The sequence below is a fragment of the Hyperolius riggenbachi genome, chromosome 3 (assembly GCF_040937935.1).
Source record: "Hyperolius riggenbachi isolate aHypRig1 chromosome 3, aHypRig1.pri, whole genome shotgun sequence".
Classification (NCBI taxonomy): Eukaryota; Metazoa; Chordata; class Amphibia; order Anura; family Hyperoliidae; genus Hyperolius; species Hyperolius riggenbachi.
In genome coordinates, this window is record NC_090648.1 from 501,180,528 (window position 1) to 501,436,115 (window position 255,588).

Consider the following 255,588-nt stretch of genomic DNA (forward strand, 5'->3'; position numbering starts at 1 on the left):
CTAGTCAGGGATCTGAGTACAGCATCAGCTCCTGAGATTCATTCAGTCCCTCTCTCTGCTACTGGTAACTGCATGGAAGTAGAGACTGTAGCAGTCAGGCATTGACTGCCCCCCAGGCCGCCTTTCATTCAGTGATTTAGGGTTGGTCCTGTGTCTGCTGTATTCAGGTTTGTTGTTGTAAGGCATTGTAAAACACTAGGCTAGCTGATAAAAGTGCAATTAGAGGGCAGGCAAGCTGGTAAATATACACAGCATGATGCAGAGGAGGGTCCGTGGGAAAAAATCTGTCTGGTCTCTCCCCATTGTTAAAATGACTGCATGTGCAGATAAGGTGTTAAACAGGTTGAAAAGTTTTGACAGTCCCTAGACTCCAGGAGGGCTGCTTTCTGACTTGTGTGGGAGACTGGCAGGGACAGCAGTCCTATTACCAGCAACTAGCCTCTGTGTAATGTGGGACTGCAATACAGATAAGCTCTCTGCTCCATCTCAGGCTATTCTCAGTCTCACAACACTCCTCCTATCTCTGGGCTAGTGCACGACAAAATCGCAATCGCTAGCAATTCGCGAATGCGACTTTGTGAAGCGATTTTTGAAAGAATCGCTCCAATAAATGCTACCTGCAGCATGTTTGCGATCACAACACTGCTGTGGGAACACCCTCATAGAGTAACATTAGCCCAGCGCTTTTCAAATTGCTGTAAATTTGAAAAGCGCTCTGAAGCACTCTTGGTGTGCACCAGCCTCCTTCATTCACCTTTGTTTCCCTCTTCCCCTAGTGCTGGGTTTCTGTGTCTTCTTGTTATACAGGAAAGCTAAATAAAAGTGCAATCCTGGTGAAGCAAATATCTTCTTCCCTCTCTTTCAGCTTTTCTCTCCTCATTATTTCTCTGCATAAGGGATCAGACACACTATAAGGTAGTGAAAACCGGGATTAGTATAATAGTATAGTGTATGTCTGCTGTGTATAGTGTGCTCTGTGTGTTCATGTGTATAGTGTGTGTGTGTATAGTGTAGTGTGTGTGTACTGTGTATAGTGTGTATGTTGTGTGCGGTCTATGTGTGTGTACTGTGTGCGTGTGTGTATTGTGTGTATGTGTATACTGTGTGTTGTGTGTGAGTGCATGCCGCAATAAGTATACTTTATGGTGAAACACTCTGCTGCGTTACAACTATTTTCTGGTGAACCCATGCCGCAATAAGTGTATTTTCTGGTGAAACACTGCTGCATTATGATTTTCGGGGGTGGGGTTCACCACAGGAGTGGGGGGGTATGGGGCTTAGGGCAATAACGGGGGGGAGGGGGGTGATGGGGCGCCACAGGATTTCTCTCCTGGAGTGACAAAATGGCTAGAGACGCCCCTGTGAGGCACCTCTGTCAGAGGTAAGTCCACCACTACCTCCTCTATTTACCAAGAATTTGGTTTTTAAGCTCATTTAGCTTCCTTTTATCCTTTTGGCGCCTCTGTTCTCCTGCATAATACTGAGTCCACCCTAGGTGGAGAGTTGAACCCTTTTTTCTCATCTACAGAGAGCGACTTCTTATTCCTGAGTGGGGTCAGGAATATCTCCCCACCTGCCTTTACAGTGGTTGCCTAATGGTAACCCTGGTTTGTGAGTATTAATATTTACTGTATCTAGTAACCATTTACCAGTACATATTACACTATTGGGGCTCTTGGTGTTCCCTGTTTTTATCTCGTTGCAATCTCTCAAGACAGAGGTTTACTTTAAAGCGGTCCTCAACTCAGAACTTCCTGTCTGCTCTAAAAGATAAGCAACATTCTAATAACCTTTAAACAAAAACATTTAGTTACAGCTACAAATTCTGCAATAAATCTGCAGTGTGTCTATTTCCTGCTTTCACAGAAGCAGACATAGGGTTAACATCCTGTGTTTACAAACTAGCTGCTCTGCCGAGGCAGCCAGCTGATTCAACTCAGAGATCAAATTACAGTTGTGATTAGTCACAGATGAGGGGGATTAGATAGGCTAAACTTTCTAACTAGATACAGGGTGCATCCTATATAATAATCGACAAGTGTCCCTGCGTACAACTGTCCGTGTACATGCTGAACTGCTCTACGCATGTTCACACAGTTCAGCCGGATTTAACAGCTCTGCGCTGTCCCTGTGGTTGCTAGGGCAACAGGGACGCACAGCGCAGAGCTGGGAGTATGACGTGGCGGAAGGAGGAGGACGGGGCCAGGGTTGCGGGTGTTTGTGCGCGGCATGCGCGGGCCACGTGCGCACGTCCGAGCACCGCGCGCAGCTTTTGAGGGCCCGTTTCCACTATCGCGAATCTGCATGCGTTTCCTGCATGCAGATTCACACAGCCAATACAAGTGGATGGGCCTGTTTCCACTTGTCAGTTTTGCTGTGCGTTTTTCTGTGCAGGATTTTTCTGCACGGCAGAGCCCTCAGAATTCGCCTGCGTGTGGAATGCAGGCGAATCGCACACAATGTATTTAATAGGGAAATCGCATGCGTGTTCCCCATGCGGTTTTTGCCGCGATTTCGCATGCGATTTCGCATAGGTATCAATGTTAATTCACACAGGCAGTGACATGGTTAAAATCGCATATACCCTCAACTATGCGAATTTGCATGCGAATTTGCGGCAAAAAACGCATGTGGAATCACATCCGCATGCGATTTCATCAGCGGTGGAATCCAGGCGATTCCGCACCGCAATAGTGGAAACGAGCCCTCAGAGGACAGCCAGTGCGGGGGTCGCGGCCAGAGCCTGGCACCCGTTTTTAAACGAGCCTTAGGCCTAGTTTCTCTGTTTAGACCTACTTTAAACCACATTGCAGTTTTAGGCATAGGCCTCGATTCATCAAGACTTATCGAATTGGTTGACGACAGTTTGGTAAAATACCGAATTCGTTGAGTTGATTTCAGGATTCATCAAATTTATCTACAGCTGTTAGCGAGCATTCGGTAATCATTCGGGAATGATGCGTTAAAACTAAAGAAAGTGCAATTCATGAAAATGAAAGTGGGCGTGGTTTAGCGTTACATTTAGGATTAGTGATCTCCTTCACTGCTCTGTCGTTATTCCTGTCACATCATTGCTGACAGAGAAGATGGAGCCATTGGAAGTGGTTATGTATCAGCTGAGAGTGATTCAAAGGCGCAGAAGGGCAAGAATAAGGTCTAGAACTACATCAATTTGCAAGAGAATGGATTTATTTGCTATAACAGAACATCTGCATTTCTCTTGAATCATCTTGTAAGAGAACACAGGCAGTGCCAGGGTTAACTAATTTGCTAGCTGCACTATATTTTTTCAGAAAAGGCTCCTATCAAGCTGCAGCTGGTGAAATTGTGGGATTGTCCCAGCCACTCCCAGAATCCTGGTCCAAGTGTTAAGCCCTATTCAGAATGTTGCTACATAGTGTTCAAAGGACTGCCTTTTACCCACAATTCCACGGGAATCTTATGGCCTTGTGTTAAATTACCGCTGTAAAATGGAAATATCGACAGGTTACCGATATTTTATCGAATTCACACCGAATGCAGAAAAACCTTGATGAATGCAACTAGAAATCGATAAACTTCGAATTCGGTAACTTAACAAACTGGAAAGAGTTATCTCAAAGACAATGATGAATCGAGGCCTAGTGTCTGTGTTAAAGAGGAACTGTAACGGCAAAACGTCCCCTGGGGGGTACTCAACTCGGGTGGGGGAAGCCTCAGGATCCTGATGAGGCTTCCCACGCCGTCCTCTGTCCCACGGGGGTCTCGCGGCAGCCCTCCGTACAGCCGTGACGTAATATTTACCTTCCTGGCTCCTGCGCAGGCGCTCTGACGGCTGTCGGCTCCGAAGTAGGCGGAAATACCCGATCGCCGTCGGGTTCGCTCTACTGCGCAGGCGCAAGTCTCCGGCGCCTGCGCAGTAGAGCGGACCCGACGGAGATCGTGTATTTCCGTCTATTTCCGAGCCAAATGCAGCCACAGCGCCCCCGCTGGAGCCAGCAAAGGTAAATATTGAAATTACAGTCGGGCCTGTCGCCGGCTGTTCAGAGGGCTGCAGCGAGACTCCCGTGGGACGCAGGACGGCGTGGGAAGCCTCATTAGGATCAGGAGGCTTCCCCCACCCGAGGTGAGTACCCCCAGGGGATCTTTTCGAAGTTACAGAGTCTCTTTAAGGAATGCAGGTCATAGACCTTGTAAAATGACAAGGAACTGAGGAAAGAATTAACAAATATATATATATATATATATATATATATATATATATATATATATATATATATATTATATAAGGCGGAGGTTTTCCAGCAGAGAGGAGTTCATTCACTCTCCTGTCGCAATCCCAGCTTCAGCAGATAGACAGGGGATTAATGCCAGCCCTGCCCATTGCCTTATCTGATCATCAACCACTGAACTCTCAGTCAGGAAATGTGCTTACACAGCTTTTATTGTGCTAGACACATCTTTAGCCTGTTTTATTTTCTGTTTGAGTGTTCTGGTCATTGCACTTTCCTCTAGATCTGCAGTAAAGCAAACCTGAACGTTATGGCAAATCTGGACAAGATACTAAAGAGAAAGAGATTTTTTTGTAAAGCAGTAACACAGAGGAGCCAAGTAGAGTAAAATCGATTAAAAACTGTTTAAAAGGGGGAAGTTGGTGGACTCACCTCCCCCGTAGAAAGAAAGACCGGACAATGGGACGTTACTCACAGTATAAAGTAACTTTATATTAAAAGCTACACAGTTGCAACGCGTTTCACGGGTCACATTCCCGCTTCATCAGGCAAAAATTTTGGGAGGGTACAAAATCGGGTCAACGGCCTGGCTGAGGTTATAATTCTCCCCGCCCGCTTATCCAGTGGTTGCCTTTGTGGCGACCCACGTTTGTAAGTATAACCATTACTTTGTTGTGCACCTGACTAATTGTCACTGAGATACTACACTATATTGGGCTCTCGGTTTCCTTTTGTCTCCTTCAAGCTAAAGGAAAGAGATATACATTATTACCTGCTTGCTCCCGGCGCTGGGGTCTCCTCCACTTCCTGGTTAGTTTTTAAGTGCCGTGCACTGTATGCAGCCAGCCAATCACCAAGCGGTGTCAGTCCCCGCATGGTGATTGGCTGGCTGCATACAGTGCAAGGCACTTGAAAACTACAGTTGCCAAGAGTTGCGAGCAAGCAGGTAATGTATATAACGCGAATCCAATGCATTGGCCGTATGTGCAAATCTTGATACAGTCAGGACCAGCCTTGGATGAAGCCTGCAAAACGGTCGTCAGGCCATGCACCTCCTGGTGCCCCCACTGCCGTGTCACATCTGATAAATATGCTTATATGCACTGACTGTATCAAGATTTGCACATACGGCCAATGCATTGGATTTTTATGCACAGCTGCACTTTGTTTGTATCAGTTAGGTCGCTAATAAAGCTATAGTGCCAAACGTCTTTCTATCTTTGGATTGTCATTCCTGGTACTTGCTCTTTGGTCTAGAGCACATAGCTTTTGCTGGGTGTTTGTACTCCTGCAGATACTGTTGGAACTATCCTAAAGGAATACAGCAGGGTCTGAGTACCTACCACCTCTCTTCTTGAAGGTATATAACGCGCTGCCTGCCCTGCATATTGATGAACAGGAGCGGGTGCACCCCTAACCCCGGCCTGCCCCCTCCGTGATCAAGGTGGGGGAGGGTGCTGAAAGATCTCTACAGGGGTGAGCCTGGTTCAGGAGAGTTCCCTGGACTGCCAGAAGATCTAACCAGTCAATGCTTACAGAAATAAGGCCATGAGTGTTCACTTTGTTCATTTGTACCTGGAGCTTTATAGAGGAACTTTACCGAAAGATAGTAGTGGGGGTAAACATTAAATCAACACATTGCAAAGTTAGTTAAAAAACTAAGATCAATAAATGATTGCTATTCGCCGTGTAATTCATGTTGTTTGATTCACCGTGAGACTACAGGTCATCATCTTTCCTTCTGGCAGGAATAAAAAAACAAACAGCTAAAAGGCTGTTTTTATAAAAAATATATATATATATATATACAGTATATACGTAATATATATATATATATATATATATATATATATATATATATATACAGTATATATGCACAGAGGGAGAAATTGCTTGCTTAGCAGTTGGAAACAGCTGTTATTTCCCACAATGCACATAGATTCATGGACAGGAAAATGTCAGGACCATGGCCCTGACATCACACTGTGGGAGGGATTTCACCACAATATCAGCCGTACAGACCCCCTGATGATCAGTTGGAGAAAAGGTGAAGACTTCTCGTGGGAAAGAGGGTATCAGCTACTGCCTGGAATGAAACTCAATTCTGGGTTAAAGTAGCTCTTTAAGACATAAACCCATTTGGTTTAGTAAGCTGAGCTTAGCCACATACAGTACCTTTAAAGATCAGTAGACCACAAATAAAATGCCAGCAATTACAAATCAACCAGTGGCATCATTTTTTATGATGTTCTTTTTTCATTGTAACTAACACCTTTAGGATTCTTCCCCACTAAGACGTTGCAATTAGATGCCATGTTAAGGTCGCATAACGTGCACCTAACGCAACGTATAGTGGGGTTGAAGCTGGACGTTACATTGAGCCATGTTAAGCGGCTCTTCATGCGTCCTGTGACGTATTCTTGGACGCATGCGGCATCATGTGTTCCTGCCAGCCAATCGCCGCACAGAGCGGCCGCTCCAGGAAGTAAACACTGCACGTCACACAGTGCAGTGAATATTAATTAGCCATGTGGCTGGCCACAGGGGAGGAGGGGAGACCTCCTCCTCCAACATTACTGAGCATGTGCAAGCAGTCTAACGTGGCTTAGCCGCTTAAAACGTACAACATGCAGCACTTTAACTTGACGTACTGCATTACTATGTAACGCAACATGGGCACTGTGAACAGCCCATTGATTTTTTTTCATTGATTTTTTTCATTACTGTGCGGTGGGGTGCGTTACAGGTTACTCTAACGTGCGCCTGTAACGTCTCACTGTGAAAGCAGCCTTACGGTAGAGAACCTATAACTAAGACTACCATAAACCAGATCAATAATCTTGACCATTAGCGTGTATGTAAAAGGATATGAAAACCAAAGGAAAAGTATGGATCCTTGATAGTTGCATGTAACCTCCAAGTCTCTGTCAATGAGAGAAGACCTGGAGCCCAATGGTGCAGTATCGTTAGTGATGTAAGCACGTGTGTATTATACTCACAAGGGTGGGCCGCAAAACGTGCAACCACCGTTTGCGTCTGCGGGAATATAACCATCCCCCACTCGCTGTCCCAAGTCTGTTGGTGCAGATGCTGGCCGGTCGGTCTCCTGGATAAGTTGTGAGGATTAAAAGTCCTCATGACTAAAAAAAACCCTATGGGGTATGGATTATACTAAAAAAATCTTTTTAAGGTGCTCACGTTTGTGACCAAAAGTTCTACAGGCACTTGTATTGACCTGTGGAAGCGGGTCAAGACCTGTGAAACGCGTTGTCTACCGTGCATGTATAAACATAACTTTTTCCATTAAATAATGGTTTGTCCTTCTGAGAAGGTAAGAAATGACGTTTCTAATTTATACCACATCTAGTAGTATCATATCATCAAGGGCAACTCCACCAGTGCTTTTAGTACAAAAACCAAAGGGACTGTCACCTAATTAGGGATGGTTTACAGCCATTTGAACCGTGAGCTTCCCCAAGGTCAGTAACACCAATTTTATCATTTAATTATGATGAGATATAAATTACACAATCGGGAGATTTTCATGGATGGGAGGTGTGGACCTCACCTCAGGACTTATAAAAGGACCCACCAGGGTTGCTGCACTCACCAGTTTTCTGAGACAACTCTCTGCGGCGTCAACATCATCATCATCATGGCCTTCACCGGGAAATACGAGATGGAATCTCAGGAGAACTATGATGCCTTCATGAAGCATATCGGTGAGTATAAATGAGAACTCTACCTATGAAGTGACGTGGGGTTTGGGCACCGAATAATAATGTTGTAATGTATAGATATTTAGAATGTTTTGTCCTTCAGAAATGTCCTATTCCTGCAACGTCACTCTGGTCCGTGGCCACCAGACTACCCTCTGAGGAGAAATCAGACCTTCTGACACGTTTCATTGTCACTTAGCTTCAGACTAGTTCCATCAGTCAATAGAATGAGTAGGTAGGTTCTGCTTGGAGGAATTTGCTTATCATTGATGACACAGTTGTGAAGAGTAGATAAGACCAACCTGAACCTGACCCCCCAGCATTAGGGCCCATTTCTACTAACCTGCGGTCACCCCCACCTGTGTCACCTGGTCCACCCCCAGCTTGGCAGTGGCAGCCCCGAGCTACACCAATATTATCCCCTAACAAATATCGTACACGCTCACTGAGATTAGTATAACCGCCCTGGTTCACCTTACCTTTTGGGTAAGACCTTCACAGAATCTTATATAAATATGAGGTAGAAGTGCTGCACATAAACACAACCTATGAGTCAGGGGTGTAACTAGAAATCACTGGGCCCACCTGCGAAAATTTGGATGCCTCCCCCCCTCCCCACCAGGTATAGGTGCCAAAGCAGGTGGTTTTGGTGCATGGAGCTCACCGCCAGATGCCCCTAGTACAGATAGCCAGGTATAGGTACCCCCAGTATAACCAGGTATAGGTGTCCATCCTCAGTATAGCTAGGTATAGGTGCCCCAAGTATAGCCAGGTATAGGTGCCCTCAGTATAACCAGGTATAGGTGCCCATCCTCAGTATAACTAGGAATAGGTGCCCGTCCCCAGTATAGCCAGGTATAGGTGCCCCAAGTATAGCCAGGTTTAGGTACCCTCAGTATAGCTAGGTATAGGTGCCCCCAGCAGATGCCCTCAATATAGCCGCCCACAGTATAGCCAGGTATAGGTGCGCCAAGTATAGCCAGGTATAGGTGCCCTCAGTATAGCTAGGCATAGGTGCCCCCAGTATAGCCAGGTATAGGTACCCTCAGTATAGCTAGGTATAGGTGCCCCCAGCAGATGCCCTCAATATAGCCGCCCACAGTATAGCCAGGTATAGGTGCGCCAAGTATAGCCAGGTATAGGTGCCCTCAGTATAGCTAGGCATAGGTGCCCCCAGTATAGCCAGGTATAGGTACCCTCAGTATAGCTAGGTATAGTTGCCCCCAGTAGATGCCCTCAATATAGCCGCCCACAGTATAGCCAGGTATAGGTGCCCCCAGTATAGCCAGGTATAGGTGCCCTCAGTATAGCTAGGCATAGGTGCCCTCAGTATAGCTAGGCATAGGTGCCCTCAGTATAACTAGGCATAGGTGCCCTCAGTATAGCCAGGTATAGGTGTCCCCAGTATAACTAGGTATAGGTGCCCTCAGTATAGCCAGGTATAGGTGCCCCCAGTATAACTAGGTATAGGTGCCCTCAGTATAGCCAGGTATAGGTGCCACCAGTATAACTAGGTAAAGGTGCCCTCAGTATAGCTAGGAATGGGTGCCCAAAGTATAACCAGATACAGGTTCCCGCAGTATAGCCAGGCAAGGGTGCCCCTAGCAATGGCCACGCAGAGCGACGGAGGTCCAGTCTCTATAAGCGCCTCACGCTACTTCCTGATAAATAGGAAGTAGTGTCAGACACTTTCAGAGATGAACATCTGTCACGTGGAACGCATGGAAGAGGTATGTTGGCGTTCTGTGTTCTCTGCCTGCTTGTGCTGCTGAATAATGCTGGAGGGGGGAGCGCTAAAGGGAGAGCCCGAAGTGAGGGAGGGGGGGAGTGGGCCCCCCACCTGCCGCTCTGTGTGGCCAATGCACCCCCTCATGTGCTGCGACTCCTCCTGCCCCTAAAAACAGCCCTGGGTGGGCCCCAAGGAGGCCCCTCCCCCTTCCCGTGGCTGCATCCATTGCAGCCCCTATTGTTACACCCCTGCTATGAGTCCATACACTCAGCGTTAGATCCTGACAACCTGTCAGTCCTCAGTTAAAGGGAACCTGAACCAAGAAAAATTATTTAAAATAAACACATGATTTACCAGAAAATGAATATTACATATTTACCTCACCATCAGTTACTCTCAGAAGCTCAGTCATTTCTTCTAACAACGATTCCTTCCAGTTGTGACAAGATTTTGTCAGAACTGAAATATAGCGGTGGCTGTCAGTTATAGATCAGTTGTGGTCAGTTATAACTGAAAGGACAACTGATGTGCAAGGTAATGTCCATGTTTCCCTCTGTCTCAAGTGGGCGATATTACAGTTTAATAGTGTGCTAACCCGGAAGCTGTTAGGGGGTCATCACCATTTTTAAAATGGAGGACTGAGAATTCCATTGATCACAGCGGACAAACAGGATGCGGGAGTAGAGAAAGAGATTGATGTGTAGATTACACGGGAGGTAAGTATGACGTTATAATTTCCAGATCAGGTTTGATTTAAGCTCTTACTGCTGAATTATCCTGGGCTGTTGTTCTGTTACATAAATACCTAAAGGAAACGGGAAAAAACAACGGCATATGGCGTAGTATCGTTATGGTCAACAGGTATATCTTTAATACAGTGTTCCGTGCTCCACTGTACAGCAATCACCCCCCCCCCCCCTGCTGAAAAACACTGCCCCCTCCACTTAATTACAGACCAGCTTTATGCGCTCAATCAATCCTCAGGACTTGTGTATTTTCCCTCAAGTGGAAGATTTATGTCTTTTATGAGAGAGGCCAATCTTCCACTTGAGGGGAGACGCAAGTCCTGAGGATTCATTGATTGAGCACATACAGGGCTGCTTCTAGATACAATCGGGCAAAAGTAACTTCCGCCCTGCCCTCCCCCCCCCCCTCCCCCGCGACAAACAAGCGCTGTAATTACAGCGCAGGAGATTTGGGCGCAGCCGACGCCATCATAGACCGTAATAGGATTTTCGGCTATGGCGGCGCACAGGAAGTAACTTCGGCGCCGTCAGAAGACAGAGCTGAAGTTACTTTTAAAACATTGTAATTCAGCTGCCAGCAATATCTGGAAGCCGAATGACATCATCTCCCCCCCTCCACATGGACCTGGAGGGGGAATTGTAATTGACACGGCCGGGAACTTGTGCAGCAGCAGGATCAGTCATATACCGGCTGTATCCTGCGCCCAAGTCTCCCGGTGGTGATTTCTCTCGTACGCCCCAAGAAATGCCCCTAGCCCCACACCCCCCAGGACCGGCGCAGCTCCTTTCCCTTACAAATTCAGAATGGACATATATTATACTTATTATATCCAGGCAGGACAAAGGAGGCAGTCAGACAGTGGTCTGTCATACGGTCCGCCAATTTGTCCGGTGGGGGCATTGCATGCATGTGGGTTGAGGTGGCCGTTTCTCAGCAGGGGGTGCAACTGCTGTGCACTGGAGCCAGGGGCGTAGCAATAGGGGTTGCAGAGGTTGCGACCGCATCAGGGCCCTTGGGCCAGAGGGGCCCCGAAGGGCCCTCCCTCAACTACAGTATTAGCTCTCTATTGGTCCTGTGCCCATAATAATCCTTTCTATAGATACTGTGAATAGTGGTAATCACTAACAAGCTGTTCCCCATCCCCTTCTTGCACCTCTGACACTGTAGTTGCCATTGGCAGGTTTTGGTGCGCCGTATGAATTACTATGTATAGAGTGCTTGGGGGGCCCCGTTGTAAAACTTGCATCAGGGCCCACAGCTCCTTAGCTATGCCACTGACTGGAGCACTGAACTCTGTATTGAAGATATACCTGTGGACCATAATATTATTCCATGAACTGTCTCTCCATGGCCCTGATGCAGTACATTCTAATGATAAGCACAAATTTCACATAATCATCATTTTGCATGATCGTAATTCTCATTTACGATGCAAAAAAAAAAAAAAAAACATGAGAAATTTCAGGAAAAATTTTTACTTCATATGTAAACGTAATCAGCAACCATAATTTCGCATTTTCACGTAATTTTCTGCAGATTTTAGCAGTTAAAGAGTAACTGTCGGGCATAAAATCAAAAATCAATTCTTTATTTTTATCTGGTATACAAGTAATAAGGAAGCTAACCAGGCAATCCAAAAGTTAAAATCACTATTACTTTTCTTGTTTATAAATGATCATTCCCCAGTTTTCCTGGCTCTTATTTGGTACGTTGCCACAAAAAGGAAGTTGCAGGGCATGCTGGGTTGTCTTTTTTTGCTTCTGTACATTAGTTAAGTCTCAGGGGAAATGAAGAAGCAAAAAAAGACAACCCAGCATGCCCTGCAACTTCCTTTGTGCGGCAACGTACCAATTAAGAGTCAGGTAAACCGAGGAATGATCATTTATCAGCAAGAAAAGTAATTGTGATTTTAACTTTTGGATTGCCTGGTTAGCATCCTTATTACTTGTTTACCAGATAAAAATAAAGAATTGATTTTTGATTTTATGCCCGACAGGTACACTTTAATATCAAATCAAATATCAAAATTGCTACGTATGTTAAGGAGAATAGTGGGAACAAGTCAGACATTTTTCAAAAAGACCTTGTAGTTTTTGAGAACATTGATTTTAAAAGTAGAAAAGAAAAATGTTTTTTCCTGAGTTGAAAAACCATTTTTTCTTGCATTTTTAAAATTGATTTTCTCAAAAACTACAAGGTCTTTTTGAAAAAAAAAATGTTTTTTGTACTTGTTGCCACTATTCCCTTTAACATTTGTAACATTGTTGAATTTCCAAATCATATTTATGGAAAATTATGTTAAATTTAGGGTAATCCTAATTACCAAAATACCAGATTACGACTATCACTAGTACATTCTACTTATTAGTTATGTCACCTTTTATCGTTGTCAACATTTATCTGCAGTATAGTACATTCAATGCCTGGTTAGTAAAAAGTACTAAAAATAAGGATGAAAAAAAATGTCAGGTGCTTTCCACCACCATGTACCATGGCCAATATCTACTTATCTTATGTATGCAACTTTGCACCATACACAACGAGAACAAGTCACTTAAAATATGTTATACTTGATTTACTAATTTGCTGATAAGAATGGTCCTGACCATTCTTATATGGTACATGGTGGTGGAAAGGAGCTAGGGTAGGCAATTGTTTTCTTGTGCAGGTAAGGACAGTTAAAGGACTATCACCCAAAAAAAATTTAAAAAAAAAAAATACATATAATAGGTATATTTGTCCCAGAGTAAGATTCACTATAATGCACTGTTCTCCTGCGTTGTTGTCACTTACAGTAGATATAAAAAAATCTGGCAGATCTGACATTGCGCTTATCCATCAAATGTGTCGGTTTTATCTACAGTAGCACTTTTATTTTTAACCAGCTTAGCGGTATGGACGAGCTCAGCTCGTCCAGTACCGCCAGGCTGGATATCTCAGCCCCTGGTGCGTCACAATTTTTTTTTTAACATGCAGCTAGCACTTTGCTAGCTGCGTGCTTTACTCGATCGCCGCCGCTCGACGCCGATCCGCCGCTACGTGCCGTGAAAGAGGGCCCCCCCCCCAGGCCCATTGCGCAGCCTGGCCAATCACCGCCAGGCTGCGCTAAGGGGTGGATCGGGACGACGCCGATGATGTCATTCCGATTGTCGCCATGGTAACGAGGGAAGCCCTAACAGGAAATCCCATTCAGAGCGGGATTTCCTGTTGGGTAGGATCGCTGGCGGCGATCAGAGGGGTGGGAGAGATAGTTCAGGGAGGGGGGAATCATGTAGCTAGCGCTAGGCTAGCTACATGATAAAAAAAAAGTGAAAAAAACCCACCCGCGGCCGAGCGCCGCAAAACAATTAAACGCCAGGGTTGTTAAATCATAAACCATAATGGCTGAAAACTGAGTAATAATTTAAAAAAACAAAAAAAAAAAAAAAAACACAACATAGGAAATAAAGTAATTCTTGGGAAAAAATACTACCCAAGGAAAGCCTGGTTTGTCCCACAAAAAAAGCAATATATAGGGTAGATCATTTCTGTGTGATAAGTAGAGATACATTTATTGGCAAATGAGTGGGAGGAGCATGATGTGAAAATTGCTGAGGTTTTTAAGGAGAAATGATCAGTGGTAGGGAAGTGGTTAAAGTCATGTACATTCATTTCCTGCTTTCAAATTCTATTTCATATTATATTTTGTCCTCTCGCAGGCATCCCTGAGGATAAGATCGCCAAGGGGAGAGACTTCAAGTACACCACTGAAGTAGTCCAAAATGGCAATGAGTTCACCTGGTCTCAGATTTACCCCGGCCACACCACCACCAATAGATATGTCGCTGGCAAAGAGTCCGAGATGGAGACCATGGGAGGAAAGAAGTTCAAGGTATTGACCATCGGCTAAGCAGCTATGTCATAGCTCTCAACTGGTCTTTTTTTCGGGGGGACAGTCCCTCTTTGGGGATCAAATCCCTCTGTCTGTCTCTCTTTCTTCCTTATTTGTTCCTCTTTCAGGACTGATGTACAGATGTGTATTATTAATATATGAATTACGACTGAAAAATGTGTTTGACGTTAAACTTTATTCCCATCCTTTAAACTGATGTTTCTTAATTTTAAATGTTAATATGAAGATAAACTAGTGATGATAGAAAGGGCCAGTGTGGTTTGAATTCTAAAATGACATCTTTTGCTTATGAATTTTTAGCGGTAGGTATGGCTAGGGGTGTGCCAGGGGTGTGTCTTGAAGTGTTCCTCTTTTTCTTCTCAAAAAGTTAGGCGGTATTGTTATGTTTACACTCAAAACTACACCAACGCGGACCCCATTTCAGGAACAGACCTAATTTAATGTGAAACACTGATGTGTAGCACCTATGGACCCTGACTAACTAAACTGCAGTAAAATTGCCCATGGCAGGCAGCACACAGCAATTTTACCAGCACTAACACTAGGGGGAGAATTGCCTGTTAATCTATCAGCGCCACGTACATTGCTGGGATAACATGTGCTGCTTTGCACGTGGCTTTAACAGGTTAGTGGGTGGAGCTCCCTGGCTGCTAGTACTGGTGAAATCGCCATGCGCTTCCAGCCATAGAACCCGATTCATCAAACTGTGGTAAATTTGTTGTGTGCAGCTCCAAACCCCTGGGGAGCACCGCCCATTACTCTATTAACCATTTCAGCCGCCCGGACGTGATGCTCACGTCCAGGCGGCTACTTTGCTGAGGTGCCGTGCTTCGGGCGCTCCCACGCGCGATCGCGGGCGAGCCCCCGTGCTGTCCCCGGTAGCCCTGGGATCAGTGAACGGGAACATGGTTCCCGATCACCGATCCGTGTCCCCAGCAGAAAAACCGAAGCGCTCTTAATAGAGGCTTCAGTATTTCTGCAAATAAAATTTTCCACGTCCGCCTTGTGATTCCGGTTAGCGAGAAGCACAAGGAGGAAAAAAAAAACTGAAGGTGGCCATCTTGTGGCCAAATAGTAAAACTACATCTACATATTTTTGACATTACAATTTACACATATAATAACATTAAAAATTAACTGTTTATTTCCCACACCAAAATATTACCCAAATAAAATTTTTTATGGAAAAAAAAAATTACAATTAAAAAACAAAAACAAAACATAAATAGTTACCTAAAGTTTTGAACTTTTTAAATATGCATTTGAAGGGGGTATACTACGAACAATTTTTAAATTATAAGCTTGTAAATAGTGATGGACGCAAAACGGAAAAAATGCACCTTTATTTCCAAATGAAATATTGGCGCCATACATTGTGATAGGGACAAAATGTAAATGGTGTCATAACCGAGACAAACAAGCAAATAAAATACATAGGTTTTAATTATGGTAGCGTGGATTATTTTAAAGCTATAATGGACGAAAACTGAGAAATAATGAATTTTTCCATTTTTTTCTTATTAATAATGTGAAAATGCATTTATAAAAGAATAATACTTAGCAAAATGTACCACCCAAAGAAAGCCTAATTAGTGGCGGAAAAAACAAGATATAGATCAATAAATTGTGATAATTAGTGATAAAGTTATTAGCGAATGAATAGGAGGTGAAAATTGCTCTGATGCATAAGGTGAAAAATCCTCGCGGGCTGAAATGGTTACTTACCATAGCAATACGCACATTATACCGGTCTTAACACTACGGGGGCACCACCCGTTATCATAGGAACGTGAGTGATGCTAGTAAAATAAAGGGTGGTGCTCCCCTTCAATAAGAACACTTTAAAAAGGTTCCCTATTGCAGTGTTTCTCAACATTTTATAAGTGTGTACCCCTTTTAAAACCCTGTACTCATCAAGTACCCCCTAGCATAGCAAACATGATCACAAGTACCCCTTGACAAATATATATTTAATCGTAGTACATGATAATTGGTTCTAAACAATGTGCAAGTATTTATTATTGCATTTAATTAGCTAAAATACTAATTTGATGTTGTTTAAATAAGAATTATGATTTTCTAAATCTCTAAATTTGTTATTCTTGGTTAAGTATATCAAGCCTGAGTACCCCCTGGACCCATCAGAAGTACCCCCAGGGGTACGCGTACCGCATGTTGAGAACCTAGGCCCTATTGGATAGAGTACTGGTTAAGGCTGTTGCCTTTGATCTAGGATTGCAGCCTTTAACCAGAGTTTGAATCCCGGCTCAAGCCAGCCTAATGGTTGCCTGTGGAGCGGGTCCTTAGTACTTTGAGACTGCCAGAAAGGTGCAATATAAATGGTCTTGTCTTGGGTACAGTTAGCGTGTGTATGTGGACAGAGGTTTTATGTCACCTACAAACAATTCACTTACCCACTGCTAATACTGAAATTTGTGCTTGCAGGCCACTGTTAACCTGGAAAGTGGAAAGCTAGTAGTGGATTTCCCTAATTACCATCATACTGCAGAGATCGTTGGTGGAAAACTGGTGGAGGTGAGAAGGGACTGAATGTTTAACTTTTTAAAACAGTACTCAGCAAAGTTTTTATAGATTTTATATAGCGGTACTGTGCACGATAGGTTAACATAACTTTACACTATGACTATGGTAGAGATTAGATTGTAAGCTCCCCTGAGGACAGTCAGTGACATGACTATGTACTCTGCAATGTGCTGCAGAAGTTGTCAGTGTTATACAAATAGGGTTGCCAGGTCGGCTGATGGAGAAAACCGGACAGGGGGTGGAGTTGGGGGTGGAGTTAGGGGCGGAGTCAGAAGCGCACTTTTATGTAGAGTGGGGCTAAGCAATGGGCTTTTTTTAAAAAATTTTTTTATAGTATTCATATCGCACTGACATCTTCTGCAGCACATTACAGAGTACATAGCCATGTCACTAACTGTCCTCACCAGTAGTACTGGTCCAGTGCACATAAGAGACAGTTTTTCACCAGTAACTGCACATAAGAGACAGCTTTTCACCAGTAAATGCACATTATAAGAGACACCTTTTCGCCAGTAAATGCACATAATAAGAGACAGCTTTTCCCCAGTAAATGCACAAGAGACAGCTTTTCACCAGTAAATGCACATAATAAGACACAGCTTTTCACCAGTAAATGCACAAAAGAGACAGCTTTTCACCACTAAATGCACATAATGACAAACAGCCAGTGTTCCCAGTATATGTAGCCAGGGATATATGTGCCCAGTATATGTAGCCAAGGGGTATATATGTCCCAGTATACGTAGGCAGGGGTGTAAATGTCCCAGTATACGTAGGCAGGGGTGTAAATGTCCCAGTATATGTAGCCAGGGGGTATATGTGCCCAGAATAGGTAGCCAGGGGGTATATGTGCCCAGAATAGGTAGCCAGGGGGTATATGTGCCCAGAATAGGTAGCCAGGAGCTATATGTGCCCAGAATAGGTAGCCAGGGGCTATATGTGCCCGGAATAGGTAGCCAGGGGCTATATGTGCCCGGAATAGGTAGCCAGGGGCTATATGTGCCCGGAATAGGTAGCCAGGGGCTATATGTGCCCGGAATAGGTAGCCAGGGGCTATATGTGCCCGGAATAGGTAGCCAGGGGCTATATGTGCCCAGAATAGGTAGCCAGGGGCTATATGTGCCCAGAATAGGTAGCCAGGGGCTATATGTGCCCAGAATAGGTAGCCAGGGGCTATATGTGCCCAGAATAGGTAGCCAGGGGCTATATGTGCCCAGAATAGGTAGCCAGGGGCTATATGTGCCCAGAATAGGTAGCCAGGGGCTATATGTGCCCAGAATAGGTAGCCAGGGGCTATATGTGCCCAGAATAGGTAGCCAGGGGCTATATGTGCCCAGAATAGGTAGCCAGGGGCTATATGTGCCCACAATAGGTAGCCAGGAGCTATATGTGCCCACAATAGGTAGCCAGGGGCTATATGTGCCCAGAATAGGTAGCCAGGGGGTATATGTGCCCGGAATAGGTAGCCAGGGGGTATATGTGCCCGGAATAGGTAGCCAGGGGCTATATGTGCCCGGAATAGGTAGCCAGGGGGTATATGTGCCCGGAATAGGTAGCCAGGGGCTATATGTGCCCACAATAGGTAGCCAGGAGCTATATGTGCCCACAATAGGTAGCCAGGGGCTATATGTGCCCAGAATAGGTAGCCAGGGGCTATATGTGCCCAGAATAGGTAGCCAGGGGGTATATGTGCCCAGAATAGGTAGCCAGGGGGTATATGTGCCCGGAATAGGTAGCCAGGGGGTATATGTGCCCGGAATAGGTAGCCAGGGGCTATATGTGCCCGGAATAAGTAGCCAGGGGCTATATGTGCCCAGAATAGGTAGCCAGGGGCTATATGTGCCCAGAATAGGTAGCCAGGGGGTATATGTGCCCAGAATGGGTAGCCAGGGGCTATATGTGCCCAGAATAGGTAGCCAGGTGCCCCCCGCAGGAGGAGAACAGTGCAGACTGCAGAGAGAGAGCTGGGAGCAGCGGTGGAGAAGGGGGGCAATCTCCCCCGCCCCCCCTTGCCTTCCCTCACCTTAGGGTGCTGTCTCTCTCCCCTGCTGTCTCCTCCATCATGTGCAGCAGGCTGGCGGGTGGCGGGGAGAACTTACCTCTGTCGCAGGCGCCGGAAGTTCGGGTCCCGCAGCCGCTGAGAGAGATTTGACTCAAAAAAGATCCGGATCAAAGATCCGAATCATTCATGAGCCGGACAACACTATTCAGACTGATAGTGTTGTCCGGCTCATGAATGATTCGGATCTTTGATCCGGATCTTTTTTGAGTCAAATCTCTCTCAGCGGCTGCGGGACCCGAACTTCCGGCGCTGGAGCGACACAGGGCTCTATTCATAAAAAAGTTGTTGCGAGAAAACTCCTGGAGGGAAAATACCGCAGCGGTATTTTACACTTCTGGGGGCTCTATTCATAAAAAAGTTGTTGCGAAAAAACTCCTGGAGGGAAAATACCGCAGCGGTATTTCACACTTTTGGGTGGTCATTCAAAGAAATCTTGAAAGCTGCGATGCAAGAGCGGAGATCTCCCGCTGAAAGCTGGCGGTAAGCTGTCGGAAGGCATGCGGAAACACTTCAGCCGGCAGAGTCCCTCCGTGCACTGCTCTCTCTGGGAGGTCTGTCCCATTCACTTGTATGTAATCCGCAAAATCAGAGGAAGCGGTATTTCCCGTCCACATACCGCTTCCTCTAAACTTTATGAATGGCCATTTTGTTACTTTTTTCTAGATAAATCTAGAAAAACACTGGAGAAGGCGGAAATTTCTCGCTCTGCTGGGGGATTGTAGATTTTCATGCGGGAACAGCTTTTTTGAATGCCCACTTTGCTAAATGGTCGGGAAAGTCCGCTGTTTTGAGCGGAAAACTTGCGGGAAGGTTTTATGAATAGAGCCCTGGGTGGTCATTCAAAGAAATCTTGAAAGCTGCGATGCAAGAGCGGAGATCTCCCGCTGAAAGCTGGCGGTAAGCTGTCGGAAGGCATGCGGAAACACTTCAGCCGGCAGAGTCCCTCCGTGCACTGCTCTCTCTGGGAGGTCTGTCCCATTCACTTGTATGTAATCCGCAAAATCAGAGGAAGCGGTATTTCCCGTCCACATACCGCTTCCTCTAATCTTTATGAATGGCCATTTTGTTACTTTTTTCTAGATAAATCTAGAAAAACACTGGAGAAGGCGGAAATTTCTCGCTCTGCTGGGGGATTGTAGATTTTCATGCGGGAACAGCTTTTTTGAATGCCCACTTTGCTAAATGGACGGGAAAATCCGCTGTTTTGAGCGGAAAACTTGCGGGAAGGTTTTATGAATAGAGCCCACAGAGGTAAGTTCCGCCCGCAGCCACCCGCCAGCTTGCACTTCATATTGGAGGAGACAGCGGGGGAGAGAGAGCACCCTAAGGTGAGGGAAGGGGGGGGAGATTGCCCCCCTTCTCCACCGCTGCTCCCAGCTCTCTCTCTGCTGCGCTGTTCTCCTCCTGCGCTGCGAGGGGCGCTAAAACCGGACAACTTAATTGTCCGGTTTAGCATGTTTTTTTACACCGGACACAGGGGCCAAAAAACGGACTGTCCGGTGTAAAACCGGACACCTGGCAACCCTATATACAAATACATAATAATAATATGGTAGGACATTAGACTATGACTATGGTAGGATTAGAGTGTGAGCTCCTCTGAGGACAGTCAGTGACATGACTATGTACTCTGTAATGTGCTGCAGAAGATGTCAGTGCTATATAAATACATAATAATAATATGGGAGGACATTAGACTATGGCTATGGTTGGGATTAGAATGTGAGCTCCTCTGAAGACAGTCAGTGACATGACTATGTACTCTGTACAGTGCTGCAGAAGTTGTCAGCCTAATAGAAGGTTAGCGTAAGATGTAGATAAAGAGAAAGGTTGTTAGGCTTAATGTAAAGATTAGTGTTAGATTGGGGGTAATGATAGAAATAGGGGTATATGAGGGAGTACGGTTAGTGTCAGGCAAAGGTTGAGGTAAGGTTAGCCATATACAATAGAAGGTGTACGGCTACAGATAGGCATAGCTTAGGGAGTAAAGTTAAGGTTAGGAATTATTTGAAGGTTATTGGTACCGGAGAGATGTGTCAGAAAACATGCCGTTACCATGGATTCAGCTGATGTATTAATCTGCAGTGTATTCTCATCAGGCCACGCCTAATGTCACTTTATTGGCTGTTTTTTTCAGACCTCAGTGAGTGGCGGCATCACCTTCAAAAGGATCAGTAAGAAAGTGGCATAAGCTGACTCTGCTACAGCAGCCTTCTGACTCAATAAACAACATCATTTGCTTTATACATCTTTGTCTGGTCTGTTTCTTTTCTTGTCCTGATATCATACAAGGCATGGTAATAAGGTTTAAAGTGGACCTGAACTCATAACTTCCTCTCTGCTCTAAAAGATAAGCAACAGCATAATAACCTTTAAAAAAAACATTTCCTTGTTACATCTTAACTTTTACTTTTAGAACTCCTACTCCCTGGTATCCTGGGAGCACAGAACGGGATAACTTCCTGTGTTTACATATTAGCTCAGAATTCGGCTCATTACTTTCTGAGAAGGGAGAATTGGACAGGCTGTTCTCTATAAACACACACAGGATGGATTTCTCTGTTTCCTTGTCTCCTGTGCAAGAGTTCAGGTCCACTTTAAGCACTAGAACATAAGGCAAAAGGCCCATGAAGACAAGCGCTACCATATGGGCAACCTGGGCAATTGCCCCAGGGCTCAGAGCCGGCTGCCACCCTCTCCTTATCCCCCAACTTAATGTTTCTGGGGCCCTTGTTTTAAGAAAGCAAACTTTTGTTTTTCTTAACATCTTAGTAAAGGGGCTTTTAGGACCATTGTAGTCCCTTACACACCCCAATGAGTTCTGGGTCACCATGAGCTTGCTGGTTAGTCTGTACCTCTGGGGCCCTTGCAGAGCGTTTCACCTGTCCCGGTGGGCGTGCTCCTGCCATGTTCGTGGCTCCGCGCTTCCTGTCTCTATCCATTGCTGACTGCATCTTGTCTGTGACAATTCTGCAATGAACAAGACCGGAGCGCAAGGACCCACAGAAGAGCGCCCCCACCAGGACAGGTAAGTCGTTACTCTGCCAAACACTCTGCAGGGGCCCCAGGGAGCACAAGATGGAGGGGGGACCTGCGAGAGTCAGCAGCCTGCTTGGGGCCCTGGAAGGGGAATTACACAGCAACAAGGGGCCCCTAATGCCGCGCCAGGTAAGGGAGGGTCTGTCACGGGGGCCCCGGGGTTAATTTTGTCTGGGGGTCCCACTGTTACTAGAACCAGCCCTGCTTGAAGGGGTTTTCTTAAAAATGTAGATAGGCCTTGGGGTAGTGGCAGAAGGTCCCTGGAGCAGGGGCATAACAATAGACCTTGCAGGGGGACCCAGAAGCCACAGGGGGCCCCTCCTGAGAGACTGACAACTAAGGGCAAGGAGAGAAAAAAACTTTCTATTCTCTGCAGAAATTGTTCTAATGGCTGCATCTGCTCAGCCACTGATAAGGAATCATACAAAGTTTTGTAGACAAAGATTTGTACACAGTCCCTATTCAGTGTGCAGCAGACTGTTGTGTACAACACCCTTTCCCCAGCCTCTCGACCCCTCCCCAAGTGCTGTGTACTGTAGTGATGCTGGAAGAGTCTGCAGAGCCAGTTATGCTCCATCAGAGATGGACAGAGTAATGTAATAAGCTGATCTGTCGTTTTTCTGTATGTGTGAAAACATGCACATTTTATTACAGAAGCTGATGTGATTGATAGAGAAAATACACACATTGCTTCTTTGCTGTCTGTTTTTATCTGCATGGGGAAAACACATTTCAGTGTGCACTAGCCAATTGAATTAGTTCTCAGTTCACTTGTGCAGAAAACGGGGAGGGGGGGGGGAGTATTTGGCGGTAGGGGGCCCCAATCCAAAGTTTGGCAGGGGGCCCAATGATTTCTAGTTACGCCCCTGCCCTGGAGGGATCATTTAGGAAAATGTGCTAAGCATGAGACCAGGGGCAGGAGGTCCTTGGACCTTACAGAGTCTTTCAAGTGGGTTGGTTCCTTATGACTGGCGTACAGCTGATGTTTTACCCTTATTATTATTATTATTATTAAGAAAGGGAAAAAGTCAGAACTAGGAAACTATAGACCAGCGGTGTAACCAAGGAGCTTGGGGTTCCAGTGTGAATTTTACATGAGGCCCTAAGCACTCTATTGATATGAAGCCCTAAAACTTTCCAAAGACAGTTTCAGTGTCAAAAAGGTATAATGATTCCAATATTTGTATAACACTTTTCTCCTGTCGGACTCAAAGCGCTTGCGAGGCAACCACTAGAGCGCACTCAGTAGGCAGTAGCAGTGTTAGGGAGTCTTGCCCAAGAACTCCTACTGAATAGGTGCAGCTTACTGAAACAGGAAGAGCCAAGATTTGAACCCAGGTCTCCTGTGTTAGAGGCAGAGCCCTTAACCATCACACTATCCAGCCACTGAGAGTAAGGTAACAGTTAGTTAAAGAGAAACCGTGACCAAGAATGTAACTTCCTCCCAATCAGTAGCTGATACCCACTTTCCCATGAATCATTTCATTTTCACAAATGGATCATCAGGGGGCTCTGTATGGCTGATATTGTGGTGAAACCCCTCCCACAGTGTGATGTCAGGACCATGGTCCTGACAGTTTCCTGTCTGTGAACCTCAGCTGTTTTACTGTTTACAGAAACGGCCAGAAACGCAATCACCTGCCAGGAGTAAAAATGTCACCATGTGATAAATGTCAGAATGTAAATCAGGGAGAGGAAAGATTTTACGATGGGCAAACACTGACTAAATCATTTATACATAATTACTGTAAAAATGAAGCACTTTTTTATTACATTATTTTCAATAGAGTTCCTCTTTAATCAAACTTACTACAGTCAATCAATGGGTGACTGGGGTCCAAATTCACTAAAGGGGCGGGGCCACAAACAGCCAATCAGATTTCCTTGCTGGATAGACTGTTTGCATTTACACAATTTTGATGCCAGGAACCCAAAGGCTCACAAACTTGGTCGTTGAGTGACTGTGTGTCAATGTTACAAAAAGTGGTCGGAGCCAAAACAAATTTAACTGGTCAAATATAAACTGCAGCCATTCTTACACTGTTAATGGCAGGGTTATCAAACTTTGCACAGTTGGTCACTGGGTAACTGGGATTCATATTCAGGAAAATGGGTGGAGCCTACAACAGCCAATCAAAATTCACCTGATGATTTTCAAGGGGAATATCTACATTGCTACCATTCTTACACTGTTAATGGCAGAGGCCTCAAACCTAATACAGTCAGTCATTGACTGGGGTCCAAATTCACTAAAGGGGTGGAGACACAAACAGCCAATCAGATTTGTTTAATTTCAATGGAAATATACAAATTATTGATACCAGGCACCCCGAAGCTCATAAAATTGGTAATTGAGTGACTGTATGTTTAGGTTAGAAAAAGTGGGCGGTGCCAACAACTAAATTTTTTTAATGGGAAAATATAAACTGCAACCATTCTTACACTGTTAATGGCATAGTTTCTAAACTTGACACAGTGGGCCACTGGGTGACTGGGATTAATATTTAGAAAATGTGTGGAGCCTACAACAGCCAATCAAAATTCCCCAGATTTGTTGGATTGATTTCAGCCATTCTGTTATTGGCAGGGTTCTCAAACTTGACACACTTGGTCACTGGATGATTGGGGTTAATATTCAGGAAAGTGGGGGGAGCGGGAGCCTACAACAGGCAATCAAAATGCACCTATAGATTTTCAAGGGGAATATTTACATTGCTGCCATTCTTACACTCTTAATGGCAGAGGCCTCAAATCTGGTACAGTCAGTCACTGGGAGACTGGGGTTTAAATTCTGAAAAGGGGGCGGGATACAAACAGTCAATCAGATTTGTTTAATTTCAGTGGAAAAATGCAACTTATTGATGCCAAGGACCCCAGAGCTCATAAACTTGGTCATTGAGTGACTGTATGTCAAGGTTAGAGACAGTGGGCAGAGCCAAAAAACAATTAACTTTTGACATGAGAAAATATAAACTGCAGCCATTCTTACACTGTTAATGGCAGGGTTCTCAAACTTTGCAGTTGGTCACTGGGTGACTGGGATTAATATTCAGAAAAGTGGGTGGAGCCTACAACAGCCAATCAAAATTCACCTATTGATTTTCAAGGAGAATATTGAAACTGCTGCTATTTTTACACTGGTAATGGCAGAGGCCTCAAACCTGCTACAGTCGGTCATTAAGTGACTGGGTTTCAAAATCACCACAAAAAAACAATCAGATTTCTTTGCTGGATAAACTGCTTTCATTCACACAATTTTGATGCCAGGAGCCTGAAAGCTCACAAACTTGGTCATTGAGTGACTGTGTGTCAAGAATACAAAAACTGCAGCTCTTCTTCACTGTTAATGGCAGGGTTCTCAAACTTTGCACAGTTGGTCACTGGGTGACTCAGAAAAGTGGGTGGAGCCTAAAAAAGCTAATCAATATTCACCTGTTGATTTTTACCAGGTTTGAGGCACAAGCCTCAAACCTGGTACAGTTGGTCATTGGGTCACTGGGGTTCAAATTTAGAAAAGAGGGCAGAGCTACAAACAGCTAAATTTCACTGGGAAAATATAAACTGTAGCCCTTTTACACTGTTAATGGCAGGGTTCTTAAACTTTGCCCAGATGGTCACTGGGTGACTGAGAATAATATTCAGGGAAGTGGGTGGAACCTATAATAGCCAATCAAAATTCACCTGTTGATTTTAAAGGAGAAAATTTAAATTGCTGCCATTTTTACACTGATAATAGCAGATGCCACAAACCTGCTACAGTTGGTCATTGGGTGACAGGGTTCAAATGCTGGAGAGGGGCGGAGTCACAAACCGCCAATCTGATTTGTTAAATTTCTATGGGAATATACAAATTATTGATGCTTAAGCGCACAAACTTGGTCATTGAGTGTTTGTGTGTTAGGGTTAGAAAAAGTGGGCGGAGCCGACACAGCCAAATACATACCCAAGCAACGCCAGGCCATCAGCTAGTAATGACATAACAGTAACAGGACCTTGACAACATGGCCATATGGGCAGGCACATGGCAGATTCAATTAAGGCCTGAAACACACCAGAGGAGTTTTTCTGAGCGTTTTGAGTTTTTAAATCTGCTGCTAATGTTATCCTATGTGTCTGTGCACACTGGAGCAATTATTATTATTATTATTTAGTATTTATATAGCGCCGACATATTACGCAGCGCTCTACAGTGTATATATATATATCTTGTCACTAACTGTCCCTCAAAGGAGCTCACATTCTAATCCCTACCATTGCCATATGTCTATATTATGTAGTGTAAGTACCGTAGTCTAGGGCCAATTTTTAGAGGGAGCCAATTAACTTATCTGTATGTTTTTGGAATGTGGGAGGAAACCGGAGTGCCCGGAGGAAACCCACGCAGACACGGAGAGAACATACAAACTCTTTGCAGATAGTGCCCTGGCTGGGATTCGAACCGGGGACCCAGTGCTGCAAGGCGAGAGAGCTAACCACTACGCCACCGCAATGAGGAGCAATGAGGTTTTGTAAAAAAAAACCATAGCATTACATTAGGAAGAGCTTTTAAAGGTTTCAAAACCTCTTCCCAATGTAATGCTATGGGGTTTTTTACAAAACCTCATCGCTCCAGTGTGTACAGACACATAGGATAACATTAGCAGCAGATTTAAAAACTCAAAACGCTCAGAAAAACTCCTCTGGTGTGTTTCAGGCCTTAATGTTGATGAATGGAAAGTCATGCTCCTTGGACAGAAGTGGTAGAGCACCATCCTACTAATATAATAAATGGGAAAGTTCGGATGTTTGGATGTTTGTTACTCGATCACGCAAAAATGGCTGAACGGATTTGAATGAAATTTGGCACACACATAGTACATTACCTGGAATAAAGTATAGGATACTTTTTATTCCCATAACCAGAAAGGGGGCGGAGACAAATACAAATTTCACTGGAAAATGTAAACTGCAGCCATTCTTACACTGTTAATGGCAGGGTTCTCAAACTTTGCACAGTTGGTCGCTGGGTGACTGGGATTAATATTCAAAAAGGTGGGTGGAGTCTATAAGCCAATCAAAATTAACCTATTCATTTTCTAGGGGAATATTTACATTGCTGCCATTCTTGCACTGTTAGTGGCACAAGCCTCAAACCTGGTACAGTTGATCATTGGGTGACTAGGGTTCAATTTCAGAAAGGGGGTGGAGCCACAAACAGCCAATTATTTTTTTTTTCATTTCAATGCACATTATTGATGCCAAACAGTGCAAAGATCACAAACTTGGTAATTGATTAATTGTGTGTTAGGGTTAGAAAAGTAGGCACAGCCAACACCAGCCAAATATATAAAAGGGCAATGCTGGGTCATAAGTGGGCGGAGACAAATAAAAATTTTACTGGGAACATGTAAACAGCAGCCATTCTTACACTGTTAATGGTAGGGTTCTCAAACTTTGCACAGTTGGTTACTGGATGACTTGGATTAATATTCAGAAAAGTGGGTGGAGTCTATAAAAGCCACTCAAAATTAACCTATTGATTTTCAAGGGGAATATTTACATTGCTGCCATTCTTGCACTGTTAATGGCACAAGCCTCAAACCTGGTACAGTTGATCATTGGGTGACTAGGGTTCAATTTCAGAAAGGGGGTAGAGCCACAAACAGCCAATTAGATTTGTTTCATTCCATTGCAAATTATTGATGCGAAACACTGCAAAGCTCACAAACTTGGTAATTGAGTAATTGATTCATTGTGTGTGAGGGTTAGAAAAGTGGGCACAGCCAACACCAGCCAAATACATAAGCGTGCAACGCCGGGTCATAAGTGGGCGAAGACAAATACAAATTTTACTGGGAAAATGTAAACAGACGCCATTCTTACACTGGTAATGGTAGGGTTCTCAAACTTTGCACAGTTGGTTACTGGGTGACTGGGGTTAATATTCAGAAAAGTGGGTGGAGCCTACAAAAGGCAATAAAAAATTACCTATTGATTTTTCAGGGGAATATTTCATTGCTGCCATTCTTGCACTGTTAATGGCACAAGCCTCAACCTGGTACAGTTGATAATTGGGTGTCTGGGGTTTAAATTTATCAAAGGGGGTGGAGTCACAAACAGCCAATATGATTTGTTTCATTTTAATGCAGGTTATTGATGCCAAAGACCGCAAAGCTCACAAACTTGGTCATTGAGTAATTGATTAATTGTGTGTTAGGGTTAGGAAAAGTGGGCGCAGCCAGCACCTGCAAAATACATAATCCGGCAATGCCGGGTCATCAGTAGGCGGAGACAAATGCAAATTTCACTGAGAAAATGTAAACTGCAGCAATTCTTACACTTTTAATGGTAGGGTTCTCAAACTTTGCACAATTGGTCACTGGGTGACTGGGATTAATATTCAGAGAAGTGGGTGGAGCCTACAAAAGCCAATCAAAATTCACGTATTGATTTTCAAGGGGAATATGTAATTGCTACCATTCTTGCACTGTTAATGGCACAAGCCTCAAACCTGGTACAGTTAGCTATTGGGTGACTGGGGTTAAATTCAGACAAAGGGGTGGAGCCACAAACAGCCAATCAGATTTGTTTAATCTCAATGCAAATTATTGATGCCAAAGACCGCAAAGCTCACAAACTTGGTTATTGAGTAATTGTGTGTTAGGGTTAGAAATAGTAGGTGGAGCCAACACCAGCCAAATACATACCTGAACAATGTTAGGAAATAAGTGGGTGGAGAAAAATACAAATTTCATTGCGCAAATGTAAACTGCAGCCATTCTTGCACTGTTAATGGTAGGGTTCTCTAACTTTGCACAGTTGGTCACTGGGTGACTGGGATTATTATTCAGAAAAGTGAGTGGAGCCTATAAAAGCCAATCAAAATCCACCTATTGATTTGTAAGGGGAATATTTAATTGCTGCCATTCTTGCACTGTTAATCACCTGTACCTGGTACAGTTGGCCATTGGGTGATTGGGGTTCAAATTGAGAAAAGGGGTGGAGCCACATCCAATCAGATTAATTTTATTTCATTGCAAATTATTGATGCCAAAGACCGCAAAGCTCACATACTTGGTCATTAAGTAATTGTGTGTTAGGGTTAGGAAAAGTGGGCAGAGCCAACACTAGCCAAATACATACCCGGGCAACACCGGGCGCCCAGCTAGTATGGAATAGATGGATAGATAGATAGATAGATAGATAGATAGATAGATAGATAGATAGATAGAATAGATATATTAGATAGATAGAATAGATAGATAGATAGATAGATAGATAGATAGATAGATAGAATAGATTGGATGGATGGATGGATGGATGGATAATAGAATATAATAGATAGATAGATAGATAGATAGATAGACACGTGAGCCTGCTTTGTCTCTTATCTGTATTCATGATTCAGCATCTCTCGGCCTTGTGTCTCAGATTTATACAGGTAATAAAAGATCAGCAGTCCATGTACTATTAGCCAAGTCCACCCTCCTCCCCAGCTCCCTCCTCTCTATGGTACGTAATGGGATTACTGATTGAAGCGTCAGATAAGAGGTTTGAACTCTCACCTGCAGTGGCGTAGCTAAGGAGCTGGGGGCCCCGATGCAAGTTTTACAATGGGGCCCCCCCAAGCACTCTATAAATAACAATTGATACGGCGCACCAAAACCTGCCAACGGCAACTACAGGGTCAGAGGTGCAAGAAGGGGATGGGGAACAGCTTGTTAAGGATTACCACTATTCAAAGTATCTATAGAAGTGATTATTATGAGCACAGGACCAATAGAGAGCTAAAACTGTAGTTGTGGGAGGGCCCTTCGGGGCCCCTCTGGCCCAAGGGCCCCGATGCGGTCGCTACCTCTGCAACCCCTATTGCTACGCCCCTGCTCACCTGGATGAAGGTTCATTTGCCACAGTTATCCTTTCTGCTATACTCAGGGCTGGATTTACTTGTAGGGATCCTATAGGCACAGAAGATCTGGCACTCTAAGCTCTGCCCTCCCCCAAACCTACAAATCTGACGCCAAGGTGGCTTCACCCGCTAATTCACTCCATGTGCTGACTGCCTCTGCTCCCTGGTCAGTCCGACCATCACCTCTCCACGTGCCCATCAGGGCCGGTTCTAGACTTTCTGTTGCCTGAAGCAAACTTTGGAGGATGGGGGGCCCCGCCCCAAGAAATGCTGATATACCCCCATCATATATACCTCATATCATATATACCCCCGCATATAAACCATCACCTGCGAGAGATCACCATGAGCAGTCAGAGGGTAAGCTTTGGTACAAGACAAATCAGGAGGAGGTACTGGCACCAGTCCGGCCAATCACAGCAGTCCGCTGCTCCTTTTGCTAACTAGTGCCGATGCTCTCGCGGGCGGGACCACGGCACCGTCATTGGGCCAATCACTGCACTTGATCAGTAGCAGTGACCTATGAGATGATTGGTCGCATGCCAAAGCTTCCCCTCTGACTGCCCATTGTGATCTCTCACCAGTAATGGGGTTGTACCGTAGCATGCCTCGATAAGAGGTATATACCGACGGCTGCTTATGATGTCATAGGGAGGGGCTGAAGGTGCCACCGGTCGAATGAGGACAGGGATTCGAGGATGTGTGTGGATGAGGAGGGCACTGTGTAGGCCAGGATGGGGGGCGGGAGAGTGGAGAGGAGGCCGGCGCCAGGTGGCCCAAACTGTTTGTCAAAACCCCGCCCTCTAGATTTTGCTGCCTGAATGAAATGATTCAAGTGGTTTCATGGTAGGTCGGCCCCTGGTGCCCACGCTCACCATTCTAGAGCTTCACTGTTCTCACCACCCCAGGGGCAAAGACAGCTGGAGGGGCACGCTGGATACGACTGCTCACCCAGCCTGCCCATCCAGCTCTCTATCCTCCAGGGATGTCAGTGCGGCTTTAGAAAGGTGAGCAGGGTTTGTGAACTGATGACAGCCAACTCTCAGCACACTGGTGCCTCCAGGCTCATGCCTGGTGTGCCTAGTGCTAAATCTAGCCCTGCTAGTACTTCTTTATTATCATACACTGAAAGAGGCACTGTAGTGACATATAGTAGAATGCAGTAAAAGATTCAGGATACCCATTTTTATGGTAATTAATGGCTTCAGCATCAGATGTTCCCCCAGTTTTAGGTAGGTCCCCCTCCCACAATATAGATAGCCAGATGTGTCCCCAGTATATGGAAGCCGCCCCCAGTACAGGTAGCCAGATATGTCCTCAGTATAAGGCAGCCCCCCTCTCCCAGTACAGATAGCCAGATATCCCCCCAGTATTAGGCAGGCAGCCCTCTCCCCAGTAGAGATAGCCAGATATGTCCCCAGTATAAGGCAGCCCCCTCTTCCAGCATAGAAAGCCAGATATATAGCCAGACAGCATTAGGCAGTTTCCTTCCCCAGTACAGGTAGTGGGATATGTCCCCAGTATAAGGCAGCCCCCCTCTCCTAGTACAGATAGCCAGATATCCACCCAGGATTAGGCAGCCCTCCCCCCAGTAGAGACAGCCAGATATGTCCCCAGTATTAGGCACCCCCCTCCTTAGTATAGATAGCCAGTTGTGCCCCCAGTATTAGGTAGCCTCCCTCCCCAGTATAGATAGCCTCATATGTCCTCAGTAGTAGGTAGCCCCCAAACCCAGCATAAATATCCATATATGTCACCAGAAATCCTTACTGTAAGGATTCACTCATTCATTTAAGGAATGCATCCTTAACTTTAACTTTAGGATAGAATCCTAAACTTTAGGACTGCATGATGTAAACTGCTTGGTGAATACTAAATGATTTATCACCGTGATGATAAAAGGACAAATGGCTCAGAATAGTTATTAAAGACAAGCTTGGTGAATTGTGGCCAATGTGGCCACATTTATTTGTCACTAACTGATGACCCAGCGTTGCCCGGGTATGTGTTTGGCTGGTGTCGGCTCCGCCCACTTTTTCTAACCCTAACACACAAACACTCAGAGACCAAGTTTGTGAGCTTTGGCACCAATAATTTGTATATTACCATAGAAATTAAACAAATCAGATTGGCGGTTTGTGACTCCGCCCCTCTCCAGCATTTTAATCCCAGTCACCCAATGACCAACTGTAGCAGGTTTGAGGCATCTGCTATTAACAGTGTAAAAATGGCAGCAATTTAAATATTCCCCTTGAAAATCAGCAAGTGAACTTTGATTGGCTATTATAGGCTCCACCCACTTCTCTGAAAATTAATCTCAGTCACCCAGTGACCATCTGGGCAAACTTTGACAACCCTGCCATTAACAGTGTAAAAAGGGGCTGCAGTTTATATTTTCTCAGTGAAAATTGGTTTTAGCTCTGCCCACTTTTTGTAACCTGGACACACAGTCACTCAATGACCAAGTATGTGAGCTTTCGGGTCCTCATCATCATTAAAAAACAAATCTGATTAGCTGTTTGTGGCTCCACCCCCTTTTCTGAATTTGAATTTGAAGCCCAGTGACCCAATGACCAACTGCACCAGGTTTGAGGCTTGTGCCATTAACAGTGCAAGAATGGCAGCAATTTTAATATTCCCCTTGAAACAGGTGAATACTGATTGGCTTTCTTAGGCTCCACCCACTTTTCTGAATATTAATCCCAGTCACCCAGTAACCAACTGTGCAAAGTTTGAGAACCCTGCCATTAACAGTGGAGAAGGGCTGCAGTTTATATTTTCCCAGGGAAATCTGTTTTTGACTCCACTCAGTCTTTGTAAACTTGACACACAGTTACTCAATGACCAAGTTTGTGAACTTTCGGGTACCTGGCATCAAAATTGTGTGAATGGAAGCAGTTTATCCAGCAAAAAAAATCTAATTGGCTGTTTATGGCTCCGCCCCTTCAGTGAATTTGAAGCAGAGGCCTCAAACCTGCTACAGTCGGTCATTAACAGTGTAAGAATGGCAGAAATATCAATATTGCCCTTGAAAATCAAAAGGTGAATTTTGACTGTTGTAGGCTCCACCCACTTTCTAACTATTAATCCCAGTCACCCAGTGGCCAACTGTGCCAAGTTTGAGAACACTTCCATTAACAGTGTAAGAATGGTTGCAGTTTATATTTTCCCATGTAAAAAAATGTTGTTGGCGCTGCCCACTTTTTCTGAACTTGACCTATAGTCACTCAATTACCAAGTTTATGAGCTTTGGGGTCCTTGGTATCAATAATTTGTATATTATCATTAACATTAATCAAATCTGATTGGCTGTTTTTGGCAGCAATTTAAATATTCCCCTTGAAAATCAATAGGTGAATTTTGATTGGCTGTTGTAGGCTCCACCAGCTTTCCTGAATCTTAATTTCAGTCACCCAGTGACCAACTGTGGTAAGTTTGAAAACCCTGCCAATAACAGTGTAAGAATGGCTGCAGTTTACATTTTCCCGTTCAAAATGAATGGCTGAAATTTGATTGGCTTTTTTAACACCCACACTAGGTTATTTTCACTGGAGTTCCTCTTTAACCCCTTCAGGACCCTAGGCTTACACTCCCCTAGTGACCAGGCTATTTTTTACAATTTAGGCCACTGCAGCTTTAAGGGCTCGCAGGGCCGCACAACTCACAACAGCACACAAGTGATCCCTCCCCCTTTTCTGCCCACCAGGTTTCTGTTGGTGGGCTCTGATCTCTGCTGGGATGTTTGTTTATTTTTTTAATATTTATTATATAATACATTTTACTATCTTTTTATAATTTTTTTTATCCCCTCCCTCCCTCCTCCCACCAGCCAATCCCAGCGATCGGCTCTCATAGACATCAGCCTATGAGAGCCAATCCCCCAAAGGGACAGCCATGTCACACGGCTGTCCCCAGTACAGCGCTGCCTTAGATAGCAGCACTGTAAAATGTAAATAGACGGCAGTTTCGCCACCTAACAGTCTCCTAGCAGACGGCTACAGGTTAAGCACTCTTGGGCAATGCCACTTGTCCCTACCTGATAGGATATGAATTGACTGGGCAATATGCAAGTTACAATGCAAATAGTCTATGGGCACCAAGGTAAAGTCAAAGGGTGGAGAAACACAGGAAAATGAATGGGCAGCACGGTGGCCTAGTGGTTAGCTCTCTCGCCTTGCAGCGCTGGGTCCCTGGTTCGAATCCCAGCCAGGGCACTATCTGCAAAGAGTTTGTATGTTCTCTCCGTGTCTACGTGGGTTTCCTCCGGGCACTCCGGTTTCCTCCCACATTCCAAAAACATACGGATAAGTTAATTGGCTCCCTCTAAAAATTGGCCCTAGACTACACTACATAATATAGACATATGGCAATGGTAGGGATTAGATTGTGAGCTCCTTTGAGGGACAGTTAGTGACAAGACAATATATATATATATATATATATATATATATATATATACACTGTACAGCGCTGCGTAATATGTCGGCACTATATAAATACTAAATAATAATAATAATAGTTAACACATCAATGACCACCTTGCTATTGCCACGCCCCTGCCTCATGGTCAATCTGATGGCACTTAGAGTGATGTAGGGCTATCTTTATTAATCCACCTAGAATCCATCACTGCCTGGGAGGCTGACATGGGGCCTGGTACTGTATGCTAAATCTGCCGACCCTCCTGCTAATCCACAGGTTAAAGAGACTCTGTAATTAAAAAAAGTTCCCCTGGGGGGCACTCACCTCGGGAGGGGGAAGCCTCTGGATCCTATCGAGGCTTCCCCCGCCCTCCTCCGTCCCACGGTGGTCTCGCTGCAGCCCCCGGAACACACAGCCTACAATTTGTCAGGCTGTGCAAAATTTACCTTTCCCAGTTCCAGCGGGGGCGCTGTTGCAGCTATCCGCTCAGAAATAGGCGGAAATGGCCAATCTCAGTCGGGTCCGCTATAGTACGCAGGCACAGGAGACTTGCGCATGCGCAGTAGAGCGGCCCGACGGAGACCGGCTATTTCTGCCTATCTCCGAGCGGAGAGCCGATACTGCGCCTGCGCTGGAGGCGGGAAGGTAAATATTTACATGCCCACTGTTGAGTGGGCTACTACAGCAAGACCACCGTGGGACACAGGAGGACGGGGGAAACCTCAATAGGATCCAGAGGTGAGTACCGCGCAGGGGAATTTTTTGTTACAGATCCTCTTTAAGATATGGGATATTACAAGGAGCGGAAAAAAAAATCCACTTTTATTGTTTTATGGTCGGCTGAACTTGGTCTCACCTGCAGGTCACACACACCGTCTTATCAGATGGCACCTGAGATGATGGTGAGATAAGTTAGAGGGCGGTGTCCCTGGTGCAAGGAATATAAGCCGGGGCCGCTGGTTCTTCTGCACCTCTCGCCAAAGCCTCACCTCACCCTCTCCACACCAGACACCTCACCATGGCTTTCAGCGGCAAATGGGAGATGGAATCTCAGGAGAACTACGACAGCTTCATGAAGCTGGTCGGTGAGTATTAAACTGATCTGGCATTACGATAAACTCGATCCTGTACCGATACTTTACCCACCTCCTATGTGTATATTATCTGATGGAAATGTAAAGGTAAGCAGAGGCGCCACTAGGACAAAAAAAAAAGGTAAAATGTTTACAAAATAGTGGAGGCGGAGGTGGACTTACCTCCTCCAAGTAGACACAAATTAGTAATGATGATGTATCAGATTTGTTACAGAATCTGATACAACATCATTACTGATTTGTTACAACGCGTTTCGCAGGAATGACTCTGCTTCATCAGGCAATAGGGATGAAGTATACGGCAATGCAGGTCTAGGACTAAGCCAAGCACCTTTCATTACCTGGTGGAAGAACAGCAAGATAGAGTTTTTTGGGATCCGCACCCTCGGGAGTACTTGTGTTGGTTTTAGGGGGTACTCCAACCTGTCATACTTTATTTCAGTGGTTTTTGCAGTTAAAGTGATAAATCATGTATTTAAAGTGGATCCGAGATGAAAAACTAACTATAACAAGTAACGTGTCTATATATCTTATCTATCTTTAGGTAGTTTACACAGCAAATCTAGCTGCAAACAGCTTTAATAGAAAATTATTATCTCTTCCTGTGATACAATGACAGCAGCCATGTTGTTTGTAAACATTACACAGAGGCAGCCTTATCTGTATCTTGAGCACTCAGCCTGTGAAAAAAAACCAAATCCCCCCTCCTCCTCCCTCCTCCCCTCTGCCTCTGAAATCAATGGCTAGTAACACCTCCTCCTCCTCCTGCCCAGACTGAGCTCCCATGAGCCCTTGCTACTGCCAAGGCTCTCTGAAAACCTGTGGGCGTGGTTTATTTAGTTTTTAGGGAATTAGAGTATTAAAAAAACAAAAACAAAAAAGCATTTGGTTTGAGGAATGCCCTATAAACAATAGGAAAGGAACACAATTATGCAATGAGTAAAAGTTTACCTCGGATCCACTTTAAGGGAACCTAAGATAGGTCCCTAGAGAGGGATATAGAGGAAGAAATGGTTTAAATGGCATGGGGCCCTAGGCAAGATAGCAGTTTTTGCCCATGGTTGATGGTCACCTGACTTTTTGGTGGGGTAGCATCCACCCCTAGACTCTCTCCAGGTCCTAGGCAACTGCCTAGGTTTGCCTTGTGGATGATATATAGAGGCTCCTATATGTATTTCCTTTTAAACAATGCATATTGCCTGGCTGTCTTGCTGATCCTCTGGCAACAAGCATTCAGCAGATCAGGTGCTCTGACTGAAGTCAGACTGGATTAGCTGCATGCTTGTTTCAGGTGTGTGATTCAGCCACTACTGCAGCCAAAGATATCAGCAGGACTGCCAGGCAAATGAATTGAAAAACAATTAATTTGCCAAACAAATATGTAGGACTCCCAGCAAATATAGATGAGGCAAGGAGTAGTTGAGGTAAGGCATTCATGATAATATTCAGCAGATGCCACGTTTGATAAAGTGGTACAAGCTGTAATAATGCTAAGAAACACCTGGATAGAAAATAATAACATGTGTTTAAAGGACACCTGAAATCAGTGGCGTAGCTAAGGAGCTGTGGGCCCCGATGCAAGTTTTACAATGGGGCCCCCCAAGCACTCTATACATGACGATTGATACGGTGCACCAAAACCTGCCAATGGCAACTACAGTGTCAGAGGAGCAAGAAGGGGATGGGAAGCAGTTTGTTAATGATTACCACTATTCACAGTATCTATAGATGTGATTATTATGCGCACAGGACCAATAGAGAGCTAACACTGTAGTTGAGGGAGGACCCTTCAGGGGCCCCCTCTGGCCCAAGGGCCCCGATGCGGTTGCAACCTCTATTGCTACGCCCCTGCCTGAAGTGAGAGGGATATGCCTATTGGAGGCTGCCATATTTATTTATTTCTAAGTAATTCCAGTTGCCTGGCTGTCCTGCTGATCCTCTGCCTCTAAAGGCACATACACACATCAGACCATAGTCTTTTGAAAATGAAAGATCACAGACCAATTTTACCCCCTTCCATGTAGTATGAGAGCCATACCTTCACAGTCTTTTCTATGGAGCTGAACTCCCCATCAGACAGAAAGCTTTGCAAGATGACGCACACACAGATGCTGTACAGACACAAAAGATCAGTATCTGCAAAAGATCTGTTCCTGCCAAAGATCCATTCCTGCAAATTGCATTTATAGTCTATGATACCTGCAGATCATCATACACACCTTGTTTAACAGGCAATCATCTGCAGATCAGATCCACCAGGATGGATTTTCAGATCTGCAGATGATTGTCTGATCTGCAGATGAATGTCAGGTAAACAAGGTGTGTATGATGATCTGCAGATCTCATAGACTATGAATGCAATTTGCAGGAACGGATCTTTGGCAGGAACAGATCTTTTGCAGATACTGATCTTTTGTGTCTGTACAGCATCTGTGTGTGCAGCATTTTGCAAAGATTTTTTTCTGATGGGGAGTTCAGCTCCATAGAAAAGACTGTGAAGGTATGGCTCTCATACTACATGAAAGGGGGTAAAATTGGTCTGTGATCTTTCATTTTCAAAAGACTATGGTCTGATGTGTGTATGTGGCCTAATACTTTTAGCCATAGACCCTGAACAAGCATGCAGCAGATCAGGCGTTTCTGACATTATTGTCAGATCTGACAAGATTAGCTGCATGCTTGTTTCTGGTGAAATTCAGTCACTACTGCAGCCAAATAGATCAGCGGGGCTGCCAGGCAACTGGTATTGTTTAAAAGGAAATAAATATGGCAGCCTTCATATACCTCTCACTACAGTTGTCCTTTACCACCATATACTAAAATAAAGCTATTAGCAAAACAAGCGTTGCATTTAAAAGTCACATGCAGCAGTTGCCTTCATGCAGACACTAATTCTCGGAACTCTCAGCAATCCTCACTATGATCTACTATGACCCAGGTGGGGGGTGTTACCTATCCCAATCTCTTAACATCAGACAATTTTTTAATTAACCCACTCCTGAATAACTTGCTGTATCCCCTGGAGATGCATTTAGATCTCTAGGGATGTCTGAGTACACCAGCAAAGGGAGAATTAACCCCTGTCCAACAATTGCATCTGTATTAAAGAGGCCCTGTAGTGACATATAGTAAATGTAGTAAATTATTCAGGATACCCACTTTTAAGTAATGGTTTCTTGTTTCAGCATTCAGAAACGCTTCCTACATCTATATATTTCTGTATATTGGACTGTACCTACACCCTTCCAGTGATGTTTAGCCTAGGCTTATTAGCTATGTGGATTTCCTTCCTCTAAGCATTCTGGCAAACCAGTTATATTTTTAACTGGCTTCAGAACTCTCAGTAAGGCCCCATTCACACTTCAAAGCGCAAAACTTTGCTTTGCTTTAAAAAGTGCTAGCGCTTGAGCGTTTTGCCGAAGTTGCCGGCAAAACGCTCTAGTGTGAATGGGCCCTTAATGAACATTCCATAGCGATCACCTGACAGGTGTAAAGATGTCGCTGCCTATGATAAGTTTCAGAATGTAAATCAGGGTGACAGTTTTTTGTTGGTGTTAAAAATATAATCAGATCTTATTTTTATAGACCTTTTTTTAGGCCTCTTTATTATTAGACCGCTTTGTGAGGGTTCTGGCTCTCTATGGTCAATGAGATGCTAAGGACTCCAGCTTGCATGCAAATTTAATGAAAATTGTATGCAGTTTGACATTGGGCCAATCAGCAGAAAGTGCAGAGATTGGACCAATTCCAAGCTGCAGACTGATTGTTGATTGGAATTATTAGGCCACATAGACACATCAGACCGTAGTCTTTGGAAAAGGCAAGATCACAGACCAAATGTTACCCCCTTCCATGTAGTATGAGAGCCATACTCTACACAGTCTATTCTATGGAGCTGAACTCCCCATCAGATAGAAATCTTTGCAAGATGCTGCACACAAAGATGCTGCACACATGCAACAGATCAGTATCTGCAAAAGATCTGTTCCTGCAAAAGAGCCATTCCTGCAAAATTCATTCATAGTCTATGACAGGGGTGCCCACACTTTTTCAGCTCGCGAGCTACTTTAAAATTTGCCAAGTCCAGGAGATCTACCAACATTTAAAGTGTTGCAGACCCCCCCCCCCCCCCCCCCCAGTCATGAACTGCCCCCAGGTACAAGTGCCTCCAGTATAGGTAGCTAAGTATAGGTCCCGTCAGCAAAGGTAGCTGGGTACAGGTCCCTTCAGCAGAGGTAGGTAAGGATAGGTGCCTTTAGCATAGGTAAGTAAGGATAGGTGCCTTTAGCATAGGTAGGTAAGGATAGGTGCCTTTAGCATAGGTAGGTAAGAATAGGTGCCTTTAGCATAGGTACAGTAGGTAGGGATAGGTGCCTTTAGCATAGGTAAGTAAGGATAGGTGCCTTTAGCATAGGTAGGTAAGGATAGGTGCCTTTAGCATAGGTACAGTAGGTAGGAATAGGTGCCTTTAGCATAGGTAGGTAAGGATAGGTGCCTTTAGCATAGGTACAGTAGGTAGGGATAGGTGCCTTTAGCATAGGTAAGTAAGGATAGGTGCCTTTAGCATAGGTAGGTAGTGATGGGTGCCTTTAGCATAGGTAGTAGGTAGTGATGGCTGGGTGCTTTTAGCATAGGTAGGTAGGATAGGGAGAGAAGGGCAGAGAGTGGGGGAGAAAGAGAGGCAGGGGGCAGAGAGAGAGGGAAAGAAAGATAGGGAGAGGGGGCAGAGAGAGCAAGAGAGTGAGGAAAAAGAGAGGAAGGGGGCAGAAAGAGTGAGAGAGTGGGGAGAAAGAGGGAGGGGGCAGAAAGACAGTGGGAAAGAAAGTTGTCTCCTATCTCCACACGCTGCCTGGACCACGAGTGTCAGCCCCAGCAGCACGGCAGCTCCAAGACCTTTGACCTCCTTCTGACCTGGCAGGACCCTAAGAAACTTTACCTGCCAGGGTCATGGAGGCTGCCGAGTGCTGAACTGCAGCAAAGGGATATCCAGAGCAAGCTGAAACCACAGGGGACCAGAGGCAAAAACCAGTGGCGTAGCTAAGGAGCTGTGGGCCCCGATGCAAGTTTTACAATGGGGCCCCCCAGGCATTCTATACATAACAATTGATACAGCGCACCAAAACCTGCCAATGGCAACTACAGTGTCAAAGGTGCTAGAAGGGGATGGGGAAGAGCTTGTTAATGTTTACCACTACTCAATGTATATATAGAAGTGATTATTATGAGCACAGGACCAAAAGAGAGCAAATACTGCAGTTGAGGGAGGGCCCAAGGGCCTTGATGCGGTCGCTACCGCTGCACCCCCTATTGCTACGCCCCTGGCAAAAACCTGTCTTGCTACTTGAATAGGAGGGGAAGCTGGGCAGCTCACAGACTGTGATGGATGGCAGTCAGTCTCTCCGTGGTTGGAAGCAGAATCAGCGAGTGGCACATATCTGGGTGCTGATCTGCACCGAGGCAACATGTGAAAGTTGCCTGTTGTGTGTTCCGCTTCCTGCCTCCAGTGCCCCTCCGAGATTTTTCACCCTCTGCCAGCCGCTGCCATGTGTGAGGAGTTGCTGCATGCTAGACCTGGCCATCCAGCTGCCGCTGCGATCTATCAACTGTTGATGCAGGGCGGCCAATGAGAAAGACCAGGTCTGGCTTCCTGCACCTACTGTATGGAAGAGGAGTGTGCAAGCTGCGGCTTCAGCTGGGCTGCATAGTTGATAGCGCCGTCTGGCATTTTTCCTCTGCCCGTCATCCGGCATGGCAGAACCGGGGCGGTTCTTGCCTCTTCGGCCGCACCTCCTCTCTCCTCCCCGCTTTGTATTGGCCAGCGGCCGGCAGCAAAATTTGATGCCGGCCGCAAAATGTGATGTGATGCGGCCAAGAGGCCGCGATCTACTAAATAGGCGGTCGCGATCTACCGGTAGATCGCGATCGACCTATTGGGCACCCCTGGTCTATGATATCTGCAGATCCTCATACACACCTTGTTTAGCAGACATTCATCTGCAGATCAGATCCACCAGGATGGATTTTTAGATCTGCAGATGATTGTCTGATCTGCAGATGAATGTCTGTTAAACAAGGTGTGTATGAGGATCTGCAGATCTCATAGACTATGAATGCAATTTGCAGGAGCGGATCTTTTGCAGGAACAGATCTTTTGCAGATACTGATCTTTTGAATGTGTACAGCATCTTTGTGTGCAGCATCTTGCAAAGATTTCTGTCTGATGGGGAGTTCAGCTCCATAGAATAGACTGTGTAGGTATGGCTCTCATACTACATGAAGGGTGGTAAGATTGGTCTGTGATCTTTCATTTTCCAAAGACTATGGTCTGATGTGTGTATGAGCCTTTTGTCTCTCACCCACCATCTCTGTTTTCCAGTAACTATGCTGGCACTGTGTAGCTATAATGTTTTGTTCACATCATAAATCACCAGCGCTATCAAAAGCGCCGAGCGACTTATTGAGAGTTTTTTCTGCGCTTTTCACTGCGCTTTGCGCTTAGAAAACCACTTTTCTAAACGCATTTGCAGAGCAATTCATGTTTTGAGTTCCAGTCAGGAAGTGAACTCTTTCACCCGGAAATGCATAAATACAATGTATTTATTCATGAAAGCGCTGGGGAAATCGCTATACAAAGCAATTTTTCAATCGCTTTGCAATTTTCCTATTCCTTCCATTAAGCAAAAATGCTCAGAAAAATGGTACAGGCAGCGCTTTGTTGAGCGGATCGGAAACGAACCTCTCAGATGTGAACTCTCTTATAGGGAATCATTGCACAAGCACTTTCAGGGCAATTTCTGAAATCGCCAGCGCATAAAAATCCCCAAAACGCCCTAGGGGCTTGATTCACTAAACCGTGATAACTCAAATATGGTACTATTCCGTTAGCCGGGCGCATCCGGCAGGTGGCGCTAATTACTATTCCCCCTCCAGGCCGCCATGGATGGTAGGGAAAGATGTAACTCTGCTGGAGTTTTGTCGCCACCTAGTGGATGCGCCCGGCTAACGGAAAAGAACCTCAAATATCACACCTTATCAAAGATATCACACGTTATCAATGTCATCACACGTTATCAAAGTTATCACACCTTATCAAAGTTGACACGCCTTATCAGAGTAGCATAGTTTCATAGAACTTAACGGAAATAGATTAAAAAAAGATTGAAAAAATTATTTTAAAAAGATCAGAAAATTGAAAAATCGATCGAAATTCAGATCGGACATGTTGGAAATAATCGATCTGGTAGGTAAATCTGCCAGAAAATTGTATAGTGTGTACCTAGCATAAGTCTTCTGCTAGGTGAAATTTTCATATCTTATCAATAAAATGCCTTCCCAAAGGCTCATACACACGCTCAACACAAGTCTTTTAAATGCACAGTTATCAAACAACTTTTGTTGTTGAAACAAATCAAAAAAGTAGTTTGCTATTGTTCAAACAACAGATAAGATGCAGCTCAAGTCAATCCAACAGCTGAACCTGTACTGAAAAAAAACGCCCCTTTGGGGTACTTACCTCGTCGGGAGAAGGAAGCTTCTGGATCCGATGGAGGCTTCCTCTGTCCTCCTCACTCCTCCTTTTTAAAATAAGAAAGAAATAAAAAATACTAAATCAGTAAACATTAGGTACCTTTCTCTCCTGCACATTCACATTTCCTAGTTGATCCAGGGGAAGGAAAAAAACCCTACAAGGCCTGGGCCAAGTAACCTTTAAGAGGTAAAACTTCCTTGCTGATTCCAGGTGGCAGTCAGGTAAAATCCCTGGATCAACTCTGCTGGGAATTAACTTGTAATTATAGCCATGGATGTCCTTCAATGCAAGGAAAGCATCCACATTTTTTTTTTAAATGCAGATATAGAGTTTGCCATAACTACTTCCTGTGGTACAATATTCCACATTTTAACAACTTTTACTGTAAAGAACCCCTTCCTAAATAGATGGCAAAACCTTTTTTCCTCCGTAAGCATATTATGTCCACTTGTCCCTTGTACAAGCCTAGAGACAAAAAGTTGATGTGCCAAGCTTTTGTATTGCCTGAGCCTCTGATGTATTTATACATGTTAATCAGGTCACCTCTCAGTCGCCTATTTTCCACGCTAAATAAGCTCAGTTTGTCCAACCCTTCTTGGCAAGTGAAATCTTCCATCCCTCTGCTTTAATTAGTTGTCTGTCTTTGTACCTGTTCTAGTATGCTAATGTCCTTCCTACAGTGTGGTTCTCAAAACTGTGTTGCATACTCCAGATGAGGCCTCACAAGTGATTTATACAGAGGGAGTAGTATACTAGCATCTATTGATTTGTTTCCCATTATATGGATCCCAGAATTTTATTTGCTTTAGCTGCTGCTGCTTGGCATTGAATACAGGTGTTCAGCTTGTTATCAACCAGTATTCCCAAGTCCTTCTAAAAGTATGTTGTTCCAAGTTGTAAGCTATTTATCTTATATCGTGCTCTACCTGTGGCAGGTCCAAGGTGCGTGACCTTACATTTATCAACATTGACTTTCATCTGTCTGCCCATATAGCCATGCTGAAGAAATCCTGTTTAAAGAAAACATGTAACTAAAAAAAGTTCCCTTGGGGGGTACTCACCTCGAGTAAGGAAGCCTCTGGATCCTATCGAGGCTTCCCCCGTCCTCCTCGGTCCCACGGTGGTCTCGCTGTGCCCCTTCGAACAGCGGGGATGTAAATATTTACCTTCCCGGCTCCAGCACAGGCGCAGTATCGGCTCTCCGCTCGGAGATAGGCGGAAATAGCCGATCGCTGTCGGGCCGCTCTACTGCGCAGGCGCAAGTCTCCTGTACCTGCGCAGTAGAGCGGACCAGACAGAGATCGTCTATTTCCGCCTATCTCCGTGCTGAGAGCCGCAACAGCGCCCCCGCTGGAGCCAGGGAAGGTAAATATATCAAGGCTTGTCAGGCTTGTTGAGCCAGGATTGCGGGACGCTTCGAGGGAGCCAGCGCTGGACTGCCTGCAGCTACAGGGATGGGGGAAGCCTCATTGGGACCCTGAGGCTTCTCCCTCCCGAGGTAAGTACCCCCCCAGGGGAACTTTTTTTTGTTACAAAGTCTCTTTAAGAGGTTGTGAGAAATGGTATTCTGGCTACAATAACACATATAACTCAGGAAGGAAGTCCTTATTTAATTGATGAACATTTTTCTTCTAGGCATTCCCGATGAGAAGATTGAGAAGGGAAGAGACTACAAGTACACCTGTGAGGTGGTGCAGAATGGGAACGACTTCACCTGGTCCAACATCTACCCAGGATACACCCTGACCAACAAGTTCACCGTAAACCAGGAGAGTGACATGGAGACCATGGGTGGGAAGAAGTTTAAGGTGAGTCCTCCTTCTCACAGAACGTTTAGGTGCAGAGCCTGGGGCTGTCTGGCCGGTGCACTTCTAATGTCGATGTTCCATTGCAGGCAACTGTGAAACTGGAAGATGGAAAGCTGGTGACCAACTTCCCCAATTACGTCCACACCACGGAGATTGCAGGCGGCAAGTTGGTGGAGGTGAGTTTAGTTTAGTTATTACATTATAGGAGAACTCCAGAATGTTCTATAGAAATGTAGCCTCCGCTATAAGTTTGCCATGGATACCTAGCGTATAAAACAAATTAACTTTCCATTCAATTTGCAACCAGCTAGGGAATTTAAAAAAAAAAGACAGGAAGCTAAAATTGCATTTCTTTCGTTCATGGTAACAGTATATTCTTTAGAGCACAGATTCCCTCAAAATTGCTGCTTTGCTACCGAAATAATAATCTTCGCATCGCAGAAAAGGTGGAATGGTTACTTTATTTTCAACATCCGCTCTAATCCATGACAGACACTCTTTCCTCCAGTCTGCAAGTTTCTGTTGGTAGCGGTGTGGCTAGGGTCTTGGGTTTGACCCAAGAGTGTGGACACGCCACTACCCCCACAGAAGTTGTACTGTTTGGCCCTTATTCCGTTCACTTTTTTCTCCAATGTTTTCTCCTAGTCAATATTTTCACAACTTATGAATAAAATGCCCTTTAAGCCACCAGCAAGTAAGAGAATACTTCATTTTGACAGTATTTTTTTCACCCACTTTTTGGTGCTTTTTCTATGAGAAAACTTAGAGTTGGTATGATATCAAGATTGTATCATTAGTGCCCACCTTAAAGCGGAACTGAGGATCTTAAAAAAAAACCAAAGCGTTTCACTTACCTGGGGCTTCCCCAAGCCCCCAGCAGCCGTCCTGTCCCGTGCCAGTCCTCCACGATCCTCCGTTCTCCTGCCGCCAGCTAGGTTTGTACCGTCGACTTGTAAGTCGACGGCAACTGCACCTGCGCGCCCTGGGCTACGCGTAGCTTTCTTCGCATTCCAGCCTGCAATAGCGTCCTGCGCTAATAGCAGGGTGCTATAGCAGGCGGGAACGCAAAGAAAGCTATGCGTAGCCTGGGGCACGCAGGCGCAGCTGCCATGGACTTAAAAGTCGACAGTAATGAAACTAGCTGGCGGCGGGAGAATGGTGGATCGTGGAGGACCGGCACGGGACAGGAAGGCTGCTGGGGGCTTGGGGACGCCCCAGGTAAGTGAAACGCTTTGGTTTTTTTAAGATCTTCAGTTCCGCTTTAACTGTCCCTAGATTACAGTAAGGAAGGACATAACATAGAGAGCCCCTCGGAAGGACAGTAAAGGTGTCCATACACACATCGATTTTCTCATTTGATCCCATGAAAGGACAAATTGATTCCTTTAAAGGACACATGAGGCTAATTAAAACCCTACCGTAGTCATAGCCTAATGTCCTACCATATTATTATTATTATGTATTTACTACTGTATATAGCACTGACATCTTCTGCAGCACTTTACAGAGTACATAGTCATGTCACTGACTGTCCTCAGAGGAGCTCACAATCTAATCCTACCATAGTCATAGTCTAATGTCCTACCATATTATTATTATTACTAGCTGATTGCCCGGCGTTGCCCGGGAATATATTTGGCTGGTGTCGGCTCCACCCACTTTTTCTAACCCTAACAATTAATCAATGATCAAGTTTGTGAGCTTTGTGGTCTTTGGCATCAATAATTTGTATTGAAATGAAAAAATCTGATGGGTTGTTTGTGGCTCCACCCCCTTTTCTGAATTTGAACCCCAGTCACCCAATAACCAACTGCACCAGGTTTGAGGCCTGTGCCATTAACAGTGCAAGAATGGTAGCAATTAAATATTCCACTTGAAAAGCAATAGGTGAAGCTTTATACACAATTGTAGGCTCCACCCACTTTTCTGAATATTAATTCCATTCACTGAGTGACCAACTGTGCGAAGTTTAAGAACCTTCCCATTAACAGTGTAAGAATGGCTGCAGTTTACATTTTCCCAGTGAAATTTGTATTTGTCTCCACCCACTGATTGCCCGGCGTTGCCCGGGTATGTATTTGACTGGTGTGGGCTCCGCCCACTTTCTGACCCTAACGCACAAACACTCAATGACCAAGTTTGTGAGCTTTGGGGTCTTTAGCATCAATCATTTGTATATTCCCATAGAAATTAAACAAATCAGATTGGCGTCTTGTGGCTCTGCCCCTCTCCAGCATTTGAACCCCAGTCACCCAATGACCAACTGTAGCAGGTTTGAGGCATCTGCTATTACCAGTGTAAAAATGGCAGCAATTTAAATATTCCCCTTGAAAATCGACAGGTGAATTTTGATTGGCTATTATATGCTCCACCCACTTCCCTGAATATTAATCTCAGTCACCCAGTGACCATCTGGGCAAAGTTTGGGAACCCTGCCATTAACAGTGTAAGAAGGCCCGCAGTCTACATTTTCCCAGTGAAATTTGGTTTTGGCTCTGCCTTCTTTTTGTCACCTGGACATATAGTCACTCAATGACCAAGTTTGTGAGCTTTGGGGTCCTTGGCATCAATAATTTGTATTATCCAAGAAACTGTGGCTCTGTCCCCTTTTCTGAATTTGAACTCCAATGACTAACTGTACCAGGTTTGAGGCTTGTACCATTAACAGTGCAAGAATGGCAGAAATTTTAATATTCCCCTTGAAAATCAACAGGTGATTTTGATTGGCTTTTTTAGGCTCCACCCACTTTTATGAATCTTAATCCCAGTCACCAATTGTGCAAAGTTTGAGAACCCTGCCATTAACAGTGAAGAAGGGCTGCAGTTTACAATTTCCCAGAAAATCTGTTTTTGACTCCACCTACTTTTTATAACCTTGACACACAGTCGACCAAGTTTGTGAGCTTTGGGGTTCCAGGCATCAAAATTGTGTGAATGGAAGCAGTTTATCCAAAAAAAGCAAATCTGATTGGATTTTTGTGGCTCCACCTCTTTAGTGAATTTGAACCACAGTCACCTGATGATCGACTGTAGCAGGTTTGAGGCCTCTGCCATTAACAGTGTAAGAATGACAGCAGTTTCAATATTCCTCTTGAAAATCAATAGGTGAATTTTGATTGGCTCTTGTAGGCTCCACCTACTTTTCCGTGTATTAATCCTAGTCCCCCAGTGACCAACTGTGTCAAGTTTGAGATCCCTGCCATTAACAGTGTAAGAATGGCTGCAATTTATATTTTCCCATGTAAAAAGTTGTTTTTGGCTCTGCCCACTAACCTTGACATACAGTCACTCACTGACCAAGTTTATGAGCTTTGTGGTCTTTGGCATCAATAAGTTGCATGTTACCAGTGGTGCTCAGCAGAGCTCGAATATTCGAGTAGCTCGAATATTCGAGCTCTTTCTCAGCTATTTGAGCTCGGTATTCGAGCTCCGAATAGCTAGAGCTATTCGAATGGGGTATTCGAGTACACTCGAATAGCCCATTCACTATTCAAGCTATTCGAGCAAACGGCACTATTCGAGCTCGGTACCGAGCTCGAATAGCGTCATAGCCCAGATTGATGTCCTTAGAGCCAATCAGAGGGCTCCCAGGCCCTCTGACGGCAGCCAATCACAGAGGGGGACCCTGGCCAGCCCCTACCCTATAAATAGCGGCCGCCATGTTAGGTTTCTCCGTGCTTGCCTGAGACTTGTACAGAGAGAGAGTTGCTCCTTTGTGCTTTGGCTTAGCAAGAGCTCTATTGTGTTCATTTACCTAGCGTTTTTTGCTCACATACACCTCCTATATACACCTATATTGTTGTTAGTTAGATAGACATTGTATTTTAGTTAGTAGCTTTTGTGTTACATAGACAGAGACACAGCTGCTGCAGGCTTACACAGCTTTAGGCCTCAGGGCCTGCCTGTGTGGGCAGCTGTTCTCTCCTGTCCTCTGTTAGTATATTTCTCTCATCTATACCAGTATTTCTGCTGCTGTCCTTTACTACTGATTGATTCTGTATTTAGTATTGTAGTTAGGCTAGGACACTCACTGTCACTGTTCATAGGCTAAGGCTAAGGCTACTAGCTCCTGCGTGTGTGTACTCACTGTCTTGTACACACACACTCTATTTCCTTCTGATTAGTGATTGATTATTGTAATTAGTTAGTTACTTACTGTTACTACTTGTTACTCTTACTGTACTAGGAGTCTAGGACACTCAGTCACTGTTCATAGGCTACTAGCTCCTGCGTGTGTGCACTCACTGTCTGTGTACACACTACACACACTCTATTTCCTTCTGATTACTGATTGATTATTGTAATTAGTTAGTTACTTACTGTTACTACTTGTTACTCTTACTGTACTAGGAGTCTAGGACACTCAGTCACTGTTCATAGGCTACTAGCTCCTGCGTGTGTGCACTCACTGTCTGTGTACACACTACACACACTCTATTTCCTTCTGATTACTGATTGATTATTGTAATTAGTTAGTTACTTACTGTTACTACTTGTTACTCTTACTGTACTAGGAGTCTAGGACACTCAGTCACTGTTCATAGGCTACTAGCTCCTGCGTGTGTGCACTCACTGTCTGTGTACACACTACACACACTCTATTTCCTTCTGATTACTGATTGATTATTGTAATTAGTTAGTTACTTACTGTTACTACTTGTTACTCTTACTGTACTAGGAGTCTAGGACACTCAGTCACTGTTCATAGGCTACTAGCTCCTGCGTGTGTGCACTCACTGTCTGTGTACACACTACACACACTCTATTTCCTTCTGATTACTGATTGATTATTGTAATTAGTTAGTTACTTACTGTTACTACTTGTTACTCTTACTGTACTAGGAGTCTAGGACACTCAGTCACTGTTCATAGGCTACTAGCTCCTGCGTGTGTGCACTCACTGTCTGTGTACACACTACACACACTCTATTTCCTTCTGATTAGTGATTGATTATTGTAATTAGTTAGTTACTTACTGTTACTACTTGTTACTCTTACTGTACTAGGAGTCTAGGACACTCAGTCACTGTTCATAGGCTACTAGCTCCTGCGTGTGTGCACTCACTGTCTGTGTACACACTACACACACTCTATTTCCTTCTGATTACTGATTGATTATTGTAATTAGTTAGTTACTTACTGTTACTACTTGTTACTCTTACTGTACTAGGAGTCTAGGACACTCAGTCACTGTTCATAGGCTACTAGCTCCTGCGTGTGTGCACTCACTGTCTGTGTACACACTACACACACTCTATTTCCTTCTGATTACTGATTGATTATTGTAATTAGTTAGTTACTTACTGTTACTACTTGTTACTCTTACTGTACTAGGAGTCTAGGACACTCAGTCACTGTTCATAGGCTACTAGCTCCTGCGTGTGTGCACTCACTGTCTGTGTACACACTACACACACTCTATTTCCTTCTGATTACTGATTGATTATTGTAATTAGTTAGTTACTTACTGTTACTACTTGTTACTTTTACTGTACTAGGAGTCTAGGACACTCAGTCACTGTTCATAGGCTACTAGCTCCTGCGTGTGTGCACTCACTGTCTGTGTACACACTACACACACTCTATTTCCTTCTGATTACTGATTGATTATTGTAATTAGTTAGTTACTTACTGTTACTACTTGTTACTCTTTCTGTACTAGGAGTCTAGGACACTCAGTCACTGTTCATAGGCTACTAGCTCCTGCGTGTGTGCACTCACTGTCTGTGTACACACAACACACACTCTATTTCCTTCTGATTACTGATTGATTATTGTAACTGCTAGTTGTACTTCCTGACTGTTACTACTTACTTACTGTACTAGGGACACTCACTCAGTCACCTCACCCACCAACCCACTCCATTAAAGTACCCCACTTTTCACCCGCCCTTTTAAAAAACTTTTGTCTATACGCCCAAAACATCGAAGATGTCTGGAAGTGGCAGCCAGCGCGGTTTGGGCAAGGGGAAGGGCAGCAAGGGAATCAGGAGGAGAGGGAGCAGCATTGTGGCAGGCCGCGGCCGCGCCACCATGCACAGTTCCGCAGCAGCAGCAGCAGCGTCAGTGGCTAACATTCCTCCCATAGCCACTGGCCGTGGACGCCTTGGGCGCCGCCCAGCAGGAGCATCTGCAACTCACGCTGCAGAGACGCAGCAGCAGCGTGTAGCGCCTGCTCCAATTTTCCTCCAGCCGGGTCGGAAACGTCCCATTGAGGAAAAGGATGCAGACACTGTGGTGCAACTCATGACGGAGGATGAGCAGCCCGCCATCAGCTCTGCATCCGAGGCCTCCACCCTCACCACCACCACCACCACCCCTGTTCGCAGCAGCCGCCCAGCAGGGCCTGGGGGGGAGGAGGAGGCCAGTTCACCGTCACAAGTTGGCGACTTGTCACTCAGCAGTATTTTTACCCCAGGCACCATCAGGGTATTGTCTGCTGTTGTTGGCGATTTTGAGGAGGAGATGCTGATGGGCACTTTGGGGGATGAGGGATTGGACAGCAAGACTGTGGCGACAGTCAAGCAGCCCATCCATGCATCAGGAGAGGAGTTTGGGGGGTCATCATCCCAGCAGGACATGTTTCAGGAGGGGGAGGATGATGATGACACGGTGACAGACAGAGACTGGGTGCCACCACCTCCAGGGGATGTCGTCCTCAGCAGCTCTGAGGAGGAGGAGGAGGATGCGCTTGTGGGCCTTGCAAGGAGGCGCATCATTGCAAGCATTGGCAGCAGTAGGCAGGTCCCACAGCCTGCTGGTGTCTCAGGCTCAGCAGCAGCAGCATCTGCCAGTACCACCACCAGCCGCACCCAAGCCCCCCCCCCCAACCACCACAGGGAGACAGGCAGCAGCGGTTCCATGCCGTAGGGGGTCGTTTTTGTCACCAATCTGGCGTTTTTTCACCATGCCCACAGTGTACAGCAAGTACGCCACTTGCAACCACTGTCAGCGGAAGTTGAGCAGAGGTGCAGACCCCTTAAAGTTCAGCACCAGCTCGCTCATCAACCACCTTGCTGCGAAACATTTCCACCAGCATGAGGAGTTCCAGAGGCTGAAGGCATCTGGTGCTGGCAGTGGCACCACACCCATCACTGCACAGCCTTCAGCAGCAGCAGCAGCAGCAACAGCAGCCACCCGCCCTCCTGCTCCTCCAGCAGCACCAGCAGGAGTGCGGAAACGCACTGCTCCTCCCCCCTCTGCAACTCCAGCCGCCGACACTGAGGCCTGTTCTGGCAGCCAGTCCTCAGTGGCCTCCTCCGCTGTGTCTGCTGATTCCCGTGCCAGCAAAAGGCCACGCCAGAGCCTTTTGAGCGAGTCCTTCCAGGGGGTGGTTAGGGCTCTGCCTCCCAGCAGCCGTCGCGTGCGGCAGCTGAACGGCTTGCTGGCACGGGCCATGTGCTCCCAACTCCTGCCGTACACGCTCGTGCAGGAGGGGAGCGACATTCGTGCGCTGCTTGCTTGCGCAGCCCCAGACTGGCAGCTCCCCAGCAGACACTTCTTTGCCCGCAAGGCCATTCCTGCACTGCACCGCTTTGTGATGGCCAATGTGGAGCGAGGGCTGGAGCACACGGTTGGTGAAAGGGTCCACGTCACCATGGACTCCTGGAGCAGCCGCTTCGGGACAGGCCGCTACCTGTCCTTCACTGTCCACTGGGTCAGCTTGGTGGAAGGGGGTGAGGATGGGAGAGCAGCAGCGGGCACAGCAGCAGCAGCAACACAGTGGGTGGTGCCACCCCGCAGGGTCAGGGGAACTGCAGCAGGTTCCTCCGATCCTCTGCCATCCTCCGGCACACCTGGCCAAACCCCCCGCCTCAGCAGCAGCGTGAAGGCCCGCCACTGCCAAGCGCTGCTGCACTTGGTCAGCCTTGGGAAGACCAAGCTGACGGCAACCCATGTGTTGGCCAAACTCCAGGAGCAGGAGAGGATTTGGCTGACCCCCAGAGGCCTCAGAGTCGGAGAGGTGGTGGCCGACAATGGGGCCAATCTGGTTGCCGCAATAGACAGGGGAAACCTGACCCACATCCCCTGTCTTGCCCACGTGCTGAACCTGGTGGTGCAGAAGTTCCTGCGCACCTACCAGGGGATGGGCGAACTGCTGGAAACGGCAAGGAACGTTGTGCGTCACTTCCGGCGCTCGGCTGCAGCCTGTGCGAGCCTGGAAGTTGTGCAAAAGGAGCTGGATCTGCCACGCCATCGGCTGATCATTGACGTTCCGACTCGCTGGAACTCCACCCTGGCGATGTTGGAGCGTCTGGTTGAACAGAAGCACGCTGTCAACCAGTACCTTGCCCTGGCCACTGTTTCCGCCGCTCAGAGAAGGGACAAGACCAGCAACATCCCGTCCATCGTCCCCGATGATGACTGGAGGCACATGCAGCAGGTGTGCTTAGTGCTGGCTCCCTTTCTGCAGGCCACCAACATGGTGAGCAGGGACCATGCTATGGTCTGCGAGTGGGTGCCCCTGGTTTGTCTGCTGAACAGGGCCCTCGATGCTTTGCTGGAACAGGGAGCGGCAGCCTTGGACCAGCAGGAGCGGCAAGCAGCTGCACAGTCCACCTCTGAGGGGGAGGAGGAGGAGGACTTGGTGGAGGTCCCTGACCTTGCTGCTGATGAGGGGGAGCAGCACAGTGCAGCTGAGTTGGTGCGGGGGTGGAAAGAGGATGAGGCTGACGAGGCAGAGGAGGAGGATGAGGACAGCAGCACTGCCGTCGATGTGCCAGCAGACGTAGCCCGCCTCTTCCCAATGGCAGCGCACATGCTGACGTGCCTGCGCAGGGACCCCAGGGTGATCCAGATGAAGCAGAGGGAGGACATCTGGATCAGCATGATGTTGGACCCACGCCTCAAGGGGAAGTTGAGCCAGTTCCTGCCGCCTGCAGGAGGAGACCCAGCGCAACAAATAAGGAGCTTGCAGCAGGCCCTTGTTGAGCGCTTGGAGGAAGCCTTCCCCCAGCCTTCCACCCCCACTGTCCAGCAGCCAGCACAGAGGCAGCAGCAGGTGCCTGCATCCAGCAGCAGCAAGCGCCCCACAGACCTGCTGTCTCTCAGCCACGAGCTCTACAGGACTGTAGAGGCTCCGGCAGCAGTGACTAGAGAGGAGGTGCATGCAGCAGCATCCTCCTCCGGTCACAGCCAGCGCCTGACCCGCATGGTGGCTGACTACATGGGGTCCTACAGCGGGCTTGACAGCGATGCCCCTGTTGATCCCATGGAGTATTGGGTCAAGCGCCTGGAGATCTGGAGCGAGCTGGCGCAGTACGCCCTGGAAGTGCTGTCCTGCCCCCCTTCCAGCGTGCTGTCCGAGCGCTGCTTCAGTGCAGCTGGTGGCGTGGTCACCGAGAAACGCTCACGTCTGTCTCACAAGTCTGTGGACAGACTGACGTTTCTCAAGATGAACCAGGCGTGGGTGGAAGGCGAGTTCCTGGCCCCTGTTGTCGGCGAGAGGGGGACATGAACTGGCTAAGAACCATCGTTAATGTGCCTTACCACCCTTTACCACCTCCTGGCTCCTGCTCACTAAGCCAGCCTGGTTCACTTTGACTATTCATTTTACACCTACAGTGGGCTGCTGTGTGCTGCTGCTGCTGTCTGTCTGTGTTTCCCACTGCCAGGGTACACAGATTTACCTTCTGCTGCCACTCTGCCACCAGCTATTACGTCAAACAATAGCTATATATCTGTGTAATTTCTTTTACAAACAAAACCAAAAAACCATTAAAAAAAAAAAGGTTTAATTTTTCTGAGGTGCCTGGGTTGAAAACTGTGTTGTCCCAGTTGTGTATTGGACACAATGTGGGCTGCACGACCGCTGTCTGGGACCTCCTGTTGTGTTTATTTACGGCCTGGTATCACCGCTAGGTACCAGGGCTATTATGTCACGCTGCCTACCTGCTGCCACACTCACACTACTCCTCCATTCCTCCTGCTGCTGCTGTCTGTCTGTGTTTCCCACTGCTAGGGTACACAGAATTACCTTCTGCTGCCACACTGCCACCAGCTATTACGTCAAACAATAGCTGCTCACAATACTCCTCCATTCCTCCTGCTGCTGCTGCTGTCTGTCTGTGTTTCCCACTGCCAGGGTACACAGATTTACCTTCTGCTGCCACTCTGTCACCAGCTATTACGTCAAACAATAGCTATATATCTGTGTAATTTCTTTTACAAACAAAACCAAAAAACCATTAAAAAAAAAAAGGTTTAATTTTTCTGAGGTGCCCGGGTTGAAAACTGTGTTGTCCCAGTTGTGTATTGGACACAATGTGGGCTGCACGACCGCTGTCTGGGACCTCCTGTTGTGTTTATTTACGGCCTGGTATCACCGCTAGGTACCAGGGCTATTATGTCACGCTGCCTACCTGCTGCCACACTCACACTACTCCTCCATTCCTCCTGCTGCTGCTGTCTGTCTGTGTTTCCCACTGCTAGGGTACACAGAATTACCTTCTGCTGCCACACTGCCACCAGCTATTACGTCAAACAATAGCTGCTCACAATACTCCTCCATTCCTCCTGCTGCTGCTGCTGCTGTCTGTCTGTGTTTCCCACTGCCAGGGTACACAGATTTACCTTCTGCTGCCACTCTGTCACCAGCTATTACGTCAAACAATAGCTATATATCTGTGTAATTTCTTTTACAAACAAAACCAAAAAACCATTAAAAAAAAAAGGTTTAATTTTTCTGAGGTGCCCGGGTTGAAAACTGTGTTGTCCCAGTTGTGTATTGGACACAATGTGGGCTGCACGACCGCTGTCTGGGACCTCCTGTTGTGTTTATTTACGGCCTGGTATCACCGCTAGGTACCAGGGCTATTATGTCACGCTGCCTACCTGCTGCCACACTCACACTACTCCTCCATTCCTCCTGCTGCTGCTGTCTGTCTGTGTTTCCCACTGCTAGGGTACACAGAATTACCTTCTGCTGCCACACTGCCACCAGCTATTACGTCAAACAATAGCTGCTCACAATACTCCTCCATTCCTCCTGCTGCTGCTGCTGTCTGTCTGTGTTTCCCACTGCCAGGGTACACAGATTTACCTTCTGCTGCCACTCTGTCACCAGCTATTACGTCAAACAATAGCTATATATCTGTGTAATTTCTTTTACAAACAAAACCAAAAAACCATTAAAAAAAAAAAGGTTTAATTTTTCTGAGGTGCCCGGGTTGAAAACTGTGTTGTCCCAGTTGTGTATTGGACACAATGTGGGCTGCACGACCGCTGTCTGGGACCTCCTGTTGTGTTTATTTACGGCCTGGTATCACCGCTAGGTACCAGGGCTATTATGTCACGCTGCCTACCTGCTGCCACACTCACACTACTCCTCCATTCCTCCTGCTGCTGCTGTCTGTCTGTGTTTCCCACTGCTAGGGTACACAGAATTACCTTCTGCTGCCACACTGCCACCAGCTATTACGTCAAACAATAGCTGCTCACAATACTCCTCCATTCCTCCTGCTGCTGCTGCTGTCTGTCTGTGTTTCCCACTGCCAGGGTACACAGATTTACCTTCTGCTGCCACTCTGCCACCAGCTATTACGTCAAACAATAGCTATATATCTGTGTAATTTCTTTTACAAACAAAACCAAAAAACCATTAAAAAAAAAAAGGTTTAATTTTTCTGAGGTGCCCGGGTTGAAAACTGTGTTGTCCCAGTTGTGTATTGGACACAATGTGGGCTGCACGACCGCTGTCTGGGACCTCCTGTTGTGTTTATTTACGGCCTGGTATCACCGCTAGGTACCAGGGCTATTATGTCACGCTGCCTACCTGCTGCCACACTCACACTACTCCTCCATTCCTCCTGCTGCTGCTGTCTGTCTGTGTTTCCCACTGCTAGGGTACACAGAATTACCTTCTGCTGCCACACTGCCACCAGCTATTACGTCAAACAATAGCTGCTCACAATACTCCTCCATTCCTCCTGCTGCTGCTGCTGTCTGTCTGTGTTTCCCACTGCCAGGGTACACAGATTTACCTTCTGCTGCCACTCTGCCACCAGCTATTACGTCAAACAATAGCTATATATCTGTGTAATTTCTTTTACAAACAAAACCAAAAAACCATTAAAAAAAAAAAGGTTTAATTTTTCTGAGGTGCCTGGGTTGAAAACTGTGTTGTCCCAGTTGTGTATTGGACACAATGTGGGCTGCACGACCGCTGTCTGGGACCTCCTGTTGTGTTTATTTACGGCCTGGTATCACCGCTAGGTACCAGGGCTATTATGTCACGCTGCCTACCTGCTGCCACACTCACACTACTCCTCCATTCCTCCTGCTGCTGCTGTCTGTCTGTGTTTCCCACTGCTAGGGTACACAGAATTACCTTCTGCTGCCACACTGCCACCAGCTATTACGTCAAACAATAGCTGCTCACAATACTCCTCCATTCCTCCTGCTGCTGCTGCTGTCTGTCTGTGTTTCCCACTGCCAGGGTACACAGATTTACCTTCTGCTGCCACTCTGTCACCAGCTATTACGTCAAACAATAGCTATATATCTGTGTAATTTCTTTTACAAACAAAACCAAAAAACCATTAAAAAAAAAAAGGTTTAATTTTTCTGAGGTGCCCGGGTTGAAAACTGTGTTGTCCCAGTTGTGTATTGGACACAATGTGGGCTGCACGACCGCTGTCTGGGACCTCCTGTTGTGTTTATTTACGGCCTGGTATCACCGCTAGGTACCAGGGCTATTATGTCACGCTGCCTACCTGCTGCCACACTCACACTACTCCTCCATTCCTCCTGCTGCTGCTGTCTGTCTGTGTTTCCCACTGCTAGGGTACACAGAATTACCTTCTGCTGCCACACTGCCACCAGCTATTACGTCAAACAATAGCTGCTCACAATACTCCTCCATTCCTCCTGCTGCTGCTGCTGTCTGTCTGTGTTTCCCACTGCCAGGGTACACAGATTTACCTTCTGCTGCCACTCTGCCACCAGCTATTACGTCAAACAATAGCTATATATCTGTGTAATTTCTTTTACAAACAAAACCAAAAAACCATTAAAAAAAAAAAAGGTTTAATTTTTCTGAGGTGCCCGGGTTGAAAACTGTGTTGTCCCAGTTGTGTATTGGACACAATGTGGGCTGCACGACCGCTGTCTGGGACCTCCTGTTGTGTTTATTTACGGCCTGGTATCACCGCTAGGTACCAGGGCTATTATGTCACGCTGCCTACCTGCTGCCACACTCACACTACTCCTCCATTCCTCCTGCTGCTGCTGTCTGTCTGTGTTTCCCACTGCTAGGGTACACAGAATTACCTTCTGCTGCCACACTGCCACCAGCTATTACGTCAAACAATAGCTGCTCACAATACTCCTCCATTCCTCCTGCTGCTGCTGCTGTCTGTCTGTGTTTCCCACTGCCAGGGTACACAGATTTACCTTCTGCTGCCACTCTGCCACCAGCTATTACGTCAAACAATAGCTATATATCTGTGTAATTTCTTTTACAAACAAAACCAAAAAACCATTAAAAAAAAAAAGGTTTAATTTTTCTGAGGTGCCTGGGTTGAAAACTGTGTTGTCCCAGTTGTGTATTGGACACAATGTGGGCTGCACGACCGCTGTCTGGGACCTCCTGTTGTGTTTATTTACGGCCTGGTATCACCGCTAGGTACCAGGGCTATTATGTCACGCTGCCTACCTGCTGCCACACTCACACTACTCCTCCATTCCTCCTGCTGCTGCTGTCTGTCTGTGTTTCCCACTGCTAGGGTACACAGAATTACCTTCTGCTGCCACACTGCCACCAGCTATTACGTCAAACAATAGCTGCTCACAATACTCCTCCATTCCTCCTGCTGCTGCTGCTGTCTGTCTGTGTTTCCCACTGCCAGGGTACACAGATTTACCTTCTGCTGCCACTCTGTCACCAGCTATTACGTCAAACAATAGCTATATATCTGTGTAATTTCTTTTACAAACAAAACCAAAAAACCATTAAAAAAAAAAAGGTTTAATTTTTCTGAGGTGCCCGGGTTGAAAACTGTGTTGTCCCAGTTGTGTATTGGACACAATGTGGGCTGCACGACCGCTGTCTGGGACCTCCTGTTGTGTTTATTTACGGCCTGGTATCACCGCTAGGTACCAGGGCTATTATGTCACGCTGCCTACCTGCTGCCACACTCACACTACTCCTCCATTCCTCCTGCTGCTGCTGTCTGTCTGTGTTTCCCACTGCTAGGGTACACAGAATTACCTTCTGCTGCCACACTGCCACCAGCTATTACGTCAAACAATAGCTGCTCACAATACTCCTCCATTCCTCCTGCTGCTGCTGCTGTCTGTCTGTGTTTCCCACTGCCAGGGTACACAGATTTACCTTCTGCTGCCACTCTGTCACCAGCTATTACGTCAAACAATAGCTATATATCTGTGTAATTTCTTTTACAAACAAAACCAAAAAACCATTAAAAAAAAAAAGGTTTAATTTTTCTGAGGTGCCCGGGTTGAAAACTGTGTTGTCCCAGTTGTGTATTGGACACAATGTGGGCTGCACGACCGCTGTCTGGGACCTCCTGTTGTGTTTATTTACGGCCTGGTATCACCGCTAGGTACCAGGGCTATTATGTCACGCTGCCTACCTGCTGCCACACTCACACTACTCCTCCATTCCTCCTGCTGCTGCTGTCTGTCTGTGTTTCCCACTGCTAGGGTACACAGAATTACCTTCTGCTGCCACACTGCCACCAGCTATTACGTCAAACAATAGCTGCTCACAATACTCCTCCATTCCTCCTGCTGCTGCTGCTGTCTGTCTGTGTTTCCCACTGCCAGGGTACACAGATTTACCTTCTGCTGCCACTCTGCCACCAGCTATTACGTCAAACAATAGCTATATATCTGTGTAATTTCTTTTACAAACAAAACCAAAAAACCATTAAAAAAAAAAAGGTTTAATTTTTCTGAGGTGCCCGGGTTGAAAACTGTGTTGTCCCAGTTGTGTATTGGACACAATGTGGGCTGCAGGACCGCTGTCTGGGACCTCCTGTTGTGTTTATTTACGGCCTGGTATCACCGCTAGGTACCAGGGCTATTATGTCACGCTGCCTACCTGCTGCCACACTCACACTACTCCTCCATTCCTCCTGCTGCTGCTGTCTGTCTGTGTTTCCCACTGCTAGGGTACACAGAATTACCTTCTGCTGCCACACTGCCACCAGCTATTACGTCAAACAATAGCTGCTCACAATACTCCTCCATTCCTCCTGCTGCTGCTGCTGTCTGTCTGTGTTTCCCACTGCCAGGGTACACAGATTTACCTTCTGCTGCCACTCTGCCACCAGCTATTACGTCAAACAATAGCTATATATCTGTGTAATTTCTTTTACAAACAAAACCAAAAAACCATTAAAAAAAAAAAGGTTTAATTTTTCTGAGGTGCCCGGGTTGAAAACTGTGTTGTCCCTGTTGTGTATTGGACACAATGTGGGCTGCACGACCGCTGTCTGGGACCTCCTGTTGTGTTTATTTACGGCCTGGTATCACCGCTAGGTACCAGGGCTATTATGTCACGCTGCCTACCTGCTGCCACACTCACACTACTCCTCCATTCCTCCTGCTGCTGCTGTCTGTCTGTGTTTCCCACTGCTAGGGTACACAGAATTACCTTCTGCTGCCACACTGCCACCAGCTATTACGTCAAACAATAGCTGCTCACAATACTCCTCCATTCCTCCTGCTGCTGCTGCTGTCTGTCTGTGTTTCCCACTGCCAGGGTACACAGATTTACCTTCTGCTGCCACTCTGCCACCAGCTATTACGTCAAAAAATAGCTATATATCTGTGTAATTGGTTGTAAAACCAAAACTACAAAACCATTACAAAAAAAGGTTTAATTTTTCTGAGGTGCCCGGGTTGAAAACTGTGTTGTCCCAGTTGTGTATTGGACACAATGTGGGCTGCACGACCGCTGTCTGGGACCTCCTGTTGTGTTTATTTACAGCCCTGGTATCACCGCTAGGTACCAGGGCTATTATGTCACGCTGCCTGCCTCATTGACTGCATGCTGCCACACACTCATCCTCCTCCTCCTGCTGCTGAATTTACCTCCTGCTGTCTGTGTGTTTCCACTGCCAGGGAGCACATACAATGGCGCTTCCAACATGCGTGCGCCACCAGCTATTTGTTGTTACGCTCAAAAATAGCTGCATTCCTTTAAAAAAAAAAAAATGAAAAGAGAAATAAGTGAAGAAGAAGACGATATAGAAGAAGATGAAGAAGAAGAAGATGAAGAAGAAGATGAAGAAGATGAAGAAGATGAAGAAGATGAAGAAGATGAAGAAGATGAAGAAGATGATGAAGAAGATGAAGAAGATGAAGAAGATGAAGAAGATGAAGATGAAGAAGATGAAGAAGATGAAGAAGAAGATGAAGATGAAGAAGAAGAAGAAGAAGACAATATAGAAGAAGAAGAAGAAGAAGATATAGAAGAAGATATAGAAGAAGAAGAAGATATAGAAGATAAAGAAGAAGAAGAAGAAGTATATACAGTACTGAACAAAATTCTGGACACAACTTCTCTTTTCACCTTTTTTTTTTTAAAGGAACATCCCCACATAATCACTTGCTGTTGTTACTTGGAAAAAAATATGTTTCTTGCATCATTCACCCTCAAAACAAGTGTTGGGAAGCTATTTAAGGCCAATTCGAATAGTCAGCTTGAATAATGAGCTCGAATACCGACTCGAATAGTGAGCTCGAAGTCCGAGGTCGAATCGAATAGTAAAATTTATTCGACTCGAATATTCGACTGACCTCGAATAATTTACTATTCGAATTCGACCAAACTCGAATTTTAAAAAGGGGTATTTGAGCACCACTGCATGTTACCATTGAAATTAAACAAATCTGATTGGCTGTTTTTGGCCCAATCCCTTTTCAGAATTTAAACCCCAGTCTCCCAGTAACTGACTGTACCAGATTTGAGGCCTCTGCCATTAAGAGTTTATGAATAGCAGCAATGTAATTATTCCCCTTGAAAATCAAAAGGTGAATTTTGATTGGCTGTTGTAGGCTACACCCACTTTCCTGAATATTAGTCCCAGTCACCCAGTGGCAAACTGTGTCAAGTTTGAGAACCCTGCCAATAACAGAATGGCTGAAATCAATTTAAAAAATCTGATTGGCTGTTTGTGGCTCCACCCACTTAAGTGAATTTGGACCCCAGTCCCCAATAACTGACTATCAGGTTTGAGACCTCTGCCATTAAAGGATACCACAGCTGAATAAACAGATAACTCCAGTGTGTGTGTGTGTGTGTGGGGGGGGTCAAAAGTACATACTGTGACCTCCTCCTGCCCCCTCCGTCTGCCGCTATTCGTGCACTATTCATGCCGGTGTCCTGGCGACTTGCTTGACCCTTGACCTGAACATATTTCTTCCCTCTTCACTTCTGGCCGGCGCATAGCTTTCGGCTCAGAAGCACGCTGTCCTCTAGGTCTAATCTGGGCTGCGTGTGCGCTCCATTACACCAAGTGTCACATGATTAGCATGTGACGCTTGGTGTATTGGAACACACACGCAGCCCAGATTAGACGGAGTAAAATGTAATGTAAATGTTCCCCCTTGAAAATCAATAGGTACATTTTGATTGGCTGTTTTTAGGCTCCACCCACATTTCTAAATATTAATCCCAGTCACCCAGTGGCCAATTGTGTCAAGTTTGGGAACCCTGCCATGTAAAAAATTAAGTTGTTGGCGCCGCACAATTTTTCTAACCTTGACATACAGTCACTCTATCAAGTTTATCAGCTTTGGGGTCCTTGGTATCAATACTTTGTATATTCCCATTGAAAAATAAACAAATCTGATTGGCTGTTTGTGGCTCCGCCCCCTTTCTGAATTTGAACCCTAATCACCCAGTGACCGACTGTACCAGGTTTGAGGCATCTGCTATTAACAGTATAAGAATGGTAGCAGCTTAAATATTCCCTTTGAAAATCGAAAGGTGAATTTCTATTGGCTGTTGTAGGCTCCACCTACCTTCCAAATTCTTAATCTCATTCACTCAGTGACCAACTGTGCAAAGTTTGAGAACCCTGCCATTAACGGTGTAAGAATGCCTACAGTTTATATTTTCCTAGTCAAATTTGTTTTTGGCTCCGCCCACTTTTTGTAACCTGGACACACAGTCACTCAATGACCAAGTTTGTGAGCTTTCAGGTTCCTGGCATCAAAAATGTGTGAATGGAAGCAGTTTATCCACCAAGGAAATCTGATTGGCTGTTTGTGGCCCCGCCCCTTTAGTGAATTTGGACCCCAGTTACCCAAAGACCGACTGTAGGAAGTTTGAAGCCTCTGCCATTAACAGTGTAAGAATGACAGCAGTTTAAATATTCCCCTTGAAAATCAATAGGTGAATTTTGATTGGCTTTTTTAGGCTCCACCCACTTTCTTGAATCTTAATCGCAATCACCCAGTGACCAACTGTGGCAAGTTTGAGAACCCTGCGATTAACAGTGTAAGAATGGTTGCAGTTTACATTTTCCCATTGAAAATGAACGGCTGAAATTTGATTGGCTGTTTTATGCTCCGCCCACTTTTCCTGGATTTGTAACCTCGGTCACCAAGTGACCAACTGTGCCAAGTGTGGGGACTCTGGCTTGATTACTGTGAGAATGGCAGCCTTTTACATTTTTTCCATTGACTTGAATGGGTGAAATCTGATTTGCTGTTTGTAGCTCCGCCCACGTTTGAAGGGGGGCCGCGAGACCCCCAGAACATATCATCCCAGGTAGTAAGGGATCTGTATACCAAGTTTCGTTCAAATCGGTCAAGCCGTTTTCACGTGATCGCGACACACACACACACACACACACACACACACACACACACACACACACACACACACACACACACACACACACACACACACACACACACTTTTATATATATAGATGTATTATATAGCACTGACATCTCCTGCAGCACATTACAGAGTACATAGTCATGTCACTGACTGTCCTCAGAGGAGCTCACAATCTAATCCTACCATAGTCCTAGTCTAATGTCCTACCATATTATAATTATGTATTTATATAGCACTGACATCTTCTGCAGCACATTACAGAGTACATAGTCATGTCACTGACTGTCCTCAGAGGAGCTCACAATCTAATCCTACCATAGTCCTAGTCTAATGTCCTACCATATTATTATTATGTATTTATATAGCACTGACATCTTCTGCAGCACATTACAGAGTACATAGTCATGTCACTGACTGTCCTCAGAGGAGCTCACAATCTAATCCCTACCATAGTCATAGTCTAATGTCCTACTATATTATTATTATGTATTTATATAGCACTGACATCTTCTGCAGCACATTACAGAGTACATAGTCATGTCACTGACTGTCCTCAGAGGAGCTCACAGTCTAATCCCTAATATAGTCATAGTCTAATGTCCTACCACATTATTATTATGTATTTATATAGCACTGTCGTCTTCTGCAGCACTTTACAGAGTACATAGTCATGTCACTGACTGTCCTCAGAGGAGCTCACAATCTAATCCTACCATAGTCACAGTCTAATGTCCTACCATATTATTATTATGTATTTATATAGCACTGTCGTCTTCTGCAGCACTTTACAGAGTACATAGTCATGTCACTGACTGTCCTCAGAGGAGCTTATAATCTAAATGAACAGGAACATGAATTTATTTTATGAATACACCAGCTATTGTTTATATAAAATAATATAATAACTGACGTCATTGCCCTTTCTTCTCTCCTTGCAGACCTCCATAGCCGGCGGTATCACCTTTAAGAGAGTCAGCAAGAAGGTGGCATAAAGTGACAAAAATCCATCTGTGCTGTCAGTAAAATTCTGTACTTCCGAATAAACTTCAATTTCTTAAGAAGCGGCTCTTGGCGTTCATTGCATGAAAGGTTTCTCGTGTGAGATCAGAAAATATTTCTCTCACTTTTAATTAAAGATAGTCAATAAGATGCTATTTTTTTTACAATGTTCATTTACAAATGATTTAGTCAGTGTTTGCCCCTTGTAATATCTTTCCTCTCCCTGATTTACATTCTGAATCTGAAATGTATCACTGGTGGTGCCATCTTCAGTCTCTGCAGAATGATGCATTATTACTGAGAGCTCTGAAGCCAGTACAAAATACAGTATACCTGGTGTCCCAGAATGCTCTGGGAGGAGAATTCCGCATAGCTAAACAGCCTAGGCTGTGACATCCCTGGGAGGGTGGAGCTACATACCTATAAACAACAATATGTACATATAGGAAATGTTTCTGATGCTGAAACCAAGATAAATAATGTAAAAGTGGGTAGCCTGAATCATTTATTGCATTCTACTATACATCACTACAGGGCCTCTTTAAACTGGATGCAGGATGGCATGATAAGCATCTCAAAGTTTCAATACCTTGGTTACAATTAATTATGCCTAAAAACAATGTAATAGGGTTTTTTTTCAAAAATGATGCCCTGTGTGTATATGGGGCGTAGTGCAGAAGCAGTGGCGTAGCTTTGGAGCTATGGGCCCGGTGCGAGTTTTACATGGGGCCCCTCCCAGCACTCTTTTTATAACACTTGATACGGCGCAACCAAACCTGCCTTGGTCATACATAGTATTAGAGGTGCAAGAAGGGGATGGGGAGCAGTTTGTTAATGATTACTACGATTCAAAGCATCTATAGAGGTGATTATTACCACCACAGGACCAATAAACAGCTAATGCTTTGGTTGAGGAAGGGCCCCATGGGGCCCCTCTGGCCCAAGGGCCCCGATGCGGTCGCTACCTCTGCAACCCCTATTGCTACGCCCCTGTGCAGAAGCTTACAGCATCTCCCTTGCCCTGGCGTCAGCCTCAGTTTCCCTGCAAAGCTTCCCATTCCGATGTCCTGGTCGGTGGGGGGTGGAGCAAGCACAGTATGTCCGCGGAAGTACACGCGCACACGACCACGGAAAGACGTACCTGTTGCCCATGCGCACTGGACTTGAGGTGGGGAGAGCGGCCACAAGGTGTCCAAGCGGACATACCGCGCCGACCCTGCCGCGGACCAGGACTTCAGAATGACTTCGGGGCAAGGAAGGTGCAGTATTACTCCCCATACACACAGGGCATTATTTTGTCCATATTTTTAGGACTAAGTTTATCCTTTAAAGCAGTGTTCCCCAGCCCTGTCCTCGGGGTCCACTCGGGGTGCATGGTTTGTGGAAATCCACACAGGTAGGTAATGGCTATCATTCGTAAAGCATTTCCGCATGCGGAAATGCATAAAACAGCTGACTTTACCGAACACTCGGCAAAGTCAGAATTCATAAAGGCTCTTTCCGCATGAAAAAATGACACTACCGAGCAGAGTGATAAATCACCGCCTTGTGCGGTGATTATCGGAACAAATGTAGCAAAATGTTAATTCATAAAGATTACCTCAAGCGGTGTGAGGTCGGGAAGTACCGCTCCCTTGGATGTGGTGATAACAATGTAAGTGAATGGAGGCACACAGACCTCCCAGGCAGCTGCAGCAGAGCGGAACACGGAGAAATGTATCAACTCAGCAGCTTCCGTGTCTCCGCCTGCCTACCGCCAGCCTACTGCCAGCCTAGTTCGGGGAATCTCCGCACTGCCACCGCACCTGGATGTTTTTTTATGAATGCCCACCGAGAAGTCTAAAACACCGCCAGCGGTGTTTTCCCGCATTGATTCCCCTTACCGACAGCTCCTTTATGAATGATAGCCAATGTAGGTAATCAGCTCTGCTGAGACACTAATTACCTCACCTGTGAATGTTTGTGGTTTCTTGCAAAACATGTACTGTTGGTGGGCCTTGAGGACAGGGTTGGGGAACTCTGCTTTAAAGAGGAACTCCAGTGAAAATAATGTAGTAAAAAAAGTGCTTCATTTTTTTACCATAATTATGTATAAATGATTTAGTCAGTGTTTGCTCATTGTAAAATGTTTCCTCTCCCCGATTTACATTCTGACATTTATTACATGGTGACATTATTACTGTGGGCAGGTTATGTAGCTGCTCCTAGCTGTTTTGGCTGTTAGAGACAGCTGTAAACAGCTAATTCCTGTCTGTGAGCCTTGTTACATTGTGGCAGTTTGCCCAGAGTAACGCGGTACTCAGAGCTTCTTGTGGGAGGGGTTTCAGCACAAAATCAGTCATACAGCGCCCCCTGATGGTCTGTTTGTGAAAAGCATTCTATTTCTCATGTAAAAGGGGGTATCAGCTACTGATTGGGATAAAGTTCAATTCTAGGTTGGAGTTTCTCTTTAAAGGACAACTGTAGTGAGAGGTATGTGGAGGCTGCCATATTTATTTCCTTTTGAGCAATACCAGTTGCCTGTTAGTCCTGCTGATCCTGTGCTTCTAATACTTTCAGCCATAGACCCTGAACAAGCATGCAGCAGATCAGGTGTTCCTGACATTATTGTCTGTTTCTGACATTATTGTTTGTGCTGACAAGATTAGCTGTACGCTTGTTTCTGGTGTTATTCAGACACCACTGCAGCCAAATAGACCAGCAGGGCTGCCAGGCAACTGGTATTGCTTAAAAGCTAATAAATATGGCAGCCTCCATATACCTCTCACTACAGTTGTCCTTAAAAGTACTGCACCATTCCACAGATTTTCATATCCTCAGCAACTAGTAGCTGCCTCCTCATTACCTGTCTCCCAGTGAGGCCACACCCCTAGAGATTGACAATCACAATATGTTATCAGCGGGTATGTGTATCCTCAGCAGACAAAACAATCACTGTTGTGCACTGTCATATTTTGATTTTCTTTCTCTGTAAGAGCTGCCGTGTCCCACAATTTTGTGGATACATGGTTCATTTTGAATATTATTCTGAGGGTGCATACGCACATGCAATGCTGATTGGCCAATCACTGACCGCACTTTAGCACTTCCATGTAGAATGAAGGCCAGCAGATTTTGAAAGCCATGAAGGCCAGAAACCCACTAGGAGCGATTTCTAATCGCTAGTGATTTTAAAAAATCTCTTGCTAATGCAATGCAATGGGGTTTTTTATAAAATCAAATCACTCAAGTGGGACCACACCCATAGCATTACATTAGCAAGAGTTTTCAAATCGCAAAGCGCTCAGAAAATCGCTTTTAGTGGGATTCTGGCCTAACAGATGGTGCAAGTAAACCTTCATACTACAAAGTGGTGAAATTGGACAATCATTGGCCAATGAACATTTGACGTGTGTACAAGGCTTTAGGCATATAAAAACAAAAGCCAAACTGTCTGAACTAGACTTACCATACACTAGTCAACTATCACTTGAATTTTTTTCCACAATCGAAAATTAAGGGCTAAAATCGATCGAAAGATAGATCCGCAATCTTGCATATTAGTCTGATAAAATAATTGATCATAATATTGTGCATAATATAGATTGCAATATAGATTGAAAAAAAAATGGAGTGATAATTAAATACAGTACAGCTAATACACTACTACCCACATTTTCAGGGTAGGGAGGGGACCCCCAGAACTACACCTGTGCCAAATTGCAGCTTCTGAGCCCTGCTGGTTCCAGAGATAGGTTTCTGTAATCTATCTCGGGAACCAGCAGGGGAGGGGGTGCTATTTGGCACAGAGGGAGTTCAGGGGGTCCCCTCCCTACCCTGAAAATGTGGGGAGTGTAGAAGGCATGGAAGTGGAGATATTTCAGGGGGGGGGTTATATTTAAGTTCCCACTGAGCATGCGTGAAAAGGAGCTTCCGGGCAGCAGGATCAGACATTACACCGGCCAGGGGTGTTCCTAGCCCCAAAGATCAGTGGCATGTGCCCCTGATCTATTCTGGTTTGCCCCAAATGTCCCCCAGGCAAAGTCAGCTGGGGTGCCTCAACGGCGGGCATGCTGGGTGCTGTGGTGTCATGCTGGGAGTTGTGGTGCCTCAATGGGCGGCCCATGGGAGGGGGTCAACTAGAAGGTCGGTGAATGCTATGGGGGTGACTGCCAGATAACCCTACAGCAGGCCAGCCTGTCCAGCAGAAAGCCAGACCGGCCAGCACAGAAGCCAGGTAACTCTGCCTAGTTATGTTTAAAGAGAATCTGTACTCTGAAATTCTTACAATAAAAAGCATACCATTCTATTCATTATGTGCTCCTGGTCCCCTCTGTGCTGTTTCTGCCATTCTCTGCTGCAAACCTGGCTTGTAATTGCCAGTTTTAGGCAGTGTTTACAAACAAACTAACCAGCTTCTAATAGGCTCAGCTAAGCAGAGTGTGTTAGTCACACAGAGCCTGCAGGGGGTGTGTACAGCTTCTAGCTAATCACAAGCAGCCCTGCACATTCCAGTCTGACTGCCTCAGCCTGACTGTGCCGACTATAGAGAGAAGATTAGATCATATAACAGAGATAACACAGCTACTGTGCAATTAGGAAAAGCTGCAGTAAGCCAGACCACATTAGAAAAGGCATAGGAACTTATAGCATAGAAGAAATAAAGATAAACAATTTGTTACAGAGTCTCTTTAAGTGACATGACCTATTTATGTGATATGCTGGATTTTTTTTTTTTTGTATTACTAAAGAGGGGGTTTCATCCAACATTTTGCTGGGCAGGCCTACTTTGACCGCTGTTAAGTTCATGTAAATTTGGCCCCATTCATGACCACGCTCACATTCTGGTGCATAGCCACACCCATTTTCCATCTGGGGTGCCTAAAAGTGCCCCTGATCTCTAAGGCCCGGTTCACACTTGCGGTGGCCCTCCGGAATCGCCGTGCCGGAGCCGCACCGCCTGCAGAACAGACGGAACGGACGCACGGCATAGCAATTAAAGCCTATGCGTCCGTTCACATGGGTCCGTTCTGCAGAACCGGAGCCGGAACGGATCCGGGCCGGATCCGGACTCCGGCCTCCGTTCCAACATGCGCTATTTTTTCATCCGGCCCCTCCGGCAGCCGTATCCGGGGCGGAGCCGGCCTGCACCATCCGGCCAATACAAACAAATGGGAACCGGAGGCCGCACAACACACTGGCTGAGAAATCCGGATCTTCTACCCCACTTCCTATGCGGATTTTTGCGGCGATATTGGCTGGGGACACATGGGCAAGCATTTTGGAGTGGAGCAGCACGAGCTGGAGGTGTTGGCAGGATGTTGGCAGCATGTCGGAGGTGGAGGTGAGTGCTAAACAGCAGAGGGCCTGATTCCACAGGTCCCCCTTCTGCTGACCTCCCAGACCCCAACATTTTTTTTTTTTTTTTACGTATATTTTGCCAAACGGATCCGGATCGCATCCTGATTACCACCTGATGCAACCTGACCGGATCCGGATCGGATCCGGATCAGAACCGTACGGTTCCGATCCGGATCCGGTCAGGTCATCCGGTCCGTTTGGCAAACAACCGCTAATGTGAACCGGGCCTTAGGATCCTAGAAATGCCCCTGACACCGGCCTTAAAAACCGTTAATTTTGTCAGTAAATCAAACAAAAACAAGATCTGTGGCTGAGTGCCCAACAAAGGACTGGAGAAACATTTGTGTGTTGAATGGGGCTTTGAAAACGCAGACAATCGAGAAACCGTGAGCCGGAAAAGGCAATTTTCTTTCTAAATTTGCTAATGAGACTCTGGTGGGTAGAAGTCATGGATGTAGCGCGGATAGAAAGTGACGGCCGGTCCTTTGGCTCTTCTTCAGCTGGCCTTTCCTGGAAACCATCTTCTCTCTTCTCGGACACGACCATTACCATCTGCCCGGGGCATAATTAATGGCTGGGCGCTGCCCTCCGAGCGACTGGCTGAGAGCTTCAGGACCACGTAATATCGATGGTCCTGTGCGACAGTCGTTAATATGTCATCGCATTTGGCAAAGACTGAGTTGGCAAAGGAGAGAAGTACTGAGACGCCAAAACCAATGAAATGAAAATCAGAGTAGGGCCCGCTTTATGCTGGGAATACACCATAAGTTTTTTCAGCATACAGATGGTTCAATAGATAATTTCCGACATGTCCGATCTTATTTTCGATCGTTTTTCTGATCGATTTCTCATAGAAGTGAATGGAAATGGATAAGAAAAGATAAGTGAATCAAGCGGGAAATCGAATCGAAAATCGATCGGATGGAAAATCAACTGAAAAAAAACGCATTGTTCATTCCCAGCATAACAATGTGTGAATGCAGCAGTATTGGTGATCATACCAAGTATCTTTGAGTACGTAGCTACTCAGACCCCAAATTTAAGTTAATGGGAATCAGATAAAAAAAAAACAAGCCAGAAACTTATCTAAGGAGAGGGAGGGCTCTGGGTCTTATAGAGCCATCCCTTTCCTCTCCCGATCCCCTCGTTGCAGCGGCAGCTCCTCCTTCTGAATCCCGTGCCGCGGAGGACTTAGGAAGTCTTCAGGAGCCGAGTCCTCCCGAAGATAGGCGGGTTCCATACTGCGCGAGTGCGTGAGAGAGGGCGATCGCACGTGTGCAGTATGGAGCGGCCCATCTTCGAGGGCACTCCGGCTCCCGAAGCCTCCCTTCGGTGGCGGAGACAGCAGTACTTGGCCAAATTGGTACAATACTGCTACGGGAGAGCCAGCGCTGGAACGGGGACAGAGAGGGGAGGCTCATTAGGACCCAGAGCCTTCCCTCTCCTTAGGTAAGTATCTGGCTTTTTTTTTTTTTTTTTATCTGATTCCCATTTACTATAAATGAGATTGGGCTGCCAGCAGCGAAGGGGGATTGACTTACCCAATGCGCCCGCCTTAGACGATGCTCTCCATTTGCGTCCCACGTCAGTCCCATGCTTCCTTCTTTAACACGAAAAAAAGGAATCATGGCAGTGATGTGGAACGCAACGTGGGGCTCGAATAAAGCTCATCACCTAAGGCGGGTGCATTGGGTAAGTCAACCCCCCTCTGATGCGGGCAGCCCAATCTCATTACATTTTGATCCTAGGTAGCTACATACTTGTAGCTACTCAGTATAATCACCACTATGCAGAAGATGCAGCAATGGAGCAGTAAGAGCATCTGGATGCCTCCAGGCCGCGCTGTTCACATACCTGCCATTTTGTTTCAATCGCGTCACCACCTGTCCGCTTCATGTGCTGTACCATTCGCCATTGCTGCTCCTTCGCTCATCTGGAAACCGATCTGAGCCTGGTAGAAGCATGGGGCTACCTGTTGGACTGTAAAAAATCAACAGGAGTCCTACCTAGCTAGCACACAGCAACAGGGAGGACTCTCATCGGTCCACAATGAACCAATGGTGGGCAACTAATAACTCCCCCTCCCCCCGCAACTAATTACACTCCCCCCCCCCCCCCCGACAGCTAATAACCTTCCGCAGGCAACTAATAACCCTCCCCCGAGCAACTAATATCCCTCCCCCTAAGCAACTAATAACCCTCCCCCTAAGCAACTAATATCCCTCCCCCGAGCTATCTACAGTAGCACTGTCTATTTTAAAACTATAGTGGTTAAAATTGACGAAATAGCATATTGTTTTTCCCTTTCAAATGCATGGAAAATAAAGTAATTACTGTAATAAATATCCCCCACAAGAACCCTAATTTTTGGCGAAAAAAAAACAAGATCATTCTGGTGTGATAAGCAGTGATAAAGTTATAGCCAAATGACTGGGAGGAGAGCTGAAAGGTGAAGATGGTTATTGGCGGGAATGCTAAAATAGCCTTTGGTATGAAATTGTTAAATATTATTAGTATTATTTTGGAAGTAGATAGTAAATGTATTTATTTTTTGCAATAAGTATATTTAAAATACCTAGCAACCTGGCCCCCATCTCAGTTCTCTAGCTCTTTGCTGCTCACAGAGTTAGGGCTCAGCCACACTAGAAGCGCTTTTCTGAGCGCTTGTGATTGATTTGCACTTTCTGAGCGCTTTTTAAAAATCGCTCCAATTCACTTTCATTAAGATTGCATTAAAAATTGCATAAAAATCGCAGCAATTTTTTGCATACACGCAGCAATTTTTACAGCGATTTTAATGAAAGTGAATGGGAGCAATTTTTAAAAAGCGCTCAGAAAGCGCTTATCAATCACAAGGCACTCAGAAAAGCGCTTATAGTGCGGCTGAGCTCTTAGTTCACACCTAGGGCGTTTTCGCCTATTTTTTGCGCCGGCGATTTTCAAAATCGCCCTAAAAACACTTGTGCAATGAATCCTTATAGGATCGTTCATATCAGCGCGCTTTGTCAGCAAAGCGCTGCCTCTACCATTTTTAGGGCGATTTTGCTACAATGGAAGGTATAGGAAAAGCGCAAAACGCTTACAAAATCGCTTTATGCAGCGATTGTGTTTGCGCTTTCATGAATAAATACATTGAAGCCAGGAAGTGAAAAAACAGAATCGCTCTGCAAAAGTGCTTAGAAAAGCACTTTACAAAAAATGTGCCGGGAGGGGGAAAAAAAATCATTCACAAAATCGCAAAACGCTGGCCTCAGCAATTGCGATTTTAGATTTGAACAAAGCCTTGCACAGCGCAGAGTAGATTACACATGTGCTGCCTGTGTGGATAGATTGGCTGCTTTGTGGTTTGTTCTTTATAATTAAGGAAATTCTTGGTCATTCTAAACTCATAGGGCTGGAACCCACAAGAGCGTTTTTTTGAGCATTTTGGCAGCGCTGCGATACGCTAGCGTTTTGCCAAAACGATCAGCTGATGTTAATGGATGGGGCAACTTCCACAGGAGCATTTGCGTTTCCCAGAAACGCAAACGCAGGACCTGCAGCATTTTGGGAGCGTTAGCGCTTCATTGTAAAGTATTGAAACGCTAGCAGAAACGCTCAGCAAAACCTAAACTGAGCGGTTTTGCTAGCGTTTTGCGGTTCAGCACACTGTACCAAAATTAAAAATAATTCACAGGACCAATCAGGATAAAAACGCGAAACGCAAAACGCTACACAACCGCTGAGCAAAAAAATACACTGTTGCAAAACGCGACCGAAAACGCGCATGAATCCGCTTGCAAACCGCTCAGACAAAACGCTAGCGGTTGCGTTTTGCGGATTTCAGTGGGTTCCAGGCCATATACAGCGTTCAATAACCAGTATCAAGAGGCCAAACCCCACCCAGAAAAAAAATCTAATCCAAAACCATCATCTACGGTATGCCAAGTGAAATAAATACATTCAATAAAAAGTCAACTGCAATCAGACATCTTTTTGTGTCATTTTACTGACAATATCGTATTCTTTATGGATACAGTAATAGAATTTTTTTTTTACAATTTAATAACAAGGCTTCAACTTCAATAGCCTATAAAATATTATACAAAGAATTCTTTACATTGTTGCAAACCCAATTCCTTCCGAAAGATTGAGTACGTAATTAAATCACATACAATAGATAGAAAGATGCGTTTGTGCATAAAAATTAATCGATTTCTTGGCAGTTTCAATGTTCTGTTCTATTATTATTAATATTATTATTGACATTTCTTTTTTTTTTAATATATTTTTTTATTTTTTATTTGTAGTACGTAATTACACCGCTAGTCCTAATACTGCTTCAGGAGGCTGTTGATGATATTACTGCCACAAACCAACCGTCAAATGAAATTATTAGAACAAAATTTACATGAAGAATTAGGGTTTTTTTTTCTTTTTTTTTCCTTTTTCAATAAATCCAAATCCAAGTCTAAACAAATAAAAAAAATGAAAATGATGAAAAAAAAAAAGCAAAACACTGCGATCGAGAGAATTACGAGAGAAAAAAAATTGTCAAAAAAATGTATAAGGTTCCTTTACTTGGCAGTATTTGAAATATTGTTGGAGAACTGGCGCTTCTATTGGATGCTGGACGGTCCGCGCCAAAGGCTTGTTCTACTGCGCTTGAGAGCAGGCCGCTGTCTGAGTGGTCGATGCTTGTGGGCCCATGTATGAAGGCACACCAAGGAGATGGAACCGCTGGATTTTTTTAAAAGATGGTGGTCTCATACTTAGTGCTGATCCCTCGTTTCTCCTGTCCTGGCTCACAAATCCACGGCAGGTTGGCGAGCGTCTTTTGGTCAGATTGATCTATCTGTTGGGTGGAATTTTTGGGAACAGATTAGAATACGATAAGGATAGGCAGCACATACTTGCCAATGCTAACATTCTACAATAAACTCGCAAGATGGTCTAAAGACCCTTCCAGAAGAACAAAAGAAACACAGAAAGCACAGGAACCCTGTATAGTGTAGCGATTATCGTATTTTTCAGAATATAAGCAAAACGAGGAGATAACGTTTCTGCCTCTTATATGCCAAATACAGAGAGTCCCCAACTTAGGAATGCGCGCTGATTTGAACCGTCGAACCATCGCGGTGTTGTGGACTCCCTGTAGTGTCCCCTGTGTCCTCGCCGTGCATAAACTCAATTAGCGCCACAGCAGCTCAAGTAATCCACAGTTCCAGCGGCGATCACAGACCTCTCCTCTATTTCACTGTTCCCGTAGTGCCGGCTTCTGCTGATGACACGATTAGGTGAGCCACGCTGCCACTAAATGTGTTCAAGCACGGGGAACAGAGGAGACCATGGGGAGGGCGGAGGAGACCAGGAGGGGTGGGGGGAGTCAAGGAAACCGGGGGGAAGGAAAGAGCAAAGGAGGACAGAAGGGGAGCTAAGGACGACACAGAGGGACAGAAGGGGAGGCAAGGAGTACGGAAGGGAAGGCCAAGGAGGGCACGGGTGAAGCAAAGGAGGACACGGGGGACAGAAGGGGAACCATGGGTCACAGAAGAGGAAACAGGAGGACACATGGGGGGAACAGGAGGACACAATAATTGGAGGAGAACATCTACAAGATGTTCCTGGAACATGGATGCACCAGGTTTAGTATATTTTTGTACTGACAAAAAATGTGCTCAAAAGTCCCCCTCTCGGCTTACATGCGAGTCATGTGTGGCTGTGTCACCCCTTTCCCCCTCCATATGCTGCCGGGAGATGTCTGTCAGTGCCTGTGTGTCCTAGCCCCCGGCAGTGGTTGCTTGTCTGCAGAGTGGAGCGGCCGGGGACCCTTGCTGCCTGCATGAAGTATGTAGAACGTGCTGTAGTGGCTTACCTATCAGCGGCAGCACCGGGCCGTCTGCATTAAGTATGCTGCCAGGAGATATACCGCCGTGTGAAAGCAGGTTTCTGCGTCCCAGCCGGTGGCTCCGTGCCCACAGGAATGTCACCGGCCACTTGTAGGGGATCGCAGCGGTGACGTCAGTGCCGGGGTCTCCTATTCAGCATGTGACGCTCACGTTGTCTCATCTTTATGACGCCCTCTAGTGGCGTCTTGGTACACAGTGTGCGTGTCTCACAAGCGGAATAGGATACCCCGGCGCTGATGTTACTGCTGTGATCCCGTACAAGTGGCCGGGGACATTCCTGTGGGCACGGAGCTGCCGGCTGGGACGCAGACAGCTTCTTTCACAAAGCGGTATATCTCCTGGCAGACAGCCCCGGCGCTGATAGGTAAGCCACTACTGCACACTCTGCAAGCATGGGGGAGGGGAGGAGAGCATCTACTGCACCTAATATAGGGAGACACAGGGGGCCTAATATAGGGAGATACTGGGGGCACATCTGGCTAAGTAGGCGGAATGCCTAATATAGTGGGCACATATGGCTATAGTGGAGAAGCACATATGGCTATGGGGGGATTTTTAATATAGGGGGCATATCTGGCTATGGAGGAAGCCTAATAGGTGGTACATCTGGCAATAGGGGACTGCCTAATACAGGGGCACATCTGGCTATTGGGCTGCCTAATACAAGGGGTACATCTGGCTATGGAAGGATGCGTAATACAGGGGGCACATCTGGCTATTTATAACTATGTGGGGGGATTCGTCATACTTAAGGCACAGCTGTCTATCCTATGGGGGGGGGGGGGCTATAGTGGGGAGGGGGCTTATATGCGAGTCAATGACTTTTTCCTGATTTCTGAGGCAAAAGTTGAGGGTCGGCTTATATGCGGGTATATATGGTACTTTAGAGACACTCCCTGAAAATGGGCCCTTTAAAATGCATGAAACGTCCCTGTAACATGCATAAAAAATAGATTATCTGTAAATGTCCCCGGTTGTCCTTGAGAGCGTTTTTCCGCTGAAAGATGAGAAATACGTCAGGCAGTCCTGCCAAATCGTGGCCCGGGAGGTTTTATGTAGGGTAATCTTTCTCTTTGCGACGAGACTTGACAACGTTGACATGTTTTTAATGGATACACAGATGTAAACTGCCTCCGTGCCATTACATTTTAAGGATGACAACCAATGCTAGGTTTAATTAAAAGTGATGTAAGCTGTCAGTATCAAAGTGATATCTTTATTTTTTTATTCATGTTTTCTATTTTTACCCTTTCATCTGGCTCTCGAGTCTAGCTGACAACAGCATAGTGAGCTGCAGTGGAGTAGCTAGCAGGGCCGTATTTCTGGAAATGCCCCCAAAGGCCCAGGTCTTGGGTGGCTGCAGCCCAAGGGAGCGGCCAATCATGAGAAAGAGGTTGATGCATATGAAGGAGGAGGCTGAAAATCAGGATCAACACATGAAAAAGGAAGCTGATGTCTATGCCAGCTGCTCAAGAAAAAGAGGGGCTGCAGTAAATGGATACACATGGAAGGGGGCTGCACATGGAATGGGAGGGGCGATGCTGCACAAGGAAGGGGAGTTACAACACATTTGGCCTAGGGGCAGAAAAAGTATAAAAACAATTCATATGGCACATCAAACCTTCCGAGGACATCCACAGTATGAGAGGTGTAAGCAGGGGAGGGGACATCCACTGTATGAGAGGTGTATGCTGGGGAGGGGACAGCCACAGTATAAGAGGTGTAAGCAGAGGATGGGACATGCACAGTATGAGAGGTGCAAGCAGGGGAGGGGACATCCACAGTATGAGAGGTGTAAGCTGGGGAGGAGACATCTACAGTATGAGAGGTGTAAGCTGGGGAGGAGACATCTACAGTATGAGAGGTGTAAGCTGGGGAGGAGACATCTACAGTATGAGAGGTGTAAGCTGGGGAGGAGACATCTACAGTATGAGAGGTGTAAGCTGGGGAGGAGACATCCACAGTATGAGAGGTGTAAGCAGGGGAGGGGACATCCACAGCATGAGAGGTGTAAGCAGACGAGGGGACATCCACAGTATGAGAGGTGTAAGCAGGGGAGGGGAAAGCTGCAGTGTCAGAGCGGTGTAAGCAGGGGAGGGGACATCCACAGTATGAGAGGTGTAAGCTGGGGAGGAGATATCTACAGTATGAGAGGTGTACGCTGGGGAGGGGACATTCACAGTATGAGAGGTGTAAGCAGGGGAGGGGACATCCACAGCATGAGAGGTGTAAGCAGACGAGGGGACATCCACAGTATGAGAGGTGTAAGCAGGGGAGGGGACTGCTGCAGTGTCAGAGAGGTGTAAGCAGGGGAGGGGACATCCACAGTAGGAGAGGTGTAAGCAGGGGAGGGGACATCCACAGTATGAGAGGTGTAAGCAGAGGAGGGGACATCCACAGTATGAGAGGTGTAAGCAGTGGAGGGGACAGCCACAGTATGAGACGTGTATGCTGGGGAGGGGACATCCACAGTATGAGAGGTGTAGGCAAGGGATGGGACATCCACAGTATGAGAGGTGTAAGCAGGGGAGGGGACATCCACAGTATGAGAGGTGTAAGCAGGGGAGGGGACATTCACAGTATGAGAGGTGTAAGCAGGGGAGGGGACATGCACAGTATGAGAGGTGTAAGCAGTGGAGGGGACAGCCACAGTATGAGAGGTGTAAGCAGGGAAGGGGACATTCACAGTATGAGAGGTGAAAGCAGGGGAGGGGACAGCCACAGTATGAGAGGTGTAAGCAGGGGAGGAGACATCCACAGTATGAGAGGTGTAAGCAGGGGATGGGACATCCACAGTATGAGAGGTGTAAGCAGAGGAGGGGACATCCACAGTATGAGAGGTGTAAGCAGGGGAGGGGACATCCACAGTGTGAGGGGTGTAAGCAGGGGAGGGGACATCCACAGTATGAGAGGTGTAAGAATGGGAGGGGGCATCACAGTAAGAGAGGTGTAAGCAGGGGAGGGGACTTCTACAGTATTAGAGGTGTAAGCGGGGGAGGGGACTTCTACAGTATGAGAAGTGTAAGCCGGGCAGGGGACATTCACAGTATGAGAGGTGTAAGCAGGGGATGGGACATGCACAGTATTAGAGGTGTAAGCGGGGAAGGGAAAATGCACGGTAAAAGAGGTGTAAGCAGGGGAGGGGACATCCACAGTATGAGAGGTGTAAGCAGGGGAGGGGACATCCACAGTATGAGAGGTGTAAGCAAGGGAGGGGACATCCACAGTATGAGACGTGTATGCTGGGGAGGGGACATCCACAGTATGAGAGGTGTAGGCAAGGGATGGGACATCCACAGTATGAGAGGTGTAAGCAGGGGAGGGGACATCCACAGTATGAGAGGTGTAAGCAGGGGAGGGGACATCCACTGTATGAGATGTGTATGCTGGGGAGGGGACAGCCACAGTATGAGAGGTGTAAGCAGGGAAGGGGACATTCACAGTATGAGAGGTGAAAGCAGGGGAGGGGACAGCCACAGTATGAGAGGTGTAAGCAGGGGAGGGGACATCCACTGTATGAGAGGTGTAAGCAGGGGAGGGGACATGCACAGTATGAGAGGTGTAAGCAGTGGAGGGGACAGCCACAGTATGAGAGGTGTAAGCAGGGAAGGGGACATTCACAGTATGAGAGGTGAAAGCAGGGGAGGGGACAGCCACAGTATGAGAGGTGTAAGCAGGGGAGGGGACATCCACTGTATGAGAGGTGAAAGCAGGGGAGGGGACATCCACAGTATGAGAGGTGTAAGCAGTGGAGGGGATATCCACTGTATGAGAGGTGTATGCTGGGGAGGGGACAGCCACAGTATGAGAGGTGTAAGCAGGGGAGGGAACATCCACAGTATGAGAGGTGTAAGCAGGGGACGGGACAGCCACAGTATGAGAGGTGTAAGCAGGGGAGGAGACATCCACAGTATGAGAGGTGTAAGCAGGGGATGGGACATCCACAGTATGAGAAGAGTAAGCAGGGGAGGGGACATTCACAGTATAAGAGGTGTAAGCAGGGGATGGGACATCCACAGTATGAGAGGTGTAAGCAGGGGATGGGACATCCACAGTATGAGAGGTGTAAGCAGGGGAGGGGACATCCACAGTATGAGAGGTGTAAGCAGGGGAGGGGACATCCACAGTATGAGAGGTGGGGAACAGTTTGTTAATTGATTACCATTATGCAAAGCACATATAAAAGTCATCATTACCAGCACTGCACCATTGAAGAGCGAATACTGTGGTTGAACGAGGGCCCCCAGTAGGCCCCTCTGGTCATAGGGCCCTGGTGCAGTCGCAACCTCTGCATCCCCTATTGCTACACCACTGGTAAGCTGCACCTCCATCGTCAGCAAGATAAGGGGAGTGACGAGGTGTAAGCAGGGGAGGGGACATCCACTGTATGAGAGGTGTATGCTGGGGAGGGGATATCCACAGTATGAGAGGTGTAAGCAGGGAAGGGGATATCCACAGTATGAGAGGTGTAAGCTGGGGAGGAGACATCCACAGTATGAGAGGTGTAAGCTGGGGAGGAGACATCTACAGTATGAGAGGTGTACGCTGGGGAGGGGACATTCACAGTATGAGAGGTATAAGCAGGGGAGGGGACATCCACAGCATGAGAGGTGTAAGCAGACGAGGGGACATCCACAGTATGAGAGGTGTAAGCAGGGGAGGGGACTGCTGCAGTGTCAGAGAGGTGTAAGCAGGGGAGGGGACATCCACAGTAGGAGAGGTGTAAGCAGGGGAGGGGACATCCACAGTATGAGAGGTGTAAGCAGAGGAGGGGACATCCACAGTATGAGAGGTGTAAGCAGTGGAGGGGACAGCCACAGTATGAGACGTGTATGCTGGGGAGGGGACATCCACAGTATGAGAGGTGTAGGCAAGGGATGGGACATCCACAGTATGAGAGGTGTAAGCAGGGGAGGGGACATTCACAGTATGAGAGGTGTAAGCAGGGGAGGGGACATGCACAGTATGAGAGGTGTAAGCAGTGGAGGGGACAGCCACAGTATGAGAGGTGTAAGCAGGGAAGGGGACATTCACAGTATGAGAGGTGAAAGCAGGGGAGGGGACAGCCACAGTATGAGAGGTGTAAGCAGGGGAGGAGACATCCACAGTATGAGAGGTGTAAGCAGGGGATGGGACATCCACAGTATGAGAGGTGTAAGCAGAGGAGGGGACATCCACAGTATGAGAGGTGTAAGCAGGGGAGGGGACATCCACAGTGTGAGGGGTGTAAGCAGGGGAGGGGACATCCACAGTATGAGAGGTGTAAGAATGGGAGGGGGCATCACAGTAAGAGAGGTGTAAGCAGGGGAGGGGACTTCTACAGTATTAGAGGTGTAAGCGGGGGAGGGGACTTCTACAGTATGAGAAGTGTAAGCGGGGCAGGGGACATTCACAGTATGAGAGGTGTAAGCAGGGGATGGGACATGCACAGTATTAGAGGTGTAAGCGGGGAAGGGAAAATGCACGGTATAAGAGGTGTAAGCAGGGGAGGGGACATCCACAGTATGAGAGGTGTAAGCAAGGGAGGGGACATCCACAGTATGAGACGTGTATGCTGGGGAGGGGACATCCACAGTATGAGAGGTGTAGGCAAGGGATGGGACATCCACAGTATGAGAGGTGTAAGCAGGGGAGGGGACATCCACAGTATGAGAGGTGTAAGCAGGGGAGGGGACATCCACTGTATGAGATGTGTATGCTGGGGAGGGGACAGCCACAGTATGAGAGGTGTAAGCAGGGAAGGGGACATTCACAGTATGAGAGGTGAAAGCAGGGGAGGGGACAGCCACAGTATGAGAGGTGTAAGCAGGGGAGGGGACATCCACTGTATGAGAGGTGTAAGCAGGGGAGGGGACATGCACAGTATGAGAGGTGTAAGCAGTGGAGGGGACAGCCACAGTATGAGAGGTGTAAGCAGGGAAGGGGACATTCACAGTATGAGAGGTGAAAGCAGGGGAGGGGACAGCCACAGTATGAGAGGTGTAAGCAGGGGAGGGGACATCCACTGTATGAGAGGTGAAAGCAGGGGAGGGGACATCCACAGTATGAGAGGTGTAAGCAGTGGAGGGGATATCCACTGTATGAGAGGTGTATGCTGGGGAGGGGACAGCCACAGTATGAGAGGTGTAAGCAGGGGAGGGAACATCCACAGTATGAGAGGTGTAAGCAGGGGACGGGACAGCCACAGTATGAGAGGTGTAAGCAGGGGAGGAGACATCCACAGTATGAGAGGTGTAAGCAGGGGATGGGACATCCACAGTATGAGAAGAGTAAGCAGGGGAGGGGACATTCACAGTATAAGAGGTGTAAGCAGGGGATGGGACATCCACAGTATGAGAGGTGTAAGCAGGGGATGGGACATCCACAGTATGAGAGGTGTAAGCAGGGGAGGGGACATCCACAGTATGAGAGGTGTAAGCAGGGGAGGGGACATCCACAGTATGAGAGGTGGGGAACAGTTTGTTAATTGATTACCATTATGCAAAGCACATATAAAAGTCATCATTACCAGCACTGCACCATTGAAGAGCGAATACTGTGGTTGAGCGAGGGCCCCCAGTAGGCCCCTCTGGTCATAGGGCCCTGGTGCAGTCGCAACCTCTGCATCCCCTATTGCTACACCACTGGTAAGCTGCACCTCCATCGTCAGCAAGATAAGGGGAGTGACGATTCAGATACCTTTACAAATTTTGCATTGAGATCATCTGCCTTTGTACATCGACAGATCATGTGATGTGATTAATTGGGGGGGGGGGGGGGGAAGGGGTGGCACTGATGTTACCCTAAAAATGTGCCTTCTCTAGGTTTTCTATGCAGATGCCAGAGATACAGCTTAATACTTAAAGGATACCCGAGGTGACATGTGACATGATAAGATAGACATGTGTATGTACAGTGCCTAGCACACTAATAACTATGCTGTGTTCCTTTTTTTCTTTCTCTGCCTGAAAGAGTTAAATATCAGATATGTAAGTGGCTGACTCAGACAGGAAGTGACTACAGTGTGAACCTCACTGATAAGAAATTCCAACTATAAAACACTTTACTAGCAGAAAATGGCTACTGAGAGCAGGAAAGAGATAAAAAGGTTCAATAGTTCATAGGTTTTTTTGCTCTGGCATTCTTCAATGAATGTGTCATTGAGCAAAAACAATAAAACAGTTAAAACTTAGAGTAGATTTAAAAATAAAATAAAACTGTGGAATACCTTAAAAAGTCATTTTTAGGAGAAGGAAGATAAATACAATCGTTTATTTCATTACTTTATTTTTGCTTCGGGTGTCCTTCAAAGATGTCCATACATCTCTAGATTTAGTGGCCGATCAACCATCAGATTCGATAAGTATTATCAGTGGGGGAGAGGGTTTGGGTGGTTATCATTACTTACCTGCTTCTCTAGTCCTCCACCCCACATCCGTCTGCATGGGATTCACCATCTACCGGCAATGTCAAGTACCACAGTGCATGCTGGGAGATGTACTCACATAAACAAACTACATCTCCCGGCATGCACTGCGGCGGTCAGAGGCGAGCAACACTCAATCTGCTGCACCCTCCAGTTTTTCCCTTGGGGAACATGGAAAATTTCTTACGGATGTGGGGCCAGAGGAGCAGCCTCAACCCCTGTCCCCTCCTGTCCTACCATAGGGGTAACCCTGGCAATTGCCCCTGGACTCCTGCAGTGCAGTGGGACCTGACAGGCCCTGGTGGGGTGTCAGGAGAATTTGGCAGCCCCTAATGCCGCTTTGGGGGGGCGGAGCTCTTATCAGGGGGACCCTCAGGTTAATTTTCCCCGAGTGAGCCCACTGCACCTAGAACTGGCCCTGCCCCCAATGGCACAATTTATTATGAACATCTCTTATGGGGAGATTCATTTTATATATTTTCATATTTAGATGCTGAGTTAAACAGAAGGAATTTGCAAGTTCCCCTCCCAGAAGAGCTACAAGTGATGCCCTGATTGGCTGCAGAGGTTTTTGGTGTCACACGCTTCCTCTTCCTGCGGTGGGCGGTGCCCGGGGGCGTGCTGCTGGCTTACCGTTGGCTTTCGGATGCTGACGCGGGGTTTGGGGATGGGTTTTGTAGGCTTGCTGTCGAAGCTCTCTGGAAGTGTCGAGGAGTGGCCGCCTTTCCTGGCCTGCAGTGCGAGCTGATATGCGACTTCGAACGCTTGTCCTAATGTCAGGATGATCTCATAGGCTAAGTTCTGCAGGGAAGGAAAACAGAATATTAATGAACTCTATATACATCAGCTCTCGTTATACAGTGCATACGTGGTGGCAGGGCAGTTGCCGAGCCGCCAGATGCGATGCACGGTGACCACAAACCGCATCTAATACAAAGCAGTAAATATACAGCACAGACCCTGGTATCCGGCACATGGCGGGGGCCACCTGATGCCGGATACATGTGCTTTCCAGATGCTTGAGCAATGGATGAAAAAGCACAACCCCTCCCCCCCATAAATACTCCCTGAGCCTCTAGTGATGCCTTGTAGTCTCCCTGCAGTTCCTAGCGGGCTCCTGGCAGCTTTCCGGCGTCCTCCGTGCATGTGAGCCAATGTGTCACCTGTCTCTCCATCTGGTCGGTCAGGTGACACACCAGCTCACATGCACGGCACCAGCAAGCTGCTGGGAGCTGCAGGGAGACTACAAGACATCACTGGAGGCTCGGTAAGTATTTTAATGCCTCCAAAATCCACTATACCCTCAGGCATGCCAGTTAGTTGAGACTTCCAGTTGCCTGAGCTCCAGATAACGGGGACTTTGCTGTTTAAATGAATTCCGCTCTGCATTCCCCATCCATTTCAGAAGCAATAAAATATTCCTTGAAACTATATTTCATCTTTAAAGAGAACCCGAGGCGGTTCCATGGGGGGGCGGATGGGAGACAGTGGCATGTCAGGAGGCAGAGAACATGCATCTGTGTGTCCCCCCCCCCTGCCGATCTCTACCCACACCGCCGCGCTATAGCCCCCCGAGATCAGCAACAATATTTGTCGCTATCTCGGAGGAAAACACAGGGAGAGGGATTCCCTGTTCCTGCAGGGTTTCCAGAGCTGCCATTGGGCAGTTCTCTCCATGGCCACGCCTCCTGCAGACCGTTAGAGACGCACAGTCTCCCATTCCACGTCATGACCCAGAGGTCAAGAAAGTGAAAGGAGGACACAGGAGCGGCGGTTTTTGCAGCTACCTGATTGGCTCAGCCCCCCGGATCAGGTACCTACATTTTTTCATTTCATTAGCCCACCTCGGACTCTGTTTAAGACCCCTTTTACCCTTGCAATGCAAGTGTATGGGGTCTTGCACACTTGCCGCGTCACACCAGAAGCTTCCAAATCGCAGCCGAGCCAACGCAAAGTAGGCAGAATGTTACCGTATGAATTCTGTTGTGCGGTAATCACTGGAGTTAATGGGCGATGCAGGAATTTAATCGCTGGGAGTGCGGCGCATCGCATATGACCCTGTCGGCGAACTCTGCTCTCTGATGTGGCAGAAGTACCACCGCAACGCAAAAAAACCTGTCAAACCGGCCTACAGAGAAACCTGTGGTGAGACGGATATGGAGGCGGACATGTTTATTTAATACTAGCTGATTGCCCGGCGTTGTCCGGGTATGTATTTGGCTGGTGTCGGCTCCACCCACTTTTTCTAACCCTAACACACAAACACTCAATGACCAAGTTTGTGAGCTTTGTAGTCTTTGGCATCGATAATTTGCATTGAAATGAAAAAATCTGATTGGCTGTTTGTGGCTTCACCCCCTTTTCTGAATTTGAACCCCAGTCACCCAATGACCAACTGTACCAGGTTTGAGGCCTGTGCCATTAACAGTGCAAGAATGGTAGCAATTAAATATTCCCTTGAAAAGCAATAGGTGAAGCTTAATACACTTTTGTAGGCTCCACCCACTTTTCTGATTATTAATCCCATTCGCTGAGTGACCAACTGTGCAAAGTTTAAGAACCCTCCCATTAACAGTGTAAGAATGGCTGCAGTTTACATTTTCCCAGTGACATTTGTATTTGTCTCCACCCACTGATGACCCGACGTTGCCCGGGTATATATTTGACTGGTGTTGGCTCCACCCACTTTCTAACCCTAACGCACAAACACTCAATGACCAAGTTTGTGAGCTTTGGTGTCTTTAGCATCAATAATTTGTATATACCCATAGAAATTAAACAAATCAGATTGGCTGTTTGTGGCTCTGCCCCTCTCCAGCATTTGAACCCCAGTCACCCAATGACAAACTGTAGCAGGTTTGAGGCATCTGCTATTACCAGTATAAAAATGGCAGCAATTTAAATATTCCCCTTGAAAATCAACAGGTGAACTTTTTTAGGCTCCACCCACTTTTCTGAATATTAATCCCAGTCACCCAGTAACCAGCTGTGCAAAGTTTGAGAACCCTGCCATTAACAGCGAAGAAGGGCTGCAGTTTACAATTTCCCAGAAAAATCTGTTTTTGACTCCACCAACTTTTTGTAACCTTGACACACAGTCACTACTCAATGACCAATTTTGTGAGCTTTTGGGTTCCTGGCATCAAAATTGTGTGAATGGAAGAAGTTTATCCAAAAAAAGCAAATCTGATTGGCTGTTTGTGGCTCCACCCCTTTAGTGAATTTGAACCCCAGTCACTTGATGACCGACTGTAGCAGGTTTGAGGCCTCTGCCATTAACAGTGTAAGAATGACAGCAGTTTCAATATTCCCCTTAAAAATCAATAGGTGAATTTTGATTGGTTCTTGTAGGCTCCACCTACTTTTCTGAATATTAATCCTAGTCCCCCAGTGACCAACTGTGTCAAGTTTGAGAACCCTGCCATTAACAGTGTAAGAATTTCCCCATGTAAAAAGTTAGTTGTTTTTGGCTCTGCCCACTATTTCTAACCTTGACATACAGTCACTCAATGACCAAGTTTATGAGCTGTGGGGACTTTGGCATCAATAAGTTGCATTTTACCATTGAAATTAAACAAATCTGATTGGCTGTTTTGGCCCACTCCCTTTTCAGAATTTAAACCCCAGTCTCCCAGTGACTGACTGTACCAGATTTGAGGCCTCTGCCATTAAGAGTGTATGAATAGGAGCAATGTAAATATTCCCCTTGAAAATCAAAAGGTTAATTTTCATTGGCTGCTGTAGGCTCCACCCACTTTCCTGAATATTAGTCCCAGTCACCCAGTGGCCAACTGTGTCAAGTTTGAGAACCCTGCCAATAACAGAATGGCTGAAATCAATCTAAAAAAATCAGATTGGCTGTTTGTGGCTCCACCCACTTTAGTGAATTCGGACCCCAGTCACCCAATAACTGACTGTATCAGGTTTGAGAACCCTTCCATTAACAGTGTAAGAATGGTAGCAATGTAAATGTTCCCCCTTGAAAATCAATAGGTACATTTTGATTGGCTGTTTTTAGGCTCCACCCACATTTCTGAATATTAATCCCAGTCACCCAGTGGCCAATTGTGTCAAGTTTGGGAACCCTGCCATGTAAAAAATTAAGTTGTTGGCGCCGGCCACTTTTTCTAACCTTGACATACAGTCACTCAATTATCAAGTTTATCAGCTTTGGGGTCCTTGGTATCAATACTTTGTATATTCCCATTGAAAAATAAACAAATCTGATTGGCTGTTTGTGGCTCCGCTCCCTTTCTGAATATGAACCCTAATCACCCAGTGACCAACTGTACCAGGTTTGAGGCATCTGCTATTAACAGTATAAGAATGGTAGCAGCTTAAATATTCCCTTTGAAAACCGAAAGGTGAATTTTTATTGGCTGTTGTAGGCTCCACCTACCTTCCAAATTCTTAATCTCATTCATCCAGTGACCAACTGTGCAAAATTTGAGAACACTGCCATTAACGGCGTAAGAATGGCTACAGTTTATATTTTCCTAGTAAAATTTGTTTTTGGCTCCGCCCACTTTTTGTAACCTGGACACACAGTCACTCAATGACCAAGTTTGTGAGCTTTCAGGTTCCTGGCATCAAAAATGTGTGAATGGAAGCAGTTTATCCACCAAGGAAATCTGATTGGCTGTTTGTGGCCCCGCCCCTTTTGTGAATTTTGACCCCAGTCACCCAAAGACTGACTGTAGCAAGTTTGAAGCCTCTGCCATTAACAGTTGTAAGAATGGCAGCAGTTAAAATATTCCCCTAGAAAATCTATAGGTGAATTTTGATTGGCTTTTGTAGGCCCCACCCACTTTCCTGAATATTAATCCCAGTCACCCAGTGACCAAGTGTGCAAAGTTTAAACACCCTGCGATTTACAGTCTAAGAATGGCTGCAGTTTACATTTTCCCATTTAAAATGAATGGCTAAAAGTTGATTGGCTGTTTTATGCTCCGCCCACGTTTCCTGGATTTGTAACCTCGGTCACCAAGTGACCAGCTGTGCCAAGTGTGGGGACTCTGGCTTGATTACTGTGAGAATGGCAGCCTTTTCCATTTTTTTCCATTGACTTTAATGGGTGAAATGTGATTTGCTGTTTGTAGCTCCGCCCAGGTGTGCAGGGGGGACGCGAGACCCCCAGAACCTATCATCCCAGGTAGTAAGGGATCTGTGTACCAAGTTTCGTTCAAATCGGTTAAGGCGTTTTCGAGTGATCGCGGCACATACACACATACACACACATACACACACACATCCGATTTTATATACTGTATATAGATATAGCACTGACATCTCCTGCAGCACATTACAGAGTACATAGGCATGTCACTGACTGTCCTCAGAGGAGCACATACTCTAATCCCTGCCATAGTCATAGTGTATTATCCTACCATATTATTATTATGTATTTATATAGCTCTGACATCTTCTGCAGCACTGTATAGAGTACATAGTCATGTCACTGACTGTCCTCAGAGGAGCTCACAGTCTAATCCTACCATAGTCATAGTCTAATGTCCTACCATATTATTATTATGTATCTATATAGCACTGACACCTTCTGCAGCACTTTACAGAGTACATAGTCATGTCACTGACTGTCCTCAGAGGAGCTCACAGTCTAATCCTACCATAGTCATAGTCTAATGTCCTACCATATTATTATTATGTATCTATATAGCACTGACACCTTCTGCAGCACTTTACAGAGTACATAGTCATGTCACTGACTGTCCCCAGAGGAGCTCACAATCTAATCCTACCATAGTCATAGTCTAATGTCCCACCATATTATTATTATGTATTCATATAGCACTGACATCTTCTGCAGCACTTTACAGAGTACATAACGTCACTGACTGTCCTCAGAGGAGCTCACAATCTAATTCTACCACAGTCAAAAAGTAGTGAGAACATACAAATACCATGCAGATAGTGACCTGCCCCAGACTCAGACCAGGGACCCAGCATTGAAAAAGCGAGAGTGCGAATCACTACACTGCCATGCTGAAAAAAATCACACACAAAAAACCCCGCTTCCCAGAAGTATTTTAATATCTAAATGTGAATTGAGTTCTGTTATTAACAAACATAAAATGTCACTTGAACGAGGGGGTCTGGGCAAAACATAAAAACAACAACAAGATGTAACTCCATCTGTGTAAAGTTTAATGAGGATGTTTTTGCACATTTCCTTGTCATTTATCACTTGTATCTTCTTCTTGGATAATAAAGCTCACATTTCTTGTTTTAGTGTGACAGCCGTAATTAGTATGAGTGAGAATTTACTCCTTCTGTTACAAGATGGCCAGCAGGCATTTGTAGTCAAGCAGCCATATAAGCAGCGGCCAATCACTGCTAGGCATTATGGGTAGCGTTATACCTCCCAACTTTTTGAAATAAGAAAGCTGGACACTTTAAAGGACTTACGAGGCCAAAATCGTTAAAAAAAGTCAAGTACCTGGAAGGTGTTTAAATGCACAGAGGATGCTGTCTGCGCCCTCCGTGCAGTTCCGCCGGGTCCCCTTCCTGAAATCGCCCCCCGTGCCGATCGAGACCCCACAGGCCGGGTCGCAGCCGCACTCGGGGCAATGCGGACTGCGCAGCCGCGGCCAGCTCCGGCGGCCATATTAGGAGCGGCATGAGAGCCCGACCCAGCCTGTGGGGTCGCGATCGGCACGGGGGCGATTTCAGGAAGGGGACCCGGCGGAACTGCACGGAGGGCGCAGACAGCATCCTCTGTGCATTTAAACATCTTCCAGGTACTTGACTTTAACGATTTTGGCCTCGTAAGTCCTTTAACTACTTCCCGACCGCCGTATAGACAAATGGCGGCCGGGAAGCTGACGCCGCAAGGACCGCCGTATAGACAAAATGCGGCGGTCCTTGTATGGGCGTGGGCGGAGCGATCGCGTCATCCGTGACGCGATCCTCCGCCGGGAGTCGGAAGCCTGGCATTTTGCCTCTGCTCGCCGGCCACTTAGCAGAGCCGGCGAGCGGAGGAATCCATACAATGGGCCAATCAGAATGTATAAGGCACTTTGTTAAGTAAACAAAGTGCCTTATACGTGCTTCCTCCTCGCCTCGTGGTCTCATTGTTGCAGAGACCACTAGCGAGGAGGAAGCACTTTGTGAGTATACAGCACACACGTTTTTTTTGCCTACAGCCCCCCTGATCTCCCACCCCAGGCCTCATACCCCCCCTGATCACCCCAGCAGACCCCTGCCAGCACCCTTGCACCCCTTTAAAAACCCCAACCCCCCCACCTATCACTAACTTTAAACGCTATCCCCTGCGTTAGGTCCCTAACTGCCTCCTAGTCACCCCTGATCCCCCCCCCCTACCTTTAGATCACCCCCAGACTCCATCCCAGACTACCCCCCTGTATACTGTATACATCTGTATACAGCTACCTTACCCTCTGATCCCCCTCTGATCCCCCTCTGATCACCTGTCTATCACCTGTCCATCACCCCTTGGCCCGCGGGGGTAACCGATCACCTGCCCAGGCCCTCGATTGCCCTCATACCCCCCTTCTGATTACATCCCCTGCTCTTTGTTTACATCTGTCCTCCCCAGCAATCACTAACTGATCTGCGATCAGTAACCCCCTGTGTCTGCCTCTCATCAGATCAGGACTCAAGTTTGCCCCGTGCAGGCTCCTGATCAACCCCCCACTCCCTCAAATCGCCCTCAGACCCCCCCCCCTAATCACCGTCCAAGTGCATTGTTTTTGACTGTGCTGCGCTTGTATTCGATTGTGCTGCGCTTGTATTTGATTGGGCTGCGATTGTATTTGATTGTCCCGTGATCTGCTTCGATTGTCCCGTGATTGTTTGATTGCCTGAGACCCCACTTCCCACCACACCCAACCCCACCCTCCCCCCCCCCACCACACCCAACCCCACCCTCCCCCCACCACCTCCAACCACCACCTTCCGAGTGCATCAGATTTGCTTGTGCTGTGATTGGAGTCGATTGTGCTGTAATTGTATTTGATTGTCCCGTGATCGGCTTCGATTGCCCCGTGATTGTTTGATTGCCTGAGACCCCACTTCCCGCCACACCCAATCCCACCCTCCCCCCATCACCTTCCGAGTGCATCAGATCTGCTTGTGCTGTGATTGGAGTCGATTGTGCTGTAATTGGATTTGATTGTCCCGTGATTGTTTGATTGCCTCTGAGACCCCACTTCCCACCAACCCCAATACCTCTCAAATACTCCCTTTTTGCTAGGTAGGTGCTCTTTTTTTCTGGGTAGTCTCGGAGGAAAACCCCATAAATTTAGCAATCCAAAATGGCAAGAAGGGGGCTTTCCGATGACGAGGTATACAGGTATATGGACCAGTCGGATGAGTTCTTTTGGGAAGAATCATCCGTCGAATCTTCCGGGTCCAATTTTGAACCTGTAGAAAGCAGTGGTTCCCTGACCGATACTGATGACGAGGCTATGGTCCCGGCTACAGCCAGGCGTACCAGACCCCAAGTCGTTAGACCGCAGGTGGCGCAGGATCCGCCTCAAGGGCAGCAGGGTGGTGCTAGCGCTGTTGATAGTTTTCTTGGTGAGGCAGGCACCAGCAGCGCAGCATCTCCTGGACTTAGTGCCAGTGCTTCCGTAGACCCTGACGAAGTGGTGAGCGTCAGCATGGAAGTGGAAACTGGTACGGTGGCAAGTGCAGTAGTACCCCCGTCGCAGCCACCAAGAAGAAGACGGGCCCGTAGTACCCATAGACTCCCAGAGGTGCTGGCACAACCAGATTGGCAATCCCCTGATTCCGCCGCACCCGTAGTGCCCCCTTTCACCGCCCAGTCTGGAGTCCAGGTGGCGACAGCTCATCTAGGAACGGCCCTAGACTTTTTGCAGCTGTTCATCACCCAGGTTCTCCTGGACTTAATTGTGGTTGAGACCAATCGTAAAGCCACACAATTCATCACCGAGCACCCGGAGAGCATGTATGCCCAGCCTTTCGGGTGGAAACCAGTCCAAGTTTCCGACATTAAAATCTTTTTGGCCCTTATCCTTCACTTGGGACTAATGAAACAAAATGTATTGCGGTCGTATTGGTCTACGAACCCAGTACATCATGTTCCCTTGTACCCTGCTGCCATGTCCAGGACACGATTTGAGTCCATCCTGCGCTTCCTGCACTTCAACGACGACGAAACCTGTCTTGAAAGGGGAGACCCTGCTTATGACCGGCTCCACAAAATTCGGCCCCTCATAGACCACCTGTCCTCAACATTTGCAGATGCTTATATCCCTGAACAGAACATCTGCGTAGACGAGTCCCTCTTACGCTTTACCGGGCGCCTTGGCATCAAACAGTACATCCCAAGCAAGCGCGCCCGGTATGGGGTGAAACTGTATAAGCTCTGTGAAAGGGCCACAGGCTATACATGTCGTTTTAGGGTCTATGAGGGAAAAGACTCAAAATTGGAGCCGGTCGGATGCCCTGACTACCTGGGGAGCAGTGGAAAGGTTGTGTGGGACTTGGTGTCACCCTTGTTCCGGAAGGGGTACCATCTTTTTGTGGACAATTATTACACAAGTGTGGCCCTCTTTCAGCACTTAAAGTTAGAAGGAATCCGATGCTGTGGCACTGCGCGGCCTAGTCGCCAGGGCTTCCCCCAACGGCTCGTTACCACCAGACTTCAACGGGGGCAGAGGGCCGCCTTGCGTACTGAAGACCTGCTCGCGGTGAAATGGAAGGACAAGAGGGACGTTTACTTTCTGTCCACCATTCACACAGACACGACTGTCCAAATTCAACGGGCAACTAAGGTCATTGAAAAGCCCCTTGTCGTCCACGAATATAATGTCAACATGGGAGGGGTGGACTTCAATGACCAGAGGTTAGCGCCCTATTTAGTTACCCGGAAAACAAGACGCTGGTATAAGAAAGTGTCTTTTTATCTGATTCAATTGGCAGTTTACAACAGCTTTGTTCTCTACAGTAAGGCTGGGAGAACTGGATCTTTCCTCCAATTTCAGGAACAGATCATTCTGGACATCCTGTATCCAGGAGGTGCCAGGCCCCCCCCCCCAGATGCAACTAGCCGACTGCATGGTAGGCATTACGCCTATCAGATTCCGTGTGCCCCAGGTCAACGCATCCGAAGAAAACGTTGTCGTGTCTGCAGCAGGACTGGAAGAAGGAATGACACCAGTTTTTATTGTCCCCGCTGTCCTGACCAGCCTGGCCTATGCGTAGGGCCGTGTTTTGAGAGGTACCACGAGCAGGTACACTATTAGAACCTAGGGAACTCCAGACACAGGAGTAGGCACACACTCAGTGGTCTTTTGCACATTGTCGCAGGGAGAGGAGAGGTAAGCTTGAAGACCAAACGGGTAAGCATAAAAGTGGGAAGAAGGATCGGTTTCCATGCTTGATATTGCTGATCTGTCCTGGATTGGCGATATAAGACGGCATGTTTGAATTTCCCTTGAGTGTGGACACCCCCGGTTTATATGTGATTTGGGCCGATGATGATGCTTTAATGCCACACAGAGTCATCTCTATTGGCAGGCATATTGCTGTATCCTACAGGCATAATGCTGTATACTAAAGTTCTGAGGCCCAGTCACATAAGTTGGTGGCTCACCCTGAGTGCAGGGTGGCACGGGGTGTCTCTCTCCTGAGGTTATCACTGCCATTGATGTGGAGGAAGATCTGCCATTGATGGGGAGCAAGGTATGTTTGCCGTTCATTTTTCCTTTCAGCCCAGAGTGCATTACTTGTATACCCAATATAAGGAGTATAGCAGAAACTCCTAATACTGGCCATACATGTAATGATTGCAGAGACCCTAAAATGCCAGGACAGACTCCACAAATGACCCCATTTTGGAAAGAGGACACCCTAAAGTATTATGTGAGGTGCACGGTGAGTTCATAAAAGATTTTAGTTTTTGTCACAAGTTAGCAGAATTTTTTTTTTTATTTTTTTTTAACAAAGTGTCATTTTCCGTTAACTTGTGACAAAAAATAAAATTTTCAATGACCTCACCATTACCCTCATGGAATACCTTGTTGTGTATTCTTTCCAAAATGGGGTCATTTGTGGGGTTTGTTAACTGTCCTGGCAAGTGGGCGGGGTGCTAAATTGTGAGCACCCCTGTAAAGCCTAAAGGTACTCATTGGACTCTGGGCCCCTTAGAGCAGTTAGGGTGCAAAAAAGTGCCACACATGTGGTATTGCCGTACTTGGGAGAAGTAGTACAATGTGTTTTGGGGTGTATTTTTACACATACCCATGCTGGGTGGGAGAAATACCTCTGTAAATGACAATCTTTTGATTTTTTTACGCACAATTGTCCATTTACAGAGTTATTTCTCCCACCCAGCATGGGTATGTGTAAAAATTCACCCCAAAACACATTGTACTACTTCTCCCGAGTACGGCGATACCACATGTGTGGCACTTTTTTGCACCCTAACTGCGCTAAAGGGCCCAAAGTCCAATGAGCACCTTTAGGATTTCACAGGTCATTTTGCGGAATTTGATTTCCAGACTCCTCCTCACGGCTTAGGGCCCCTAAAATGCCAGGGCAGTATAGGAACCCCACAAATGACCCCATTTTAGAAAGAAGACACCCCAAGGTATTCCGTTAGGAGTATGGTGAGTTCATAGAAGATTTTATTTTTTGTCGAAAGTTAGCGGAAAATAGATTTTTAATGTTTTTTTCACAAAGTGTCATTTTCCACTAACTTGTGACAAAAAATAAAATCTTCTATGAACTCACCATACTCCTAACGGAATACCTTGGGGTGTCTTCTTTCTAAAATGGGGTCATTTGTGGGGTTCCTATACTGCCCTGGCATTTTAGGGGCCCTAAACCGTGAGGAGTAGTCTGGAAATCAAATTCCGCAAAATGACCTGTGAAAGCCTAAAGGTGCTCATTGGACTTTGGGCCCTTTAGCGCAGTTAGGGTGCAAAAAAGTGCCACACATGTGGTATCGCCGTACTCGGGAGAAGTAGTACAATGTGTTTTGGGGTGAATTTTTACACATACCCATGCTGGGTGGGAGAAATATCTCTGTAAATGGACAATTGTGTGTAAAAAAATCAAAAGATTGTCATTTACAGAGGTATTTCTCCCACCCAGCATGGGTATGTGTAAAAATACACCCCAAAACACATTGTACTACTTCTCCCGAGTACGGCGATACCACATGTGTGGCACTTTTTTGCACCCTAACTGCGCTAAAGGGCCCAAAGTCCAATGAGCACCTTTAGGATTTCACAGGTCATTTTGCGGAATTTGATTTCCAGACTCCTCCTCACGGCTTAGGGCCCCTAAAATGCCAGGGCAGTATAGGAACCCCACAAATGACCCCATTTTAGAAAGAAGACACCCCAAGGTATTCCGTTAGGAGTATGGTGAGTTCATAGAAGATTTTATTTTTTGTCGAAAGTTAGCGGAAAATAGATTTTTAATGTTTTTTTCACAAAGTGTCATTTTCCACTAACTTGTGACAAAAAATAAAATCTTCTATGAACTCACCATACTCCTAACGGAATACCTTGGGGTGTCTTCTTTCTAAAATGGGGTCATTTGTGGGGTTCCTATACTGCCCTGGCATTTTAGGGGCCCTAAACCGTGAGGAGTAGTCTGGAAATCAAATTCCGCAAAATGACCTGTGAAAGCCTAAAGGTGCTCATTGGACTTTGGGCCCTTTAGCGCAGTTAGGGTGCAAAAAAGTGCCACACATGTGGTATCGCCGTACTCGGGAGAAGTAGTACAATGTGTTTTGGGGTGAATTTTTACACATACCCATGCTGGGTGGGAGAAATAACTCTGTAAATGGACAATTGTGTGTAAAAAAAATCAAAACATTGTCATTTACAGAGATATTTCTCCCACCCAGCATGGGTATGTGTAAAAATACACCCCAAAACACATTATACTACTTCTCCTGAGTACGGCAATACCACATGTGTGGCACTTTTTTGCAGCCTAACTGCGCTAAGGGGCCCAAAGTCCAATGAGCACCTTTAGGCTTTACAGGGGTGCTTACAATTTAGCACCCCCCAAAATGTCAGGACAGTAAACACACCCCACAAATGACCCCATTTTGGAAAGTAGACCCTTCAAGGTATTCAGAGAGGGGCATGGTGAGTCCGTGGCAGATTTCATTTTTTTTTGTCGCAAGTTAGAAGAAATGGAAACTTTTTTTTTTTTTTTTTTTTTGTCACAAAGTGTCATTTTCCGCTTACTTGTGACAAAAAATAATATCTTCTATGAACTCACTATGCCTCTCAGTGAATACTTTGGGATGTCTTCTTTCCAAAATGGGGTCATTTGGGGGGTATTTATACTATCCTGGAATTCTAGCCCCTCATGAAACATGACAGGGGGTCAGAAAAGTCATAGATGCTTGAAAATGGGAAAATTCACTTTTGGCACCATAGTTTGTAAACGCTATAACTTTTACCCAAACCAATAAATATACGCTGAATGGGTTTTTTTTTATCAAAAACATGTTTGTCCACATTTTTCGCGCTGCATGTATACAGAAATTTTACTTTATTTGAAAACTGTCAGCACAGAAAGTTAAAAAAATCATTTTTTTGCCAAAATTCATGTCTTTTTTGCTGAATATAATAAAAAGTAAAAATCGCAGGAGCAATCAAATAGCAGCAAAAGAAAGCTTTATTAGTGACAAGAAAAGGAGCCAAAATTCATTTAGGTGGTAGGTTGTATGAGCGAGCAATAAACCGTGAAAGCTGCAGTGGTCTGAATGGAAAAAAAGTGGCCGGTCCTTAAGGGGTAGAAAGCCCTAGGTCCTCAAGTGGTTAAAGAGAGTCTGAAGCCAGATTAAAAATGGCTTTTAAAGTGAACCAGAGACGAAGCACCCTTGTGTATTTTACCATAGAAATCAGTGGAAACATTAGAGAAAACATTTACCCTGCTCTCTGTTTCATCCTCACTGCTAAAAGTGTCTGTAATCTAGCTGAGATAAGAATCCCGGACTGAGCATTCAGTCTGGCTTTGCTATAATGACTCAGCTATAATGATTCCTGAGCAGAGCCAGCAGGGGGCAGGCTTGGACTTGAAAAGACACCAAAGAACACAGTCTCAGCTATAATCATTCTGTAGCAAAGCCAGACCGACTGCTCAGTCGGGATTCTTATCAGAGGTGATAACAGGCAAATTAAACAGAGAACAATGAAACAAAGAGCAGATTAGGTGTTTACTGTCATGTTCCCACTGATTTATAAGGTAACATACATGAGGGTGCTTCATCTCTGGTTCTCTTTAAAGGGATACTTAAGTCAAAAAAAAAAAAAAAGATTTTTACTCACCTGGGGCATCCCTCAGCCCCCTGAAGCTGTATGGTCCCCTCGCAGCCCCGCTCCGATTGTCCTGTCCCCGCCGTCAGCTACTTCTGGGTTCGGCGACAGCCGCCAACAGGCTGGGAACATGAGTGTATATCACCCTCTATACTGCTATAGCGTATAACAAATACGCTATAGCAGCATAGAGGGTGATATAGCGGCTGGGAACGCGGAGAATTACTCGCGTTCCCAGCCTGTCGGCGGCTGTCGCCGAACCCGGAAGTAGCCGCCGAAGGGGACAGGAAGATCGGAGCGGGGCTGCGAGGGCACCATACAGCTTCAGGGGGCTGAGGGATGCCCCAGGTGAGTAAAAATATATATTTTTTTTTACTTAAGTATCCCTTTAAGCTTATATTCAGCAGGGGCATGTTTGTCCCTGCTAAAACACCGCTATCCCGCGGCATAACGAGGGGTCTTTACCCCCCAAATCCCCCGTGCAAAATCCACGACCAACTTGGTCGTGGATTTTGCTGCCCCTGTGCACTTCCGTGTGAGGCAGGGCTATGAGCTGCAGCCTTGCCTCACACGCGTCTATCAGCGGCGGATCTCCGCCTCTCCCCCGCCCCTCTCAGCGAAGGCAGACTGAGAGGGGCGGGGGAGAGGCGGAGATCCGCCGCTGATAGACGCGTGTGAGGCAGGGATGCAGCTCATAGCCCTGCCTCACACGGAAGCGCTCCCCGGAGGTAGCAGGGGGGATTTGGGGGGGGGGGGGTAAAGACCCCTCGTTATGCCGCGGGATGGCGGCGTTTTAGTAGGGGCAAACATGCCCCTGCTGAATATAAGCTAAAAAGCCATTTTTAATCTGGCTTCAGACTCTCTTTAAGACATGCCCCTGTCATGCCTGTAACAGAGGCGTAGCTAGGGTTTTCAGCGCCCGGGGACAAAGACAGTTTTTGCGCCCCCCTCTGGACAAAATGGATGTGGCTACGCATCAGGATGTGGTCGTGGTCATTGGTGGAGTCAAATGTTGTTTAGATATATGTTGTTATGGTTGGGCAAGGGGGGACATATGTCCCCGTGCTGCGCCTGGGGACATATGTACCCCCTTGCCCACCCATAGCTACGCCTCTGCCTGTAACCACACCCATCGTCATGCATATTACAAAGAATTTGGAATCAAATGATGTCGTTTTATCATTCACATCATCATTAGTTTTTCTTCATTTTAACATTTCAAAATAAGAAATACAGTATATCAATTTAATTGATGGGAATAAAGTTTATAGTCAGTTAAAATATTTTTAGTAGAAAAATACATATATTAACACAGATCTGTACATCATCCTTGAAAGAGGGACAACTGAGGAAGAGAGAGGGACAGAGGGTTTTGGTACCCAAAGAGGGACTGTCCCTCCAAAAAAGGGACACTTGGGAGTTATGGGTAGTGTAGTCCTGTGTCCTACAGGCAATTGGTGAATAGAGTAACTTTATTGGCAGTGTGCAGGGGATGCTTAAATGATGATATTATTTGGACATTTAAAAATATTTCAACACGTGGCCAATTATGGACACAGGTATATTGGTATATCAATATATATTCATAACCTCAACAACCCTGTTAAACTACAAACACAATTACAAACACTGCAACGCAAAAAATGACAAACATAGGACCCTGCAGGAGAGTGCACCGGCAGGGTCATATGTATAGCACCGCCCCCTCTCAGTGACGAACTCCCTGCTGGGCAGAGTGCACTGACAGGGTCATATGCATAGCCCCGCCCCGTCTCAGTGACATACTCCCTGCTGGGCAGAGTGCACCGGCAGGGTCATATGCATAGCACCGCCCCCGCTCAGTGACGTACTCCCTGCTGGGCAGTGTGCACTGACCAGCTCATATGCATAGCCCCGCCCCCTCTCAGTGACATACTACCTGCTGGGCAGTGTGCGCTGACAGGGTCATATGCATAGCACCGCCCCCGCTCAGTGACGTACTCCCTGCTGGGCAGTGTGCGCTGACAGGGTAATATGCATAGCCCCGCCCCCTGTTCAGTGACGTACTCCCTGCTGGGCAGTGTGCACTGACAGGGTAATATGCATAGCCCCGCCCCCTGCTCAATGACGTACTCCCTGCTGGGAAGAGTGCGCTGACAGGGTCATATGCATAGCACCGCCGCCGCTCAGTGACATACTCCCTGCTGGGCAGTGTGCGCTGACAGGGTAATATGCATAGCCCCGCCCCCTGCTCAGTGACGTACTCCCTGCTGGGCAGTGTGCGCTGACAGGGTCATATGCATAGCCCCGCCCCTCTCAGTGACATACTCCCTGCTGGGCAGAGTACGCTGACGGTCATATGCATAGCCCCGCCCCCCGCTCAGTGACATACTCCCTGCTGGGCAGAGTGCGCTGACAGGGTCATATGCATAGCGCCACTCCCTGCTGGGCAGTGTGCGCTGACAGGGTCATATGCATAGCGCCACCCCCTGCTCAGTGACGTACTCCCTGCTGGGCAGAGTGCGCTGACAGGGTCATATGCATAGCCCCGCTCCCGCTCAGTGATGTACTCCCTGCTGGGCAGGGTGCGTTGCCTGGGTCATATGTATAGCGCCACCCCCCACTCAGTGACGTACTCCCTGCTGGGCAGAGTGCGCTGACAGGGTAATATGCATAGCCCCGCCCCCTCTCAGTGACATACTCCCTGCTGGACAGAGTGCGCTGACAGGGTCATATGCATAGCCCCGCTCCCACTCAGTGTTGTACCCCCTGCTTTGCAGAGTGCACTGACGGTCATATGCATAGCACCACCCCCACTCAGTGACGTACTCCATGCTGGGCAGAGTGCGCTGACAGGGTCATATGCATAGCCCCGCCCCCACTCAGTGACATACTCCCTGCTGGGCAGTGTACGCTGACAGGGTCATATGCATAGCCCCGCCCCCCTGCTCAGTGACGTACTCCCTGCTGGGCAGGGTGCGTTGCCTGGGTCATATGCACAGCTCCGCCCCCCACTCAGTGACGTACTCCCTGCTGGGAAGAGTGCACTGATACGGTCATATGCATAGCCCCGCCCCCCACTCAGTGACGTACTCCATGCTGGGAAGAGTGCACTCATATGCATAGCCCCACCCCCATTCATTGACCCACTTGCAATAGCTGGCAACAAAATTACATCTTCCCCACTGAGTCCATGGGAGTGTGAAGGGTGAATAGTAATGAACGCCGCCGGGACTTTTGAAGTAGCAGGGTGAGCCGTTTTTAAGCTTTGCTCTGCGTCAAAATTTCCTGGTGTCTTAATTACAGGTGCGGCCCCTAGAGCTGATCAATGATTCATCTCACAACAGGTTCCCAACCAACAACTCCACATTTAAAGGGAACCCAAACTGAGAAGGATGTGGATTTTTCCTTTTAAAATATACCAGTTGCCTGACTCTCCTGCTGATCCTGTGTCTCTAATACTTTCAGTCACAGCCCCTCAACAAGCATGCAGATCAGGTGCTCTGACTGAAGTCAGACTGGATTAGCTGCATGCTTGTTTCAGGTCTGTGATTTTGCCACTACTGCAGCCAAAGAGATCAGCAGGGCTGCCAGGCAACTGGTATGGTTTAAAAGGAAGCACCCATATTTCTGTTTAGATTCCCTTTCAATAATAATGACACTGGAGATGGTCAACAAGATGCACATTTTTCATGCTTGCATGCAAATTTAATGCAAAAAAATTAACAATTTGCATTAAATACACGTGCAAGTCACGGAAATAAAAAAAAAAAGACCATATTTATCTACGCTGGAACTCACCACATCAAAAGCTGTGAAGACATGACAGTAATGGAGATTAGATTTCAAGTCTTTAGTGATATATGCGAAGGTAGAGAGGTCTTCTGGGTCCTGTGCAGCGCAGGAGATATTGCGAATTTCGTGTTCAGCGATGACGGCCTGTACAGAGAAGAAAACAGCCAATCACAGAGGGGAAGACACAGTGGAGAAGATATAACTTCCTGATCTATAAGAACCAGGCCCAGATTTACATCACAGTGGCCTATAGGCACAGATGTCCCAGCACCCTAGACTCCGCCCTCCATGTACCTACAAACCCCACCGAACCACACCGCAAGTGGGCTGGCTGTCCCAGCTGCCACTCCTCCCTTACTTCCCTTGCCTGTCATAGGTAGCTACATGTACCCCTTAGTATTAGGTAGTCAGAGGTACCCTCAGTATTAAGTAGCTAAAGGTGCCCCTGACTGAAGGGAGATCTCCCGTAATAATTAGAAAGGACCATAGACAGAAATTCTTATAAAGTCTTGCGGTACAAAAATATCAAAAATCTTTATGGACACATATACAAACAAATTCATATAATGTCTCTGTAAGGAGCTCCTTGTCTTTATGAGCAGTCATCCGAAACAGGGATGTAACAATCGATAGTAGTATAGGCGTTTCAGGCGTACAATGCCCTTCGTCAGGCCACAGTGTGAAGCACTTTCTATTGACCCTTTTGGCTTTACATGGTAGGAGCAAAACAAGGAAGAAACCAACATCTGGCCGAAAAGGGTCAATAGAAAGTGCTTTACACTGTGGCCTGACGAAGGGCATTGTACGCCCGAAACGAGCGTGTCATTGCCTAAATATTTTCCTTGAATGTATTAAAGAGGAACTGCCTAAACAAACATACTGTCATTAAGGTGCAATAGTTATGATAATTAACCTATTTTGGTTCCTGGACGTAGAAACTACGTCCAGGAACCATGCGCGCTACCGCGCGCTCCCGACCCGCGGTTTGTTAGCCAGGCAATCAGTGTATCGGGCTATGGTGCCCGATCACTGATTGCTCTCCCCCGCTGAAAAAGCGACAGCTTCTCTCGGAAGCTGTGCTTTTTCTGGCTGTTCCCTCCCCGATGCGTCACTCTAAGCGTGTGTTATGCTTAGAGTGACGTCATGTAAACAAACTCATGGCCGCCATCTTGTGGCCAAAAAGTAATACTACAACTGAAAGTAAAAAAAAAAAAAAATTAACACACATTTACATTATAAATCTATTGTTTACCTCCCACCCTCCCAAAGCTACCCAAATAAAATGTTTACTATAAAAAAAAACATTACAATAAAAAAAAAAACATGTAAATATTTACCTAAGGGTCTAAACTTTTTAAATATTAATGTAAAGATGAAATATTTCTATTTTTTTTTTATTTTAAACTTGTAAATAGTGATAGATGCAAAATGGAAAAAATGCACCTTTATTTCCAAATAAAATATTGTCGCCATACATTGTGAAAGGGACATAATTTTAATGGTGTAATAACCGGGACATATGGGCAAATACAATACGTGAGTTTTAATTATGGAGGCATGTATTATTTTAAAACTATATTGGCTGAAAACTGAGAAATAATGAATTTTTCCATTTTTTTCTTATTCTTCCTGTTAAAATGCATTTACAGTAAAGTGGCTCTTAGCAAAATGTACCCCCCAAAGAAAGCCTAATTGGTGGCGGAAAAAACAAGATATAGATCAGTTCATTGTGATAAGTAGTGATAAAGTTATAGGCTAATGAATGGGAGGTGAACATTTCTCACGTGAAGACGACGGAACGCGAATGGGTTAACCTATTTTGGTTCCTGGACGTAGAAACTACGTCCAGGAACCATGCGCGCTCCCGCGGCCGATCGCGCACGTGCACGCGCGCTCCCGGCCCGCGGTTCGTTAGCCAGGCAATCAGTGAATCGGGCTATGGTGCCCGATCACTGATTCCTCTCCCCCGCTGAAAAAGCGACAGCTTCTCTCCGGAAGCTGCACTTTTTCTGACTGTTACCTCCCCCATGCGTCGCTCTAAGCGTGTGTTACGCTTAGAGTGACGTCATGTAAACAAACTCATGGCCGCCATCTTGTGGCCAAAAAGTAATACTACAACTAAAAGTTAAAGAAAATGAAAATCAACACACATTTACATTATAAACCTATTGTTTACCTCCCACCCTCCCAAAACTACCCAAATAAAATGTTTAATATAAAAAAAACAAAACATTACAATAAAAAAACAACAACATGTAAATATTTACCTAAGGGTCAAAACTTGTCGCCATACATTGTGATAGGGACATAATTTTAACGGTGTAATAACCGGGACATATGGGCAAATACAATACGTGAGTTTTAATTATGGAGGCATGTATTATTTTAAAACTATAATGGCTGAAAACTGAGAAATAATCCATTTTTTCCGTTTTTTTCTTATTCTACCTGTTAAAATGCATTTACAGTAAAGTGGCTCTTACCAAAATGTACCCCCCAAAGAAAGCCTAATTGGTAGCGGAAAAAACAAGATATAGATCAGTTCATTGTGATAAGTAGTGATAAAGTTATAGGCTAATGAATGGGAGGTGAACATTTCTCAAGTGAAAACGACGGAACGCGAATGGGTTAAAATAGATAGGTAATATAATCTCTTACCCACCCAGTTTTAAAAGAACAGGCAAATGTTTGATTTCATGAGGGCAGCCATCTTTTTGGTTGAAAGGAGGTGACAGGGAGCATGAGCCACAGTTCCAACTGTCCTGTGTGCTGATCACCCCTCCCAGTTGCTAGGAAACGTGAACAACATAGGAAATCCCATCATGCTTTGCACAGCATCAGGGGAAAAAGCCCAGGCAGTTTTCTTTAATGGGGTGGGGCTTAGCTAAAAATGCAGCTAAAAATAATGCTTTGGTAAGAAAAACAAAGTTCTGATGCTGTGAAACTGTTAAAGAAACACCAAGCCTTTTCAGTTCTGCTGAGTAGATTTTTCGTCCGGAGGTTCACTTTAAGCCTATACTACTATTGATTGTTACATCCCTGTTTTGGATGACTGCTCATAAAGACAAGGAAGGAGCTCCTTACAGATACCTTTTATGTATTTGTTTGTATCTCTGTCAAAGATTTTTGATATTTTTGTACCGCAAGACTTTGCAAGAATTTCTGTCTATGGTCCTTTCTAATTATTACGGAAACTAAAAGGGGTTAAGTGGATTAACCTGAAAAGGACTTGCAGTTTTTTTTCCTTTTTTTGCTTATAAAAAAGTATATTCCCAACTAGATTACTACTTGAAGGGAGAGCTCGTCAGTGGAATGTCGAGACGCGGGTGATTAACCTCTCATTACACCCTCATCAGAACTTTGCATAGGGAAGGAGGGGGGGAGGTGCTCAGGGAGGGGACTGAGCCGCTTTTCCATCATCAGGTGCCTATAGGCACTTGCCTACAGTGCCTTATAAGAAATCCAGCCCTGATAAGAACATATGTGAATAATAGGGGCCTGGGAAAATCGGGTGCAGGAAAACTGCCGATGGTAGAATACTGGTACATTTACCAATATTCTGCAATTTAAAGCATTCATTTTGGATTGTAAAATATTGTTAATTATTACTGATATTTTACTATAGCTAAACCTAGCCGTACTCTCACACAGACCCCTCCCCCGACATCTAACCCAAATTGCCCCCCTCCCCCTGCACAAACACCCTTTGTGATGCCTAACCCTAATCATCCTCCCCTGCAAAAAAAACTCTCCTGGGCAACTGACCCTAACGATAACCCCATCCCCGAAAAAAAATCCTTCCTAACACCGAACCCTAATCCGCACCCCCTGCAAAAAAAAGAAATACAACACTGCAAATAAAGATATCATTGGGTGCCCAAATTTTCCATTAGGTGCTGGCTTGCCGATATTTTATTAAAAGTCTATGCCGACACCTGTTCTGAACCTGCATGCGCCTGATTTCCCCCGATACCCTATAAGCAGCTCAGAAATACTTCTGTTTTATGGCAAAGCAGGTTGCATTGCCCCATAGTGCGTGGCCCAGCTTCTACCGCTGTGCTGGTTGCTGTGTCTATGGGCATTACTTTCTCCTGGCTCTGCAAGTACCGACCTCCCTGGCGGCAGCCAAGCTACTCTCGGGCTAACCACCGGGAGCTCAATGTAGAGCAATGGCACTCAGTGGGCGTTTTTTCTCACCTCCCGGGGGATCCAGACGTCGGTAGCCGTTCTCCTTCCTGTCCTCCAAGGCTCTGAATCACTCTGGTGAGATCGCTGAACACTACAGAGTTACAGTGCCACCCGGAGGACAGAGGGAAAATTGCAACGCTTGAGCTCAGGGAGGTGAGAGAATGCGGCATGATTTTTTTCCCTTATTTTAGGGTCTGAAACATGCTGAAAAGACCCTACAGTCCGGAAATAATCATACCGCCAGGGAGAGTAATGGGTGTTACATCACAGAATTATCACCATAGACCTACAGAGCTGGGAAATAGCAGCTTCAGTGGTGTAGCTGACTGCGCTGCAGTTATAGAGACATAGGTGAGTGTGGAGAAGGGTAGAACATCGGTGGAGCCAGGAGGGGTGAGTTACTTTTCTCCTCCTCTTCAAGCTGCATACATTTTACATGAAATCAGCACGCAAGCTGGATTCATTGGCACCTCTAGCCTTGTACACAGATAAAGCTCAGCCGAGGCGGCCAATAACGACAGAGATTCTAGCAGGAGTGCAGCTCAGCCAGCGATTAACCCATCGATCAACTCGCTCCCTGGTGTCTTGTGGCCCACTCTTTTCCCTGTACAGTTCCCTGGTGTATTGTGCCCCCCCCCCTCCCTTATACAGTTCCCTGGTGTCTTGTGGCCCTCTCTCTCCCTTATACAGTTCCCTGGTGTCTAGTGGCCCCCTCCCTCCCCTATACAGTTCCCTGGTGTCTAGTGGCCCCCTCCCTCCCCTATACAGTTCCCTGGTGTCTAGTGGCTCCCTCCCTCCCCTATACAGTTCCCTGGTGTCTAGTGGTCTTCCCTCCCCTATACTATTCCCTGGTGTCTAGTGGCCCCCTCTCTCCCTTATACAGTACCCTGGTGTCTAGTGGCTCCCTCCCTCCCCTATACAGTTCCCTGGTGTCTAGTGGTCCTCCCTCCTCTATACCATTCCCTGGTGTCTAGTGGCCCCCTCTCTCCCTTATACAGTTCCCTGGTGTCTAGTGGCCCACTCCCTCCCCTGTACAGTTCCCTTGTGTCTAGTGGATCTCATCCTCCCCTATACAGTTCCCTGGTGTTTAGTGCCTTCCTGCTACCTCCCCAATATGGATTCCCTGGTGATCTAGGGCTTCACCTCCAATATAGCTTCCCTGGTGGTCTAGAGTGGGCCAAACATAATGCAAAGTGGGGAAACCCCTTTAGGGCCAACTTTAATGGCTCCAAGGGCCAGATTTGGCCCGCGGGCCAGAGTTTGGTATGTATGTACTACATGGAGGTGGTAAAATTGGCCAATCATTGGCCAATCACATTGGATGTGTGAACAAAGCTTTATACACCGCTGCATCACCCTCCTCCCCCGTGCATAGCAACAGAACAAGCTAGCGGCATGTCTGTACAGGGTGGTCCCTGCATGCCCCGATCCCTGCCAGGCTACTTGCCTCATATGTGTGTAGAGACCTCAGTGAACCTCTCTACTCTCCGCCAAGGTGCGTACACACAGCCAATAATGATTTTTCGATTTTTTCGTGTCCATGTAGTATGAGGCCCAACAGAAAAAACAGAAAACAGTCAGGTGATCCGATTTCTGCAGAAAAATTCTGCACTCTCTGATTGGTCCATTGCTCCCGAGTTCTGCGATTGGGCTAAAATTACCGAGTTGCGGTAAATCAGATTTCCGCGGAATTCGGATTTCCATTTTCCGATCGGAAATGGAAATGCGGAAATTTCAATTCTGCAGAATCTGAATCAGCATCCGGATTCTTTTGACACAATTTTACTTTCAATAAAACCTTAAAGAGAAACTCCGACCAAGAATTGAACTTTATCCCAATCAGTAGCTGATACCCCCTTTTACATGAGAAATCTATTCCTTTTCACAAACAGACCATCAGGGGGCACTGTATGACTGATATTGTGGTGAAACCTCTCCCACAAGAAACTCGGAGGACCGTGGTATTCCTGGCAGTTTCCTGTCTGTGAACCCTGTTGTATTGTGGGAAAAAGCTTTTTACAGCTGTTTCCAACTGCCAGAAAAGCATGCAGCAGCTACATCACCTGCCAGCAGTAAAAATGTCACCATGTAATAAATGTCAGAATGTAAATCAGGGATTTAAAAGATTTTACAATGGGCAAACGCTGACTAAATCATTTATACATAATTATTGTAAAAATGAAGCACTTTTTTATTACAATATTTTCACTGGAGTTCCTCTTTAAAACCTCCTCTATCGCCGCAGACTGCATTTTCACCACGCGCGACAAATAATGTCATCTTCAACAGGATTGGCTGCTGCGTGGGTCGGAGCAGACACCCTTGCCGGTCGCAGCAACAACGCGTCCCGCCGCGCGCCGGTAATGCTCGTTTTCCTCCCGCAGCTCCTCTGTTGTCTCGGTGATGGTGAATCGCAGCTCAGAAGACGGAATAATCTGGTGAGTTGAAGCGGCGGATCGGAGCGTCTCGGGGGGCAGAGTCACTGTGACTCACACCTCGGCCCCCGGCACGTCTTCAAACCCTTCTGTCTCACAAAAGGCATTTGTATTCCGCCGGTAATCGCCGCGCTGTGACGCCGCCTCACCTTGAGTGCTTTAGCGGCGCAGTTACGCAATGACGGATTATTTCATATTCCCTCTCCGCCGCGGTCGCCTCTGCAGTGTTTTGATGTTTAATGAAGCGAGCTGGAGACTGGGGATACTAATGCTTCTGCTTCATTGTGAATGATAATACAGAGAGGAACCTGCATGGAAGGTGGTGTAATGTATGCGCAGCCCATACGCCGGCGTGATAAAGTGTGTCATCCGCCGCGCCGCCAAACAGCCTGGAGATGTAAGGATGACAATCACCGAGCAAAGAGACAGGCAAGCAAACACAGATGTATGAATAGCAATAGCTTAAAGGGACACTTAAGTCAAACAAAAAAAATGAGTTTTACTCACCTGGGGCTTCCAATAGCCCCCTGCAGCTGTCCGGTGCCCTCGCCGTCTCCCTCCAATCCTCCTGGCCCCGCCGGCAGCCACTTCCTGTTTTGGTGACAGGAGCTGACATGCTGGGGACGCAAGTGATTCTTTGCGTTCCCAGACACATTAGCACCCTCTATGCTGCTATATAGTATATGATGTATGGTATAGCAGCGCAGATGGCGCTATTGTGGCCAGGAACGCGAAGAATCACTCGCGTCCCCAGCCTGTCAGCTCCTGTCACCGAAACAGGAAGTGGCTGCCGGCGGGGCCAGGAGGATCGGAGGGAGACGGCGAGGGCACCGGACAGCTGCAGGGGGCTATTGGAAGCCCCAGGTGAGTAAAACTCATTTTTTTTTTGACTTAAGTGTCCCTTTAAAGGAGAGGAATGTGCTGGCTGCCATATTTATTTCCTTTTAAAGTGGACCTGAACTCACAACTTCCTCTCTGCTCTAAAAGATAAGCAACAGCATAATAAGCTTTTAAAAAAACATTTCTTTGTTCCAGCTGATACAAATTCTGCAATAAATCTGCAGTGTGTCTACGTCCTGCTTTCATGGAAGCAGACATACGGTTAACATTCTGTGTTTACAAATTAGCTGCTCTGCTAATTCCTGAGCGGACGCAGCTGAGAGAATAAATTACAACTTGTGATTAGTCACAGATGAGGGGGAATTAGACAGGCTAAACTCTCTAAATACATACAGGGTGCATTTCTCTGTGTTTTACTTCTGTCCTGTGCAAGAGTTCAGGTCCACTTTAAACAATGCAGCTTGTCTGGCTGTCCTGCTGATGCTCTGCTTCTAATAGTTTGAGCCACAGACCCTGAACAAGCATGCAGCATATCAGGTGTGACTGACGTTTGATAGGATTAGCTGTATGCTTGTTTCAGGTGTGTGATTCAGACACTACCGCAGCCAAAGAGATCAGCAGGACTGCCAGGCAACTGGTATTGCTGAAATAAATATGGCAGCCTCCATATCCTTCTCACGTTAGGTGTCGTTGAAAGCGAACCTAACGTGAGAGAGATGCAGGAGGTAACATTTATTTCCTTGTAAAGGATACCTGAAGCGAGAGAGATATAGAGGCTGCCATATTTATTTCCTTTTAAACAATACCAGTTGCCTGGCTGTCCTGCTGATCCTCTGCCTCTAATGCTTTCAGCCACAGACCCTGAACAAGCATGCAGCAGATCAGGTGTTTCTGACATTATTGTCAGATCTGACAAGATTAGCTGCATGCTTGTTTCCGGTGTGCAATTCAGACACTACTGCAGCCAAATAGACCAGCAGAGCTGCCAGGAAACTGGTATTGTTTAAAAGGAAATAAATATGGCAGCCTCCGTATGACTCTTGCTTTAGGTTCCCTTTAAAGTATTAGAATATCTAGGATGCGTACATACATCCTATTTTGATTGGGCAATTATACCACTGCCATGTAGTAGGAGAGCCAGCAGATTTTAAGCACTGTGAAAAGCTTGTATAGGTAAGCCCTCATACTAGAGATGGAAGTGGTGACATTTGGTTAGGCCTCTTTACCAAGAGCACCCGAAGGTAGTGAATCCACTACGGTGGACAGAACTTCCCATGAAGAGCGCAGTTCTGCTGCCTGTGGAAAATAAGCCTTAACCTCCCTGGTGATAATCCCGAGTGTAGCTCAGGCTAGCCGCTGGGAGCTCAATGCACAATATTGCACGCAACGGGCGCTTTTACTCACCTCCTGGGGGATCCTGACATCGCTAGCCGTTCTACTTTCCGTCTTCTGAGGCTTTGAATCACTCTGGTGAGATCGCCGTCATCAATCTCACCAAAGAGTTACAGCGCCACCCAGAGGATGGAGGTTAAATTGCAGCATGATTATTTCCTGATTTTAGGGTCTGAAACGTTTCAATATGACCCTAAAATCTGGAAATAATCATGACGCCAGAGAGATTAACGTATGACCACCTTTAGGCCTTGTTCACATCATAAATTGTCAGCGCTCGGGTTTTGCGTTTCTGTGCGCAGTTTTTTTTTAGCATCTTCCAGCGCTTACCTGTATCATTAATCTATTCTATACCGATATTTTATCATGATAATTTACACTGTTTACTTTAAAAACAAAGAATATCACTAGATAGTAACAATAATTTTATCAATGAAAACAAGCGCCCATTTTTCCCCCGCCCCTATTTCCTGCACGCTGCACAGCGCGGTATACGCCCGTGTTTTGTGTCTCCAATGACATCCAGGGTGTTGTGCCCGGAAGCTGAAATACAGAACCTCATTCTGGTAAAACAGAAGCAAGAGTAAAAAATAGTCAAATAACTGAATTTGGAGCTGGGCTGGCGATGAGATAGTCCCAGTACGGCTGATTTAAACCAAAGGCGAAAAACAAGTCAGAATTGTGGTTCCCATGCCAACCAGTCCAGCTTTACCCTTCATTTTCTAAAAAAAGAAATAAGAAATCATAAAATGCTGAAACACTGACAGAAAAACAAAACAAAACTCACCTTATTCGCTGCATCCATGAACTTTACTCCTTTGTAGGAAACCGTCAAGATAATTGTGGGGACTTTTTTCATCTGTTCCGTCGATTTCTGGGAACGAGAATTTAAGCAAGTCTGTTTTATACAGATAGATATGATAATAACAAAAACACAAGGCACAGAAGAAATAGAAGCAGAGTCAAAGACAATTCTTCCTCGCCAGAAATGTCCTGTGGGAGCAATTATATAGCATAAATGAGGAAGGAGAGAAGACATAGAAAAAAAACGTGCGTACTAGTGTGCCGTCGGTGAGCTGCGCGCAGGGTGAGGCGAAGGACGGGCTCGCCCTGCTGCCGCTCAAATACCCGGCAGCGTTAACTACTATTACCCCGCGGATGAAGCGGTAACTTATCTGGGTACTCAATTATCTGGGCAAACCTCCAAACTTTTTAAACTAAACTATTTACCTCTGCTGGATGCTATTCGGAAAGATTGTGCGGATATGTCCAATTTGTGGTTGTCTTGGTCAGGAAGAATTGCAGTTTTCAAGCAGTTCCTCCTGCCCAAGATACTATATGTTTTTCGTACTGTACACACGCTAGTTCCTAAATCCTGGTTTAGCGATATGAGGAAATGTATGAACAATTTTATTTGGAAAGGAAAGAAAATTCGCACCTCTTATCAAGTAATGACTCTAGCAAAAAAATGGGAGGGATGGGTCTTCCCAATCTAGAATTTTATTATAGTGCCACACTCCTGGAAACAATAAGGCAATGGTGGGACCAGACCTCTGCGAAACCCTGGGTGAATCTCACATTTTAAAGACAGATTTTAGACCTCTCTTAACCAGCATTTTAATGGGAGCAAAACCTCCCATCTCCAATTTCCCGACCATACAAGCATCGCTTAAAGCCTGGGAATCGTTTGTGAAACACCCTCCCCCTTTCGGGGACACAATCCCCATCGCTACCTCAATTACAGTCCTTGAACATTTTACACAGGATCTAAATCTGGCAGCTTGGAAAGAAGCCGGGATAGTTTATCTGCATGCCATCTTTGACAGGGCGCGCCTTAAATCCTTTCAAGCAATCACTAAACAATTCCACCTGCCCCAATCGCAATTATTCACATACCACAGAATCGCCCACTTGGTCAAAACACAGGGTTTATCCCCACCATCCCTACAGGCTGGGATAGCTACTATGCTCAATTACAAGGGCCCTCCTAAAAGTGGTACAGCCACCTGGTACCAAGCATTAAATACAACACATAACACCCCCCTCAAAAGGTACACTGATGTATGGTCCACTGACCTTAATTGCTGTATAACCACAGAGCAACTACTCATGGCCAACAAAATCACGATGTCCCTTTCTAAATGCAACACTCACTGGGAAACTTCGAGGAAGATTTTTTTTTAGGTGGTATATGACCCCCAGACAAATTGCTGCCTTTTCACCTAACTCCTCCAACCTCTGTTGGAAATGTAAGACGGATGTAGGCACATATCTACACATGTTCTGGGAGTGCCCTACGGTTTCCCGACTGTGGTCCAAGGTGGAATCATTAATTAAACGCACTGTGTGGACCAGTTTCAAACTCACCTCTAAATTGGCCCTGCTTCTTGTAGGCGTAGGTGAATTACCTGAGCAACACAGAAGCATCATTAGCCACCTCATTTTTAGTGCCCAACATTTGATCCTCTCAAATTGGAAATCTGCAGATGACTTTCCCCTAACACACCTCCTAAGCAATACTAAACTCAACCTACATATGGAATATAGGATCAGAGGTAGGCTCGGCATCCCCAGAGAAAATTACTCTATTCCTGTACTATGGTAATATATACGGAATCTCCAGCCGCCAAAGTCTCTTTTAGAATAGGGAATGTAGGATTTGAAAGGTTCCCCCCCCCACCCCCCCATCACCTCAACTTCACACCACCTTTATGATTTAACAGAACATGTGACAAACCTGTCCCCAAACTAAGTGGGGATTCTCTAGAGTAGAGAGGATAGTAGCTAGTTAGTTAGATAGTTGTAATATGAGCTAGACCTGTGTTTATGTGTACAGGTACAGGTTGTTATCTTTGCCTGGTTCACGGGCCCTAGTGGTCCTTCATTATCATAGATAGATATGGTTTTAGAGCAGTTACTCTTAGCAACCTACAAGACGGCAAGCTACAAAGTCTCTCCTCTGGTGACGGCAATGGCCGTCTGATGTCACCAGAGATTTGCATTATGAGGAACTGTTATTGGATACTTTAAAGGTTCTGTAAACTCCAATGGACATTTTCCACACTGAAGAATCTTTAGCAGCTTGCACTATCATTGTAACTATACTTTCGTTATTGAAATGTGTTTTCGCATTTACCTGTCTTTACCGAAGTTGTAACTTTTAAACAATTTGCTCAATAAAAAAACTTTATTGATGAAAAAAAAAACCTACTATTACCCCTCCGAGACGTAGCAACTTGGAGGGAGGAGTAATTTGGGGTCCAGCGAATGCCGTAACCCCAAATTACCCTTACGTACCCCGCACACTATAGCATTGATCATATTGTGTGTAGCCCCATCCATCCACTGAGGCTTAGCTTAGGCTATTGATTATGTGGAATCCCCCCTTGCAAGTATTTTGGGAGAACAGAGGTCCTTTTTACTGGCTTTAGGACTCTCAGTGAACAAACATTCCGCAGAGCTGACAGGACTAAAGATGTCACCGTCAGTGATACATTTCAGAATGTAAATCAGAGAGAGGAAAGATTTGACAATGGGCAAACACTGATTAAATAAATTCTGAACAAATATTGTAAAAAATAAGCAATTTTTGCTTGATTCTCAAAAGAGCTATAAGGACACCTATGAGCGCCACAGTGAAAGAACATCTGGTTCAGGGCGGTTTTACACTTGCGCGAGCAGCGCAGAGATCAGTCTTCGTATGACCCAGTGCCGCGGTGTTGCCACAGGGTCATATGCATAGCCCCCCACTCAGTGACATGGGAAGTACGTCACTGGGATTCCTGTCGGCCCGCGCAGCATATTCCGTGCTGTAGGAATGGATCATGTGACAAAGTACGGTAAACTTTGCGTCAGTAATGCAGCGGTTTGGATACTTCCGGCGTACTGCGTTAAAGAGACACTGAAGCGAAAAAAAAATATGATATAGTGAATTGGTTGTGTACTATGAATAATTACTAGAAGATTAGCAGCAAAGAAAATATTCTCATACTTTTATTTTCAGGTATATAGTGTTTTTTTCTAACATTGCATCATTCTATAATATGTGCAGATTACACAACACTCAGCATTCAAAATGATTCTTTCAGAGCAGTCTGTGAAGTAATGACCTCTCCTCTAGCAGAGAAAAAGTAAACAGTTCACTTACAGTTGAGATAATAAAAGTCAGATAACAGCCCTCTCCACTACTAACTTAGTCCGAGAGCTTAATGGCTTGTTTGCATAGAGATAACAACTGGAGTTTCTCAACTCTTCCTGTACTGGAAACAATTAGACTGATGTATCTGATCTTAATGTTTTATTTCTTAGCTGTGCTACACATACAAATCATAATATCATCATTTTTTTTTCGCCTCAGTGTCTCTTTAAGTGTGCTAACTCCCCATAGACTTGCATGGCCCTTGTGGCGGGGATGCGGCAAGGAAGCGTAACCCGGGAGACGTACTGGCAAAGTGTAAAAGGGTCCTCAAAGATTTACATATTCTGCATCATTTTCTAGTGTCCCCCCATATAGGTAGCCACCAGGGGTGCTCATCCGGATTCCGGATATCCAGGTAACCCGGATATCCGAACATTTTTACGCTATCCGGATCAGATTCCGGATTCCAGATTTCTATAGAAATCCGGATAGCTATCTGTGGATATTTGGCCGCATAACCTGAATATCCACGGATATCCGGATCCGAAATACTGTAACTAAGGAGTAGAGATGGCCCGAACTGTGCGCAGGTGAATCTCTATGGGGGCAGTACTACTTCCGGGTCACTATGACCCGGAGTAGTATGGCTGCGCTGGCCCGGCGGTGCGCGTCTTTGATCGCGCTCCTGTTGCCGGGCACTCTCTGCGCATGCGCGTGATGTCACTCATGACGTCACGCACATGCGCAGAAAGTGTCCGGCAACAGGATCAAAGACGCGTACCACAGGGCCAGCGCAGCCATACTACTCCGGGTCATAGCAACCCAGAAGTAGTACAGGTGAGGAGTTCGTCGACATCTCTACTAAGGAGATGATGTCCTGGAATCAATCAGATGGCTCCCAGCAGAAGCCCTAGCAACCAATCACAGAGGGGAACCATGGCCAGCCCCACCTGTCCTCATTGAGCCAATCAGAGGCCTCCCAGCCTAAGCCCTGGCACCCAATCACAGAAAGGAACACTGGCCAGCCCCCCTGTATAATAAGGAGGGCTGCCATGATGAGACATATCGTCTTAGCTTGCTGAATGCTCACTGAGAGACATGCTCCAGTGCTGGTGGCCTACAAAGGGCTGTACACAGTGATAAACCTAAAGCTGTTCATTGATTAACCCCTTCACTACTATCACTACACTATTGGTAAATCGTTAATTAGCTTGATTGATGTCATAGTATGACAGTCAGAGTGTGTGCTCCAGTGCTGCTGGGCCAAGGGCTGTACACAGCATCCCATTGACCACCCCTATCAGTCACCATGTAATTATTTTTGCTCAGAACAAACTCGAAGCATCCTAACAGACAGAAAGGACTGTGGAAATCTGTTTGTTTGCCAAATCCGGGGCTTAACTAGAGGGTAGCATTCCCTGCGATTAGAGGAGGTCCCAGAGCTGTGGGGGCCCCCAACTACTAACCTTCCCTTCCTCCGATACAGGGAACTATACTTCAGATCAGTTGTTGTTGTGGCTACACTTGTTATGGGTGTGAAGATCATCATGGCCACACTTGTTATAGGATCCTTGTGAGATGGGCCCTGAGGCCATAAAGGGCACCAAGGGGAGGAAAGGAAGTTGTGTAAACATTGGGGGGGCCGTATCAAAGTTCACTAGGGAGCCCCACGAATTGTAGTAACGCCACTTGCTAAAGCATTTACTCATTAAATTTGAAAAACATGGGAGCAACTACAAATTATAGCCCCCCCCCCCCCCCCCAGCAAAACTTTCCCCTTAAAGGGACCATGAGCAGTCATTAAAAATGAAATAGTGACTTACCTGAGGCTTCCTCCAGCCCACCGTAGGCCGCATGGTCCCCCGGCGTCCTCCTGGCTCCTCTCCCGCTCCCAGGTCCGTTATTGTACGACTTTGGCCTGAAGTCATCGGGGCTGCTTTCCACTTTGCCGATACGCGTCATCATGCCAGCTGGCGTGAGAGTCTTGCGTGGCTCTCTAATATTGAGCCGCGCATGCGTACAACTGTCACGCTGGCCGGCGTGATGATGCATATCGGCAAAGCGAGAAGCAGTCCTGACAATGTCAGGCTGAAGTTGTACAATAAAGGAACCGTCAGCCGGGAGCGGGAGAGGAGCCAGGAAGACGCCGGGGGACCTTGCGGACTACAGTGGGCTGGAGGAAGCACCAAGTAAGTCACAATTTCATTTTTAAAGGATACCCCAACTGAAATGTGACATAATGAGATAGACATGTGTATGTACAGTGCCCAGTACACAAATAACTATGCGGTGTTCCTTTTTTTCTTTTTCTGCCTGAAATAGTTAAATAGAAGGTATGCAAGTGGTTGACTCAGTCCTGACTCAGACAGGAAGTGACTACAGTGTGACCCTCACTGATAAGAAATGACAACTATAAAACACTTTCCTAGAAGAAAATGACTTCTGAGAGCAAGAAAGAGGTAAAAAAGGGGCATTTCTTATCAGTGAGGGTCACACTGTAGTCACTTCCTGTCTGAGTTAGGACTGAGTCAGCCACTTGCATACCTTCTATTTAACTCTTTCAGGCAGAGAAAGAAAAAAGGAACACAGCATAGTTATCTGTGTGCTAGGCACTGTACATACACATGTCTATCTCATCATGTCACATTTCAGTTGGGGTATCCTTTAATGACGGCTCAGGGTCTCTTTAATTATGCAGGAGAACAGAGCCACATAAAAAATGATCTGGAGAGAGGGAAGGTTAGTAGTTTGGGCCCTCCCACACCTCTGGGCCCTCCAGCAGTCGCCGGTGCTGCTCCCCCCTGGTTATGTGCCTGTCGTGAAAAACTACAACTTCAGCAGTTTCTACCTTTTTCACGTTATCTGAATAACGTCATCTGAAACAGAAAAAAAAAAATGCAAATCTTAAACCATTTAAATAAATAAAGCAAAAACTCTTAGCGGTGAACAAAGGAGACGACCGCGCCGCTGAATGAGGCCGCGTCTTTAATGCGCAAGGACTGATCAAGAGCATTTGTCGGAATTAATCTCCGAAAAGCAAAACAGAGCCCTCTGGAGGGTCACATTACGGGATGAGATGTGGCGTCACCTGCTGAACCTCCGCTGGGCCGACAGCGAATCTTGTTTCTATTCAATCTCAGCCTTTAATAAACCCACCGGATGGTTCCCCTCAAAGGACTGAAAAATGAAAGTAATACCGTACGGTGATCTAATGAAAATCAATGCATCTATAGTGCTTCTGAAAGCAGCCGGGAAAGAAAGGACCTGAGCTTCAACCCCACTTGGGAATTGTCCTAAGAGTCATTGATTTTCTTCTCTTTTTTTCTCTCTTTTTCAGTACAAGGGATGATTGTCTTCATTTCTCAAAGTCACCAGAATAGCGAGGATGACCTGCATTCCAGGCAGTCCATAAAACTGACAAGAGGAGGGGGTGGGGTCCATATTTCAACCAAACAACGTAAGTGGCGTGCCTGGTACATGAGGCAGCATGACCTCCAAACACAACCCAGGCCAATGAGGAGGTACAAATGCTCTAGAGGTGGCTACACAACCCTATTTACAGATAATACGATCCAATAAATGCTGGAAGCATGCCGACAAATCCCTGTGACGGGGTTATCTCTTACCTGGGCTCTTGCATGAAGCATTGTTTCTCAGAATTTAATTATACCGTGCCCTTGGAAAGTCCTTAAATTATTTTCCTTTATTTATCCAGCAGGGATGATCCAATCATTTACACGGTCAAGTCACGTCATTAGGACCACCTGATTAATGCCACTGGCAGTACAGATGGCAGTCTGACGTGGTGGGAGGGACTCAGTAAGATGCCGAATGATTGCGAGAGGAACCTGGAGCCAGGCAGACAGCTGCTGATGGGTGCCAGTTGGTGGAGCCAGTAGTTGAACATGTTAATCAAGATTAGGGCTGTGGAGTCGGAGTCGAGGAGTTGGAGCAATTTTTGGGTACCTGGAGTCAGAGTTGTTGGTTTCAAAAGCTAAGGAGTCGGACTCTGAAAATTTTTGTATCCACTCCATAGCCCTGCAAGGGCTGTGGAGTCAGAGTTGAGGAGTCGGAGTTGGAGTAATTTTGGGTACCTGGAATTGGAGTCAGCGGTTTCATAAACTGAGGAGTGGGAGTTAGAGTTTGATGATTTTTGTACTGACTCCACAGCCCCGATCAAGGTGGATCCAACATGTGCTCAACCGGTTTAAGATTTGGGGAATTTAGAGACCAATGAAATCGGTGGGATTCTTGACTGTGCTCTACAAATGGCTCACAAAAAATTCTTCCGCTATAATATGTCCCATTGTGCTGATGAAAGATGCCATTGGCTCCCTCTGTAAGCATGGGTGGAGCTACCAGATGCTTCCTTCCAAATCCCCTTTACACAACAAAGGTTCACTGCACAGTTGATTTCGACAAGCGCCAGGGAGCCCCTGGTTCATTTGTAGAGTGAGTTGCTCCATGGTACAGTGCGGTTTGGCTCCTCCACAACTTGTACAGCCAAAGTTCATCTCTCAAATCAATGACTTCCCCACAATTACCATGTTGGGATATGAAAAAGGTTCAATTCATCCTCTCATGGTACACCTTAACCACAGAAGCCTATAAAGAAGAAGCTTTGTCATTTCTAAAAAAAATGCTGCCACCCCAAGCCCAGTAGCTGATGATCATGCCTTTCTCAATATCTGATAAGTTGGGCTTTTGCCCACTGACAGCCATGGTTGCTATATTGGATACTTGCTGACATGCCACCTTGTCTTAAAACCTGTGTTTGCTCACTGGCAGTACATTCTCGAACGTCAGAGAAAGGCAGTGGTCAGAATAATTGACTCGATTTTGTGTATCGATAAGTCAATAGAATTAAAGTATTCCTGACCTGAGACAAACCTACTTAAGATTAGTACAGAGATATGTTCATGCTGGATCCATATATCTCTGTGCATTGTCTGTTCCTTTCCTCACTCCCCCTGGTCCCCACAAAAATGTGAGTTTCAGATACAGTCACATTTCCAGACAGGAAGAGGCAGGCTTGCTGCGATGTTCCCTCCTATCACCCTCCCATTAACTCCTCTTCCCCGCCTCTTTCTCTTTTTATTGCACTAATATCCTGCTGGCTCTTCTATGACATCACACAAACACCAACCGTGAGACATGGAGATGTCAGGATAAGTGAGTCACCAGCAGAGTGACACAGGCACAAGAAAAGGGACTGTAGTGATCACGGAGATGGGTAGCTACACTTGTTTTCCTTTATGGGTTTGCATGGGTAGGATGGGCAGCCTGACATTACTGGGGGGAAGAGGGGTGCATGACTAAATACTGGGATAATAGTCATTGTTACAGGAAGGAGGGCGGACCCTATGATAGCCACATTTCTTATGGATGGAGTAAGTCCCAGTGACTGAATTGTTATAGGGAGGGGCAAAATGGCAGCCACACTTGTCATGTGACTTGTGGCAGGTGGGCTATGGGCAGACACTATGGCGAGGGGAGGAGTAAACATGGAGAGGGGCCTGCTGAAAAATGTTGCTGGGGAAGACCTGATTTTCCTTTTTACCTCCCTGAGGAGAGATGGTCAATAAGGTACATATAATTATGGTTTGCATGGAAATGTAATTCAGACTGCAATTAGCGTGGAAATTGGCCAACCGAAATTACTTTGATTGAGCCAATTCCATGCTGCATACAATTTGCATTCAATCACAGTGGCTGGGATGTGAGCACCGGGTGAATTATGGCTATAACGACCTTTACTGACTAATTTGGGCACTGGCAATTGCCAGTCCAAATTATGAAGCAGAGGAATAGATTTTATAAATAGGCAGGAGACTAGCAAAGCAAGTATGGTAAAAACAGAGCCAAGCCCAGAACCAATGGCTATAAATGGTGATTTGAGTGCTGGGTCCATCCGCTATGCAAACTGAGACTATAAATAGTGGGCATGAAGACCCCACTATTTATAGCCCTAATTTGCATAATGGGAGGCCCCGGCGCCCGCTATTTACCGTTTTTAGCCACATTTAGAAGCAATTTAGAACCATACTGCTGCTATTTACTGTTTCTAGCCTCTAATCGTGGCTTTTAACCACTTCCTGTCCGCCTAACGCAGGATGTTGGCGGGAGAGTGGCCTTTTCATGTCTCAGCATTGCAATGCCATATGGCGTCATCTTGTGACGAGCGAGATTTGAAGGGAGCTTGAGAGATTTGATTGTGGCCCGGTGGGTGTACACAGCGGGCTCCAGCGATCAGCCTGCCAGCTGCTGATCAGCGCTGGTAGGCTGTTTTTTTTTTTTAAATTAAACAAAAAAAGTATTTAAATACTGACGCAGCGCTGTAGAGAGTATAGTCTTGTCACTAACTGTCCCTCGGAGGGGCTCGCAATCTAATCCCTACCGTAGGCATATGTCTATTAGAGATGGCCCGAACTGTTCGCCGGTGAACGGTTCCCGGCAAATTTCGGTGGTTCGCGTTCGCGGTGAACTGCAACATTTTCCGGAAGTTCGGTTCGCCCCCATAGTGCATCATTAGGGTCAACTTTGACCCTCTACATCACAGTCAGCAGGCACATTGTAGCCAATCAGGCTACACTCCCTCCTGGAGCCCCCCCCCCCCCTTATAAAAGGCAGGCAGCATCAGGCATTGGACTCACTCGTGTGCCTGCAGTAATTAGGGAAGGGAGAGCTGCTTTGCAGAGGCCTATAGGGAAAGCTTAGTAAGCCTCTTGTAGGCTTCTTAGCTTGCTCCTTGCTGATTCTTATTGCTAAAAAAGCACCCCACAACAGCTCTTTTGAGAGCTAATCTTGTTCTTGTTCACTTCAGTGCACCCACCTACCTACGTGAGCACACGCAGTGTCAATGTGCCTGTCTGGTACCTGTCTGTGTGTGGCAGGTGCACATTATAATACCCACCACTGCATATACCTACCTGTTGTTCACTTCAGTGCACCCACCTACCTACGTGAGCGCACGCAGTGTCACTGTGCCTGTCCGGTACCTGTCTGTGTGTGACAGGTGCACATTGTAATACCCATCACTGCATATACCTACCTGTTGTGTTCAATGCACCCACCTACCTACGTGAGTGCACGCAGTGTGATATACCACTCCATGCATACCTGTTAACTGCACCTGTGTGACTGCATATTGTATTAGTCAAGTCGGTGCATATCTTTCACTTCATCCCCCCAATATGGACAAAACAAAAAGCAGAGGCAGGCCACCTGGCAGGTCTGTTTGAGGTCATGCTGTCGTGATTTCGTGCGGCCCTCGACCAAAGTACAGTGTTCAGAAGAAGGCACGTGCCATCAACCCCCAAAATTGTCAGGATGTAGTTGACTATTTAACACAGAACACCTCATCTTTCTCAGCTTCCGCACGGAAGCATTACATATCTTCCTCCTCCTGCTCTGATTCTGGCACCCCACTTAACACTCAGTCGGCCGCCACCACCAAAGTGCCATCACCCCAGAGCTCAGCCTTGTGGACATTTTTTTGTGTGTTTGCCTCAGATGAGAGCAATGCCATCTGTACTCTTTGCCACCGAAAATTGAGCAGTGGAAAGACCAAGACTCGCGTAGTGAGTTTCAGCTACAGTCAAATTTCCAGACAGGAAGAGGCAGGCTTGCTTCGATTATCCCTCCTATCACCCTCCCATTCACTCCTCTTCCCCACCTCCTCCTCTTTTTATTGCACTAATCTCCTGCTGGCTCTTCTCTGACATCACACAAACACCAACCGTGAGACATGGAGATGTCAGGATAAGGGAGCCACCAGCAGAGTGACACAGGCACAAGAAAAGGGACTGTAGTGATCACGGAGATGGGTAGCTATAATGACACTTGCTTTACTTTATGGCTTTGCATGGGGAGGATGAGCAGCCTGACATTACTGGGGGGGAAGAGGGGTGCATGACTAAATACTGGGATAATAGTCATTGTTACAGGAAGGAGGGCGGACCCTATGATAGCCACATTTCTTATGGATGGTGTAAGTCCCAGTGACTGAATTGTTATAGGGAGGGGCAAGATGGCAGCCACACTTGTCATGTGACTTGTGGCAGGTGGGCCATGGGCGGACACTATGGTCAGGGGAGGAGTAAACATGGAGAGGGGCCTCCTTAAAAATTTTGCTGGGGAAGACCTGATTTTCCTTTTTACCGTCCTGAGGAGAGATGGTCAATAAGGTGCATATAATTATGGTTTGCATGGAAATGTAATTTAGACTGCAAGTAGCGTGGAAATGGGCCAACCGAAATCACTTCGATTAAGCCAATTCCATGCTGCATACAATTTGCATTCAATCACGGTGGCTGGGATGTGAGCACCGGGTGAATTATGGCTATAACCAGGGCTGTGGAGTCGGAGTCGTGGAGTCGGGCAATTTTGGGTGCCTGGAGTCGGAGTCGGGGAAAAATGCACCGACTCCGACTCCTAATGAATTTGTAACTGTAATTAAAATAGAAAATATGATAAAATGTTCTATTTCTCAGATAATAGTCATTAAAAATAATGTATATATACAGTATATATACAGTAATAGCTGTGCTTAGTCCACAAAATTGAAATAAACCAATCAAAATTAGTTACTTGTGCTGCTTCAATAAAGCAGTCCCCGTATTTTTAAGGTCAGATATACATATCTGATTGTGACTGTATATATGATGTGTATACAGGAATCTCTTATATATACTAAATAACATCTATGCTGTAAGAATAAAGCCTGATGTGTAGCTGTGTCACTAATAGAGATGGTCAACGAGATGGAAATAATTCTGCATTGATGCTGATTTATGCAAATGTATGCACTCCCTTTGCTGATGAAATCAAATAATGTGATATGTTATTAAAATTTGGTTTGGTGACTACAAATTAAAGGGTAACTGAAACGGATGAAAAGTAAAGTTTTATACATACCTGGGGCTTCCTCCAGCCCCCTTCAGGCTAAACAGTCCCTCGCTGTCCTCCACCACCCGGATCTTCTGCTATGAGTCCTGGTAATTCAGCCAGTCAGCGCTGTCCGGCCGCATGCCGCTCCCACAGCCAGGAACATTCTGCACCTGCGCAATAGTGCTGCACAGGTGTAGTATGCTCCTGGCGGCGGAGTGTGTGCATGCGCACTACGCCTGACTGGCTCAAGTACCTGGACTCATAGCAGAAGATCCAGTTGGTGGAGGAGGACATCGAGGGACTGATTATCCTGAAGGCGGCTGGAGGAAGCCCCAGGTATGTATAAAACTTTAATTTCATCTGTCTCAGGTTTACTTTGTTACACAGTAGTACTATACTCTACATATGCACTCCCCACAGAGCTGCAGGGAATCCACTGAGAATGCTGTCCACATTGAACACAGAGGTGTTGTCTGTTTACAATCTCCTCGTTCCCCTGCAGAGTGCCTGCACATCATTCTTACATGTACCCACAGTTACATTGCCTAGGGCCTGATAGATGTTCTTTGTTCCGGTTTGTACCTTTTACAAGTACTCTTACCAAGGACTAGTTTTAGTCTAAAGGGAATAAATATAGTAGTCTACATATCCTTCTCACTTCAGTTGTCTTGTAAAATTCCTAAGCGTTGGCAGTTAAGAGACGAAATTCATGTTACATACTTTTAATCAACAAAATTGTAATATGCAAATTAGAGGAGTTGGAGTCTGGGAGTCGGAGTCGGAGCCGGTGGAATCCTAAACTGAGGAGTCGGAGTCGGAGGATTTTTGGACCGACTCCACAGCCCTGGCTATAACGACGTTTACTGACTAATTTTGGCACTGGCAATTGCCGGAGTCCAAATGATGAAGTAGCCAGTAGAGGAATAGATTTTATAAATAGGCAGGAGACTAGCAAAGCAAGTATGGTAAAAACAGAGCAAGCCCAGAACCAATGGCTATAAATGGGGATTTGGGTGCCGGGGCCATCCGCTATGCAAACTGAGGCTGTAAATAGTAGGCACGAAGACCCCACTATGTATAGCCCTAATTTGCATAATGGGAGGCCCAGGCGCCCGCTATTTACCATTTATAGCTATGTATAGAGGCAATTTAGAAGTATATTGCCGCTATTTACTGTTTATAGCCACCAATCATGGCTTTTAACCGCTTCCTGTCCACCTAATGTTGGTATATTTTGATTAACAAAAAAAAATATAGCAGCAGTAATCAAATACCACCAAAAGAAAGAAAGTGCTATTTGTGAGAAGAAAAGGAGGTAAAATTAATGTGGGTGCTAAGTTGTATGACCGTGCAATAAGACGTTAAAGTTGTGAAGTGCTGAATTGTAAAAAATGGCCTGGTAGGGGGGTGGGGCGGGGGGTATTTGGGGTATAAACCTCTGGGGGCTCAAGAGGTTAACAAAAAACATTGGGGGTTAAAGTTAGGAGGCAGTGGTGTTTAGTGATAAAGTTAGGCACCACGGGGTGGGAGGATTAAGGTTAGGCACCACCAGATGAGGTTAAGGTTAGGCACCGCAAGGGGGGGTTCAGGTTAGCCACCACATTGGGGTGGTAATGCTAGGCACCGCAAGGTGGGGGGGGGGTTGAGGTTAGGCAACACAAGAGGGGGGGATAAGGTTAAGCACCACCTAGGTGAAAGTAGGGTTAGGTTATCGTAAAATATTGGTAATTTTGGGCTTGATTCATTAAGATGCGCTGCTAAAGCATGTTAATTGTCACAGTAGCGGCCGCTGGAGAAGTGTTGCGGTAGCGATACGTCACAGGATCGCCTACACTTAAAGGACCTCTGTTGTTAAAATCTTAAAATTTAAAATATATGTAAATGTATACAATTAAAAAGTACATTTCTTCCAGAGTAAAATGAGCCATAAATTACTTTTCTCCTATGTTGCTGTCACTTACAGTAGGTAGTAGAAATCTGATAGAACTGACAGGTTTTGGACAAGCCCATCTCCTAATGGGGATTCACAGGGATCTCTATTTTCAAAGTGCACTTAGTGAATGGCAGTTGCTTCGTCCAACTGCCAAAAAAGTATACGGTGAGCAGGGAGGCTGGCCAGCATCTTTGTATAAATCTTTTTCAGGGAATGTCTTTATAAAGAATGAAGGCCATGCTGAGAATCCCCTATGGAGAGATGGACTCGTCCAAAACCTGATGGTAGTGTCTGATTTCTACTACCTACTGTAAGTGACAGCAACATAGGAAAGAAGTAATTTATGGCTCATTTTACTCTCTAAGAAACATACTTCTTATTTCTATGTGTTTTACACTTTAAGATTTTCGGGACAGTTCCTTTTTAACTGCTTGCCGACTGCGTCACGCCAGCGTAAAATCCTGGGGCTTCGTTTTGCAGGAGATCGCGCGCACGCATCTCCTGCTTGGTAGGCGGAGCTCCGCTTTGCCTTCAGGCGATCGCCGCTCGGAGACTGTTAGCAGCGCTGTACTGGGGACAGCCGTGTGACATGGCTGTCGCCTCCATCAGCTCAAAGATGATCCGCTGTCATAGGCTGAAGCCTATGACAGCCGATCACAGTGATTGGCTGGTGGGAGGAGGGAGGGCGGGGATGGGATAAAATATATATAAAAAAAAAAAGTAAAAATATTACAAAATAAAACAAATATTTATGAAAACAAAAGTAAACACTGGGGGAGCGATCAGACCCCAAGAGAAAAGTGGGGGGGGGAAATCATTTGTATGCTGTGCTGTGTGGCCCTGCAGCTTGGCTTTAAAGCTGCAGTGGCCTATTTTACAAAAAATGGCCTGGTCTTTGGGGGGAAGGGGGGGGGGGGGTTAAAGTCTGTTGTGCTGAAGTGGGTACATTTACGTGCGTTGCTACAGAAGCAGCTCGCGTAACTAAGGGAAGGCACGCTCCTTACATGGCAGTGATCGCTGCTAAGTACGGCAGGCATAGCCCACACTCCAGTACATTAAGCCCTTTGTCTTCAGCACCTTTTTTACATATACGCCTGGGAATAGCTAGATCAGGATGAGCTGTCTTTTAGCCTCACCCTGTGCCCCAATTTACCCCCGCCATTTTTGCATGCATGTCCTCCAGCGCTGTTCTGGCTTAGAATACACATCAGCGGACACAACAACAATATAATAAATTCACTGGTATCTATAAGAGTTAATGGGAGGTATACGACTCTGACAGCAACATGTAATGCCTGGCTGATCCGACATACAACATGTGCGGCGCCCAACTGGCAATTCATTTGAAGCGGCTGAGCAATAAGCCAGGAGAACAAGAAAAGCGAGCATGTAATCGCAGCCGTGGTCCTCACTATCTCCTCATTTATTATGCATTCTGTTTGGAAAGTAATTTATGTCCCTCGCAACGATTGCTGTGCTGGTACTTTTCTGACGGGTGATTTAAACAGCCTATTGATAATGCAATAAGACTGAAGGGTGTAGGAGTTAAGCGATATTGGCAGTCGAAATGGAATGGAGACAGGAACACACAGAGCCTTTAGATATTTTGCAGTTGATGCGGAGTCTCGTGGTTAGCCGCTGTGACAGTCCCCACAGTTCAGCCATCGCGGTCGGCGACGAGGGAGGGGCAAACGGGAGCCCTGTATACCAGAAGTATGGAAGGCAAGACAGTGATCTGCTCTATTAACGCGATCATACATGTTACAGGTTTGCTATAGCAAGAATACCTGATTTGTATTTTTTTCAAATGTAAACTGAATTTTAATTATCCATTTACAGCTATGTGAAGTTTAAAATTTCATCTTTGCTCTACAAGATTAAACAGAGCATTTAAACTTATAAGAAAAAAATACTGGTGTAAAGTAACTGGAAGGGTTAATAACTCAAAGTTCCACTTAAAGGGAACCAGAGACGAAGCACCATCATGTATTTTACCATATATATCAGTGGGAACATTAGAGAAAACACTTACCCTGCTCTCTATTTCATCCTCACTGCTAAAAGTGTCTGTTATCAGCTGTGATAAGAATCCCGGACTGAGCATTCAGTCTGGCTTTGCAGGGAATAATTATAGCTGAGTCATTATAGCAGAGCCACAAGGGGGCAGGCTTGGGCTTGAAAAGACACCAAAGAAGACAGACTGGGCTATAATCTTTCTGTAGCAAAGCTAGACTGAGTGCTCAGTCGGGGATTCTTATCAGAGGTGATAACAGTCAGATTAAACAGAGAACAATGGAACAAAGAGCAGATTAGGTGTTTACTGTCATGTTCCCACTGATTTATAAGGTAAAATACATGAGTGTGCTTAGTCTCTGGTTCTCTTTAAAGGACACCCGAGGCGAAAATAAACTAATGAAATAAACGATTGTATCTTTCTTCCTTCTCCTAAAAATGACTTTTGAAGATATTCCACAGTTTTATTTAATGTACTTTTTAAGTTTTAATTGTTTTATTGTTTTTGTTCAATGACACAGTCATTGAAGTTTGCCAGAGCAAAAATTTAAGAACTATTGACCCTTTTTTATCTCTTTCCTGCTCTCAGAAGTCATTTTCTGCTAGGAAAGTGTTTTATAGTTGGAACTTCTTATCAGTGAGGGTCACACTGTAGTCACTTGCTGTCTGAGTCAGGACTGAGTCAGCCACTTACATACCTGATATTTAACTCTTTCAGGCCTAGAAAGAAAAAAAAGGAACACAACCTAGTTATGTGTGTGCTAGGCACTGTACATACCCATGTCATATCTCATCATGTCACATGTCACCTCAGGTATCCTTCAACTCAGATGCTAATTGACAACTGTGCCAGCACACAGAAATTGTGCAACACAAAATTATCAGATACCAGGAAAGCTCGACATACTACATCTACAATTCACAGTTCGCAGGGCAGGATTCCAACATGATAATGATCCCAAACACACCTCCAAGACGACCACTGCCTTGCTAAAGAAACTGAGGGTGAAGGTGCTGGACAGGCCAAGCATGTCTCTGGACCTAAACCCTATTTAGCATCTGTGGGCACCCTCAAATGGAAGGTGGGGGAGCTCAAGGTCTCTAACATGCACCGTCATGAAAGAGTGGAAGAGGATTCCAGTGGCAACAAGAGAAGCTCTAAAGACCTCCATGCCCAAGAGAGTCAGCCTCCTTAGCGGTAATCCCGAGTCAGGCTCGGAGCGGAAATCTGCAGCTCAGATCGGTAATCCCGCGCCTGAATGAGTTATATGCAGGAGTTTAAATTTTTACATTCTTCTCTTAGGGGGTATACTCACTTTTGTTGCCAGTGATTTAGACATTTATACCTGTGTGTTGAATTATTTTAATGGGACAGCACATTTACACTGTTATACAAGCTGTACACTGACTACTTTACATTGTATCAAAGTGTCACATCTTGGGGTTGATTCACTATAACAAATAGCATGTCTTATCAGAGTTAACATGCCTTATCAGAGTTAATGCGCTTTATCAGAGTAGCATTACGAGCGCTACGAACTTATGCCTGCTAATTGGCAATGGCGAGAGCTCCACTCGTCCTGCCCTGAGCCCCTGCGGGTCCAATCACTTTAAAGAACATTATCCCCGCACTTTGATGGGCCCAATAGGCTGCCTGTCACTTGACAGGAAATATGACAGGCAGCCTATTGGGCCAATCAAAGGGATAATGTCCTTTAAAGTGTTTGGACCCACAGGGGCTCAGGGCAGGATGAGTGGAGCTCTCGTCATTGCCACTTAACAGGCATAAGTTCGTAGAGCTTGCTGTGCTACTCTGATAAGGCACGTTAACTCTGATAAGGCAAGTTAACTCTGATAAGACATGCTATTTGTTATAGTGAATCAACCCCTTCAGTTTGATGAAAAGATAGAATAAAACATTTACAAAAATGTGAGAGGTGTAATCACTTTTGTGAGATACTGTACTGTATATGGGGGATACTTGTATCCTACCCATATAGTTTTGTAATCTGTCCTAGTAGATCCAAAGGGTTAATTTTAACAAGCCAACATAATTTCAAAAATGGTAAGAAATTTGTGTATAATCTGATGCCTGTCTGAGCCATTTTATTAATTTCCTCTCTGACTACAGTTATATTTGAAATAGGAACTGTACATAACTTAATTAACCACTTAAGTAGCAGTGGTCTCCTCCCCCTTAACCCTTTCCACTCGTATGTCGGGCATCGCAAATTTCCCGTTGCCCTAGTATGTCCCACTATGCGGGACATTTTTTCAGCGGCGGTTTGCAGCACATCTGGCCCCCAGCAAAGCCCGATCTCTCTCCCCATATTTAGTGGGCATGTAAGACTACATGCCCACACAGGTGGTACCCCCTGCCCCAAATCGGAAGTGCGCGATCAGCGCTACCAGCAAGTGACAGATGCATTGAAATTTCCTTGCAGATTATTTGCAGACTCCTTGCAGATTCCATTGCAGATTTCTAGCATATTGCTTGCAAAGCTGTATAGAGGATCAATGGCATCCTATGCAATGGGCGTGGAGGAGAGTGTAAATAGTAGCCAGCATTTCATTGCTCTAATTCCCAATCGAAATACCAAAGATTGCATCGTGTGTAGTGACCTGAAGACACCGGGTGGCGGGCATAAAACAACCTATTATTGCGAAACTTGCTCACGCAAGCCAGGATTACACCCAGGAAATTGCTGTAAAATTTACCATACCTTGGCTTTCTTCTCTGCTACCAGCCAATAGAAGATGCCAAACTGTCCAAATAAGGTATTCAATTAAACGTTATAATGTGTTCTTTAAAATTAGATATACCATGTTACTATGTTATGGTCCATGTTAAAATGGGATAGAGAGTGCATTTCTGTAGAAAAAAACCTCAGAGCAGAAACGACTCCATTTAGGGAAAAACTCAGAGTGGAAAGGGTTAAGCACCAGAGACCACTGGTACAGAAACAGCGGCATCCCAACGATCGCCGCACTTACCCGCCGCAAGCAACCACCATCACCTCCGCACGTCAGGAACCTGGGCCACCCACTCTGCCATTTCTATGACGGCAGATTTACTTTGAGACGGTCAGGAGCTGCTTTCATTGGCTCCTGACCTTGTCTTTCAATGTAAGCCAATGGGAGTTGCTTACATCGATAGACAGGGCCAGGAGCCAATGAAATCAGCTCCTTACCCGCTCACAGGGCCCTGCCGTCATAGAGATAGGCAGAGTGAGTGAGCAGCAGCGAGATCGACTGGAGCGATGAAAACGGCGTGTAACGGCGATGAGTTGAAGTCTACGCCATGGCAGCCAGATAGCCATAAAAACAGGGCGTTGATTTCAACTACATCGGTCCGTAAGTAGTTAAAAAAGTACTTGTTTTTACAATATTCATTACCAGTATTTAGTCAATGTTTGCCCTTTATAAAATCTAACTTCACCACAGTTAACATTCTTAAAATTATCAGAGATGCCAGCACCTTTACTCCTGGCAAAGTGAATCACCGGGGATCATGTGATGTCCCTGCTCTGAAGTGAGCAGGAACATCATACGATCTCCCACAGTGCTCTGGGGCAGAAAGCGGCATGACATCATAGCCTAGGCTAAACTTTACTAGAGAGGTGGGGTTACATAATGACATACAGCAGCTGATGATGAAACATGGAAGATTAAAGAGAACTGACCACATTCTCATTTACTGGAATTCCTCCTGACATAGAAGCTGCCATGTTCCCCCCTCCCCTTCTCACATTCCTTATTTACAGAAGTCAGAGATGCTATCTTGACACATTGACACACACCCTGGCTTTGAAGACACACTCCTAATTATCCACCCCCTTTGCTGATGAAAGGCATTGTTTACCTCTTGGTAATTAGCTCAATAAAACAATTAGAGGTTACTGCTCTCTCTGCGGATGGGGACGGTCGGCAGGCCTGTTCAAACAGGCCAATTTAACAACTTTGAATGTAAAATACAAGGTAAAATTAAAGTTTATTTTAATAATGAAACAGATAGTCGGCATACATTTTTCATGTGCTATAGAAATGTCCTGAGTGAAAAAAAGGTGCTCGGTTCACTTTAAGGTAAAAACAGGCTCCTGCTGTGAACAAACTTTACGACATTCATTATGTACGTCTTACCCTCATTTTTGAACAAGCGTCCTGTGTTGACTCCGTCCCCCTCAATTCCTTTATCAGCATCGATCCTAAATACTAAAATAAAAATGCACTTAGATTTGTGTGGGAAGCACAGAGAGCACACACGATGGGACAGGATGTTACCACAATTACATTTGTTTTCTGGATGAATTGCAAAAATTTAAAAAAAGAATGACAACCAAGGAACAAGAAGTGAGTGGAATTCACTACTTGACAACAATAACACTATTAAAATAAACAATAGGAAATAAAAATATACCACAGCCTACAGGTGCTATAAAATATAAACGGACCCCGCCATGAAGCAAGTCAACCACAGTCCATTTCAAATTTAATGATAGTTTGCTTGCCCCGTAGACAACATTACACAGAGATAATCTGTTTAGAAGAATTTACTGAATTCTGTAGATATATAGAGTGGTTAAAAGGACTAGTTAATAAACTTGCGTATCAAATGACAGTAATAATTGTGGCAAAAAAAAGCTAAATATGTAACAGGCAAAACCAGCAAAAAAGCTTTTTAAGCTGCCACAAGCGCTTTGTGAAAACCCCATTAACGTAACATATAAAGTTAAAGTACAGCTATGAGATCTTAAATCCAGAAATTCTGTTATCCGCAATTCTAAATTTATGGAAATAATAAGGAACTACTATCGATTGAAAACACTACATAATCAGTCATTATGCTCTTTTTGAAATGATTTTTTTATGTAATTCAAAAATTGTAGGGTTAATACTTAGTTTAATAGATATATATTTTAAAATGACAGAATTGTATTAGTTCCATAGAGACAAAAAATATTGTATGCAAAATGTATCCAGAGAATCCTGGGTGACAGATCCCATACTTGTAGTTTCAAAAGTTTTAATTTATATGGTACGGCGATGGGTACTAACATTGCTCCACTTTCCTGTTTGGTCATTGTGAGAATTAATATGGTTTGTTGAGATGATATAAGACCAAACCTGGTTTCTTATCCCCATAATTGACAAAGATAAATAACAATACCCATTGATTTGAACTGGGCTTTGTATCGGAGATCAAATATAATAAAGACTGATCTCTTGATTTTTGTTTTTCTCTTTCCTAACACGCAACAAAGTGAATATAAATATAAGTGCACTGTATACCTTTATCATCTCAGACCAGGAACACTGGGGGTGAGGTACGGGTTTTAAAATGGGTCCATATTTTCCCCCAAATGGCATGCTCTAAACAAAGAAAAACATACTAGACATTTTCTGAAACTAGACACACAAAGGAATCCTTTTTTTTGGATCAAACAAAATTGGTCTAGAAAATTAACAGTCACCCTAGAGGAAACAAGAGCCTTAAAGCACCATGCCCCTTTCCATAATCAACATGCATTGCTATTGGGGTGCAAATTCGGTTTCATGCTGAACCACATGACCATTCAGTTGAGTGGCAAATAAAAATGGCAACCGTATACAGATGAAAATCAAAAAATTAAAATATCATGCGTAAGTCCATTTAATTCAGTTATTCAACATAAAAGGTGAAACTAATATATGAAATAGGAACCCTTTGCAGGTGTTTTGGATTAATTAGCTGAATAGAGGCTGTTGGGGAAATGTAAAATTCTTATATTTACAATGCTTATACTGCATCCTGTATACTGAATATATATGTAAAGGTGGCCATACATTAGAACGAGTATGGGCAGATTCGACCAAGAGACAAATTTATCTCTAATCGAATCTGATTAGAGATAAATTTGTCTCTAATCGAATCTGCCCATACACTACAGGCCGATTCCCGTCCGATTTCAGCATGAAATCATCAGGGAATCGGCTGAGCCGCCTCGTCTGCCCCGCCGCTGCCAACAAAATGTATAAATGTATGTAGTGTAGTGCATTTATACATTACCTGTCCTGTAGCAGCTTCCGCACGGTGTTCATCCATCTCTCCGGGTAACAGCCGCATACACGCTAGCGGCGCATAGCGTCTGTCTGTATAAATGCACTACACACTGCATACATTTATACATTGCGGCGGCAGCGGCGGGGGTTTTGTCGTCTCGTCGCTCGTAAATCGGCCACCGTATCGCCGCGCACTCGACCGACCAACCTCGGCCCGAAATTTTCCAACATGCGCCGCCAATTTCTGTCCAGAAATTGGTCGCTATGTCGGTCGAGCATGCACTTGGTAGCACCAATTTTCATCCAATTCGATAATAATTGAATTGGATGGTCGATTGGTTGGTCGCCTAGTGTATGGCCCCCTTAAGCTGTCAAGCAAATCCTTTTCTATATAACCTAATATCGAAGGTCAACTGAACAGATGTACTGAAACTTGTCTAGTCAGTATGAATCCAGATTGGCTTGTCCATCTGTGTACAGTTTTTGTTATCTTGACTGATCAAATACTTTCCTGTTATTCTTCTCCTATTGAACAGTATTAACCATTTGACTAACATTCCTGTGTAATTGGGAAGACTACTACCCCAAATAAAGTATAATACCAAAACAGTGTAATAAATTCCCAACATACTTTCTTTGTTGTACACAACACCATATAAGGTGAAAACCACAACTAAGTTTCTGTGCTGAGAGAAAGTTTATAGTCTTTGCAAATATATATTGTAACTCATGTCACATGACTTGAATCCTATATAAAGGATGCTGTAAGACCCTGTGAATTAGAGAAGATTTGCAGACCTGACCCTGTCTGTGTGTATTTCTTCTTCTCACTGAAGGGTGTCTGAGGCCTTAGCCCTAATTAGGAATCCATAGCCAACGTTTAGAGGACCCTTTGCTTATCTGTCTAAAATCTATAGGCTTCGGTTACCCTATCAAGTCTGACACTTTGAGCCTAGACTAGTGAACAATTTCCCAATATTCTAATGGGCTGAGATTTTGATTTTGGGGTTCTCATAAGCTGTAAGCCATATTCGTCAAAATTATAACAAAAAAGGCTTGAAATATCTCTCTTTGCATGTCATGAGTCTATTACATATATTAGTTTCAACTTTTAAGTTCAATTATTGAAATAAATGTACTTTTGCACTATATTCTTATTTTTCGAGTTTCACCTGTACTTTGGCTGATGAATGTTCCCTTTTAGTTTGATATAAAATAGTGAAATGACTAGTGAACGAATGTTGGCAAAGAAGTCAGCGCTTACAATATGATCAGCAGTTCAATTTGTCGTAAAACATTTGTACATATTGAAATGCTCATAATAAAGAATTATTTCAGAACATTACAAATAATAATATACATGCAGTTCTAATTTTACAGCAGTTTTGGAATTCATTGTAAGCCAAATAGGAAATTATTAGGGGTGATGCTTTAAGGAACACCATTTTTTAATTCAAGTGCAAAACAGACAAAGGAAACCGTATTTCTCTGGACTCTTGGAAAATTTCTTTATGCCTTATTGGTGGCCATTTTCGAGAACCATTTTTTTTTCCAGAACAGGATACCCAAGCCTCCCAGAGAAATAACTTCAAGTTAGGTTGTACTTTCACCACTTAAAGAGACACAGAAGCGAGTCTAAATTCATGTTTTTAACTTTTATTAATGTTAAGCACTATAGCTAGTGCTAAACCGCCACATCCCCGCGTCAAAACGAGGAGTTTATACCCCCCAAATCACAATGCAAAATCCACGACTTTCTTGGTTGTGGATTTTGTTGCCCATGGAGGCAGAGCTATGAGTTGTAGCTCTGCCTCCATGCGCGTCAATCTGCCGGCGGATCTCCGCCTCTTCCCCGCCCCTCTCTGTGAAGAAAGATTGAGAGGGGTGGGGAAAGGCAGGGATTGACGCGCGAAGAGGCAGAGCTACAGCCCTAAGCTCTGCCTCATGAGGAAGCGCTCCCCGGATTTAGCAGAGGGGATTTGGGGAGTATAAACCCCTCGTTTTGCCGCGGGGATGCGGCGGTTTACCACTAGCTATAGTGCTTAACATTAAAGTTAGAAACATGAATTTAGACTCGCTTGGGAGTCTCTTTAAAGGTCCAAGCAGTGGAGGGTTGAGAAAGCGGGAACTTCACCCTGTGATCGTCTTACTCAGAAATGTTTTTTTGTTTTATTTTATTTTTTTAATGAATGTTTATATGTAATTATGAAAATGTTTTCTTTCTTTCTTGGGCTTCTTTAATGCAGTGAGTATATGGCCATAAAAATTGATGTCACATCACTTTTTCCTCATTATCATAAAAAGTCAAATTAAATATACATTAGAATAATTGAAAACAGCGTTCCTCAATTATTCCTCGCCGAGAAGAAATGCAGACTTCACTTGCTGCTTACATAATACCGATGGGGAGGGAAATTAAATATAGACAAGATTTATTTAAACTGACTTGGCAAAAATCACGCTAATCTGCCACTGTGTTTCTTAATTATTAAATCTTCTTATGCTTCCCTGAGCTGTAGAGGGAACCTACACAGATACAAATATCACCAGCACCTTTATTAACCTGTTTTAAAAAAGAATGGGTAGTATTTTTTTTATTTTTGTTTTAGTTTTAATGTACAATACAGTATCAAAAATATGTTTTTTTATATTTACAAATATTAAATATTTGAAGTTATTTTTGCTGCCTGCTGGTTTAATTGACAAACTTTGCAGTTATTTATGCATGTGCTCTATGGTCTAAATATAGGAGTCCACAGAAATAAGAGAGATTTGGTATCAGTGCCACGGAATATGTTGCCACCTTATAAACAATTATAATAATAAAGATACGACGCTTGGTTACAGTGAATTTAAAGACTTGTTTTCAGAAATAATAAACCGAGGCACTTTTTTGTGTACTAAACCTGCTAATTAAACCGGTTGAGTGGCACCAAAGTATGAAATATGTGTGTGTGTGTGTGTGTACACATATATATTTATATATATTTATTTAAAAAAAAAATATATATATATATATATATATACACACACAACAATTAAAATAAATATATTAAAACATGCTACGCATTTTGTTATGTGGACAAGTTGTTGTGGTATTGTTATCTTAATCCATGAAGAAGGGGTTACCACACGCTCAACCTGGGGATATTGAAGAATAGGTGCACTGGGGAGTCAGACCAGGAACCCCAAATCCCAAACAGTCCAAGGAAATGAAATAGACCCGAGACTTCACCTCGATTACAATACAGCTGTGCTGCTTTATTGTGTTACATACCAAAGATTTAAATACCGCAGGACGTTTTGGTCAATGGACTTTTGGCCAATGCTTGCAAGCATTAAATAAAGGCCCATCGACCGTTGCTTGCAAGCATTGAATAAAGGCCCATCGACCGTTGCTTGCAAGCATTGAATAAAGGCCCATCGACCGTTGCTTGCAAGCATTGAATAAAGGCCCATCGACCGTTGCTTGCAAGCATTGAATAAAGGCCCATCGACCGTTGCTTGCAAGCATTGAATAAAGGCCCATCGACCGTTGCTTGCAAGCATTGAATAAAGGCCCATCGACCGTTGCTTGCAAGCATTGAATAAAGGCCCATCGACCGTTGCTTGCAAGCATTGAATAAAGGCCCATCGACCGTTGCTTGCAAGCATTGAATAAAGGCCCATCGACCGTTGCTTGCAAGCATTGAATAAAGGCCCATCGACCGTTGCTTGCAAGCATTGAATAAAGGCCCATCGACCGTTGCTTGCAAGCATTGAATAAAGGCCCATCGACCGTTGCTTGCAAGCATTGAATAAAGGCCCATCGACCGTTGCTTGCAAGCATTGAATAAAGGCCCATCGACCGTTGCTTGCAAGCATTGAATAAAGGCCCATCGACCGTTGCTTGCAAGCATTGAATAAAGGCCCATCGACCGTTGCTTGCAAGCATTGAATAAAGGCCCATCGACCGTTGCTTGCAAGCATTGAATAAAGGCCCATCGACCGTTGCTTGCAAGCATTGAATAAAGGCCCATCGACCGTTGCTTGCAAGCATTGAATAAAGGCCCATCGACCGTTGCTTGCAAGCATTGAATAAAGGCCCATCGACCGTTGCTTGCAAGCATTGAATAAAGGCCCATCGACCGTTGCTTGCAAGCATTGAATAAAGGCCCATCGACCGTTGCTTGCAAGCATTGAATAAAGGCCCATCGACCGTTGCTTGCAAGCATTGAATAAAGGCCCATCGACCGTTGCTTGCAAGCATTGGATAAAGGTCCACTCACTGATGCTTGCAAGCATTGACAAAAGTTCCATTGACCAAAACATCATGCTGTATTAGAGACCTGGATGAGAAGCACCCATGATGATGTAACAGTGTGTAAATATCACAGGTATAACGTTTTAGAGGTGTCTTACCCTCAATAAGATGTCTAAGCTTTGTTTAAAAAGACAATTTTTTTGCACGATAAAGACCGAGTTTCGTGAGTCTAATGCTCACTTCCTTAGGTCAATGCTGTGCCTAAATGGAAATGTGTCGTCTTTACAATGCAAATAAATTAGTCTTTTCGAGAAAAAAAGCCTAGATATCTTATTGAGGTAAGACACCTCTAAATATGTATAACTGTGATATTTATACAATTTCTACATCATCCTGGGTGCCCCTCATCCAGCTCCCCACTACCTTATCACCCTCCCTGGGAGGGACGGACCTTTGGCCCCATTTTAGTTTTTTAGAGAAAGATCCTTTTCACAACCCGAGTGCGGGATGGGTGTTCTCCACATGCGCACAAGCTGGTTGCCACCAGCAACCTTGGTTTGTGAGTACCTAGTTTTTTGATCACACGTGTCCACCCGAGTGTCGAACAACCTACACTATTATTGGCCACTGCCCTGCTTTTGTGTTTTTCTCTCAAGGCCCTTGGACCAACCCCCTAGTCATGCTGTATTGCAGGCTTTGGTAAGTAACCCAATAAAGCAGCATAGCTGTAATCAAGGTGGAGTCCTGGTTCTATTTCATTTCCCCGGATTGTCATCTTAACTCTAGTTTTGATATCTTGTGAGTCAATGACCTACAGTAGAATCATTGTGCAGACCAATGAGTTTTTTTCAAAATCAGCGACTTACTATATAGAGACACTCATATAAGGATGGCAGTCTTTAGAGCCTACCCTCGGAAAACAAGTCAACATTGGCAAGTTCTATCTTTTTAACCACGCTGGTTTTGTTGGAGATGATAGTTTAAAGAGACACTGAAGCGAAAAAAAAAAAATGATGATATTATGATTTGTATGTGTAGTACAGCTAAGAAATAAAACATTAAGATCAGATACATCAGTGTAATTGTTTCCAATACAGGAAGAGTTGAGAAACTCCAGTTGTTATCTCTATGCAAACAAGCCATTAAGCTCTCCGACTAAGTTAGTCGTGGAGAGGGCTGTTATCTAACTTTTATTATCTCAACTGTTCCTGGACTATTTACTTTTCCTCTGCCAGAGGAGAGGTCATTACTTCACAGACTGCTCTGAAAGACTCATTTTGAATGCTGAGTGTTGTGTAATCTGCACATATTATAGAATAATGCAATGTTAGAAAAAACACTATATACCTGAAAATAAAAGTATGAGAATATTTTCTTTGCTGCTAATCTTCTAGTAATTATTCATAGTACACAACTAATTCACCATATCATATTTTTTTTTTCGCTTCAGTGTCTCTTTAAGTGAGTGTGCTGCTCAAAATTGATATTACAGTTTTGGATAAACGCAGGTGATTGGAATTAAATAATCACCCGTTGCCTACATCTCTCAGGAACTCCTGTGAAGAATTATTTCATACCTGAAGTCTAACCATATGCAAAAATCTGGCACTCTCTAAATTTAGACTTCACGTCCTGGCCACAGGAGACAAGACTGAGTGACAAGAATAGGAACACGGATGGGAAAATCCCATCTCCGGAGTCCCCGTGAGACGTATTCAAGCTAACGTCTGTCTACCTGTAACAGGAATATCATGTCTAGGGTGGACTAGCCCCTTAAAGTGATGTGACCATCAATTATTATGATTTAGCATACCATGGGAGATGTTTGAGAACTGGTTCAACAGAACAAAAAAGATACCGCAATCCACAAAGTGCTCTGCAAATTCCACACTGCTATTTTTGGAATGGAATACAAGTACATGATTGATTCGCATTAGTTACATCGGCAGTTTCTGTGAACCAGTTCTTGGGAATGTCCCGCCATGGTTACCCAGCAGCCTTTGCGTCATTCCAGGTATGTGATATGCAGGATATCTCGGTGCTGCAAGCAGGGATGCGTTGGCATAACGAGACGCCTTCCCCCCCCCCCGAATAAATGCAATGAGTATGACCTCTACAAGTGAAGATCGGAAGGAGGCAATACAGCGGAACATGGGAAAGAAGCAGCAGTTCTATAAGAAGGAACAGGGAAGGGATTGCAAAAGGCACAGAGGGAGGAGGGAGTCAGGGGAAGAGTGCATTCCAGAGTCCTGGACAGAGGAAGACTAAAGATAATGTGCCAATATCACAGACAACTATGCACAGGGCATAGGACAGTGGTGCACACACAAGGACTGATGCGGCAAGACAGGTACGAAGAAAACTGGACAGGAAGTACAGCTGATGTACTTCCTGTCCGACAACCAATCGGGGATCATTTCAGAGAACAAGATTCCTTATTGGTTGCTCTGATGCTGCTACAGCTTTCTTCGCACCATTCTTGATATATCAGCCACACTGGTCTCTGACTGGAAACGTTGTGGCCCCACCCATTCCTGCATGCCTGTTAGTGGCAGAAGTCTGCAAGGCATGATGGGAGTGGAGGTCCGAAAAATGTCTGGAGAGTCACAGCATCAATAAAGCTAGGGTAAAAGAGAGGCAGTTTGACAGTTCATAATATCAAGTAAATATAGAACCCAACTCCACCCCCCAACCTCTGTCCATTTTGATATAAATGTAGAATTCAATTATACGGATCATTTTACCTTATTTCACAGGTGTTGAACTCCAGTCCTCGAAGCGCATCATCCATGCCAGTGTTTAGGATGGAATGCGTTTTACTTGATGAGCCGCCCCTTTCCTGATTCAGTGCCAATAATTAATTTGAGCAGTCCCAAAAATGTTTGAGGACCTCGGCCCTTGAGGACTGGAGTTCGACATCCCTGCCGTATTTCAACAAGACCATTTCCTCCTGGTTCTGGACCAACCTGAAACCAAGTGACACTGAGGGGGTCTGAGACACACCCCTTTTTTTTTACTCTGTGCAAGTGAATTAATAAGGGTAATTAATTAATAAGGGTAGGAGACCACCAGTCTGTGATACAATCATCCAGGGCTGAGAATAGGACCACAGAGCAGCAGCTGGAAGGGGACATGTGATCACAACTTTACAGCAAGAATAAGTTGTGCCCAAGTCAGGAAGGGGCATGGAGGGAGGAGGATAGAGCTGTTCCTTGTATTCCTGTGCATGCTGTTGGGCAGTAAGATTATGTGACTAAAAATACAGGACATCATTAGAATATAAACAAATACATTATCAAAACAATAATAAAATACCTTCATCATATTATAATAACATTGATAAGGTAAATTACTAAGGAAACCTTATACTGTAGTACTGGTTCATCCATTCTGTGTCTCTGAACCCAGAAGGATATGGAGGCAGCCATATTTATTGTCTTTTACACAATTCTAGTTGCATGGCAGGCCTGCTGATCTCTTTGGCTGCAGTAGGGTCTGAATTACACACTTGAAACAAGCATGTGGCTAATACAGTCACACTTCAGTCACCTGATCTGGATGCTCGTTTAGGGTCTATGGCTAAAAGTATTAGAGGCAGAGGATCAGCAAGACAGCCAGGCAATCTGTTTTGTTTAAAATGTATAATCATGTCAGCCTCCATATCCCTCTCACTTCAGGTTCCCTTATTCAGACTCCAATTTTAATACCTGTGATAGTCAATTTGCATGACTTAGAAATCCACTAGTGCATTGCACATCTGTGCTTTATGCCATACATTTATTGAAAGTACTGACTGGCTGGGTCTTGTAGCTTCCTTTCCTCTTGACATGACAGTGCAATTTTATTGGACAGATAGCTGTCAGAACTCCTCCCCCCATCCTATCCTTGCCCATATGAGGTAGTCACAGGGATTAGCTGGCAGATGCAGCAGCCAGTCTTTCCCTGTTTGCATAAAGCTGACCCCGCCCACCTCTTCCATGTGCTGCAGAGAAATTAACGTTGTGACCAGCACCCAAGCTGCAGATCAGCAGAGTCTTGTCTTCCTGTACCTGCTCAATGTGAACACCAAAAAACACTGGAGAGGGTGTGGGAGGGGTTAAATGCTTTATAACACAATGGGCGGGAAGATGTTGAAACTGTGCAGTGCTGGCCAGAAAGAGTTCATTTCTATGTAGCAGAGGAAAGGGGTGGGCAGGGTCGGGCAATCCCCATGCTAAGGCACCAACTCCCCCTTCTCCTGGCAGTAAGGAGCTACAGAAGCCAGTCAGCGAGGTTATTTCAATATAATCATTGCAAAATGTACAGATGTGCAACAAACATTATTTTGTGCATTGGCAATTAACAGAAATGGGAGGATGAATTAGGACTTTGATTAAAGGACAACTTTATTTACAAAGTACATTTATCCAAAATCTCTGCCTCTGAATGGCCCAGATCCCAGAAACTGCCCCCATCTTTGTCCATACCTGTAGCCCCCCCCCCGCTGCTGGTCCTGCTCTGCAGTAAGAAGTAGACCTCCTCTCCATTGAGATCAAAAGAGAGGCTTTCTACTCAACAGGGCCACCTAGCGGCTGGGAGGACTGGTAGCGCTTGATGAAAATCCAACTCAGAACTTTAATACATGTGGGTGCAGACTAGTTAGCAGCAGGTACTGGTGGTCTGGGGCCACTGTCAGAAGTTTGATACTGAACAACTGCTGTTTGTAACTAGAGTCATTCTTTAAAGGACAACTGTAGTGAGAGGTATATGGAGGCAGCCATATTTATTTCCTTTTAAGCAATATCAGTTACCTGGCTATACCTGGCTATCCTGCTGATCCTCCACCTCTAATACTTGTAGCCATAGGCTAGCCCCTAAGCAAGCATGCAGCAGATCTGGTGTTTCTGACATTTTTATAAGATCTGACAAGATTAGCCACAGGCTTGTTTCTGGTGTTAATCAGACACTACTGTGGTCAACTAGATCAGCAGGGCTGCCATGCAACCAATATTGTTTAACAGGAAAAAAAAATATGGCAGCCTCCATATACCTCTCACTACAGTTGTCCTTTAATTTACCGTGCTGGAAACACTTTAATGAAAAGCAGCGCGCAAAGAGCAATACATTATTTTTGTGTTTGTAATCACAGCATTTTCTGTGCGCAATAATTTGGTGCCATGTGTTTCAATGCGCTGTGATGTAGGCACTTTTAGTACTGGAAAAAAAACATGCATGAGATAATTTCAGTAAAGACATGGTACATTGTATAGAATATTTTTCCATTGCTGTCATCATAAACTCTCAATCTGCCCTAGTACCAACTTAACCCTAACCTTTCCCTTGTGACTAAAGCAGTGTCGGCTCCAGGTTCACTTTTTTTGTTTGTTTATTTAATTTTTTTTTTGGGGGGGGGGCATAAAGGGGCACGATGACTGGCTGGCGGGGCCCATTTGAGTGATTAAAATCGATGTTCGTATGGCGAGCTTCAGTTATTTTTTGCCTAACTCAGGTGATAAAATTAAGGCAAACTAATTCAGCAATAACAGCAACCAAATGTAAACTTCACAAGCAGAACTCAAAAGCTTTTGAGCAGAGCATATTGTCCAAATGATGGTGCTATTATTGAAGAAAGGTTTCCTACAGATGTATTTGGCTAGTTTGCTAGCATGTTTTAATCCTAACCTGCTAGCAAGCTGCTACTGTGTGGACAGATCACAGACAAATCATTCCAGTCCTCAGCCTGTGTTTGACAACTGTACAAGCAAGCTGAGGGGAAAGAGGCAGGAGGGAAAGAAACACTGTGTGTGTGTGATTCCTTATCTTAGTAGCTAAGCATTGCTGGAGACCAGAGTTATGAATCAAGGTTTTTATCCTGATTCAAAACTTCATGGCTGTAAAATACAAGCTATAGTGTATCGTCTAGTTTTAAAGAAATACAGTAAGCTTTCAGCTTCTAAGCCTTCTTTAGATTCTATTCCTGTTGACTGACAATGTTAGAACATACAATCAGAAGGAGGTTGAGGGATAGTTGTGCAAATGAAAGTGTCATCCAGATAGTTACAAGGGATTTTGCAAGGATTGTGAGGGATTTATGGCAAATAGATGAGACCCTTGGTTTACTTAATGCCTACACAGACTCAGACCCTGGACTTAGGAGAAAAAGTAAGTTGAATAAGGGCCTAAGTTTGTTCAAAACTTCAGTCATTTATATCATGTTAATTTTAAATGAGAACAGGTTAGAACCTGACAGAACACAGACAGCAGTAAAATCCTTTATTTATTTATTTTTTTTTGTGGAGAAAGGGTTGCACTACTTGCATTTTTTTTTTAAACAGAGTTCCCCAACCCTGCCCTCAAGGCCCACCAACAGTACATGTTTTGCAGGAAACCACACACAATCACAGGTGGGGTAATTAATGTTGCAGCAGAGCTGATTAACTACCTCTGTGGCTTTATACAAAACCTGCACTGTTGGGGGGCCTTGAGGACAGGGTTGGGGAACACTGGTCTAAAGTGTCAATAGCCCCACTACCATCTAAAGGGTCTATAGCCCTTCTAACTACAGAATTATAAACTTCAAGACGGTGTTAATTCATAGAGAGGAATGCAAATGGTAACAACTGTAAAGTGTGTGAGGAGTTATCACCTGGCCTGAGCCGTTAAGTGGAGTGTTACTAGAGACTGCTATGCAAAATGGAGGATTCTAAGCTGTCCAGACTGAGGTCCGCACACAATTTTAGGCACAACTTGAATTAATTTCTGGGACGGAATTAGGGAAGAGTAGAACACATTTCTCCATTCCTCTGTCCACCCTAAACACTGGCATGAAAATGGTCCTTAAGGACCAGGCCTGGACATCCCTGATCTACAGGATCACTTCTGCCCTCCAATGTTCTCACGCTCTGAAGAACAGTCCAAAGAAGGCCCACTGTTTTCTGGTGGGCAGAAGAAACCAAACGGTTAACACAACCCAGACCACTTTGGCGTGGAAGGACGGTAAAATATCTCGGGTAGCTAAAAACGACAATAAACCAATAAGATCCTATTAGAGTGGCATCATTCCAAATTTCCAAGGGTCTCCGGACCAGGAATAAATTACGAGACGGAAGCGAACATGAAAGAGGGGCAGACTGAAGTCTCGATCTACAAACGGACATTCAGAAGCACTTGTCCTAGCAAAGAGCATTATTGACTCTGCAGAAAGCACGCCATTCAAAAGACATGAAAGCCTATTTATGTCTGGGACTAACATCTGCAGCTAGAGATAGAACAGGCTTTGAGTAACTAGGTCAATTCTTTACAAGGAAACGTTACTTTCACGTGAAGACTTTGCTGAGTTCACGAGATTCTCACGTCCACTGACAATACTCGGGAGATGTGGGATGCCAGGATATCATTAATTCCCAGCAAACTGTAGACATTTCTCTGTGACTTATTTGGTTTCTATATAGGGCAGCTCCTCCACCAGCTATGCATAAAAACTATCCCCAGACAGATAAATGGCACAGCTTCCGCCGTGGCCAGACTGAAGTCCGATGACGTATTATGACATAGCTACAGGCTCACACCAGCGATTCTGGATGGACAGCCTTGCTTTCAGGGGCATACAGAGATAATTTGTATATCATAGAGCAGGGGTCAGAAACCTTTTCGGCTTAGGGAACCATAAACGCCACATATTTTAAAATGTAATTCCGTGAGAGCCATACAATATGTTTCAAACTGGGGCAGTGGGGCTCACGTCCCTGTTGCCATGGTGATGTGTATACAGTTGATCCGCCGGGCAGCAGAAGTGTCAGACACGTCTTCAGCAACATCAGCAATTTCCCAGACAGGAGAAATACCGACTAATAGCTTGTACAATTAGCTAGTTGACTTGGGGGTTGATTCACTTTGTAGGACGGGATCCCCGCACTTTGATTGGCCCAATAGGCTGCCTGGGAAGTGACAGGAAGCCTATTGGGCCAATCAAAGTGTGGGGATCTCGTTCTACAAATGACAGGATCCAGAGTGTGACAACTGGAGCAGCCATTCGTTTTGGGGTAGCCCGAGTAAGTTAGTGGTAGCCTGCACTACTTTGAAAATGTTACTTGTGCTGCCACACTAAGCTGCGCTGCTTGAGCAGTACTAGATTTGTATGTGAGCCAGTCAGATGTAGCCATCAAAAGAGCCACATCTGGCTCCCGAGCCATAGGTTCCCTACCCCTGTCATAGAGCCATAACAATCCCTGCCATGCACTGATGAGGACCAATACATCCAAAACAGGCTGTATGCACGCTGCGTTGATGTGGCTCTGTGAAACGTATAAGCTATAGGCTTGCTATACCCCAGCAGTTGCAGATTTGTGCCTGGCTTTCAGGGGCATAAAGAGATGATTTGCATATTTGGGAGTGATGCATCATGGGAAATCACAGTTGCTCACTTAAAGATCAACTGTAGTGAGAGGTATGTGGAGGCTGCCATATTTATTTCCTGTAAAGCAATGCCAGTTGCCTGGCAGCCCCGCTGATCCTCTGCCTCTAATACTTTTAGCCATTGCCCCTGAACAAGCATGCAGCAGATCAGGTGTTTCTGACATTATTATCAGATCTGACAAGATTAGCTACATGCTTGTTTCTGGTGTGATTCAGACACTACTGTAGCCAAATAGATCAGCATTGCTGCCAGACATATGGTATTATTTAAATGGAAATAAATGCGGCAGCTTCCAAATTCTTCTCACTTCACTTTTCCTTTAAAGAGGAGCTGTCAGCCATACTATCTCAGACAACTCCCCACATATATAAGTAGATAAATACTTGCTCTACTTACATAACATGTGTATTGTACTGTCCATGTTTTGAATTTAGTGATTTATCTATAGTGAAAAAAAAAAAAAGAAAATCCGTCTTAGGATTCTCCATTTTAACTGTGTCTATTTTGAAGCCAATCCTGATGTCATTTCCTCCCTTACTCTCCTCTGCCTGATTGTGTATCATTGCCCATCCTCCTCCCAGTCTCCAGGAAACCCCACCCATCTCTGCAATAGAAAGTGCATTGTCTCAGCATGAGAAATATTGGCCAATCAGAGAGGAACAGAGGTGTGGGTGGGGATAACAGGGTGGAAAGGGGCTTCAGCCAATCAGGCTGCATTAGTTAAGTCTTGGAGGAAAGTAAAGAAGCAAAAAAAGACAACCCAGCATGCCCTGCAACTTTCTTTGTGCCGCAATATAACAAATAAGAGTCAGGTAAACTGGGGAACGATCATTTATCAACAAGAAAAGTAATGGTGATTTTTAACTTTTGGATTGCCTGGTTAGCATCCGTATTACTAGTTTACCAGATAAAAATAAAGAATTGATTTTTGATTTTATGCCCGACAGTTACACTTTAAATCCAGGCAATAAAAAAAAAATATCTGTACCAGGGTCCAATTCCATAGCTGCACACTTTGTAGTATTGCATCCATATAAAAAACAAAACAAAAACATTTATATCGCGCTTTTCTCCTGGCGGACTCAAAGCGCCAGAGCTGCAGCCACTAGGACGCGCTCTATAGGCAGTAGCTGTGTTAGGGAGACTTGCCCAATGTCTCCTACTGAATAGGTGCTGGCTTACTGAACAGGCAGAGCCGAGGTTCGAACCCTGGTCGCCTGTGTCAGAGGCAGAGCCCTTAACCATTACACCATCCAGCCAGATTCATATACTGATACTGGATCTGGTCATGTTAACAGGATTCTTCTCGTCTTACTTTAAATAATATAATCTAAGAGGAGGAACAGTGTAAACTGCCAACAGGTACCCCCTGCATATGACTTTTTAGGCTGTAGCATTCTGCCAGTCATAACACTGGCCTCTAGGTGGAGCTGCTCGGCTCTGGCTCACAAGGCACCATCACCTACTCAACTCCTATCAAACTTTGCAATGTGAAACTGCGAATCTGACATCATGTAGTAAATTCTGCAGCTATCAAAGGATCACTATTGCAAAAAAAAAAAAAATGTGAAATTTAAATTACATGAAGACCCATAAATAAAAAGTACATTGCTTCCAGATTAAAATGTGCTATCAATTACGTTTCTCCTATATTGCTGACGCTTACAGTAGAAATGTGAAAGAACGGACGGGTTTTGGACTAGTCCATCTCTCCATGGGGGATTCTCTGGGTTTTTCTGTATTTTCAAAAGCAATTCATGAATGTCAGTTGCTCAGCCCAACTGCCAGATTAGTGAGCCAATGGGAATAAGGGAAGAGAGAGGGCGGCATCTTTGTATAGATCCCTTCTGGAGAGTGCTTTTGTAAAGAATAAATTACGTACTGAGAATCCCCCATGAAGAGATTGACCAGTCAAAACCCTGTCAGTTCCATTCCACTACTGTAAGTGACAACAGCATAGTAAGTAATATATGGCTCTTTTTACTCTGAAAGAAACAGTTATTTGTACAGTGGTGTGAAAAACTATTTGCCCCCTTCCTGATTTCTTATTCTTTTGCATGTTTGTCACATTTAAATGTTTCTGCTCATCAAAAACCGTTAACTATTAGTCACAGATAACCTAATTGAACACAAAATGCAGTTTTAAATGATGGTTTTTATTATTTAGTGAGAAAAAAAACTCCAAATCTACATGGAGCTGTGTGAAAAAGAAATTGCCCCCTGAACCTAATAACTGGTTGGGCCACCCTTAGCAGCAATAACTGCAATCAAGCGTTTGCGATAACTTGCAACAAGTCTTTTACAGCGCTCTGGAGGAATTTTGGCCCACTCATCTTTGCAGAATTGTTGTAATTCAGCTTTATTTGAGGGTTTTCTAGCATGAACCGCCTTTTTAAGGTCATGCCACAACATCTCAATAGGATTCAGGTCAGGACATTGACTAGGCCTCTCCAAAGTCTTCATTTTGTTTTTCTTCAGCCATTCAGAGGTGAATTTTCTGGTGTGTTTTGGGTCATTGTCCTGCTGCAGCACCCAAGATCGCTTCAGCTTGAGTTGACGAACAGATGGCCGGACATTCTCCTTCAGGATTTTTTGGCAGACAGTAGAATTCATGGTTCCATCTATCACAGCAAGCCTTCCAGGTCCTGAAGCAGCAAAACAGCCCCAGACCATCACACTACCACCACCATATTTTACTGTTGGTATGATGTTCTTTTGCTGAAATGCTGTGTTACTTCTACGCCAGATGTAACGGGACACGCACCTTCCAAAAAGTTAAACTTTTGTCTCGTCGGTCCACAAGGTATTTTCCCAAATGTCTTGGCAATCATTGAGATGTTTTTTTTAGCAAAATTGAGATGAGCCTTATAAATGTTCTTTTTTGCTTAAAAGTGGTTTTCACCTTGGATATCTGCCATGCAGGCCGTTTTTGCCCAGTCTCTTTCTTATGGTGGAGTCGTGAACACTGACCTTAATTGAGGCAAGTGAGGCCTGCAGTTCTTTAGATGTTGTCCTGGGGTATTTTGTGGCCTCTCGGATGAGTTTTCTCTGCGCTCTCGGGGTAATTTTGGTCGGCCGGCCACTCCTTGGAAGGTTCATCACTGTTCCATGTGTTTGCCATTTGTGGATAATGGCTCTCACTGTGGTTCGCTGGAGTCCCAAAGCTTTAGAAATGGCTTTATAACCTTTACCAGACTGATAGATTTCAATTACAGTACTTTTGTTCTCATTTGTTCCTGAATTTCTTTGGATCTTGGCATGATCTTGGCATGATGTCTAGCTTTTGAGGTGCTTTTGGTCTACTTCTCTGTGTCAGATAGCTCCTATTTAAGTGATTTCTTGATTGAAACAGGTGTGGCAGTAATCAGGCCTGGGGGTGACTACAGAAATTGAACTCAGGTGTAATAAACCAACTTTAAGTTATTTTTTAACAAGGGGGCAATCACTTTTTCACACAGGGCCATGTAGATTTGGAGTTTTTTTTTCTCACTAAATAATAAAAACCATCATTTTCAAACTGCATTTTGTGTTCAATTATGTTATCTTTGACTATTAGTTAACGGTTTTTGATGAGCAGAAACATTTAAATGTGACAAACATGCAAAAGAACAAGAAATCAGGAAGGGGGCAAATAGTTTTTCACACCACTGTATGTGTATTTACAATTATTTTTCATTTTAAAATGTTTCGCTATAGTGTTCCTTTAAATACTGGTGCCACAAGTCTGGAGGTTCAGACCAGGTGACCTAGTCCTAGGGAAACCATGGTGAAGTTATTCTTTAGCAGAAGCCAAAAAAAAGAAACTTAAAGTGAACCAGAGACGAAGCACCCTCGTGTATTTTACAATATAGATCAGTGGGAACATTAGAGAAAACACCTACCCTGCTTTCTGTTTCATTCTGTACTGCACAGCTTGCTTCTTATCAACCCTGATAAAATCCCAGACTAAGCATTCAGTCTGACTTTGCTACAATGACTCCGCTATAATGATTCCTGAGCAAAGCCAGCAGGGGGCAGGCTTGGATTTGAAAAGACATGAGAGAACACAGACTGAGCTATAAATATTCCTCAGAAAAGCCAGACTGAATGCTCAGTCAGGGATTTTATCAGGGCTGATTAGAAGCAAGCTGTGCAGTGCAGAATGAAACAGAGAGCAAGGTAGGTGTTTTCTCTAATGTTCCCACTGATATATATGGTAAAATACATGAGGGTGCTTCGTCTCTGGTTCACTTTCTGGCAAAAAGGGTGTACATTTCATATTGTAAATGTTCTTTCTGCCTGGACATGAAATGAAACATGATGGAGATTGCTACAGTTGTGTTCCATGCAGTTGTTATTTGCTTTATCTTCTTTACACCTTCTGGAGGTGAGAGAATGAAATCGGTAAATAGGAGTTTTGCTCTCACAGGTCAGATTGGAGAGGAAACACCTCACCGTACAGATGTCCCTCCAGGAATGACTCACAATGGGCTGCGTGGATAAGCGGTGTATTTAGGGGGTATAATGCTGGTGTGTTTGGGCACAGCTTTTAATATATGCATTACAGTGTTCACCCCAGAATTTGTTTCCGGCCGGGTGGCATGAAAAAGTAGCCGGATGGGGCGAGATGAGAGGATGCAGGGTCCGCGTCTCTGCACAACTCTGCTTACAGCATAGGAGGAGATGAGCAAATGAGAGTCGGTTGCTCACCAAAACTAGCCGGGCAGAGCACCCGGCTAAAAGAGCCTGGGGAGAACACTGCATTATTTTATGTCAGACACACCTGATCTGCTGCATGCTTGTTCGGGGGCTGTGGCTAAACGTATTAGAGGGAGAGGATCAGCAGGACAGCCAGGCAACTGGCATTGCTTAAAAGGAAATAAATATGGCAGCCTCTATATTCATCTCACTTCAGGTTCCCTTTAACCACTTGAGGACTGCAGTGTTAAACCCCCCTAAAGACCAGGCCTTTTTTTGTTAAATTGGCCACTGCAGCTTTAAGGCCTGGCTGCAGGGCTGCACAACTCAGCACTCAAGTTAACCCCCCTCCCTTTCCTCCCCACCAACAGAGCTCTCTGTTGGTGGGGTCTGATCGCTCCCCCCATGTTTATTTTTTTATACAAATATTATTTTTTTAATAAAAAATACTATTTCTTTAATTATTTTGTTCCCCTCCCTCCCTGCAGCCGGCCAATCGCGGCGATCGGCTGTCATAGGCTTCTGCCTATGAGAGCCGATAGCTCTTTGGTGTCCCAGGGGGACAGCCATGTCACATGTGCCTTAGATCGCAGCGCTGTACTACCCTAATAGACGGTCGTTTCGCCGTCTAACAGTCTCCGAGCGGCGATTGCCGTTGGGAGACTGAAGGCAAGCAGGAGATCTGCGCGCAGCCTGCACGCGATCTCCTGCTAGCCCCATAGACGGCCGGTCACGCCAATCGGCGTGGAGCGGTCCTGGGGCTGCTGCACTGCTCATGCGAATTTGCGTGGAGCAGTCGGCAAGTAGACACCTGAAATGAGAGGGATATGGAGAGCACGCTTGCTGCATGCAGAGCCGGGACAAGGTCCTCCAGCACCCAAGGCTGAGACACCAAAGTGCGCCCCTCCATCCCTCCACCCCAGCCGTCACACACTGATTACTATTAGATAAGAGGTGCCCCAGGGCCCCCAACACCTTAACCTTTAGTTATCTGGCTTGCAGTCACTTCCATGTATCTCCTTTTCTTATTTCTTTCTGCTTCAAACACAATTAGGAATGACAGCTGAATGAATTGTGCGCCCCTCCTACACTGCGCCCTGAGGCTGGAGCCTCTCCAGCATATGCCTCGGCCCGGCCCTGGCTGCATGCTTGTTTCAAGTGTGCGATTCTGACAATACTGCAGCCAAAGAGATCGTCAGGACAACCAGGCAACTGGTATTATTTAGAAGAAAATAAATATATGTTTGGTAAGGTAAGATGGGGGCATGGGCTCAGAAAAAATAGTGGCCAGATTCCCTGAACATCCAACAGGTCCTTAGGCACATGCCTAGGTTGCCTCGTAGATGATCTGGCTCACATGCAGGGTGGATGCATGGCTGGTGTCTCTGCTGTTGCACACACACTGCTGCACAGGATGAATTTACCAGCTTGCAATCTGGCCAGAGCCCCTGGACACCCAGCAGGTCCTTAGGCACATGCCTAGGTTGCCTCATAGATGATCTGGCTCACATGCAGGGTGGATGCACCCAGGCCCAGAATTACATCAGAAGAGCTTATAGGCACAGATGTCCTGGTGCCTAAAGGCGCGTACACACACTGTATTTTTACAAGCGACGGGTCCGTCAGACCCTCCCGGGGAGCAGTCATTCTGCCGACAGTAGCACGCCGTACAAGCTGTCGGCAGACTGATAAGACTGTTTTTGACTGATCCGCACTGCCGATAGCTTGTACACACGTGCTGTCAGCAGAACGACTGCTCCGCGGGAGATCTGACGGACCCGTCGCTTGTAAAAATACGGCTGTGTTTGCAGTTGATTCCCCACATGCCAGCCATCAGTCAGGTGCCGGGTTGTGTCTGGTTGGAACAGTGTATGCATGGTCTTTCAAGACTATATATTTTTTCTGATTAAGATATTCTTTATGCTTTGTAAAGGCCTGACGAAGTGTTAAAGAGACTCTGAAGCGAGAATAAATCTCGCTTCAGAGCTCATAGATAGCAGGGGGCATGTGTGCCCCTGCTAAACCGCCGCTATCCCGCGGCTTAACGGGGGTCCCTTCACCCCCAAACCCACCCCCGCAAACTTTAGTCGTAGACTTGGTCGTTAAATTCTCTTACTGGAGGCAGGGCTAACGGCTGCAGTCCTGCCTCCAGTCGCGTCTATCAGCAGCGCATCGCCGCCTCTCCCCCGCCCCTCTCAGTGAAGGAAGACTGAGAGGGGCGGGGGAGAGGCGGAGATACGCGTCTGACAGACGCGCGTGGGGCAGGGCTGCGGTGGTTAGCCCTGCCCCAACCAGGAAGAGCTCCCCCGCTGCACCGAGGGGATTTGGGGGATCAGGGACCCCCGTTAAGCTGCGGGATAGCGGCGTTTTAGCAGGGGCACACATGCCCCTGCTATCTATGAGGTCTGAAGCGAGATCTATTCTCGCTTCAGACTCTCTTTAACAACCCGAAACGGACTAGTGTCGTCGCCTGAACTAAATAACCTTTGAAATAGTTTTTTTCATCAAACAAAGCACACAGTGTCTATGATCTGCTCTACACATTGATTCTCTATGTCTGTACCACAAAACTTTTTTTTACCTTTTTTTGAAGAAAAAAAGATTTTTTTGAATATAATAAAGTGTGAAACTAAAACTTTAAAAGCAGATTACTGATTTGTGGCTTCACATTTTTCAAATCGATCTTCCTATACAAAAGCCTGAAGGGAGATCTCGTCAGGTGAATGCAGAGAGTAGGTTTAGTAATCTCTTATTTACTCTCTGCTCAGGACTCTGCATAGGGAATGAGGGAGGCACTCGAGGAGGGCAGTGCGCCGCCTTTCCATCATCAGGCGCCTGTAGGCAAGTGCCTACAGTGCCTTATGGTAAATCCGGCCCTGGATCCACTGCCAGTTTCTCTGCTGCCTGTTACACACACACTGCTGCACAGGACGGGTTCCTCAGCCTGCAATCTGGCCAGAGCCCCTGGATACACAGCAGGTCCTTAGGCACATGCCTAGGTTGCCTCATGGACGATTTGGCTCACATGCAGGGTGGGATGCATGGCCGGTCTCTCTCCTGATACACACACTGCTGCACAGGACGAGTTTCCTCAGCCTGCAATCTGGCTTCTTTAATAACCTTCCGCTGTGTCCTAGATACACTCTCTGTCGCTTTACATATGAATAGGAGCTGGCTGAGGGCCACAGAATATAAGCTGGCTCTCTGTATTAAGAATAAGCTGCATCGCCACTCGGTTAAATAAAACGAGAAGTCATGGATTATTACCCAGCGGCGTGCTAATCTGAGCGCGGGGTAGTCGCAGAGGTTAGCCACCTCGTGATGTGTGCCACGGCTAGATTCATCGACTCGGGGAAAAGCAGCTTCTGACTAATCGCGAGCTTTCACACCGGGAGCGCTGGCCAAATATGACCCCGGCTATTCATGATGTCAGACCAACAATGAATAGAGGCTGGTTTACTGCTGTCTAAAGGTCGTTCCCACCTCGCGAATTCATCCGCGATTCTTCCGACGATTTTTTTTAAGGACAATTGAAGTGAGAGGAATATGGAGGCTGCCATATGTCTTTCCTTTTAAAGCGGACCCAAACCAAACATTTTTTTTAATTCTAAATATTTAGTTGCACCACTCTGACACATACAAAGATAAATAAACACTCCTTCAAGCCTATGAGCATTTCAGTGCATGCTTTTCACCCTTCTCTTTTCATAACTAGGATTATACAGGTGGCAGCCATTACTTCTGAGCTTAGTAGGAGGTTTTAGATCATGGGTGTGTTTGTCATCAGCTACCCTCCCTCACAGGGGCGTCGTCTATGTGACATCTCACACAAGCTGAGATCACCTCCCCTGTGACATCATCAGTAGCAGCCTGTGTTTTGTTTTTGTTTTTTATCTCCTCCACCAGTCTGCCGGATTCTGTCCTGGCAATATGAAAGGAAGGGAGGGGTTCCTCCAATAAATGTAAAATATTTGAAATCTTGTATTTTTAATTTGGGTCCAATTTAAACAATACCGGTTGCCTGGCAGCCCTGCTGATCTATTTGGCTGCAGTAGTGTCTGAATAACACCAGAAACAAGCATGCAGCTAATCTTGGCAGATCTGACAATGTCAGAAACACCTGATCTGCTGCATGCTTGTTCAGGGGCTATGGCTAAAAGTATTAGAGATGACAGGACAGCCAGGAGACTGGTATTGCTTAAAGGGGAATAAATATGGCAGCCTCTGATTTTTAAGTGACTATACAGATCTGGGAAAAGATTTGTGCCTGCATTGGAGTCCTTAAATATTTATTAGTTTCAATACCATTTTTTCTAGTAAAAAAAAAAAAGATATATGAAACTCTTCATTTTAGCGCTATGTTACACATAACAGGAGCCAGGTCATCCACAAGGCAGTTGCCTAGGGCCTGGAGAGAGTCTAGGGCAGTGATCTGCAAACTTGACTCTCCAACTGTTAAGGAACTACAAGTCCCACTATGCATTGCGGGAGTCTGACAGCCACAGTCATGATTCATAAAGACAACTGCATTATGGGACTTGTAGTTCCTTCACAGCTGGAGAGCCACGTTTGCAGATCACTGGTCTAGGGGCCTTTGGGACGCTAGCCCCACCACATCTTACTAAAAGAGCATTGCCTAGAGTCCCATTTCATCCTAATCCTTCTCTGCACTGAACAATTCAGATCCTCACCTATCATGGCTTACACAGAGTGAAGGGCGGCATGGGTGTAACAATCACCCCTGCAACCCCTGCCACTGCAGGGGGGCCCAGAGGCTCCCTCTTCCCAACTGCAAGTGCAGCCACATAGCAAATAATCCTCCCCGTTCGCTCACAAAAATCGCCCCCGCCACCATCTCTAGCCATGCAGAGTAGCGGGTGTAATTTTATCTTGCTTTCAGATGCTGCATCACAGCAGAACACTCTCTGCTTCCATTGGTTGACTGCTGATCAGGAGCCAGCAAATGGCAGCAGAGAATATTCAGCTGTGAAGCATGGAGGAGACCCGCGGCGCCTGGAAGCAGGTAAGTATACACCCACTCCCGCTACTCTACATGTCGAGAGGAGGTGGCGAGGACAGTTTATTCTGAGCGAACGGGGAGGCTTTTTTATTTTTTTTAAACACATGTCTTTGCTAATTGGCTGCACTTGCGGGTGGGGAGAGGGAGGAGGAGAGTTATATATTTACACTCACCTAAAGGATTATTAGGAACACCTGTTTCTCATTAATGCAATTATCTAATCAACCAATCACATGGCAGTTGCTACAATGCATTTAGAAGTGTGGTCCTGGTCACCAACCTCCTGAACTCCAAACTGAAAGTCAGAATGGGAAAGAAAGGTGATTTAAGCAATTTTGAGTGTGGCATGGTTGTTGGTGCCAGACGGGCCGGTCTAAGTATTTCACAATCTGCTCAGTTACTGGGAATTTCATGCACAACCATTTCTAGGGTTTACAAAGAATGGTGTGAAAAGGGAAAAACATCCAGCATGCAGCAGTCCTGTGGGCGAAAATGCCTTGTTGATGTTAGAGGTCAGAGGAGAATGGGCCGACTGATTCAAGCTGATAGAAGAGCAACGTTGACTGAAATAACCACTCGTTACAACCAAGGTATGCAGTAAAGCATTTGTGGAGCCACAATACACACAACCTTGAGGCGGATGGGCTACAACAGCAGAAGACCCCACCGGTTGCCACTCATCTCCACTACAAATAGGAAAAAGAGGCTACAATTTGCACGAGCTCACCAAAATTGGACAGTTAAAGACTGGAAAATCGTTGCCTGGTCTGATGAGTCTCGATAGAGTCAGAATTTGGCATAAACAGAATGAGAACATGGTACCATCATGCCTTGTTACCACTGTGAAGGCTGCTGCTGGTGGTGTAATGGTGTGGGGGATGTTTTCTTGGCACACTTTAGGCCCTTCGTGCCAATTGGGCATCGTTTAAATGCCACGGGCTACCTGAGCATTGTTTCTGACCATGTTCATCCCTTCATGACCACCATGTACCCATCCTCTGATGGCTACTTCCAGCAGGATAATGCACCATGTTACAGAGCTCGAATCATTTCAAATTGGTTTCTTGAACATGACAATGGGTTCACTGTACTAAAATGGCCCCCACAGTCACCAGATCTCAACCCAATAGAGCATATTTGGGATGTGATGGATTGGGAGCTTCGTGCCCTGGATGTGCATCCCACAAATCTCCACCAACTGCAAGATGCTATCCTATCAATATGGGCCAACATTTCTAAAGAATGCTTTCAGCACCTTGGTGAATCAATGCCACGTAGAATTAAGGCAGTTCTGAAGGCGAAAGAGGGTCAAACACCGTATTAATATGGTGTTCCTAATAATCCTTTAGGTGAGTGTAATTATTCATTGGCTACATGTGGGGGGGGGGGGGAGGGGGATTGGGGACCACGGGGCCTGATGCTATCTCTTTTGCAGGGGGCCCTATTAAGTCTATTTATGCCCCTGGGAGGTGGGGGGTGTATTAGAACCACTGCAATAGCGCTAAAGATCTATTTTTCTGACATGGGCACGCATCCTAATAGCAGTGGAACGTCGGCAGGCCAGGCAGAAAGCTGCAGTCCTGTCATCCATCCAGTCAGCCACGGCTAATGTGCTGCCAGCTCTGCATTCAGGTTGATTAAAAAATATCAATTTATTATTAGAGGCAAGACAAGAGGAGCAGACAGAAATCACAGGTCACCAAGACAACTTTAATGGGCGGCTTCCTAATGTTCCACCACCCAACCTTCCCCCTATGCACAGACACACGCCCCTGCAAATGACCCCCCCACCCCCTTTTACTGGAAGTAAAACAACATTTGTAAGGTAAAATAATGGTTTTCTTGGCTCAGTTTAGCAATGTGACTAGAGTCGCCTGCAATGTCTGCCACACAGAAAAGTGCCAGGAGTTAAAAAGGAATCTTTTTAAACAATTTCAATGTAACAGAAAGGAGTGACTGCGGGAGGCGTGGAGGCTTTTGTCTGCGGCTCCTGCCACATTGCGCTCCTAATTCCCACACTTTCCTGCTCTCTGCACAGAGCGTTTTCCACTCAGCTTAAAGCAAACCTGCCCCAAATCCCAACAACAAGAAACCAGCGGGCTTAGGGCTGTTTCACACCAAGAGCGCTTGTGAAGAGCGTTTCAGATTGCCAGCTCTTGCTAATACTTTGAAAAGCGATTGGACAATTAAATCCTGTGGGCTGCTCCGCACCAGACAAAATAGTTCTTATTAAAATCGAAAGTGTCAGCATTAATTCAAAACTTGCATGCAGTGAGGTAGAATAATGCGATCTGTTACAATGCAGAAAACAGGCCCATAGAATTGCATGGGCAGTGAGTAGACATACAAACCACTGGATTATTCTGAAGCAAGCTGAGTCTTCCACAGCTGCCAGCACTACAATGACTCATAATTAACAATTTCTAATACCTATGACCACTAGAGGCCACTGTTGGCAGCAGGAAATGGGTCGTTTACTCAGAATAAGAGAAGGCGTGTCTTCCCACCTTGCAAAAAAGTGTTTTTACTGCTGTCTGTGTAAAGTGGGGGATGTTACAACTTCTGTAAAGTTGCCACTGCTGTCCCTAATTCCCTGTCCTCAGGACAGGGTTGCCAACTTATCCCTTTAAATACCGACACATATAAGTTATACAGGTTCTGGGGCTTCTCACAGATAATCAGTGCCTAAACTACATCTAACTAGCCACAAGGCATGTATAATTCATAAGCGTCCGTATTTAAAGGGATGAGTTGGCAACACTGCCTCAGGACTACCTGGGCTCTGGTTTAGGCCGTGACAGTCAATGGAGGTCCCAGATACAGGAAATCAAATGAGGTCAAATCTTCTCAGCAGGGACTGAAACAACAGGAATAACCTTTAGGAAGGTAGGGGACAATGAATTTATTCAGCAGAAATTCTCCATATAGGCCATATCTATTTATCTCTAATAACCCTGCTTTTCTCATCAGTTGTTAAAAGCCCACTATCCTGAAAATTGAAACATTTTAAAGAGACTCTGAAGCGAGAATAAATCTCGCTTCAGAGCTCATAAATAGCAGGGGCACGTGTGCCCCTGCTAAAACGCCGCTATCCCGCGGCTAAACGGGGGTCCCTTCACCCCCAACCCACCCCCCGCAAAAGTGTGTCGTAGAAAGGTCGCAGAATTTCCCTTCCTGGAGGCAGGGCTAACGGCTGCAGCCCTGCCTCCAGTCGCGTCTGTCAGCGGCGCATCGCCGCCTCTCCCCCGCCCCTCTCAGTGAAGGAAGACTGAGAGGGGCAGGGGAGAGGCGGAGATACGCGCTGACAGACGCGCGTGGGGCAGGGCTGCGGCGGTTAGCCCTGCCCCAACCAGGAAGCGCTCCCCGGGTGTATCGAGGGGGATTTGGGGGTGAAGGGACCCCCGTTAAGCCGCGCTATAGCGGCGTTTTAGCAGGGGCACACGTGCCCCTGCTATTTATGAGGTCTGAAGCGAGATTTATTCTCGCTTCAGACTCTCTTTAAATACATATATATATAAAATGTACATTTCAACCTGAAAAAATGCACTTTAAATTACTTTTTTCCTATGTTGCTGTCACTTGCAGTATGTCTTAAAGGGGAACTGAAGTAAGAGGTATACGGAGGCTGCCATATTTATTTCCTTTTATTTATTTATTGTATTTATAAAGCGCCAACATATTACGCAGCGCTGGACAATAAATAGGGAAACATGCAATATTTAGGGGTGACATACAGCAAAATGACAATACCTGAATACAAGAGAGACCAGATCATGCAGCACAGTATGAGTACAAGATAATGCTTAGTCAGTCACTGGATGGAGCATGGAGATTAGGCAAGTTAGGTTCACTCAGATGCATAGCATGGGGGCACAGTAATGGAGGTGCATGATCAGGTAGGACACAAAAGGAGGAGGACCCTGCCCAAAGGCTTACAATCTAGAGGGAGAGGTAAGGACACGGAAGGTAGGGGACCAGAGTTCAGCTGTGTGTTTAGAGCACTTGTGAGGGGTAGTAGGCCAGAGTGAAAAGGTGAGTTTTAATCAATACCAGTTGCCTGGCAGCAGGGCCGGGCCGAGGCATAGGCTGGAGAGGCTCCAGCCTCAGGGCGCAGTGTAAGAGGGGGCGCAGAATTCATTCAGCTGTCATTCCTAATTGTGTTTGAAGCAGAAAGAAATAAGAAAAGGGGATACATGGCAGTGACTGCAAGCCAGATAACTAGATATTAAGGTGTTGGGGAGGTTGTGGGCCCAGTGGCGCCTCTTAGTCTAATAGCAATCAGTGTGTGATGGCTGGGGTGGCAGGGATGGAGGGGCACACTTTGGGGTCTCAGCCTTGGGTGCTGGAGGACCTTGTCCCAGCTCTGCCTGGCAGTCCTGCTGGTCTATTTCTCTGCAGTAGTATCTGAATAACACCAGAAACAAGCATGCAGCTAGTCTTGTCAGATCTGACTTTAAAGAGGAACTCCAGTGAAAATAATGTAGTAAAAAAAGTGCTTCATTTTTTACCATAATTATGTATAAATGATTTAGTCAGTGTTTGCTCATTGTAAAATCTTTCCTCTCCCCGATTTACATTCTGACATGTATCACATGGTGACATTTTTACTGTGGGCAGGTTATGTAGCTGCTGCTAGCTGTTTTGGCTGTTAGAGACAGCTGTAAAAAGCCATTTCCTGTCTGTGAACATTGTTACATTGTGGCAGTTTGCCCAGAGTACCGCGGTCCCAGAGCTTCTTGTGGGAGGGGTTTCAGCACAAAATCAGTCATACAGCGCCCCCTGATGGTCTGTTTGTGAAAAGCATTATATTTCTCATGTAAAAGGGGGTATCAGCTACTGATTGGGATAAAGTTCAATTCTAGGTTGGAGTTTCTCTTTAAAGTCTGAAACACCTGGTCTGCTGCATGCTTGTTCAGGGCCTATGGCTAATAGTATTAGAGTCAGAGGATCAGCAAGGCTGCCAGGCAACTGGTATTGATTAAAAGGAAATAAATAAGGCAGCCTCCGTATACCTCTTACTTCAGTTCCCCTTTAAGAAACTGAAAAATCTGGCTTTGGACTAGTCCATCTCAGTAGGGGGATTCTCAGTATCACCTTTATTCTTTGCAAAAGCATTCCCTGGAAAGGAACTATACAAAGACATGAGCCAGTTGCCCAACCCATTTGCACAATGTTTTGGCTGTTGGACTGAGCAAATGCTGTTTAGTAAGTAGTTTTGTTAATTAAAGAAATACCTGAAAATCTCCAGTGATGAGATAGACTGGTCCAAAACCTGACCGATCTGTCAAATTTTCACTACCTACTTCAAGTGACAGTATGTAAGAAAAGTAATTTATACTTCATTTTAATTCGGGGATAAATGTACATTTATTTGTATGTACTTTACATTTTTACAATTTTTTGTGATTGGTTGTCCTTTAAGCTTGGATACTGATTGAACTATGTGAAATACAGGTCAGTTTATGAAACACAATCCTAAACATGAACTCTTTACATAATGCCTGGTACACACCATGCAATTTCCCATCAGATTGACAGTCAAATCGATAATTTCCGACAGGTCCGATTTGATTTCTGATCAATTTTGTATAGGAGGAATTGGAAAAATTTGATCAAAAAAAACGATCGGAAATCAGATTGGACCTGTCGGAAATTATCGATTCGACCATCAATCTGACGGGTAATTACACTGTGTTCACCAGGCTTAAAGTGTAACTGTCGGGCATAAAATCAAAAATCAATTCTTTATTTTTATCTGGTAAACAAGTAATAAGGATGCTAACCAGGCAATCCAAAAGTTAAAATCTCTATTACTTTTCTTGTTTATAAATGATCATTCCCCAGTTTACCTGACTCTTATTTGGTACGTTGCTGCAAAAAGGAAGTTGCATGGCATGCTGGGTTGTCCTTTTTTGCTTCTGTACATTAGTTAAGTCTGAGGGGAAATAAAGAGCAAAAAAAAAAGACAACCCAGAATGCCCTGCAACTTCCTTTGTGCGGCAACTTACCAAATAACAGTCAGGTAATCTGGGTAATGATCATTTATAAACAAGAAAAGTAATAGAGATTTTAACTTTTGGATTGCCTGGTCAGCATCCTTATTACTTGTTTACCAGATAAAAATAAATAATTGATTTTTAATTTTATGCGCAATTACACTTTAAGGCTGAATTTGTACTGATAGAATGTTGCTGGAACTGATAAACTTACCAGGCAGGACCAATGCTGTAACGTTAATCAACTTTAGTTATTAGTAGTTAGGTAACAAAGGTAAACTTTATGACAGTAAAACATTCCAACAATAAAGTCCGCAGAGTTAGAGAGAGGCACAGGAACAGGAAAGATACCGATGCGATACTTACATAGGCTTTGTAGTCGCAGGCCTGGAAGATGAGTTTTTCGGGATGGTGCTGCCAGTACTGGAAGGGTATGGAGCCGGTGGTTTCGTTGGGGCCACGCAAGCTGATGGAAGGTTGTTCTCCCCAATCTCCTGTCTGAAAATCATATTTACTCTAAAAGTAACAAGTGTCAGTTTAGTAGGAGGCTCAAGAGCTGGTGAATGCACATGGAACACCACCACGGACACGACTGTACGCACTGCGAGACGGGACAGCGACAACCGCCGCGACACACGGAGACACGTATAAAAGGTAAGAGAGGAAGAGGCAAGGGCATGGATTAAAGGGCCCCAGTATACATGGTCTGGGTGCCCTTGCCTAACTACAAGAACTGAACAGTGCCAGCGGGATTGTGGGGGAAAAAAAAAATTCAGCCACAGTAACAAGCTTATCTCAGAATGCAAATAACAAAAAGCTTCCTATTCCAGATAAGATAAGGGCACTAGGACTAGATGGTAATTAAACCAATTACACACGTTAAGTTTACAGTGATTTACGCAATTTTACCATATTTGTGTTTGTGTAACCAGCTATAGGCATGCTTAATTTTAAAGGAACCAGAGTTGAGACATATAAAGTCCCCAATATGTATTTCCTTTTAAACCATAACAGTTGCCTGGCAGCCCTGCTTATTTTTCAGTCAGAAATATCTGATCTGCATGCTTGTTCAGGGTCTATGGCTAAAAGCATTAGAGACAGATGATCCGCAGGACAGCCAGGCAATGTGCATTGTTTAAAAGAAAATAAATATGTCAGCGCCCATATGTTTCTCAACTCTAAGGGCTGGTGCACACCAAAACCCGCTAGCAGATCCGCAAAATGCTAGCAGATTTTTAAACGCTTTTTTTTATTTTTATGAGGCGTTTTGCTAGCGTTTTGCGGATTGCTGCTGCGGTTTTCAGTATAGTAGATTTCATATATTGTTACAGTAAAGCTGTTACTGAACAGCTTCTGTAACAAAAACGCCTGCAAAACCGCTCTGAACAGGCGTTTTTCAGAGCGGTTTGCGTTTTTCCTATACTTAACATTGGGGCAGAAACGCATCCGAAATCCAAAAAATGCCTCACCCAGGCATTTTTCGTTTCTGCAAAACGCCTGCCGCTCTGGTGTGCACCACCCCATTGAGATACATTGACCAAGCAGATCCGCAGCCGCAAGCGGATCTGAAAACGCGGAAAAAGCTGCTCGGTGTGCACCAGCCCTGATTCCCTTTAAGTTGCCAGTTATACAGGTGACATCAGTGTTGGATGTTTAACCACTGATTGTAAAATGGAAATTTATAAAAGTCCAATATGTGCACCTTCAGGGCAAATAGGGTGTTTATAGAAGTCCCGCTATTCTGCTAAAGTGCACATGCATACGTGGTGTGTGAGCATGCGTACAGGTTTGCATATGTAACTTGCAGAACTACATATATTTGTAAATCACGATAAAGTGTGCAGTCTGCACACATTAATGTACACCTGAACTGACACGGGACATGAAGAGGTAAACATGTGTTTGCACAGTGTGCCATTCCTCCATATAATTAGTCTGTGTTCAAGTCTTTTCTTTTTGTCACTGAAAGGGTTAAACATTCAGGTAGGCAAATGACAGTCTCATTCTAGACCTAGTCTGACTATAGAATACCTCTTACCGATAACTTATTGTAAGCCATAAAAAACTCTAGCCAGGCAGAGAACCACTTCTGAGTGTGCAGAATAGATAAAAGGGCAATCATTCATAAAAGGTCAGTAGTTCATAGATTGTCGCTCTCACACACTAAAACATTAAACCTAGTTGTTTAGCTTTAAAACAGGAAATAAAACTGTGGGATTCTAAAAAAACAAAAAAACATATCTTTTCTTTTCATTAGAACTCTGATTCTTTAATAGTTTCTCACAAATTTTCTCACAGGCGAAAACTCTGGAGAAATCTTTACCAAATTTTTCCTCATATTATTTATATATTAAATCCTCTAAATGTTCAGCCTTTTAAATGTTTAATTGTCAGAAAAGGTGAATACTTGAATGCGCCATTACTCTCAACATTTTCATATTTGATGCAGCTATTGCAGATAAATTCCCTTTGGAAAACTCAGCCTTGAGGGTGTTCTGCAGAGGGGGTTCTGCAGCTACACAACAGCTCTCACTGCTGAGCACACAATAACCTTACCCAACTCCTCCCCATCCTGCTTCACATTTAACTCTTTGCAGCCAGCACTGCAGCTACACCAGATTCTAATCACTGAGAGACTCGGCTGTAGCTACAGCACAGGCTAAAACAAAAGTATATTATACCTGGTAAACAATATGTAATTTCCCATCCGATTGACAGTCAAATCAAATATTTCCAACAGGTCCAATCTCATTCCCGATCGTTTTTCTGATCCATTTTCAAGATCACTTCTAAACAAAATGGGTGGGCTGGGGGTGATCAGGGTGGTCTGTATGGCTGATATTGTGGTGAAACCCCTCCCACAGTGTGATGTCAGGGCCATTGCCCTGACAAGTTTGCGGTCTGTGAACCTCGTTGCATTGTGGGAAATAAAATGCTAAACAAGCAGTATCTCCCTCTGTTCATAGAACTCTCAGTAACAAACATTCTGCAGAGATCATCTGACAGGCCTAAAAATGTCACCACCAGTGATAAATTACAGAATGTAAATCAGGGAGAGGAAAGATTTAAATTCATAAATTAATATTTCAAAAAATGAAGCAACTTTATTCATGATGTTATTTTAGGTACAGTCGGTACTGATTTCTGTGGAAGAGGCAACAAGGGCCCGGGCCTTTAGCGGCTGAAGCCCAAGGGAATGGGAGGGGCACATGGAGTGGGAAGGGCTACAGTACATGGATAATACACATAGAAGAGAGGGCGGCACATGGAATGGGAGGGGCTACAGTACATGGATAATACACATGGAAGAGGGGGCTGCACATGGAATGGGAGGGGCTACAGTGCATGGATAATACACATGGAAGAGGGGGCTGCACATGGAATGGGAGGGGCTGCTGTACATGGATGTTACATATGGAAGAGGGGGCTGCACATGGAATGGGAGGGGGGCTGCACATGGAATGGGAGGGGCTGCATATATGGATGATACACATTGAGGAAGGGCCTGCACATGTGATCGGAAGGGCGCTGCTGCTCATGAAAGGGGCACCACAACACACTCGGCCTAGGGGAACATAAAGTATAAATCCGGGCCTTGACTACAGTTCCTCTTTAAATAACTAAGGCGTGATATTAGTCCTAAAATGCCTCCTGCTGTTGCCACGTAATATACTCAGAGACACATCTGCTCAGAACCTTTACTATGGAACTTCAATAAAACTCTCTAGTGGAGCTGAACGTGGAGTTTTCCCCGTGGCGGGTTCCCCAGACGCACACTGCGGCTCCTCCTCCGTCATCAGCGGCGAGGAGGAAACAATCGGGCGCCCAGAAGTACGGCGCGCTTCAGTGTGTGGGAAATAATTACACGGTAGCCCGATCGGGGCAGGAGAAGTTTATCTCATTTACACAAAAACGCAAACAAAATGACAACCGAACCCGATAATTATACCTCTGCAGTCTCCTGCCACACAGGAGACAAAAAATAAATTGTAAAAAATTCACTGGCACAAAAATAATTATGAAAGGAGTAACTGATAAAGGAGAAGTCATACTACGGCCATCATCAGCTGCTCTCACTTTGGTGTTCTAGATGAAGGCGTAGTAGACTGTGCCAGAGTGGCTGGCCCTCCTGGAAGGCACCAAGGTCTCCAAGTAAGGGCTGGTGCACACCAAGAGCGGTTCTGAGCGTTTTTTAAAACGCTTGCGGGGGACAAAACCGCTTGGCTAATGTATTTCAATGGGCTGGTGCACACCAGAGTGGTTCGTTTTTTCCCCAAACGCAAACTTGGGGGGCTGCAGCATTCTTGCGGTTTTCTGAGGCGTTCACGCCTCAATGTAAAGTATAGGAAAGTGGAAAACCGCTCTGAAAAACGCTAGAACAGAGCGGTTTTCCAATCGTTTTTGTTACAGAAGCTGTTCAGTAACATCTGTACTGTAACAAATATAAAATCTGCTAAACACATAAACGCTGCAAATAACGCTAGGCATGTTTAGAAAATCTCTCTAAAACATGCCTAGAAACGCTTTGAAAAACCTCTTCAAAAACCACTAGCGTTTGCGGATCTGCTAACGGTTTTTGGAGTACACTGGCCCTTACTGTGCGTTCTGTTTCTAGGCATCACCATCACCAATGATTTAAAGGGATCTTAGCAGCCCCTGGTTTCAAATAGCTGAAAGGGCTGCCATGTTTGAGAAGTGAACCCCCCTTCCTGCTCCCTTTTCACTGCCATTATCCAGGGTTGGTGTGAAGTTCATCAAGCGTGACCTATCTTATCTGTTTGAAGGACAGTGTCCCCCTCCTCCTCCCTCACTGATGCTGAATGGGTGTGTCTGATCTTAGCTCCTGGGAAATTAAGTCTAATTAGAAGGGTCCTTATAGACACAGAACATTTATATCACGCTTTTCTGCTGGTGGACTCAAAGCTCCAGAGCTGCAGCCCCCAGGATGCGCTCTATAGGCAGTAGCAGTATTAGAGAGTCTTGCCCAAGGTCTCCTACTGAATAGGTGCTGGTTTACAAGAGCTGAGATTGGAGCCAAGGTCTCCTGTGTCAGAGGCAGAGCCATTAACCATCACACTATCCAGCCATGTGCTTATCTGCCTTACATTTTCTGTGGATGGAAGAAGTAGATATTGTTAGTACGCATTTTTAATGTGCCTTTAGATGCCCTGGGTGCTAAAAAAAAAAAAAAAAGGTGCTCGGGCAGGGCCGGTTTTAGTAACAATGGGGCCCCAGGGCAAAATAAACCTGCCCCCCCCCCCCCAACAGCCATATTGCGGCTGTATAGCGATCCCTGGCTAAAGCGTTGCGGCTGCGGAGGGGTGTCCAGGGGGTCCATACGTACTGCATATGGACCCCCTGGAAGCCCCGTCAGGAAAAATTCATTGCTCTTTCTTTTGATGCATGTAAAATTACACTACCGTTAGGTTTGCTACTAAAAAGTGACATTTACCGCATTTAAAAGTATACTTTTTCCTTTTAAACTTTATAATTGATTTTCTCAAAAACTATAAGGTCTTTTTGAAAAAAAAAAAATTCCCTCTTGTAGCCACTGGGGGCCTCTACAGGCTCTGGGGCAATTGTCTCCTTTGCCTCTATGGTAGCGCCTGCCCTGTGCTCGGGTCAATTTAAGATGGGGGCAAAAACACCACTAACTAAGACCCAGAAAGCTCAGCAGAGGTTGTTCTTCCTGAGGAAGTTTGGAATGCAAAGGGAACTGCTAACCAGCTTCTAAACTGCCACCATCAAACCTATCCTCTGCTCCTACATCATCGTCTGGTACCCAGGCACAACCGCAAGCACAAACTTCAAAGAGTCATGCTGCAGAGAAGATCATCTGTTTTTTTTCTATCGAATATGCCACGCCCAAATTAGCATGCTGCGTTTTCAAATGTATGCTCCAGAGCCACACCCCCCTTTCCCCAACTGAGGTAAGTATCTATCTTTTTTTTTTTCCTCACTTCAGGTGCCCTATGAGGCTCGTTTCACACCAGAAACCAGCATCAGCGATGCGATGGGTTGTGGTGGACACCAGTGTCGGACTGGGAGGTGGAAACACTGAGGAAATCCACCTGCAGGCCAAGCAGCAGAAGGACAGGAACCCACTAGAGCGATTTTTTTTGAGCGTTTAGGGAGGTTTTCAAACGCGATTGCGATTACCAAAATCGCAAACGCAGGACATGCAGCATTTTTGAGCATTAGCGTTTCTGCAATGTAAAGTATATAAACGCTGGTGTAATTGCTCGTCAAAACCTACACAGAGCGATTTGCTAGCGTTTTTAATTGACTGTACACTGTAAAAAAAAAAAATGAAAATTAATTGAAAGGACCAATCAGAATTAAAATCGCTAATCGCAAATTGCTACACAATCGCTGGCAAACAGCTCACACTTTTTAAAATTGCTACCAAAATCTGCAGAAAACGCTCATGAAATCGCTTACAAAACGTTCATTAAAAACGCTAGCGACTGCGATTTGCAGTGGGTTCAAACCCTGTGTTATCACTCCCAATAGAAACCTGTAGCAAGTCCTCACTGTGGGCAGCAATACCTGATTACTGGATTACCTGGATTTCCTCAGTTTTATCACCTCCCAGTCTGAAACTCTCCGCATCGCACTGTCAAAAACAGGCCTATTGCGCAGTGTTCCCCGTCTGGCCACCAAGCGTCATGCGCGCTGGCCGTCACTTCCTGCTTCGGGAATGTGGAAGCGCTTGGAAGTGTATTGTTAAAATACGCTTACACGCATGCGCGCCACACCGCTGCGTCGACTTTTTTCTAACAATCCACACGCTGCCATAGACTAACATGACTTCCGGGCCGACGCAGATCGCCGCAACTCACCGCACCACTAACATAGTTCTTGACCTGCTTTGGGGATGCGGCGGAAACGTCACTTCCGTTGTGTCCCGGAAGTCTGAAAGTCTCCATAGACTTTCATTGCCCGGCGGTGGGGTGCAGTAAAAATATCGCACTGCCCCGCCTCGGTGTGAACAGGCCCTAAATAGTCAAAGTTACTAACAAAGCCTAATGGTCAAATTAAATAACACTACTGAGTTTCATATACATTAACTTCCCCTAATTACTTCTACAGGTTCCGGAGGGGTAAACATAGGAGAGTAGAGGTCGGTGTTATGCGGTTTCATGCATTAACGTCCCGTCTAATTGTCATTTACAGGAGGCTATTAAAAATACCCTCCGGACGGGAATATGAAAGATAAAATGCGACGCTGTTAGTAATGTCCAATCAACTGTCTAATGGCCGTGGCAGTATATTATATCCTATTTCCCCAGTCCATTATTAAAAGGCACATAGGACGCAGTTCAGCGTTAGCATAAAATCCGCTTTTAATAACCGGATGATCTCAGCGCCACGTCAACGCCAAAACTTTTTATTTTACACTCCCTGCTTTTAAGTTATAAATTTATTCCGGACAGCTTTAATGGTATAATTGCTGTTTTAGAGGCTTCATAAAGTTCCGTTTAATGGGGACGGATAAATAAAATCTGGTAAGGTCCGCCGTATATTCAGTAAAGGCTCGTATATTTTATTAAGTCTGCGTGCTACAGGAATGGCCGGTGTGATATGAAAACATCAATCTTTTTTCCTGAAATGTATTTAAAGCAAACCTAAAGCTTAAAAAAACCCTTAAAGTGAACCAGAGACGAAGCACCCTCATGTATTTTACCATATATATCAGTGGGAACATTAGAGAAAACACCTACCTTGCTTTCTGTTTCATTCTGCACTGCACAGCTTGTTTCTTATCCGACCTGATAAAATCCCCGACTGAGCATTCAGTCTGGCTTTGCTACAATGACTCAGCTATAATGATTCCTGAGCAGAGCCAGCAGGGGGCAGGCTTGGACTTGAAAAGACATGAGAGAACACAGACTGAGCTATAAATATTCCTCAGCAAAGCCAGAGTGAATGCTCAGTAGGGGATTTTATCATAGCTGATTAGAAGCTGTTGCAGTGCAGAATGAAACAGAAAGCAAGGTAGATGTTTTCTCTAATGTTCCCACGGATATATATGGTAAAATACATGAGGGTGCTTCGTCTCTGGTTCACTTTAGATATAATGAATTGTATGTGTAGTACGGATAAGGAATAGAACATTAGTAGCAAAGAAAAGAGTCTCATTTTTTTTAATTTCAGTTATATAGCTTTTTTTTTTAATAACATTGCATCATACTGTCACAGTTGCAGTTTTAAAACCACACTCTGTCTATTAAGCTATAAAACAAAGAAGACATAATGACCCTTTGAACTTTCCTGCAGTAAAACCTTATCTAAAGCTGTCTCTCACTGTTTGACTGTTTAAGTGCTTTAGAAAACATTCAACCCAGTGGGTCAAAGAGCTCAGAGAAGCTCTTCTGCATAGATAACAATTAAAGGTTTTTTTAAACTCTTCAATATGAGCCTCTTATCTTTGCTACTAATGTTCTATTTCATAACTGTACTACACATACAATTAATTATCTCATATGTTTATTTTCGCTTTAGGTTTGCTTTAATAACCTTGCATGCATCAGACGTAATGGAGAAGTGAAGTTGTAAAAAAATATGCTAAATCAATCCTTAAAGAGGAACTGTCGCGAAAATCTTAAAATTGAAAACACATACAAATAAGAAGTACATTTCTCCCAGAGTAAAATGAGCCATAAATTACTTTTCTCCTATGTTGCTGTCACTTACAGCAGGTAGTAGAAATCTGACATTACCGACAGGTTTTGGGCTAGTCCATCTCTTCATGGGGGATTCTCAGCATGGCCTGCATTCTTTATAAAGACACTCCCTGAAAAAGATTTATACAAAGATGCTGTCTAGCCTCCATGCTCACTATTTTGGAAGTTGGACGGAGCAACTGCCATTCACTAAATGCTTTTAAAAATAAACAAAACCCTGAGAACCCCCCTATGAGAAGATGGGCTAGTCCAAAACCTGTTGGTAATGTCAGATTTCTACTACTTACTGTAAGTGACAGCAACATAGGAGAAAAGTAATTTATGGCTCATTTTGCTCAGGGAGAAATGTACTTTTTATTTGTATGTGTTTAAAATGTTAAGATTTTCCTGACAGTTCCTCTTTAAGGCCTCTTTCACAGTAGGACAGTGTGTTTTGATGCAAAGATAAAGTCGCAATGCAAATTACAACGCAATGCCCCCCAAAAAGTCGCAACGCAACTTAATGTCCCGTTACGGTCGCATACAGTAGAACATACAGGCAATGAAAAGTATGCTTCCAAGTCATTACTGAGCATGTGCAAACAGTCCAACGCAGCTAATAACGTGTATAACCCACAGCATGCAGCACTTTCACTTAACGTGCAGCGTTAGTCACCAGCGCAACGTGTGCACTGTGAATGGGGCATTGATTTTTCATTGCAGCGAGTTATTCTGCGTTAAATGTTGTTTTAACGTGCGACTTTAATGTTGCACTATGAAAGAGGCCTAAAGGATACACGAGGTGACATGATGAGATAGATGTGTATGTACAGTGCCACGCACAGAAATAACTAGGCTGAGTTCCTTTTTTTTCTTTCTCTGCTTGAAAGAGTTAAATATTAGGTATGCAAGTAAAAGTTTCTGTCTGGCTCAGGCTATAAGGTAACCCTCACTGATAAGGAATTAAAGCCATAAAAGACTTTTCTGGCAGAAAATGGCTTATGAGAGCAGGAAAGAGATACACAAAAGGGTCAAAAGTTCATAGATTTGAGCTCTGGAATACTTTAATTAGTGAGTCATTTAGCAGAGACTATGAAACAGTAAAAACTAAAAAGTAGATTTAAAAATTAAAAAAAACTCTGTGATATCTAAAAGAGTCATTTTAGGGGAAGGAGGATAGATACAATTGTTTAATTCATCAGTTTATTCTCACCTCATTTGTCTTTTAATAATGCCTAATCAAAACTGTCATTACAATTAATGACTAATGATTGATTTTGAGTCATGATTTTGCACTCCGGGGGTGATGTGCCCTTAAGGCCTGGAACCCACTACAAAACGCAAACGCAATCGCTAATCGCAATTGCTAGCGTTTTCTGTGAGCGGTTTGTCAGCGATTTCATCAGCGTTTTCTGGCGTTTTGGTGAGCGTTTTGCAAAAAGTGCATAGCGTTTTGTGAACGATAGCAATTAGCGTTTTGCAATATGATTGGTTAATTCAAAATTTATTTTTTTAATCAAATTTAGCCGGTGTTGGATTTTTTGAGCTTTTAAAGGGGGCTACACACCTGTATGAGTGGCAGCATCCCATACTTCAAACAATCAAACAATTAATAATGATAATAATACTAATAAGTACGCACACAGAAACAATAGTGGTAGTTTACTTAACTTTTATTTTCTTTTTGCTTTTTTAATGTTTGGCATCTTTTTCTTAAATTTTTTGAGAAAAACAACCTCAAATACAACTTTGTATCTGTATGAAGCACACATAACCCCCAGTATTTTTGGAGTGATGTATTCTGTGTACAGAGCCTGCAGCTCTGTAGCACTTCCGACCATCCAGCAGACGTCACCAGGAAGTTTTTTAAGGCCTTCTGGGAAGCACAAGGCCTTCTGGGTAGCGTTTCAGACAAGCAAAACGCTAACTAAATCGCTCTGTGTAGGTTTTGAGGAGCGATTAGGCCAGCTTTTATATACTTTACATTGCAGAAACGCTAGCGCTAAACGCTAAAAATGCAGCATGTCCTGCGTTTTGGTAAATGCAATCGCTCCAGTGGAATTTGGCCTATCCATTAACATTAGCTGAGCGTTTAGGGAAATCAATAGTGTTTTGAAAACCTCGATCGCTAGCGGTTTGAATCGCTCACTAAACGCTCACAAAATCGCTCCAGTGGGTTCCAGGCCTAACTCTGTACCCTTCTGTATGTACGCTGGGGACGTTCAGTTGTACTGCTTTGGCAGATTCTTCACACATGTATAAAAGTTCAACAACAATGGCAAACAAAGTCTCCAACCGCTACATACCTCTGGCAGGTAGTGATGCTCTTAGGCTGGTTTCACAGTGGGATGTTAAAGTCCCACGTTACAGCAGCCAGTAACGCAGCCTAACTCACAGCACTGTAAAATCAATGTGCTGTTCACAGTGCACACGTTGCGTTATATAGTAACGCAGCACGTTTAAACAAAGTGCTGCATGCTGTACGTTATACTGGGGTAAGCAGCGTTAGACTGCTTGCACATGCTCAGTAATGTTGGAGGAGGAGGCTCCTCCTCCTCCTCTCACATGGCTAATTAATATTCACTGCACTGTGGTGACTCCTGGTAGTACTGTAGTGTTGTATGGATCATGATCGAATCGTTCATTTGATCCGGATCTTTTTTGTGAGTCGAATCATCCGGATCATCACAATGAAAGATTCGGTTCACAGTGGATGTCTGTCTGGAAGAAACAGGAACAAAGGCCTGGTGCACACCAGAGGAGTTTTTCTGAGCGTTTTGAGTTTTTAAATCTGCTGCTAATGTTATCCTATGTGTCTGTGCACACTGGAGCAATGAGGTTTTGTAAAAAACCCCATAGCATTACATTGGGAAGAGCTTTTAGAGGTTTCAAAAGCTCTTCCCAATGTAATGCTATGGGGTTTTTTACAAAACCTCATTGCTCCAGTGTGCACAGACACATAGGATAACATTAGCAGCAGATTTAAAAACTCAAAACGCTCAGAAAAACTCCTCTGGTGTGCACCAGGCCATACAGAATGTACAGTGCAGGGAAAGTCCTGTCCTGCTAATCATTTCACCCAGTCTGCTTCCCTAGTAAAAGATTCAAATGATTCGGTTCAAAGATCTGGATCTTTTCAATGATCCGATTCAAATGATCCGAATCCTTAAAAAGATCCGGACTTCCTATCACTAACCTGGAGCGGCTGCTTTGAGAGCTGCATAACGCAGCTCAACCTGACGTCCAACTTCAACACCACCATGCGTTGCGTTAGGGGCACGTTATGCGACCATAACGTCCCCTAAAACGCAACGTCTTGGTGTGTAAGTAGCCTAAAACAATGTACACACATCCAACTTTGATTGACCAACCACTGACCAGTTTTACAACTTCTATATAGTATGAGGGTACAAAACAGATTTTGAATAGTATGAGCAGGTTGTGTAGGAAAGCTCCCATACTACATGGAGGTGATAATATTGGTCAGTGATTGGCCAATCATTATACAAAGTGTGTACCAGCCTTTAGGCATCATTAGGCTTAACATACAAGGGTGTACTGCAAAGTTTTAATCATCACCCGGAAGTTTTTATGTTATATGGATGGAATTTTGTCAGTGTCATTATTGGTCCCTAAGTGTATTGGCGTTTACAAAAACCAGCTCATTGTATCCTCCATTTCTTTTACAGATTAAGCCAGAAGTGACTTAAAGAGGAACTCCAGTGAATAGAATGTAATTAAAAAGTGCTTCATTTTTACAGTAATTATGTATAAATGATTTAGTCAGTGTGTGCTCATTGTAAAATCTTTCCTCTCCCTGATTTACATTCTGACATTTATCACAGGGTGACATTTTTACTGCTGGCGGGTGATGTCAGTGGAAGGAGAGGCTGCTTGCTTTTTTGGCAGTTGGAAACAGCTGTATCGATTGAGGATGTCAGATGGGAGGAAAAAAAGCAGCGGTAAAATATTCTGAGCCACCGGATCACAGGAATACCGCATAGTGACACAACTGCTGTGCAATTTTCCTCTACTGCTATAGGAGCTCAAGTTCATGAAAACTGCTGCAGGATGGCAAACGCATCAAACAAATGGAAACATTCACTGTTGTTTTTAAGTACCTAGCGTTTCGGAATAAGATTGAAAAGAGCTTCTAGTGGATAAGGCCCCTTCCCTGCAATGGAGCAAGCCGGAGTAGACCTGTCTCTGTATTGTATGCAGATGTGCTGTACTACTCTGGGGTCTCTCGCAGTGTTGCAGGGAGGGGAACACGAGCCAGCCTCTTCCTGTTAACAAACAGCTGACCCCGCCTGCCTTCTCCCTGCACTGCTCAGGAAGGAGCAGCAGGAAGAGGTGGGCGTAGTCAGTTGCTGGGAAAGAAACTCCCACTCGGCTGCTCACCGATATACAGTATCTGTTCTGCAGAGGTCATGTGACCTTAATGGGCCATGTGACTGACTTAACTTTTCCAAAGGGGACGCCTCTGAAACAGCTGCATCAAATATGAAAATTGAATGAGTTAATGTTCACTTTACTTCTTTCTGTGAAGACAGATCCCTCTTTCTGTGAGTTTAGCCTAGTTCATCAAATATGTATGCAAATGACCAGGTACATCTAATGCCTGGTACACACAATGACATTTTTCTGTCAAATCGATTACTACCAACAGTTCTGAACGTTTTTCTGATCGATTTTTTTATCACTTCTATACAAAATCGATCAGAAAAAATGATCAGAAATCAGTTTGGACCTGTCGGAAGTAATCGACTTGAACGTCAATATGACGGTAAAATTGCATTGTGTGTAGCAGGCATAACAGCAACTTCCCCATGGCTTAATACTGAAGATTACAGATGGTCAATGAGCTGATTGTACAGCTTGCATGCAAACTGTATGCAAAATGGAACTGGGCCAATTAACAGGAACCGCATTTGATTGGTGCAATTACGATTTAGACATTCAATGGATTCAGTGTGATACATTCGTAATTTCAGGTAATTTTGTGCCGAATTTAGCGGTTAATAGCAAAGCACCTATATGCGCTATTGTCACCTAAATTGCTAAATATGTTAAGAAGAGTGGGAAACATTAAAAAAAAACGTTTTTTTACAAAAACATTTTGTCGTTTTTGAGTAAATCAAATTTTAAAAATGCAAAGAAAAAGGTTTTTTTTTTAAGTTGTCATTTTTCTGAGTTTAAAAAAAACATTGTTCCTTTGCATTTTTAAGAACGCAATTCTCAAAAACTACAAGGTCTTTTTGAAACTTTTTCTTTTTACCTGTTCCCACTCTTCTCCTTAAAGAAAACCCATACTGAAAAAAAGTTCCCCTGGGGGGTACTCACCTCGGGAGGGGAAAGCCTCTGGACCCTATCGAGGCTTCCCCCGTCCTCCTGTGTCCCAAGGCGGTCTCGCTGCAGCCCCCGGAACGCACAGGCGACAACTTGTAGTGCTGTGCAATATTTACCTTTCCTGGCTCCAGCAGGGGCGCTGTTGCGGCTCTTCTGACGGAGATAGGCGAAAATAGCCGATCTCCATAGGGTCCGCTCCACTGCGCAGGAGCAGGAGACTTGCGCCTTTGCAGTAGAGCGGCCCGACGGAGATCGGCTATTTTCACCTATCTCTGTGGGAAGAGCGGATACTGCGTCTGCGCTGGAGCCAAAAGGTAAATATTTACATCGCAACCGCTCCGGGAGGATTTTCGCCACCGCTGTGGGACCGAGGAGGACGGGGGAAGCCTCAATAGGATCCGGAGGCTTCCCCCACCCGAGGTGAGTACCCCCCAGAGGAGTTTTTTTTTCATTACAGATTTTCTTTAACATACCGTATGTGACAATGGTGTGATGCACGAAATTACACGGAAATTACGCAAAATTATGGTTCCTGATTTCCTTTTCAAATGAAATGAATTATATTTTTTTCCAGAAATGTTGCATTATGATTTTGCATCATAATCATTCTATTTTGCATCGTTGTGGTTCTGATAGGATGTTAAAGATATTTATTCTAGAAAGGAGGGGGGGGGGGAACTTATGACTGGTTAGATGCCAAAAATGTAAACAATGCTCAGTTGGTTCTATCATTGACCTTGACCTCATTTGACCTTGCCAATGCCCCATAATAAGATCACTATGGAGGCTGCCATATTTATTTGCTTTTAGGTCGCATTCACTGTGGGACGTTGCAGTTTAATGCAACGTTAAAGTCACAGCGCATCTGCAAGCAGTGAGTTACCACAATGTAACATTTTTCAACGCGACTTTAACATCGCACTGTGAACTTTAGGATTAGCATTGCAGGATGTAGGATTAGCATTGCAGGCCGGCAAGCTGCGTTATAAGACTTTACAACGCAGCTCCGCAACTTGGCACTGTGAATGTGACCTCAAACAATACCAGTTGCTTGGCTGTCCTGCTGGTCCTCTCCCTCTGATACTTTCAGCCATATACCCTGAACAAGCATGCAGCAGATCAGGTGTTTCTAACACTATTGTAAGATCTGATAAGATTAACCACATGCTTGTTTTTGGTGTGATTCAGACACTACCGCAGCCAAATAGATCAGCAGGGCTGCCAGGCAACTGGTATGGTTTAATAGGAAATAAATATGGCAGCCTCCATATCACTCTCACTTCAGGTTCCCTTTAAAGAGACACTGAAGCGGAAAAAAAATATGATATAATGAATTGGTTGTGTAGTACAGCTAAGAAATAAAACATTAGGACTTGGAGCAGAGACATAAGTCTAATATTGTTTCCAGTACAGGAAGGGTTAAGAAACTCCCGTTTTTATCTATGCAAAAGAGCCACTGAGCTCCACGACTTTCAAAGTCGCAGAGAGCTCTGTCTCAACTGTCTGTCAATGTATTGTTTTTTTTTTTTTCTGCAGAGAACAGTTCAAAAGTTCACTAGCCTATTCTGTAAAATCATTTAGAACGCTGAGTAGTGTGTAAACTGCAAATATTAGGGAATGATGCAAGGTTATAAAAAAAAACGATATCACTGAAAATAAAAATATGAGAATATTTTCTTTGCTACTAATGTTCTAGTAATTATCCGTACTACACAACCAATTCATTATATCATAATATGTTTTTTTCGCTTCAGTGTCTCTTTAAGTCACCATCAACAGGGCAAGCCCCAGTTCACAACACATGAGCCCCAATACATGATTCTGCAAAGCGGTTACCTGCGCCATCTGTCTTTCCAGCTTCGACCGCGGAATATCGTCAAAATAATTGTCATTTCTCCTCCGCCGTCCATCTCCCTGCATCATAATGTGGGAAAAATCGAGGGATCCCCCAGTCGGATACAGCTTTGCGGATTTTGTGACTGAAACGAGGGGAGGGGAAGAGAAAAATCGATATTAATAAAGTGCGAGTGGAGAGATAGCTGACATACACTGACAGTTTGGAACATAGAGAAGAGAGCGTCCACAGGGGAGGCGCAGACATATACACCTCCCCCCTCAGTTCACATTCTATTCTGTGCAGAAAGCAGCGGGTTCCCTTGTTTTATCCTCATGCCCCGGCTTCTGCGATTGGCTTATAGCTTTTCCCAAGGGTCTGCACAGAAGCGGAGTAGAGATGGTCCATGAGATGTCCCACTTGCATGCAAAATGAAACGCAAGTTGTATACAGCTCGGAATCGGGCCAGTCAATCCTGCCACTCTGATTGGTCCACTTCCAAGCGGAATATAATTTGCATCAAATTTGTATGCGAGTTGGTAATCATTAGAAAACCTAATTTAGGGCCAGTGCACACCGAAAACCGCTAGCGTATCCGCAAACGATATCGGTTTTTGAAGCTTTTTTTCTGATCGATTCTAGGCATGTGCAGAGCGATTTTCTAATCATGCCCAGCGTTTTTTTGGAGCGTTTTTGTGTAGCCTTTTTTATATTTTGTCACAGTACAGCTGTAACTGAACAGCAACTGTAACAAAAACGCCTGGAAAACCGCTCTGATCTAGCGCTTTTCAGAGCGGTTTTCCACTTTCCTATACTTTACATTGAGGCAGAAACGCCTCAGAAATCTGCAAAAATGCTGCAGGATCCGAGGCGTTTGCGTTTGGGGACAAAACGAACCGCTCTGGTGTGCTCCAGCCCATTGCATTACATTAGCCAAGCGGTTTTCAGCCCGAAAGCATTTTAGAAAATGCTCAGAACCGCTCTTGGTGTGCACCGGCCTTTAATAAAGCCTGTGGACAAAAACCAAATTCACGAAACGGTTGAGAATGGAATGAATACCTTCCCTTTAATACAGGGTGTGTTTATATCACCTGTTGTTGCAGAAATAACAATACTTTTCTAGAGATCTTGTATGTGCAACAGAAGAAAAAGCTTGAGGCACTGTAACTTGCAAATAGGGTACCTTTACTCAACGGTGTACAGACAGCGGATATGTGGTGGGAGTGACAGAGGCCTGACAGCCGCTTCGCTTAACAATAAGCTTCCTCAGATGTACTGAGGGCATTTTTTGCCCTTTCTTCAAACGCAGGCGATTTTCAAAATCGCCCTGAAAGCGCTTGTGCAACGATTCTCTATGAGAGAGTTCACATCTGAGCGGTTTGTTTCCGATCCGCTCAGCAAAGCGCTGCACGTACCATTTTTGAGGCAATTTGCCTCAATGGAAGGTATAGGAAAAACGCAAATGCTCACAAAATCGCTTTGTGCAGCGATTGCATTCGCGTTTTTAAGAATAAATACATTGTATTATTTTACGGATCAAAGAGTTCACTTCCTGACTTGCGTCAGGGACTGAATGAAAAAACGCTTTGGAAAAGCGCTTAGAAAAGCGATTTTAAGAAAAACGCAGCGTGCAGTGGCGCAAAAAAAAAAAAGCGCACAAAAATGCAAAATGCTTGTATTTGCGTTTTCAATTTTAGATGTGAACAAGGCCCAGAGAGTCTGAAGCGAGAATAAATCTCGCTTCAGACCTCATAGATAGCAGGGGCATGTTTGCCCCTGCTAAACCGCCGCTATCCCGCAACTTAACAGGGGGTACCTTCACCCCCAAATCCCCTCGGTGCAGCGGGGGAGCGCTTCCTGGTTGGGGCAGGGCTAACCGCCGCAGCCCTGCCCCACGCGCGTCTGTCAGCGTGTATCTCAGCCTCTCCCCCGCCCCTCTCAGTCTTCCTTCACTGAGAGGGGCGGGGGAGAGGCGGCGATGCGCCGCTGATAGACGCAACTGGAGGCAGGGCTGCAGCCGTTAGCCCTGCCTCCAGGAGGAGCAAAATCCACGACCAAGTTGGTCGTGGATTTTGCAAGGGGGGGTTTGGGGGTGAAGGGACCCCCGTTTAGCCGCGGGATAGCGGTGGTTTAGCAGGTGCACACATGCCCCTGCTGAATATGAGCTCTGAAGCAAGATTTATTCTCGCTTCAGAGTCTCTTTAAACAGGCTAAACTCTCTAAATACATACAACCAATCTATTTTTTTATGCCTTATGTGAATACCATATCACCGCATACAACATGGGCTTCATTGACAGCGGCGGTTCGCGCAGGCGCAGTGCGGACGACCTCGGGGTCAGCTTCCGCAGCGAGCATGGAGACCGGGACGGCGGTGCAGAGCGGAGGGGTCGGCGTGGGACAGTCGGCTGCTAGGGGCTGGAGAAAGCCCCAGGTGAGTAAAGTCTTTTTTCGACGATTTGCCAGATAACTCCTTTAAGCACTTTTTTAAGCGCTTTTGCATAGCACACCCACTGCACACCCGGCTGCCCGCTCACACGCCCACCCAGCTCCCTGGCCCTGTCCTCCTGCTTGTGTTAGGCTCGGTCCGTGCTGCGCACATGCGCAGTAGCAAAAAGCACGGACCCACCTACACAGAGACAACTGTCCCTGCTGTACGCAGGGACAGTTGCCTATTATTATATAGGATGCCTATAATATGCCAATACCTGATGTTTGTTTGCCAAATATTATATAGTTATTATATACAGAATATGTCGGCACTTTATAAACCAATAATAATAATATATATACACACTAAAACCTTGGATTGAGAATACATTACAATACAAACAAATGACATTGTGAGTACTGTACACCAATACCTGATCTATGTTGGCCAAATACTATATACTTATTATATAACTAGTTGACCTAAGCCTGTTTAAAAATAGGCTCTAGGTCTCTTCACGCCGCCAGTCAGTGCGCATGCACCCGCCCTCCACGCGCGCACACGCCAGTCCACCGCTCAGCCGACTGGCCCGCCCTGCATCCTGTCCCAACGGCTGTCAGTGCTTGACATGTGCAGTAGCGCAAAGCATTGACACAGGGACAGACGCAGGGACACTTGTATTTTATTATATAGGATAAATCAATACATGATGTATGTTTTCCAAATATTATATACTTCTTCTATTATACACCAATACCCAATGTATGTTTTCCAAATATGACACAGTCCTCCGCCGCCACCGCTACCCACTCCATGCCCTAGGTGACTACCCAGAAGGCCTAAGTCTAATAATGGCCTTGATTTTCATTTTTTTTACAAATTAGTCCCCTTTTCCTGCAGGCAAGCCACTGCCCACAAGGCACGTTCCAGTTTTTAGGCCGTGATTGTCTGGAGATAATTAAACAAGCGAGCAGTAATTATGCAGAGCGTGTTACGCGGAGATCTCATTTATGGGAGCATGGATGATCTTGTAGCGCTCTTATTAGATTTAATGCTACCACTTCATAAATCAGGACATTCACCTAGGAGGCTGAGAGGAAGCGACATGTCTGTGCTGTGACAGGATGAGATGGATGCAATGGAGGGTAACCAAGCCAGGGCACGGCAACAGCATCTGGAAGATCTCATCCTCGCTGGGCCACAACTGTATCCTCAGCTCAGCTGCTACTGTCATAAAAGTGCCCGGCAAATAGCTGTCAGCAGCGCTATCTCCACACTGTGCCTGAGGTGATGTGCTTAAAGGAGAACTTCAGCCTAAACAAACATACTGTTAAGTTACATTAGTTATGTTAATTAAAATAGATAGGTAATATAATCTCTTACCCGCCCTGTTTTAAAAGAACAGGCAAATGTTTATGATTTCATGGGCGCAGCCATCTTTTTCATGGGGGCAGCCATCTTTTTGGTTGAAAGGAGGTGACAGGGAGCATGAGACACAGTTCCAACTGTCCTGTGTCCTGATCACCCTTCCCAGCTGCGCGTGCTAGGCTTAAAATCTCAAATTAAAAAGTAAAAAAAAATGGCACCAAAACAGCAGAGCGAGAACAACAACATCAGAAATCCCATCATGCTTTGCACAGCATCATGGGAAAAATGCCCGGGCAGTTTTCTTCTGTGCAGCTAAAAATGAAACTTGGGTAAGAAAAACAAAGTTCTGATGCTGTGAAACTGTTAAAGAAACACCAAGCCTTTTCTGTCAGGTGATCTGTACGGAATGTTTGTTACTGAGAGTTCTGTGCACAGCGTGGCTGGGATTGACAGCGGGCTCAGTAAGGGCTGCACCGTGCGGCGACAGCGGCGGAGAGCGGAGGTGACAGTGTGGGACAGTCGACTGCAAGGGGCTGGAGAAAGCCACAGGTGAGTAAAGCAGATTTTTGTAAATTCGCCTGATGATTCCTTTAAAGGACAAACGTACTGATAGGGATATGGAGGCGGCCATATGTATTTCCTTTTAAACAATACCAGTTGCCTGGCTGTCCTGCTGATCTATTTGGCTGCAGAAGTGTCTGAATCACACCAGAAAAAAGCATGCCGCTAATCTTATCAGATCTGACAATATCAGAAACACCTGATCTGCTGCATGCTTGTTCAGGGGTTATGGCTAAGGCTAGGCGCACACATAGCCGGAAATGCTGCATTTTTGCTGCTAATGGAAGCCTATGGGTTGCAGGAAAAAAACGCATATCAAAAACGCATATGCGTTTTTGATGCATGCATTTTCAAAAACGCAGGTTTTGTTGCATAGTCTTCAAAAACGCATGAAAAACGCACATAATGAAAGTCAATGGGAACGCAATGGTATGCGTTTTTCTTGCGTCTTCCATGCTTTCTTATATGCCTTTTTTTCCCCCCAAAAAATGTTTTGTGATGTACTTCCGCTTCCTGTTGTCTTCCTAGTGATTTGCATAAATGGAAATATAAAAACGCATGAAAAACATGCGAACCGCAAACGCATTTAAAGGGAACCAGAGAGGAAGCACCCTTGTGTATTTTACCATATATATCAGTAAGAACTTTAGAGAAAACACTTACCATGCTCTCTGTTTCCTCCTCACTGCTAAAAGTGTCTGTTATCAGCTGTGATAAGAATCCCGGACTGAGCATTCAGTCTGGCTTTGCAGGGAATAATTATAGCTGAGTCATTATAGCAGAGCCACAAGGGGGCAGGCTTGGGCTTGAAAAGACACCAGGGAAGACGGACTCAGCTATAATCTTTCCATAGCAAAGCTAGACTGAGCTCAGTCGGGGATTCTTATCAGAGGTGATAACAGTCAGATTAAACAGAGAACAATGAAACAAAGAGCAGATTAGGTGTTTACTGTCATGTTCCCACTGATTTATAAGGTAAAATACAAGAGGGTGCTTCATCTCTGGTTCTCTTTAAAGTCGCACGTAAAACACTTGAAAAACACATCTGCAGTAAAAAAAATGCAAACATGACATAAAACGCAGCCTTTCATGTTATGTTATTTGTGCTCCCGGCCTCAAAGTATTAGGGCTCATTCCCACTATCGCGAATCTGCATGCGTCCAACGCATGCAGATCCGCACATGTAATGCAAGTGGATGGGCCTGTTTCCACTGTAGCGTTGTTGAGGTGCGTTTTTTTCAGCGGTAAAAAAAACGCACAAAAGAGCCAACGATTTCGCCTGCGTCGGGAATCCGTGCGAATCGCCGCTAATGTATTTAATAGTAAAAACGCATGCGTTTGTTACATGCGTTTTTACCCGCGATTTCGCGTGCGATTTCGCACCTTTTTTAATTTTATTTTGCCCTGGCAGTGTCATGGTTAATTTTGCATGGCACCCTGCCATGCGAAATCGCATGCGAAATCGCGGGTAAAAACGCATGCGGAAACGCATCCGCATGCCTTTTTACAAGCGTCGGAATGCGGCCGAAATCGCGTCGCAACAGTGGGAACGAGCCCTTAGAGGCAGAGGATCATCATGTTATTAGATCATTCATAAAATATATACTTATTACAATGAGTACAATCTCACTATAACCATACAAAATCCCTATTACATGAAGTCACGCAATACCCGGCTGTCAGCAGATTTTAACCCCTATACATCACTGGATATATTGCCTTGTTTATTATGTACTCCTCTATCCTACACAGATCTCTTATTTAACCATTTCGGGACCGGCCGCCTAACCCCCCTTAAGGACCAGGGCATTTTGCGGCGGAGGGGGGTGTGCGCACGTTTGGGGGGGTCAGGTGGCCGGATCCTGTCTGTGGCTGGCTGGGCAGTGTCCCCCCTATGGTGGCAAGTGTCCCCCCCCTTACGCCAGCAGCAATCACTCCTCTTCCAGGCTCCAGCGATGAGCCGCAGTAGCCCCCTTCTTCTCCAGCCGGCATCTCTGCTCCGAATGACGCTCAGTTCTGGGTGGCGGCTTGATGACGTCATCAAGCCGGGACCCGGCGCTGACGTCAGACGGAGCAGAGATGCCGGCCAGAGCGGAGGGGAGCGCCGATCTTCGCTGGAACGGCAGGGAGGTGAGTGGATCCTCTTCTTTCCCCCCTGCCACCGCCGCTGTCAAACTGATCACTACGATCCGACGGCGATCGTAGTGGTCACGTGATCAGCAGCCATACGCGATGGCTGCTGATCACTGAGGGGAGATGCCAGCTGTCATATGACAGCTTAATCTCCCCCTCCGGGTGCGCACGATCGCATCGGGAGCGGTTCTTTAGTGCAGAAGTTGATTCAACGTCCGGTCAGAATGGTAGCACTACCTACTGGACGTTGATTCAACCTACGTCGGTGCCCAAAAGGTTAATCTCTTACTATGTGGAAAACAGAAGAGAGAAAAGAGGAGGAGAGATAGAAAAAAACAAAAAAGGGGGAGGGGGAGGAAGGAGAGGGTATTAAAAAAACAACAACTATTTATTAGCTTTTTGTTGTTGCTAAGCTGGTAATGAACACCTCTTTATGCGCACTGAATAGTGGTAACCCTTAGGGTAGGAACACACTAGGCAAAATCGCAAATACGTTTTCCATAGCACATAGTAGAAAACGCACATGCGATTCTGCTTAGTGTATTCCTACTACTGGGGCGTAACTAGAAATCACTGGGCCCCCTTGCTTAACTTTGGATGGGGCCCCCGTCCCCCTCTGCACAGGTAAACTGAGAACCAATGTTATTCAATTGGCTAGTGCACACTTGGATATGTTTTCCCCATGCAGATAGAAACAGACAGCAGTGAAGCACTGCATGTATTTTCTCTATCAATTACATTAGCTTCTGTGATAAAACGTGAATGTTTTCACACATACAGACACACATGGTGTGCAGAAAACGCATACAGAAAACTGACAGATGAGTGTGCTCCCAGCCTCAGCTTATTACACTCACTCTGTCCATCTCTGATGAAGCAGAACTGGCTCTGCAGACTTATTAGCATCACTACAGTACACAGCCCTTGGGAAGGGGTAGAGAGGATGGGGGCTGGGCGCTGCACACAAGACCATGCTGCACACTAAATAGGGACTGTCTACAAATCTTTGTATGATTTCTTATCAGTGGCTGAGAAGATGCAGTCATTAGAACAATTGTGCAGAGAGCAGAAAGCTTTTTCTCTCCGCACCTTTAGTTGTCAGTCTCTCAGGACAGGGAAAAGAAACCTATCCCCGAAGGGGTCCCCTGCGGCTTCTGGGCCCCCCTGTGGCTGCATCCCTTGCAGGGTCTATTGTTACGCCCCTGATTCTTACCCTTAACTAACAATTTTCTGATTACACCTCTCTGAGGCTGGGAACACGTTAGGCGTTGCGTGAAAGGCTGTGTTTTTGCTGCATTTTAAGAGTGTTTTGTTTCATTTTTGCGCATGCGTTTTTCCTTTGTTTTAATGCGTCTGCGCTTCACACATATAAATCGCAAGTACCGTATATTTTGTATGAATTTTTTATATGCGTTTAATGCAAATCACTAGAAGGTCAACAGGAAGAGGACATACATAATCAAACTTGGTTTAAAAAAAAAAAGCATACAAAACGCAATAAACCGCTATATCTCTGCGTCACCATTCACATACATTAGGTGCGTTTTATGGTGGCCATACACGGTATAATAAAAACGTTTCGATTTTCCCGTTTATTCGATCTAAATGATCGAATTGAATGAAAGTTGAAAATTATTTTTTTTTTCGATCAAGAAATTCGAACGATTATCCCGTTTTTTCGGGAAAAATGATCGGACATGCTGGAAAAATCTTCATATTCAATCTAACGGGATAATCGAACTAAATTATCTAATTGAAAAATTGTACCATGTATGGCCACCTTTAGATTCGTTTTGGAAAAATATGCAGCAAGTTCAGCATTTTCTAAAACGCACATAGCAGGACGCAAACATATGCGTTTTTTCATGCGTCCCTTTACCTTCCATTATGTAAGCTAGTGTGTTCCTACCCTGACACTGCAGCTAGCCTTGGTAGGTTTTGGAGCTCCAGATCAATAGAGAGCTTGGGGGCCCATGTAACACTCGCACTGGGGCCCCAAGCTCTTTAGTTAGGGATACCTACTTTTATGCAAATTTTCCTGGTTCAACATCACAAAGACTTCCTATAGCTATATATTACTGTATACTGGTATGAAGCCCCGCCCTCTCAGTGATGCTTAGCCTAGGCTGATTTAGAATTCTCAGTTAAAGAGACTCTGTAACAAAATTTTCAGCCTTATTTCTTTTATCCTATAAGTTCCTATACCTGTTCTAATGTGCTCTGTCTTACTGAAGCCTTTCCTAGTTGCACAGTGGCTGTATTATCTCTGTTATCTAATCTTCTTTCTTTTGTCGGCTCAGGCAGGAATGTGCTGCTCTGCTGTGATAGGATAGAAGCTATACACACCCTCTCCACGCCCCCCGCAGGCTCTGTATGAGTCACAGACTGAGCTTCTCTCAGCCCATCACATGCTGGTTAGCAGCCATGTCTTTTGTTTGTAAACACTGCCTAAAACTGGCAATTACAAGCCAGGATTGCAGCAGGGAGTGGCAGAAACAGCACAGAGGAGCCCAGGAGAACATAATGAATAGAATGGTATACTTTTTATTGTAAGAAATTTAGAGTACAGATTTTCTTTAACAAACATTCCGCAGAGTTCACCTGACAGGACTAAAGATGTCGCCACCTGTGATTAATTTTGTTATCTGTGGTCGCTTACACTGGGGAGGAAAAGATTCGGGGGAGGGCACTTTGGAATCTCCGCCTCTAGTCCTGGAGAACCTTATTACAGGCCCTGAATGCCCCAGACCGCATGCAAATTGCTGTATATTTGCATGCAAGCTGTATTTCTTACCATCTCATTGACCACCTGTAGCAGAGAGAGATAGGCCAGCTGACCCTCTCGCACCTCAGTCTGCCGCAGCTGGAGGAGCTGGCCTGGTCATTTCACGGAGTTCAGCGGTAGCTACAGATGAGCGAGCGCAGATGACGCTCCTCGTTCGCTCTGCCAGCGGCGCGGTTCCCTGGAACACCTTAGATGTGCCGCACCGGTTCGTTCCTGGCACTCTCCCTCTAACCACCTACACCCTGGCATCCAGTGTATGTAAGAGCGCGTTCCCAGTATGCGGCACAAGTTAATCGATGGCACGGGGACATATGTGATGTTTGGCCCGCGGCCCGGAGAGGGCGGTGCTGCATCTGTCGCTCTCCGCAGGAAGCGGCGACGCTGTGTGTCCTTGAACGCCAATGATGCTGAACACCCCGAGAAGCCTACTGTGTGTGTGATTATTACTGCAGAGGGCAATATCTATCTCAGGGACCTGTAATGGGATTCCTGCTTTACGAGAATTGCCTGTGTATGTGCCATTCCATATGCTAGGAACATCCTTAAAGGACACCCGAGGCAAAAATAAACGAATGAAATAAACGATTGTATCTATCTTCCTTCTACATTATTATTTTTAAAATGGCAGACCCAACATACAAAAGTCAAAAAGTTAAAAACCAATGGTGACATAGATTCACATCAAAATAAGCAGCCTGACACAGACATAGTTGATCAAACGGTATAATGAACAAAGTCGGAATACTAAAAAGGAAGGAAAGGGAGGGGAAGGGGAGGGGGAGGAAAGGAGAAAAAGGCAGGCAAGGGGAAGCTCAAAGGGATTATGTTCTTATGTCATATGTTAAACTAACATCCATTTTGTAATTTAGGCCCGCTGGAATGCGTGTGCCCAACTTCCATATCCATAGAGCCTCCCGTTTTAATAAATATCTATTTAAAAGTAATAATGTATATGTCACTTTAAGAGGGGTGGCCATGCCCAATGTGGGCGGACACCCGACTATTTAAACCTGTGTTGAACCTGTATATGCTGGCTATGATTAAGGAGCATTTCAGAGCTCCGATACGTGTCAGCCTTTTGTGTGTCTTGATGTATCAATAAAGAAAGAAAACGTTTTACACCCACCCTTGGTGTAGCGGGATATTATTTTTCTACCTGCATTTCCTGAGACCTGTGGTTCCTGCTCCCTTGGGGTAAGCAACGGTGGTGGTAGCGTTCCTACCTTCTCATGCAGTTTTATTTTCTGTTTAAATCTACTTTTTAAGTTTTAACTGTTTTATTGTTTTTGATCAATGACACATTCATTGAAGTATGCCAGAACTAAAATCTATGAACTTTGAACCTTTTTATCTCTTTCCTGCTCACAGAAGCCATTTTCTGCTAGGAAAGTGTTTTATAGTTGGAATTTCTTATCAGTGAGGGTTACGCTGTAGTCACTCCCTGAGAATCCCCCATGAGGAGATGGGCTAGTCCAAAAGCTGTCGGTTCTGTCCGATTTCTACCACCTACTGTAAGTGACAGCAACATAGGAAAAAAGTAATATATATGCATTTTTGGGGAGGGGGTTTACCTCAAAAGTTTGTTTCAGGTAGCAGAAAGTCTAGAACCGGCCCTATCTGCAATCCATCATGGCAGCTGCGCGGACAATATATTCACAGCCAAGACAGCTTAGCATGTCCGTCTCGACCATGGATTATCTAGTGTGCATACAAAGCTTTAATGTACAACAGGAGAAACTGCCAACTCAAGATACTGAATTGGGGAATTCTGAATCTACCAAAACCTTGAATTTTGTGAATTTAAAGCGACTGTGTAACAAAAAAAAGTTCCCCTGGGGGGTACTCGCCTCGGGAGGGGGAAGCCTCAGGGTCCCAATGAGACCTCCCCCTCCCCTGTAGCTGCAGGCAGTCCAGCGCTGGCTCCCCCGAAGTCTCCAGTAATCCTGGCTCCACAAGCCTGATAAGGCTTGATATATTTACCTTCCCGGCTCCAGCGGGGGGCGCTGTTGCGTCTCTCAGCGCGGAAATAAGACGGAAATAGCCGATCTCTGTCGGGTCCGCTCTACTACGCAGGGACAGGAGACTATCGCTTGCGCAGTAGAGCAGACCGACAGCGATCGGCTATTTCTGCCTATCTCCGAGCGGAGAGCCGATACTGCGCCTGCGCTGGAGCCGGGAAGGTAAATATTTACATCCCCGCTGTTCAGAGGGGCCCAGCGAGACCACCGTGGGACACAGGAGGACGGGGGAAGTCTCTATAGGATCCGGAGGCTTCCCCCACACCCGAGGTGAGTACCCCCCAGGGGAACTTTTTTTTAGTTACAGGTTTTCTTTAAATGGTAAAAGTGATAAATTATTTTAATTAATTGCAAATTTTCATTTTGATGCTTCACCAGAAACTAGCTTGCTTACGGTAGCGCACAAATTGTTTTTAAATTTCCGTTTATTCGCTATTCACATAAAAAACAAACATTTCAACAAACGTTCACATAACTTTTAGAATTTACTCATCAGAATTCAGTTAATTACAGCTTTAAACTCTGCCATTAGTACGGACCTGAATTCAGAACTTCCTCTTCTGCTCTAATAGATAAGCAACAGCATAATAACCTTTACAGAAAAAACATTTCTTTTGTTACAGCTGAGACAAATCCTGCAATAAATGTGCAGTGTGTCTACTTCCAGCTTTCATGGAAGCAGACAAAGGGTTAACATCCTGTGTTTACAAATTATCTACTCTGCCGAGTCAGCCAGTTGTCACAGCTGAGAGATCAATTTCCAGGTGTGATTTAGTCACAGATGAGGGGGGAATTAGACAGGCTTAAAGAGGAACTCCAGTGAAAATAATGTAATAAAAAAAGTGCTTCATTTTTACAATAATTATGTATAAATTATTTAGTCAGTGTTTGCCCATTGTAAAATATTTTAAATCTCTGATTTACATTCTGACACATCACATGGTGACATTTTTACTGTTGGCAGATGATAAAGTGCTGCTTGCTTTTTTTGGCAGTTGTAAACAGCTATTTCCCACAATGCAGCAAGGTTCACAGACAGGAAACTGCCAGGAGTACCACGGTGCTCAGAGTTTCCTGTGGGAGGGGTTTCACCAAAATATCAGTCATACAGCGCCCCCTGATGGTCTGTTTGTGAAAAGGAAAAGATTTCTCATGTAAAAGTGGGTATCAGCTACTGATTGGGATAAAGTTCAATTCTTGGTCGGAGTTTCTCTTTAACTCTCTAAATCAGGGGTAGGGAACCTAGGGCTCGGCAGCCACATGTGGCTCTTAGATGGCTACATCTGGCTCACAGACAAATCAGTTGGGGTTGATTCACTAAGCTACACGGCTCAAGCAGCGCAGCTCAGTGTGGCAGCGCTAGTAACATTTTCATAGTAGGCAAGCTACTGCTGTAGCATGCACTACTAACTTACTCACGTTCCCCTCAAAACTAACAGCTGCTCCAATTGTCCCACTCTGGGCCCTGTCAGGTCCAGTGACTTTGTAGGACAAGATCCCCGATCTTTGATTGGCCCAATAGTCTCCCTGTCACTTGACAGGTCAGCCTATTGGGCTAAAGTGCGAGGATCTCGTCCTACAAAGTGAATCAACCCCCACGTCAGTTAGCTAATTGTACAAGCTGTTAGTCGGTATTTCTCCTGTCTGGCTCTATATGCAGTGTAGATCGAAATTGCTGATGTTGCTGAAACCCAAGAGAAGCTGAAGATGTGTCTGACACTTCCGCTGCCCGGCGGATTAACTGTATACACATCACCATAGCAACAGGGATGTGAGCCCTCTGCTGCGCATGCACACTGTCCCAGTTTGAAAGATATTGTATGGCTCTCATGGAAATACAATTTAAAATATGTGGCGTTCATGGCTCTCTCAGCCAAAAAGGTTCCTGACCCCTGCTCTTACATACAAGGTATATTTCACTATGTTTTCCGTCTGTCCTGTGCAAGAGTTCCACTTTAACTCCTTCAGCTGAGCTGTGCCAGAAAACAGTCATTTTATTGAAAAAAAAAAAAAAAGGAATTTTAGCCACAGAACTGTCGCTTCGATGAAAAAAAAAGAGCATTTGGGTATTCAGCTAATTAAAAGACGTTATATTTAGATCTTTGCCTGGAGAGATGGTCTGTAAACCCCCCCCCCCCCCCCCCCTTGACCTGAACGATGACAGTTGGATTAATTTTCCGGATCCAGCGTGGTATTTGACGTATGTTACTAAACCAGGCGCTCCTCTAAGGATGAGAGATTGTGCCGCAGGACTGTGCAGATTATAGAATCCTTGAGCTGTTCGCATGTCTCACAGTGTCATGTTCCGTTCTCTGCCTTGTCTGTAAGGATGCGGGATTCCATGTCTGGCAACCTCTGTTCGCTTCCTGGCAGGTTCTCGTATTTTAGGGGAGATTCGGAGCAGGTCTAAACTCTCCTTTGAGGAAGAGCTCTCAAGCAGGTGAGACGCAAGTCGGTGAGTCCTGTCACTCAGGCTGGAAGTCATTACTGCAGACACTTCTCTTCTCCAACAGTCACTTCCTCTTGCTGGTTTCTTCCCTCGCTCCACCTCACTGTCATACTTCTAACAGTCAGCGCATACATGCAAAAAGGGCGTCGGGGGGAAAAAAAGGGCGCGTGGTGTAAACGATAAGCGGTAATAGTGTTTATAAAAATATTGTGTTGTATTTCGTTTACAATAATGTTTTACAAATTAAAAAAACCTTTAATAATGTGTATGAAATCGCAAATTGTGAAAACGATAATCTTCCGTTTTAAAAGTGAAACTTATAATTACGTTTGTTAAAAAACGATAATATAAGTATAATCGTTATAATTGTATAATATTGTGTATAACCTTAATTTATCGTTTCTTCATGTAATAAAATCTGAAAATATTGTTAATAACAATGAAAAAAATATATAAGTACGTTCGTAATAACTGTTGTAAAACATTAGTAAATATTACTTACATTTTACTACAACTAAACCTAACCTCTCACACAGAACTCTACCTATCCCTAACCATTACACCCCCCTGGTGGTGCCTAACCCTAAGACCCCCCCTGGTGGTGCCTAACCCTAAATACCCTCTGGTGGTGCCTAACCCTAAGACCCCCCCCCTCCCCCTGGTGGTGCCTAACCCTAAATCCCCTCTGGTGGTGCCTAACCCTAAGACCCCTCTGGTGGTGCCTAAGCCTAAGACCCCCATGGTGGTGCCTAACCCTAAATCCCCCCCCCCTGGTGGTGCCTAACCCTAAATCCCCCCTGCTGGTACCTAACCCTAAATCCCCCCTGGTGGTGCCTAACCCTAAATCCCCCCTGGTGGTGCCTAATCCTAAGACCTCCCTTAGTGATCGCTTTGTTGTGTGGATAATAATGTTTTACAAATAGTGACTGTAAAAAATATGTTACAATTTACTTACTGATCGCTTTATTATGTGAATAATAATGTTTTACAAACAGTAAGGGATACAATTTTAAATAACGTTTTAGTTAAATACGATAGATATGTTTAGTATTTCTGTAAACGTTATTCGTCACGGCGCATTTTGTAAACTGAAATCATCACAAGCGCAGTTTGAAAACGTTCATAATCTCCAGGCGCCATTTGAAATCGTTAACAATATTTATTATGAGAGTAAATGGTGGCGCCCTTTTTGTCCACTTGTCTCATGCGCCCAAATTTGCTGCTTCCACAGCCAGCTCCTTCCATTACCAATGCCCGCCCTTTAGGCCTGGAACCCACTACAGGTGGCAAATCGCATTTGCTAGCATTTTTAATTAGCGGTTTGTAATTGATTTCATGATCGTTTTCAGGCGATTTTGGGAGCGATTTTTAAAAAGTGTAAGCTTTTTGCCAGCAATTGTGTAGCGATTTGCAATTAGCGATTTCAATTCTGATTGGCCCTTTCAAATTATTATAATTTTTTTTTTTTACAGTTTGCAGTAATTTAAAATCGTACACAAATCCCTATGTGTAGTGATTCATGAGCGATTAGCCAGCGCTTATATACTTTATACTGAAGCGCAAACGCTTCCAAAATGCTGCATTCATGCGATTGCGATTTTGCTAATCGCAATCGCTACTGTGGAATTTGTTACATTTACTTACATTGGCAGAGCGTTTAGGTAGCGATTTAAAATGATCCCTAAACGCTCAGAAAAGCTCTCTAGTGGATTTCAGGCCTTACCGTCTACTCTTAAAGCACACCTTAAAAGCAGGGCTGTGGAGTCGGAGTAATTTTGGGTGCCTGGAGTCGGGAAAAAATGCACCGACTCCGACTCCTGAATGAATTTAAACTGTAATTAAAATAGAAAACATGATAAAATGTTCTATTTCTCAGATAATAGTCATCATAAATAATTTATACATACAGTAAAAGCTGTGCTTAGTCCACAAAAATGAAATAAACCAATAAAAATTAGTTACTTGTGCTGCTTCAATAAAGCAGTTCCCTGGTGTCTAGTGGCCCTCCCTCCCCTATACAGTTCCCTGGTTTCTACTGGTCCTCTCCTTCCCCTATACAGTTCCCTAGTTTCTAATGGTGCCCTCTCTCTTCTATACAATCCTGGTGTCTAGTGGCACCACTCCCTCCCCTATACTGTTCCCTGGTGTCTAGTGGCCCCCCTCCCTCCCCTATACAGTTTTCTGGTGTCTAGTGGCCCCTCCCTCCCCTATACAGTTCCCTGGTTTCTACTGGTCCCCTCCTTCCCCTATACAGTTCCCTAGTGTCTAATGGTGCCCTCTCTCCCCTATACAATCCTGGTGTCTAGTGGCACCACTCCCTCCCCTATACTGTTCCCTGGTGTCTAGTGATTCTCCACCTACCAGTAAGCAGTTCCCTGGTGTCTAGTAGTACCCCTTCACACCCCTAACTATTTGCTGGTGTCCAGTGACAACACCCCCCCCCCCCCCCCTTATACAGTTCCCTGGTGAATAAAGCTTTCCCCGTCCCTCCGGCTAGGTGCACACATGGCAGAAATTCTAGCGTTGTGGAAAACGCTATGTTTTTGCCACTAATAGAAGTCTATGGGCCACAGGAAAAACGCATTTTGATGCGTGCGTTTCCTAAAACGCAGGTTTTGTTGCATAATCTTCAAAAACGCAGCAAAAACGCACATAATGAAATTCAATGGAAACGCAATGGTGTGCGTTTTCCATGCGTTTTTCTATGAATTTTTGGAAAAAAAAAATTTCTGATGTATTTCCACCTCTTGCTGTCTTCCTAATGATAATAAAAACGCTATTGAAAAAACGCATCACAAGCGAATCGCAAACTCATTAAAACGAAGGCAAAACGCTAGTAAAACGCATCTGCTGTAAAAAAAACGCTAATGCAAACGCACCAAAAATGCAGTAATAAAGCAAGAAAAAACATACACAACATGAAATGAAACATGACATAAAAGGCAGCGTTTCATGTTATGTTATGTGTGCACCCGGCCTCAGTCCGGCCCTGTAGATATCACTTCTAATAAAGGAGATAGCTAGCGACGTACATTAGGCTACTTTACTTAAAAAAAAACAAAAAAACTTTTAAATAGCTACCTGATCAATAATGCAAAAATAAATACTGCATAATTTATTCAGACCCTGTCAGTATAAAGTACACGATGGCGGCAGCAGACCTCTGCGCAGAACGGTTCACAGCTGGCCCTCTGCCCGACTCCCCGTCCACGTCCTCAGCTGCTGCTCTACAAAAACATGCCTTCCACTTGTGTATAATTGCTCCCCGATGAAACGACTGGCTCAGATAATTCCCTGCCTCGCACGCTGCCTGCCAGAGACCGAATCTCTCCTCCCCTCCCAGGTCTGAACCCCGCTGCTTCCAAAATCGCTTTCAGCAGGGGGGAGAGCGCTGTGCGCGTTGGGCTGAGTGCATAGGGCTGGCACATGCGGGGGCAGAGGAGTGTGTGTGCTGGGCTGAGTGCATAGGGCTGGCACACGCGGGGGGCAGAGGGGTGCGCGCTGGGCTGAGTACATAGGGCTGGCACACGCGGGGGGCAGAGGGGTGCGCGCTGGGCTGAGTACATAGGGCTGGCACACGCGGGGGGCAGAGGGGTGTACGCTGGGCTGAGTACATAGGGCTGGCACACGCAGGGGCAGAGGAGTGTATGTGCTGGGCTGAGTGCATAAGGCTGGAGCACGCGGGGGGCAGAGGGGTGTGCGCTGGGCTGAGTGCATAGGGCTGGCACATGCGGGGGACAGAGGGGTGTGTGCGCTGGGCTGAGTACATAGGGCTCGCACATGCGGGGGGCAGAGGGGTGTGTGCGCTGGGCTGAGTGCATAGGGCTGGCACACGCGGGGGGCAGAGGGCTGTGCATGCTGGGCTGAGTGCATAGGGCTGGCACATGCGGGGGACAGAGGGGTGTGTACGCTGGGCTGAGTACATAGGGCTGGCACATGCGGGGGGCAGAGGGGTGTGTGCGCTGGGCTGAGTGCATAGGGCTTGCATACGCGGGGAGCAGAGGGGTGTGCATGCTGGGCTGAGTGCATAGGGCTGGCACATGCGGGGAGCAGAGGGGTGTGCATGCTGGGCTGAGTACATAGGGCTGGCACATGCGGGGAGCAGAGGGGTGTGCATGCTGGGCTGAGTACATAGGGCTGGCACACGCGTGGGGCAGAGGGGGGTGTGCGCTGGGCTGAGTGCATAGGGCTGGCACACGCGTGGGGCAGAGGGGGGTGTGCGCTGGGCTGAGTGCATAGGGCTGGCACATGTGGGGAGCAGAGGGGTGTGTGTGCTGGGCTGAGTACATAGGGCTGGCCTGGCACATGCGGGGGGGAAGAGGGGTGTGCACTGGGCTGAGTACATAGGGCTGGCACACACGGGGGGCAGAGGGGTGTGTGCTGGGCTGAGTACATAGGGCTGGCACACGCGGGGAGCAGAGGGGTGTGCGCTTGGCTGAGTGCATAGGGCTCGCACACGTGGGGAGCAGAGGGGTGTGTGCGCTGGGCTAAGTGCATAGGGCTGGTGCATGCGGGGAGCAGAGAGGTGTGCGCGCTGGGCTGAGTGCATAGGGCTGGCACACGCGGGGAGCGGAGGGGTGTGCGTTGTGGGCTTATGAAGGACAAAAAACGAGGGGAGCCGTGGCTCATAGAAAAACAGGGAGCAAATCTCTACAAGCTAAGTATTAAGGGTTAAATGCAAAAAACAGCGAAAATTGCATTTATTTTTTTTTTTTTTAGCTAAATGCCTTTAGGAAACAATATACTTTCTTCGGTGTAATCACCATAAAATCTATTTGCAGCATCAATGGTGTGTATTTTCTTGTAATTAAAATCAATTAATCCATTCCTCTGGAGGCATTAAATAACAACGCTATTTTGGGAAACAAACAAAACGAAAGCATGCAAAATGAACTTGTCCTAGGCTGAAGTATTATTAGGTTCTAGGGGTTTAAAAACGGGCTCTAGGTCTGTCCCGCATGTCAGTGCGCAAGCGCCCGCACACCCGCATGCCCGCCTCCCGCCCGCCTCCCGCACCAACAGCCGCCCGCCCCCCTGTCCCCATCCTCCTCCTGTCCCAACACACGTGCACTAGCGCAAAACCATGGACACGCGGACAGGAGGATGACGCAGGGACAGTTAGGTTTTATTAGGATACGTAAAGCTAATCTGTTATTGTTCCAACCACCTCCAACTACCAAACCTCAAACATCCCAGTGATAGTAATGATTCCGGTGCAGAGTTGGGGAAACTACCTCTAGGCTCTATTCCCGCTATGCCCAAACCAGGGCAGGCTGAGGAGTTGGAGCAATTTTGGGTACCCAGAGTCGGAGGTTTCATAAACTGAGGAGTCTGATCATTTTTGTACCAACTCCACAGTCCTGGTCCAAACAATATGCACACTATATTATTATTAGCATTTAGTATTTATAAAGCAATGACATCTTCTGCAGCGCTGTACACAGCATATCGTTATGTCACTTAAAGTGAACTATAAAAAATGAGATTTACTCACCTGGGGCTTCCCTCAGCCCCCAGCAGCCGATCGGTGCCCTCGCAGCCCCGCTCTGACGCTTCAGGACCCGTCGGCGAACACTTCCGGTTTGGCCGGCCAGAAGGCCGCAATAGCAGCATAGGGGGCGATATACAGGCTGGGAACGCGAAGAATCACTCGCGTTCCCATGCCTGTCGGCCGGTGACGGCCAAACCAGAAGTGTTCACCGGCAGGTCCTGGAGCGTCAGAGCGGGGCTACGAGGGCACCGATCGGCTGCTGGGGGCTGAGGGAAGCCCCAGGTGAGTAAATCTCATTTTTTATAGTTTAAAGGAGCACTATTGCAAAACGGTTAAAATTTAAAATACATGTAAACACATATAAATGAGAAGTACGGTTCTCCCAGAGTAAAATGAACCATACGTTATTTTCTCCTATGTCATAGTCCCCAACCGTCCCGTTTTTGTTGGGACTGTCCCGATTTTGGGGGGCCCTCCCGCTATCCTGCGCTGCCCCCCCCCCCCCTGGTCCCAGCCGCTGGGGAGAGAGGGGGGAAAAAACTGATCGAGGCACCAGCCCCGGGGACGTGGTATGCGGATGGATGGCCGCCGCCATTAAATTTCTCCCTCCCTTCCTCCGAATGTGCCCCCTTCCTGCAGAGTAAAGTGCGCAGCGTAGCGGGCTGTCATTAATCTTACAATTGCCTCTCCGTGCGTACCGGGATCTGGCTCTTCTCGGTTTCCTGCATCTTGTGACGTCACAGGAAGCCAGAAGCCGAGAAGACCAGATGAGATCCAGGTACGCATGGAGAGGCAATGGTAGGATTTACAGCCCGCTCCACTGCGCACTTTACTCTGCAGGCAGGGAGGACACTGGGGGCTCATTAGGAGGGAGGGAGGGAGAAATTTAATGGCAGCGGCCATCCATCCCGCATCCCCGGGGCTGGTGCCTCGATCAGTTTTTTTCTCGTCTCCTCCCCACCCACGGCCACCCTCACCCTCCTCCCCACCCACGGCCACCCTCACCCTCCTCCCCACCCACGGGCACCCTCACCCTCCTCCCCACCCGCGGCCACCGCCACCCTCCTCCCCACCCGCGGCCACCGCCACCCTCCTTCCCACCCACGGGCACCGTCACCCGCCTCCCCACCCACGGCCACCCTCCTCCCCACCCACGGGCACCCTCACCCTCCTCCCCACCCACGGGCACCCTCACCCTCCTCCCCACCCACGGGCACCCTCACCCGCCTCCCTACCCACGGCCACCCTCCTCCCCACCCACGTGGACCCTCACCCTCCTCCCCACCCACGGCCACCCTCACCCGCCTCCCCACCCACGGCCACCCTCACCCTCCACCCCACCCACGGCCACCCTCACGCCCCTCCCCCTTGGGGAGTAATATTAATATTATTCGTACTATTAATGGAAATAAATATTTATTTAAAAACTTTTTGGTGGGCGTGACTAGGGGGGTGTTGGGTGTGTGGTTAGGGGTGTGGCGTAAGTGTCCCGCTTTCATTAATTAAAATGTTGGGAGGTATATTACTCCCCAATGGGGAGGAGCGTGAGGGTGGCCGTGGGTGGGAAGGAGGATGAGGGTGGCCGTGGGTGGGGAGGAGACGAGAAAAAAAACTGATCGAGGCACCAGCCCCGGGGATGCGGTATGCGGGATGGATGGCCGCTGCCATTAAATTTCTCCCTCCCTAATGTGCCCCAGTGTCCCCCCCTTCCTGCAGAGTAAAGTGCGCAGCGTAGCAGGCTGTAAATCTTACCATTGCCTCTCCGTGCGTACCGGGATCTGGCTCTTCTCGGCTTCCTGCTTCCTGTGACGTCACAGGAAGCAGGAAGACCAGATGAGATCCCAGTACACACGGAGAGGCAATGGTAAGATTAAATGACAGCCCGCTCCGCTGCGCACTTTACTCTGCAGGAAGGGGGCACATTAGGCGGGAGAAATTTATTGGCGAGATTTCTACTACCTACTGTAAGTGACTCACCTTCCCACCGCAGCAGCTATCAGTGTCACTCATTTGAATTCTCCACTCGTCTCCAGTGCAGAAGCTTCCTCTTCCTTTTCGTCTCCAATGCTGCCCAAGTCCATAGCTGCCAGGTGGCTGCTGCACAGGCGGCTAGCAGCAGAGTACCGCAGTCAGGCGCTGGCCTGATTTCCCTGCATTGCAGGATTTGCAACCTTACAAATGCTGCATCAGTTTAGCCTGCTGCTTTGGTGCCCTTCCTCCTGTGGTGCCCTAGGCCATGGCCTAGGTGGCCTTGGTCTAAATCTGGCCCTGCCTGTACGTCGATCATATGACTGATCTGAAGAAAGCAAAGTGGAATTTAATTTGTCATCATGAATTATGTCAGTTTTGTGATTCTTGTTGGTTGCAGGAGAATGGGAGGAAGTTGTGCAGTTCACACTGGGTCTTCTCACTCTGGTTGTGTATGATTGCGAGGATGAAAGGAATGCCCTGCTGAGGGTTGGGATGCGCAGGAAGCGCGCTGCGTCGTGTGTCTGCGGTGAAAGGGTCACATTCTGAATGTCAGCCTCACAAAAGGTTACCTGAGGTAGATGTGACAGAGGGTCTCACGAGTAAAGAGCTTCTAACCGAGAGAGGAAGAGCTGTCGGGGTGGCTGAATGCTAGCTTTGTTAAAGAGGAACCCCACCCTCGCTACAAACCTGCTATATGAACGTGCATCAGGGCTGCACAAACGTTTTTACAATTTAAAGAGGAACTGCAGTGAAGAGAACATAATTAATAAAATTTCTTATTGTTAACAATATTCATTTATAGATTATGTAGTCAGTGTTTGCCCATTGTAAAATCTTTCCTCTCCCTGATTTTTTTTTTTTTAAAGTGTAACTGTCGTGCATAAAATCAAAAATCAATTCTTTATTTTTATCTGGTAAACAATTAATAAGGATGCTAACCAGGCAATCCAAAAGTTAAAATCACTATTACTTTTCTTGTTTATAAATGATCATTCCCCAGTTTACCTGATTCTTATGTGGTACATTGCCGCAAAAAGGAAGTTGCAGGGCATGCTGGGTTGTCTTTTTTTGCTTCTTTATTTACCCTCAGACTAAACTAATGTACAGAAGCAAAAAAGGACAACCCAGCATGCACTGCAACTTCCTTTGTGCGGCAACGTACCAAATAAGAATCAGGTAAACCGGGGAATGATCATTTATCAGCAAGATAAGTAATAGTGATTTTAACTTTTGGATTGACTGATTAGCATCCTTATTACTTGCTTACCAGATAAAAAGAAAGAATTGATTTTTGATTTTATGCCCGACAGTTACACTTTAACAGGTACATTTTTATTGTATTTTTAGTTTTGCATACAAAATACAACATAAAAAACATTTCAACATACCAGAACAAAAACTTAAAGAGACTCCGTAACAAAAATTGCATCCTGTTTTTTATCATCCTACAAGTTCCAAAAGCTATTCTAATGTGTTCCGGCTTACTGCAGCACTTTCTACTATCACAGTCTCTGTAATAAATCAATGTATCTTTCCCCTGTCAGACTTGTCGGCCTGTGTCTGGAAGGCTGCCAAGTTCTTCAGTGTTGTGGTTCTGTGATTCATCTCCCCCCTCCAGGCCCCTCTCTGCACACTGCCTGTGTATTATTTAGATTAGAACAGCTTCTCTCTTCTCTGTTATCTTTTACAAGCTGGATAAATCGTCCTCTGAGCTGGCTGGGCTTTCACATACTGAGGAAATTCAGACAAGGGCAAAGCTGTTTGCAGGAAGAAAAGAGCAGCCTGAAACTTCAATGCATGAGAACAGGGGGAAAGAAACACACAAATGATCTCTTGAGATTCAAAAGGAAGGGTGTATACAGCCTGCTTGTGTATGGATGTATTTTCTATGTGTGGACATACTGTACATCAACCTACTTCCTGTTTTGGTGGCCATTTTGTTTGTTTATAAACAAACTTTTTTAAAACTGTTTTTAACCACTTTTAATGCGGCGAGGAGCGGCGAAATTGTGACAGAGGGTAATAGGAGATGTCCCCTAACGCACTGGTATGTTTACTTTTGTGCGATTTTAACAATACAGATTCTCTTTAATGGTAAGTCGGCACATTCTTAGAGGAGAAAACGTAGAAGAAAGATAGAGGCTCCCTTATGCGAAGAACACATGAGGAAGTGAAAAAGAAGAGAAGAAGAGAAGTATCTCCGTTACATGTTATACATATCAGAATATATTTGTTTTACAGCCAGTCTCGATACTGTACATCACATTTCATGGAACGTTATATATCAAATAAAAGATCTTCATTCATCTGTTGATTCAGAGTCACTGGTTATATATTTAAGGTTATCAACTTATACGATGTCAAGAGTCTCCTCAAATACAAGTAGTTCTAGGTACCTTCATATGGATCCTTTCCACCCACTGGAGCTTATCGAGCATAGATCTCTGTATATCGACAGGGAAATCAGTCTGTTGGAGGTTAGTTCACTTCACGAGACAAGCATGCATGTCGTGAAACATACACCAAAGTATCTCATCCAGTATGTATTGTTAGATGTCTGTCAGTACAGTCCTACAATAACTTGTAGCACCATCCAGACCAGATATAATCGAATTTATTAGGGCAGTTCTGACTTTTGTACGTCATTTTACATAATGGAAGGATTTTGTTAACTGCATTAATCCATTCTGCTTTAGTGGGTTCAGTAGTCTGGTTCCAATGAGATAAAATTACTTTCCTAGCTACATGACAAAGTGTAAATATCATCGCTTGTTTATGCTTACCATAGCAATATTTTTTCAATATACCCAACGTGACCATTTTCGGTTCAAACTTAAAAGGTGTATCTAAAACAGTTTCTATAGTGTTTTCAATCTGATCCCAATATCTTGCCAATGCTGGATATGTCCAGAACATATGGAGAAAGCTTCCCTCTGCTGCCCTGCATCTGGTACATAGGTTAGAGTGGGAGTGGTTGATTTTGTGTAGTCTGCTAGGGGTAAAATATACCCTGTAGGTACTTCAGTTGAAGCAATCTATCCCTGGACGAGATCAGAACCCCAGCTCCCCTGCCCACCACCTCCTCCCTGTAATGATCCGCTCAGCTGGCTGCACAGGCAGACAGCTGTTTGACCATTCCTCTAGTCTGTGGGATGCAGGTCTCTGGAAGAGAGACCTGTCTTTCCTTTGCAAGTTTCTGACCTGCTCTGCTGCTGAGGAATTTGCATACATTCGTTATGCAAATCGCCTACCTGCCTCCTTTGAAGGCTGGCAGTATAAAAGCCATGTTCTCCCAGAATCCTTTGCTGGTCATCCTTCATGGTTTGTTTCTGATGAACTCTCCTAGAGTATCAGCCCTGTTTGTTTGCTAAAGTTTATCTTAGAGTAATTCTTGGGACAGCACTAGGCAGCTCCTCTAGTGCAGTTAGGTTGCTTATCTGTTTTGTCTATGTTGCCTCTCTGCTGCGATTGTCCTGTCGCCAGCGGTGGTCGACAGGAAATCGTTCTCTGTCTGTCTGGGGGTGCTAACCAGAGCAGCGGTTGCTACTGGTAGCCCCTTCTGTTCATCTGTCTTGTTTGGATCGCACTAGCCTCTAGCGATATCGGCTGTGGATCCTTCTGATCTGCATTCTTGGAGTGTAGCTGGAGCAGCGGTTGCTACTGGCTACCTCATCTGTCTGTCTTGCTTGGAACGCACTAGCCTCTAGCGGTAGCGGCTGTGGATCCTTCTGATTTGCATTCTTGGAGTGTAAGTTAGAGCAGCAGTTGCTGCTGGCTACCTCATCTGTCTGTCTTGCTTGGATCGCACTAGCCTCTAGTAGTAGCAGCTGTGGATCCTTCTGATCTGTGTTCCTGCTTGTACTTGGATCACACTTGCTCTGGCGGAAGAGCGGTATATCCTACCTTATTCCTGTTTTCATCTGTCTGTCTTGTCCTGTGTTTACGCCTGCTGTTGCCTGGTGTGAGGCAACCGATTAGCAAGCGTCTACGCATCCTGTTTGTCTGTGTTGATCGCTTGCTTTCGCAAGCGTTCATTCTGTCTGTCTCAGTCTATTTCGTGTTTGTCTGTCATTGGTTAGTCAGGGTGACGTGCTTGTCTCTGTTGCGCTTTTCGTGCGGAGACCGCGCCGTAAACGCGTTCGCTGTTGCGAATGAGTGCGGTGTTCGCGTTTAGCTAGTGTTTGTTATTTTCGTTATCTTCTTATTGTTGTTTGCTGTGCCTTTGCTACTCTCGTGTTCTGTCCTTCTCTGTCTGGTGTCTGTTGGCAATCGCCATTCTTCGCGTTTGCGTTCTTGCTTTATTTCTGCTGATGTGTGTTCACCGTCGCTGGGTGGCGACTAGATTGGTGGACACACATTCATCCTGTATCTGTGCTCTTTCTCTTTAAGGGCTGTTCAGCCCTGCCTTGCCTTTATCTGTACAATTTCCATCTGCCATCTGTGGCCGTGCAGAGGCTGTTCTCGTCTGTACTCCACAGCGCCATCTGCCGGTGTGAATTGCCCTCTGCTGGTGCATTGCACCTAACCTGGGTTCTCCAAATTACACGTCTGTGGAGGATTTCCGCTGTGTCAGCGCGCATCTTGTGCGCTGACCATGGAAACGACTCTGCAAACGTTACACTCCCATTATTCTTCTTCTATTTCTCTCAGGTCGTTTACCCATTGTCTGTAGATTTTATGAGTGTTGTGATCCAGTTGAAGGAGGAGTTCTTCGTAAATAGCTGATAATGGCTTAGTCAGTCTCTCTACTATAAGAAGAGGTTCGAGTGGGTCAGACTCCAGCTGCAGTCTTTCACTACCGAATTGGGCAATAAATGCATGTGAGAGTTGTAGGAATCTAAAGCGCATGTAATTAGGAAGACCATACAATTGTTGCAGTTCCGAAAAGGACAGCAGAGTCCCGTTTGGGGCTATATCTTTCAGAATTGTAGAAAGAATGGTAGAAAACTGGGGAATATTGGGAATTCCCTATAACGTTGTATATGGGGACTAGGGATGATCGGAAAGTTCAATTTTCTATTCCGCGGAATTACGGAATTCCGTCCGCGTTGAATTCCGTAACCGTTACCTTCCGTCTGAATTTTGCGTAATTCTGCTGAATTCCGCGTTCCGATGGAAACATTTCAGTAATCTCAATTGAAACCTTGTTTTTGATAAATCGTAGGCCATAGGACCTAGTGGCTGTTCCACCGGTCTTTTTTTTTTTGCAGCAGCAGGAGTTGTCGCATAAGCCATGGGGCCTAGAGGTGGTTCCACGGCGGTCATTATAAGTTTGGTTTGAATCAGCAGGAGTTGTCGCGTAAGCCATGGGACCTAGAGGTGGCTCCACGGCGGTCATTATAAGTTTTGTTTGGAGCAGCAGGAGTTGTCGCGTAGGCTATGGGACCTAGAGGTGGTTCCACGGCGGTCATTACAAATTACAATTGGTGCTGAAATAATTCCGATTTTCATGCAGAAATCCTGTTGGTTGGTTTTTGTTAAGCCTCTAATTAGTGCTGAAATTCCGATTTTCATGCAGAAATCTTGTTGTTTTCACTTTAAGCTTCTTCTAGGGTCTTCCTTGTGATTGGCTTAAAAAAATCCACATTCCGACGGAATTACACATAACAATTCTTCCGTCGGAACACTATAGCAATTCCGTTCCGATTTCTGACCGGAATCGCGGAAAACGGATTTCCGCGGAATGCGGTGAGCATCCCTAATGGGGATCACTTAAGTTGCATAGCGAATTTGCTGTGGAGATATTGCCAAGCATGAATTGTGGTTTTCATAACTGTTGTAATATCAGAAGAGGAATTAGAACCTCGGAACGGTAATTTAAGGAGAGCTTCGTAGGAGCCCATGATGGCTGCCTGCACCACTACGGCTCATCTCTAGAAAACCACCATCTAATGGTAACTAGTATTGACACCAGAAAGTAATAGTAAAAATTGGGCATAGATACGCCTCCCTCTGTCGCCGGTCATTCCAAGGTTTTAAGCGATAAGCGTGGGAGCTTATTGGACCAAATAAAGGGGAGCAGAATTTTATTTAGTTCAGTAAAGTATTTTTTAGGTATCCAGACTGGTGAATTACGGAAAACGTATGTAAATTTAGGCAGTAGCATCATTTTTATAGCGTTAACTCTCCCTATCAAGGTTAAAGCGGAATATAACCTAGCATATCAACTTTGCTCTAAAACATTATTTACAGCATATTATATGCAACCAGCATTTTTTTTTACTAGACCAGCATTGGAAGGGTTACACACAGAGCTTTAAAGTTCCGAGAGAAATGCTGCATCAGCCGAGGTTTAGATAGATACATTTAAGTAAACACAATGTAACAAGTGAGGTATGTGACTCACTCTCTCTCTCTGTGTCAGGGAACTCCTGCACAGTCAGAGAGTGTGTCACATTCCACACTTGTTACATTGTGTTTACTTAAATGTATCTATCTAAACCTCGGCTGATGCAGAATTTCTCTTCACGGAACTTTAAAGCTCTGTGTGTAACCCTTCCAATGCTGGTCTAGTAAAAAAAAATGCTGGTTGCATATAATATGCTGTAAATAATGTTTTAGAGCAAAGTTGAAATGCAGGGTTATATTCTGCTTTAAGGGTAGGTTCTGCCAGGCACCACATTTATCTTTCACTTTTTAAATGATGGGGATAAAGTTATTGGTTAAAAACATTTTAATGTCTTTTTGTATCACAAGGCCTAGATATGTGTATTTATTTGACCACTGTAGCACTAGGCCAGGGTTGTTATTGAGTGAGGAGTTATCATCTAGTGGGAATAGGATGGACTTTGTTCTATTTATTTTCAATCCCGATCATCGGCCACAATAGTCAACAGTTTCCAGAGCTGCGGTAAGAGAGGGGCCCGAATCTGCGAAATATAGGACGTCATCTGCATAAAGTGACATTGTTTCCTCTAATCTCCCCAATTTCAATCCCACAATGTTACTGGAGTGTCTAATTGCCAACGGTTCAATGGCCAAGGCAAATAGACCCGGCAAAAGGGGACACCCCTGCAGGGCCAGGCCGAGGCATAGGCTGGAGAGGCTCCAGCCTCAGGGCGCAGTGTAGGAGGGGGCACACAATTCATTCAGCTGTTATTCCTAATTGTGCATGAAGCAGAAAGAAATAAGAAAAGGGGATACATGGCAGTGACTGCAAGCCAGATAACTAGAGATTAAGGTGTTGGGGAGGTTGTGGGCCGGTGGCCCTCTTAGTCTAATAGCAATCCTTGTGTGACGGCTGGGGGGGAGGGATGGAGGGGCGCACTTTGGTGTCTCAGCCTTGGGTGCTGGAGGACCTTGTCCTGGCTCTGCACCCGTCTAATACCTCTAGTTAGTTGAAAGGCTTGCGTAGTCTTGTTATTAATATGGAGTCTAGCAGTAGGGTTTTTGTAAAGGAGTTGGACGAGTTTTATAAAATTATTTCCAATGCCAAATTTAGCCATCGCTTTCCAGACATATCCCCATTCCACCGAGTCGAAACTCAAAAGCCTTTTCATTGTCCAGCGAGGCCACCACCCTGTCCCCTTTATTATCATGGTTAGTCACAAGGTTAGTACCCTTCCCTGGCATAAAGCCCGTTTGATCCGAGTGTATGATAGACATCCTCTCCCTGATTTACAGTCTGAAATTTATCACTGGTGGTGACATCTTTAGTTCTGTCAGGTGATCTGTACGGAATGTTCATTACTGAGAGTTCTATGCACAGAGGGAGATGCTGCTTGCTTGGCAGTTGGAGAAAAGCTGTTATTTCCGGCAATGCAACGAGGTTCACAGACAGCAAACTGTGGGAGGGGTTTCACCACAATATCAGCCATACAGACTAACCCCATAGCCACCCCTTCCCCAATGATCTATTTGAGAAGGCAGGAGAACTGTGTTACATGCCTAGCCTGGAATCTGAACTGTGTTGGACACTAGTGCTTAGTACAGACAGTTCAGGTATCTTCCTTTTCCTGCATGAGTAATGCATCACAGCGAACAGGAAGTATCGTTGCTTATTTTCCACACCTGCTCAAAATGAATGGCTGAAGGGAAGGTTTGCATCAAAGTATCTTCCAGTCTTGGGAGAATCTGTTAGACTTGAGGCCCACTGGGAGCGCTATTGCAGGGCTTACCAATCGTCGGCGAACTGCAAAGCACTGCAAGAGTGGAACCCTATTGGGGTGGTTCCCCTTGCCGAGTTACAATCCCAGAGTAATCGGAAAGCGCTACGCCTATAACCCGGGCGTGCTGGCTTCTTTCTGTTAGTGCCGGTAAAATTGCCGTACGATGTCTACGCATGGTATTTAACCACTGTTTCATGCATCAGGTCTAAAGTGTAATGGGAGGTGGGGGGGGGGGGGGGGGAAGTATAATTTGTATGCATCGTGCGCTTTCGCTATTTGCATGATGACCAGAGATCCGGAGGACCCTCTTACACTACACAGTCTTAGTGCCTCTAAACATATTCAACAAGAGCTTTTCCAATTGGTTTCTCATTGAGCATCCCTAATGTGAACGCATATCTCCCAACTTTTGGAGCCAGGAAAAGTGGAGACTAAGCCCCACCCCAGCCACGCCCTTAGCCATAATTTAACATGTGACGCCTCCCCTATAAAGTTCCCCGGTGTCTAGTAGTTCCCCACCTCAATCCCCAATAAAGCTTCTCTGTTGTCTAGTGACACCCCCCCCCCCCATTCCCCCAATGAAGCAATTCCCCGCCCCTTCCTGTCACATGGAGAGGGTGAGAGGAAGGTGACCAGGGGCAGTGGTGCTCATCCAGAGTCCGGATATCCGAACTACCCAGATAATCCAAACTTTTTCCACTATCTGAACTTTGAATAGCAATTCAGATATTTTTTAAAATCCGAATAGACTATCCAAGAGACACTTCCGGTGTTCTATCCGGATATCTGAATCCGGCCGGATACTGAGGTCGGATATCCGATTCGGACTGGAAAATTTTAAACTCGGATATCCGACCCGGATCGGATATCTGGGTATCCGGATCCGAATTAGATCCAGATAGTGAAAAGTGGTATCCGAGCAGCACTGACCAGGGGTACATTCCAGGAAATCAGTAGTAATATATAAAGAGGATTAGAAAAATATTTTTTTTCTCTTCCTTAGGAAAACAGTCTCATAAATCATACTTAGTCATCGATTCCTGGAATATATAGTCTGGCGGATGCTCACCTCTGTCGCAGCCAGCGCCGGGAGGTGGACCTTTCCCATTGTCAGCGCCATGGCCTGAGATAATTCGTCAAAGTGACACGGTTAATGTATTCCTCCGACAATGACTATTCAGCAGAGGTCTCTGCGGCCATCTCAAGTTTATATCTTGTTTTGCGACTCGCACCTGCATTGTGTGCGGCAGGCAGCCCACTCACGGCGGCGTTACACAATGCCGCGCCAGCGCTATTCCTCGAATACTCACCTCCAAAGCTCTCATTAGCGGCAGTAAGAAATGCGTAACGCGTACGCGGAAAAGTACACAAGAGCATCCTGCGCATTTATTATTTTATCTCCCACACAAATCAAACGGCAGATAATCAACAGGTGTCGCAGGATAAAAGACGCCCAGGACTCGCATCCTCGAAGATTCAGTAACACTGATATCAACACTATTTTACCACTCAACTGTGGATGCCAAATGTGTTAAAGGACAGCTGAAGTGAGAAGAATATGGAGGCTGCCATATGTATTTCCTTTTTATCAATACCAGTTGCCTGGCAGTCCTGCTGGTCTCTTAGGCTGCAGTAGTGTCTGAATCACACACCTGAAACAAGCATGCAGATAATCTTGACATACTTCAGTCAGAAACATCTGATCTTCATGCTTGCTCAGGGTCTATGGATAAAAGTATTAGAGGCAGAGGATCAGCAGGATAGACAGGCAGCTGGTATTGTTTAACTGTTTGCCGAGCACGTCACGCCGAAGGGCGTGGCCGTGGCGGCAGCCCCAGGACCGCCTAATGCCGATCGGCGTAAAGTCCTTGGGCTTCGTTTTGCAGGAGATCGGCGTCTAATTACCGTGTGATAATCGCGTGACACGGCTGTCCCCTCCATAGGCTGAAGCCTATGACAGCAGATCACCCTGATTGGCTGGCGGGGGGAGGGAGGAAGGGAGGGAGCGGGGTAAAAATACAAAAAAAAAAACCCACAAATTTATTAATAAAATAACATAAATATTTATGCAAAAATAAAACAAAAAAAAAACATTGGGGGAGCGATCAGACCCCACCAACAGAAAGCTCTGCCGGCATTTTGCGGGAGTGGACACTGCAGCGATTTCTCCATGATCGTGTTTAGCGCTTCTATAGCACTGAAACGCGATCGCCGGGAAATCGCCTGAAAATGGTGCAGGCTAAGCGTTTGGCGATTTGCGTTAATCGCCAGCGATTAACACAAATCGCCCAAGTAAGAACGGGCTCATAGTCTATTATAGCACTAGTGCTTTCAAAAGCGCAAGCGCTTGAGCGTTTTGCCGAAATCGCCGGCAAAACGCTCTAGTATGAATGGGGCTTTAACCTGCCTGGCGTTCTATTAAGATCGCCAGGGAGGCTGCGGGAGGGTTTTTTTTCACAAAAAAAAAAACTATTTCATGCAGCCAACTGAAAGTTGGCTGCATGAAAGCCCACTAGAGGGCGCTCCGGAGGCGTTCTTCTGATCGCCTCCGGCGGCCAGAAGTAACACGGAAGGCCACAATGAGCGGCCTTCCGTGTTTCGCTTACCTCTTCGCCATGGCGACGAGCGGAGTGACGTCATGGACGTCAGCCGACGTCCTGACGTCAGCCGCCTCCGATCCAGCCCTTAGCGCTGGCCGGAACTTTTTGTTCCGGCTACGCTGGGCTCAGGCGGCTGGGGGGACCCTCTTTCGCCGCTGCATGCGGCGGATCGCCGCACTGCAGCGGCGATCAGGTAGCACACGCGGCTGGCAAAGTGCCGGCTGCGTGTGCTGCTTTTTATTTGAGCCAAATCGGCCCAGCAGGGCCTGAGCGGCAGGCTCTGGCGGTACTGGACGAGCTGAGCTCGTCCAGACCGCTCAGCAGGTTAAAGTAAATTTCCACTGTTGAGAAATAAGCAAAGCCATATTGTTAGGAATAATGGATCATACGCATTCAAAAGGCTACAGAGATTACAGTTTGTGCAGGTGTAGAAAACAAGCAACAATAGTGCACCTGCAGGAAGTGAAAAGTACCTGGGCTGTCTTTTCTGAAAACTAGTACAATACAGAATAGAGAAATTCCTAGGGCTTGATTCACTAAACTCATAGCACGGGCGCATTAGCGTTCTGCGTGCGTTTTCCCGCGTTTTGCGTGCGGTTTTTGCACACAATTGTGTATATTCGTGCACAATCGCGAATTTGCGCCCGCAATTGTGCGCAAAAAATTGCGATTGCGCGCGCAAAAAGTCTACCGCGGCCATGTTATGAATTAGCACGGTTTAGCGAATCAAACCCCTAGTGTTCATCACCAACTCCGTAAGTAAATTCTGTTGATCTGACACATTTCTGCCAGATCAATCTGCCAGTGTGTAGACAGCATGAGTCACACCAGAAAGAGCCTGCGCAGTTGGAGCTGAATCAGAACACTTGATTTGCATACTTACACGGGGTCAGTCACTCAAAAGTATTCTAGGCAGAGCAGAGCGTCATCCATAAGGAAAACCTAGGCAGCTGCCCAGGCCTGGAGAGAGTATAGGGGCCTGGAGGATGCTAGACCCCACCATATCGTTCTAAAAAAGACAGGTGCCTTTCAGAAATGGGCTCATGTGACACTCCAACTTGCGTGCACAGATGCCAGAAGTCGCTAGAAGCCCACTAGGTACTGCCGGGAGGCTGCAAGATGTCGCTAGAGGTGCATAAAGTATTTTATCCCTCAGGCATGTCGGTTAGTTGAGACTTCCAACTACCTGAGTTCCGGATAATGGGGACTTTGCTGTAGATGTTTTTATTTATAGGCACTTGTATTGACCCGAGGAAGCGGAACGAGACCCGTGAAACGCATTGTCTATCGTGCATTAATAAATTTACCATTTCCATTAACCTACAGTTTGTCCTTCTCATTTTCTTAAACATTTACAGTAGAATGTTTTGTACAGCAGGAGGAAGTGGCAGCGCTTTCAGACAGAGGCTGTACTGGAATTAGCTATTTGCAAAATGTGCAGAGCTCCACAATGTGGACAAAATTACACAACATGCATTCAAAACAAGTACAGCAAAGGAGGGTGTTAGCGTCAGTATAAATAATATGTGCACAAATTATTCCCTACTAGAGTTCCCCACAACGATGTGGAGAAGTCCAGTAGGGAATAATTTGTGCACATATTATTAATACTGAAGAGAACACCCTCCTTTGCTGTACCTGTTTTGAATGCCTGTGTCATTTTGGCCACATTGTGGAGCTCTGCACATTTTGCAAATAGCTAATTCGGGCCAGACAGCCTGTCTGAAAGCGCTGCCACTTCCTCCTGCTGTACAAAATGCATTTGTGTGCTTTAACCTGTATTCAAATTCTTAGATTAGGAATTAGTACATAATTTTGCATCTGATTTGCATTCAAGGCATATATTTAGCCCCTGTGCGGCTCTGCATGCCTCTGTTGGCTTACATTTCAGTTTGCAGCCTGGAGCGCTGTCACTTGTTTGATCATGGGGGCCTCCGCCAGTGTTTTTAGCGTACCTAGATCAGCTCATCACGGCCGTGATGCGGGCCAACAGATACAAGGGGACCCAGCGGTGGATCTGAGCACTGGAAAAGGATCCTGAAGGCCTCTCGACTATCCAGAGTCTTCCTACTAATGCGGTAAGTATCTAACTTTTATACTTTTAGCGGATTTAGGATTTCTTTAAATAAGATGCAAAGACTGCAGATTCCATCACCGTCTGCCACTGATTCCGTTACATTCCCCCCCAGCCCGGGCATCCTAATCTTTAAAGCTTCATTTTGAACAGTCATGACTCAGGCTTGGCATGGAGATGCTATTTATAACCCCACAAATAAGATCCCCGAGCGAGCCGGTCGCTGGGCTGAGCGCGTCTGAAGCAAACTCAGGGCCATCATTTCCATTAGCGACTCGCCCAGTAGCCTAAATCTCCACGTCGCGCAGCGGGAATTAGCATTACAAAACAGGATAAAAGACACCGACTTCAAAAAACATGTGCCGCTTTCTCCCGCAGGAAGCAACGTTTAGCGGAAATAACAAACAGATGCCTCATGACTCTGATTGTATTTGTTTAGTTATTCTGTTTTATTAATATTTAGGTGTTTAAAGCACAGCTACATGTAAGAACTCAACAAGGCAAATTCTAATGGTAATCAGGACGGTGGGTGAATATATATATATATATATATATATATATATATATATATATATATATATATATATATATATATATATATATATATATATATATATATATATATATATATATATATATATATATATATATATATATATATATATATATATATATATATATATATATACATATACAAACTTCACTGCAGCTTTCTCCTTCACCCCCTCTGGGTGCAGCTGTCGGGTGGGTCGGTCATGTTTTTGTTTTTTGCTTGCCATGCTCTGAAGGAGTTACTACATAACTAAGGTGGGGAAAAGATAGAAAGTGCTATCTCAAGTAAAAAATTTTGTGTATCGGGGGCCGATAAGTTTATAGAAGGAGGCGGGATTTATATTTTAAAAACACAACGGGAGGAAATTCTGACTCACTAAGCATCATCTGCTATTTAACAGGTCTGCGCGATTAAAGCCACGAACGTGAATTTCAGCAGCACAGATTGTAGCAACAATATACACAATATACACAATGTAGCAAGTGGCAGTGTTCTCACTGCTGCGGTTGCGGTTAGCGATGACCGCAACCGCGCTGCATGCAGTGGTTTGCCGGCGACGAGCATTCCGCGATTAGCAATCGTGATTAGCGCGGAAAGCACGCTAATCGCGATCGCTCCAAAACCGCCGCAGTGTCCAGTGATTTTTCTGCGTTAATCGCGGGAAAATCACTCCCGCAAAACAATGGGAAACAATGATTAAGGACCAGTAGGTCCGAAACATGTCAGCTAGTGATATGTGTTGACTCTTTTGGATACGTTCATAAATAAAGATATTGGATTTTAGGAGTATTATGCGGACTTTCTTCGTTCTAAGTGTGTCCTAGGACTGGCTGTCCTGGTCCGGCACTGCCCTGCGTGGAGTGAGCGGTCTTCTATAGGGATGGTCGGAAATGCCAACTTCCGATTCCGCGGTAAATCCGCATTCCGCCATTGCCAAATACCGATTCCGCTTTCCGCTACCAATTTCCACATTCCAATGCGGAATTTCCGCATTCCAATGCGGAATTTCCGCCGGAAATCGCGGAAATTCCGCCCGACTTTAACATCGATTTTCTCAAAAACTATAAGGTCTTTTTGAAAACTTTTTTTGCATCTTGTTCAGGAGATTCTGTTTATTAAACCCTGAAAATTTGGTGTTTCTAGGTCTTACGGGGGCTTTGCTATTAACCGCTAAAGTCGGCGGATTTTTCCTGTAATGTAAATGCAGAAAATAGGCAGATGCAGATTTCTGCATTTTACATTACAGTAAACATCCGCCGACTTAGCGGTTAATAGCAAAGCCCCCGTAAGTCCTAGAAACACCAAATTTTTAGGGTTTATTAAGCAGAATCTCCTGAACAAGATGCAAAAAACAGTTTTCAAAAAGACGTTATAGTTTTTGAGAAAATCGATGTTAAAGTCGGGCGGAATTTCCGCAATTTCCGGCGGAAATCCGCCTAACGCGATTGCATTACCGATTTCCGCATTCCGATGCGGAAATGCAATTTCCGATCGGAATTTCGGAAATTGCATTTCCGTGGAATCCGAATGAGCATCCCTAGTCTTCTACCTTCCTTTCCACTCTGGTACTTAACTCATGTATGCAGGGTGAGAGTTAGAAAAAAGAGGACAGAGAGGGAATAAGAGATATTTCCATAAAAGTAACTTCAGCAATATCCTGAGCCAAAAAACACCCCGCAGAAAGTAAAGACCAGCACCACCCAGATGTATTATTGCTCTTTAATAATAAAAAGACACTACAAACATCATGCGACTTTTCGGAGGAAGCTCCTCCTTTCTCAAGCTTATGTCCGTGTCTAAAATCACATAACATTCACACTAGGCTTTATAAAGTAACAAGACATGGACATGGACCAATCACATTGCATTGCTGCCGATGGCGACCAATCGCCAAAAAACACAGGCAACCATAAAACATGTAGGCGAAAAAGGATGCTGTTATTAGAGGGAGAGGGGTCTGTAAAGGGGAATGGGGGGTTAGAGGGGAAAGGGGCTCTGACTGGGGGGTGCATTTTTAGAGTTTTCCATAGGCTCTTTATTACTCAGATACGCCCCTAAGTCTATCTCTATTGCGCCCTTGGGGGTGGTGCTGGAAGTGGGAGGGCCTGGAGGGAGTTCAAGAGTTTGACTGCAGAGGGGAAAAAAGGAGTTCTTATGTCTTGAAGTTTTAGTGGAGATGGTCCTGACCCTGCAGCCTGATGGTAGCTGACTAAAGAAGCAGTGGCCTGGGTGTGGGGGGTCATTTGCAATCCTCATTCCTTATCCTTGGGCACTAGGAATGAGTTAATGTTCGGTAGGGTAGGTCAGAGGGCTGGTGCTCAAAACCACTCCACTAAATCCATACGTACCACCACAGATAGACAAGAGAGAGATGAGAGATATGCTGTATAGATGCATATCTGACCCCCTTCCGATGTGTATATTGTGCTTCACATTGATCCAAGCAAGTGCAGAAGAATGACTTGCAGTATCTCTGTATCTACAGAGCAGGTTTAGAGATAAATCTGCAGAGGCCCTGTAGTGACATATAGCAGAATGCAGTAAAGAGGCTGTGTAGTGACATATAGCAGAATGCAGTAAAGAGGCCCTGTAGTGACATATAGCAGAATGCAGTAAAGAGGCCCTGTAGTGACATATAGCAGAATGCAGTAAAGAGGCCCTGTAGTGACATATAGCAGAATGCAGTAAAGAGGCCCTGTAGTGACATATAGCAGAATGCAGTAAAGAGGCCCCGTAGTGACATATAGCAGAATGCAGTAAAGAGGCCCTGTAGTGACATATAGCAGAATGCAGTAAAGAGGCCCTGTAGTGACATATAGCAGAATGCAGTAAAGCGGCCCTGTAGTGACATATAGTAGAATGCAGTAAAGAGGCCCCGTAGTGACATATAGTAGAATACAGTAAAGAGGCCCCGTAGTGACATATAGTAGAATGCAGTAAAGAGGCCCTGTAGTGACATATAGTAGAATGCAGTAAAGAGGCCCTGTAGTGACATATAGTAGAATGCAGTAAAGAGGCCCTGTAGTGACATATAGTAGAATGCAGTAAAGAGGCCCCGTAGTGACATATAGTAGAATGCAGTAAAGAGGCCCCGTAGTGACATATAGCAGAATGCAGTAAAGAGGCCCTGTAGTGACATATAGCAGAATGCAGTAAAGAGGCCCTGTAGTGACATATAGCAGAATGCAGTAAAGAGGCCCCGTAGTGACATATAGTAGAATGCAGTAAAGAGGCCCCGTAGTGACATATAGTAGAATGCAGTAAAGAGGCCCCGTAGTGACATATAGCAGAATGCAGTAAAGAGACCCTGTAGTGACATATAGCAGAATGCAGTAAAGAGGCCCTGTAGTGACATATAGCAGAATGCAGTAAAGAGGCCCTGTAGTGACATATAGCAGAATGCAGTAAAGAGGCCCTGTAGTGACATATAGAAGAATGCAGTAAAGAGGACATGTAGTGACATATAGCAGAATGCAGTAAGGAGGCCGTGTAGTGACATATAGCAGAATGCAGTAAAGAGGCCCTGTAGTGACATATAGTATAATGCAGTAAATTATTCAGGATACCCACTTTTATGGTAATTATCCTGGTTACAGCATCAGAAAGAAATCCTATATTATACATTGCCTTATATTGGTATGTAGCTCCACCCTGCCAGTTATGCTTAGTCTAGGACAGGGGTCAGGAACCTTTTTGGCTGAGAGAACCATAAACGCCACATATTTTAAAATGTAGTTCCGTGAGAGCCATACGATATGTTTCAAACTGGGACAGTAGGGCTCACGTTCCTGTTGCCATGGTGATGTGAATACAGTTGAGTGGAAGTGTCAGACACGTCTTCAGCTTCTCTTGGGTTTCAGCAACATCAGCAATTCCCCAGACAGGAGAAATACAGACTAACAGCTTGTACAATTAGCTAGCTGACTTGGGGGATTATTCACTTTGTAGGACGAGATCCCCGCATTTTGGCCCAATATCCTGCCTGTCAAGTGATAGACAGCCTATTGGGCCAATCAAAGTGTGGGGATCTTGTCCTACAAAGTCACTGGACCTGAAAGGACCCAGAGTGGGAGAAATTGGAGCGGCTGTTAGTTTTGGGATAGTGCGAGTAAATTAGTAGTGCTACAGCAGTAGTTTGCCGACTTTGAAAATGTGACTTGCGCTGCCACACTAAGTTGCGCTGCTTGAGCAGTGTAGCTTAGTGAACCAACCCCTACTGATTTGTCTGTGAGCCACATGTAGCCATCAAAATAGCCACATCTGGTTCCCGAGCCATAGGTTCCCTACCCCTAGTCTAGGGTGTTTACCTATGCAGCATTCTCCTCCTACAGCATTCTGGGAGACAGGTATATTTTGTACTGCTTTTGGAATTCTTAGAAACAAACATTCTGCAGAGATGCACCTGACAGGATTAAATATGTTGCCACCAGGGATACATTTCAGAAAGTAAATCAGGGAGAGGAAAGATTTTACTATGGGCAAACACTGACTAAATAACCTATGCATGTATATTGCAAAAAATAAAAAAAACAAAATAAACTGTTTTATTCATTATGCTATTTCTACTCCAGTTCCTCTTTAACATTGGTGCAAACTTTACAACATATACTTCGGAGAGTTTTTTTTTTCCTTCCTCCCTCCACAGCAAGATTACAGTTCACTTAAAGTGAACCCAAACTAAAAATACAAGATTTCAGAAATAAAATCTATTTTCTAAATTATGATAATAAATAGCAGCCTTTTTTCAGCTGCATAATGACAAATATAAAATATTTTACATTTATTGGAGGAACACCGCCCTTCCTTTCATATTGCCGGGACAGAATTCGGCAAACTGGTGGAGTAGATGGTGTCCAGCAAAGGAGGAATTGCTAATGGCTGCCACCTGTATAACCCGTGTTATGAAAAGAGAAGGGTGAAAAGCATGCACTGAAATGCTTATAGGCTTGAAAGAGTGTTTATTTATCTTTGTATGTGTCAGAGCGGTGCAACTAAATACTTTGAATTAAAAAAATATTTGGTTTGGGCCCGCTTTAAAGGACAACTGAAGTGAGAGAGACATGGAGGCTGCCATATTGATTTCCTTTTAAGTAATGCAGAAGTGTCTGAATCACACACCTGAAACAAACCTGAAACAAGCATGCAGCTAATCTTGTCAGATCTGACCAAAATGTCAGAAACCCCTGATCTGCCGCATGCTTGTTCAGGGGCTATGGCTAAAGTATCAGAGTCAGAGTATCATCAGGACAGCCAGGCAACTGGTATTGCTTAAAAGGAAGTAAATATGGCAGCCTCCGTAACCCTCTCACTTCAGTAGTCCTTTAAAGGGAACCTGAAGTGAGAGGTATATGAAGGCTGCCATATGTATTTCTTTTTAAACAATGCTAGTCGCCTGGCAGTCCTGCTGATCTCTTTGGCATCAGTAGTGTCTGAATCACACACATGAAACAAGCATGCAGCAAATGCAGTCAGACTTCAGTCAGAGACACCTGATCTGCATGCTTGTTCAGGGTCTATGGCTCAAAGCATTGATGGCAGAGGATCATCAGGACAGCCAGGCAACTGGTATTGCTTAAAAAGAAAATAAATATGGCAGCCTCCATAACCCTCTCACTTCAGTAGTCCTTTAAAGGGAACCTGAAGTGTGAGGTATATGAAGGCTGCCATATGTATTTCTTTTTAAACAATGCTAGTCGCCTGGCAGCCCTGCTGATCTCTTTGGCATCAGTAGTGTCTGAATCACACACCTGAAACAAGCATGCAGCGAATCCAGTCAGACTTCAGTCAGAAACACCTGATCTGCTGCATGCTTATTCAGGGTCTATGGCTCAAAGCATTGACAGCAGATGATCAGCAGGGCAGCCAGGCAACTGGTATTGCTTAAAATTAAATAAATATGACAGCCTCCATATCCCTCTCACTTTAGATTTCCTTTAAACAAAACATAACAAACATGAAACAGAGAAGGGAAACGTGTGACCTTGGAATGTCCTTCATTGATCCCCTCTTCGTTTGTCTTGATTATTCTTTAATAAATGCCCCCGCTTAATGACAGCGGTGTGGCATGTAAAGGGTAAACCTCACTGCGAGGAAACGATTTGCGTGCATGTATGATCTCCGATCCTCAACGTGATGGCAAACAGCAGAACGCTCTCATGTTTAAAAGATATCTCAGCCTGCATGAGCAGAGCTGCAAAATCATATCACTGCCTGGGCACTGGGGAATAAGGGGGGGGGGGGGAGGAGAGCCCCCCTGGGCCCACACCACGCTCTCTCTCCATCCTGCGCTGCCTGCCTGGGCACTGGGGAATAAGGGGGGGGGGGGGGGAGGAGCCCCCCTGGGCCCACACCACGCTCTCTCTCCATCCTGCGCTGCCTGCCTGGGCACTGGGGGATGGGGGGGGGGAGGAGCCCCCCTGGGCCCACACCACACTCTCTCTCCATCCCGCGCTGCCTGCCTGGGCACTGGGGAATAGGGGGGCAGGAGAAATCCCCCTGGGCCCGCACACTGCTCTCTCTTCATCTCACGCTGACTGCAGGGGGCAACGGACCTCATTACGGGGCAACTCCGACCGGCATGAAAGAGGGTCTGGCCTAACTCCTGCCTCCCCCGCTGTGATCTAAATCACCACTTACAACAGGGAAAAGAAATAATCTTATTCACAATGGATGATAGTTATAGCGAGGCATGACTTTTGTTAAAAAATTGCTGTGACGTAGATCGCTGTTACGCAAGTCCTCTCGTAACTAAGAGCTTCTATCAGATAGCAAGAAAATAGTGCATTTAAAGGGTATGTTAAAGTGTACCTGAGATGATGGGAAGTAAAAGTTTAATACATACCTGGGGCTTCCTCCAGCTCCGTCCGAGCAGATCACTCCCACGCCGCCGTCCTACACCTTCCGGATCCTCCCATAGCTGCCCCGGTTTCTTCTGCCAGTCGGTGCAGGCGCAGTGCAGCCATGCACCCTCCCCGTCTCGCTCCCGCAGCTGCACATGCGCTGTAGTAATGCACAGGCATAGAACGCTCCCGGCGACGGGAGCGGGGCAGGTGCGCATGGCCGCGACACGCATGCGCAGTACGCCCAACTGGCCGCAGAGAACGGGGCTGCTACCGGATAATCCAGCAGGCTTTGGACGGCGGCGTGGGAGTGATCTGCTGGGGGGGGGGGGGCGTGCTGGAGGAAGCCCCAGGTGTGAACAAAACTTTTACTTACCGTCGTCTCAGGTTTCCTTTAAGTGGAAATTTTCCCCCAGTTTAACTTACCCAGGGCTTCCTCTTGCCCCCTGTAGTCGTTCTGGTCTTTCACCTTCGATCTGCTCTCAGCCATGATGCAGCAGTTGTAGCCCTCAGGAAGCTGGCGAACTCAGCCAGTTGCCGGCAACTGCGCATGCGCCTCCTCGATAGTGCTGCCATGGCTTGGAGTGTTCAGGGCAAGCACAGGACACTCCCAGCCAACGCTGGTACAAAGCGAGCAGCTGACAGACAGTGAATTTGCCTTTTATAGCAAATGTAACATGTTTAGCCTTGTGACCAGAAGAAGCTCAGAGGGGGGCTTTCCCAGCAGCTCCAGAGCCCCCCCCCTCCCCCCAAGGAGGTTTGGGGCAGCTCGGCAGATAGAGGAGAGAGGACCAGAAGTAGCCAGCCCAGTGAGAGAGTCACTCACCTCTCCGCTCACTTCCAGTGCCGAAGCTTCCTCTTCCCCTCTAGCATCAGCTGCCATTGTGTGTCTGTCTCTGCAGCCGGTGTTTCCTAGTAAGTGATTCGGCAATAACATGTCGGTGAGTCAGGTTATAGGAAACAGATTAGATTATACCTCAAATACACATGAATGCCTAGATTAACCACTTCAGGACCAAATTAATTTTCACATATCAGCACTGCTCCCATTCATTCACCAATAACTTTATTACTACTAATCACACCTAAATGATCTATATATTGTTTTTTTCAGGACAAATTAGGCTTTTACTGTGTGATAATTTTGTTTAGTAATTACCTTATTTTCAATGCATTTTAAAGGGAAAAGTAGAGAAAAAAAATGAAAAAAAAACACTATTTCTCCATTTACATCCATTATAGTTTTACAATAAACAGTGCTAACTATAAGTTAAACGCACTAAGTTTGCTTACTCATCCTGGTTACAACAACATTTAGATTATGTCCCTAGCACAATGTATGGTGACAATATTGTATTTGGAAATAAAGTTGTCTTTTTTCTGTTTTTTGCTTTTGTTTTCTCATTGTACACTATTGATGATTATAAGACCTTATTTGCAAAAATAATAGTAATATACCCTCATGGCATACATATTTAAAAAGCCAAGTTTCTAAGGTAACAATATATGTTGTTTCTTTCATATTCTGTCACTTCGTTTTCATTTTACAGGTCTTTCATTTTGGTACAAGATATGTAAAAATGTAATTGCCTTTGATTCAGTTTGTGACTAAAAAAGAATACACAAGACATGGGCCTCAACCCTAAAACTTTATCAACGCTATTCTACTACTTATCAGGGTTAAAATGTTACCACATATGTCTATTGTAGTTTTGCTAAAACTTTCCCAAATTTAATCAGAATTTAGAAAACGACTGTTTTATGTTGGATTAAGTTTGTCCGTACCTATTTTTTATGTGACGTGTGTCCAAGCTTTAAGACACACCAAGATGTATTCTACAACTCGTCACGGTTAAAATGCCACATGTGCCTCATTTAGTAACAAACTGTTGGTGTACTCTCCACAAATACACTGGATGTTTATAAATGTCCAGTTATCATTAAAGGGACTCCGAGCTCATCTAAAAAATAAAAGTTGTACTCACCTGGGGCTGACGTCACACGCCGGCCGCCTCGCGTCATCATGGCAGCCGACGTGGCAGTACCGCGCATGCGCTCTTTAATCGCGCATGCGCAGTACTTTCACGCCGGCTGCCGCGATGAGGCGAGGCGGCCGGCGTGTGACGTCAGCCGCGTCATACGCGGAAGGAGCAGCCCGACACTCGGCCGAGTGTCGCCCGGGCTGCGGCCGGTCAGCCATTCCGGAGCGGGGAGTTCGAGAGGAGCCAGGACGCCGTTGTGGGACCTCCCGACCAGCACTGGGCTGGAAAAAGCCCCGGGTGAGTACAACTTTTATTTTTTAGATGAGCTCGGAGTCCCTTTAAGTGGGTAATATACGCCGGCTAGAAATATAGCTGAGGAGACGAGATGCTGAGGTTTTGACCGCAGATTCGTTTCACTATCGGCAAGGTAGAAAGAAGCAGTTTAGTTATAGTATACGCTGCAGTATTATTGGCATAGTACGCTTATTTTTACTCTATGCATCTTTAACAGAGCGTCTCGCAGAATAGATCCATTAGGCTACATATATATATATATATATATATATATATCCTCTTTCAGTCAATAGCTTTCCAGTTACAAGAGCCTGCGTATAGAATGTAAACCGTAAACTGAGCCTTTCCAAGGTCAAATGAAAAGTCGCAGCATTTTTATCTGGATGATCGCAGCCTCCTAGCAAAATTCGGCCTAAGCAGAAAGCTATTTAATTGATTTTCGCTAGCTGCGAGATGGTCTGAAGCATAACAGGTGCAATTTTGCCTTCCAAAAATGGAATCCATTTGCAAATCTTCAGCTCTACTAAGCAGGAGGTGCCCCCCTCCCCATCATGCATCAAGAGGTGACCCCCACCAGGATAAGTATCCTGGTTTCAGCATCAGAAAAATGTCCTATACCTATATATTTCTGTATACTGGTACATAGCCCCGCCCTCTGAGTGAGACGTACCCTAGGCTGTTTAACCATTTCAGGACCACAGGCTTTACCCCCCCCCCCCCCCCTAAAGACCAGGCCATTTTTCACAAAAATGGCCACTGCAGCTTAAAGGCCTCGCTGCAGGACCACACAACTCAGCACACAAGTTATTCCCCTCCCCCCTCCTTTTCTCCCCACCACCAGAGCTTTCTGTTGGTGGGAAAAGATCACCCCCCCCCCCAGATGTTTGTTTATTTTTATAGAAATATATATGTCTTTATTTTTTATTAAATTGTGCTGTTTTCTTTTATTATTTTCATTCCCCTCCCTCCCCCCGTCTGCCTATCACAGCGATCGGCTGTGATAGGCTTCAGCTTATCATTGTCGATCAGTCCTGTGTCCCCAGTACAGCGCTGCTGTAGATCGCAGTGCTGTACTAACTAAATAGATGCAGGAGATCTAACTAAATAGATCTCCTGCAAAACCCAGCCCCAGGACTTGATGCCAATTGGCGTTAGGCGTTCCCGGGGCTACCGCCACAATCACACCCATTGGCTTGATGTGGTCGTTATGTAGTTAATATGCGGAATTATCCCCTCCCCACAAAACATACTGGGAGACCAGAGATCTTGGATACTGGCTTTAGAACTCCCAGTAAGGGCAAAGACACACTGCAGAGCGCTTTGTGATCCATTTTTTTTGTTTTTAAAAACACGCTCCCCTTGACTTGCATTACAACTGCAGTAAAATCGAGGCAACATTTTTTTTAAAAAAAAAATCGCATTTGCAGCAAATTTGGCTTGATTTTACGGCAATTGTCAAGTCAGTGGGGGTGTATTTTTAGCAGAGAGGAAGTCTTGAGTTCAGGTTTGCTTGAGGGCTTATTCACAGTGGAAACTCTTAGGGCTCGTTTCCACTAGTGTTGGGCCGAACAGTTCGCCTGGCGAACCTCTCTGGGCCTCTTACTACTTCCGGGTCGCAATGACCCGGAGTAGTACGCCTGCGCTGCCCGGCGGAGCGCGTCCTAGATCGCGCTCCTGTTGCCGGGCACTCTCTGCGCATGAGCGTGACGTCACTCATGACATCACGCACATGCGCAGAGAGTGCCCGGCAACGGGAGCGCAATCTAGGACGCGCTCCGCCGGGCAGCGCAGGCGTACTACTCCGGGTCATTGCGACCCGGAAGTAGTAAGAGGCCCATGGATTTAGAGATGCTCGCCGGCGAACGGTTCGGGAACCGTTCGCCACATCTCTAGCCGTCACTGAGCGGGATCGCAGGCGAATCCCATGAGCCGTGCCATGCACGGCTATAGGAATCGCAGCCTCCGCAGCGAATTCTGTAACTAGTACCGGCCGAATCGCTACTTCAGGCGATTCGCCGGTGGCGCCAATCTCCCCATGGCAGAGTTTCCCCGTGCGATTCATGTGCGGGGAAACTCTGCGGAATCGTGGCAGTTTCCCCGATAGTGGAAACGGGCCCTTATACCGCAGCTTACCGCACTGCAATGCTAATCCTATGGGACGCTCACAGTGCGACGTTAGCATCGCATTGTAACATGTAGCGTTATTGGTAACGCACTGCTGCAATGCCTTACCTCTAAACACACACATTAACGGGTAAAGGGAAGCATACTTTTGATTGTCTGTATTCTTTACTGTACCTACTTAATGCGACAGCAATGCAGCATTAATGTGCGCTACCTCCTTTTTTTTTTTGCGTTATGTTGTAATGCTGCATTGTGACTTTAACATCGTATCACAACGCAACTTCCCACTGTGAACGTAGCCTTAAAGAGGAACTCCAGTGAAAATAATGTAATTAAAAATTGCTTCATTTTTACAATAATTATGTATAAATGACTAAGTCAGTGTTTGCCCATTGTAAAATCTTTCCTCTCCCTGATTTACATTCTGACATTTATCACATGGTGACATTTTTACTGCTGGCAGGTGATGTCACTGGAAGGAGATGCTGCTTGCTTTTTTGGCAGTTGGAAACAGCTGTTATTTCCCACAATGCAACAAGGCTCACAGACAGGAAACTGTCAGGACCATGGTCCTGACATCACACTGTGGGAGGGGTTTCACCACAATATCAGCCATACAGAGCCCCCTAATGATTTGTTTGTGAAAAGGAAAAGATTTCTCATGGGAAAGGGGGTATCAGCTACTGATTGGGATGAAGTTCAATTCTTGGTTACGGTTTCTCTTTAACCTCCTTGGCGGTTAATTTTTTTTTTGCAAATGGGCAAAAACAATCGTTTTTTTTAATTTTTTTTGTTTTGTTTCATGTAAAGCTACCAGAGTGGTAGCTACATGAAACACCACTAGAGGGCGCATGTGGCCCTCTAGTGCGATCGTCGCCGGCATCAATAGCAAACAGGGGAGCGCGTATATAACGCGTTCCCCTGTTTGGCTTCTCCTGTCGCCATGGCGACGATCGGCATGACGTCATGGACGTCAGCCGACGTCCTGACGTCCTGCGCACTCGATCCAGCCCATAGCGCTGCCCGGAAGTCATTGGTCCGGGCAGCGCAGGGCTCTGGCAGGGGGGGGCCCTCTTTCGCCGCTGCGTGCGGGCGATCGCCGCAGAGCGGCGGCGATCGAGCTGTGCGCGCGGCTAGCAAAGTGCTGGCTGCGCGCACAGCACTTTGAATGGGGCGAATCACCCCAGCAGGCCCTGAGAAATCCTCCTGCGCGGCATAGCCCGAGCTCAGCTCGGGCTTACCGCCAGGGAGGTTAAGTCTCAAGACTTCATTTGCACTTTGATTTACAATTAAGCTGTTAGAAAGGAGTTAAGATGATGTCCGCTGGTGACTCGGTTGGTTACGCAACATGAACGGATGGACTGTCACTGCTCTGTCACCTGCTGTCACCTTCAGTGGCCGCCATTAGCCGTCAGCGCGTGCCTCTTCCATCATTACAAGCCGGCGTCGATGAAAGATTTAGCACCCTGTAAGATGTCATTCTGAAAACCGCTGCCACACAAATCCCGCAGTTAGATAACCGTACTGAGTCATCACCCCAGTCAGCGACAGGGAACCTGTTCTTGCGTAAAGAAAATGAACGTCGAGTCCTTGAAACAAAGATGTACCCGGCCGTACTCTGCTGCCGACAGCAAAAACTTGCTCTAAAGTTCACCGAGGGGTAAAGAAACGAAAAACAGGATGAAACTCTGCTATACAGTCCTGGCCAAAAGTTTTGACTTTTAGATCTATGTTTCAGTTGTTTATGTGATGTACTGAAATATAATTATAAGCACTTCATACGTTTCAAAGGCTTTTATTGACAATTACATACCTCCCAACTTTTTGAGATGAGAAAGAGGGACACTTAAGCCACACCCATGCCACACCCCTGATCACACCCCACCACGCCCCCTAGTCATGCATACCATAAAGATTTCATAAGAAAAATATGTTGTTGTATCATTCAAACCACACTGGTCCTTTCTATCCTGGTTCATTTTCCTTCATAGTAACAATTTAAAATTAGTAATATATCAATTTAAAAGGATGGGAATAAAGTTTAGAGTCAATCAAATACAATTTTTTAGTAGAGAAATATATATATATTTACATAGAAAGAGGGACAAACGAGGAGGAAAGAGAGACAGGGCTCCCAAAGAGGGACTGGTACTCCAAAAGAGGGACAGTTGGTAGCTATACAATTACATGAGATTCATGCAAAGAGTCAGTATTTGCAGTGTTGGCCCTTCTTTTTCAGGACCTCTGCAATTCGACTGGGCATGCTCTCAATCAACTTCTGGGCCAAATCCTGACTGATAGCAATCCATTCTTTCATAATCACTTCTTTGAGTTTCTCAGAATTAGTTGGTTTTTGTTTGTCCACCCGCCTCTTGAGGAATGACCACAAGTTCTCAATGGGATTAAGATCTGGGGAGTTTCCAGGCCATGGAGCCAAAATTTCAAAGTTTTTGTCTCCAAGCCACTTAGTTATCACTTTTGCCTAATGACACGGTGCTCCATCGTGCTGGAAAATGCATTGTTCTTCACCAAACTGTTGTTGGATTGTTGGAAGAAGTTGCTATGTGAAGGGGTTTTGGTAGCATTCTTTATTCGTGGCTGTGTTTTTGGCAAAATTGTGAGCGAGCCCACTCCCTTGGATGAGAAGCAACCCCACACATGAATGGTCTCAGGATGCGTTACTGTTGGCATGACACAGGACTGATGGTAGCGCTCACCTTTTCTTCTCCTTAAAAGCCTTTTTCCAGATGCCCCAAACAATCGGAAAGGGCCTTCAACGGAGAATATGACTTTGCCCCTAATCAGTGGTGGCTCCAGGATTTTTTGGGGGGTTGGGGAGTGCTATGCAGGTGCTGGACCGACTTCAGGGGTAGCTGATGACCCGGCAAAAAAAAATGGACGCGGCCATGACCTGATGAGGGAGGAGCTAACTGTAATTTAAAAGTGCAATGCAAAGACAGTGGGCCCAAGTTTTGGTGACCCTTTCCCCAGAAAATTCACATAATTGTGCAGGTTTTCTCAAGAAAATACACGTAATGTGAGCAGATTTGCCCAGAAAATACGTTCAATCATGTGGCATATTTGGCCAGAAAACACGTTCAATCATGTGGCAAATTTAACCAGAAAACACATTCAATCATGTCGGCAGATTTGACAAGAAAACACGTTCAATCAGGTTGGCAGATTTGATTAGAAAACCCGTTCAATCATGTGGCAGGTTTGACCAGAAAACACGTTCAATCATGTCGGCAAATTTGACCAGAAAACACGTTCAATCATGTCGGCAAATTTGACCAGAAAAACGTTCAATCATGTGGTAGATTTGAACAGAAAACACTTCAATCATGTCGGCAGATTTGCCCAGAAAATAGGTTCAATCATGTGGCAGATTTGCCCAGAAAATAGGTTCAATCATGTGGCAGATTTGCCCAGAAAATACGAGCAATCACGTGGCAGATTTGCCCAGAAAACACGTTCAAACATGTCGGCAGATTTGACCAGAAAACACATTCAATCATGTCGGCAGATTTGACCAGAAAACACGTTCAATCATGTCGGCAGATTTGACCAGAAAACACGTTCAATCATGTGGCAGATTTGACCAGAAAACACGTTCAATCATGTCGGCAGATTTGACCAGAAAACACGTTCAATCATGTCGGCAGATTTGACCAGAAAACACGTTCAATCATGTCGGCAGATTTGACCAGAAAACACGTTCAATCATGTGGGAGATTTGACCAGAAAACATGTTCAATCATGTGGCAGATTTGACCAGAAAACACGTTCAATCATGTCGGCAGATTTGACCAGAAAACACGTTCAATCATGTGGCAGATTTGACCAGAAAACACGTTCAATCATGTGGCAGACTTGCCCAGAAAACACGTTCAATCGTGTGGCAGATTTGACCAGAAAACACGTTCAATCATGTCGGCAGATTTGACCAGAAAACACATTCAATCATGTGGCAGACTTGCCCAGAAAACACGTTCAATTGTGTGGCAGATTTGACCAGAAAACACTTCAATCATGTGGCAGATTTTCCCAAAAAATACACCTATGTTATTAAATAAAAAAAAACAATTTACTCACCTGCAGAAGACCTCCTGTCCCGGCCTCCATCAGGCACGCAGCTCCCATGATCCTCTACCAGCCAGCAACTGAAACTCCCACGCTGAGAGCAGGGCTACGAGAAAATGGCGCCCGAAGCCCTGCACTGCCCACTCGAAGTTTCCAGAGCAGGGCTTCGGACGCCATTTTACCGTAGCCCTGCTCTGCTGCTGTCGGAGCTGCGCTATGAGCTGCGGGCTGCTGCCGGTGAACTCTAGATGCCGAAAGTCAGTTCACGCTGGGGGTGCTTTAGGGGTGCTTGAACAATTTTACTTGGTGCTTCAGCACCCCAAAGCACCCCCCTGGCGCCGCCACTACCCCTAATGTTTTTGGGGGAGAGAAGTGTCTTCTATGCTGCCCTTCTTGACACCAGGCCATCTTCTAAAAGTCTTCGTCTCACTGTGTGTGCAGATGCGCTCACACCTGCCTGCTGCCATTCCTGAGCAACCTTTGCGCTGGTTGCACTCCAATCACGCAGCTGAATCCTCTTTAGGAGACGATCCTGGCGCTTGCTGGACTTTCTTGGACACCCCTTGAACCCCTTTCCTTAGTAGCCACAATATTCTTGCCTGTGAAGCAATTTTTATGCAATGCAATTAGATGGCTGCATGCGTTTCTTTGCTGGTCACCATGGTTAACAATGGAAGATCAATGATTTCAAGCATCACCCTCCTTTTAACGTGTCAAGTCTGCCATTCTAACCCAATCAGCCTGACCTAATGATCTCCAGCCTTGTGCTCGTCAGCATTCTCTCCTGAGTTAACAAGACGATTACTGAAATGATCTCAGCAGGTCTTTTAGGCCTCCTTTCCACGGACTGTTGAGCTGTGTGCTCAGCAAGCAGTTACCAGGCAGCAGTGAGCAGTTATCAGGCAGCAGTGAGCAATTACTAGGCAGCAGTGAGCAGTTGTGAGAGTTTGGATTTCACTGCCTATCAACAGTCTGTAGCAAGGAGGCCTTAAAGGGAAGGTTCAGGGACTGTTTAAAAAAAATAAAAATCCGCAATCACTTACCTGGGGCTTCCTCCAGCCCGTGGCAGGCAGGAGGTGCCCTCGGCGCCGCTCCGCAGGCTGCCGGTGGTCTCCGGTAGCCGACCCGACCTGGCCAGGTCGGACTCCTTCCGCGTTTCAAAATGCGCCTCACGGCGGCGCACTGACGTCATCGAGCGTCCTCCGGGCTTTACTGCGCAGGCTCAGAACTACTGAGCCTGCGCAGTAAAGCCCGGAGGACGTCCGATGACGTCAGCGCGCCGCCGTGAGGCGCATTTTGTAACGCGGAAGGAGCCTGACCTGGCCGCCGGCCTGGCCAGGTCGGGTCGGCCACCGGCAGCCTGCGGAGCGGCGCCGAGGGCACCTCCTGCCTGCCACGGGCTGGAGGAAGCCCCAGGTAAGTGGATGCGGATTTTTATTTTTTTTTAAACAGTCCCTGAACCTTCCCTTTAATGACAGCAGTGAAATGCAGTGGAAAGGTTTTTTTTGGGATTCAGTTAATTTTCATGGCATAGAAGGACTATGCAATTCATCTGAACACTCTTCATAACATTCTGGAGTATATGCAAATTGCTATTATAAAAACTTAACCACCAACTTTTCTAATTTCCAATATTTTTGACAGTCTCAAAACTTTTGGCCAGGACTATAGCTATAGGCTGTATATAGAAAGGTTTTGGTGTTTTGCATAGTAGGTCCGCACCCCCGGAACACCTAGGTGGCAAACAGAGAGAGGCCAGGAGCCCAATGGGGCAGTACCGCTAGTTTAACTTCCCTAGCGTTAACGGGAAACTTCAGCCTAAACATACTTTCATTAAGTTACATTAGTTATGTTAATTAAAATAGATAGGTAATATAATCTCTTACCCACCCTGTTTTAAAAGAACAGGCAAATGTTTGTGATTTCATGGAGGCTGCCATCTTTTTCATGGGGACAGCCATCTTTTTGGTTGGAAGGAGGTGACAGGGAGCATGAGACACAGTTCCAACTGTCCTGTGTCCTGATCACCTCTCCCAGCTATGCGCACTAGGCTTCACATCTCAAAATTAAACATTAAAAAAGCAAATTTGCACCAAAACAGCAGAAGGAGAACAACAACATCAGAAATCCCATCATGCTTTGCACAGCATCAGGGGAAAAATGCCTGGGCAGTTTTCTTCTGTGCAGCTAAAAATGAGGTTCGGGTAAAAGTTCTGATGCTGTGAAACTGTTAAAGAATCATCAAGCCTCTCCAGTGCTGCTGAGTAGATTTTTAGTCTGGAGGTTCACTTTAAGGACGAGCATGACTCATCCTAAAAAAAATAGCTACTATAGGTAAGGACGAGTCAGGCTCGTCCAGTAATTACAATTTCTCACCTGCGGCGGTGCTGGCATGTGGTATCTCTCGCTGGCACCTCACAGCTTCCCTGCGCGCATTTTTCCCATCTTCTTCTCCGCGATCCTCGGCAGGGATCTCCTCTTCTTCCTCCTTTGTCACTTCCTGTCCCTCGGCAATCACGTCCCCCGCTGTGACCCTCTGATGACATTGTGTGCGCCCCCTGGTGTCGGGCGTACGCAACATCACATCACATCCAGCGGCACATTTTTTCGTATTGGATTCAATACAAACATCTGTATTGGATCCAATATAAAAAATTCTAAGTGTGCGTACATCACAGTTGAGAATTAGTAATCCCATTTCAGTACCGCCTGAAAGTTGTGCAATGAAACGTAAGGAGCGATCCATGAAAACACACCAGTATCAGCACAGATTTATCAATGCAATACAGTGAATCAGAGTGCACACCTCTTTGTGTTAAGGAGAGTCTCTCTGAGGGCTCAGACACACTATAAGCACCACAATCGCGCTATTGCATACCCGTAAAAACATACACAATCGCGATTTTTAAAAAGCGCTAATCAATCACAAGCGCTCAAAAAAGCACTTATAGGCCTAGTGCACACCAGAGCGGTTCGGCTGCGGTTTGCGATCCGCTTGCGGGTGCGGATCCGCTAGGGTAATGTATTTCAATGGGCTGGTGCACACCAGAGCGGGAGGCGTTTTGCAGAAACGTATACTCCCGGGCTGCTGCAGATTTTGGAATGCGGATGCGTTTCTGCCTCCAATGTAAAGTATAGGAAAACCGCAAACCGCTCTGAAAAACGGCACTTCAGAGCGGTTTGCCAGGCGGTTTTTGTTACAGTAGCTGTTCAGTAACAGCTTTACTGTAACAATACATGAAATCTACTACACCAAAAACGCTTCGCAAAACCGCAAAATGCTAGCTGAAACGCTACAGAAAAATAAGAAAAAGCATTTCAAAATCTGCTAGCATTTTGCGGATCTGCTAGCGGGTTTTGGTGTGCACCAGGCCATAGTGTGTCTGAGCCCTTAAAGTGGACCTGAACTCTTGCACGGGACAGAAGGAAAACCTACAGAAATGCACCCTGTATGTATTTACAGAGTTTAGCCTCTCTAATTCCCCCTCACCGGTGACTAATCTCCACTGTAATTTCATCTCTCAGCTGTGTCAGCTCAAGAATCTCCTCTGCCACAGCAGAGCAGCTAATTTGTAAACACAGGATATTAACATGTGTGCTTCTATGAAAGCAGGAAGTAGACACACTGCAGATTTATTGCAAGATTTGTATCGGTTGTAACAAAGTTGTTTTTTTTCCTTTAAAGGACAACTGTAATGAGAGGGATATGGAGGTGGCCATGTTTGTTTCCTTTTAAACAATACCAGTTGCCTGGCAGTCCTGCTGATCCTCTGCCTCTAATACATTTAGCCATAGACCCTAAACAAGCATGGCCTAGGTGGCCTTGGCCTAAATCCGGCCCTGGCAGAAGTGACATCAGTATTTAGCCTCAAACTGTGGGCAAAAGACATGATTCCCTGAACATAAAATTCACTGAAATCAAAACGTGGAACGTGTAAGTAGATCAAGTATTTATCTACTTACTGTATATATGGTTTTTCCCCCCTGGCATAGTATGGCTAATCCTCCTGCTTTAAAAGAAATATATATGGCAGCCTCCACATACCTCTCACTACAGTTGTCCTTTATTATGCTGTTGCGTATCTTTTAGAGCAGAGAGGAAGTTCAGGACCACTTTAACTGGAGGCAGCTGAGTTGAGAGTGTTTGTTGTAGGCTTCTGTGGGTGGAGCTGCTTCTGCTCGGATTGCATCATCCTGCTTTTCAGACTGTTATGGGGCTGGGCACAGACTTTTCATTGAGAAGGCTGCCATGACAGTTAGTGGTTCCTGACCAGGTACATGTAAAGTGATTTTCTACTTTTTTTTTTTTACTTTGGGTAAGGGCTGAGACAACCTAGAAATCGCCAAATGTATTTATGTAAGCGCTTTGCAGGCGATTGCAACTGCAATTTTCCGGCGATTAAGGTAGCGATTTGTTAAGTGTCAGCGATTTCATAGCGCGTGCGAATCTCAATTTGATTAGTGCATTAAAATGCACTGTGCTTCTGGGTAGTTCCAACATTTATAATGTATTTGCGCTTTGCCCGTACTCCTATGCTGTGCATTGAAGCAAAAGCGCTCACAAATTGTTGCATGTCCTGCAATTGCGATTTTGAAAATTGCAATCTCTCTAGTAAGCTCATTTCCATACACTTTCATTAGAAAAGCGTTTTTTATCAGGGCTGAAAAATGCAGCCACGGATACGTTTCCGGACCTAGTGTGGACTAGCTCTAACAGTGGAAGTGGCTGACCCCTCGACAGAGAGCGATTAATTCTAGCCACAAGTACAAGTTGTTGATGACACAACAACCAGCAGAGCACAAAACATCAGTGCTGATAACTTCCTTGTTTTACAAGCGATGATTTCTTTTTTTGTCTGTTTGTTTTGGTTGTTTACTTGTTTTTCCATGCAAGTGCACTTTTCTCCTCCTACATTTTTACTGTTCAGAAAATCCCGGCATTCATTATTATCATTTTCTTTTATTTAGCGGCCAACACATCGTATACAGTGCCGTGCATTAACAAAGGGAAGCAAATTACAAACTTGAGACCAGTAATGCTGCCATTATCTCTATTGTTATTTCATAAACTTGTCATAATTGGTTGGATGGGGACTCTGTGGTCCTGCGAGATGGTAAAGCGTATGGCGAGCGTTAATCATGCATCTCAGCGTTCCCGGAATGCTGATTATAAGTTGTCTCATGTGGACTGGTTACCGGATCGTGGGCAAGTTTAGCCGTTTACCCGGGATGACGCTATTTTAGGTTTATGAATGATCGATGTGTATATGTTACGGCCAGAACCCGAAGTGTGGCCACTTCTAGTTCTGGCCGGCCACTTCGGGTTCTGGCCGGCCAATGCGCAAAGTGGCCGCAGCGCAGCGGCCAATGTTAGAAATGGAATGTTTCCTTTTAATATTAATGTAGTTTTCCTGGCCGTCTCTGGCCAAATGTAGCAAAAAAAAACTATTCGTTCATTGAATGAAATGAAGCCGCCCGGCTTCTGCTCCGCCTCCTCTCCCCCGCCCCTGCCTCTCTCTCTCTTCTTCCGGCAGCCGGCGGGGACACGCGTGTCCCCGAGAGTCGTTCGTGGCGCCAGGAAAGCAGAGCGGGGAGGCTGCAGACATTGCTTCTGCCAGCCCCCGCTCTGCAGGGATGAACGACAGGATTGCCTGCCGCGACGAACGACTGGAGGGGACACGCATGTCCCCCGCTGCCAGTGTCGGGGAGAAGAGAGGCAGGGGCGGAGGAGAGGAGGCGGAGCAGAAGCCGGGCGGCTTCATCTCATTCAATGAACGAACTGTTTTTTTTTTTGCTACATTTGGCCGGAGACGGCCAGGAAAACTACATTAATATTAAAAGGAAACATTCCATTTCTAACATTGGCCGCTGAGCTGCGGCCACTTCGCGCATTGGCCGGCCAGAACCCGAAGTGGCCGGCCAGAACTAGAAGTGGCCACACTTCGGGTTCTGGCCGTAACATATACAAGATCTGCGAGGGGATTTGGGCACCAGCAGTAAATGGACAATTTGGCGTCACCATAGGCACTAAAGTGAATAAGCAGTAAGCAGGTGCTCAAGCAGAAATGTGGGCACCCTGTAAAATGTATTGTTAACATCATAGTTCATCACTTTGTACAGCGGGAGACATGGCAGCGCTTTCAAACATACCTGAATGATCTATCTGCATGGATGTGCAGAGCTCCAGGAACTGGACTATATTACACACCTAACACTCAAAACAGGCAAAGGAGGGTGTTAGCTTCACTAAATAATGTGTGCACAGATTATTACCTAATAGTCTTCCCCACGGCAATGATGGACCCTCTCGAGGAAGGCCTAACACTAGTCTAGCAATAAAAACATAATATTCCTTGTGCTGCTAATCATAAATAGTAGCAAGCAGGCAGACAAATGACAGCGCTCAAGGCTGCACCTGAAGTGCAAACTAACAGAGGCATGCAGAGCCCTACTGGGGCAAAATACATGCCTTGATTGCAAAACAGATGCACAATTCTGTACTCATTTTAATCTAAAATTTTGAATGTAGATTTGAAGCAATGAATGCAGCTAGCCACTAGTATACTTACCTTCAGTGGGGCTCTGCATGCCTCTGTTAGTTTGCATTTCAGATGCAGCCTTGAGCGCTGTCATTTGTCTGTCTGCCTGCTTGATGAAATAGTTTATCGTCTATGTAGTAACTCTGATGTTTTCTGTTTTTTGTGTGTGGACATAAGGTAACGCTTTTACGCGTCATGAAGGGGGTTTAAGGTGCATCCGAAGTGAAAATGAACTGATGAGATAAACAATTGTATCTGTCCTCCTCTTCCTAAAAATGACTTTTTTTTTTCAAGTGTTTAATGGCTGTAATTCCTTATCGGTGAGGGTTACGCTGTAGTCTGACCCAGTCCTGGCCCAGACAGAAACTGTCACTTGCCATACCTGATATTTAACTCTTTCAGGCAGACAAAGAAAAAAATGAACACAGCATAGTTATTTGTGTGCTAGGCACTGTACATACACATGTCTATCTCATCATGTCACTTGTCATTAGACTTCAGGAAGGGGGTTTGCACCGGGGGAGGCGGTTAAGGTTAGACATCAGGAAGTGGCATCAATGGCATCTGTGGGAGGTTGGCATCGCTAGGAGTGAGAAGATCCACTAGGCGGATTGCTTGCGGGTTGCCGGCTGCCATACACACGCCTGATTATCGGCTAAGGCGGTCGTTATCTCTACCACTTCAGCCGACTTAAGTCAGGCGTGTGTACGAGTCTTTAGAGGCAGAGGATCAGCAGGACAGGCAATCTGCATTGCTTAACCACTTATGTGGCTCAAGACGGTATACCTACGTCTCGCAGGACTTCAGTTCTTGCACAGGGACGTAGATATTCGTCTATTGCAGTGAATGTCCACCGCTCGCTCCTGTGCGCGTTCTTGCTGCTTCCGCCTGTTAGATGGGTGATGAATGAATGGGAAAACAGTTCCTATTCATCAATCTAAGTCCCCATGTCACTGATCACCGGCATCGATGAGATGCGTCAATGAGATGCCGCAGTCATAGTAACAAAATAAAGTAACACATCCACGCATTACTTCCTGTTCGCTTACTTATAGTACGCTGACATGAAAAATTGTGCGAGGACATCTTGTGGCCAAATAGTAAAATTACACCTACATGCAATTTTTTTTTTTTTTTAATACAAAGACCCTCACATACAGTTAAAATTAACCCCTTACCTCTCACACTTTCCCATAGTTAAGTAAATAAATTATATGCATATAAACACAAAAAATGAAGGACAATTAAAAAAAATAGTTACCTTAGGGACTGAACTTTTTTTAATATGTATTTCAAAAGGGTATATTAGTGGTATTTATGAAATGATGGGCTTGTAATTAGGGATGGACGCAAAATTGAAAAAAATGCACCTTATTTCCAAATAAAATATTGTTCCCATACATTGTACTAGGGAAAAATTTTAAAATATTGGCAAATAAAATGTGTGGGTTTTAATTACAGTAGCGTGTATTATTTTAAAACTACAATGGCCGAAAACTGAGAAATAATAATTTTTTTTCTTATTTTTCCCGTTAAAATGCATTCATAATAAAATAATTATTAGCAAATTGACCCACCCAATGAAAGCTAAATTGGTAATGAAAAAAACAAGATATAGATTGTTGTGATAAGTAGTAATAAAGTTATTGGAGAATGAAAGGGAGGAGTGCTGAAAAGTGAAGATTGCTCTGATACAGAATGGGGAAAAAAACCCTCAGTAGTGAAGTGGATAAAAAGAAATTAATATGTCAGCCTCCATGTAATGAATTGCGGGCAAGCGGCAGGGCGGCGGTCTCCGCGTTCAAGCCGGCGGCCTTTTCCGCGCAGCAACATGTCTCTGGTTCGCCCGGTCCTTCTAGTGCACACAGATGGAGAGCTAGGCGCGCCCGCGCCAGGCGACAGGACCTTTATGCCAGCAGAAGGGGAATCAGCTGATCAGGCCGATCAGCTGATCCCAGCTGGACTCTGGATTGGCTGAGTGGCTGGGGCGGCGCTGCGAGTATATATAGGACTTGCTTTTCAGTTGCAGGTTGTCTGCCATTGCGAATACTCATGTGTGAGCACTCAGACCTCAGTCAGATCTTACAGTGTGGTAGAACCAGGTGGAGCTGGGAATTCACATTTAGCCAGATTCCGCTTTAGGCTCTATTGTGTTATTATACTACTGTTATACTTCAGACTAGTTCCCAGGTGTTGAGACCAAGGACCTCACACCTAAGACTAGGAGATTGCTGTGTTACTACTGTTATACTTCAGACTAGTTCCCAGGTGTTGAGACCAAGGACCTCACACCTAAGACTAGGAGATTGCTGTGTTACTACTGTTATACTTCAGACTAGTTCCCAGGTGTTGAGACCAAGGACCTCACACCTAAGACTAGGAGATTGCTGTGTTACTATTGTTATATTTCAGACTAGTTCCCAGGTGTTGAGACCAAGGACCTCACACCTAAGACTAGGGGATTGCTGTGTTACTGTGAGAAAACGCGGAAAAGCCGCCACGTGCGCTGAAAGCAAGGCGGCTGATTCCGCGTCCAACGCGGCGGTTTGCACGCGTAGGCACGCGTCTGGTAATGTGGCAGAACGCAGAAAAGCCGCCGCATGCTCTGATGGCAAAGCGGCTGTTTCCGCGTCCAAGGTGACGGTTTGTGCGCAGCAGCGTGCCTTTGGAGTGGCTGGGTCTGTTAATCCACATAGATGGATGAAGAGCTACGCGCGCGCTGGCCAGAAGTCAGGACCTTTATACCAGCAGGGGAAGTGTCAGCTGATCAGGACGATCAGCTGATTCCTGCTGGACTCATGATTGGCTGAGTGGCTCGGGCGGGGCAGCAGAGTTCAGCTACTATATATTCTGCTTGCTTGTCAGTTGCTGGTTGTCTGCCATTGCGAACACTTACGTGGAAGCATACAGACCTTAGTCAGATCCTACAGTGTGTTTGAACCAGGTGGACCTGGGAATTCACACTGAGCCAGATTACTTTGTACTATTGTTATTTGTTAGACTAGTTCCAGGGTGTTGATGATCACGGAACTCACACCAAAGACTAGGGAATTGTATTATCATTTATGTTATGCTCCAGACTAGTTCCGGGGTGTTGATGATCACGGGACTCACACCCAAGACTAGGGAACTGTATTATCATTTATGTTATGCATCAGACTAGTTCCAGGGTGTGGAGACCCCGGACCTCACACCAAGACTAGACATGGTTTGATATTTGTTTCTTCCTTGGGAACTATCTCTCTCCCTTAAGAGATAGTCTCTTGACCTGCTAGTGACATCCACCTTCCAGGTGTTGCTCCTGTGCAGGTCCCTCCTACCTCCAGCCTGACTCCACCCCTTAGAGAGTCTCATGCTGTTGGAAGGTTCCTCTGTCAGTATAAGCAGTATTCCAGGCTGCTTCTTTTCACCTGGTCAGCAGGTGCATTACTCAAAGCATTACTGTTACACCAAACACTCACATACCTTAGGTGTCCAGTGGTTAGCAATATATCTGATTATCGGTGATACTGCAGATCATCAATAATCGGGTATATATCTGCATTCTTGGTGGTTCTGCAGACCACCAATAATCAGATTCTCTCTGCGTGCTGACACCAATCGTTACAGTTCAAACTAGTTCCCAGGTGTTGAGACCAAGGACCACACACCTAAGACTAGGGGATTGCTGTGTTACTATTGTTATACTTCAGACTAGTTCCCAGGTGTTGAGACCAAGGACCTCACACCTCAGACTAGGATTGTGCTATACTGTTACCTGTTATGATCCCTGGCTTTGCTGACCACTCTCCTGCTTACTGATTCGGTACCTTGCCTATCTGTCTACCCGTTGCCAACCTTGCCTGTACCCGGATACCGTATCAGTCTTCTGTCTCTGTACTTTATCTGCTCGTGTGTTGCCGACCTGGCCTGTATGACCCTTCTGGCTGTCACTCGTCCCTTGGATGAGCAGCCTCACTGTACTCCTTGTGACACCAACTCCCTAGGTGTCCATTAGCTGTAAAGGCTGCCTGCTCCACAGGAAGACCTCCTTACAGTCCAGTCAGGGGACTTTACTCATAGGAGTCCACTGGCTGCAGTACAGTCTGATTCCCAGCCCATCAGGGAATCCTTGGCTGCAGTACAGTCTGATTCCCGATCCCACAGGGAATCCCTGGCTGCAGTACAATATCCATCTCCTCCTCTTAAGGAGGTTAGTGTCTACACAGTCAGAGGTCACCTGCACCTCAGGTGTCCACTGGCTGCAATGCAGTCCAATTCCCTGCTCTTCAGGGAATCCTTGGCTGCAATAGTGTCTGTATCTCCCGCTCCTTGGGAGATAACCTTTCTTACTGTTGCACCAAACACTCACACTACATTAGGTGTCCTGTGTCAAGCTATGCTTGTATTATTGATGATTCTGCAGATCAACATATAATCAGGTATAACATCTGTATTATTGGTGATACTGCAGATCATCAATAATCAGATACACTCTGTGTGCTGACACCAATTGTTACACTCCATATGTCTCTCACCTCGGTTCCCTATAATACACAACAGTAAAACTAAAAGCAAACTTAGGGCCAGTGCACACCAAAAAGCGCTACGTAATCAAAAACGCTCAGCGCTTTTTGAAGTGATTTTTCAGAGCGATTCTAGGCATGTGCCTAGCGATTTTCTAAGCAAGCCTAGCGATTTTTGGAGCATTTTGGTGTAGCGTTTTTTTACATTTTGTTACAGTACAGCTGTAACTGAACAGCTTCTGTAACAAAAACGCTTGGAAAATCGCTCTGCTCTAGCGCTTTTTAGAGCGATTTTCCACTTTCCTTTACGTAACATTGAAGCTGAATCGCCTCAGAAATCAGCAGAAATGCTGCAGGACCGCGTTTGCGTTTGAGAGAAAATCATATCGCTCTGCTGTGCTCCATCCCATTCAAATACATCAGCCAAGCGCTTTTCAAAGCACTAGCATTTTAAAAAGCACTCAGAAGCGCTCTTGGTGTGCACCAGCCCATAAACTGAAAGTGACTGGTTACTCGCAACAAGTAAAATATGACACAATTCAAGTTCGTATAGTTCAAACTCACACTGTATGGGACACGGTCAAATGTCTGGTTGAACTACAGATTTCTGGCAGCACTACAGGACAATTACTTGACTCAAATGGTAACGGAACCAACTAGGGGGAATGCGTTACTGGATCTGATCATTTCTAATAGACCAGATAATGTATCAAATGTGCAGGTTCAAGAACATTTGGGAAATAGTGATCACAACATGATAACGTTTGATCTGGTGACTGATAGGCCACGGAGCAGCGGGACCACTAAAACTATGAATTTTAGAAAAGCAAAGTTCAATCAAATTAGGCAGGCACTAAGTTTGGTGAACTGGGATAATGTACTACAAGGGAAGGACACTGAAGGGAAATTGCAAGCTTTTAAACATATTCTCAATCAATATTGTAGTATGTATATCCCATATGGAAACAAAATGTCTAGGAATAAAAAAAGGCCTCTATGGATGAATAGAAAGGTTAGGGATAAAATGAAGAGGAAAAATAATGCCTATAAGGTCCTAAAACAGGAGGGGACTGAGGCTGCACTAAGCAATTATAAGGAGTGCAATAAAAATTGTAAAAAAGAAATTAGGCTGGCAAAGATCGAAGCTGAAAATCAAATCGCTAGGGATATCAAATCTAACCCAAAAAAGTTTTACAAGTACATCAACTCTAAAAAAAGAAAGTTTGACTGTATAGGAATCCTAAAGGATGAGGGTGGGAACTCAATGGTGGATGACCAAGCTAAGGCAGAGTTATTAAATGCTTTCTTTGCTTCTGTCTTCGCAAAGGAAACAGCACTGTTGCAAATTACAGAGGCAGAAGAGTCTCAATCTTCTAACTGTAATATTAAATACTTAACGCAGGAAGAAGTAAAGGCAAGACTAAATAAATTAAAAATAGACAAGGCACCTGGCCCGGATGGCATGCATCCTCGGGTCCTAAGAGAATTAAGTTCAGTTATAGCTAAGCCCCTTTATCTTATCTTTTGTGACTCTCTTGCAACTAGCAGAGTCCCAGTGGATTGGCGTACAGCCCACGTTTTCCCATTATTTAAGAAGGGCAAAAAATCTGATCCAGGAAATTATAGACCTGTAAGCTTAACATCAGTTGTAACTTGTATGCAAACTATTTGAGGGGTTACTAAGAGATACTATACATGACTTCATAGTAGAAAATAATCTTATTTCTCAGCATCAACATGGGTTTACTAAAGACAGGTCCTGTTTGACTAACATGCTCAGCTTTTATGAGGTAGTGAACGCTAATATGGATATTGGGAATGCTGTAGATGTGATATACTTGGACTTTGCAAAGGCCTTCGACACTGTTCCCCACAGAAGTCTGGTGCAAAAGTTGAGGATGCAAGGACTGGGGAAGAGTCTGTGTTCATGGATAGGGAACTGGCTAATGGACAGAAAACAAAGAGTTGTGGTCAATGGATCGTACTCAAAATGGGAGACTGTTAGCAGTGGGGTCCCACAGGGGTCTGTACTGGGTCCAGTGCTCTTCAATTTATTTATTAATGACCTAGTAGATGCAGTAGTGAGCAATGTTGCTATTTTTGCAGATGATACAAAATTGTGCAGAATCATCAACTCTCAGGAAGATAGTGTCATATTGCAACAGGATCTGGATAGGATGGCTATATGGGCACATACATGGCAGATGAAATTCAAGGTTGACAAATGTAAAGTCATGTATTTTGGTCGTACCAATGGTCTAGCACCATACAAAATAAATGGGATACAGTTGGGAACATCAAACTTGGAGAAGGACTTAGGAGTACTCATCGACAACAAGTTAAATAATCGTACTCAATGCCAAGCCGCTGCAGCTAAAGCGAACAAAATTTTGGGATTCATTAAAAGGGAAATAAAAACTCGAGATGCTAGCATAATATTGCCCCTGTTTAACTCTCTAGTAAGGCCACATCTGGAATATGGAATTCAGTTCTGGGCACCACATTACAAAAAAGATATTGCAGTTTTAGAGCAGGTGCAGAGACGAACTACAAAATTGATACGTGGGATGGAAGGTCTCGCTTACCAAGAAAGGTTAGATAAACTGGGTTTGTTTAGTCTAGAGAAAAGACGCCTTAGAGGAGATCTAATTAACATGTATAAATACATCAGAGGGCAATAGCTTGGCGGATGAGCTTTTTGTCCCTAGGCCTTCTCAAAGGACTAGAGGACATGAGCTGCGCATGGAGGAAAAACGTTGTAGCCATTTATTTAGGAAAGGGTTCTTTACAGTAAGAGTGATTAAGATGTGGAATGCATTGCCACAGGAAGTCGTTATGGCAAACTCTATACCTGCATTTAAAGGGGGCTTAGATGCTTTCCTTGCGTTGAAAGACATCCATGGCTACAATTACTAGGTAATGCCTAATGATGTTGATCCAGGGATTTTATCTGATTGCCATCTGGAGTCAGGAAGGAATTTTTCCCTTTTGGGGCTAATTGGACCATGCCTGGTGGGGTTTTTTTCGCCTTCCTCTGGATCAACAGGGGTATGTGGGGGACGGACTGGAGTTGTACTTTGTACTGGTTGAACTCGATGGACGTATGTCTTTTTTCAACCAAAATAACTATGTAACTATGTAACTATGTAACGACAAATGCCTGGCAAGGATCTAACAAAATGATGAATGTTCCTGGCCTGCAATGTTTGGTCCATTTCAAAACTACATATACTGCACCAAACCTGCAATTATTAGCCTCTGATTGACCTACCCGATCAGCGCTATAGAGTGCAAGCAAAACACCCAAAACATCCTCCTGTTTACAACCAAACATTTCTATTGACGTGCTGCAAACAACGCAAGCGCAGTGCAGGTTCTCAACAACGTTAGACTGAGCTATCGGTGGCTGTTTATGGCAACAATACCAGCAGCCCTGCTGTGAGGACACAAGCGGGGAGATTTAAAGTGATAATATATCAGGCGCATAATAAATTCTGCCCTCTTTGTGGTTTGTGTAACGTCCATAAAGCTTCCGGAAAGCAGATAAAATAAAACAGAAAAGGCATCCCTAGAGTTAAATAGCCAAATAAAAATGCTTCGACTAATAAATAAAGATGCAAAGCAGCGACTACGTATTTCTCCCTTCGCAAAGAAAAATTATTAGTGCACTCAGGGGCATATTCACCAACATTCTCCCCGGTAATGAGTAGAGAAGAGTCCATGAAATGCAAATAAATGTTAGTTCGCATGCAAATTGTATGCAGCTGGGAACCAGACCAATCGAACGCTCTAAGGCCTGGGACTGACGGCCCTTTGCGACTTGATTTTTGTAATAACGGAAGTCCGGGATTTTGCCGAGATTTCCGGAGCAGACGTCAGCCAGTGTTCTCCCCAAAAACGTTTTCCAGCCGGGTGGCATGGAAAAGTGGCCAGGTGGGGTGTGACGAGCGAATGCAGGGGGGGGGGGGGAGAATGAGGAGGCAGGACAATGACAGCTGGGTGCTCACCAAAATTAGCCGGGTGCGGCACCCGGCTAAATGAGCCTGGGGAGAACATTGCGTCGCAGTAGATCCCCTTATCTTGCCTTCGATGCTACATGCATCGCCCAGCATCAGCTGCGATCCAGAGGCGTACCTATGGGGGGGCAAGGAGGAACATTTGCCCCGGGCGCAGCACTGTGAGGGTGCTCAGCACAGCCGCTGCACCCCCATGTGCATGAGAGGGAGCTCGCGGGGCACATCTGGCTAATCTACAGGGGGGCACATCTGGCTAATCTAATCCCCCTCATCTGTGTAATGAAATTACAAGTTGTAATTTGATCCCTCAGATGTGTCAGCTGACTGCCAAGGCAGAGAGGGTAATTGGAAAGCACAGGATGTTAACAATATGTCTGGTTCCATGAAACTGCAGAGTTATTGCAGAATTTGTAACAAAGGAATGCTTTTCTTTAAAGTTCGTTATGCTGTTGCTTATCTTTTAGAGCTGAGAAGAAGTTTTGCGTTCAGGTCCGCTTTAAGTGAAAAGCACAAAACTGTATCTGACCTTACAGTATACGCCACGCAATAGGCATTACAAAGAATTAAAAAAAAACATACGGAACAATGGCTATAAAGGTAAGTAAAGCAGATTGACATAGGGGTATAAACACACACAAACAACCTTTACGCAAGGTTAGTTTTCCACGCTATAAAAACAAAAACCGTTACGAAAACCGCTTTGTAACAATTTTCTGTCAACACGACCTGAAAAGAGAGCAGCAGTGATTAGTGCTGTTCATTTTGGTAAGCGGACTAATTACGTCACGCTCGTTAGTCGGTGACAAAAAGCACAGGGCGGTGGCACGCATAAAAGAGAACGATTAACGTCAGCCGTGACATAATCCCCCCGAAATTATAAACGGACAGCGTCAGCAGGGCCCACAATGCCCCGGGTCACACTAGCGATAAGCCATCCTGCAGGTTACCAACAAAGTAAAAAGCATGAAGTTCAAGGTCACATTGTAACGGCGGCAGTGTCAATTGGTCACAGAGAGCCACGGAGGGACTTGCAATCTGCCATCGGTACCTGCAATCTGTTCCCTCAGCCTGTCTGTCACCAGCGCCGCCCGAGGGGGGACATGTCTGACATCTGAAGTGACATTTCAGCTCAGCAATGAAGGGCAGCAAGGCCCCAATTCACTAAGTGTTACCGCATTCGCTACTGCTGATGTCACCGATCACCTTGCCAAATGCCAATTCACTGAACCTATACTGCACTGAAAAGTAAAATTACCAACTAGTGAGGTAAATTACCGACTTGTGTGGTGAATACCTCAAGAAATGTCAAGAAATTGCAATTCACAAAGATTAATGCCCGGTTTACACTTTTTTTTTCCGGATCGGAACCGGAACGTATACTGTACAAACAGAACAGATGTGAATGGATCCAATGTTAGCCTATAGATCCATTCACATGCGTCCGTTGGTACGGATATGTTCCATACGTTACGGTCCCCGGACCTAAAAAATGCTGCAGGCCCTAATTTTCCAGACCGTTCTGCTTAGCGGAGCGGATCCGGACAAAAAATGCAGCAGCATTGGGGCAATGGGAAACGGAACGTTTCTTCACACTAGTGAAGAAACGGCCCGTTCCACGGGGGATGGGGGCATGTGCCGACGCGAACCTGAGCGACGGGAGGGAGAGGGAGGGTGCAGCAGCCGGGTGGGTGGGTGAGGGAGGGTTTATACATACCTAATCTTCCGTAGCAGATGGCAGCAGAGGCTTCCGTCTTTTTCCGCGTCATGTGACTAGTCACATGACGCGCTGTGTAGTCACCACAGAAGAAGAGGAAGCCTCTACTGCCAGCTGCTACGGAAGATTAGGTATGTATTGCTGAGTGAAAACGGATCAGATCAATCATTGATCAGATCCGTTTTCATATGTGAACCGGGCCGCGGACTGAGGCATCCGGATCCGGTGAAGCAGAGACCTGATCCACTCACTGGATCCTTTTGGCTCATTTAGCAGATGTGAACCGGGCCTAAAGCATTCAGTAAGGGCTGGTGCACACCAAAACCCGCTAGCAGATCCGCAAAACGCTAGCAGATTTTTAAACGCTTTTTTTTATTTTTATGAGGCGTTTTGCTAGCGTTTTGCGGATTGCTGCTGCGGTTTTCAGTATAGTAGATTTCATATATTGTTACAGTAAAGCTGTTACTGAACAGCTTCTGTAACAAAAACGCCTGCAAAACCGCTCTGAACTGGCGTTTTTCAGAGCGGTTTGCGTTGTTCCTATACTTAACATTGGGGCAGAAACGCATCCGAAATCCAAAAAATGCCTCACCCAGGCATTTTTCGTTTCTGCAAAACGCCTGCCGCTCTGGTGTGCACCACCCCATTGAGATACATTGACCAAGCAGATCCGCAGCCGCAAGCGGATCTGAAAACGCGGAAAAAGCCACTCGGTGTGCACCAGCCCTAAATCAAGTAAAAGTGTTCAGTATTTACCTCAGCCAGTAACTCACGATCTCAGAGCGGCAAGCGTTGACAGATGTAGCAGACAGCCAATAGGGAGAGCCACACAGCCCTGCTTCTCACCCCATTTGCTCCGATACTCTGCAGGGCGGGACTTCAGAACGGCAGAGGAGGAGAAGGAAACATTTAAAAAGGCATTTCTGTATCCCTTTAGATGTGCATATCTATATACACCTAAACAGAAGAGCTCTCTCTAGTTAACATAGATGCACATCTAAAGGGGTGCCGGGACAGAAAACAGAATGACTCATGCACAGAACTTGTTAGGCCCAGTGCACACCAAAACCGCTAGCAGATCGTCAAAACGCTAGCGGTTTTGGAAGCAGAGAGCCAATATTTGCCGGGTGCACACCGAGCGGATTTTGTATGTGATCCGCCGGCCGCAATCGCATCCGCGTGGCTAATGTATCTCTATGGGCTGGTGCACAGTGGCGGTTTGAGGTTTTAAGCAAACCGCAAACGTGCAGCAAGAGGCACGTTTTGCTGCTTGCTAAAAACCTCAAACCGCCGGTGTGCACCAGTCCATAGAGATACATTAGCCACGCGGATTTTCAAGCGGATGCGGCCGGCGGATCCGCCCAGTGTGCACTGGGCCTAAGAGAACATTACTGATAGCTTGCTGCCTGACCTGCTCCACAGCTGGGGAGACTTACCGAGCAGGGCTTAGTGAATTGAAGCATGCTCTTTACGCATGCGGGAAATCTTAGTGAATTTGAGAAATAAAGAAGTGTAGCATACCGAATGCTGTATTTTACAAACCTATGTTATTTTACTGAACTGCCCTTAGTGAATTGAGGCCAATGTAAGGGGGGCAGTTTTTTCCAGTGTTCCTTCTACTGCAAATGTAGAGGCTAGATTCTATTTGGGATAAAAATAAGGGAGGCCATACACTAGTCGATTTTTCTCATCAATATCGGGCCAAATCTGATCTGATTTCTGATCGATTTTTGGTTGGAATTGATCGATTTGGTCAGTCATTTTGCTCGATTGGCAGCGGGTTGGGAGCTAGCGCCGTTCAATTTCACTATGAGCGGCGTACACAGCAAAGGTTTTTGCCCTCTAAACCCAGGTGCCTCTTATAGTCCGGACTCCGGAGCATCTTATATACCAAAAAATAAAAATACGGAACGCTCCTGCAGTGTTGGAACTTGCACCAAACCTGCAATTATTAACCTCTGATTGACCTTTTCTTTCAGTGCTACGGTATATATGGCACACTCACTCTGAAAGTACATTGTCTCACCATGAGAAATATTGGCCAATCAGAGAGGAACAGAGGTGTGGGAGGGGAAAACAGGAGGGAAAGAGGCTTCAGCCAATCAGGCTGCATTAGTGAAGTCTAAGGGGAAATATAGAAGCAAAAAAGGACAACCCAGCATGCCCTGCAACTTCCTTTCTGTGTACTAAATTTTGTGTGTACCAAATAAGAGTCAGGTAAACTGGGGAATGATGATTTATCAACAAGAAAAGTAATAGTGATTTTAACTTTTGGATTGCCTGGTTAGCATCCTTATTAGCTAGCTATGAATAAGGACCAGTAGGTCCGAAACATGTCAGCTGGTGATATGTGTTGACTTTTTTGGATACGTCCATGAATAAAGATATTGGATTTTAGGAGCATCGTGCGGACACCTTTCGTTTCAAGTGTATCCTAGGATTAGCTGTCCTGGTCTGGCACTGCCCTTCGTGGAGTGAGTGGTTTTTACCTTCTTTTTCTACTCTTAGCATCCTTATTACTTGTTTACCAGATAAAAATAAAGAATTGATTTTTGATTTTATGCCCAACAGTTACACTTTAAAGCGGGATTGTCACCATAAGAATCAAATTTCAACAGCAACTGGTCTGAGTGTATTAAGTGATAAAGATGCTAATCCTGCATTCAAATCTTTTTCTGCTGTTATGGTTTGGAGTTATCACATACCTTAGGAGCACTGGCTCTTTAATTGCCATCGGCTGGCAAAACAGTTGCATGCTGGGGGATCTTTTTATCTATAATATATTCCTCCTCTTCCCTTTATTTCCCCCTTCTTCTAATGACATAAGACAGTGCACTTCCTAGTATGGACCTCAGTGGGAGTGTCTGAAGACTCTGGGAGGAAGGCGGGTAATACACAATTAGCAAGAGGAGGAAAAAAGAGTGAGGGAGGAAATGATGTCAGGATTAGCTTCATTCAAAGGTAACCAAGATGGAAACTGTCTAGAATAGGAGTCTCTGCTTTTCCTTCATAAAATTCACAGGAATCATTACGTGAATAACACAATACATCTGTTATGTAAGTAGAACTAGTATTTATCTACTTACATATGTGTTTTTTATTTCTAGGTTAGCATGGGTGTCGCTTGTTCTTTAAGGCCCCATTCACACTTGTAAACGTAATTGCGATCGTGATTTTGCATTACTTCGAAAAATGTATGTAGCTTGCTATCAGATTAATCATTACACTATGACTATGGTAGTATTAGGTTGTGAGCTCCTCTGAGGACAGTCAGTGACATGACCATGTACTCTGTAAAGTGCTGCAGAAGATGTCAGCGCTATATAAATACAGTTACACTATAATAATATGGTAGGACATTAGACTATGACTATGGTAGGATTAGATTGTGAGCTCCTCTGAGGACGGTCAGTGACAGGACTATGTACTCTGTAAAGTGCTTCGGAAGATGTCACTGAAAAATCATCAATGTATGCTCCTACTCAGCACAACCTCGTTAAAATGAAACTGAGAATGCTGATGTTTATTTACTAAGAATTGATGATCCGCTCCTCCTCGGTTTTCAAACTCTTGATTGCCATTTCTATGACGCCAGATTTATGAATCGGAAAATAAAATTTTGCACGATGCCAAACAGTGAATTAATCGCTGTATCGTAATCACCCTAAAGTGGCAATCCGCAGCCCCATTCACTTGATTATAGAGTACTGGATCATCACCCGTGATGATTAAAGATCGCCAAAAAATGTAGCGGTATCCGGCCCACTGACTTGCACTGCTGCCCCGTATTGTTGCTTCTTAAAGAGAAACCGTGACCAAGAATTGAACTTCATCCCAATCAGTAGCTGATACCCCTTTTCACATGAGAAATCTTTTCCTTTTCTCAAACGGATCATCAGGGGGCGCTGTATGGCTGATATTGTGGTGAAACCCCTCCCACAGGAAACCATGGTCCTGGCAGTTTCCTGTCTGTGAACCTCTTTGCATTGTGGGAAATAGCTGTTTACAGCTGTTTCCAACTGCCAAAAAAGCAAGCAGCCGCTACTTCCAGTGACATCACCTGCCAGCAGTAAAAATGCCACAGTGTGATAAATGTCAGAATGTAAATCAGGGAGAGAAAAGATGTTACAATGAGCAAACACTGACTAAATCATTTATACATAATAATTGTAAAAATGAAGCATTTTTTATTACATTATTTTCTGGAGTTCCTCTTTAAAATGAATCTGAAGTGAAAATAAACTTATGAGAATGAATTGTATGTGTAGTAAAGCTTAGAAACAGAAAATTAGTAGCAAAGAAAAGTCTCATATTGTTTCCAGCACAGGAAGAGTTAAGAAACTTCACTTGTTACTTATGCAAAGACTAATTTAGTCAGAAAGCAATGCTATTTTCTAAAGCACTTATAGATCAAAGAAGACAACTTCAGATAAGATTTTACTGCAGGGAAGTTCAATGGGACATAAGCTCTGCTCTGTTTCATAGTTTAAAATGCAGAGAGTAGTGTGTAAACTGCAAATAATAGAAAATGATGCAATATTATAGGGTAAAAAAACCTATATAACGGAAAATAAAAATGAGACTTTTCTTTGCTACTAATGTTCCATTAATTATCGTAATGCACATACAATTCATTATATCATAAGTTTTCTTTCTCTTCAGTGTTACTTTTAAGTGGCAATAAGCAGTAAACTGGCAAACAACAGATCGATTGTCACAATGGCGTTAAAACATAACTGTTATAAAGCTAACGTATTATACATACCTGGGGCTTCCTCCAGCCCCGTACGCCCGGATCGCTCCCTCGCCACCGTCCTCAGTCTTCCCACAGCTCCGATACCTAGTCCCGTCACTTACGTCAGTTGGGGGCGGGGCCAGTCTGACGCAGGAGAAGTGCAGTCGCTGCGTAGACTGGCCCCGACTGGCTGAAGTGACGGGACCGGTATTGAAGCTGCGGGCAGCGGAGGATGGCGGTGGGGGAGCGATCCGTGCGTATGGGGCTGGAGGAAGCCCCAGGTATGTATAATACGTTAGCTTTATACCAGCTCTGGTTTCCTTTAAGTCAGATAAAATCAATGTCAGTAGCAACGTAAATATAAGTAACAGGACTATACTATATACATCAGTGTCATCGGTTTCAACACTGAAATGATGTGTGAGTGGGTAAACATTACAGGTACCGGGGTTTATCCTGTTTGTGTAACTCATCATTAGGTCAGGTGAGACATGTGGGGATACACAGCAGTTAGGAGTAGGACTGGGCAAAGTGCCCTGGGCCACTACAGTGTATAATACACCAAATATACCCCGGGTACTGACCGCTCAATCACAACATGCAAGGCAGTGGGTGGAGTATAAGTTATGCCCTAAACCACACACAAACTCGACATGTTTCACCCATAAAACGGCTTCGTCAGAAGCGCACACACACACACTACACACACACTACACACACACACTACACACACACACACACACACACACACACACACACACACACACACACACACACACACACACTACACACACACACACACACACACACACTACACACACACACACACACACACAGATACACACACACCCACAGACACACACACCCACAGACACACACCCACAGACACACACACACACACACACAGACACACACACACACACACACTACACACACACTACACACACACACACACACACACACACACACACACACCACACACACACACACACACACACATATACACACACACACACACACATATATACACACACACATACACACACACACACACACACACACACACACACCATACACACACACACACACACCATACACACACACACACACACACCATACACACACACACACACACACACACACACACATATACACACACACACACACACACACATACACACACACACACACACACACCATACACACACACACACACACACCATACACACACACACCACACACACACACACACACACACACACACACACACACCATACACACACACACACACCATACACACACACACACACCACACACACACACACACACACACACCATACACACACACATACACACACATACACACACACTATACACACACACACACACACACACACACACACACACACACACACACACACACCACACACCACACACACACACCACACACACTACACACACACACACACACACACACACACACACACACACACGTGTCTAGTGACTGAAAAACAAAAAACCCCACCCATTAATCAATAAACCACCAGCACAACAGCTCCATCGGAACTGAGTGCTGCTGTGAAAAGCCAGGCTTATATACTGTCCAAAATTCCCTCCAGAACACAGGGTCCCACCCCCAGGGTGTATCCCCACGTTTCCCCTCCCTCTCATACAAACATACACACACACACTCCAGGGTACCCTTGGTTGTCCCCAGCAGATTATATATATATATATATATATATATACATATATATATATATATATATATATATATACATATATATATATATATATATAATGTAAACAACAGATCGTCATTGCGATGTGGCCCAACCACAAACATATGACCCTGTGGCAGAGTGCGTCGCCGAGGTCATATGCATAGCGCCATCTTCCCCACCACAGGCCCCTCGCCGCGTGACGTACTCCCTGCTGGACAGGAAGTGAGTCACTGGCATTCCCAGGATTTTCAGTTGTATTTCGGTTGTTCCGCGCATGCGCACCACACTGCCCCGCCCAACATTTTAAAAATGAATTGGATGCCCATTGACTTCAATGCCTTTTGGAAACTTTTGGCGCAATGCAGTAAGGGCCCATTTCCACTGCAAAACGCAAACGCATGCGCTTTTTACCTATTTTGATGTGCGTTTTTTTAATGCTTTTCTGATTGGCAAGTGTTGTCTTGATATTTGAAAATAGATACTAGTGGTTAAATCAAAACAAAACGCAAAACGCATTTCTATGCGTTTTTCGTGCGTTTCTATACTTTACATTGAAACGCAAAACGCATCATAATCTCCCAGACATGCGTTTGCGTTTTAAAAAAAAAACAAATCGGAAGGCAGCAGTGGAAAAGGCCACCCAAGATTCTTATTTTAAAGAGAACCTGTACTGAGTAAAATTATTTAAAATAAACACCTGCGGTAACTTCAAATGAACATTACATACTTACCTCGCCATCAGTTCCTCTCAGAAGCTCACCTTTTTCTTCTTACAGTGATCCCTTCCATTTCTGACAACATTTTGTCAGAATTGAAATATATCAGTTGCTGTCAGTTACAGCTGAGAGGAGAACTGATGTGTCCATGTTTCCCTCTGGCTCAAGTGGGCGATGTTACAGTTTAACAGTGTGCTGACCAGAAAGCTGTTATGGGGTAATGGCCATTTTCAAAATGGAGGACGGAGAATTCCATTGATCACAGTGGACAAACAGGACGAAGGAGAGGAAAAATAGATTGAGGAGTAGATTACACAGGAGGTAAGTATGACTTGTTTATGTTTATTTTGACTTTTAATTTTCAGTTCAGGTTTTCTTTAAACAGGCTGCACTTAAGAATCAACAAACGCATGCGTATTGCGGTTTTGGCAAAAACGCAGCTAGTGGAAAAGGGCCCTAAGTGTGCTGAGCCCCATTGCCTTGTATTGCCATTGCGTTACCCTGCCGTAAAACGGTAACACAATGCAGGTTTACAGCGCAATCAAACAAAGCGATACAGTGATGCGATAAAGTGGTTATTTTGCTGCTCGCCACCTAATAAATACGACTATGGTACAAAAAAACGATTGATTTGCCATTATTGCTGTATAAAACTGGCAATCATTTACCCTGAATGACACTTTTATAGATGTGAAAAAAATAGCGTTATCTTAGCAGAAATAAATACAGTAGAGTTCCGGTTATCCTGAACTCAACTAACCAGCAGTCTCAACCAACCGGCACAAATCGCCGGCAGAACTCACAGTGGTGAAGGCCAATTTCTTAGGCAGTTTGTGGGTTTGTTCACATGAGGGGGGTTTTTGGCCTGTTTTCAGGCACAGGCGAAATCGCCCACTAAACGCTTGTACAATGAATCTCTATGTAAAGGTTCATATCAGCGCGGTTTGTTCGCTGTGCGTTCAGCAAAGCGGTGCCTGGACCATTTTTGGGGCGTTTTTGCTATAATGGAAGGTAAAGGAAGAGCGCTAAACGCTGACAAAACCGCTTTATGCGGCAATTGCGTTCACGTTTTTTAGAATAAACAGTATTAAATACATTGTATTTATTCTTTTCCGGGTCAAAGAGTTCACTTTCTGACTTGCGTCAGGGAATGAATTACAAAACCGCTCTGGAAAAGCGCTTTTACCAGAAATGCAGCACGCAGTGGAGTGCCAGGAGGGGGAAAAATAGCACACAAAAACCCATCCCTTCCCCAATCTTCCCGCTACTCCATGACTTCCGACTCTCTTGCCTCTAAACATACCATTGTTACGAGTAAGGGTGTCCAAACCCTGCCTTACATCGCAGCGCTGTATGGGGTAATTAGACGGCTAACAGTCTCTTACCAGCAATCGCGAGACTGAAGGCAGAGCCTTCCAAGCGAGAGATGCGCACGCATCGGCACGCGCGATCTCCTGCTAGCACCTTTGAAAGCCGTTCACGCTAATCTGCGTGGAGCAATCCTGGGGCTGCCGCCACGTTCACGCCAATCGGCAAGTAGATAAGAAACTTCTTAAATCCTACTTCATAACGGCAGTTTAGTGTGAATTTCTAGAACTGCACTACATTTAAGAGAAGTGCAAATCCATCCCTAACCTACCGCAGATTAAGAAGTGCTTAGTAGCAGTTCTACAGACAGTGCAGCAGTGCAGGCTAGGCATGATTTGTGAAGGCACCCCCTGCTGACATGTGTCCTGTGAAGCTGTTCTGTGCTTAACCCTTTCAGTGCTGGTAATTGATGCAATACAGCAGGTGTATTGGTTACCTTGGCAACAGCTATTTCCCTGACATACTGCACTGTCTGAGAGACCTTCCTAACTCCTCCTATTTTACAAGTTTTAGAAGGAAACTGTATAGTGATTTCTTAAGATGTCTGAAACAGTTCTGCATGGATTTCTAAAAAGCTACCAATATTTTGTCTCAGACACTCTTGATAAATGTCCCCCAAAGAGAAGACCGACACCGGAGGAGGCGTGTTGGCGTGGGAGGAGGGCCCGTTACATGGTGGGGGGCCTGGAAGCTAGCGGTGTCGCTATGACGATTTCCAGTAGATTTTGTGCTGTGAAATCGCTGTGCAATGTGTGGGCAGGCAATACATCGCTCTCTGATCACATTCAACCAGAGAGGGATCTATCTGATGGTCGAACCGGTGGCCATCGCCTAATGTAATGGCTGACTTAAAGGAGAAGACTACGGAGGCTGCCATATTTATTTCCTTCTAAACAATACCAGTTGCCTGGCAGCCCTGCTGTTCCTCTGCCTCTAATACTTTTAGCCACAACCCCTGAACAAGCATGCAGCATATCAGGTGTTTCTGACATTATTGTCAGATCTGACAAGATTAGCTGCATACTTGTTTCTGGTGTAATTCACACTACTGCAGCCAGAGAGATCAGCAGGACTGCCAGGCAACTGGCATTGTTTAAAAAGAAATATAGGAGCCTCCATACATTTTTCATTTCAGGTTCCCTTTAATGGCCTTATCTGTCGTCAGGTCTAGTTGCTGCTCTCTTTACCCCTTTCCTGTTGTGTCAGACCTGGTTAGCAGAGAACAGATCATGAATAGGTAAAGCAATGCCAGTACACAGTAACGGGCAGTACTGGAGTATCTACAGAAAGCAAAGATAGGTGCAATACGTATTTAGTGTATTTGTATAGTCTGCTGTATATGAGGAGCACATGTAAACCATCAGCATACAGTGGTCATCAGATCTCTCCGGGGATAAAATAAGTAAAGTTAGGCCTCGGTACTGTGTAATGTACATGTAGTGACTGGATGGTATACTCAAGAAGGATTGTCAGCCATAAAATCTAATTCCATTTACCCACTGCTCAGTGTTTATTATGCAGCCTATATCCTGACCCTGCATTGCAAGCATTCCAATATAATCATAAATGTCTGCTATAATGAATCTTATCTCAGTTAGCCTGGCTCTATTCTGGTACATTGCCGGGGAGAGGGAAGATTGTTATCTACCCTCCCACATGCCTGCTCCTCACTGATTGGCTGAGAGCAGTTCAATGTGATGCAAGGTTGAGTAAAGAAATACACCTCACCCCTCTGCAGAAGTTGCTGAAATATGATCTATGCAGGGCTCACATGTGTTTACAAAGAAAGCTAGATAGGACAGTGCAGTTTTTAGTACAGAGCTCAGTGGGGAGGAGGTCTGGCAATGCATACACCATTTCAGGCAGGAGAAAAAAAAGAGTAAAGGAGAAAATGACATCAGGATTGGCTTCAGTCAAAGGCAGTACAGATGGAAAATGCCTGGAACAGTGTTCTCTATATTTACTAATGTATATAAAATTTACTGAAATCAAAAAGTGGACAGTACAATATGTTATGTACGTAGAACAAGTATTTATCTACTTATATATGTGTTTTTTGCCTAGGATAATATGGCTGTCCCTGCGGCTTTAAGGGCTTTGCCTCTGACACAGGAGAACAGGGTTCAAATCTAGGCTCTTTCTATTCAGTATGCCAGCCCCTATTCAACAATGGATGGTGGGGAATGCGCCCAAATCTCCTGCAGAGATTACCTTGGGCAAGTAAAGTGTATAAAAGCTGTGTAACATACTGTATGAGTTATTAAAACACTGTAAGCCACTCGTGTGTACGTGTTACTGTGTTTTACTCCAGGCCTGAAACGGATGTCATGTTTGTACTACAAAGCACTTAAGCTGGCCATACACTGGCCCGATTTGCCGCCGTTTCGACAGCAGATTCGATCACTGGGACCGAATCTGCTGCCAATCGTTCGCGCTAAATGCACCCGCCGATCCGATTTCCTCCCGAAATCGGATCGGTCCGTCGATCGCGCCGTGCGGGAAATTACCGTCGGTCGCCCGCGGGTAGGGAGCGCGTTGTTAGCGGCGGCCGATCCGATACAGGTATACATTACCTGACGCTGGCTCCCGGGCATCCGCTCCGCGCTGCACTTCACCGCTCTTGCTTCCATCCCAGCGCACATTAACTTCCTGTGTCACTCCAGTGACCAGGAAGTTCAAATAGAGGGCGCTCTATTTGAACTTCCTGGTCACGGAGTGAAACAGTATACGCTGGGATGCTGGGATGTTGGGATGTGGTGCAGCACGGAGAAGAGGACCCGGAGCCAGCTTCAGGTAATGTATACGGGGGGGGGGGGGGGGGGGGGGACAGGCGGCAGGAGCAGCTCAACAGATTGTGATCGGTTTCAGGCTGAAATCGATTCACAATCTGTTTGCAGTAAAGGCAGCCATACGATCCCTCTCTGATCAGATTCGATCAGATAGGGATCTGCCAGTTGGTCGATCTAATGGCAAATCGACCAGTGTATGGCTACCTTTAGTCTTGAAGTATTGAGATAGACTCTTTACAAACTAGATAAGCTGTTTACACATGTATAAATACATCAGAGGTCAATACAAAAGCCAGGCAGATGAGCTTTTTGTCCCTAGGGTTGTACAACGTACAAGCGGGCATGATCTGCGTATGGAGGAAAAATATATA

At 45.4% G+C, this 255,588-nt stretch overlaps 3 protein-coding genes across 4 annotated transcripts; 2 read left to right on the forward strand and 1 right to left on the reverse strand.

Annotated features, from left to right (window-relative positions):
* The first annotated feature begins 7,835 nt into the window (after window positions 1–7,835).
* LOC137561757 (gastrotropin-like) lies at window positions 7,836–21,150 on the forward strand. Its single transcript, XM_068273106.1, has 4 exons — window positions 7,836–7,933; window positions 14,105–14,277; window positions 16,744–16,833; window positions 21,042–21,150. Exons 1-4 carry the CDS (start codon window positions 7,867–7,869, stop codon window positions 21,093–21,095), a joined length of 384 nt encoding a protein of 127 aa, XP_068129207.1. The 5' UTR covers window positions 7,836–7,866; the 3' UTR covers window positions 21,096–21,150.
* Window positions 21,151–35,210: 14,060 nt separating this feature from the next.
* LOC137561758 (gastrotropin-like) lies at window positions 35,211–64,564 on the forward strand. Its single transcript, XM_068273107.1, has 4 exons — window positions 35,211–35,338; window positions 44,511–44,683; window positions 44,770–44,859; window positions 64,442–64,564. Exons 1-4 carry the CDS (start codon window positions 35,272–35,274, stop codon window positions 64,493–64,495), a joined length of 384 nt encoding a protein of 127 aa, XP_068129208.1. The 5' UTR covers window positions 35,211–35,271; the 3' UTR covers window positions 64,496–64,564.
* Window positions 64,565–73,915: 9,351 nt separating this feature from the next.
* Window positions 73,916–219,474, reverse strand: LOC137561759 (ankyrin repeat and sterile alpha motif domain-containing protein 1B-like). 2 transcript variants are annotated; one of them, XM_068273109.1, is made up of 8 exons: window positions 219,455–219,474; window positions 177,250–177,392; window positions 161,765–161,896; window positions 131,169–131,240; window positions 110,843–110,929; window positions 101,207–101,344; window positions 83,769–83,936; window positions 73,916–74,676 (listed from the first exon to the last, which is right to left on the reverse strand). In XM_068273109.1, the coding sequence occupies exons 2-8, from the start codon at window positions 177,334–177,336 to the stop codon at window positions 74,572–74,574; spliced, it is 789 nt and encodes a 262-aa protein (XP_068129210.1). In that variant the 5' UTR covers window positions 177,337–177,392; window positions 219,455–219,474; the 3' UTR covers window positions 73,916–74,571. The 2 variants fall into 2 exon arrangements, with proteins under 2 accessions (XP_068129210.1, XP_068129209.1); XM_068273108.1 differs by having other exon boundaries at window positions 161,765–161,914.
* Window positions 219,475–255,588: the final 36,114 nt, after the last annotated feature.

Excerpts from the sequence above, each read along its gene's own strand:
- LOC137561758 (XM_068273107.1), top strand. The coding sequence starts at position 35,272 with ATGGCTTTCAGCGGCAAATGGGAGATGGAATCTCAGGAGAACTACGAC. Across the intron at positions 44,684-44,769 it reads TGGGTGGGAAGAAGTTTAAG|GCAACTGTGAAACTGGAAGA; the intron begins GTGAGTCCTCCT and ends GTTCCATTGCAG. Across the intron at positions 44,860-64,441 it reads CAGGCGGCAAGTTGGTGGAG|ACCTCCATAGCCGGCGGTAT; the intron begins GTGAGTTTAGTT and ends CTCTCCTTGCAG.
- LOC137561759 (XM_068273108.1), bottom strand. The coding sequence starts at position 177,336 with ATGATGCAGGGAGATGGACGGCGGAGGAGAAATGACAATTATTTTGAC. Across the intron at positions 131,241-161,764 it reads CCTGCGACTACAAAGCCTAT|TATTTAGGATCGATGCTGAT; the intron begins GTAAGTATCGCA and ends TTTTTATTTTAG. Across the intron at positions 101,345-110,842 it reads TCATGGATGCAGCGAATAAG|GCCGTCATCGCTGAACACGA; the intron begins GTGAGTTTTGTT and ends TTCTCTGTACAG.
- LOC137561757 (XM_068273106.1), top strand. The coding sequence starts at position 7,867 with ATGGCCTTCACCGGGAAATACGAGATGGAATCTCAGGAGAACTATGAT. Across the intron at positions 14,278-16,743 it reads TGGGAGGAAAGAAGTTCAAG|GCCACTGTTAACCTGGAAAG; the intron begins GTATTGACCATC and ends TTGTGCTTGCAG. Across the intron at positions 16,834-21,041 it reads TTGGTGGAAAACTGGTGGAG|ACCTCAGTGAGTGGCGGCAT; the intron begins GTGAGAAGGGAC and ends TGTTTTTTTCAG.